Source organism: Rhinopithecus roxellana, chromosome 3 (genome assembly GCF_007565055.1).
Source record: "Rhinopithecus roxellana isolate Shanxi Qingling chromosome 3, ASM756505v1, whole genome shotgun sequence".
Lineage (NCBI taxonomy): Eukaryota > Metazoa > Chordata > Mammalia > Primates > Cercopithecidae > Rhinopithecus > Rhinopithecus roxellana.
Genome location: NC_044551.1, coordinates 145849354 through 146137711, shown reverse-complemented (window position 1 = coordinate 146137711; position 288358 = coordinate 145849354). Strand labels below are relative to the sequence as shown.

General features: G+C 43.3%; 3 protein-coding genes, 1 long non-coding RNA gene, 1 other non-coding gene and 1 pseudogene across 7 annotated transcripts in view; 2 read left to right on the top strand and 4 right to left on the bottom strand.

Annotated features, from left to right (window-relative positions):
• Nucleotides 1–9675, bottom strand: part of MTX3 (metaxin 3) — a 14538-nt gene extending 4863 nt beyond the window's left edge. The window contains exons 1-9 of one of the 2 annotated variants that reach the window (XM_010386006.2): nt 9567–9675; nt 9003–9072; nt 8567–8643; nt 7579–7671; nt 6896–7078; nt 6673–6749; nt 5048–5205; nt 3672–3760; nt 1–2185 (exon numbers count right to left, since the gene is read on the bottom strand). The exon at nt 1–2185 is cut by the window's left edge and continues 4863 nt beyond it. In XM_010386006.2, coding sequence (XP_010384308.1) covers nt 2075–2185; nt 3672–3760; nt 5048–5205; nt 6673–6749; nt 6896–7078; nt 7579–7671; nt 8567–8643; nt 9003–9072; nt 9567–9647 — 939 coding nt within the window. In that variant the 5' untranslated portion in view covers nt 9648–9675 and the 3' untranslated portion in view covers nt 1–2074. The remainder of the gene's footprint in view (nt 2186–3671; nt 3761–5047; nt 5206–6672; nt 6750–6895; nt 7079–7578; nt 7672–8566; nt 8644–9002; nt 9073–9566) is intronic. The other variant, XM_010386008.2, reaches the window with a different exon arrangement.
• Nucleotides 9676–37778: 28103 nt separating this feature from the next.
• On the top strand, nt 37779–38169 carry LOC115896364 (annotated as a pseudogene).
• A 14677-nt stretch (nt 38170–52846) lies between these two features.
• Nucleotides 52847–100419, top strand: THBS4 (thrombospondin 4). Its single transcript, XM_010386009.2, has 22 exons — nt 52847–53149; nt 57932–58135; nt 73714–73961; nt 76117–76225; nt 76619–76701; nt 77457–77508; nt 77720–77922; nt 79704–79841; nt 82343–82411; nt 84923–85075; nt 87181–87285; nt 87519–87626; nt 87899–88058; nt 89134–89252; nt 90128–90180; nt 93699–93892; nt 94906–95084; nt 96095–96143; nt 96236–96432; nt 97082–97254; nt 99531–99670; nt 100199–100419. Exons 1-22 carry the CDS (start codon nt 53062–53064, stop codon nt 100258–100260), a joined length of 2886 nt encoding a protein of 961 aa, XP_010384311.2. The 5' UTR covers nt 52847–53061; the 3' UTR covers nt 100261–100419.
• Nucleotides 91665–94235, bottom strand: LOC115896451. Its single transcript, XR_004056337.1, has 3 exons — nt 94211–94235; nt 94019–94123; nt 91665–92156 (listed from the first exon to the last, which is right to left on the bottom strand). It is a non-coding gene; the product is annotated as an uncharacterized LOC115896451 (long non-coding RNA).
• Nucleotides 100420–155500: 55081 nt separating the features above from the next.
• On the bottom strand, nt 155501–276594 carry SERINC5 (serine incorporator 5). 2 transcript variants are annotated; one of them, XM_030927211.1, is made up of 12 exons: nt 276407–276594; nt 225871–226038; nt 199540–199718; nt 198955–199037; nt 196591–196684; nt 188346–188557; nt 185384–185479; nt 177298–177418; nt 167708–167774; nt 164037–164076; nt 162911–163055; nt 155501–160612 (listed from the first exon to the last, which is right to left on the bottom strand). In XM_030927211.1, exons 1-12 carry the CDS (start codon nt 276431–276433, stop codon nt 160465–160467), a joined length of 1380 nt encoding a protein of 459 aa, XP_030783071.1. In that variant the 5' UTR covers nt 276434–276594; the 3' UTR covers nt 155501–160464. The 2 variants fall into 2 exon arrangements, with proteins under 2 accessions (XP_030783071.1, XP_010384312.1); XM_010386010.2 differs by having other exon boundaries at nt 177298–177424; nt 276407–276591.
• On the bottom strand, nt 259726–259829 carry LOC115896712. The gene has a single exon (XR_004056613.1). It is a non-coding gene; the product is annotated as a small nucleolar RNA U13 (small nucleolar RNA).
• Nucleotides 276595–288358: the final 11764 nt, after the last annotated feature.

The window sequence follows — 288358 nt, the reverse complement described above, 5'->3', positions numbered from 1 at the left end:
CATTAGCAGTTTTATTGAAAGAAAAATTGACATAACCTAGCATTATCTTTTGACTTTGCCCATGGAGAAACTTGGAGTTAAATTAACCACTTAATTTTAGAATCTGTCAGTGTTGATATTGTTCTGCAAATTTTTAATTTTTTAAATTTAAATTTTTTAATGTTTTAATTCTTTAAATTTTAAAAATTTTAAATCATAATTGTTCTGTTTTACATGTAATATGCTTGTAATATACATGTTATATATGTTATAACTGTAATATATTTCAAATACTTTTTGAAGGGTCTGATATAAATCATAATTAAAAATGACTGGCCTTGACCAAAGCATAAACAGATGTCTGATGAATGTGCTAATCACCCTTCTCCAATATACATCCATCCCAGAGGACAATAAAGTCTCACAGTCATGATTTCCAATATAAAATATTTAGATTTCAGACTGCTGGAATCAGATTTTAGACTGCTAGAATCTAATAATCTGCCTTTGAAGATGCCTAATACACACACACACACACACACACACACACATACCCTGTTGTAGAAGTAATGTGCAACTCATGAGGTACTTTCCCTAAATACATCCAAACAGATGACCAAGATTTTGAAGACTACCTTATTTCTCATTTAGTTAAAACTTTCAAGAAAAAATATTTACAATGACTTAAAGACTCCTGTATATATAACTACCTAAATACAGAACAAATTGGGAGGATGTGGGTCAAACACAGCTGAGCTCCACTCAGCTCAAATTAGATGAGTCTTTTGACTACAAAGCTTGTTTTCTTAACATATGGGTTCCTACAGGACTTGATAAGATTTGCTGAGCACCACAATAATCTTTTAAGACACTAATCAAAAACATGGTTCTACATTTTGAAAACCTCAGAAGTGGTTTTAGGACAACAGAAGCACCTCAACCACTAAAATAAGCAAGTTTCTATTATAAGTAAAATTATCACACAGCAAATCCCTTAACAGTTCAGCAACCAATAAATAGAAAATATTTGTTAAAAGCTGCTATTTCTGATTGTTCCTTTGTATTCTTTGACTGTAAGTGAAACATATGGAAAATAATTGGTTGTCAGAAAGCTTCTGACTACATGATATGCATTTTATGAAAGAATACTAGCCTGAGCCAAGCATAAAAACTTGGACCAGATGCACAGTAAGTATTTCTACTACCCTGGCCATGGGCTCCTCCTGAGTAGTGTCTAACAAGAGGGCAATTTCAGTAAGATTTTACAGCCTAGCATAGTAATGATGACCAGTACATTCACTTCTTCTGGAATTAATACAAGAAATACAACTAAAGATGCACTACAAAGACATAGGTCTAAAACTGCCACATTCGCCCAACTAAACTAAAAGAACCCTTCCTAACCTATATCAAACACATCAGCAAAGACCAATGTTATACTTAAATGAGTATTATCAGATGTTACTATATGTAACCACCTTTAATGTTTGTCTATGTGCTACTAAACCCCCAAAAGATTAGACTTATGAGAGCATAATTAAAAAGCACGTTCCTCATCACTTTTTAAAGCTAAATATGGTCTCTTCTACTGAAGCAATTTATCTTTTTCTGGTTCCTAAAATAGGCATCAAATTTCTAAACAGAAGTAAAAAGCCTCAGCCAAAGAGCCACATATTAGGTATTCAGCCTGGTCTAAGAAAACTAAGTTAATAAACTGAATAAATTAACTCAAATAAATTAGGAGTGCACATTCAGAACAGAATTGTAGCTTTTGGTCAGCAACATATGAACCAAAGGCAAAAATCTGCCATGATTAAGGCAGTTTTTTGTATACAGTACAATGTGTTTTTCTTCCCCCCACCCACCAAGTTCAATTAGCATTCTCTTTGATGTTATTAAAAACGCAGTGCCAAGCTAGAATACAAGCTTCCTAATAATAATAATAATAGTAATAAAAATAGATGTCATAGAAAGTTCCTTTTGGTTTAGAGTCTTCCTTAATACCTATTATGGTATCTTCTTTTTGCCTTTACACACTTGGTGTAAGAGATTACTGCAACGATCATTTGACTTTGGCCACAAACCATGACTACTGTCAGGGTGAAAGCCGTTGGAAGGAATTATTTTCTTCTTCTGCTGGAGTCAATTTAAGTGTTGGTAGTTTCCGAGGAGGAAGCTGAGGGCTTTGGCGAAGATTGTCATCCATCTGTAGAAAGTACAAAAGATACATCTGACTAATGCTGTGGCACCACTTATGTGGACTGTGGCCTCCCCATCCAAACTATAGCCTAGAAGAGTACAGAACCATATGTTTCCTGGGCTGCCAGAGAAACCTTTTTCTTACAAATAATCTCAAGAATTCTAAATGTCATACCTCAAATACCAGCTGACTCAGTTTCTGTAAACAGCAATGTGGCTCATTCCTGACACCTTGACAGAATTACAGTAATTCCAAAAAATAAATATTTTACTGAACTCAACCATAGCATAACTTACAGAGATCATCTGTTAGTAAGTGTAAAAGTGGTACTGTTACACTAAGCTCCAGTTTGCAAACTATGTTCACATACAATATCTTATTTGATCTTCCCAACACACTATGAAGAAAATGCAGACACAGACCTTCCCTGTTGTACAGATAAGCAAAACGAGACTCCGTAAGGCTAAGTGATTTGCCCCACGTCACAAGCTAGTATGAGAGCTGAAACTTGAACCCAGGTCTTCTGATTGCAAAACTATTATTCTTTCAACTATACTTCTTTGCCTCAATGAAAATGACCTGTATTCCAATCAAAAAAGACCAGCTTTTTAAAGCTGAGAGTATGTAGACCAAAGGAAGCTAGGACATTAGGCAAAAAGAAAGATAAATTCTTTAAATCTAATCAGTGGTTTTCTAAACACTGGATCAGTTCTAAATGAGGTAACCCACATCAAGCTCAAATAACACAGTGCTGGACCTCAAAAACTGTTAGCCAGTATCATCAGGCCTCAGGCCTCACTGCCCTATGAATTTGTAAAATAATAAGTATTACTATTTGTATCAGGAAAAAAAAAAAAAAAAGGCAAGCTTATCAGTTACTGGGGAAAAAATATGTAACCTCTTTGTATTTTTCCTACTAGAATCGCCCTTGAAATTCCCTTTGTTGGCTCTCTCCCCTACCCAGTTCCTCAATGTTTCTCTCATGAAAAGAACACCCCAAGTGGCAAAATATCTACACTGGTGAAAAACTATATACTGTATCTACAGCAGAGAAGAACAAGAAGGAGAAAAAATAAAACTTTCATGTGGAAAGAAGAAAAGAACATTATGGTGCTGTTAATAAGAAAGGATAAGGCCGGCGCTTACAATCTTAAGAAACATTAACTTAAGAGACAGAGAGGCAGACATGCAAGCAAGAAGTGTTTTTGCTTTGTTTTTTTAAAGCAAATCTTTTGGATTTCCTAGCTTAAAGGGTACTAATTGTGTGGCAAAAGTAAACCCAATACTCTTATCTGATCTTTCCCCAAGCAGGCCACTACTGGCTTCAAAACACTATGTTACATACAACTTTAGTGAAAGTATAAACAGTTTTCTGAAAAATAAACTCTCTAAAAAAACTAAAAGGGTACAGTTAATGTGTGACCCAAATGACAATATTAGCTACAGCAAGGAAAATACTAAGCTATGATAAAATGATTGAAGTAGACTTGACCTTTTCAATCAAGTTGGATTCCTTATTTACAAGTTGTGTGAGTTTCTGAAGATTTGCATCTACCGTTTCTTGTCCAGCTGGAGAGATGCCTAAGAAGCCAGGACAGAAATCAGAGAAAGACAGGAAATTTTTAAAGCCTTTAAAGCTATTGAGATTGAAAGAATTTTGAGTTTACCCACCCTGTCCAGTGCCCCACCCTCCCCAAAAAAGGCAAAGAGGAAAACCACTCTGGGTTTAAAGGCGAAGAGAGGGATTTGAATGCTCCAAAACTAAACCCTGAGCAAAACGGATGAAAATTTGTTCACTAAGTACACAATGCTAACCAAGTGTTCTGCAACTGGCCACAATAATTAGTATTAAAAAAAAAAAAAAAAAAAGGCACAGTAGTCCTCATTTCCTTCTCAAGTTTAAGCCATTCCTTTCTTGCACCCATTTCAAATAGGTCTTTGGTCACAACTATCTGGATAGTTTTCCAAGGCAGTAACTCCCAAAAAGTTGCCCAACAGACATCCAAAGTATTTAGAAGAACTTAAAAATACAAATTCCTAGGATTGATGCCTAAAAGATTCTAATTTAGCAAGTCTGGAATAGGACCCAAGATTTTTTATCTGTCAAATAATCAGGTTTGCTAACCACTGCTCCCAAGTTAACAAGGTTGAACATTACTTAATTTCATGACTCCCAAACTACTAACCCCTTCCTGTATACAGAACACACAACCCACCATAAAATAATAAACTGTCCACCTAAGCCAGCTATCTTTATAACTTGTTTCTTAAAAGGACAATTTCAGCCCACCCTCCCAATAGAAATTTAGTATCTGAATCACTTAAGCACAAGGCCCCAATCTCTCAATGAAGCACATCCTAAGTAACAGGTGCCCTCTATTTACTATACCTCCATTCTGATGCAATCAGTTTTCAAGTAGTGGAATCATGGGAGTGTACCTCACCAAAATCAATCTGCTGCTGATTTCTGTTCATGCAGGAAAATGCTAGAAGCAGCAGGTAAGAATAATTTAAAGTATTTGTCCATTTGCATTAGGATAAATACTCTTTTTCAGTAAAGACTTAATACCTGTGGTTTTAACCTTTTAGAAGAAAATGACCCACTTCAAAGGGATAATATTTAAAGAACAAGAAGCAAGAAATGTAAAAATCCAGAGGAATAGATAAAAGGCAAATATCTATTTCTCTATTTAAATAAAAACTAATGTGAGAATAAAAATGAAGTCAGAAAAATATAAATCCTTGAAGTGCTATAAACCACTATTTAAAGACAATACACAAACTTTTAAAATTAAAATAAGTAGTGGATTTTGCTTATACATACATAGGAGAATAAGCAAACAAATATTAGCTGAAGAGCCAGCTTACCTCCAAGACTAAGCCTAAAATAACTGCTCAGGATGTCATCACAAAAGCGACAAAGGTTGGAGAGCTGTTTCAGATGTTCCTGTAGCTGAACTTTAGGAAACCGTACTTTGTAAAGAGGTGCAAGAAAACCAAAAACATAGGCATCCAAGGTAGAAGGCCTAGAAATAAATTAAGGATTTTTTTAAGCACATAAGACAATATTAACCAAAGGCCGGATGCAGTGGCTCAACGCCTGTAATCCCAGCACTTTGGGAGATGAAGGCAGGCAGATCACTTGAGGTCAGGAGTTTGAGATAGGCCTGGCCAACATGGTGAAACCCTGTCCCTACTAAAAATAGAAAAAAGCCGTGCATAATGGCGAGGACCTGTAAACCCAGCTACTTGGGAGGTTGAGGCAGGAGATTTGCTTGAACCCAGGAGGCAGAGGTTGCAATGAGCCAAGATCATGCCACTGCACTCTAGCCTGGGTGACAACAGTGAGACTCCGTCTCAAAAATAATAATAATAATAAAATAAATAAATAAAAGAAAATATTAAATTAAGGATTTTTTAAAGCATATAAGAAAATATTAACTTGGGATGGTGTTTAATTTTTTTTCAAAATTCTCAATTCTGAATTACACAATATAGTCTCTTAAAAGGTTTACAGTCCATTTTAGTTTATAAAAATGACGCAGGCCGGGCTCGGTGGCTCAAGCCTGTAATCCCAGCACTCTGGGAGGCCGAGACGGGTGGATCACGAGGTCAGGAGATCGAGACCATCCTGGCTAACCCGGTGAAAGCCCATCTCTACTAAAAAATACAAAAAACTAGCCGGGCGAGGTGGTGGGCACCTGTAGTCCCAGCTACTCAGGAGGCTGAGGCAGGAGAATGGCGTGAAACCGGGAGGCGGAGCTTGCAGTGAGCTGAGATCCAGCCACTGCACTCCAGCCTGGGCGGCAGAATGAGACTCTGTCTCAAAAAAAAAAAAAAAAAAATGACGCAACTAAGGTTTTACTCATTGAGTAGCTTAGACTCTAACTATTTAGAAGAAAATGAAATTGTCATTATAGATTCATTTTCACTCACAAATGTTAAATAGACGGGAAACAGAGTGGGAATGGTCTTAGATGTTTTAAAGTCACATATGCAGCCTACTAAGTCAGCGTTAGATTATCACTGGTAGAAAAAGTTTCCTATAATAAAAGCCCATTAAATTTTTTTGTTTGTTTTGTTTTGTTTTTTGACACAGAGTTTCGCTCTTGTCACCCAGGCTGGAATGCAATGGCGTGATCTCAGCTCACTGCAACCTCCACCTCCCAGTTTCAAGCAATTCTCCTGCCTTAGCCTCCCAAGTAGCTGGGATTACAGGAACTCACCACCACGCCCAGCTAATTTTTTGTATTTTTAGTAGAGACAGGGTTTCGCCATATTGGGCAGACTGGTCTTGAACTCCTGGCCTCAGGTGATCTGCCCACCTTTGCCTTGCTGGGATTACAGGTATGAGCCACCGCACCTGGCCTAAATCTTTTCTTTTTTTAAGTGAAAAACTCATCTTTTGGAGAGATAAGAGGACTTGCTTTAAATAGCTGTTCATTGAATATATGTGCACAAAATATCAAAATGATTTTTAAGGGAATACTCACGTATCTCCAAAGAAAAACTGAGATGTTCCCAATCTGTTTGATAGAAGATTTAGGCACTCCTTGGCATCTCTGTATATCTAATAAGGATGAAATTATATCTCAAAAGTAGAAAAGATACTCTAAAACTACTTTTGAGGAAGGCATCTCTAGATAAACTCATGTCTGCGATTTTTCTTGTCCTTTCTCTCTAGGGCCCTTGCTTGAAGAATAATCCACACTATACCTGTGCTTCCACTTCTCGGAGGTGGTAGAGTGGAGGCTGTCCTCTGGTCAGGAGAATCCTGTTCAGTGCTCCCTTAGACATTCTTCCAGGTAGGATCAAACTCAAAGGAAAAGGAATTTGTGAAGCAAACCATGGCTTTGTCACAGTAAAGTAATTGTCACTCTCAACCCAGAATGTGTGAAGCTGCAAAGGGAGAGAAAAAAACACTACAAGGATGTTCTTTTATTAAAAGAAAGATCACTCAATCAACATGAGAGTTTTTCATAAATACCTTTATATGCAGTGACTTCATACAAATTTTCCAATTAGAATGACTCAAGATAAAACAAGATTATTTTAAATGTGTGAATTTTGTTGACTGCTATATTCCAAGCACCCAGAACAAGGCCTGACACATAGCAGGTGTTCAATAAACATTTGCTGAATGAATGAATTACACCCAATTCTATACATGCAGCAAAAAGATCCATCTCCCACAAAGAATTTCCAACAAGACATTTTCTTTTACTTTGTTGTTTCACATACTAGTTGAATGCCTAACAGATCACAGTAATATGAAAGAATTAAGATTAACATATAAGTAAAATTTTCTCTTAAGACTTTTCTCATTAGTTTTCTTCTAAACAGACTATGTACATTTGCAACTAGGCCACTAAAATACTGTAATATTTAAGAACACTCACCACTGCAGGGAGAAGCTTCTCTTCAAGGAGAGCAATGTAAGCCAATGTATCTGCCCCTTGTTTTGCTGAGAGTTCATAATCAGCATTATATTTCTATTAAAAAAAAAAAACAACTCAGAAGTCAAAGAGCAGCCCCAAAACAGTAAAACTAATCAAATCAGGATTCATATTTTTCCTCACAAATAGCAAATGTGGTATTAAAATGGGAGAAAGAGAAACACAAATCCAGTGAAACCTATTGCTTAATGCACATAAAGTTCTTAGCATGGCATCATATATGCAATATGGTCAATAAATGTTATAATATTAACTACTATTATTTTCATGCTTGTTAATGACCTAGTTCAGTGCATGGCATGTAGTACAAAATAAAAGCAACTATTATTTTTTAACAAGAAGGAAACAGTTCCAGTTGGCTGTGTTTTTCCCCATGAAAAAAGAAAAAAATCTTCCAATTTATAAAAGTTCAAAATGTTATTGACACAATTTTTTTTAAGTACAGTATTGGTAAAACAAATAACTTTTGCATTTATATAAATCTTTACATGTTTAAACATTTTGGATACATAACTCTCTACTGTTAAAACATTTAGATACATTATTCCATAAAACTGCTATAAGAGCTTTTTAAAAATAATATAGTTGCTAGTTGGTGAGAATTCAGATGTCATGCTCAGCACAAAATGTGTACCAACTATGTGACAAAATAGACAATCCTATCAATAAGTGTAATAGTGAAAATGGCTACATTAAATCTACTTACATATAAATTTCAATAAAATTCAAAGTTTATTAAAATATAAATTGACTACCTCTTCATATGACTTTCATATCACAGAACTCATGCTTTAGAGCAGTGATTCTCAAATCTATTTTTAAATCTTATCCCAGGTATCTCCAATTGTCTAATGAGTTGGCACACACACAAAAGCCCAACATGCAGGCATCAACAATCTACTCATCTACTTCTTCAAAGTGAACCACCCACCTGTTTTCTTAAAAAGTTTAGTATTTTTGCTGGCTGAGAAACCATATTGTCTTCAGTTGTCAAAATTGGTACATCGCCTATAATCAAAAAACAGTTTACATACAAGGACACAGTGTGATTTCCTCTGAAGGGATTCCAATACCCTAGAAACTATAGCAGTTGCACATTTAGAGGGGAAAAAATGAGTAAGCTTGTCTTGGTTTTTTTGCTGTTTCACAAAGAGCGGTTCTAGAGAACATTTTCATTTCTCATAATTTCCAGTGATTTGGCTTGCACTTTGAGGTATTACTCAGAATGATCAAATCATAAACAACACAGAGCCAAGGTCACGGTAAGAAACTAAATCCTCAATATTATAGCTATTTACCTCACAGCTTTAAATACAAGAAGAAAAAAAAACAGTGCAGAAAGGGGAGTGTAAAGGTTTACACTATACCTCTTGAACCTCTCCAGGTGTTATCTATCACATTGACTTTCAAGGGTGCACCACAAAATTTGGCATAAGCCTGAAACAGAGTTTGCAATCAAACATTTTAGACCAAGTGCGTAACGCAAAGCTGAAGAGCAGCTTTACTTTACAGCCCCATCCCCCAAAGGCAGAAGGCGACTGATACTGAGGCCGCATCCCTCCCCGTTATCTCAAGTAGGCACGCGCGCGCCAGCCACCCGGCTTTCGGGGACTTTGCTCCCCAAAAGGTCCTGGGGACGCAGAGTAGGGAGGGTGCGCCCCCTTCTTTGGGGTTTCACTCCACCGCCCAGACAGCTTTGTGAGGTAGACAAAACTCGGAGTCAAGCGGAGAAGCCTTGACGTTGCCGCCGGCCTTCGGCGAGGGTACAGGCCAGGTTGGGACTCGCCGGTGGGAGGGAGCCCGGGGCGATGCAGCGTGCAGCGGCCCGGCCCTCCTGGACCCCGCAGCGCAGCGGGAAACCAGGGCAAGTCAGCCTCTCGCCTCTAGCCCCGCCCCTTCTTCCCGCGCCCTGGCCCGCGAGGCGGCCTCACCATCACCACCAGGGACTCGCTGTGAACCGATGGGAGCCCCCAGCCACCTCCCCAGCAACTGAGTTCCAAGGGGGCCGCCATCTTGCGGGGGGCCGACCTTTACTATCCCGGAAGTAATTTTCCACCTAATTTCCGGCACGTGGAACGCGGGGGCGTGGCGAAGGGAGAGAAGGGCGGTTTGGGGGCTCTTGAGAGATAAGGGCGAGAATGACTGGAGGGATTAAAAAGAACTCTTAGGAGCAGCTTGGCCTAAAGGGTAAGAGTTCTGCGCCTTAAGTCAGACAGACCCACCAGTAGTTCTTCAAATATTAATATTTATTAGATCCCTAGAGTGTTCCAAACCCTTTGAACATTAAATCTGTGTGATGCCTAAATTAACTGTTTGTAAAATAGGGATGACTCAGTATTTACAAGATTGTGGTGTTTAAAATGTCATGGAGGGAAAGAACTTGGCACACAGGAGGCACTCAGTAATTGTTAAACCCCTTTTCCCGTATATATGGCCTCTGCCTACCTTTCCAGCCTCAATCTGTTCTCACCCTCATGTTCACTGGCACCATCCTGCTTAAAAGTTACAGTATTTCTGGACGTCAGGTAAATTCTGCCCACCTTCAGTGCAGATCCTTCTGTCTGGAATGTCTTTCTTCCCTATGCAACTTCTCCCTCAAAAATGAGCTTAATTCACATTCCCAGTGATGCTTTTACAAAGTTAGGAGCTCTGGGTTCCTGCAGCCCCTTGTGCATACTTGAATTGTAGCTTCTCTCCCTAGCTACAAACCTTTTGTCTTTCACGGAAGAGGGCTAGCTTCATAGGTGTGGGACCTGTGCAGCCACACAAGGCTCCATGCTTAAAAGTACTCCTCATTTGGCTGATGCTCTTCAGTCACTGTCTTGAAATTCTTAAGTTTTGAACAAGGGGCTCTGCATTTTTATTCTGGGCTGGGCCCCGCGAATCTTGTAGCTAGTCATGTCTGTGGGCCTCATGAGCACGGACTAAGTGTTTCTTGACGTTAAACCTGACAGTTTCTCAGAAAAACTATTAAAGAGGAAATTTTGGTCTTGGAAATGCTATGATCCAAATGTATGACTGGGTCTCAGAGTTAGAATTTGGGTGCTGGGTCTTTTTTCTAGAAAGCACAGTAGTCTTTCTTTGATACCCTCCCAGTCATGCCTCTGAGTTCTTTCCTCTATCCCACTGAGATGGTCGAGTCTTCTTAAACAACTAAAACTCAGAAGAAACCTCTGCAACTTTTCTTTTTTTTTTTTTCTTTTTTTTTTTTTTTTGAGACGGAGTCTCGCTCTGTCACCCAGGTTGGAGTGCAGTGGCCAGATCTCAGCTCACTGCAAGCTCCGCCTCCCGGGTTCACGCCATTCTCCTGCCTCAGCCTCCCGAGTAGCTGGGACTACAGGCGCCGCCACCTCGCCCGGCTAGTTTTTTTTTTTGTATTTTTAGCAGAGACGGGGTTTCACCGTGTTAGCCAGGATGGTCTCGATCTCCTGACCTTGTGATCTGCCCATCTCGGCCTCCCAAAGTGCTGGGATTACAGGCTTGAGCCACCGCGCCCGGCCTGCAACTTTTCATAAAATTACTATTCAACAAATAATTGCTAGGCACTCCCTTACTGTTTACATAGTCATCTAAATTACAGTGCCAGCCTGCTAAAGTCTTTTTTACATGTTTGAAAAACAAGAGTTCTCAGAAATGGAAAAGAGATATATCAGAAATGAGAATTAATTAATAATAACTGTATAACTGGAAAATGTTATATGTACCATTAAAACGATTGAAACATTTATTGAGCAGGCCCTATGTCTTAGACATCATAAGGCTCTGAAACAGTACAGAAATATATAAAACATGAATTCTGTCCTCAGGAGTTTACAGTGCACAAAGGAGACATACACACACCAAGGTGTAACAAGTCAGATAATCACAAGTAGGGTTAGAAATATAAGCAAAATACTGCAGAAACACAAAGGAGGGACTATGCATCCTCTGTGTGATCAGTGGAGACTATCTGTTGAGTCTTCAGTATAAAGAAAGTAAAGTAATTCAACTTTTAGATTGTAATGGAACCTTCCTGTTTTGAGGGTTAAAAATGCCAAGCCATAGACTGACAAAGGCAAAGCAGGGAAAAAGAAAAAAAAATCCTAAGCCATAAAGCTCAAGGTCCATATACTACAATGAGACATTTAAAACAATCATACAGAAAGAATGTGGATTTCCTGAGCGTTGTTTGTAGCAGGACTGAGAGGAGTGTATGAACATTCTTAGTGGACACGTAACACAGTTACTCAGTTTGGCCTTCCTCTGTACTGCTGCTGCTACATACAGTGATTTCATTTGCATTGAAGAGAAATTAAATCTCTTAGTGTCAAATTGAGACCAGAATAGCATGTCATTGCATCTGATGAAAGAATCCTTACACACGTTTATTAGTGCATAGATAATAGCAATCTTTTATTGCTGCAGTTCCTCTTGAGAGTCTGTATCTGTTAGATTGAATTTAAAAACTCTAACATAGCTAATTGCACAAACAGGCTGAATACTGTTGCAGAGAACCGCACAGAAAATTGAAACCTTCAGAAATTATGCCTGGTATGGTTAGTTGGCCCCTGTGCCTTTTCCTGGCTGCTTTAGAGTATTGTTCAGAGTTCATCAAAATCATAATTTCAGATTCCTACTGGGAAGAATACTATCTGCAAAACATCCATGTTTTTGTGGGATGGCCTGAATCACAGCTTTATAATGAGTATCCCAGACAATGTTTTCCCCAAAAAAGAAATCTTATTTTTCAAAAGATGATCATTAAAAATGGTTTCATGTGGTGATAGTCATCTGAACTCAGGCAACCTGACCTTGGCATCCATACCCATCCTTCGTGTGTTTCTTAACTTGGGGGCCACCGTGCAAGGTTTGTTAGGCTCTTTTTGTCTGGATGATTAAGAATCTGGGAAATGGTGCTGTTGGGAAAGATGAAAGGTTTGTGACAAGTGATGGTGCAGTATATGGTCCCTTATGGGAAAATTAAATTGTAAAGTCTTAAGTATCCCTTTGAACTTGAAGATTCTGTAGTTTGTGCTCAGATATATAATCCTTAAGGAGGGTAAAGAACAAACACTGAATGGAAATCAGGAGAGCTGAGTTCTTGACTTGGCCTCTGATTAGCCATATGCACTTGAGCCAATCATTTTGCATTGATACCTCTGCTCATTCATTTATAAAGCAAAAGCTCTTTTATCTCTGAGATGCTATCATTTTATGTGTAATGAACATTTAATAATTTCTGACATTTATGGAGCAATTTCTACATGCCAGAAGTTGTTTCAAGTATCTAACATAACTCACTTGATCTCCATAATGATTTCATGACACAGGTACCTTCCTAAGGTTAACTAACATCTTTGTGTACTTCCTTGAAAACAGAAGAAAATATCAGTACCCATATAGCCAGTAGGTGGTAGAACCAAGATTTGAACCCAGGCAGTTTTGGCTTCAGAGTTTTTACTCCTAACCACTGTGTCATACTGCCTCATGCAGCCTCCTGTGTAGTCCATTAAAAAGCCCAGTTTCACTCAAAGTGGAGATATCAATGCCATGATATTACTGTTATTATTTATGTAAATAATATTTTTTTAGTATTACACCATTAAACAAATTTATTAAGCAGCTTCTGTATGCCTAGCACACTGTAAGGCTGTCAGGGAATAAAAACTCATGTTCACCTGTAATTCTAGAAATTTGGGAGGAGGATTGCTTGAACCCAGGAGTTCAAGACAAGCTTGGACAACATGATGAAACCTTGTCTCAACAGAAACACAAAAATTATAGCTGGGCATGATGGTGTGTGCCTATAGTCTCAGCTACTTGGGAGGCTGAGGTGGGACGATCGCTTGAACCCAGGAGGAGAAGATTGCCGTGAGCTGTGATTGTGCAAAAACTTACGTTCAAGCTTTAAGAGGCACAGTTGATGAAACAAGGCCCACATATTTGAACTAACTAGAGACTATTAGGAAGTACCATTTTTGTCAAGAAGACAAGTCTAATATGGTTTTAGACAAAGACCTGAATGTACTGCAATGCTTGGCAAAGGTCTAATGAGAGAAGTAAGATGCTAGCTGATCTCGAAGGGTGGGTACATTGCATTTAGATTGGCACAGACAGAGTAAGGCATTGCATGTGGGCTGTGCTATATAAGTGAAGGTATAGAAATGGGACTGACTATGGCAAGGAATCTGAAGATGAGTAAATGAATGCTGGGTTTGGTTATAAGCTGGAGACTGCTCAGGGAGAGTATTGATTGACTAACTTGAGAACCAGAATTGGAAGGCGTGGGAATTTGTAGTTTTGAGAAAGTAAAGACAAGTAAAAGTCCAAATATAATATTAGTGGATTTATGTAGTCAAGGATGGGAGGTAGACAGCTACTGTTACATGGACATTATAAGAAGAAGTGTTTTATAAACCCATAAACTGTATTACATAAAGTAAAAGTGTTATGGAAAATGTTGCTGAATATTATTGGAGGAAGGTCACTTGGCACCTTTCTGCTGAGCATATTTGATAGAGGAGGTTGTTAGAAATCCAGTGGCAAGGGATTACTGGAGAAAAGGGTATAAACAATAAGGACAGGTCTAAAAGCATCAGGAATATGACTGATAAAGGAAAAAGAGAAATGGGACAGGAGTGAAAGACTCAAAGTTTTTGAAAGAGATGATATGGTGAATCTACACACATATGAGGACAAAATTGGCTATTAGTGAGTAAAAGTCTGAAGATGCTGGAGAGAAGAAGGATGAGATCCTAGGAATTGCCCTAAGAGTTGAGGCTGAGATCCGGAGCTTGAGCAGTGGGGCTGGCACTGAAAATGAGAGACATGCTCTCTTTCTGACACTGGAGGAAGTTTCAAGGGAAACTATGGGGTGCTGAGTAGATCAAATCAGTTACCTTCAAATTTCCCTATTACATTAGAAAACAAATAAAAAGTGCCTGAGAGAAAGAGATTGGGGGTTTAAAAAGACAGCTGGGCACAGTGGCTCACACCTGTAATCCTAGCACTTTGGGAGGCCAAGGCAGGCAGACCACTTGAAGATTACTTGAGGTCAGGAGTTCCAGACCAGCCTGGCCAACTTGGTAAAACATGATCTCTACTTTAAAAAAAAAAAAAAAAAAAAAAAAAAAATTAGCTGGATGTGGTGGTGCACGCCTGTAATCCCAGCTACTCAGGAGGCTGAGGCAAGACAATCACTTGAACCTAGGTGGCAGAGGTTGCAGTGAGCTGAGATCATACCACTGCACTCCAGCCTGGATGACAGAGTGACTTTGTCACAAAAAAAAGACAGGGAATAATTTAGAGACTATATCAGGGGTTAGTAAAAAGTAAATGGGAGCATTGCTGACAGTGGTAAAAGTCAAATGTAAATTAGGATTAAAGCCTAAATCAAGGGAGAGCCATGGACAGGCTAATGATTAGGTGCCTCTTTAAACAGATATTCTTTAAGTATTCATTCAGTTTTTTTAAATGGAAATGAAGTTGGCCCCAGAATGTAACAAGGTCAATTTATATTTTACCAATTATGTTAAAAGTTTTCTTTGGAAATCCGGATTTTTGTACCACTTAAAAGTTGGTCCTGAGGATGATAGAAGAGGGATGGTACCCTAGGAGTTGCCCCAGGAATTGAAAGAAGATGAACTCTGTAGCTTCAGCATGATGGGGGCTCAACCATCCTGACGTCTAGCTAAACTTGTACAGTTGTATGGCTTCGTCTTTGTTACCCAGAAGCATAAAAAGCCAAGTTCATGTATTTGGTAGCTATGTGAAGGTGATCAGGCCATGATATATACTGTTAGGGATTCATTTTGCTCCTCCGGCATGGTAAACCTGCTGTCTTTTGTATGAAAAAGAATTGAATGAAACCAAAATGATAATATTATCATCTGACATTGTGCTCAATTTATGTTGAGGAAATAGGACAATTATACTTAAAAAGTGAGGTTTGTAAAGGGTCTTAGGTGGAAAAAAGGACCTTGTAATGGAAGTAAATAATGGAAATAATAAAGCCTTATTTCTGCACTTCACTCAAAGTGGTGAAACCCAATATACCAATAGACTATGATGTTAAATATGTATATTGTAATACTGAGAGTAGCCACTAAGAGAACTGTGCAAGTGATATACTCAGAAATACTACATAAATCAAAATAGTTTTTTTTTTTTTAAGTCCAAGTAACCCACAAGAAGGCAAGGGGCCAGCAGGGAGTGATAGGTTGGAGGTGGGGAGGTAGTCAGAGAAATGAGAAGTTGAGAATAAACAGAAAACAGGTAACAAAATGTCAGGCTTAAATCCTAAAATACCAAGACTTATTCTAAATGTAAAATTGATCTCAATACACCAATTAAAAGACAGAAATTGGCAGAGTGGATAAAATACCTAAGTCAAATGTATGCTGTCCATCGAAACTTCCTTCAAGCATGACATTGGTAGATGGAACCTAAAAGGATAGAAAAGTTATACCTTGCAAACACTGATAAGGAAAAAAAAAAGTAGTGTGTGTGTGTGTATATATACACATATACACACATGTATACGTATATATATATATATATATATATATATCAGATCAAGTAGACTTCAGAGAAAAGAAAATTACTAGAGACAAGAAGGATATTACATAATGATAAATGGATCAGTCCACAAGAAGACATATTAATCCCAAATGTGTGCACCAAACAACAGTGCTTCAAAATACATGAAGCAAAAACTGATAGAGGTGAAAGAAGAAATAGACAAATCTATAATCTTAACTATAACATATAAGCTATAGTTATACCCAACACTCAGCAATTGATAGAACTATTAGACAAAAAATAAGCAAAGATATAGATGAATTAAACAACAGGATCTAACAGACATTTATAGAATGTTCCACCCAGCGACAGCAGAACATACATTATTTTTTTTTTTTTTTTTTTTTTTTTTTTTTTTTTTTTTTTTTTTTTTGAGGCGGAGTCTCGCTCTGTCGCCCGGACTGGAGTGCAGTGGCCAGATCTCAGCTCACTGCAAGCTCCGCCTCCCGAGTTTACGCCATTCTCCTGCCTCAGCCTCCCGAGTAGCTGGGACTACAGGCGCCCGCCACTTCGCCCGGCTAGTTTTTGTATTTTTAGTAGAGACGGGGTTTCACCGTGTTAGCCAGGATGGTCTCGATCTCCTGACCTCGTGATCCGCCCGTCTCGGCCTCCCAAAGTGCTGGGATTACAGGCTTGAGCCACCGCGCCCGGCCGAACATACATTATTTTTAAGAGCCTATATAGCATTCACCAAAATAGGCTATTGTGAGTCATAAAGCAAACCTCAACAAAAGTTTTTAATGAAATGATGCAGAATGTATTACTTGACTATGCTGGAATTAAACTAGAAATCAATAATAGAAAGACAACAGCAAAATCTCCAAAAACTTGGAAATTAACAAACTTCTATGGATCAGTGGGTCAGAGAGGAAGTGTCAACAGAAAAGAAATATATACAATTGATAATAAAAATACAACATTTCCTATTAGGAGAATGACAAGAAGCCACAAACTGGGAGAAAAAAATTCACAAAACATATATCTGTTAAAGGACTTGGGTCCAAAATATACAAATAACTCTTAAAACTTACAACAAGAAAACAACCCAATCATACTGGATTAGGATGGACTCCAAATCCAATGATTGGTGACTGATATGGTTTGGATTTGTGTCCCTGCCCAAATTACATGTCAAATTGTAATCCCCAGTGTTGGAGGAGGGGCCTGGTGGGAGGTGATTGGATCAAGGAGGGATTCCCCCCTTTGCTATCCTCATGATAATGAGTTCTCATGAGTCCTGGTTGTTTGAACATGTGTAGCATCTCCCCCTTCTCTGTCTTCCTCCTGCTCCAGCTGTGTGGGATGTACCTGCTTTCCCTTCACCTTCCACCATGATTTTAAGTTTCCTGAGACCCCCCTCAGCCATGTTTCCTGTACAGCCTATGGTTGTGAGTCAATTAAACCTCTTTTCTTCATAAATTAGTTTCAGGTATTCCTTTGTAGCAGAGTGATAACAGCCTAATAAAGGTGACCTTATAAGGAAAAAGAGACATAGAGAAACAGACACAGACCCAGACCCAAATTTAGTGAAATCTGAATGAACTCTGTGGTTTGTACCAATGTCATTTTCCTGGTTTTAATATCATACAATAGTTACCGTAGATGTTACAATTGGGAGAAGCATCGCTGTACATTTATTTTACAACTGCCTGTGAGCCTATACTTAATTGAAACTAGATGTTTTTAAAAAGAATTAAAGGTAATGTAATGGCATGTGATGCAAAAAATGGGCACATGAAATATCCAGAGCATTCAACCAGATGGCAGCTAAAAATGTGGACCATCTGCCTTCATGGAACTTTGTACTTCGGACATCTTTTCATCAGCAAGACCATGCCATTTAAATGTTTTCCCAGAAGTGGTGCTGAGCTATGTTCAGTGGCCACATGGCTCTCTAGAATCAGGAACAATGAATTAGGATGGACAGCCAGGAGTAAAGATGCTCTTCAGGAAATCATCTTAGGACTGGGTAACCGCCCTACACCCCTAGGATTCAGTCAACCTTGGAAATCACTGGAATCCTTAATATAATCTACAAACAATCCAGCATTCTCTGTTTTGTCTGAAGATAGATTTCAAAGTTTGCTTTAAGAAAAACAAAAGCAATGTATTAAAACGCTTTTTTTGAATATATGTATATTTGCTGGATCACTAGTTCTTGCAGCCATATTACTGAAATTAAGGGGCTGTGGCATAATATGAATTGCTATAATTCTAAACCCACTAACAGTTTATAGCTTATCCATTTCTTATACTATCCTTGTGAGGAATAATTATATCAAGCTTTATTTGTTTACACCAAACAGGGAAAAAATAGACATATTTATTCATATTTTCTCCATTGGATTAGCCAAGTCTACTAGGGAGCAAAAATACTAAATTCACAGGCCTCCTTTTTTATGGTAGTAATTGAAAAGTTATGGATATGATCCCATTTTCTGAAATGTTTAAAAATGACTGTATAAAATGATCTTAGTTGTTTTCAGAACTTAAGTCATTATATGTATTGTTTAGTTTATAGGGAGTTATGTTACTTTTCCAGATTAATAGGCTACCATCGATAATGAAGAACAAGTAAATCCTGCCTTGTGAAATGCTGTCATTTTAAAATTTGCCTAAGGAAAGATTCATTATTGAAAGATTCCTTGCTTTATACATAAATTGCTTTAAACGGCAAACTCCCCTAGCATTTAAAAATAGTCCATATATAAAAATTCTCTCAATCCGCAAGCATATCAGTTGTGTAAAATGAGATATATATGGTCTGATACCTCAATTTATGGAACTTTCTCTTGAAATGTCAGTCATTACTCAAATCAGTGCTTTAAATGCCATTTTAGCAAACTAAAAGAAATTAGTGTACATTTTGAGTAGTGAAAGTGACTTAGGAAGAGGAAAGAACAGGGTCCAATGAGTTTGAAATGGTGTTTACAGCTGGATATTGTTCATAACTTTTGGAACTGTCTTGCTTCCCCTGTTCATCAAGGTACTGAGCAGAAACATTAAAATCAACCCAAGAAGTATACTGAATAGGTATATGGGAGAATGGCATATTGTTAACTTCTTGATAAAATGTCTCAGTATGTAAATACTTGTGAATTATTGTTAGTTTATATTACTGTACTTATACCATTTGATTACCCCTGCATCAAACCGCACACTCATATTTACTTCAAATGCAGGGACTAACTCTTATATCCCCCACAGCATTTAGTAGGCACATAATAGATGCTTATAGTTGATAGACACAAAGCATATTCAACTATTAAAAGATTAGAACTTTTATTGCTTCTTCAGTTTCCAGTGTCTCAAAGTTACCCTTTGCTTTTGACCACAAAGTCTGCCCCTCCTTATTGGTGGTTTCCTCAGGTGTCTGTGTCCTCCCTCCATTGCATTTTCTCCTCCCACGTCTACTCAGTAACTGGAGCCTTCCTCCTTTTTGCTGACCCTTGACTACAAGGCATTTCCATCTTTTGGCTTCCTAATATGTCATGCCTTCTGTTATTGCCACCACAGCCTTCCATTCCCCAGCTCTCATTTCCATCCTAGGACAGCCTTATTGTCCCATCCCTAGGATGAATAAGCATAATTTATATGCCTTTTTCTCCATTTGTTGGTATGGATAATTAAGTGACCTTCAACTTTCATTCAAGGTTAACTGTAGCACTGAAAGCCAAAAGGATAAGAGGAGAGTGAGCAAATCAAGTCCAGAGAGGTGTATTTCCAGTGTGGACCAGTGACTTAGTATGAATATCCAGGAGTGAGGCTTCCAAGAGAGCATATGTGTGTGCACTGGTGAGGGGAGGAAGGGTTAGGGGTGGGAATTGTAGTAGAGGCTTCCTCAGGCCAAAGAAAACATTCCCAGAGGGTCTCTATTCTAAAGAAAAATTTTCTTTTCTCTGATTTTTTTAAATGTAGATGTCTTCATTATATATTTGGACCTGTTTTTAAAACAGCTTAGTTTTAGATTTATTCTTCAAGATAACTTGTACCTATAGACATCACCAATGACTTACAAAAATTAGAGATACCAGTTGACTCTCAGTAAAACTTCTCACCTGGTCCATGAGCATCGTCATCTCTTTATTTGGATTCCATAAGCCAAATGTTATCTTAAAATTGGCAAATTTAGTTACATCTCTGTTGAACATATTTTTCTCAAGAAAATGTTTGGAGTACAAAAACGACATCTAGAGGTGACTGTCAATATATCTTTTCTTTGCGCATACTACGTATTTGTTGTCGTGTTTTAGAAATATTTTAGGAGACGTTTGGGTAACAGAACTAGCAGTGGCATTTATTGAATTCTTCCTCACAATAACTGAAGGGATATACTCCTTTTGCAGATATAACCCTTTCAATCCAACTAATATTTATTGAGTTTACTAAATGCTGGCACCAGTGATACCAAGATCAATCAGATGTAGCTCTTGTTACTGAATGGCGTATATGGAGGAGATAAACACAGTAACGTCCACTCTGTGTGGTGAGTGCTGTTGGAGATCAATTAAGTGGTATGAGGTTATAGAAGAGGAATTATTCACCCATCTGCAGAGGGCTTGGGGACGAAACAGTGTCAGTAAAGCAATCCTGGAGGAGGTGTACCAGGGGAGGTGTTCCAGACAGAAAATAGCTGAAGTAAAAACATGGAATAGAGCAATAGTATATTGTGGTCTGAGAAGTACGTATAATTCAACATTTCAGGAGGGTAAAGTGAGCGGTAGATAATGATGAGAAATAAAACTGCAGGCACAGTCAGAGGCCTATTTACCCACGCTAAGGAATTTGGAGTTGGAGGCACCAGGGGTAAATATCTTGTTTCAAAAAGTGATTACATGAGGATTTTTACCCAGTTCTGTTTGTCTCCAAAGCCATGATTTTTACATTAAACCATATTTTCTTCATAGACGTTCTTAAAATTAACCATTTACCAAAGATGTAAGTAAGTTATAAGAAGAAAAACAATACGAATTTGGAAAATACTTAAAAGCATTATTTGGAAAAAGCCAGTGTAGTATCTCTATTTTCAATTTGAACTTTGAGTCCAATCATTAGACATTTTCTAGTCCCATATTTTATACCATACCATGCACTCGCTTTTGTTAACTATCATTAATAGTGAAATGACAAACTTACCAGCATCTAATACTGGGGTTATACTGGTGGGTACCCTACAACAGGCGTTTTGTTCTTTGGGTATCCAGCCACTACCTTCAGTAGCTGACTGACAAAGATGTGAATCTGAAGCCACACTACCTCAAGGGCACCTCTACCAAGACACATCTGCTGGGCCTAATGAAAACAGAGGTTTTTCTCAGCCCTAGCATTGGAGATTGACATACCCTCAATGGATGTCAGGGGAGACCCAGTCGCTAAGGATGACTCTCCTGCCCCTAACCCATTAGCATGTCCCAAAAAGAAACAGGAGACCACTTTGCCTTGTATAACAGTCATGCTGCCTCGGAAAAGCTGGCAAGTCCCCTCTTAATGACCCCATGCTCTTTCCTAATGTGAACGATGTTCATGCTTTTTCATCAAATCTTTTAAATAGAAAGGGTGCAGAGAAAGTCAACTATAATCACTTGGTGCAGAGCAGAGTGCAGGGAGAGAGAGCATTTCATATTCAAGAAGAAATTATCCAAGCGGTAAATGTCACTATGGCGAGTCCTGTAATTAGAGATAGTAGAGAAGCACTGGACAGCTGAGGAAACTCCAGAAGGAAAAAAAAAAAGGAAAACCTAAGAACAACATAAAAGAGCCTAAAATTTACACGGAATCAGAAAAAGACTTCTGAACAAAATAGCATTGATGGTGCTGGGAAACTTAATTAGTGCATACCCCTTACAGCAGGAGGTAGGTAGAGGAACTGTTATTTTAATGAAAGATCATTTGGAAAAAAAAAAAAAAAACCTTTTGTCTTTCTCTTTAAAATTTTAACTAAATTCCCCAATTCTTAACAGAACAGGGAATATAAATTTTTCACTAAGAACAAGTGTGTTTTCTTAAAATTCCATGTTATGATCTGTCACAGGTGAGTGGGTGGCAAGTAGAGTATTGTGGTTAACTCCTGGGATGGAGAAGGGGTAGGAGAATCGATATTATTAGGAGAGGGATATAGAGGAGGCTTCAGTAATTTGCAGTTTGAATACTGCAAACTTTAGTTAAGTAGTAGGAACTAATGTTTCTTGAGTTATTTCTTATACCTTTATAAATGCCTAAATACTACAAACATTTCATAAACTTTTAAAAGTGAATTGGAGGTTCAGGCAATATTTAGGGAAACGAGAAGGAGCAAAAAAGAGATCAGAGGGGCAGAGGATGAGAGGAAGAGGAGAAGTAAGTAGGGAGAGAGAGAAAAAGAGAAGGAATGGTTTTGAACCTAGTGAGCTTTTGGAAGGGTTAGGTTAGAGGTCACATCTAACTAATTGATGTGACACAATTAGTTAGATGTATGAATGAACCTAAACCAGCTCTAAACTACTCCGCTTTGGGGACAGAAGCAGATGCCTTTGCCAAATTCAAAATGAAATCCTGTATCTCTGAAGACCCCTTTTCTTGTGTTACTGTGTAATTTACATGCAAGTTGTCTGCATAGTTAATCGCCCTCTGTAGCATCTGGTATTTATCATCAAAAAGCAGCTTGTTGAGAGGTTCTGGAGAAGCTCTTCATGTATCCTGGGTTTTAAACTTTCTTCTACAAGTCTGTTTCTTTAAAAGTTAAAGGTCTTGCTGAGCACAGGGAGGATGTGGTAGTAAGTAGTAGGGAGGGTCATTCATAACTTGGGATGCTACTAATGTGGCCTGCATGATTCAGGGCCAGAGAGGTGAAGATAAAGGGAACTAAGCATTACAGCTAAAAGGGGTCTGATAATCTCCTAGTCAGATTCCTCAGTTTCCACATGTGACAGTAGCTTTTGCAGGGAACCCCAGCCACCATGACTGAGCTGAAACTGGAAGCCAGGTTTTTAAAGTGTCATTCATGGTTGATTTAGGGTTTTGGTTTTCTCCCACAAAATGGAGAAAATGGAAAAATTCTAGATTATCCATGTTAGAGGGATGATGAATATGTGTAGATGATATTGTTCAGATTCTGTGAGTGGGAACAGCACCACATTGGACTGGCTTAGGGAAGTCAGGATTCTGCCTTCCAGGTAGGCGCTCCCACATGTTGGTGACCTGGAACATCTCTCTGTGTTCATTCTGGAGATGCAGATCTGGGTCCCGTAGACTCAGACTTTTGCAGGACGCTAGGGTGGCCCCTTGTTGCTTCTCATCTGCTACAGTCTTCCTGCCACTGTGGCCTATGGGTTTGATTTAGAAATTCAGAAGACTAGAGGTGAACAAATAGATAAAAGGTTAGAGAAGTGTTTCTCCACTAGGGCAAAGCCACAACTTTTCATGTTATTTAGCTCTTACTATTCTAAATTTTAAATTGTTTTTTATTCTTTCACTTACCACGTGTAACTTTCACTTTTCACTTACACATGGTAAGTGAAAGAATAAAAAACAATTTATTTATTTTTTATTTTTATTTTATTTTTGGAGACACAGTCATGCTCTCTCACCCAGGGTGGAGTGCAGTGGCGTGACCGTGGCTCACTACAACCTCTGCCTCCTGGGTTCAGGTGATTCTCCTGCCTCAGCCTCCTGAGTAGCTGGGATTACAGGCGCCTACCACCACACCCGGCTAATTTTTGTATTTTTAGTAGAGAGGGGGTTTCACCATGTTGCCCAGGCTGGTCTCAAACTCCTGACCTCAGGTGATCCACCCACCTCGGCCTCCCAAAGTCCTGGGATTATAGGCATGAGCCACCGCGCCCAGCAAAAAAAAAAAAGAAAAAGAAAAAGAAAAAAAATTTTAAATTTAGAATAATAATAAGAGCTCAGAAAATGACAGTAATTAAACAACGTTCACATGGAAAAGTTGCCCTTGATGTATCTTGGGACAGGGTGAGTTTTCCTTATTGTTTTTCTTAGCTCCTTTTGTTAATATTTATTTTAGTGCCTTAATGCTACTAAACAGAAAATTCAGAAAACATTGTAGATGTCTTCCTTTTTACTCTGATATTCTCCAGCTTTTCATGCATTTGCAAAAAGAAATAGATTATTAATTTCTCAAGGTTTAGCAGCTTGTTATTTCCATGTGTAATACAAATAAGCATAATTAAAGGTTAATTAGCAAATTTGCAGTTATCTGAATTAAGTGTACTTCAAATTTAATTTACAAGACCTGACAAGTTTGTGAATAAGTTAATTCATTTCTAATGTATTTTGATATACCCAAACCACAAAGCATCTTAAACTTTGTAAAAAGAGTGTGCACAGAGGAATGAGCACTAGATGTGAATTCTCGAGAACTGGGGTCCAGGCTCTGCTGTATATTGGCCTGAGCAGTTCTCTTAACTTCCCTGAGTCTTGGTATCCTGTTTTGTATAAAGGGGGACCTGATCCCTCTTCTGCCTGGCTGGCAGAGCACCATGAGACTCTGGAGAAATGACACATGTTAGAGATATTTATAACCTGGAACACAGGGCACAGTATGTTTTGTTTGTGACATTGTTTGTTTGTTTTTGTTTTTGTTTGAGACGGAGTCTCGCTCTGTCGCCCAGGCTGGAGTGCAGTGGCGTGATCTCGGCTCACTGCAACCTCCACCTCCCAGGTTCAGGCAATTCTCCTGCCTTAGCCTCCCAAGTAGCTGGGACTACAGGCGTGCACCATCACGCCCAGCTAATTTTTATGTTTCTAGTAGAGATGGGGTTTCACCATGTTGGCCAGGATGGTCTCAATTTCTTGACCTCATGATCCACTTGCCTCAGCCTCCCAAAGTGCTGGCATTACAGGCATGAGCCACCGCGCCCAGCCTCTGGCATTGTTTTTAGAATAAAGCATGTATTATAGTTTTCTTGAAAAGTAAAGATTTCCAGAAAAGGAATTGGGAAACTCTTTTACCCTCATAGTTATAAAATACGGAGGTTTCCTTCCTCCAGGTTGGTCAGCTTCCCTCTTGATATGGTTTGGCTTTGTGTCCCCACCCAAATCTCATTGGATTGTACTCTCACAATGTGGGAGGGACCCGGTGGGAGATAATTGAATCATGGGGGCGGTTTCCCCCGTACTGTTCTCATGGTGGTGAATAAGTCTCACAAGATCTGATAGTTTTATCAGGGGTTTCCGCTTTTGTGTCTTCTTCATTCTCTCTTTGCCTGCTGCCATCCATGTAAGAGGAGACTTGCTCCTTTTTGCCTTCTGCCATGATTGTGAGGCTTCCCCAGCCACGTGGAACTATAAGTCCAATTAAACCTCTTTCTTTTGTAAATTGCCCATCAGCAGTGTGAAAATGGACTAATACACCTCTGCTCTAGGTTTTTTTTTTGGAACTAGGCCTCTTCCCTTTTATTGTCTTGCCATTCACTGTCAGATTGGACATTTCCCCACACTGGACCTCAGCATCACCCTGCTGGCAGTCCCACAGGAGTTAAAATATCTGAAGAGGGAATGGCCCAAAAAGGAGTCTCACTGCCATTGCAAGAGCTGGTTTAGAATAAAGGGGGCACTACCGTCCACCATGTGTGTCCTGTCTGCAGGACGTAGCTACTACTCAGATCCTGGTTCTCACTCAAGTTCTACCTCAAAGCTCGAGCTCTGTCAAGTGATGCACTTCTTGGGGTCCGTCTGCTTCAGGGATGGAAACTGTGAATAAAACTGAAGCCCAGAGAATCATTGAGAGACTAGTTATAAGCCAGTGGCAAAACCTCAACCAAAATGCCAGGCTTGTGACTCCTAGCCCTGGGCTTATGCACATACCACACAGTGCTCTGAAATATCATTGAGGCGTTATTGTCACTTTTCTTCTAGTGATGTGGATGGCATGTCAATGTCAATTATTCAGATTATTCTCAAATAGTAATTGGTTGGTTTTTAGAGTAAATGAAGCAGTAGATGCTCCCACAAGAAAAGAGAATGAAAGGCACCAATTTGTGTATTTGGGGTAAGACCTTACAGCAAACTGAGCCCAGGTCTGGAATAAATGTGGACAACTTCTAGCAGAGCATAAAAGCATTAAAAAGTTTATTAACACATCATATCGGTGTCAATGAAAATCAAATTGGTATAATTTTCAAAGAAGAAACTAATGATATTTTAAGGCTGTGTTCATAGTAATATTGTCTTTCTGAAAGATACTTTATGTACTATGTTAACATAGAAAAATAGTAAGCAGTTTCCAGGTACAATCAGTGGTTTAAATTAAGATATAAATGTGGGTCTACCAGTGAGAAACTAAGGCAAATGTCTCCATCTAAGACAGAATTGCCAGATAAAATATAAGATTGCCCACTTAAATTTGAATTTCATATGAATAATAGGTAATTTTTTATTATAAGTAAAAATTTCAAACTTAACTGGATATCCCACTTTTTAAAATTTTTATCTTTTATTTATTTTTATTTTTTTGGAGACAGAATCTCACTCTGTCACCCAAGCTGGAGTGCAGTGGTGCAATCTCAGCTCGCTGGCTTCCCACATTTTTATTTAAGTATGGCAACTATAAAGGATAAAATTTGCTTCCAAACACTGCCTCTGAATAATATCCAGAGTACATATGATGGCCAATTAATTTGGAAAATACATCAATACAATTTCAAATCTCACGGAGGCAAGGTTTCTCAACATTGGCACTATTTATTTTGGGCCAGTTAATTCTTTGTTGTGAGGGGCTCTTGTACATTGTTTGATGCTTAACAGCACCCCTGGCCTCTACCACCAGATGCCAGTAGTAGTATACCCTAGTTGTGACAACCAAAAATGTCTGGATATTACCAGATGTCTGGTGGGGAGGGGGTCACAAAATCATCCCTGGGTGAGGACCCCTGTTCTGAGGGAAAAAGCTTATTTATAAGTACAGTATATGTATTAATATCTTAGTAGAAAACTAGCTTGTCCTGATCTTGAAGAAAGAAGAGGAAAGCCATATTTTATGTAGTCTTTATTTTAAAGTATCTTGGGAGAAGCACCAATGGAAATGGTTGAGGAACTGGAGAACTGGTAGACATGGGATTGTTTTGCAGTCTGAGGCTCTATGACAGAAGCTTCTGTTTGCTCCAGCAGCTTTGAGAGAAAAAGGCAGTAGAAAGTACTCATGACGCGGCTCAGGTTCCCAATATAGACTTCATCCAAGGCTTTGAAAGAACAGTTAGTACAGAGTCTGCTGATTTCTGGAAAAGGAGTGTTTTATTTGGATAGCAATAACTGAAATTCCAACCTAGACCACCTAGCTGAATAATTATATGTGTGTGTCCAAAACACAAATTGCCAAGAGATGAATTGAGAATCAGAATAGGAAAACTGTTTACTGTTTGATTTTTCAGAAAATAATTCGACAGGGAATTTTGCTAAAGTGTTGTTCCTTCTATTTTACCCAGGAAAACGTAGTTTGCTGTCTAAACCAAGAAACTATTAAGGGGAAGTTTTTAAGGAATTAACCTTTAGAGTCTTTGTGGCTCTAATTACTGCTCTTCAGTTGTATAGTGAGAGTCACTAAGCATTCCTTCCTCCAAGGAATTTTCAGCATAATCCTATTTTCCACTCAAATTCTTTGTGATTGCCAGATTGGAGTGAAAAATCAAATCTACTTCCAATGAAGAAAAACTAAAAAAAAAAAAAAACAGTGATTCAAACAAGTTTCCAAAGAGAATACATGAACTTCTTATTCTGCCTTTATTAATTGACATCTGCAATTTTGTATTTTTGTCAGGACAATGCAAAAAAAATTCTTTTGAGTCATTCTAACTAAATGTAGGGGCCAAGTGTCCTAGCTATATTGCTTTTTTTAAAAAGTTATGTTAAAGCAGCCAGGCTTGGTGACTCAAGCCTGTAATCCCAACACTTTGGGAGGAGGAAGCAACAGGATTGCTTGAAGCCAGGAGTTCAAGACCAGTCCAGACATCATAGTGAGACCCTGTCTCTACCCGCATCCTGCTCCCCCCAGAAAATTAGCTGAATGTTCCTGTAGTCCCAGCTACTCAAGAGGCTGAAGCAGGAGGATTGCTTGAGCCCAGAAGTTGAAGACTGCAATGAACCGTGATTGTACTGACAAAGCAACTCAGTTCTGGTCTACAGTTCATTCTTTGGATAAACATAATACACAATACCTAGAGATACAGCAAAAACCCGCTACCCTTAAGACAAAGTCCAGAATCCTTACTGCGGTCTACAAGGTCCTAAATTATCTGATTGGAACAGACTACATTTTTCCCAACTCCTAGGGTGTATGCTAAGCTGCTCTAAGTTAGAGATCAAAAAAATAGAGTGACTCAAATGAGATCAAAGTTGATAATTCTCTCACCTATCAGGGTAGAAGTATGCAGTGGTCAATGGTCCAGTGTTTGCGGGAAGTTTGATCCATGAGGCCATCTAAGTAAGGTACTTTGACCCAAGGACTTTCTATCTTGTTGCTCCCCACCCTTTAAGACATTCTCCTCATCCACATGGTCAAAGCTCACTCACCATTACGCTCACTCTGTCCCAACCTGTAGAAAGGAAGGCAGAGAGGCCAGCAAATAGCTTTCTTTTAAATTTGTGTTGCTGGGTAGGTCCCCCAGGAAACAGACTCTGAGATGGAGGTTAGTGTACAGGAAGTTCATTATGGTGTGCTCCGTGAATTATCACCCACTGGAGGAAATGAAGGAAGCAGAACTGGGAGATAGAAAAGTTAGGCTGCAGTACAGTCCTGGCAAGGTCTCAACCCAACTGATACTGAGCATTGAGGCTGAGCTGGTCCTTCAGAGCTGGGATGAGACCAGATATTGGCTGCAAGTCACTCCAGGAAAGGGATATGACCTTGAATAAGATGGCTCTTCTTAGCTGAGGCAATTCTCAAAGGGGGCTGTCAGCCAGTAGCCTTCCAGTTGGACAGATGGCAGCACAGCAGAGCATCTGGGACAGGATGTGACCTGGAAATAGCATTGATATGGTTTGGCTGTGTCCCCACCCAAATCTCATCTTGAATTCCCATGTGTTGTGGGAGAGATCCAGTGGGAGGTAATTGAATCATGGGGGAAGGTCTTTCCCATGCTGTTCTTGTGATAGTGAATAAGTCTCATGAGACCTGATGGTCTTAAAAGGGGGAGTTTCCCTGCACAATTTCTCTCTTTGCCTTCTGCCATCCATGTAAGACATGACTTGCTTCTCCTTGCCTTCTGCCAAGATTGTGAGGCCTCCCCAGCCACGTGGAACTGCAAGTCCATTAAGTGTCTTTCTTTTGTAAATTACCCAGTTTCAGGTATGTCTTTATCAGTAGCATGAGAACAGACTAATACAAGGGTAAACCACTTCCATTCACCCCTCATTATCTAGAATGTCTAGAACAGCCACCATAGTTGCCACGGAGTCTGGGAAATACAGTTTCTAGTTAGGAGGCCCTATGCCTAGCTAGCACTAAAAGGAAGAAGGGAGAAGGGATACTGGGGAGCAATCACAAGAAGGAAGGAAAATCAGTGTTTGAATTTGTTCAGCTTATTGACTGTTTTAGATAAAAAACCACTTCATTGAGGAAAGCAACCCACCAAACACAGAAGCAGAAAGAGAGCTAAAAATGGGATAAGAACAACTGAGAAACTGCTCATCCAGTAATATATTTTACATAGTGAGGACTACACCAAACTTAGGTAGGCTTCAGAATGAGCCAGGGACAACTCTCCAGAGCTCTGCAGGAAGGGGCTTCTAAGGACACACTTACAACCTGCACCTGAAACCCCAAGTCGCAAGGACAATTGATATTTAGATGCTTTTTTTCCTAACACCTGCTACATATCAGAAAAAGTCACTTAAGGTAAAAGATAAAATATACTGAGAAATGATTCTGTTTCTTCAAAAAAAAATAAAAAGAAAAGAAACCCAAACAGTAATTGTATTGACCCAAGATAGCACTATTAAAATGTATCACTTTCTGTTAGCGTTGATTAGATTTTAACATAATAATGTTCTGTTTAAAAGAAGGAGACCAAAGTATGCTTATTACCTGAATGACAGAATATTCTGAGGACCAAACCCCCATGGCATGCAATTTACCTATATATAACAAACCTGCATGTGTACCCCTGAACCTAAAAGTTAATAAATAAATAAAATTTAAAAATAAAAATAAAGGAGACCAAGAAATACTTAAGGGCCCATGCCCCGTCTTTCTTAACAAAATAGCCAGACCAGCCTCTGCCACTGATTGAACCAGGGATTGGAAACTAACATAAAGCAACCACCACCTGTAGGATAAGCATAAGATTATCAGTAGCCTATGAGGAAACCTAGTAATAAAACTCTGACTGGTAGTGACACTGTATAAGGTAGTGTGGGCATCTAACCAACTAATGTGATCCTCCTCTTGTGGACAGGGAGAGGGGTATGTGGTGTGTACAACAGGAAAAACACATTAAAACTCTAGAAACCTAAACAGAGGGAGTAGGAGGGACCATAAAATGTCTGACTTCTCAAATGGTTGATGAGCTCCTAGAGGTGTCCTTGGTCTCTTCCCCAGAGGCACATTTCAACTAGAGGTTGAAGCTAAGAAGCTTATCAAGACTCAGGGCTTCTCACTTTCCCCTGATAGGACCCCTCCAAGGCTGTGATTTCCTGGGCTCTCTTTGCCTTGGTTTCCTGGCCATCAGTGTCCATCACTTGAGACAATCTGAGTGTCCCCACAACAAACACCGGAAATACGCCTAATGAGAAAGCCTCATCCCATCTGCAAAGTATGCTGGAACTAAGATCCAGATTCACAACCCAGGAAATTTCACTCTACTTAAGTAGTGGCATTCTATCTTCAGATTAAAGTGTGTTTGAAAATCTCTACCCCAACTGACTGGGGCTGTCACACAAGGTCCCACTGGGCCCTGTCTTGGGACTCTCCTGTGCAGCACTTGACCCTGCTAGACATCCTCTCTCCTCTCCCCTGTGCCCTCATCCCCATCATCTCCCAGAAACCCAGTGCTGGAACACATGAGATTTCTCAGCTGCATATTGGCAGGGCCAAGGGATCCTCAAAACAAGGCAAGTTTCTGCCCCGCTCCCCCATCAAAAGTGTGTAATTTCTTTTTCTTTTTTTTTCTTTTCTTTTCTTTTCTTTTTTTTTTTTTTTTTTTTTGAGACAGAGTCTCACTCTGTCACCCAGGCTGGAGTATAATGGTACAATCTTGGCTCACTGCAACCTCTGCCTCCTTGGTTCAAGCAATTCTCCTGCCTCAACCTCCCAAGTAGCTGGGAGTACAGGTGCCCGCCACTACACCTGGCTAACTTTTGTATTTTTAGTAGAAACGGGGTTTCACCATGTTGGTCAGGCTGGTCTCAAACTGCCAACCTCAAGTGATCTGCCTGCCTCGGCCTCCCAAAGTGCTGGGATTACAAGCATGAGCCACCATGCCTGGCCAAAAGTGTGTAATTTCTTAAACCCAAAGGGGTCTAGCCGGGATTCTGCATTCTCATGTTTTAAGAATAAAGTGGTATCTCCATGAAGGGCCCCACTTTGAGCCCTATTTATGTTTGCCTCTGGGATTTAGCTATAGCTGGGCATGTGTGACAGTGGGCAGGTGGCAGCCTGCCCAGGATATATTTGCACCCTATCCGTGTAGCATGGGGTTGAGAAAGCAGGCTCCAGTATTCCACAGGTCTGGTTTTAAACTCCAGCTCTACCATTTATTAGCTTTGTGGCCCTAGAAGAGTCTGTATCCCCTCTAAGCCTTCATCTCCTCATTTGTAAAATAGAGACATAATAATAGTTTCACAAGGCTGTTGTGAGAATTAAATGATGTATAATTTGTTCTTGGCATAGGGCCTAGAACGTAGTAAGCACTGATAAATGACAGTTCTAATAGTAGATACCCCATCAGTAAGCCTCCTTGAAGGAAGTTTACCCTAAGGTAAGAAGAAGGTCAACTTGATCCAGTAACAAAACCCCAGAAGGAGAGATTCCAAACGTAGCTTGGAGCCTAGCTCTTGGCTATGTCTCCTTGCCCAGCTTCCCTGAAATTCATCACTGAGTCCCATGTAGAGGTGGGATTGTAAGTAAATTGTGAAAAGAACTGTTTCAGTAAAAACTCCTTAAGGCTTCGGGATACAGCACAGTGTTGTCTTGATACCACCACCACTTCCTACAATACATATGTCCCACCTAACCAGGAAAGAGACAACATCTCAAACTTAGCTTCAAATGCTGCCCAGCTTTGGAATCTCACAGTGTCCAAAGCATCGGAGGTGGTACTCAATGGATGTAACAGTGGCCTTCCACAGATATGACCATGGTCTGCAGGTGATGTGCCAATGGTATCTAGTAGACACAGCTCTGGTTCCCAAAAGAGGTACTGATGATTCTGGCAGTCATGACAATGGTCCCTCAAATATGTGGTGGGATCTCTGGAACAAGCAGAATGGTGTTCTGTGGATACAGCAGGACCCTTGGAAGCATCAACATTCTGAGACTGATTGAGATGTTAGGGAGTTCAAATATCTCTTAGGCCCAGTAAGAGTGGTACTCGAGCCCAAGGATGTGGTGTTAGCCAGTACTTGGGGGAAGAGAGGGAGAAAGTGTCTGATACCATGGAATAGCTGCTGGTATTTATTTGTGACCATGCATGGATTATAGCCCAAGGTACAGACATTTGGGGTATGAAGAATGTGAAGAAGAGACTTTGAATTGGACAAGAGTGAGGAAAATAGCCAAGGAACTATAGAGTTTACTTCTCTTATCTGGGGTCACCATAAGCATAAAACTAAGAGCTTCATTTACAGCCGTGTATTTCAATGAGAAAGTGGAAAGAGCACCGAACCAGCGGTCTGGAGAACCAGGTGTTAATCCAAGTCTGTCAGTTGACCTCTTGGAACCTGATTATGTATAGAAAGGAGGAAAAAGAGTAGCACTCAATAACTGACGTCTTTTCTTTGATAATTTTATTTCATCACTACCAGATTCAGATAAAGCCAAGGTCTCGCTAACACTCCTTGCCAGTTGAAATGTGGTGACTCTCAAAAACTTGGAAATGTCACCATTCTGGTAAGAAATCTTTTAATGGAAACTTTACATCTTCTAAAATAATTAACATTCAGTACTCAACCTTAGAACATTTTCCAAATTTAGATGAGAAGAGATGAAGTAAGATAAAAAGGTGTAACCCTATCATGCTTTTCCTTTTGGCATTGAAATAAATATCCAATTAGGGGATGGGGAAAGTTTTGGTTTCTTTAGTACTGAGTTGGTGGCAGCAAGAGCTAAGTAGGGGCTGAGCATCTCAGGTGTGAACTTCCCCGAGATGATGCAGCTATCAGGTTCAGCCAAGGTGAGTATGCCCTTGTGGGGCTTGCATGGCCTGGTCACAGTGGGAGACCCTCTATAAAGGCCTACAAGTACTTAGGGAGGTAAGAGGACACCCCCTCAAGGGCTGAAGCCTGTCTCACCTTTGAGGGGAGTGAGATCACCAGTATCCCTGTGAGCTGTATAATAGGAGGGATAAGTCCATGTTCTGGTGCCCACCCCTATGCCTTTTGGAACATTTCCCCCTCTGATAAGAAACCTCCTGATAATACTGTGTTTCACTGGAACACCATCATCCTCATCATTAGTAAAATGATTGCTGGTTGTCAGCATTTACGGAGAAGGTCCCTGGGGAAGGTCAGCTGTTGCAGGGAAGACTGGCATGCTGGCTCCCAAGGCAAGTGTTCCTTTCCGTGATGAAGGCACCAGGGACCAGGGTCAGGCCTTCAGTCTCAGAGATGCAGAAACTCTTGTCAGTGCCTGAAAGAAGCTGAAGAATAATAAGCAGACTGCCAGTGTTGTCATTAAAAGGCAAGGTATCTTTTACGAGGTGACCATTAGCGTCAGTTTGGCAAGTACATTCTTAGACAAACTGCAAGGAAGCCAATTTAACAGAAAGTTGCTTGACAAGCAACAAGAGTGATGTTTAATGGGGTCAGCCTATAATTACATGATGCATCCATTTCCACCATGTGCTTCTGTTTGCCTCTTATACCAAAAGGGCTGTCTTTGGGGTCAGGGAGACCCTTCCCTGGACAGTATTCATGCGTCCACTGCCAGACTTTACCTCACTGACTCTTCCTCTGTCACACATTTCCAAACCTCAGTGACTCACTGATTCCCTTTCTGATTGTCATGGTCTTGCCTTAAACGTGTTGATGTCTTTAATCAAGACAGATTAAAGTGAAGTTTCTTTTCTCTGCAAGATGGGACTGCCTACTGTTTTGACTCATTATATGTGCTCAGCTGGCGAAAGGCTGTGTCCTTTCATAGCCTAATTCTTGGGTCACCCCATTGTTGCCTTCCTCCCATATAACACCTACGCTGTAGTGTTGAAATGTCATCATGTTTTATTTCATTTCATTTTTATTTTCTGTGTTCTTTTTCTGTGTTCCACTGATTTTTTTTGAGTGGGATTGGTCTGCGAAATGGCATTATTTTTAGCACAAAATGAATCCAGTGAGACAAAATCTTATAACAAATTCAACTGTTTTATTGTATGAAAGCAGGGCAGGTTCTTTACTGATGACAATTTCTGTTTGAGAGACCAAACTGAGTTCTTGATAAATGATGAACGAATAATATACACATATTATTGTGTTTAGAATTATAGTACTGCTAGCCCTAAAAATTGATCAGTGAAGTATTGGCAATGTGAGGTGATAGGTTTTTGTTTTTTCTTTCCATAATAGATTTTGCCTGTCCTGTTAGTGATTTGCACTGCCTGCAGCTACCCAAAACCTCAAGCATAGACAAACTGCTTAAAATTCCAACCTTGGATGAACTGATTCAAAACAGATAGATTAACCCATACACACTCCCTGTGCTGACACTAATGAAGAAACAACAGAGCAAAAGAGTTTCCGCTTCCCAGATGTCAATCTTCTATTTGCTTTAAGCATTTTATATTTATTTATTGATCCATTCAATTATGTTGGTTTATTCCTACTTAATTTGTTCCAAAGCCTTTAAAACAGATGATAAAACACAAGATAAAAACCAGGATTAAGAAAAATAAAAATAAATGTTAGATGATAAAGATGGAAGGAGGAGTTAGAATTAGAAAGATGTATAGAATGCTAGTTCCTACATAATTATTAAAATAGAATGTTCAAGCTGGGCTTCCTGGTGGCAAAAGCATAAATGAAATTATAATAGGTACAAAATAATACCATAAAGAAAACCTCCCCAAATAAAGAAAGCTTTTTCTTGGCACTCGAATCTATATAAGAAAATCTCAATAATGTGGATGACACAATACCACAATATAATCTAACAACATGCAACCCAACAAAACGTGTTTTTTTAAGGAATTTTGTTCTTTGTTCAATTTCTTTCATCTACTGATTTTTAAAAATACATCCTCCATCTATTCATTTGAGGTTAACCTAAATATTTTAGCATTTAATAAAATCTAAGTTTAAATCTTTTTACCTGCTTCTGAAAACTACAAGGGGATTATAAGACTGTATCGAATTGCTTCCCATGCCACTTTATTGTGTTGTTTTAGTTGAGTGTTTTAGTTCTATTTTGCTTTTTAATTCTACCAATTAAACCCTATTATTATTATCATCACCATTATTTTATATGGCCAGTGTTTCAGTGTATTGATTTATAAATGTCTTTGCTCACCATTTCTTCTTGCATTTCAGACTTTCAATTTGGATTCATTTTCTGTGAGCCTCAACTATAGCCTTCAAAATTTTCTTTTGTGAGGATCTATACTCAGTTTTGTTTGTCTTCAATGTCTTTTATTTTACTCTTATTCTTAAATGATCTTTCTACTAATTGTGGGATTTGGGATTGATCTTTTTTTTTCTTTGACACATTGAAAATAATATTCTGGCTTCCATTAATGCTGTTAGAAACACTGCTATACCTCTAATTTTTATTCCTTTGAGGTGATTTGTTTTCTATCTTTGGCTACTTTTAAGATAGATCCTCTCTTTGACCTCGTTGTTCTGAACTTCCACTATAATGTGCCAAGGAATTATTTTATTTATATTTATCTGCTTGTGGTTTGGCTTAGCATCTTTCCACAATTCTGGAAAACTCTCAGCCATTTTTCCTCGGAATATTGTCTCTTTTCCATTCTTTCTACTATGTTTTTCCAGAGCTCCAATTAGGTATATGGACTTTTTCAAAAACTCTATCTTCCTTTTCTCTTATTATATTTTGAAATCTCATTTCTCTATACTATATTTTATATGATTTCTTTAGATTTATCTTATACTTCACTGGTTATCTCTTTGTGTCCAGTCTGCTGTTTAATTCATACATTGGTTTTAATTTAAATTATATTTTCCACTTACAGAAGCTCCAGTTCAAATATACTTTTTTTTTCCTGAGGCAGAGTTTTGCTCTTTGGGTCACCCAGGCTGGAGTACAATGGCATGATCTCGGCTCACTGCAACCTCTGCCTCCTGGGTTTAATTGATTCTCCTGCCTCAGCCTTCCTAGTAGCTGGGATTAGAGGCACCTGCCACCACACCCGGCTAATTTTTGTATTTTTAGTAGAGATGGGGTTTCACCACGTTGGCCAGGCTGGTCTCGAACTCCTGACTTTAGGTGATCTGCCCACCTTGGCCTTCCAAAGTGCTAGGATTACAGGTGTGAGCCGCTGTGCCCAGCCCAAATATACTTATTTTTTAAACATTTTTTTATTTCTTGTCATTATTTTCAGATGTCTGTTTTATTTCTTAAAGCATATTAAATATATTTACTATATGGTTTACTTCTCACATTTCTAATATCTGCAAGTCTCTGAAAGTGTGATGTTGTTGTCTGCTGTTTGCTCTGGTTCTTCCTTGGTGTGCGTTTTGCCTCGTATACTTCGTCTTTGTTTGTTGGGAAGGGGAGTTCATATTCTTTAGAATGTTATCTGTAGGATTTTTTGAGAACTGGTTAAAGTTGGGGTCCTTCAGAAAGGATTTTCTTTTACTTCAATTGCCTGGGAGCACTACCAGTTCTTTCTTTGATTTTTTTTTTTTTTTTTTTTTTTTTTTTTGTGGTCATGCTTTCCACTTCCACTGCATTTCTCACTGGCTCAACTCAACTATAGTAGCATGAATTTGGAACTACAAAACCACAAGAAGCAACATCAACTATGAGGTATTATTGACAAAAATATTTAACTTGAATCTAATCATGAGAAATAATTGATCAAATCAAGACTATAGGACAGAATCTAGGACATTCTATAGAGGCTGGATTCTTTTAAAAAGTCATACACACACAGACAAACACACACACACATACACTTTAATTTATAAGATAACTTAGAAATTAAAAGAAACTACAGAGACAACAGTCCAATGCAAGGCATGCCCTTCATTGACTTCTGGATTTTTTTAAGTCATAAAAGATATTTGGGAGTCACAGGAAAATTAGAATGCAAACTGTATATTAAATGGCATTATGGAATTATCATTACTGTTCTTAAGTGAGATAAGGATATTGTAATTATACAAGAGATGTCCTTCATCTAGGAGATGGCTGCTGAAGTATTGAAGGGCAAAGTATCCTGTGCTTATAACCGGCTTTGAAACAGACAAACAAAAAAACCCGGTCCAAAATGGCAGCGGCAATGGATGTGGATACCCCAAGCAGTACCAACAGCAGTGCTTTGAAGTAAAAAAGTGAAATACAGTAGCTAGCCCTCTGGGCCTGGGATGTTGTGGTTAATAACTGTGCCATCTGCAGGAATCACAGCATGGATCTGCATAGAATGTCAAGTTAACCAAGAGTCTGCCACTTCAGAAGCGTGTACCGTTGCACGGGGTGCCTGTAACTATGCTTTTCACTTCCACTGCTTCTCTCACTGGCTCAAAACACAACAGCTGTGTCTGTTGGACAACAGACAGTGGGGATTCCAAAAGTATGGGTACCAGAAAAAGATTTCTTCCAACAAGTTTAACTGTTTTGTGATTCATTTAATGACTTGCCCTTCTGTCACTTAATTATAAATTAGATAGAACTGTGTCTTTTCTGCTTTGTCTTTTCCATTTGCTGTTCTTGCAGCCACATTGTATTCTGTGTCAAATAAAGTCCAGTTGGATTCTAGAGCGAATGCTGTCTCTTGTGTATATGGGAAAAAAGTGAACATAAATGAAGGGGCCCCTCTTCCAAGGCTGAAAAGCCACATTTTGAAAGTGAAATGTGTGTTCATTAGAGCCAGAGCAGGGTTGTCCTGTGAGCGCATCGCTTAGTCAAAGGACTCCAACCGTACAAGGGGGGAATGTGGATCACTGACCCTGAAAACAGCAGTCAGCCCTGTCTTCCTCTGGTGTGACAGCAGTGGGCAGCTGAATGAGGAAAGAACGTGGGACTCAGTCATCAGACCCAGCTCTGAGTCCTGGTTGCATAGCCTGGCTACTGATGGCAATCTCGGACAAGTTGCCTCTCTATCTTGATCTTTCCTCCTCTCTAATGTGGGCTTCTAAGGACTACATGGCATTACATGGGGCACAGAAAGATGCAAAACCACTATTCAAATGTAAACATTGTGTGCATATGACATGTTGCTTTTTCTTCTTAGCTTAGAAAAATAAGTTTTAAAAAATTGTAATATGTAATCTTGGCTGGCAAATGTATGAACTCAATTTAAAAACTGATGTCACCTAAAATTGAATTACCACAAGAGTTCAAGTTTCCTTTACCACCACTACCTCATCACAACTTGTTAAAATGTTTTGGGCCACAGAAGGAATTGCCAATTCTAGTACTAATTTGGTAGCTATAGAGAATCTTCAACTGAGAAATGGTTTTGTTTGTTGCAGTGGTTCTCAAAATATGGTCTGAGGATTCCTGGGGGTACCTGAGACCCTGTCAGGGGGTTCATGAAGTGCTTCCTCCAACTGCAAGTCTATGTGAGAGTAGTTTTTTCTTCATATACTTTAACCAAAGCAGTGCATCAAATGAAGAAGCAGACTTGAGAATCCAACTGTCTTCCATTGTCAGACATAAAAGAGATTTGCAAAAAGGTAAAACAATGCTAGTGTTATCACTAAACTTTTTTTTGTTTTGAAAAATAGTTGATTTTAATAAAAGTATGTTAATAAGTGAAAAAACATATTATCTATACACAGACACATACACACATATGTATAGGCGTATGAGATAAAGTAGTGACTCTAAGAGCCCTGTTCATAGTACTTTGTTTCTTAGAGACAGGGTCTCTGTCATCCAGGCTATGATTGGATGCACAATCATAGCTCACTATAGCCTCAAACTCCCAGGCTAAAGGGATCCTTGCATCTCAGCCTCTACATGTGCCACTACATCCAGCTTAGATTTTTGTATTTTTTGTAGACAGGGGGTCTGTGATTTGTACATTTTGTAGAGACAGGGTCTGTGTTGCCCTGACTGGTCTTGAACACCTGGCCTCAAACAATCCCTTCCCTCAGCCTCCCAAAGTCCAAGGATTACAGGCATGAGCAACTGCACTTAGCCTCATTGTACCTTTCTTTCAACTTTTTTATAGGCTCAAAATTTCCACAAATTTTTAAATTTTGTGGGAAAGTGTAAAAACAAACCAGAAAATCATATGAGTTCCCCTAGAGGTGTTCTCCTCTACACCACGGCCAAAATCAGGAGAGGCAAGTTTCTTGTTCTCTCCTTTTGGGAGGAGGGTTTATGTCTAAGCTACCCTACACTGAGGGTGCGACTCCCGAGGTCTCAGTTTTCTATGAAATATTTCCTGCTGGGCTTTTCACCCTAGGACGACTTTTCTTAATCTCTTCAACCCGTGATGCTGATACAACAGAAGTTTAAGGTCCCAGGTTTTATCAGACACTTTCAGGGTAAAACATAGCTTTGGTACTCGCTTCCCTCTCAGAGCTCAGGCTTTCACTTTATATTTGGTCTCTATACGTTTCTTGCTTTCTTGCCAGCTCAATAATTCATTTAATTTTAAAATTTCTACCCCAAGTTTTTAGTTATTTTCACTGGGAGGATCATTTAGGGTATGTCATCACATTACACTACTGGAAACGGAAGTCTCAGTGCAGCAGCATTTTCAATGGAAGTTACATCGCCATCACTTTTCTTCCATTTCTTGCAGAGATTCAAATGGTGGTTACAGCCACAAGCAAGAGATTCAAATAGTGGTTACAACCACAAGCAAGTTTTGTAAAACAAAATCCTTACCATAATACTGTAAAAAAACTGGTGGCCTTAAGGCATAAATCCAGCATGTCCACCTTTCAATTACTCAGTTGAAAATATAGTTGTCTCAACACAAGAAAGTGCTCTATCAAACCAATCTTTCCCCCTAATTTTTGCAGCTCGTTTATTCAAATTATTGTGAATTCAGAATTCTATATTATGTACAAAAAAGTATGAAGATAGGCCAGATCATGAAAAAACACCTTCTCAAAAGTCATAAATACTTTCATAACAATGTGGAAATAGCCCTGTTGACAAGTGCGCTACATCTCTCTTTTCATGCTTTTTAATTTGCAAGGACATTTTTATGTAAGAAGCGGGTTTCTAAAGCCAAAGTCATTCATGGTTTCCTTTTTATTGTAGTGGGCTTGGGATGCTCGGAACTAGGCTACTGCCTGAGGATGGTCCACTCCTCTTTACTCGAGCCTCCCCTTAAGATCTAGGATAGACCTTCCCCCTGGATAGCTGAGTAGGTTATCATCAATTTCCTGAGTTGCAAGAACACCAGCCTCAATTATTTATTAAAGAAAAATAAAGAAAAAAGTAAACAGACATGATTTTGCAAAAAACAAATCTCAGAATTATAACATCACGTGATAACCCAGTCTCTGATTATCATAGAATAATTATTCCCGAGTGTCAATTACAGGTTGTAGATGCTGGATATTTTCATCCTGAGACCTTGTTTGGCCTGAACCAGCCCTTGAACTCTATTTCTCATCTCTAGCGTTGGACAATATACCTAGCTGTACCTGCACATACACATGTGAGATATATCATATATCTATATAAAGTAACACAGACTCCACCTGAGTTTGGAGCTCAGTATTTGCGCTGGGTTACGAAAGCAGCTGAAATCACTTTCTATTTGTAGCCAGGGGAATTAAAATTTACTCTAAGTCCTGCTGTTTTTTCCTTCCTTTTACAAGAGGGTTAGGTGCCCCTTCCCTAACAGAGTATGCTCTACTTGTTCAAAGATTGTCAAAATAACCTACAGTTTCCCCATTTCCTCTTATTTAAGCTTTGGGTGATAATAGATTAACAAACTCAATTACAAATGGAAACATCTGAACTCCACTGTCTTAATTCATTTAGTGGTGCTGTAACAGAATATCTAAGACTGGGTAGTTTATTTTAAAAGAAAGAGAGAGAGGTCTATTTGGCTCATGATTCTGGTGGCTGAAAAGTTCAAGTTTGGGCATCCACATCTGGTGATGGCCTGAGGCTGCTTCAACTCATGGTGGAAAGCAAAAGGGGAAAGCTGGTGTGTGCAAAGAGATCATGACATGGTGCAAGGGGAAGCAAGAGAGAAACCAAGGAGCCAGGCTCTTTCTCACGACCCACCCCATTCTAATCCATCCCCCAAGAGTAAGAACTCACTCACCTTTGCGGTAGGGCATTAATCTATTCCTGAGGAATCCATCCCCAGGATTCACACACCTCTCACTAGGGCCCACCTCCCCACACCACCACAAAGGGGATCCAATTTCAACATGAGTTTGGGTGGGACAAACCATAGCACCCACAAAAATAAAGATAATAGTAAGGAAACCACTATGTGCCAGGCACTGGATTAAGTGTTTATATTCATCCTCCCTCTAAGAACAGTCCTACCGGCTTTTCCACTGACCTGAAAACAGGTCCCACTAGCATTTTCATCTTATGAATGACCACTCTAAGGAACAGAGCCATTAAATGGCTTCCCAAGGTCATATAGTCATGGAGCCAGTATCAAAGGCTGTTGCAGTCCTAACCAGGATGCTACCCCTTCTTGTTTTTACCGGATGCTCTCAGAAATGTTTCAGGATCATGCATCCTGGGAATCAGTTGCAGGTCCCTGAAGTCAGAAGCCCAATGCTGTTCATTGAGAGCCATGATATGTCATGCACCACCCTACAGCTGGTTCTTAACCCATAAGGTAGCTATCATTCCCATTTCCCAGTGAGGAAAGTAAGACACCATTCCTTTATCCCACCAAGAGCGTAAGGGACTTCCCCCAGGCCACACAGCTAGTAAGTGACTGGGCCAGGTTTCAAACCCAGGTGTGGCTCCACCATGCTACCTCTCCAGATCGTACATAGCATTATGATTCCTTCACAGGACAGGGCTATATCATGATGTATTATGCTAGTGACCACAACCATTTTGGCAGTGGCTTTCTAAAAATATAGAGAAAACAAATACTAAAAAACTGAGTTTTTGCCTTCACATAATATGTGAATAATTGGAAGTACTTTAAGCATAAGAAATGCATTCTCATGGCTTCAATTCACGTAGTCTGCCCCAGAAGCAAAGTTTTATGCATTGATCAGACATTCACTCTCCCTAAGGCAGTGCAAGCAAGTAGAAGGACACTGTGCCTAGGATCAGAAGACCTGAGTTCAAGTCCAGTTTCTGGCATTTCCTTGGGAAGGTTGTTCAATCTCCCTGACGTTCAGTTTTCTAATCTGTGCAGTGGAAATTATAACTACAGTACCTGCTGAAAAAATTGGTGGGTTATAATTATAACTATGGCACCCGTCTGTCCCACCTCATTGTTGTAAAGATTAGATGAGATCAAATATAAGACAAAGCTTCCTATCTGAATGAGATATTTAAAGTTGGTTATTATTATGATATGGGTTTCTAGGCAGCAAAAACTTACCGTATTCTTCCACAGAAAAAGAAAAAGATGGTGCGTGGGTATATGTGTACTTATACATAAACATGGATATGTATGCATGCATGAATATGATTACAAGGACATATGTATAAGAACGTTGTGTTATGCAAAAAAGATGAGAAAAACTAGTCATACTCTCACAGAAGAAGCCCTCATAAAGCATGCTAGGGCAAGTCTGCAGGCCTCTGATTTTAGCTGCTTAACTATTAGATATGCAGACAGTGTTCAAAGATTGTGTTCAAGGCACTGCAGCCTTCAGAGAACTAGCCGCAAAGCCCATGACCCCACAAGCAACTTTAGGGAGCTGCTGTGGATGGAGACCTGGCCCTACTGGAAAGGCACTAGAAAATGAGCTCTTACCTTGCAGAGAGTGGTTGGGGAAACATCAAGGAAAGAAGAAGGAATCATGAATGGCACTTGGGGCTCACTCAGGAGGAGCTCTTCCTGATAGGTGCTTTAAAGGAATCAGTGCTCAAAACCTGTGGATGCAATGAGCTCATTCATCCTTGAGGGACCCTCTGTCACCTCTCACCTGTCCTTCTGAGGTCCTCCACACGTCCCCCTTCTGTGTTCTTATTCCAAATTCCTCTGCTACATTAACACTCTAGTTTTCTGGGTAAACTTTATTAGATTTGTTACTTCTATTTTCCTTTCCCATTAGTCAGTTTTTAAATGTGGTAGCCAAAATAATCAACATCACTAGTAATTATACCCATACTCAGAAACTCTTCGGGTGAAGGGGGCATGGCAGAACTCCACAAGGAAATCCGGTTGTGAGGATTATATAGGTCGGAAAGTCGTTTTTAAGTGACGTGTGTGATAAAGCACATGCTACATACCAATGGAATTTAACACTCAAATGGAATAATAAATTGTGTTTGCAGTATACATTTCCCTAGATCCATACATGAAATCACATTTCCATTAAACAATTTTCAAGTCAGTGACCAATTCCCTCCCACTTCTCCTGAAATTTATATGAACCTGAATCATTTTAATACCACTGAAAAGAAACACTGTACTTACAAGGAGATGAACAACAGGTTCAATAGTTTTTAGTTTGTGGTACTAGGAGGCAAGATGGTAACTCTAATATCCCGTGTACCTCGACTCCTAGATCTGAGTAGTCGATAAGAAAGTAGGGAAAGGACTACCAGCAAGAAAAGAAGCCCACTAATATGTCCTTCTCCTTCCTCCTGTGTTTTCTTCTGCTTAATAATTGAGTCTAATATTAATGGACAAGGATTGCCAGAAAAGTCATGATCTAGAACAGGGGTCAGTAACCTTTTCTGTAAAGGACTAGAGAGTAAGTATCTGAGACCTTCGCAGGCCACATGGGCTCTGTTACAACTACTCAACTGTGCCATTGTGCCACAAAAAATGGAAACAGCATTGCTGTGTCCCAATAAAACTTTAATTATGAGCCTTGAAATTTGAATTTCACATGATTTTCACATCAGAAATATTAAATTCCAATCATTTAAAACTATAAAAATTATTCTTAGCTCACTGATCCCATAAAAACAAGCAGTGGGCCAGATTCAGCCTATAGGCTATAGTTGCCAGTGCCTGGTCTAAAACTTTTAATACATTGAAAAGAAATTCAAGTCATTTTCTGAAATTGAAGTCATTTTCACTCTTTCCGCCCATTTACTTTTCCCTAAGACTTTATGTTTTTCCCCACACTCTCATTCCCATTCTGATTTACCAGGACATTACTTCTCTCTACCTCACATATTTGTTTTATCGCACTATAAACCTTACTGGAGAATAGGACTATTTGCCAGATACCTACCTGTAAACACCCAGCACTGCAGCAGGCACTAACAAAGCAGAAGACACAGAACTTGCGGCCGATCATGTTGACATGGGCAATAATCCGTTCCCTTCTCCCTCTTTCTTCCTGGTAGAGTCCACCTCTCATAATAGAGTCTGAAAAAAACAGATTGTCACTTTTCCACCTTCCTGGCAAACAAAGGAGTATGTCTATGACCAACTCCTGGACAGTAAGACCTGAAGAGAAGTCTGTTGGGGTGATTCTGGAAAAGGTTTTTCTCACTGGAAAAAAAGAAAGCTTCAAGAGCAGAATCCCCACCCTCTCCTTGTTTCCTACTTTGGGATGATATCATGTAAAGAGACAATGTTTAGAGCTGCAGCAGCCATTTTGCAACCATGAGGGAAGTCCAGGAATTGGTCCACAGGCATAACATCATTAATCCACCAAAGCACCTCCGTACCTCTCTCCCTCTGGACTTCATGTTGTAGGAAATAATAAATCCCCAAGATGGGAATTTTGTTACCATCTATTACACTGACAGACTTCACTCTTGCACAGCTTACATTGCTAAAGGAGTGATGTGACACATAAAATGAAAAACCATTATAAAAAATCATAAAATATCAGGCAGGACACAGCGACTCACACCTGTAATCCCAGCACTTTGGGAGGCCAAGGCAGGTGGACTGCTTGAGCCCAGGAGTTCAAGACCAGCCTAGGCAACATGGCAAAATCCCGTTTCTACAAAAAAGTACAAAAATTGGCCAGGCATGTAGTGGACACATGTATTCCCAGCTACTTGGGAGGCTGAGGTGGGAGGATCACCTGAGCCCAGGAGGTTGAGGCTGCAGTGAGCCAAGGTCATGCCACTGTACTCCAGCCTGGGTGACAGAGTGAGACCCTGTTTCCAAAAAAAAAAAAAAAGGAAGAAAAAGAAAACCTAAAATACCGTAACAACTCCTCCCTCCTTGGCAGCTCTATTCAACCTAAATCAAAATACGTTCATTTCTGTCCCACAGAGTTACTGCTCTATATCCGCCATCTGCTTTACAGACAAGCTTCTTAAAAGTTCATCTATCCTAGCAGGGCACAGTACTGCACACTTGCAATCCCAGCTACACAGGAGACTGAAGCAGGAGTATCTTTTGAACTCAGGAGTTTCAGACAAGCCTGGGCAACACAGCAAGACATCCCCACCCCACCCCACCTCCGCCACTGTCTCTAAAAACCCACGAAGTTATCTACCCTTACCATCTCCACTTCATATTCTGTCATCCTCACTCCTCAAATAGCAATACTCTGCCCTTCTTTCACCCACACTACTCCATCAAACTGCTTTCAACAGAGCCACCAATGACTTCCGAGTTGATAAACCCAAGCACAGTTTTTAGCTCTTATCTGGCCTGACCTCTTCCCAGAGTTCAAAATAGTCAATACTATTCACTATGCCTCTCCCACACCATACTTTTTTTTTTGGTTTGTTTGTTTTGAGACAGAGTCTTGATAACGTCCCCCAGGGTGGAATGCAGTGGTGCAATCTCGGCTCACTGCAACCTCCACCTCCCGAGTCCTAGCGATTCTCCTTCCTCAGCCTCCCAAGTAGCTGGGATTACAGACGCCCACCACCATGCCTGGCTAATTTTTGTATTTTTAATAGAGATGGGATTTCACCACATTGGCCAGGCTGATCTCGAACTCCTGACCTCAGGTGATCCACCCTTCTCGGCCTCCCAAAGTGCTGGGATTACAGGCATGAGCCACCATGCCCGGCCCATGAAACCATACTTTCCAAATTTTCTTTTGCATCCTTAAATATTTATTTCTGGCTTCTCCTTCTACTAGGCTCTTAATACTAGTGTTCCCCAGTGTTCCTGTACCACCTCCCCGTTTTTTCTTATTTTACACACTCTTCTTATGTAGCCTCATCTATACCTACAGCTTTAGTGAACTAATTACAGGTAATTTGCAATTAGCAGCACTGATTTTCTGTTGGAAGTTAACTACTAAAATCCTTTGATGTGACAGTTATTTTAGTTAGGATAAACATGCCCCCAGGAATTCAAGTAATACTATTCATTTGCTTGCAAATTCTTTTTTCCCCATAGATGAACTTCAACCCAAGTAAAATCAGGCTATCCAAAATTCCCAGCTACTTGGGAGGCTGAGACAGGATCCAAATTAATGTAATTTTCATGTATTTTGCAAGTTTGTTTTATGTCATATTATTTCATTACACTCTGCATAGTATTTTCTTAGCAAACACATCTAGACTAGACACCTGACACTCAGTAAGGGATATTCCTAGCCCAATAATTATTGTTGTCATTTGACATTGCAGGAACCACCATATGGATGGATAAATGTGTTGTTTAATGAAGGCAAGCAATTACTTTAAGAGATCCTAGTTGTTAAAAACTCTCTCTGGACTTCAAGTTTGGTATATACATAATTATTAAATGTATACATAATTATTAATTGTAACAAATGTCCTCACAATTGATTTCTTGCTATTTTTCTAAGGATTTTACACTTTATTTAGTAAAATATATTAAAGAGGTTAATGATAATTTTTTTATAGAGACCCTTAGTAAGATTGAAAATGAGTGATTTTTCACACTTCTTTTCTTGCTTTGCTAATCATCAGTGCCTAATTGCTAAAGCAAAATATCTTCTAAATTCTGGGGGGGAATTCTACTTTGAATTGCACACTAATCAAAAGACTCCTGCTTCATTTACTGAGCCCTTATCTGTGCTAAGGAGTTCTTGGAATAGCTATTTTCCTGTCACTTAAGCACCTTCCTTTGTTATTAACAGTGAACTAAATAGGAGTCCAGAGTCTGCCTTTCCCAGTGCTAGAGTGTAAATGTCATCACACAGTAGAATGTAAACATCTTTTTTTTTTTTTTTTTTTGAGACAGGGTCTTGCTCTGTTGCCCAGGCTGGAATGCAGTGGCATGATCATGGCTCTCACTGCAGTCTCAACCTCCTGGGCCCAAGCAATTCTCTCACCCCAGCCTCCCAAGTTCCCAGGGCTACAGGTGGGCACCACCATGCCTAACTAATTTTTTAACTTGTTTTTGTTTTTGTTTTTGAGACAGAGTCTTGCCCTGTTGCCTAGGCTGGAGTGCAGTGGTGCAATCTCGGCTCACTGCAACCTCCACCTCCCGGGTTCAAGTGATTCTCCTGCCTCAGCCTCCTGAGTAGCTGGGATTACAGGTGCCCACCACCATGCCTGGCTAATTGTTTGTATTTTTAGTAGAGATGGGGTTTCACCATGTTGGCCAGGCTGGTCTCGAATTCCTGACCTTGTGATCCACCTGCCTCGGCCTCCCAAAGTGCTGAGATTACAGGCGTGAGCTACTGTGTGCCTGGCCTGATTTTTAAATTATTATTATTATAGAGATGAGGTCTCACTATGTTGCCCAGGTTGGTCTGCAGCTCCTGGGCTCAAGTGATTCTCCCACCTTGGCATCCTAAATGCTGAGATTATAAGCATGAGCCACCACACCTGGCCCTTTATCCATCTTTTAATGTTAATAATTATATCCATTTCTGTTTCCTTCAAAAATTCAAGTGGAAAACCTGACATAACTAATGGTAACTTTATTATTATACCTATATCAATTAACACATATGTATAAAACTTCTACTTAGTTGTGCCAAATATAAGTGCACAGTATGGGTGATTTCCCCCACCTGTGAAGAATAGTGCTGTAGTCACCCCACAGGAGCAGGATAGATCCCCGCTTTCAAAATTGGGTTTGGATGCCAAAATCAATAATGCCATCACACATGCAGCAAAGGGGTTTGAAAGGTTTATTGCTCATAGAATAAGCTTTTTTGGGGAGAGTAAGATGGGTTCCCAAGCTGGTCTGTAAACCAGAGAGAACAAGAAAGGAGAATGGCTTTGGGATTCTTATTGTGGTTAGGAGTGGGGCTGTGGTGAGGGTTCCTGTACATGGGCTAGGGCTTACTCTGTTGGAACTTCCTGCTAGTGCCAAGGAAGGAGCACCTAGGCATTCTTATCAGTTTGCCCAGATGTGGGGCAGAGAGGAAGGGAAGTGGTGGGGCTTGAGAGCTGTCAGCAGTCAAACATCAAAAATTAAGTCATACTCTGTATTACAACAATTAGAAAAGAAATAAAATGTAGTATATCAGTTCTCCATTGCTATAATATTGTTACATAACAAACAACCCACAAACCTCAATGGTATACAAAAATAAATGTGTCCTGCTCACACATCTGGAGTCAGCCAAACAGCTCTGCTAATCTTGCCTGAACTCATTCATCTGTCAGCTTGATCTTGGCTGGCTTTGCCTGGGATGGGCTGTACTCTGCTCCACGTCTCTCATCCTCCAATAGGCCAGCACAGGCATGCTATCATGGCAAAGGCAAAGGTGCAGGAGTAAGCCAGCCCAATCACACAAGCACTTTTTAAGCCTCTGCTTGTGGCACTTTTGCCAAAATCCTATTGGCCAAGAATGTTACATGGCCAAGCCATGAGATGTGTACACAGGAGAATAAAAGATGTGTACATGGAAGAGTAAAGAATTGGGGCCTTTTTTGTAACCTACTGCACCTACTAATGGATTACTAATATATTACAACTCTTATCCTAGGTTACAGTATTAAGAGAAGGAAAGTCAATTCAATGATATATTTACTACTAAATGTTAGGTACTGTACTTGGAATTAGAGTTACAAAAATAAATGAGATAATACTAAGGAGTTCACAGTCAGATACTGGAAAAAAAATAAACAAATCAATACATTATTAAAATAAATGAAATAAAATCCAATGTAAGTACATGAACAGATATTTTAACAAGAAGTGGCATGGAAATGAAAATAAACTCTTTTGTCTCCTTTATCATATATTTCATAGCTAATTAAATTAATTTTATTGTAATCAAATTTACTTTAGACTCTGAGGACATAAAGAAAAAGTTTACTGAGACTCCCCAGTGAATGGCTGCATAAAAATGCAAGCCCTCTAAAAGCAAAACCAGATTGTAAATTCTGCTAGGCTAACAGAAAGTCATTTGATTCTTTTGTTTTTCCATTACACTTAGTAGTCAATCAAAATGTATAGTGTGCCTATATGTGTTATTAGTCAGGGTTCTCTAGAGGGACAGAACCAATAGGATAGAAAGGAAGGGGAGTTTATTAAGGAGTATTGACTCAAGATCACAAGATGAGGTCCCACAATAGGCTGTCTACAAGCTGAGGAGCAAGGAAGCCAGTCCAAGTCCCAACACCTCGAAACAGGGAAGCTGACAGTGCAGCCTTTAGTCTGTGGCTGAAGGCCCAAGAACCCCTAGCAAATCACTGGTGTAAGTCCAAGAGTCCAAAAGCTGAAGAACTTGGAGTCTAATGTTTGAGAGCAGGAAGCATCCAGCACAGAAAAAGATCAAGGCCAGAAGACTCAGCAAGTCTGCTCTTCCGTCTTCTCCTGCCTGCTTTATTCTAGCCTTGCTGGCAGCTGATTAGATGGTGCCTACCCAGACTGAGGGTGGCTCTGCCTCTCCCAGTCCACAGACTCAGGTGTTAATCTCCTTTGGCAGCACCCTCACAGACACACCCAGGAGCAATACTTTGCATCCTTCAATCCAATCAAGTTGACACTCAACATTAACCATCATGATGTGCAAGCTATTTTGCTGGGAATTTGCTAGGAATCGAAAATTCCTAGTTTTTTTGTGTGTGTTTGTTTGTTTGTTTTTTGTTTTGAGTCTTTAATGAGGAAAAAAATACTATCATGCTCAAGAACACTGTGTCTCTGGTGTGTCATTGGGTCAAGGGTTGGGGACACACATGGTAGAATTCAGAAACAGGGTAACATTAACAAAAATACACACAAAAATAAAAAGAAAAACTAGCACTTAGCATGATCAACTCTGTTTCCTCATCATTCAGCAGCATGTTGGGGATCCCGTGGCTGATGGGGAACACATGTCCAGACTCTGGGCACTGCAGGGTGCCCTCCAACACATTCATCTCCAGCAGCATGTGGTGCATCATCCTCACCATGGAGATTCCTAGCAAATACTCTAGGTATTTTAAATAGAAGAAATTTAATACAGGGAAATGATTACATATATAATGGAAGAACTGAGATGTCAACCGGAAGAGTGAGGCAATCCACATTTTAGCAACTACAGTAAGTGATCTCCAACGTCATGGCTGGAGGACTCAAATGGTGAGAAGGCAGAAGCTAGAATCATGGTGGACCTCACCTGCAAGAGCCACAAAGAAGATCCATCAATTCAGTTCACAGAGAGGGAAATACTCTAGTTTCTACCTTCTACCTTCTTATTGCTCTCTAATCTTCCATTTTATCTAGACTGCTGACAAGCATGCAGTGGAAGGTGAGCACCAGATCTGAGAGGAAACAGGCAATGTCTGGTGCACTACACAAGAACTCTCGCAGGCATCTACTAGGCTTGCTCGGTGACTCATTTAAGGAGTAACCCTCTTTTATGTATCAGAGTAGTCTATGGTGTGATATAGTATATTGTTTCTTTTGATGACTGGTTTCATTTGTTCCCTGTAGGCACCTAATCACTGTTTTTTAAATTCCCCAGGAGATTCTGATATACCCAATCAGCTGAGAACCACTGAATAGTGGCTTTCAACATTTTGAACATCCAAACATTGTCTTCACAGAAAATCTTAATCTCTGAAGTCTACTGCACAAAACATAGAAAAGCAAGGCTGTTCTGCTTGAAGCGTAGGTTGGGAACCTGGATTCCTCTCAAATCCAGGCCACTCCTGGGAACATGGTCTGGAGATTTGAAGATTCCCAAATCTAGTCCATCTCATTAGTTGATATGTATGGACATCCTCTGTGTCTCTCAGTGCTCTCTCATGTGTAGACATATGGTGCCCCATTCCAGAGAGTGACTTTAGTGTAATGCGGCATTAAAGGAACCCTAGATAGACCTGTACTGGACCTTACATATTAGAGAACTCTGCAGATAGCTGTAAATTGAGTAATAATTGGTGTCAGGTTATTTTAGCACAGTTTGGGGATAAAATGGTGCATTAATCTCCCAGTTTGTGGCTTATTAAACTTTGAAATGGAATTATTTGAGACATAAAAGAGATAGCAGTACTTTGCTGGATCTTCTCCATTAATCGAGATTGTTACAGAGGAGAAATTTTTGCCACTGTTTATCAAATATTTTTTCCTCTAGTTAATCCGTATCATTGCGGGAGCTTTACCCAGGAGGAGGACGAATTACTTGCCTTCCCTCGATCTCTTTCAAGTCCTACCCCCTCACCTTTAAACTGTCACATGGAATCTTTGGTGACAGAGGAATAGAGGTGGGCAAGCAAGGCGTTTGGAAACCAAACTGAAAACAAATTCTCCATAAAGCACAGATTCACCAGCCTAGAAATGGCTCTGTCTGGATGGATTCCTTGAGATGTGTTTTATTTCCATTAAAAACACAAAAACTTTCCTTTCACTGTGTCTCAAAACGATAGAGAAAAACATTCAGCCTTTCAAGTATTCAAGAAAAGCTTGAAGAAATAAAAGAAACTCGTTGCTCTCTAGGCCACTTTAGGAGGCACAGCGTTCCTGGAGAACTTCAGGATTCTTTCTCAAGGGAACCCAAGGTGGGCGTTCAAAGCCGATCCAAAGGGTAGTCCTCTTTTTAGAAAACAAAAGGAGCACAAGGGTGGGGGACTGAAGGTGCCCAAACCTGGGGGGTCAGTGTCACTTTCTTCCTCTCTTTCGCCCCTTTCCTCCCGCTCCTTTCTCCCCTGTGGCCCCGAGTGCCTCTGCTCAGCACCCCTTTCTCTCCAGCCCGGACTGCCCATCTTCGCTCCTACCCTCGCGCGTCGGGGCCGTGTCTACACCCACCCCAGGACCTGGTCCGTCCGGGCTCCTTCCCATCCTCACACCCGCGCCTTTCTCCCTGCTGCCCCGGCTTGCGGCTCCAGCTGCCCAGCTCTTCCCGGGACAGGGTATCCCGCCAAGGGGGCCGCCCCCGCCCCGGCCCGCCCCCGCCCGGCCGCACCATAAAGCGCCGGGCCGCGGCCGCTGAGCCCAGCCGCCAGCTCCCAAGCACCGCGCGGCCGGGACGCGAGCGCCTCCCCCGACGGCAGCCCGGACTCCGAGCACGGGTCACCTGCGCCGCCGGCCCGGGCCCCGACCGAGGTTCAACGCACGGCCCGGGGACCCCCAGACAGGGCCAACGCCGCCGTCGCCCCAGGCCTCGGGGGGAGCAGGAAGAGCCAACATGCTGGCCCCGTGCGGAGCCGCCGTCCTCCTGCTGCACCTGGTCCTGCAGCCGTGGCTGGCGGCAGGCGCCCAGGCCACCCCCCAGGGTAAGTGGGTTCGAGTCGGTCCCGGGGGCCACAGGCACTGGGTGCCCCATCCGCGGAGCGAGCGGAGGAGGGACCTGCTCGGCCCTGTGCTCCTGGGCCCTTGCTCAGCCCCTCTCTGTTCCTCCCGGGCCCAAAAAAGCATATTGTGATTGGACTTACTGATTAGTCTAGAATTTTCTGAAATTCGATTATCCAATGATGGGAACAATTCCCTAAATAGGTGGGGGATGTAAAATTGATTCAAACTATGCAAAGACGCGGGGTTGCCTTCAAAACTTGCTACACGGCGCTAGACCTCTAACATGTTAGGCTCTGGTGTAGGGTGAACTCCGGGTCCTGCATCCTGTGCCGGTTCCCTCCAGGCAGCCTTGCACCTTAAATTCTTCCATAGGGCAGAGCGATGTTCGCCCAGAGTCTGCTCTTGACATCCCTGAGAAAGACGCAGAATTACTCTACTTGCCCTGCCACCTGCATTTTCTGCTCTGACTTTGCTTGAACGCCAAAGAGAACGTTTCTTTCGAGAGTTGGCTTGATGTCTTAATTTCTGAGATAAATAGGAAGGGCTGAAAAACTGGTCTTTTTCAGTGAAATCATGTTCTTTGCAGCAAGATGAGTGCAGCTGGAGGCCATTTTCCTAAGTTAATTAAGGCAGGAACAGAAAACCAAATAGCACGTTCTCGCAAGTGAGAGCTAAACAGTGGGTACATGTGGACATAAAGGTGGAAACAGTAGACACTGGGGACTCCAAAAGTGGGGGTGAGGGTTGGGAAAACTACCATTTGGGTACTACGTTCACTGGGCGATGTGTTTACTAGAAGCCCAAATCCCACCTTATGCAATACACCCACGTGACAAACTTGCACATGTACCCCCTGAATCTATAATTTTTAAAAAAAATTGGTCTTTTTCTATGAAAAGGTAAAAATATAAATAATGTGAAAAGATACTTGGACAGTCCTCAAACCCCTTGGTTAAATGGGGTGAGATAGCCATTGGGTAGAAAGCAGTTAAACAGTTTTTTTGTAAAGACCAAAAGAAAGACATAATTTAAGCAAAAAAAAAAAAAAAAAAAAAAACTTAGGGCTATAACTGGCCCTAACTGGTCAGGGGTGAGCTTCATCTGTTTGAACTTGGTGCCTGGGTTGATTTATTACTGACTATGGAAATAAAACTGGAAGAGACACACAACTTGAAGTAAAAGTTGTTTTTCCTCTTGAAGCCAGAGCGAAGAATGCCTATGAGGGTGTTCTCAACTCCCCTGCCTCCTGCTGCTGCTGGAATCGCCCATTTAAACTGCATTTCGCCAAATAACTCATTTTCATTCCAGACCAGACAACCAGAATTGTGGTTTCAGGGGCTAGAGTGCTGCTAACTTTTAGTTTGTGTTGCAATATTTCAAATGCTGTAGTCTGTGCCCCATACTTCTAGGAAGGTAGGAAAGGAAGCTTTTAAAGACACTTCAAAAGTCTTATTGTGGTGATATTTGGCAAGTTTGAATTTACAGGTATAATTTTTTTGCATTATATGCATTCTTGACTTTTGAACATACAGCGTCATGGTGTGCCTTAGGTATGCTGTTTCTCAGACATACCTGACCATTTTATGGAGACTTGAACTCAGCCTATATAACCTAAATTATCTGGTTAATTTAGTTGCTGTAGATAATCTGATTAAGTCAACTTTCTGATAGATTCTTTTATTGCATTATCTAGTCTGCAATTATCAGGCTTAACAGGATAATTTGCTTATCTCCTTCTTCCTCTGAGCTGCATTGCTAGTCTTAAATTAGTATATATTCAATTTACATACCATGGTAGCTGGGCTCATTGGTAGCAGTAATTTCACCTCTAACACTAGAGGATTGTGCTTTGATCCTGGCACTTTTACTAAAATGTAATAACATTAATAGAAAATGGTAGTGTCTCATTTCCTTTTCAAAACACTCTGTATGTTCATTACTAAGTAATCCCATCTCTGCCTCTTGAGAGAGATGCAAACGAATCAGATGAACCATAGATTGAAATACAGCAAGTTTAGCTTGAATTACATCATAGACCTGATCATAGTCAAAGCAAAAATCAAGAGTACTAAGAATTTTATTTTGAAGGTAGTTCCCATACTTTAAAAACATATCTCTTTTCTGAAGATGTTTTATCCTGAATGGAACTTTAAAACATAATACCTTATTTCCCTTTGCCCTCATTAGTGGAAATGTAAAGTTTCCAATTCTCTTGAAAATTAAAAAATCCAATTTCCCTTTTGAAATGCAGCAGGCAACAGTGTTTATGGTTTAGGGATATAGGCACTAAGAGGAACACAGTAAATGTTCTACTTTCCAATTAAATTCATTACTGTGTAAGGACCCCGGTACATGCGAAAAATATAATATAGATCCAGTTTGAAGACAAATTGTCTTTTAAAAAGGGTAGACATTCTTGAGTAATTAGGTTTTTGCCTGTTTGCTTTAGGACTTTTATTCATTCTTATTACAAAAGCAATACCTGCCCATTGTAGCAAAGATAAAAGTTAGAAAAGCAAAAAATAAAGAAGAAATTTAAAACTTATATTTATGCAACCCAGGGATAGCTTCTATTAACATTAACATGTTGTTGTCTTTCATTTCAAATCTTTTTCTACGTGAAAATATATTTCAAATGGAATTATGTTATACATATAGTTTTAGAATCCTTTTTTCTTAATGTATCATGAACATCTTTCCACATCTGTAAGTATTCAGCTACACTTTAAAATTAGGTAGTATTCTGCTTTTTGGAAGAATCAAAATGTATTTAGCCAGGGTTGTAATATAGAACCCTTAAGTTGTTTTTGGTGTTTTGATATTGTAAATAATAATTTATTGAACAAGTGCGAGTGTCACAGGATGGTTTGGGATGATTTTAACCATCCCCTCAATCTCAGCCAAACCCTTCTTTTTTTTTTTTTTTTTTTTTTTTTTTTTGCTAAGAACAGTTAATATTTTCATAGCAAAATGCTATGCCAACAGAGCTCAGGTTTACCTCTCTTCCAATTAGATTTTCATCTAATTCTTTCCTAAATAGAAATTCTAGAATAGTGTATAATATTCTTATACCTAAATAATTTACCATGTTATCCATGATTTCCATAGGATAAATTCCCATAAGTAAAATTGCTAAAGAGCACATATGTTTTAGAGCCTTTGATACTGTTGTTTAAACTGTCTTCAAAATGTTTATACTAGTTTAAATGTTACACAGTGGTACAGAGACTGCCCATTTCCCTGAACTCTCACAAACAGTTGAGTACTGTTGTATTTACTAGTTTTCCAACTCGATGGTGAAAACAATATCTTATTGTTTAAGTTAGCAACTCCTGCATCATTAGATAAATACATGAACATTTATTTATATACTTAATGGTCATTGTAATTCTTTTTATGTAAATTGCCTTTTCATATTCCTTGCCCATTTTTCTGTTAGGATGCTTATCATTTTATTGATTTGTAAGAACTCTTTATCAATTGTCAATATTACCCATTTAATAACTAGTTTATTATATCCAAGAGACAGCTGTGGCCGGGCACGGTGGCTCAAGCCTGTAATCCTAGCACTTTGGGAGGCCGAGACGGGCGGATCACGAGGCCAGGAGATCGAGACCATCCTGGCTAACAAGGTGAAACCCTGTCTCTACTAAAAAAAAAAAAAAAAAAAAAAAAAAAAATACAAAAAATTAGCCAGGCGTGGTGGCGGGCGCCTGTAGTCCCAGCTGCTCAGGAGGCTGAGGCAGGAGAATGGTGTAAACCCGGGAGGCGGAGCTTGCAGTGAGCTGAGATCCGGCCACTGCACTCCAGCCTGGGCAACAGAGCAAGACTCTGTCTCAAAAAAAAAAAAAAAAAAAAAAAAAGAGACAGCTGTAGGTGCTGAAGTTTCTGCAGGCTATGGAATTGTTCAAGTGATATTTGCATATGCTAATACATATACTAAGTAACTTCTACTGAGTATTACCCAAATTTGGCCTTTGCCTTTTAAATGACTCTAGGCATACTCTCTCATAGCTTTCATAAATGTTACAAAGTTTGTGAGAGAAAGTACTGCTTGCTTGATCAAAAGCAACTTATACAAATACAAATGCAGATTCTGATTTTTGTAGACCAACTCTATAAGTCAAGATACAGTCAAGAAACAGAAACCACATCATTTTGTTTTGTTTCCACATTGGGATCTTGTTAAACAGAGAAATGCCGGAAAATTGTAAAGCCACAAAGCGAACACTTAAGTCTCACAAAGGTAGCAAATCATTTTCCACCAGCACATCTACCACCATATCCATGTTTTCTGCTGCATTTCCTGTCATTTGTCACTGACCAGGAAAACACAATTGGCTCTGGTCCTGGAGGTGCCTAAAGGACTCTGTGACAGAAATTCACTGCTTCGGGACATCAGTAAAGCAATGGTTTGGATGCTTTCACCAGTCCCCCTTGTACTTTAACCTTTAGTGCTTTTCCTGGTGGGCATTTTCAGAGCTACTTGTTCAGCCAAACCCAATTTTGTGTTTGCAAATTCAGTCCTCTCTTGAAGGCTACACCCAGTGATGAATATTGTGCTATATTTCTTCTGGCTCAGATGTCCAGCCACTGTAAAAGTAACAGGGAAGAACCGGTGAGTTTGGCAATATGGAAAAGGGATTACAAGGTTAGCTTACATTACTTTGTAGCTTACTGTCAAATTGCCCCCCAACCAAAAAAACGCTGTTTTCCCCCAAATTGAATCTTTCACTTATACCCCTTTTCTCCCTTCTCCCCAGTCTTTGACCTTCTCCCATCTTCCAGTCAGAGGCTGAACCCAGGCGCTCTGCTGCCAGTCCTGACAGATCCCACCCTGAATGATCTCTATGTGATTTCCACCTTCAAGCTGCAGACTAAAAGTTCAGCCACCATCTTCGGTCTTTACTCTTCAACTGACAACAGTAAATATTTTGAATTTACTGTGATGGGACGTTTAAACAAAGGTAAGCAAATTTGCTGAAATTATTTTCTTAAACATCTCCTTTTTCTATTCCAGGGTTAGGGGTATACTTTCTTTGAGATGGTTTTCTTGTACAATTATATTCTCACTCACTAGTCATCTCAGTTTTCAATATTGAATTCTTCTTACTGTACATTTACCTATATGGGGGTGGTGGGTTCAGGGAGAAAGTGACATTGGGAGATAAAAAGAAGAATTGCTGTGACCAAGATGGCCTTTGACATTGTCTCATCCTTATGTTATTCTGAATCCAGTTCTGGAGCAGACAGGACAAGGGACAATTCAGCCACTATCTTAGGCAGCTCAGGCTGCTATAACAAAATACCATAGACTATGTGGCTTAAACAATAGACATTTACGCCTCACAGTTCTACAGCGTGATAAGTCTAAGATCATGGTGCCATCTTAGTCCATTTTGTGTTGCTATAAAAGACTACCTGAGACTGGGTAATTTATGAAGAAAAGAGATTTATTTAGCTCACAGTTCTGTAGGCTGGGAAGTTTAAGGGCATGGCCCTGGCTTCTGACAAGGACTTTATTGTGTCACAACATGGTGGAGAAGGTCAAAGAGGGAGCAGACACATGGGAAGAAGAGAAAACCTGAGGGGCATCCTAGCTTTATAACAACCTACTCTCTCAGGAACTAATCCATTCCCTTGAGAACTAATCCATTTTCACAAGAGCCGAAACTCACTATCTCGAGAACGGCACCAGGCCATTCATAAGAGATCCACCCCCATAATCCATACACCTCCCACAAGGCGCCACCTCCCAACACTGCCACACTGGGAACCAATTTTCAGCACAAGTTTTGATGGGAAGAGACAGACCATATCCAAACCATACTACCAGCAGATTTGGATCCTCGTAAGGGCCCAGTTCCTAGATTGTAGATGGCCATCTTTTTATTGTGTCCTTACATGATGCAGACAGACAGCAAGCTCTCTTGTGTCTCTTCTTATAAGGTCACTATTTCCATCATGAGGGCCACACCCTCAGGACCTCATCTAAACCTAATCATCTCCCAAAACTCCCACTTCCAAATACCATCCCACTGGAGATTAGGAGTTCAGTATATGAATTTGGTGGGGCAGGAGGAAGGGGGCAGATACAAACATTCAGCCCATGACAGCCACCCCATACCATTCTTAGGTTCCCTTTGAAGCCAGTGCTCAGTAGACCTAGCTCCTAGCTCCATAAGCACCTACCTGGCTGTGATGGAAAGAATAGACCTTAACCAGTAGAACAGGATGAATAGGGCTCTTTTCTCCCTGTGCATGCCAGACACAGGCCTGTCCCTGGTTTCATCCCTCTGCTGTCATTTGTTTTATTGCCGTAGTAAGTTACTATAAGCACTGAGAAGTGAGTCCCAAAGAAAATGGTCACTATTTTTCATTGTCTTCTCCACTCCTGCCTGGGGGACAACACCTGTTCCTGTTTATTAAGGAATGTGACAGATGTGTGTTCCTACTGCTTCATGCTTTTAATAAAATAGGAGAACTGGTTCTTCTGGCTGGATTTTATGTTTATTTCAGTTTGCTTTACAAAGTAGACACTTCCTAGTGCTTCAAACTCTCTCTTAGATTGTACTTGTGATTGTACACTTAAATCTGTAGGCATTAGGAAATAAAAGAAGTTTCTAATTCTTAATTTTCATAGGACTCTAAAGTTAAAAGTGTAAAGGAATGGGATTTTAACCCCTTCTTTTCTGTCAAATTCCAACATGCTTCTTCCCTGCTTCCATTCTACTCCCAAGTCTGCTTTCTCTGTATGTGCCTCACAGCCTGTCAGGGGCCATAAGGAGGTGTCAGATAATAAAGTGAGTCTGGGGACATAGCCAGCAGATGGGTCAACCATTCCTGTCCCCCTTTTCCCATCTTCAGCCCTAATGAGGGGTGATTCTGCCCATGTCTCTGCCTTGAATCAAACAGCCCCATTTTGCCTAGCATCTGTTGAAGGAACTGCTCACCTTCTGACAACCCAGCTACTCAGTTTGTGATCTGTAAAAATCACCGTTCTTCATCTGTGGATCAGCAACTTCTCCTAACCTGTCTATTTCAGAGGCATTGCAAAGATTTTTTTCTTTTTTTTTGGTTCATCCAGCTTAATGGCCAGAAGTTCCTCTACAGAGTAAAAAACTGCTCCGAGCTTTTGCCCTCACTGCCTCTCACCCTCTATTTCTAAATTGGTCAGTATGTGTGAGCCTATTGTGGAAAGTCTGTGTTGCTGGGAAGCACAAGGAAGCAACTTCCCCTGAACTGATCCTTTCAGTTTGCATAGACAAGAGTAACACTAGATTTAATGGGCAGTAGGTAGAGGGTAAGGGAATCGTTACTATGTTTCCTCTGAAGAATCACCAGATGTGAGTCAGCTGTAAATACCAGCTAATCAAAAATTTTAGGGGCTGTAATCCCAGCACTTTGGGAGGCTGAGGCAGGCAGATCACCTGAGGTCAGGAGTTCGAGAGCAGCATGGCCAACATGGAGAAACCCTGTCTCTACTAAAAATACAAAAATTAGCCGGGCATGTACCATGCCTATAGTCACAGCTAATCGGGAGGCTGAGGCAGGAGAATTGCTTGAACCCACGAGGCAGAGGTTGCAGTGAGCTGAGATCATGCCGCTGCACTCCATACTTCAGCCTGGGCAACAGAGCAAGACCCTGTCTCAAAAGAAAAAAAATTTTTTTAGAAGAAAAGATGAAAGGTTTGAGATGAAGAACTGAAAGATGAACATCTCCCTACCCTCCAACCTATTAGGAAAGATAAATTGTTCTTAGAAACTATGGGGACAGAAGGAGTCCTGGAAGAATCTAGAAATGAGAATTCTTATAAGGCAAAGAGGGATTTATGGTATTATTAGAGCTTGGGGAGTTGAAGAGTGACACAGAGAAGTTGTTTCACTGGAGCAGTCAGAAAAAGTATGAAGATTTGCCAGCACTGGTGAATATAAAAGTTCCAGGAAGGAGAAGTCCATTCTGACTGGAACAATAAAAAGAAGTCACTGGGTTCATCAGATCCAAGGAAAAGACAGAGCCTGTGGTTGAGACTCCCCACTGAAGCGTTCAGTGGTAGCCATGCTGGCTTGACATAATTCTCCGCACAACCCTCCAAAAATTATCTTCCTGGATTTGGTAGGCTCCAGACAGCATTCATCTGGCCAAGGTTCAGCTGATCTCCTCTTCTGCTGATTTGCGTGGAAAACAGGGAAACAGAAGAAATCCAAATGGATCTCTACTGACTTAAAACACCTGAGTAGGAAATAAAACACACCCTTTCTTCCATTAAAGTCCAGGACTAGGAGATGAAGGAGGGTGACTACACAGCATCAAAGAGCAGAATTTGGTCATCTGGGCACCATATGACCTCCTGGAACAAATTAAAATATAGCTAATGAAGACTGCAAAGAAAGAGTTTGCCACTGAGCTCTCTGCTACTATTCTCACCCTCTCCAAGTCAGCCTACCCCAGAACACCAAATTACTGTTCACAGACATAATTTGGATGAAGATACACCTGACCTCTGAGACCTCTAGTGGCCCCCTTTCCAAACCGAATAATGTACCCATGTCTCAGTGAGGCATTCAGGGCTTCCACTGCATGGCCCCAAGCAGCCTTTCCAGTTTATCCCTCGTTCCAACCTGCATACAGCCTGAGCTTCAGAAAAAAGGCTATTGCCATTCTTTGGGGCCGTGCGTGCTGTCTCTCCTCCATCCTTTTGTTCCTGCTCTCTGCTCCCTCGGCACATGTCCTACATCACCTCTCAACACCCAAATCCTACACATTCAAGACTCATCTCCAGCTCCTTCTGATATTCTTTCTAATATGACTTTGTACCTCTTAAGGAAGACATTCATCTTAGCTCATCTTGTACTTGAATTACTTCTAAGTCTTCTCTTCGTTTGGTTGGGAGCTCCCTTGAGACAGGGACTGTGCAGCCCTTATCTTTGCATCTGCTACAGCACTTAGCAAGGTGCCTTGTACATAGAAGTGGTTCATGGGCAGATTGAAAAAGAATAAATGGAGGCTGAGAAGAATAGACTTGTTTGTGAAAAATGACATACACCATTGTGAAATTCTGGGATTCCACAATATCTGACACACGGTGGGTAATAACAAAAAATTATGTATTTATTTATTGAGACAGAGTCTTGCTCCATCACTCAGGCTGGAGTACAGTGGCTAGATCTCGGCTCACTGCAGCCTCTGCCTCCTAGGTTCAACTGATTCTCCTGCCTCAGCTTCCCGAGTAGTTGGAACTACATGTGCGCATCACTACACCTGGCTAATTTTTCTATTTTTTTTAGTAGAGATAGGGTTTTGCCATGTTAGCCAGGCTGGTCTCGAACTCCTGGCCTCAAGTGATCCTCCTGTCTTAGCCTCCTAAAGTGTAGGGCTTACAGGTCTGAGCCACCGCACCATGCCAAAAGATATATATATATATATATATATATATATAATTTTAATGAATAAACGTTGAAGGCCTTTTGGAATAGGATATAAGAGGATACAGGTAGTATTTCTGGTAGAAGTGAGCTGCCAGGTTATTAGTAATAGAGGCTTTAAATCTTGATAGAAATAAGCATCCTACAGAAACCACCTGGCTGGATAGAAGATATGGCTGATGTTCTTCTAGTATCTGGCATAAAGACAACTTTCCAGGTTGTATCCTGAGTTTGAGTCACAAACTGCATCACTATAAATACATCTCTGAATCTCTCTTAGCCTTGGTTGGTTGCCTATAAATGGGGATAACAATAGCTACCTCTCAGGTTGATTGCGAGAACTGAATTATATAAGGTATAATAACTTTCTTTATGAGGCTCAATAAAATTTTCATATTCTTAAACAGTATTAGAGAGAGATGTCCGCTATTTAGGCAACTGTTTTCTAATGATGATGGTTTGGTGAACTCCTGGCTTGCCTTGATGACAATTTCACCCTTCAGAAGAAGAAAAGGAGAACTGCTTCTTTAGTCTTAGTATGATTGTCTCAGAACAACTTGGTGCTGTGAAGTGAAGGAAACCCAAAGTGTTTGCTGTAATGACCAGAGAGTGTCAGTCAAACTCCTTAGCCTAAGGATAGGACATGCAAATAGTTCAGAGTAGAGTGGTTCTGAAGCTTGCAAGCTAAAGAGAAATATAGATTAAGAGAGATGGTAGAGCTTTAAAAAATAAAATTTTAGACCCAATAATAAGTGGAAAAATTGAGGGACCTCAAACATTAATAATAATATTTATGGAGTCTTTTTTTTTTTTTTTTTTGAGATGGAATTTCGCTCTTGTTGCCCAGGCTGGAGTGCAATGGCACTATCTTGGCTCACTGCAACCTCCGCCTCCCGGGTTCAAGCAATTCTCCTGCCTCAGCCTCCTGAGTAGCTGGGATTACAGGCATGTACCACCAGGCCCGGCTCATTTTTGTATTTTTAGTAGACATAGGGTTTCTCCATGTTGGTCAGGCTGGTCTCAAACTCCCGACCTCAGGTGATATGCCTGCTTCAACCTCCCAAAGTGCTTGGATTACAGCCGTGAGCAACCACGCCCGCCCTATGGAGTCTTTTCAATGTACCAGGACTGTGTTAAAGGCTCAAAGCCTATTTTCCCTTTTAACTTTCACAGTATTCCTATGAGATGCCCTTGAATTAGCTTAATTTTAAAGTGGTCATATGCAGAAGATGGAAAGAATTTTAAAATTTGACACAAAACTATAAAAATTAGGACAGAAAAGCTAAAACCTAATTGAGTCAAAGTTGGTGATTCACACATAAGATAATAAAATGGATATTTTTAGCCATGTTCAGAATAAGATATGGAAGATATGGAAGAAATAAGCCCACCTCCTGGAATAGGTAATGGGAGATTAACAGGTGATTGAGGTAAGTCAAGTCATAGATGGCTCTTCTGTTTCTGTCTTACCCATCAAGGGGAATGTTCTTCAAATTGTCAAGAATGGTTAAAAGAAAACAAAAATCCAAGCTAGATGAGGAGATAACAGAAAAACACCCACTCTCTTTAGTGAGACTAACTATTCAGGTCCAGATGAATTACATATGGGGATAGTTAGTGAAGAAAGTGATAGTGGAGCCACTGTTAGTATCATTTAGAAATCATAGAGAACAGAAAGGTCCTAAAAGACAGGACAGGCAAATGTTTCCATTTTTATAAAGAAGGGAAGGTGGATTCTGAAAACCACAGGCTACTGAAATTTAGGACAGAGCTCCAGAGGGTTATATGATTATTCATGTATTTTGGGATTGCCTGGAAAAGAAATCTGTGATTTTTTAAAAGACAAAATGGATTTACTCAGAATAAATCATGCCAAACTTTTTTTTCAGTAAAGTTTCAAAGCTGATAGATAAAAACCATGCTGTGAGCATAATGTATCTGACTTCAGAAAAGAATTGGATGAAGTTGCTTATTATACCTTTCTAAATAATATAAAAAAGAATAAGCTAGATTGTAGTACCGCTAAGGGTTGATAATCACTGTATAGCAAATTATCTAGTGGTTTTTGACACGGCTCTGTCTTGGGTATTGAACTGTCCAACATGTCAGTGACTTGAGCAAAGACAGCATTTTATTGTGTTTGCAATTCAAAGCTAGAAAAGAGTTGAACATGTTGGATGCTATCATTCATATTTACAAATTCCTACCAGATAATACAATGGGCCAAAATAAATCAGATTAAATTCAACAAGAATAAATGTAAAGCTATCAACTAGGAGTGAAAAGCAAATTGCAGAAGTTCAGGATGTGAGACATCTATCCTAAGAGTTCTAATCAACAACAAATCCTAATCAGTGTTGAGGATAGTGCCTGACACATAATGGATACTCAAAAATGTTTGCCGAATGAATGAATGAACCAATACTGTGATGCAACTGTTTATAAAAAGCTCCCTATATTTTAGGTTTCATTAGTGCATACATATGGCCAGGTTAAGAAAGCTAATAGTCCCACTGTACTCTTAACTGTCCAGGCCACATCTAATACTATGTCTAGTCCTGGACACATTTCACAGAGACACTGTCAAGTCAAAGATTATCTTGAAAAGAGTCACAAAAAGAGCACCTATCTGGGCCCCATTCTGGGGTTTTGTTTTGTTTTGTTTTGTTTACCACATTTAAGTAGAAAAGTTAAAGGAACTAGAGAAATGAAGGAGCCAGACAGAAGACATGAAAAATATGAAATTTGCCTTACAATATTTGAAAAAAGGGCTAGGTGCAGTGGCTCATGCCTGTAATCCCAGCACTTTGGGAGTCTGAGGCAGGAGTATTACTTGAGCCCACACATTCAACACCAGTCTTGGTAAAAAATTAAAAAATATATATATATATTTTTTGAGACAGAGTCTCAGCCGGTTGCCCAGGCTAGAGTGCAATGGCACGATCTCAGCTCACTGCAACCTCCACCTCCCAGGTTCAAGCAATTGTCCTGCCTCAGCCTCCTGAGTAGCTGGGATTACAGGCACACGCCACCACGCCTGGCTAATTATTTTTGCGTGTGTCTTTAGTAGAGACAGGGTTTCACCATGTTGGCCAGGCTGGTCTCAAACTCCTGACCATGTGATCTGCCTGCCTCAGCCTCCCAAAGTGCTGGGATTACAGGCGTGAGCCACTGTGCCCGGCCAAAAATACATTTTTTAAAAAATTAGCCAGACTTGGTGGTACATGCCTGTATCTCCAGCTATTCAGGAGGCTGTGGCAGGAGGATCACTTGAGCCCAGGAGTTTGAGGCTGCAGTGAGCCATGATCATGCCACTGCACTCCAGCCTGGGTAACAGGGCAAGATCTTGTTTCAAAAAAAAAAAAAAATTAGAAATAATTTTAAAATAATATTTGAAAAATGTCATTTGGAATGAAGATCAGAGTAAATCTCTCTGTAGCTCTGAAGAGTAAAATTAGGATCCATTGGTAGAAGACAGAGGAAACATATTGGCTCTGTATTAGGAAAATCTTGGAGAGTGATCCAAAAGTGAAATGGGCTTCTCTGCAAAGTAATGAGTTCCTTGTTACTGGAAATGTGCTGGTAGAGGCTGCACTTTTATTGAAGGAATTTGTGAAGTGAGATATTAAGCTGGATGACTTATAATGGTCATATTTTGTCATTCTACCAAGGCTAGAGAAGTTTCATGGGCGCTTAAGAAATTGCTTTGCAGTTCTCTCCTGTAACATGACCTTGGGCTTCTGTGCACACTCACAGCTTTGTTGCCTACCAGATAGTTGCATACTATGATGAATCTCATACTTTTTCAAAACATAAAGTCCTCTGCAGATGTTTAGCATAATTGCTGTGTTTCCTTTCACTACATTACATTGTCCAAACTGCCATAAGAAAACTTTGAAACAGACTGCATTTATCACAGCTAGGAGTCACCCAGAGTACTTTCAGAAAAGGCAGTTTGCTGATTTACCTTTTCTATGTATTTCCAAAGCACTAAAGTTACAAAGACCTCGTGTATAGGGCATGAAGATAAATAAGCCAAGGCAAACAAGCATATCCATCACAAGAGACATTAATGTCAAGGAGGCAATTTTTAAATGTACAATTATTTTAAAAGAAGAGGAAAGGTTGACAATGATGGCTTCCATCATATGTTTAAAAGTGCCAAAGAGCAAAGCCATTTGCCAAATAAAGCAAAAAGCTCCGGACTACCTTTGTGAGTTTGCTGCCTGCAGGCCAGGCCACTCTGGACTCCTTTGCCCAAACAGACAAAATATTATCATTTCCAGTTCTTTAAAGCTGGCACCCTGCTTCATAACTTTGACATTCAACATATCATAATATTTTTGACTACCAGGTCCACTTTTCAGAAAGCACCTTTTGAAAATTCTTTCTGAAGATAGCAATATTTCAAATCTTCATTGCCTGGGCTTGCTTTTTAATCTCCTGCCAGTCACTGAAATCGTATTTAATCAGACGGGGCTATGTGGTTCCTGTGTCCGGCTGGTCCCAAGCATGGAAATGTAGCTTCTGGACAGTGTCATAAAATCGGGCCCCAAATTGTCAATTACACAAAGATGCCAAGTTTAGAGGGAAAGGATTTATATAACCAACAAAGTGTTCCACATTTAAAAAAAAGACATAATTGTGAGTAATAAAAGAGTGGACACACTCTATTTTATCTATTTTTTTCACTTCATAGGTAGTTGTAGTGGTGCCCTCAGATACTATGGGATGTGGGAAAATCAGTAAGATATAGACTTAGCAACAGGGAGGGACTTAAGGTGGTGGGAAGATTAGGGCCAGTCCTGGGATAAGGAGTTGAAACGTTATTTAGAATCCACTAGGGAGTTATTGAAGGATTTCTTTTGCTTCATTGCTTGCTTTGAGGAGGCAATAACTTGATCAGAACAGTCCTCTAAGAAGTTCAATCTCTCAGTCCAAAAAGTCCATGCAGAAAGAGCCCTAAAGTAGGAAGGGGAGTCAGGAATCTAACAGAGACGCCCAGAGGTGGAGCAGAGGCAGAGACGTCGTTTGAGATTTGAGCACCCACTGACTGACAGCCTTCAATTCCAATCCAATCTGCACTGCATTCTCGGTACTAACCCTGCAAGATAACCAACTGCAATCGCCAAGAAAGCCTGTGCAGCTGGTGGTGAGTGAAAACTGAGGATGCGAACTGAATGTGCTACAGCTGAAGAAACAGAGTTGTACCTGGAAACACTCAATGGGTTCACCTTGCCTGCTGCCTACACAGAACCCATTTATCAAGACAGGGGAATTGCAATGGAGAAAGGGTAATTCACGGAGAGCTGGCTGTGTGGGAGACTGGAGCTAGTCTCCCCTAGGATTCGAGGATCAGAGTTTTTAAAGATAATTTTGCAGGTAGGGGCTTGGGAAGTGGGGAGTGCTGACTGGTCAGGTTGGAAATGGAATCATAGGGGGTCGAAGTTAGGTTTTCTTAATGTCTTCTGTTCCTGGGTGTGATGGCAGAAATGATTGGGCCAGATTACTGGGTTAGGTGGTGTCAGCTGATCTGTCGAGTGCATGGTCTGCAAAATATCTCAAGCACTGATATTAGGCTTTACAATAGTGATGTTACCCTAGGAGCAATTTGGGGAGGTTCAGACTCTTGGAGCCAGAGGCTGCATGACCCCTAAACTGTAATTTCTAATCCTGTAGCTAATTTATTAGTCCTTTAAAGGCAGACTGGTCCCCAGGCAAGAAAGGAGTCTCCAGGAAAGGGCTGTTACCAATTTTGCTTCAGAGTCAAACCACCTACTGAATTCTTTCCCAAAGTTAGTTCGGCCTGTGCCCAGGAATGAACAAGGAAAGCTTAAGTGTTAGAAGCTAGATAGAGTCAGTTAGGTCTGATTTCTATCACTGTCATAATTTCCTGAGTTATAATTTGGCAAAGGCTGTTTCATACCCAGTGACTGTTTTCCTGAGTGCTCTCCAGGGTGGTGGCCAGGCAGAGGTGTGGTCAAGCTGGGAGGTGGGATGGTTCCAGCCTCAGGGGCCTGGCTGCTTCTTCCTTCTCAGAGTCATCCTCCTCCCTCTGTAGTGTTTTCCCCTGTGTTTTGCTCCTTCTACTATGTGTGGGATGTGTTGGGATAAGATAGGGTGAGATGAGCACCGGGAAAGGGGGCTGGCAAGAGGAAGGGAACCCTGTCTGTTCTCTTCCCCTTCCCGATGATGCTGCCTCTGGAGAAGGTGAGGAAAACTCGCACCCAACAGGCTGCAGGCTCCTGGGGCCAGAACTTTCTGCTTTTCCTGGACTCTGTATGACAGACGTGAAAACATTGAGTTTCCTGAGCCTGCTTGCCCTCTGGGTAGTCTAACTGCTCTGATAATAAAATAAGTGTAGAGGCACTGAAGTAAAGAATTTGCAATAAAAAAGAAAATGAAAAATGGAAGCCATAAGAGAAATGAGTATTGGATCAATTGTGAAGAATGGGAAATGTCAAGGCACTTGGTAATTTTTCTGCTAACAGACATTGCGAGGATGGAAGTTTCCATGGTTTTCCTTGCCTGCGTTTTCTTTTGCTATCGTCATGAGATCTAGGGGCATGAGGGATTTGTCATTTGAGTGTTACATTGCAACAAAAGGCAAGGCAGAAGTAGAGAAACCACTTCAATGAGAGTATGAACACAATAGGTTTTGCTACCTTGAATTAGATGTTGAATTGCTACTCTCTAAACTTTATTTTCTATATAAAAAGCTTTAAATGCAATCATTTAATTATTCGTTGAAAGTTTATATTAGCAACATTTAGTGTGCACCTGCTATATATAAAGTATCCCACTAGGTACTATTCATCAAATTAAACACAGCTATTTAGTTATGAAAATAAACCATGGCCCACATGCCCTGTGAAGCCCTGTTAAAAGCAGGCAACATGCCCAAGAAAATATGTTTCCTTTGAATTTCACAGAAATCTTAGTTTGGGGAGGAAAAATCAAGAGTTTTTGTTATAAGCCAGTATGTGCATCCTCTGAAACAATTAATGTAGAGAACAGAGGTAGTGGCCATAACTGAAATAAGGAGATAGTGAGGGAGTGTGTGTGTGACCTAATTCAAGTTTGGTGGTCCAAGTGGTATTTTTCTTGGCCTGTAAAAACTCCAGGTATTTGCAAAACTGTTCTAAATAGTAATGTAATAGAAGTTTTTAAAAAATTGAGTTAGTGCATATGTTTGGACTCAGTTTCTCCCTCTTTTGGTTACTATATATGGTTCTAATTTCCAGCTGTGCAGTTACTATTGTAAATTCTCAACATTTAAAAAAATTTTCGGCTGGGCGTGGTGGCTCAAGCCTGTAATCCCAGCACTTTGGGAGGCCGAGACGGGCGGATCACGAGGTCAGGAGATCGAGACCATCCTGGCTAACACAGTGAAACCCCGTCTCTACTAAAAAAATACAAAAACAAAAACTAGCTGGGCAAGGTGGCAGGTGCCTGTAGTCCCAGCTACTCCGGAGGCAGGAGAATGGCGTAAACCCGGGAGGTGGAGCTTGCAGTGAGCTGAGATCAGGCCACTGCACTCCAGCCTGGGTGACAGAGCGAGACTCTGTCTCAAAAAAAAAAAAAAAAAAAAAAAAATTCAGATTTAAATTATTTGTATTGATACATGATTTTTACATATTTAAGGGGTACATGTGAATTCTCAACGATTAACATTAAATAAAAGAAGAAGATTCTGTTATATCCCAGATTAGAAATACCTTAGAATTTCTATTTGTGTCTATTTTCCTCCATTCCATTATTTTCTTTCTCTTCATACCACATTTATATACATCTTACCATTTATTTATATTTATTTAATACTTTACTTCAGGAAAATTAGTATTGTTCTGGAATCAGAAAGCCCTTCTAGCTAGTCTGTCTTGCCAGGTCTTTCTGATTCTTCTCCCTCGGGAAGCAAGTGGTGGTGACCACGTCGACATAAGAGATTTCCCGTCTGACTCCTCCCACCATCTCTGTAGGTTACAGAACCTCACGTCAACTGGCTCTCTTCAGACTGTGATCAACTGGAAAATCCAGTCAGAGTTCAGAAGGGTGGGAAAATGAACCTAGAAAGTCTAATGTGGAGAAAGCCTTAAAATATATCCTTCATGTTCCACAGTAGTGATTCTTTTCTTTGGCGACACTGCAATGTAAATAGGTATTCTTGGCTAGTTCATCTGCAGGCAGCACCATCTTGGCATTTACACTCTACAGAAAAGGTACCCGAGGAGAAAGATGGTCCAAGTTACTTGCCACAAATCACACAGATTAACAGCAACACAGTCTGGGTGTATATGTGCAATATATTTCTTTTTTTATTATTTTTATATACAAGTAATGGTTGTTTCTTGTAGAAAGTTAAAACAATGAAGATGAGCAGGAAGGAAAACAAATACCATCCAAGCACCCAGAAAATAACCATATTAATGTAGACATATTTTCTTCTCATCTTCTAGGTATGTATGTATACATATATGTACATATATATACACATGCACACTTTTTTCTAAATTAACCCATATTGACCTATAACCTCCTTTTTTTTTTTTTTTTTTTACTTAACAAAATACTGGGAATGTCTTTTTGTGTTTTTAATATTCAGCTATTCCATAGTATTCCATTTTATGATTATACTGTAATTTAAGTAGCCAGCCCTCTCCTTTTGGACGTATATGTTGTGCCAAGTGTTGATTACAGTAAGTATTTCTGAAATGAACATTCTCATCCATACATCTTGGTGCTGCTTTTTTTTTTTTTTTTCTATAACCCAGGACAGTGCTGAAGTGCTTCTTTTTTGTTCTTTAATTTCCTCAGTTTTAGTTCCTAGAAGTGGCAATGCTGGGCTGTTGGGTTTACACATGTTTAAGGTTCTGATGCACATGACTAAATTACCCTCCAGAAAAGCTCTACTTTAAGTTCTACTTAAGGCTTTCCCACCCTGGGACAGCTAAAGACTGGCCAGAGCTTTGCAACTGCAATGATGTGTTTACCACCTCCCTTATCAGCAATATTTGCAATTAGCCTCCAAACCTTGTTCCTGGGATTGTTTCCAGTGAAAATTAGCCATGCCCGGCTGATTTCTGTATTTTTAGTAGAGACAGGGTTTCACCATATTAGTCAGGCTGATCTTGAACTCCTGACCTTGTGATCTGCCCACCTCGGCCTCCCAAAGTGCTGGTTTGGGAATGGTACCTGTGGGTGCACCTGGAGGCATGTTTAGACACTAGCTGAAATCACTTTGGTCTTTCTAGCAAACCTTAACTAATGGGCTCCACTCACAAAGGGTCAACTTCCAAGATTTTAGCTAAGGGCCTCTTATGTTCAGGACAATAATGGAGTAAAAAAAAAACAAGGCTGAAAACCAGAAGATATGTGGGCTTAAGCAGATATGTGAATAGCTACCCACATAGGGAAAAAAAAAAATGAAACAAAAGCAAAAACAGAAAATAAGGTGGGAGTCCTTCTTTTACAACCACAGATACTTTTTTTTTCTTTTTTTTTTTTTTTGAGACAGGGTCACTCTGTTGCCCAGGCTGGAGTGCAGTGGTTCGATCAGGGCTCACTGCAGCCTCAATCCCCCAGGCTCAAGCAGTCCTCCACCTCACTGTGCCAAGTAGCTGGGACTAAAAGTACGTGCCACCACACCTGGCCATTTTTTTTTTTTTTTTTGGAATGGAGTCTTGATCTGTCACCCAGGCTGGAGTGCAGTGGTGTGATCTTGGCTCACTGCAACCTCCACCTCACAGGTTCAAGCAATTCTCCTGCCTCAGCCTTCCGAGGAGCTGGGACTACAGGCGAACACCACCATGCCTGGCTAATTTTTGTATTTTTAGTAGAGATGGGGTTTCGCCATATTGGTCAGGCTGGTCTTGAACTCCTGACCTCATGATCTGCCCACCTCAGCCTTCTAAAGTGCTGGGATTACAGGCGTGACCTACCGCGCCCAGCCTGGCCAATTTTCTTAAATTAATTTTTTGTAGAAATGAGGTCTCACTATGTTGGCTAGGTTGATTTCAAACTCCTGACCTCAAGAGATTCTCCCACCTGGGCCTCCCCAAGTGCTCAGATTACAGGCATGAGCCTCTGTGCCCAGCCAATACCTTTTATTTTCTAACTGAGCATTGTTAAATTCAGGGATGGGTTGCTGAGGGGCGATATGACAGATTACATGTGATTTGATGTGTGCTGACTAAGGCCTGTGCATGCCTAGCATTTTTTAGTCACAGAATGAACCATACTCAAGTTCAGATTCTAGTCCTGCCGCTTCCTATGTCCTTGACCAAGTGCCTTCACTTATCTGAGACTCACTTTCCTCATCCATAGTTATTCCAATTGCATTTGGTTGCAGTGAGTAGAAATTAAGTATTTAGGCTGGGTGCAGTGGCTCACACCTGTAATCCCAGCACTTTGGGAGGCCGAGGCAGGTGGATCACTTGAGCTCAGGATTTCGAGACCAGCCTGGGCAACACGGCAAAATCCCGACTCTACAAAAAATATATAAATTAGCTGGTTGTGGTGGCTCACACCTGTGGTCCCAACTACTTAGGAGGCTAAGATAGAAGGATTACTTGAGCACGGGAGGCAGAGATTGCAGTGAGCTGAGATAGTCCCACTGCACTGCAGCCAGGGGGAGAGAGCGAGATCTTGTCTTTAAAAAAAAAAAAATGGGTGGGGGGAGAAATCAAGTATTTAAAGCACTTACGGACAGCCCCCAGCCCCGTGGTAGTGCTTAGCAAGTGTTTGGTGAATGAATGGATTCATGCTCTAGGCTTACTTAGAGTTTAGTTTGCTTTCAGATGGGGTTCTGCTTGCTCACTGTACTTACCACTATATGAGAATTGTATTGTTTATTTTCAAATTTGCCACATATTATCTGTTTCTCCATCAGCACAAAACATTCTCAGGAGGAGAGTTGGTTCCCAGTGCCTGAAACAGTGCCTAGCACACAGAAGATGGTGAATTAATATTTGAGGTTATTTCTCACTCACATTCTGTCCAGCAACCCAGTCGTGTTACCAGGAGGCTGTTCAGCATGGGACACTTACCACACCATTCGCTGACCCTCCACTTCCCCCTCTTCCACTTAGCACACCATTCGTTGACCTGTGCTTGCTTCCAGCCATCCTCCGTTACCTCAAGAACGACGGGAAGGTCCATTTAGTGGTTTTCAACAACCTGCAGCTGGCGGACGGAAGGCGGCACAGGCTCCTCCTGAGGCTGAGCAATTTGCAGCGAGGGGCCGGCTCCCTAGAGCTCTACCTGGACTGCATCCAGGTGGATTCCATTCACAATCTCCCCAGGGCCTTTGCCGGCCTCTCCCAGAATCCTGAGACCATTGAATTGAGGACTTTCCAGAGGAAGCCACAGGTAGGAACCCACAAACCATTCTCTGAAGTGGAAAAATGAGCTGCCGGTGCCTAGGGAGTGCAGAGGAGTGTGCTGAGAAATTCCTGCTGCAGGTCAGTGGGTCTAATGCCGGCTGCACATCAGAATTGCCTGGGGAGCTTGAAAAGCAAGTGCTAGGGGGCTGCCCCTAAGACAAACTGCATCTGAATCTGTCAGGTGAGGCCTAGGCATCAGCACATTTTAAAAACACCAATTCTAATGTGATGCCAAAACTGAGAGCTTGTGCTTTCAATGATAAGTAGAGACTCTGGATACAATTGTAAAGTTGGAAAGGAAGGGCAAAAATAAAAATAACTACCTCAGAGTGATGACATTATCTATTTTCAGTTTTCTATAATGAAAATAAAAAAGAATGATTGGAAACTGCCAAGCTGTCAGAACAGCATTTCCACAGGTCTTATTAGAACATCCACTAACACAAGGGAGCTTAGCTTAGCTCCATTTGGTCTTAAGACACCATCACCTCTGTCTTCTGTTTTACTCTATGTTGATGGCATTTTTATTATTCTATCATTGCACCTGCTGTAGAAATTGCCACATACATTTCTTTTAGAATTTTGTGCTAGTCAGTGCTTTGTTTTCTATAAAGAACTAGTATTCTTTGTCCTTTCCAATAATGTATATAACTGGTTTAAAGTTCCTGAATTTCATCCGTTATATAAGCCAATGTCAAATCAGTAACTATGTTCATCTGCTATGGCCCATATTATTTTTGTCTGCTACCTCTCAATCCTCACTTTCCATTTCCATTTGTTAATTCATTATATTAATATATGCTTTAGTTACAAGCTACTCTGAGCTCTTTGTACAGAGAAGCAGGGTGTAAGCAATAATTTCCATTGCATGTAGGAATGCTGTACAGTTTTAGATAGCAATATAAAAACTATGAATCTGATCCTAGAAGTTTTGCACTTGAACAACAGGAAGCATTTTTAATCAGAAATTCCAAGAAAGCTAAAATCCAAGGTTTTGGGGTTTTTTTGTTTTTCAGTCATATATATAGAGAGATTTTTAAATGTAGATTTACATATGGAAAAAATTAATAGAAAGATGTGCTCAACTTTATTTCTGAATCCCCAAAGTAGCACACATAATCAGAATGACAGTCAGAAATTGTGTCACTGCTCATTTCAGAAATTAGTGTTCACCACCAAATAAGTCAATTTCTAAAAGTCAGGACTCAGCCTTGACAAAGTCATCAGAAACTGTACTTATTGGAATTTTCTCAGAAGCTCTACCTCCTTAGACCATCGGTAGTGATCACAGTGGCTCAGTCTCATAGTCACCTACTCAGTCAGTCGACAAATAGGCATATTCTAGGCATTAGTGCTACTATGGTGGGCAAAGCCAGTCATTGTCCTGACTCTGCAGAGATTGTAGTCTGATGTGCAATACAATATGTGTTAAATAGCATATGTTGCCTAAATCTTAGCTAAATCAAAAAGCAGAATTCCTCTGAAAATCCTTAGCTGTGCTCATTTCTAAAATAAGGATGATGACTTGACTTTGGCAGTTAACATAAATGTTTCGTTGTATATAGATATAATAAAAGTGATTGCAAGCAGAATTCACAAGATAAAAGGGCAAGAAAATTTGCTTTTTGACTAACAATGAATAATATCAACCCAAAATGTAAAAATACGATGCCAACTACCTGATGATCATAGAAGGTATCATTTATTCATTCTCATAGCCCGAAGAAATCATAGGCTTTGCTAGAACCTTGAGTCAAGACATCCAAAAATAATACTGTTTAAAATTGGGATTAACACCTTATTTATTGCGATCTAAATTCCATAAACAAATTACAGACAAATCTTAAGAGCTTCCTATCACAAAATAACTCCTTTACCATGTAGGAAAAGAGCCTTTCCTTTTCTCAGCCCTCTTGGTGACAATGGAGCATTTTCCTAGGCTACTGGCTACTTACATATTCACTTCAGTCAAACAGATAGGGCTGGCAGGCTTTAGGAAAAAATGTGATCCTACAAAATTATGTAAGATGTCAGAGGGTCCAACTCTACAGGACTACTTGATTATGAAAATTGCGTGAGTAGGCAAGCACATTGGCTTTTGAACAGTGTCAGCAATCTGGTATGAATGTGATTTCTTCCAGGACTTCTTGGAAGAGCTGAAGCTGGTGGTGAGAGGCTCACTGTTCCAGGTGGCCAGCCTGCAAGACTGCTTCCTGCAGCAGAGCGAGCCGCTGGCGGCCACAGGCACAGGTGTGGGCTCCTGGGCAGTTTGCATACCTTCATCAACACAAACTCCAAAGACCCTGAATAGGCAGGGTCCCATCACCAAAAAGTGGGACTGTCAACAGAGCAGCCCAACAAAACGTATCTACGAAAATCAGGCTCTTGAACAAAATCCAGGGCAAGGAGTATTTTCATTATACTTTTATTTTTATGATTCACATGAATTTAGACTTAAATAGTCAGTGGCATCATTATCTTTTTTTTTAGCTGAATTAAAGAAATTACCCCAAATTAAATTCAAATATTCTGGGTTTTTGAATCATCTTGTCATGATGATTTCCTGGGGAATCATTTGGTTTTGAGTCACTTAGAAATGACCATCACTGGTTGAAAACTCTTTGCCTTTTGCTGTTCCTACAGGGGACTTTAACCGGCAGTTCTTGGGTCAAATGACACAATTAAACCAACTCCTGGGAGAGGTGAAGGACCTTCTGAGACAGCAGGTAACAAGTGGGGCATATCATCAGAAAAGCCCCGGTCTTCTCAGAGCAGCTCCCCACAAGCTAGTGGAGCTGCAGGCCTGCCCAGGCATGGAGGCGGCCTCTGAGTCAGACCTCCGGGGGCCCACGCAGCCCCCCACAGCAGGGCTCCACTGGAAGGTCTCTGGAAATGGGGGCCAAGTTCATGATGAACACACCATGGCTCTAAGCAGAGCGGGAGCCATCAAGGGCTGCTAACGCTATTGTAAGAAGTGTTACAGAGGGCCAGGTGCAGTGCCTCACGCCTGTAATCCCAGCACTTTGGGAGGCTGAGGTGGGTGGATCATGAGGTCAGGAGTTCGAGACCAGCGCTATTGTAAGAAGTGTTACAGAGGGCCAGGTGCAGTGCCTCACTGCCTGTAATCCCAGCACTTTGGGAGGCTGAGGTGGGCGGATCATGAGGTCAGGAGTTCGAGACCAGCCTGAACAACATGGTGAAACCCCGTCTCTACTAAAAACACAAAAATTAGCCAGGCATGGTGGTGCGTGCCTGTAATCCCAGCTACTCAGGAGGCTGAGCCAGGAGAATCGCTGGAACCCGGGAGGCAGAGGTTGAAGTGAGCTGAGATTGTGCCACTGCACTCCAGCCTGGGCAACAGACTGAGACTGTCAAAAAAAAAAAAAAAAGTGTTACATAGATAGCTCCACATGGATTCTTTCATTCCTGGATGATATCAGGCATTCCTTTTCAATCCTTTTTCCCCTTCTCATTTTTAAAGGTTAAGGAAACATCATTTTTGCGAAACACCATAGCTGAATGCCAGGCTTGCGGTAAGTGCTTTCCTAGTAATGGGCTCGCCTGAGTCGGATGATGCAGGCTGATGAAGGGCTTGCGGTGAGTCTGCGTTAACCGCAGTTTCTGAAGGTCTACCACATAGTTGGAGGGGAGGGAGGAAAAGTTCAATAGGAAACTAAATTTTGTTTTGTCTTCTGTATATGTTCCTGGCGGTGAATAAGCCTGTGGATGATTGTTTTCCTCTAGGTCCTCTCAAGTTTCAGTCTCCAACCCCAAGCACAGTGGTACCCCCAGCACCCCCTGCACCGCCAACACGCCCACCTCGTCGGTGTGACTCCAACCCATGTTTCCGAGGTGTCCAATGTACCGACAGCAGAGATGGCTTCCAGTGTGGGCCCTGCCCCGAGGGCTACACAGGAAACGGGATCACCTGTATTGATGTTGATGAGGTAAAAGTTCACTTAGACCAGGAGGGAATCCCTAAGTATCTTCCTCACCCTGCAGCTTTTGGAAAAAGAAGCCAGGCTGATGATTAAGGGCTGACTTGGGCTGTCCTCCAGGCTCCATCAAAACCACTTGCTTGGAGACCCTGAGACACAGGGATGGCGGAAGGAGACATGACCCAAGGTTATGGCTGCATTTGTCATTTTTCCTCTGCGTTTCCAACTCTTCTACTGGTCCATTGGCTACAGTGCTGAGGTTTCTGCTTTACACGCTGACATTTGCATTGGTTATTTCTCTTAAGCAGTCTGTGCTACAATTTTGTTTTTCCCCCACTTTTGCAAATGTGGAAGGGGAGGATTTTTGTAAGGGTATATTTCAGGAGTCACCATGGATTTATTTCTTCAGGCTTCCTAAAATAAAGGAGCAGAGGGGAATGTCACACCAACGAGGGGGAGGCCCTGTAACCTATTAGTAACTAAACGTGCCCAGGGAGGGCCCCAGAGGAGGCACATCCAGCTGTTTGACCGGCTGGCAGAGCCCTAGAAGAGACTGTTTCAACACCGTGGTTAGGCAGGCCAGGCCCAGTGGCTTAAGCCTGCAATCTCAACACTTTGTGAGGCCAAGGCGGGAGGACCACATGAGCTCAGGAGTTTAAGACCAGCCTGGGCAACAAGACAAAACCCTACCTCTACAAAAAATATGATCATTACCTGGGCATGGTAGCATGTGCCTGTGGTCCCAGCTACTCTGGAAGATGAAGTAGGAGGATTGCCTGAGGCAGGAGGTTGAGGCTGCAGTGAGCCATGATGGCACCACTGCATTCCAGCCTGGGCACGACCCTGTCTCAAAACAAACAAAAAACATGGTTAGGCAATCACCAGTCCAGTCGCAAAGTAGTGTTCATAGCAGGTAGCAAGGCTGCCACCAAAATGTGCCTTCAATGTGCCTTTCTCTTCCCACCCAGCCAGAGGAAGGCTGAAAGGAGAAGCGCAGGGGAGAGACACAGGTAGGGAACTTAGGCACACTGGCTCCCTGGGGCTCCTGCAGGCCCTTGGTAACGTTAGTAACACTCAGCTGATTACCTTCCCTGGTAGTAAGCAATTAAGATGGTCTCTAGTAATCCCTCAATTGGAGAAACATCTGCACACATTTCACTGAAGTGCATCTGGTTTTTATCTGTGAGCTGGAATTTTCCTCTTTCTGAAAGGGCAGGAAGTGGTCATGTTTTTTACATTAGTTGAAGTGGATTTAAAAAAAAAAAAAGAACCAATCTCCAAGCTTCTTAGAGCCTTGGAATAGCATGGACTTGACAGGACATGGAGGCAGGCACAGGCCCTGAGGGATTATGTGGTACTGAAGAGGCACCGGCCCTGGCTTTGCCTTCTTAGGTCTTTCTGACTGAGTAGTTGGTTTGCTGATGCTTTTGGAGTCATCTTAACAGCCAGCTAAGTGGTCCAGAGACGTAGTGCTTTCACAGAGATTTGCAAATTCGGTGTCAGAATATCAGGGAGCTTATTACATTGAGAGGTAGGCTGGTTAATATCAAGGACCATTTCAACATGGATGTTGCCATTATTCTACAATACAGCAGAGCCCACTAAAAAGCAACGTTAGATTGTGTAGTCAGAGATTCAGTGGGTAACTGGAGTTGGAAGCCTTTATTTCCTTTTATTATTTTTTGCACCAAAAGATAGTTAAATGACTAAACAAGTATGTGCAAATAGATGAAGAAAAGTTGGAGTGTTTTCTCGGTGTGGCTAAAGACTTTGGACTTTTTTGTCTTCAGTGCAAATACCATCCCTGCTACCCAGGCGTGCGCTGCGTGAATTTGTTTCCTGGCTTCAGATGTGACGCCTGCCCAGTGGGCTTCACAGGGCCCATGGTGCAGGGTGTTGGGATCAGTTTTGCCAAGTCAAACAAGCAGGTAGGCTGAAGTCATGGTTTCTATTCATTTCTCATCTTAACAGAACAACTGTGGTTGGTTCCCACCTCTTTGGTGTAACCCTTTACCTCCTTGAGCAGCCAAGGCCATGTGGAATGTCATGGTGCAAAATGAGCAAATTAGGAAGTTTTTCAACCATTTCTAAGTATTTACATTTATAAAACCTAGAAGGGAGGAAGCTTTTAAGATGGGATAATAGAGTATTACTGGAAAAACAGTAAAAGGGGTAATATGGCTATTGGCATAATTTCCGGCTTATTTTGTTGATGGCCGTTGAACATTTTGTCCTGCAGAATAAGTTGAGAACCAGGGAAACAAAAGCTTTGAAAAATTAGGTCACTTTTATAGAGTCATTGTTGCCAATCCGAAGCTGTTTCAGAGATGAGGGGATTTTAAGAGTAGAAATAATCCCCCAAGGCAACCTCCCCTTTTTCTTATGTAAGCTCTAAATTGCCATAAAGCACTTGAGTACTTCTTGACAGTCTCCATTTATTTCCAAATGTTCTACTATATCCTGGTCATTATTTAACTGACTGACTGTGAAATTCTTTTTGATGTTTTTAGCCCTTAAAAATGGTTGGTCTATAAATATATTTTACTACCTTAGGGAAATTATTAGCTTTGAAGAAGGGCAGGGGTTTATTATTTCCTAGCTGCCTATCAAAGGGTTCTAGAGGGCATGATTTTTTAGACTAGAAAAGGTAGGCAAGCTAGACATGTAGGAATGACAAGAAGCTGTTAGAGTCCTCTAAAGACAGAATCTCTAAGAACAAACCAAGGAAATAGACAAAACAAAATACAAGGTACTTGGTGTAAGGTAGTAAGGAACGCTTCTCAATAGACTTCCAGTGACATGGCAGACAGAACTGAAGTGGAAGGGAGCCACCTTGCTAAAATTTAACAGCAAATGTTACTGCATTCCAAAGTCAAAAGAAATAAAAGGAAATGACGTAGTGTCCAGAAACAGAGAGAAAACTCAAAGCCGGAACTGTGACTAAGAACTGATGCCACAGCAGATCCTGGGAGGTGGGAGCCAGGTCCAGGTCCTAGGAACGGGGACCTGGCTTTTACCACCTGTGTGGAGTGGATGCAGCAATGTAGTCTGGGAACTTTGGAAAGGCCTAACACCCCTGCATAAGTCCAGGACCCTCAAAGAACCACCCTATCCATTACAAGGAGACAGGAAAACTTGACTAGCCCTAAGAAACAATAAAGAAGCTTGACTTCAGCTTGAAGACATGCTTGACAAAAATGAAAATTGCCCACAACAAATGTGGCACACATACAGTGTGGAACACATACAGTTACGAGTTCCAAATCTGTGTTATACATATAATGCAGAAACACAAGCCAGAAAATTAAAGTCATAACCAGCCATGAAAAGGTAAAATCCCCAGGGCCCTGTCTCAAGTCAAAGACACACCACTCTGTAAAGACACGCCAAAATTCAGGGCCAGTGGAATGCCCACAGGCAAAATCTGGGCTACTGAAGATATGCTCATAAACAAAAATGGCAGTTTATAAACTACCACGAGGAAACATGATAAATATAAAGTAAATATAAAAAGGTAAAGAAATAAATACCATACTTAAAGAACAGGGCAATGTCCCATCTGAACAACATGGCAAAATCCCATCGCTACAAAAAAATACACACAAAAAAATTAGCTGGGTGTGGTGGTGCGTGCCTGTGGTCCCAGCTACCTTGGGAGGTTGAGGTGGGAGGATCACCTGAGCCTGGGAGGTCGAGGCTGCAGTGAGCTGTGATCGTGCCACTGCACTCCAGCCTGAGCAACAGAGCAAGACCCTGTCTCAACAACAACAACAAAAGTGTAGGACAATGTGAGAAAAACAGACAAGTTTGAAAAAGAGCCAAATAAAACTTTTATCAGTGGAAATCATTGACCTTAACTAAATAGATGGGCAAAACAGATTAGACACAGCTTCGCAGGGAATTCATAGGCTAGGAGGTGAATTTAAAGAAATCATCTAGAACACAGCACAGAGAAATAAAGATATGAAGCATATAACAAGAGGTTAGGAGTCAAAAGAAGATATTAACGAGGAAGTCCAATATTCATCCAACTGTAGTTCCAAAGAAAGACTAGAAAGCAGTTGGGGGAAACTGAGAATGTTCCAGAATTGAAAAAAGCTAAGAATCTTCAGATAGGAGAACTACACTGAGTCCCAAGCAAGATAAAAAAAAACTTTCCTAACCTAACAAGTTGGTAGAACAGATGAATTACACAAGTTGTCTTTTCTGAATAACTTTCAATGCCATGAAAGCAATTCTCATTTGCAATTAGGTTAAGTACAAACTGGTACAAATGCAGGGAGATGGCACAAATAACCCTCAGATTACTATTCTACCTGAAATTCTGCATCTTCACTTCACACAAAGATAGCAAAACAAAGGAGATTTATTTGCATTTCTATTTAAGCAGCATGTCTCGCTAAACTTTCTTTGAACTTTTCTGCACTAGGTCTGCACTGACATTGATGAGTGTCGAAATGGAGCATGCGTTCCCAACTCGATCTGCATTAATACTTTGGTGAGTATTTCTCACAGCTGTTGTTATCAAAGCAGAACTGGTTATTAAAACAAGTGTATGTTTATAGACCATAGCTTCCAAACACACCTAGAACATGTGGGCATAATGTATTTGATTGGCAGAATAAGGGCAAAAGTTTATGCTAATAAAGTGTTTGAGTAATTGTGTAAGTAATTTTTATGTAAGAATACTTTTATAAGTGCCAAGTTTGTCCTTTATTTTCTACCAAAGTTGCAATATTAGGCTATTAGATAACTATTTATTGAATAAATTATTACTCCTGTATTTTAAAATTGCAAAGAGCTTGGTAGTTTATGTTAATAGTTCAGTATTTTACTGGTGACTATACAATCCCCAAATGTCATTCTTTATTTTCATAAAACTTTTCAATCACGAGGTCAGGAGTTCGAGACTAACCTGGCTAACACAGTGAAACCCTCTCTCTACTAAAAATACAAAAAAAAATTAGCCAGGCCTGGTGGCAGGCGCCTGTAGTCCCAGCTACTCGGGAGGCTGAGGCAGGAGAATGGCGTGAACCTGGGAGGTGGAGCTTGCAGTGAGCCGAGATCGCGCCACTGCACTCCAGCCTGGGTGACAGAGTCTCAAAAAGAAAAAAAACAGACTCAGTCTCAGAAAAAAAATTTTAAAAACTTTTCACTGTATTAAATTAAAGTGCTTAGCACTTAGGGATGGCTATAACTTAAGTATTCAGATATGGGTTTTATTTCTGAAAGTTCCTATCAAACTATGTCCAAGATGAAAGATGTACCAGAATAGACTATCAAGAAAAGAACTACTGATTACGTGTATGACTATTTGAAAGTTATCCAACCTCTAGGTTCCTTGTTTCCTTGTAAGTAAAAGCACTTGACATTTATCGAGTCACTTATTTTAATCCTCACAACAACCTCATAAATGGGTATTATTATCCACATTTTACAATTGAAGAAACTGAGGCACAGAACTATTACATCATTAAGTCCAGGCGTGGTGGAGCATTCCTATAGTCCCAACTCCTCAGGAGGCTGAAGCTGAAGGATCATTTTGGTCCAAGAGTAGTTTGAGGTTACAGTGAGCTGTGATCGGCACTGCACTCTAGTCTGGGTGACAGAGGGAGACCCCGTCTCCAAAAAGAAAATAAAGGAATGTTACGTATTTATACTAAGGTCACACATCTTAGAAGACTTCCAGGTTGGCTACAGAGCCCGAGTTCTTCTCCACAATGCTATATTGCTTAGGAATCGATGGGGATTTATTGCTTCTCAGCTTTCACCACGACAAAGTAGTCTGCAAATAGATTTGCGAGATCTTGGTGTAAAGGTAATAACTGAGCCACCTAGAGAGAAGGAAAGTAGACAGTAAATAGAACTCCAGGAAACCCCAAAAATGAAGGACTAGGCCAAGGAAAAAGAGCAGAAGCCAGAAAAAGGAGCAAGTGGACAGCATCACCAGGGAGGCTGAGAGACTGAGACAGGTCGCTGGAAAGCGTGCTTTGGATGTGGCAATTAAGAGGTTGTGAGTGACTTAAATCATTAAACTGCATACTTCAAATGGATGTCTTTTACGATCTGTAAACTTTATGTCAATAAAACTGCACAAGATGAAAAAGTTCTGAGGATCTAATATACAGCATGGTGACTTAGTTAATAATACTATGTTATATATATGAAATCTGCTAAGAGAGCAGATCTTAGGTGTTCTCACTGAAAAAGAAAAAAGGGGAGGGCAACTATGTGAGTTGATGGATATGTTACTTAACTGACCGGTAATGATTTCACAATGTATATGTCTATCACATCATCACACTGCACACTTTCAATATATTCAGTGTTGTCAATTATACCTCAACGATGAAAATTTTAATTTTGATTTTTATATATTATAAAATATATATTACATATATTGTGTGCAGTGTGATTATATATATTATGTATATATTATATCTATAAAAGCTAAAAAAAACCTGGCCCCTGAAGTGTCACTGCAGTGGAGCTGACAGCTCATTTGTCAGTTTCTCAGCCTGCCTCATCAGAAATTCTCAATGCAGGCCACCAGCATTTCTCTGTGCACCCATTCCTTTGTCATTCCACTGAAAAGAGCCAGAGGAACAGCAAGAAGAAAAATTAACTTGCTTCTTAAGCAGATGGTCTCCCTGTCCCCAGAGTAAGCTTCTCACACTACCTCCCAGGACTTCATTGGAACTTTTGGCCTCTCCCCTTATGCCCTCCACGGTGGCACGGGCAACTCAGTGTCACTGGTTCACTGTGCAGCCCTCTTCCCTCACTTCTATTCCGTGTTTGTCTGAGTGGCTGGACACAGCCTCTAGTCTGATGGTGTTTTCACCAACATTCACATGATCTTACATGTAAGCAGAGAGGCAGGCATGGGTCTGATGCCTGAATCCTGCCAGCAATGAGTACCTGTGAAAATAGACACAATAACCATACCTTTGCTCAAACTGTACCTTTGCTCACAGCTTTCAGCTCATCATCTGATCTTTGTTCCCTGCAGGGATCTTACCGCTGTGGGCCTTGTAAGTCAGGGTATACTGGTGATCAGATAAGAGGATGCAAAATGGAAAGAAACTGCAGAAACCCAGAGCTGAACCCTTGCAGTGTGAATGCCCAGTGCATTGAAGAGAGGCAGGGGGATGTGACGTGTGTGGTAAGTTGTTTTTTGACTTCCTCTATCATTTTTCCTCTTCATTTCTGACTTCCTCTATCATTTTTCCTCCTCCATTTTTAACATCACCTCTCTCCAGTTTCTACGTGCTTCGGGGTAAAAGTACTTCAAAATGAAAGCATTGCAATCAAAATGAACATGGAGTGTAATAGGAACAGGGTCCACTGAGTTTTTGGGGAGCAGCCTGACATCCATCTAACCATCAGCTGCCTTTTCTCTCCCTCTTGGCTATGGGGCAACACTGTCTACTTGGGCACCTGAATGCCAGAGCCTCCAGTGAAGCCCCAGCTCCCAAGCACCTTCTGTGGAAAGGCCCAGAAGCCAGCAGCAGGGAGGTGCAGGAACATTCTTCTCCCCTTTCCTTCTTCTGCCCCGTCTACTTGCCTGTATAATGACAACATACCTGCTGTCATCTCTAACTGTCCTCATCCTTACGACTTCCACAGTGTCTGCCTGGACACTCCTGTTGGGGGTGGGCCGCTGTGGAGATGTGGGGGCTGTCTAGGCCCTCGGGGAGAAACCTCCCGTCTCCTGCAGGTGACTGGCAGGGGCCAGATTGTGCCATGCTCTATGTCTACCTCCACTCCAATCAGGGACAGCTCCATGAATGGTCACACCTCCTGTGCATTATCCAGCCCTGGAGCTGATCTGGGGAGGGGAGACTGGGAAGAGAGTAGAGCAGTCACAGCAGGGCCTGACATGGGTCTCATGCTGAGCTTGTAGTGGGCCCTATGTGAAGGAGAAGGTGCGCTCTGGCCATCCATTCCCAAATCCAAGGATCCAGAGTCCTGGGGATCCTAGGCACTGAAAAATCAGCAGACTTCAGCTGCCCCCCTCCTCTGCACTTCCTGGGGTACCAGGCCTTTGGCAGGTGGCCTGTCAGACTCTGAATTCACCGGTCCACAGTGATCAGCCCTGAGCAGCAAGATGGATCCTTAGAGCCCTTTTCCATCTTCTTTGTCTCAAAGTTATGCTTCTTTGTCTTGATGCATGCACAGTTTTCCACAATGAGCCTATCACTTTTCAAATAGGAAAAATCAGAGTCAAAAATTAGTTAAATAAATAAATATAATAAAGTCAGCCCTCCCTGGCAATACAGATATTCTGTAACAAGGTCAGATGGAGGAATGTGCTGTATCAGAGAGGGAATAACCCCAGCAAGTTCCTGAATTCCTCATGGTTGGGCTTGTTTATTACCAAAAAGCAGTCATTGAGAAGCAAGTGTATATCTCTGTTGAAATCCCCATTTACTGTGAACAAATTGACAACTCCCCTGGGATGGTGGGTGATGGGGCTCTTAATATGTTTTTGAATTTGTAATAAGGCACAACGACAGATGGTAAAGGATTAATAAACTTGGTGTGACTACTAAAATAATTGAATCTGCCAGAAAATGGCTCATTAAAAATGTATTTGTTCCTAGAGGACATTTTTTCCTCATTAAAGTGAGTCAAGGACCAACCTCATGGATCAACCTTCCAGGCCTTCCAAAGGCCCTGCTGGGGCAAGTGAGCAGGAACCAGGAGCCCGGTAGGGTCTCTCTGGAGTCCTGCCTCCTGAATCCTGGTTGCAGAGGGAGAGCACAGATGATTGAGAATAGGCAGGCTGCGGCTGAGGAAGTCACTGGTCTGAAAGCTCCTTATTTTGGGTAGTGAGGCCAGGAAATTTAACCTGTGCTCACATAAGTCTGATTTCCATTGGCCCAGACTCTGCTCCTCAGACTCTCTCCCTCCTCCCTCCTTTATCTTCGATCCCAGGTCAGCTTTCTCTCTCTCTGCATTTCCAGTTCCCTGTGACCTTCTGGGTCCCCTCTTCCTGTCTCCCTTCTGCTGCTCTGCCTGTTCCTGGAAGCGGAAGCGGGAGTGGGAGGGAGAGTTTTCTCTCTACGTCTCCCTTTACATCTTTTGAACAGTGAACCATCACACTACTCAAGTGCAATTAAATAGTTTCTAAGCCCCACTCAACAAGGCTGAGTGACTCTGGGCCCTCCCCCTGGGAATGAGCAAAGGAGCAGAGAGGCCCTTGTCAGCCACCAGCTCCCTGCCAGGCTCAGCTTCCCAGGCCTCTGATGGGCTTTCCCTTTACAGTGTGGAGTCGGTTGGGCTGGCGATGGCTATGTCTGTGGAAAGGATGTGGACATCGACAGTTACCCTGATGAAGAACTGCCATGCTCTGCCAGGAACTGTAAGAAGGTAAGGGGTGTTGGGGTGACAGCAGGCACACATGCACTGTGGCTTTCCAAAGTCACATCTTCTATGGGGAGAGGTTCTATGGATCTAATTTAAAATTGCACTTGTAAAGTAGCTGTATCTCAGATGAAGTGAAACAGCCACCAACAATAAAGCCACAGTGTCTTGAGGTCAGAAACAGTTACTGGCTTAACACAAATGTAGGATGTCATTCAGAACTGCGTTTTCCCCTTAAGGACAACTGCAAGTATGTGCCAAATTCTGGCCAAGAAGATGCAGACAGAGATGGCATTGGGGACGCTTGTGACGAGGATGCTGACGGAGACGGAATCCTGAATGAGCAGGTACCTGCTTTGCTGGGAGGGCCTGTGAATTGCCATGTACCAGGGATGATGGGAGAAAGCCTGTGAAGTCAACTATGTATATGAATCATCCCAAATGTTAGTTTCCATGCCTGCATTCCACGGCACTGCAGCTTTTTACTCCATAAGATTCACAAATGTTTGAAATATAAAACTGACAAATTTGGGCCACCAGAGTTCTGACTCTTCCTAACAATGGGGGAAAGTGGATTTAGTAGAAGTCTGAGTGATGTTCTATCCTTTCATCTTTTTAGGATAACTGTGTCCTGATTCACAATGTGGACCAAAGGAACAGCGATAAAGATATCTTTGGGGACGCCTGTGATAACTGCCTGAGTGTCTTAAATAATGACCAGAAAGACACGGATGGGGATGGAAGAGGAGATGCCTGTGATGATGACATGGATGGAGATGGTAGATTTGTCGTACTTTTGTCTTTTATCTGGGATTCAATTGACCTTGTTCCATTGTTCTCTCTCCAGAGTAGGAATAGAATGACTGATTCAGGGCCTTCCAGCTGTGGGTGGCTCACTGTGGCCTGCATCTGGAGGGCCCAAGGTGGACTTGTGTCTGTGGAAGGAGACTCCACAGCCCACTCCACTACTTAATGGCTCTGGATGTTTCCAGGACTCTGTATCATTGCCAGAAACTTTGTAGGACCCCTTCAAGCAGTGTCTTGTCAGGGTGTGTCTTTGTGGGCATCTCCCTTCCCATTTCTACCTCTCCTCACTCGCCACTAGACCTTCTACATGTGAGAGACCCAGAAGTGGAGAACTGAATGAGAAGGCATTGAGCAGGGTCACAGATTACACATCACAGGCTACACATCACACTGTGGGCCCTTGAAGGAAAAATCTTTTCAAAATACCACCTGCCCCAACACACACACACACACACACACACCCCGCTCCAGAACATGCACACCCCCCCTAAAACATGACCTCACCTTCTGCAAGCCTAACTGATGACCCATTTCCAGTGGTGTGCTGGTAAACAAACCACAGAAAGCCCTGGTTGGTAGCATTTGCCAGTTTCCATGAGGTAACTCCATACTGTCCTCATTGCTGATTTCAAGCTACCAATGTGACATCATCAAACACAAAACTGAAAAGAAAGAGGGACACAAAGGACCCAGCTCCAGCACAACACTGCCTAGAGCCGTAGGGTCTCAGTCATAGCTCAGATACCCATGAGATCCTCCCTCTCCAGGGTCAGCCCATACAGCCATCATGATCCCCTCCTCTGGTTGCTATCATAGCCCTTGACATCTTGGACAAATTAGAATTCAGTCGACAAATACCTCTGAGAGCTGTTCATTTTTAAGTCTCCCAGAATCCATCCTTTGAAGCTACCTCTGGATAACTGCTGAAAAGGCTAGTCCCTATGTGACACTGGCCCAGGCAGAAGCAACTCATCATGTGCCTGATCTCTCCAGCACCTAGAAGTCAGTGACATCCCCCTGACTCAAGGTAGCATTTCTTTCTCACAGGAATAAAAAACATTCTGGACAACTGCCCAAGATTTCCCAATCGTGACCAACGGGACAAGGACGGTGATGGTGTGGGGGATGCCTGTGACAGTTGTCCTGATATCAGCAACCCTAACCAGGTTAGTAGGATACTGGGGAATTCAAACTCCAGGCTGAATTCCTCTATGCAAAGACTCATTTAAGATGGGTGTCTAGAAAAACAGCAGAGCCTCTTAGCTGTTGCCACTTACCTAACAAAGCAGGGGTGGAGAAATGACACACCGTGGGCCTGAAGATGGTGGGATGAACACCACACGAGATCGGAAGCCCTAGGGACTATCTCCCAGGCTGTCGATTGCCTGTGAGGTTAGTAACACAAGCTTCATGATGCTCAGTACAAGTATTTTTCCTGCAGAAAGGAAAATGGAACATGGAAATTAACCATTGGGAGCCTTGTGTCCCTTTAGTCCTCAAACCCCTACACAGCCTATGTATGGACATTTCAGATTAAGTTCAGCCAGTGATGTGTTGCATCTCCCTTCTCACTCCTCCTTCCTGTCTGGATAATTGGGTATGATGTGTCATTTATTTTTAAAGCCCTGAGACAGGGGAGTCATGGTTGCCCTCTGTGACTCACTCACGATTTTGGCCAAATTTCAAATTGCAGAAGCAAAGCAAAATCAACTTGTCTTCTCCCCGTGCCTATGGCTGGCTCCCTCTGACCCATGCCGGAGTTCCATGCCTCCACCTGCCACCATGCTGCCCCAGCGCCCCTTTCCAATCAGCTCATCTGGTGTGTGGGCAGCCCATCCATGTAGCTTAGTATTTTAGAAGGCTTTTTTGAAAATTCAGCATTGTGCCTACACCAATATGGTGTTGTCCTTTTGCAGTTTTGCACCACCCCAGTTCCAGAGAAATAATTCCCCAAATCCAATGATGAGTGAGGTCTGACTTCTCTGGAACATTCTGTATATGCAGGCCCAGGAATAAATAACATGTGCTGTTCTCTTTGCAGTCTGATGTGGATAATGATCTGGTTGGGGACTCCTGTGACACCAATCAGGACAGGTACAGCATGTCTCCCAACTGCAGAGAGCCAGATGCAACATCCGGAGAGGGTTTTAAATTTCAGAACTTCCTGCCGCTCCATTCCTTGGGATCTCTCTGGGTTGACTGAACTGCTGGTGGGATAATAGCCCTGCCTTTGGTCAGGATTACCATGAAAATTCTCCCTGAAAGTTCTGTATAGGGGATAATGGTGTCAGAATAGGTTACTAGGCACTCCAGCAAGTAAGATCTATTTCAGGAGAGGTAATATAGCATCATGCTGCACAGATGGGCTCTGGAATAAGACAGCTAGATATAAATCTCAGCTCCTTCTCTTACATGCCAGCTAACCTTATACTAATACTTATTACCTAATACTTCTGTGCCTCAATTTTCTCATCTGTAAAGTGAGGATGACAGTAGATCTAGCTAATAGGACCATCGTGAAGATTGAGTTGATCCATGGAAAGTGCTTATTGTGGTTTCTGTTACATACATAGCACTCAATAGATATTAGCTCTTTTATTTATTTATTTATTTTTTTTTTTTGAGACAGAGTCTGGCTCTGTCGCCCAGGCTGGAGTGCAGTGGCCGGATCTCAGCTCACTGCAAGCTCCGCCTCCTGGGCTTTCGCCATTCTCCTGCCCCAGCCTCCCGAGTAGCTGGGACTATAGGCGCCCGCCACCTCGCCCAGCTAGTTTTTTGTATTTTTTAGTAGAGACGGGGTTTCACTGTGTTAGCCAGGATGGTCTCGATCTCCTGACCTCATGATCCGCCCGTCTCGGCCTCCCAAAGTGCTGGGATTACAGGCTTGAGCCACCACGCCCGGCCGCTCTTTTATTTTTATAATCTTTCAGCTCAGGAAAACTTCACCATCATCCCAAAATGGAAGGCTGTCAGTTTGCTGAGGGATTGCTGTTATTTTCTGGAAATTTCCTTGAAATTTTTAAAATTCCATTTCCCTTACTTAACTGGAACTGTTCTGTGGAAGTGAGTTTTGTCAACCTTCCTAGCTCAACACGATGGAGTCCTACATTAAGACTCAAGGCTGGATCAACTGATCAGATACTGGAAGAACATCACCAAAAACAGACGTGTACCACTCAGCCCTAGAGGCACCTGCAAACCAAGGTTCTAAACCCTTTCATCTCCTTAGGGAATTCTTACAAAGGCAGCTAGGACAAGGATGAGAGTGAAAGGATTCTGAAAGACAAAGCAAAAAAAGAGGTAATTTCTCTCCTGATAACGTGGATCAGAGGTTGCCCTGCAGAAACCAGTTCTTGACCCAAATCTTACTCAAGGACAACTCCTATGAAGCCACGTCTCTCTTTTTTCTGGAGATGGAGTCTTGCTCTGTCACCCAGGCTGGCATGATCTCAGCTCACTGCAACCTCCACCTCCTGGGTTCAAGCAATTCTCATGCCTCAGCCTCCCGAGTAACTGGGATTACAGGTGTGTGCCACCATGCCTGGCTAATTTTTGTATTTTTAGTAGAGACAGGGTTTCATCATGTTGGCCAGGCTGGTCTTGAACTCCTGGCCTCGAGTGATCCACCTGCCTCAGCCTCCCAAAGTGTGCATCTTTTTCATTATGCTCTGTGTCCTTGCTGCAAAGTACAAATAGTCATCCCTCATTATCCCAGGGTATTGGTCCCAGGACATCCCTCTGCCCCCAGGATACCAAAATCCTCAAATACTCAAGTCCCTTATATAAAATGATGTAGTATCTGCATATAACCTATACCTGTCCTCCCATATGCCTTAAAAATCCTCTCTAGATTACCTAATACAGTGTAAATGCTAGGTAAATAGTTATTATACTGCAATGGTTTCTTGTTTGTATTATTTTATGTCATTTTTTATTGTTCTTTTTCACATCTTTTCAATCCTTAGTTGGTTGAATCTGCGGATATGGAACCGCGGATACAGAGGCCCGACTGTGCTAGCTAAGTGAACTTAAACATATTTCCCAGTCTCTTGGCATCGCAACTTCTTCACCTGCAAAGAGGAGATAATAAATGCATCGCACAGGTTATGGTGAAAATTCAAGATAATGTAGATAAAGCTCCCGGCACAGTGCTGGCCCAAGGGTGACATGCAGAAAGCAGGGGCCATGTTATTATTGGTATCACAGTACAAGAAAAGGCACGTCAGCAACAGAGCCTGACGTCAGATGTCCCTCTCTTCTTCCACAGGGAAGGTGGGACTGTATCCCGACAACTGCCCTAAATAATGTGCATCAAGAATGTTCCCTGGTGCAGGTCATCTTGCACTCTGACTACTATCTACATTAATTTCTAAAATATCCTATCCCACCAGCCTCTAGATATTTGCCCAAAACAAATGACTCATTCTGCTATGCTTTAATTCCCACAAAGTTGAACCTTGGAGAAGAGACAGGAACTGCTTGTTTTTACATAAAAACGTTCAGGGCTCTACAGAACGGCTGCTAATGGAAATAGCTCAGTCTTGTGTTTTATAAAGCAGGCCTGCTGCATGCATAGGGATTCTGCTGTTTGAGCCACATCATCTTCTGCTTGTCCAGGCTGGCTTCACTTTTGCTGGACTCTTTCTGTCCCCCTATACCATCTGGAAAGTGTGGCCATAGAGCGTGGTCTGGTCCCTGGCTTCCCTCTCCAAGAGGGTGCAGGGGTAGCTCCTGGCCCAGGACAGGCCGCAGGTGGACCAGGGCTAAAGGACTCCTAACTCTTTTCCAGAGTAACCATGAGCGGTCTCAGACTCCAGGACACCTCTTGGAGGCAGGGCAGACTCAGTTTCAGGTGGCCTCTCAGCCCAGAAAGTCAGGTGGACAGAGAAGGAGAGTTCTGAGAAGTCCTTGAGACCAGCACTGAGGCTGGCCTACATGCTCCCCTCGGGAAGGCGTGGCCCTGTTCACTTAGCCCTTCTCCCCATGGTGTTCAGGTCTGAATCCTCATGGGATCCACTAGCCAGGGATTGTGAAGAGTAATATCCAGAAAACACTGTAGGACTTCCTAAGAGTCAGTACTTTTTCATATATTGAAATTTAATATGCAAAATCCTGATTTTCATCATTTAATCTTCACAACAACCCTATGACGTAGGTACTATTTTCATTTTACAGATGAGGACACTGAGCCATAGAGAGGTCAGGTATCATGCCTGAGGTCACATGCTGGCCAGTGCCTGAGCCAGGATTTACACTGGGCTGTCTGGTTCCACTGCCTGTCACTCTGTTCTCCTCATACGTCCTCTGAGTTGAATATTATCTAACAGTTCCCAGGGACTGATAGGAGCATCTGGTCACAAATAATAGAAATAGACCCTTATCTTCATGAGTAGGAAATGACTCACTTGTTTCAAGAGGTTGAGGATGGGAAGAACTGTCTCTGAGGCCCATAGGGCAGCCTTATCTAAGGGAATGACCCCAGTGGGTTTGATTTTAAAAGCCATCCCTGGTTTTAAAAAAAAAACCTCAAGCACAGACTGTCCTTCCTAAGAATGGATCCTTCCTGTTCCCGGCTGAACTGTGAGCCACATCACCTGTCCTTTCTCCCGCAGTGATGGAGATGGGCACCAGGACAGCACAGACAACTGCCCCACCGTCATTAACAGTGCCCAGCTGGACACCGATAAGGATGGAATTGGTGACGAGTGTGATGATGATGATGACAATGATGGTATCCCAGACCTGGTGCCCCCTGGACCAGACAACTGCCGGCTGGTCCCCAACCCAGCCCAGGAGGATAGCAACAGTAAGCAGGCTCAGCCCAAAGCTGCGCAGCACCCCTGGGCTCCCTTCAGCCAGGCATGTGGGGGCATGCCTCTCTCCAGGCATCAACTCAGAACATCCCCAGCTCCCATCAGCTGCTTCTCCATACCCGGCCTCTCTGCATAGCTGTAGCTTGTGTGGACAGCAGATATCTGGTAGACACCAGTCTCCAACTAAGTCAGGACTGAGCTGCTTTGCATCTTCCTGAACAACCCTAGGATGCCATCACACAGGTCAGGGAAGCAGCCACACACTGTGGCTCAGTTCCCAAAGGGCTTGGAGAGCTGCTCCACCATCTTACCTGTCACCTTCCACCTTCCACTGGGAGTCCCCGAAAAGGAGCAGGATAAAGAGAATGGCACAGAAGTGGTATATGCCAGGTTCACAAACGCAGATGCCTGCAGGGGCCAGGCAGATAAGAAAAGGTCTGCACCAAGCCAGACATGAGACAGCAGGGAGTGTTGGGGACTGCGGTGACCTGGAGAGGGCGTGCCCATCCACAGCAGTGCACATGCAAAAATGCCAGCACGTGAGCTGAACAACACACACGTGGGGGCCACATTCAGTCTAGGGGCCACCAGAAGTTAGTCTTAGAGATATTCTGGTAACAATAATTTCCCTGTTTTCTATACATTACAGTCCAGAAAGTGCTGTAGACATTTGCTTATGTGAGGTCAGGCTTAAGATCCACCAGTTGGTGAACCCAACTGTAGGTAATAAGAACTTCTATGGGGAGAGTGGAGGGCAACTGTTCAAACTGATCTTTCAAAAAGCTCTGGGAGGACTGGCCTGGTCACCCAGTACAAGGACTCCAGGATGGGGCCTGGGACCAGCTCAGACATGACCCCAGGGCTCCTGTCCCAACACTGATGGGAAATCATGGCCCTGGTTGTGGGAGCTTGAGCCCTTCTGTTCCTCATGTAGCCCCTTTCCCTGCCAAGGAGTGGCAGTGGGTGTGAGCGCTATTGAGTTCCTGTCCTTTTCCACCCCACTCAGGCGACGGAGTGGGAGACATCTGTGAGTCTGACTTTGACCAGGACCAGGTCATCGATCGGATCGATGTCTGCCCAGAGAACGCAGAGGTCACCCTGACTGACTTCAGGGCTTACCAGACCGTGGTCCTGGATCCTGAAGGGGATGCCCAGATCGATCCCAACTGGGTGGTCCTGAACCAGGTGAGTGTCACATGGGCGGCAACGGCTCAGCCTTGCCTCTCAACAGAGCCCTTCTGATAGTGGTAGGTCATGTTTAGAGGGTGCAGACAATGAGCCAGGCATTCTTCACATCGCTCTTATTCCTCAAACAGCCCTATGACAGACTACTTCAATTATGCCCATTTTACAGAGGATGAAATTTTCTGCTACAGCTTTCATGATTGTAGCATCTTAATGATGGTAGCACTGTGGTAAGTAGCAGTTGGGACCCAGGCAGTCTGACCCTAGAACTGACACTTCTGATCTCTGCAGCAGACTGCCTTCTGCATATCCTCCTCATTGTGTAACCAAGAAAGGCAAGAACAGAGAGGCTTAGTAGATTTTCCAGAGTCACAGAGAAAGTCACATTGATTAGAAGTATATGTTGTATGTTCCCCAGTTAAAGGCCTGTTCAGTCAGCTTAAGTGACAGTCTCAGCAAACTTATTTCTATTCAGCTTTGAGCTTTTCTTTTTTTTTTTTTTTTTTTTTTTTTTTTTTTTTTTTTTTTTTTGAGACGGAGTCTCGCTCTTTCGCCCGGGCTGGAGTGCAGTGGCCGGATCTCAGCTCACTGCAAGCTCCGCCTCCCGGGTTTACGCCATTCTCCTGCCTCAGCCTCCCGAGTAGCTGGGACTACAGGCGCCCGCCACCTCGCCCGGCTAGTTTTTTGTATTTTTAGTAGAGACGGGGTTTCACCGTGTTAGCCAGGATGGTCTCGATCTCCTGACCTCGTGATCCGCCCATCTCGGCCTCCCAAAGTGCTGGGATTACAGGCTTGAGCCACCGCGCCCGGCCAGCTTTTCTTAACCTTCTTTACAAGCACATGCTTTCTTTGAGCACATAACACAATAGAGCAACTATTCAGATGATGAAATCTTTATATGGAGGTCAGACATCACTGGCCACTCACTCATGGTGCCTGAGGTGTTCAGCTTCCTCAGGGTTACTTGACCCCTTCAAGACTGTTCTGAACTCCCTCACCTCTCTCTGCAGGGCATGGAGATTGTGCAGACCATGAACAGTGATCCTGGCCTAGCAGTGGGTACGTCCAGGGCCTCAGTTGCCACTCGCATAGAATTCTTCCAGCTACTAGTGTGGTTTGTCTGTTGTTCTAATCTTATCTGGTCCCTACAGGGTACACGGCTTTTAATGGAGTTGACTTCGAAGGGACCTTCCATGTAAATACCCAGACAGATGATGACTATGCGGGCTTTATCTTTGGCTACCAAGATAGCTCCAGCTTCTACGTGGTCATGTGGAAGCAGACAGAGCAGACATATTGGCAAGCCACCCCATTCCGCGCGGTTGCAGAACCTGGCATTCAGCTCAAGGTATTGGTGGTTTGAAGTCATTCATCGCCCTTTCTTCTGGACCCTTCATCTTTTTCCAGATATTGTGTTTTCCTATATGGCACTTAATCTAAAAAATTGATGCATTTATGCTAACGTTAGAGCCAGGGAAGACTACAGCTGACCCAGGCAGGGCCTTGCCTTCATTCCTGTGTACCAGCTACATTCTAACCTCTAATGGTGGGAATCCCAGCCTACGTGAGGTCAGAGAGAGGGAAGGTTTAGAGTGCACCTTCAGGCACACTGTGTTGGAAACTGGCTAATAAGTTTCATCGATAGGTCCAACTTTGTACAGGAGGGCTTGTGGGCTACTTCTGTCACTCCTGCTAGGACACAAGACTGACTTAAGTAGCCAGATGTTTGATGGGAGCCCTCATTGGGCAAATGTAGGGAGCAGTGGATTTGCAGCAGGAACAACATGGAATGTGTAGTGGAATACTGGGCAAGGCTTAGTAGTAAAAGGTTGGGGTCACCTCCATAGATATGACATTTAAGCGTTTATGCTTTGTTTCGAATCCAAGGCAGCCGGATGATAACCATGACTGTAACCTGGATCATCACTTCAGATCCAGGAAGCGGGAAGGGCGGTGCCTGGGTCCTGTCCTAAAACCTTGCTTGTGTCATCATCCAGGCTGTGAAGTCTAAGACAGGTCCAGGGGAGCATCTCCGGAACTCCCTGTGGCACACGGGGGACACCAGTGACCAGGTCAGGCTGCTGTGGAAGGACTCCAGGAATGTGGGCTGGAAGGACAAGGTATCCTACCGCTGGTTCCTACAGCACAGGCCCCAGGTGGGCTACATCAGGTAGGTGAAGGTCCCATCTCCTTACCTTGCCCTAGAAGCAAAGCACCCTCTGTTCTGCATCCCAGAGCCTTCACTTCTCTGAGCAGTTCTGACCTAGGATAGTCCCCAAGGACATGCCAGGACTTTTGTGACTGCAGGGTGGGGAACCTAGAAAAGAAGTTGGGGAGAAGGCACTCAGACTCAGACAGACCACCCGGACAGGACAGAAGGGCCAAGATGGGGAGAGAAGGAGCAGAGTTGAGGGGAGGACCCAGCGTTGTGGGGTTGGTGCATTTGGATGGCTGTGCCCTTCTGCCATGCTCTGAAGAGAAGCCTGAGGGTGGACATGCCAATCAGTATGAGGTAAGAGGTGTGGCAGGGTCTCTTCTCCACACCCTCCCCTGTGGCACCTCTGGGCCCTGTGTAATCACTTACTAGTGCACGTTTCACCCTGACTGCACTATGCCCCTTACAGTCTGTCTTCCCTACTGGATCACAAACTGCATGAGAGCAGCACTTGTATCTTTTTTTTTTGAGACAGAATCTCACTCTGTTGCCAGATGGGAGTGCTGTGGCATGATCTAGGCTCACTGCAACCTCTGCCTTCCTGGTTCAAGTGATTCTCCTGCCTCAGCCTCCCAAGTAGCTGGGATTATAGGCATGCGCCATCACGCCCAGCTAATTTTTGTATTTTTGGTAGAGATGGGGTTTCATCATGTTGGCCATCGTGATCCACACACCTCGGCCTCCCAAAGTGCTGGGATTACAGGCATGGGCCACCATGCCCAGCTGTATCCTATTTTATCTTGGTCTCCCCAGTGCCTAGCACAAAGCCTGGCATCTACCACACATGGCACGAACTAATCGTCATGTAAGCCAAAGTAGTCTGTCTTGTTTCTTTATAGGACTTTTTTTTTTTTTTAAGTATTCTCGGGAGTTAGGAGGCTTAGGGCTGTATCTTTGAAATGTAGATAGTGTTCTTCATTTGAACTTGCAGCTCAACACCCATCCTAGCCTATGTAGTATATTGAGGAAGCAGTACTGAGTGCATTCTCCTCCTCAGGGCAGGAAAACAGCCTCGTGGAAAAAAGAAAGTCATGAGGGCAAATCCATGTTTTGTTTCTCTTTGTGACATTATGTCAAATGTACTCTTTTTGTCTCACAGTAAGATGATCATGTTCTCAGCCCTATTAAGCCCAATGCCCCTTTTTTATAATATTTTGAAATGCCCCCTTTTCCATCCCAAAATGGAATCATAGAAATTACAACCTACCTACACATATAATCTAGAAAATCAGTCTGAGCCCTAACAATATAATAGAGAAATAAGAATAACTTATAACAAAATAATTTAAATACTTGAGCACAGCCACACCAGAAGACAAAATGAAATAGACACTTGCACCCATACCTAGAATCACTATGCAGGTGACACTCTAACACAGACTGTTGTGTCAGTGACTTAAACGTTACACTGGTGTTGATGACAGCAATGTCAATTTCTCAAATGGTGAACATTTTAGAATGTTAATTTTCAAACAAAGTACTCAGTAGTTTTCTCAATTTACCCTGGAAAATACAGTTTATATTAAAATGTGTGCAAAATATATTTGATGTTCACAAGTGAAAGGGAGTCAGGTTCTAGGCCCTGATAGTTGCTCTTTACCTACCCTCGTGTCTGAGGAACACTCTAGAAGTGTATGGAATGCAGGACAGGTTTTGATTGTTCTCTCTAGGGCATTGCACGCCATCCAGCATCCCTGGCTGCCATCACTCAGTGCCCCTGTGACAACCCAAAGTGTCCCCACAGATTCCTGCAACTCTACTTAGGGAGAGCTGAATCCTGTGGAGAATCATAGCTCTGAGATTCCACTAAAAGAGAGAAATCAGACCAAAGGAAAGCAGAAGTCTTCAAGCATGGTATATAGACAAGGCAACTCACATGACAATGAAGACACAAAACTTTCTCACTTATGACATCAGGTTTGGTTTGATTTTTAACTCAAGTTTGATAGTGTGCCCAACATCATGTTAAGCCTTGTAAGAGACAGAAGTTGGGAAGAAACACCCCCCCAGACACACACACACACGGACACACAAACGGTCCCTGCCCTCAGGGACTTCCAGTCTAGTAAGTAAGGTGGAACAGCTACAGCATAATCCAGGTCAGCGAAAAATGGAGCCTAAAACAGAGTAAAGACACAGGTGTGTGTAAGAAGTGGGGCCCCTGGGCCTCACAGTAGGCACTTTACCCGGGTTGGATTTCATGGAGACCCCTCCGGCTGTGTTGTCCGCAGGGTACGATTTTATGAAGGCTCTGAGTTGGTGGCTGACTCTGGAGTCACCATAGACACCACAATGCGTGGAGGCCGACTTGGCGTTTTCTGCTTCTCTCAAGAAAACATCATCTGGTCCAACCTCAAGTATCGCTGCAATGGTAACGTGCATTCTCGTTACTGTTCAATGTTGTTACTAGAATTAGTCAAATATTGCCACCTTATTTTTATACCGCACTTCCCCCCAAAAGCCCAACGCTCATACCACGTAGTCATTAAAACCTGATAGTCCCTGTGTACCAGAAGTAAAAAGTAGATCGCATTTATCCTATTTTATGCATGTGGAAATTAAGACCCACAGAATTTGACTGCATGGTTTAGGGTTTGGGGTTCAGTGAGAAATCCAGTCAGATTTAATTTACAGAAAGCCTTTATTTTTTCATGTAGTTAAAACATAATCATAGATGCAAAACCCACTCTGCCTGCTGATTTTCTGTAGGGCCGGGAAGGAGCACTCCTGGGCTTTAAGCCAACGGTTTGCAAAGCAGCCTGCAGGAGAAAATGGCGGCGAGGGCCTGCGGGGCCTCCTGGGCGGGCTAACAGCGCCCCCTACGGGATGCCTGCGCCTCGGGCAGGGGTCCGGGGTGGAAGGAACCTCGCTAACCTCCCTGTGCGCATTCCTATTGCAGACACCATCCCTGAGGACTTCCAAGAGTTTCAAACCCAGAATTTCGACCGCTTGGATAATTGAACCAAGAGAGCAATCCGTAACTGCTTTTCCGAACACTAAAACCATATATTTTTTAACTCCTTTAATTTTCTTTATATACACTGTGGCTTTCTTTTACCAACCCAAATAAATAAAAATGTTTTATATGAATGTGGCAATAAAGGAGATCATTTTTAAAAACCGTGTTGCTCAGACATTGCTCTCGTGTGAGGGATCCCCGTTAACTTGCAGGGTGGTGGTTTCTTCTCAGACCCGGTAGCTGGTAAGATGAACCTGTGCGTGAATCACAAGGTCCAGGCCAGAGGTCTCATCTGGGGTCCCCCCCAGTTTGCTCCATACAAAAGGCCTAACCGTTCCATGCTCATCTCGGCAGCTTCCTTATTTTGGCTAAAGGGTCTCGAGAAACACGTGTTCGGGGGGGCACCTTCCCTAGGAAGGCGTTTTTCTGACCTAGTCCTGGGACAGATTTGCCCAATTCTTTCTGATGCTCTCCACCCATCCCACACCTTCCAGACTTCTGTTCTGGTCCCTTCAACGTCATTCTTAAGCTTATTTATATATTTGGCTCCCCCTAGTGGATGATAAGCATATTGACAATAAAGGATCATGTCATTACAATCAATATCCCCACAGTACCTGAAATATAGCCAATAAATGTTTGCTGAATAAACGAAGAATGAATGAATGAATGCCTCTTAAGTGAAAGGACAGTAGAGTGTATATGATCATAAAAGCCCTCCTCAACTCAAAAAGTCACAACATATCCTCTATCTGTGGTACCAGTAGCTGGATGTACAGGGCAGAAACTTGCCTAATTTGTACACTAGCCTTTCTTGTATCTCAGTTGTAAGTCAAAGATACAAACAAATTTGTGTAAGTTCTCTAGAAATTTAGTTTCAAAGAATTTGCTGTGTGGTTATAAAGTTTCTTATCCCAGAATTCCTAGAGATATATTAAACCATTTATGAAGAAAAACACCACAGTTTTACCATGACTTTACCAATGAGAAAATACAACGGTGCATGCATGAGATCTGGTGGATTTCTGGACATCCTCCTCTCATGTACAGCCTGGAGATGTGTGTTGCCTTGTAATCCAGGACATCTGATCTCCTACATCAAAAACTCCAATGGGGCCACGTGTGGTGGTGCCTGCCTGTGGTCCCTAGCACTTTGGGAGGTCAAGGCAGGCAGATCACCTGAGGCCATGAGTTCAAGACCAGCCTGGCCAACATGGCGAAACCTGTCTCTACTAAAAATACACAAATTAGCCGGTTGTGGTGCCACTTGCCTGTAGTCCCAGCTATTTGGGAGGCTGAGGTGGGAGAATTGCTTGAGCCCGGGAGGCAGAGGCTACAGTGAGCCGAGATGGTACCACTGTACTCCAGCCTGGGCAACAAGAGTGAGTGTCCTATGGCTCCTATATTCTCCCTGAGGCTGGTGGAAGGAGGAGGCAACCCACGCCATGCCCACCCCTGGGGCAGCCTCCCTGCTGTCAGCTGTGCAAGCCCCAAGAACACAGTATGTCCACAGGAAACAGACTCTCTTGGTTAAATCTTTTGTGTCTATAATTGTTTTAGAAACCATGGGCCCACAGGCGATCTAGAACATAATTCCATCCCTTAGGGAGCTTATTTCATTTTTGGGAAGACAAAACTTTTTATGCAAAACAAGAAACAAAGATGCATGTAGATCCAGCAGTGTGCTGAAGCCAGCTCCTACCAGCTCATAAGAGCCAATTATTCAAGTTTTAGGAATATTGTGAGCCAGTTAAACTGTTGGTAGTTTCAAATTGGCCATGGTGGGAGTATTTACACAGAAACTGGCAAACACTACAAATCAGGGCTCCAGAGAACTGGTAGTTAAACATTTATCAGCACACAAGTGATTATTCTACCTTGTCCTATTCCTAGTTGGCCCTCATTTTTTTTTGAAGCTGATATAGAAAACGTGAGGCTTTCAGAAAATACCTTGCATATTTTCTTACTTCAGAAAATGAAGTAAGAAAAGTGAAAATGGACGGGGTGCTGTGGCTCACACCTGTAATCCCAGCACTTTGGGAGGCCTAGGCAGGAGGATCACTTGAGGTCAGGAGTTTGGGACCAGCCTGGCCAACATAGTAAAACCCCATCTCTACTAAAAATACAAAAATTAGGCCAGGTGCAGTGGCTTATGCCTGTAATCCCAGCTCCTCAGGGGGCTGAGGCACAAGAGTCTCTTGAACCCAGGAGGCAGAGGTTGCAGTGAGCTGAGATCATGCCACTGCACTCCAGCCTGGGCGACAGAACAAGACCTGTCTGAAGGAAAAAAAAAAAAAAAGTAAAAATCAGGAAGCACTCGAGAGAAACAAGCCAAGTGGAGACTCAGAGGGTGAGTTAGCAGGTGTGGTATGGTCTCCCCCCAGTAACTCCCTGGGCTTCTTGAATACTTGTTATACTCAACCTTAGCACAATGACTCAAATTCCTATTACAGTTCCATTAGGTTAGTAAGAGCCTCATTTGAATCTTACACCTCTAGGACTGAGTGGCCATCAATCTCTCACCAACTAGTATGAATTCATTCCAATGCCCATTCACCTCCTGACTTCTCATGGAGATTGAGAAGACTGAGGAGTTGGGCATGGTGGTGCACGCCTGTGGTCCTAGCTACCTGGGAGGCTGAATGGGGAGGATCACTTGAGCCCAGGAGTTCAAGTCCAGCATGGGCAACATAGCAAGATCCTGTCTCTCTCTCTCTCTCTCTTTTTTTTTTTTTTTTTTTAAGTACTAGGGGAATGGGAGGCGTGACTGGGAAAGAAAAGAGGCATTGTCACTGTAGGGAAAAGACCATGGCTGAGTAGAATCCCATGGGAAGTGTGGGAAATCTCTGGGGGCAGGATGAGGACACTAGGGGCAGCCAGAGGAGGCCTGGGGGCATGGGAGCAGGTGCACAAATGGAGGTGAAGCCCTTTTTGCCTACACCCAAGAAAAAAGAAAAAAAAAAAAAAAAAAGCTCTTCCTTCTCCCCATCCAGGTTATTAGTCCTAGGCTCCAGAAGTATTATGGTGATTATCCTTAGGTTAATTTTGGAGACAGGCTATAGAGTTAAAGAGAATGAGGAGGCCGGGCGCGGTGGCTCAAGCCTGTAATCCCAGCACTTTGGGAGGCCGAGACGGGCGGATCACGAGGTCAGGAGATCGAGACCATCCTGGCTAACACGGTGAAACCCCGTCTCTACTAAATGCAAAAAACTAGCCGGGCGAGGTGGCGGGCGCCTGTAGTCCCAGCTACTCCGGAGGCTGAGGCAGGAGAATGGCGTAAACCCGGGAGGCGGAGCTTGCAGTGAGCTGAGATCCGGCCACTGCACTCCAGCCTGGGCTACAGAGCGAGACTCCGTCTCAAAAAAAAAAAAAAAAAAAAGAGAATGAGGAGGATATTTAATCCAGCCACCTTCTACTGAAATATTTGTAGGCATTTTTATGGCCTAGGCTAGAAGATAACTGGGAACAGACTCAAGCAACAAAAAATAATTGGGTCCAGAAGCGAAGCTGTGGGAAAAATAGATAATGTACAGCATGAATCTAGGGGTGAGAGGTGGGGTGCCCCTGCTTGGGATACACACCTGGGGTCCCCAGTAACATCGGGACTGTAAAGGGTGGCTCACCCTTTCAGTGGCACGAAGAAACCCCCTGCAGTGTCTACAGCTCCGCATCTTACAGCCCCACCCAATTTGGTCATAGGCAACCTCAGGTGACAGACACTCACCCCAAATTTCCTGGGGCAGCATAGTTGATACTCAGCCCAAATTCCCTGGGGCAGTATAGTTTCCACAGTGGGTGAGGGTGTTTTATTCCAGAGAAATAATTCTAGTACTTTAGAATTAAGTACAGAGATGCTAAAGTCAATTGGACCCATCACCCTAATATTTTTGTGTGGTGTTGGGGATTATGTGTGAGTATGTGGCAACGCACTTGAAATATCTACGAGAATTTGGCATAAAAAATTAGAGAATGCAATAAATTGAACTTGTGATTCCAGTTTAGAATCAGACAGATGCTCCTCACCTTAAAATGGGGTTTTGTCCTAATAAATCCGTAAGTTGAACATATCTTAAGTCCAAAGTGCATTTAGTACTCCAATAAAGCCAAGTCAAAAGTTTAAGTCATCCATCATTAAGTCCAGATACTCCTCAATTTAAATAGGGTTATGTTTTGATAAAAATCGTAAGTCAAACCATCATTAGTTGGGAGTTGTTTATAGTTGAATATCTGGTTTATCGTCATCATTATTATTATTATTATTATTATTATTATTATTGAGACAGGATCTCACTGTTGCTCAGGCTGCAGTGCAGTGGTGCAGTCACGGCTCACTGCAGCCTCAACCTCCTGGGCTCAAGTAGTCCTCCCACCTCAGCCTTCCAAGAAGCTAAGACTACAGGCACATGCCACCATACCCACCTAATTTTTTGTATTTTTTTTGTAAAGATGGGGTCTTACTGTGTTGCCCAGGCTGGTCTCAAACTCCTGGGCACAAATGATCCCCCTGCCTTGGCCTCCCAAAGAGAGTATTTGATTTTAGACTTGCGATTTTTCTTTTTTTTTTTTATTTTTTTTGAGACGGAGTCTCACTCTGTCGCCGGGGCTGGAGTGCAGTGGCCGGATCTCAGCTCACTGCAAGCTCCGCCTCCCGGGTTCATGCCATTCTCCTGCCTCAGCCTCTGAGTAGCTGGGACTACAGGCACCCGCCACCTCGCCGGGCTAGTCTTTTGTATTTTTTAGTAGAGACGGGGTTTCACAGTGTTAGCCAGGATGGTCTCGATCTCCTGACCTCGTGATCCGCCCGTCTCGGCCTCCCAAAGTGCTGGGATTACAGGCTTGAGCCACCGCGCCCGGCTAGACTTGCGATTTTTAAGTCAGAAGGTAGGAGAATTTGGTTGAATATGCAAATATTGAAGTGATTAAGATAATTTCTCATCCATTATATAAATTTTTTAATTTTACAAGTTATATAAGCACATAGGTAGGTTTCATCAAATGACAAAAAAAATTCATAAATGAAATTTAAATATATTTTAATGTTACAAATTAGCATAGAATATTATGTCATAAATTAATATATTACGTTTATAAATGGGATTTAGAGTGTTTAAGGAAATTTAATTAACTAAGTTTGCAAATGGGACTAAACATTAATCAAAGGCCTAAAAGTGATTATATATTTTGCTATAGAGTAATAACTAGATTTGCATATTTATAGAATATAGTAAAGTAATACAATTTTTAAGTTGAATTTTTTAACTTAAGGTTTTGTAATTTGTAACTTTAATAGAATATTAATTTTAAAACCAAAGTCACCATAAATTGTGTTTTCTGTAAAAGACAACCTTTCCTTCAGGGATAAGGAAAGCCTCCTGCAAGCTCCACATTTTACCACCTCACCCAAATCATTGGTTAATAAACAACTTCAGTCAATTGACATGCACCCCAAATTTCCTGAGGCAGTAGAGTTTCCTTAGTGGAGAAGGGTCTTTTCTTCCTGAGAAATAATTCTACAACTGTAGAACTAAGTACAGAGATGCTGAAGTCAACTGGACCCATCATCTAATATTTTTGTGTGGTGCTTGGGAATTATGTTTGAATATGTGGCAAAGTACTGGAAATATCTAAGAGAATTTGGCATAGAGAATGCAATAAATTCAACATGGGATTCTAGTTTAAAATGCATACAGATGCTCCTTGACTTACCATGTAGTTACATCCTTGGATAAACCCACGGCAAGTCAGAAATATCATAAGTGAAAATGCATTTAATATCTTGATAAGTTCATCATAAAGTCAAAAAAATCTTAAGTCAAACCATTATAAGTTGGGGATTGTCTGTAGTTGAGTATTTGATTTCAGACTTGTGATTTTAAATCAGAAGGTAGGGAGAATTTGGTTGAATATGTAAATGATATTGAGGTGGTTCAAATAATTTATAATCCACTATATAAATTTTTTTAATTTATAAGAGTTATTTAAGTGTGTAGGCAGGTTTTGTCACACAAGTGACATAAAAATAATACATTAACTTTATAAATGCAATTTAAATTTATTGTTTATAATGTGTTACAAATTAGCATAGTATATTGTGTTATAAATATATTAAATTTATAAATGGAATTTAGAGCATTTAAAGAAATTTAATTAAGTTTACAAATGGCACTAGACATTAATCAAAAGCTTACAAATGATTATAAATTTTGCTCTGAAGTAATAGATTTGTATATTTATAGAATATAGTAGAGTAATAAGATTTTTAAGTTGAACTTCTATACTTAAGATATTGCAATTTGTAACTTTAATCAAACATTAATTTTAAAAACCAGTCACCATAAATTGTGTTTTCTGTGTACAAAAGCTACCCTTATAAGCAAATAACAAAATCAATAAAAAACAGTACAGTGACAGTCAGCACTGATTTTTTTTTTTATTGAGGGGTGAAGATCTGGGGAAATGCATCCTCAATTCCAAATAAGGGGCTAACAATCATTCCAGAGCACTGCCCTTTTCTACACCGGGGACTGTCACTGCACAGAGGGATTAAAGGACCTTGATTCAGCTCTCCCCGGCTCCAGGGCATCACCAAGCAGCTGGCTGCAGCATCGCTGGGGGCCTGAGCTCTCCTGCTGTCAGCTCTCAAACCCCTCATTTGCCAGGACACATGGCCTGAAGAATGCACTAGGCCCAACTTGGAGCCCTGGTGTGGCATTGCGGCAAGGAGCACCTCTCTCTTCTCCCTGCTGCATTAAAAATTTTAAGGGTGCCTAAACATGTCTGCTTACCTGGAGGGCTGGGGTGAATGAGGCCTCCACAATGAAAGCTCTCCTATTCTGGCTGTGCCACCTGACTAAGAAGTAACTTTAGCTTATTTCCTTGGCTCATCATAAAAGAGTGAAAAGTATTTTCCTCACATTGTCTACTTTCTCAGCTATGGAGTGAACATGCATCACGCCTTCAACTCAGGTCCTTGAGAAAAAACAACTTTCTTTCCCAAATTTCACCTTGTTTTTCTTCTGAGAACTTATCGTGCCAAACTCAAGAGAAACATAACCTCAGTCTTTCTTGGGGTTGACATTCTTCTTCCAGAATCAAGACTCTAGGATGTCTTCTCAGCACCAAGGTGTTTGGGGAGGAGGACATCTATCCACACAGATTCCTTCCAACGTGACCATCGTCAGCACCCACCCCCCATACTCTGTTAGAGTTAACAGACCACACTGGGGACCTCAAATCTGTGTGAACCTTTGCAGCCAGTCCTTTACTGGCCCTCACCTATGGACTGCAGAAAGCCCCCACAGGCCTCCCTTCCTTCCCTCTCAGCATGGGAGAATCCTTCTCAAATATGAGGAGGGAAGCCTCATTCTCCCTCTTGCTTTTGGCCAAGAAATCTCCATTCCCAGTGTTCCTTCACTTACGCCCTGCTATGACTTGAATGTGCCCCCCTGAAGCTCATGTGTTGGAAACTTAATCCCTAATACAACACTTTTGAAAAATAAGGCCTAATGGGAGGTGTTTAATTCATGAGGGCAGAGCCCTTGTGAATGGATTAATGTCTGTTATAAAAGTGCTTGAGGCTGTGAGTTGCATTTCTTGCTCTCTTATGCTCTGTGCCCCTCCATCTCCCACCAGGAGATGACACAGCACAAAGGTCTTTGCCAGATACCGGCACCTTGATCTATCTTGGACTTCCCAACCTCTCGTGTAAAATAAATTTTCTTTCTTTATAAGTCACCCAGTCTGTTGTATTCTGTTATACCAACACAAAATGGACTAAGACACTCCCAAAAACCCTAGAATTCAACTATGCGCTTAGCTCTAGGTACACAAAAACTAGAACAGTTTGCAAGCTGGCTCTGACTCACACCACCACAGCCTCACTGATATAGTGGGCCAAGAGTCCACTCTGCCTGAATGGGAGGACAGGTGCAAAGGGAAATATGAAAAGGAAATGGGTCAATATCTCAAAGTGCTACTGCAACATATTGTGAACAACTTCAGTAGCTAATCTAGAAAAATTCTTTTTTAGAAATGAGGTCTCACTATGTTGCCCAGGCTGGTCTCACACTCCTGGGCTCAAGCAATCCTCCCACCTCAGCCTCCCAAAGTGCTGGGATTACAGGCATGAACCACCACACCTGGCCTCCTACTGTTTAGATTTGTTCCTAAAAGTAAAAGATGCCTGTGTTTAAACCAGGCCAGATCACTCACCCTAGAAATTCCACAAATAGCCCATGAGCTGAGGGCTCCAGGCAGACGGGTGGCTGAGCCCAGTTCCCATGCTGGCCTGGAGGAGAAGACCTAGGAAGTCACAGCTTAGGATACACTGGGGTGGGTGGGAAGATTTGCTTTTATCCATTATCCAAGCTGTGATTCAGTGCACAAATCTCCCTTTCGTTAAGTTTAACTTGTTGAGTAACATTAAATTTATACACTGCAAAGCACAATAGAATTTCACTGCTGTGAACATATATGTTCACAAGCGTCCAACTAAGTGTGAGTATCTGCTGCCGCATTGGGGGTATTTACTAAATAGTTGTTCATTAGTTATTTATTTTGTAGCAGCTACTAGAGTAAACAGTAGCAGATATCTAATGTCTAAGAAAAATTTATGGAAGGAAGATTTGAATGGAAAATTTTCTCCATTAGCATATTTTTAAGGAGTTTTCCTCACAACAATTCCATCCCACTCCTACCCCTCCTACCCCTCCTACCAGAATTCTGAGGATCAGGGCTTGAGAACTAACATCTCCAAAGTCCCAGTAGCCCTGTGGCTTTCTATAGGCTCCTGGAGGATGAGGACTGTGCCATGTTTATCTCACCATCCACCCCCCCCAATAAAGTACAAATTTGTGGAATTGGAGAGGCCAAGAGGCCTCAAACTCTTGTCTCTTTCATATCATCCACTAGGGGGCAGCAATCCTCTAAAAATAGCACCTAAACCAGCCACTTTTTTCGCTAAAAGATGACTAAATTTCATTAAAAGTAGGATGACAAACGCCTGTTATCCCAGTAGTTTGGGAGGCCGAGGCGGGTGGATCACGAGGTCCGGAGACCGAGATCATCCTGGCCAACATGATGAAACCCCATCCCTACTGAAAATACAAAAACTAGCAGGGCATAGTGGCGGGCGCCTGTAGTCCCTGCTACTCGGGAGGCTGAGGCAGGAGAATGGTGTGAACCCGTGGGGGCGAAGCTTGCAGTGAGCTGAGACCGCGCCACTGCACTCCAGCCTGGGCGACAGAGCAAGCATCTGTCTCAAAACAACAACAACAACAACTACAATTTTTTAAACTCTGCTCCTAGCACTATGCTATATGCTAATAGTTCAGGGCTTAAGAACACTTTTATTGGCCAGGAGTAGTGTCTCACCCCTGAAATCTCAGCACTTTGGGAAGCTGAGGCAGGACGATCCTTCAGCTCAGGAATTTGAGACCTGCCTGGGCAACATATTGAGATCCATCTCTACTGAGAATGTTGTAACAATTAATCAGGCATGGTGGGGTGCGCCATAGTCCCAGCTACTTGGGAGGCTGAGGTGGGAGGATCACTTGAGCCTGAGTGGACGGGTTGCAGTGAGTATGATTGCACCAGCACCACTGCACTTCAGCCTGGGTGACAGAGCAAGACCCCGTCTTAAAAAAAAGAACTCTTATTTACCAAACCAAACATCTCAACAAAAAGCAACAACCACCACATAGGAAGGAAACCACCACCTAAATTTGAGTTATTGTAGTCTCTGAATGAACACTGAAGCCTTAGCTTCTTTTAGGTATTGCCTCGCAAAGAATTCTGCCTTTTCCCTCAGCCTAAATTCACAGGATAGAGTCTTCTCCATGAGCAAAGCAAAGAGCCATTCATCTTATCCACTCATCATTCACTCATTCTTCAGACACACACTGAGCAATTACTATATACCAGGCCCTGTGCTAGGTACTGGGAGGGATTTTAAAAGAACACAAAGCCAGTCCATTTTAGTCCAGGCCTCTGTATGACTGAAAGCCTTTGTCATCCTATTAATAATACTGATCATAACTGCAAAAGTATAGTGTAGTTTAGAAGTAAATGAACCTGGCTGGGCACAGTGGCTCACGTCTGTAATTCCAGCACTTTAGGAGTTAGAGACAGGCAGATCACTTGAGGTTAGGAGTTTGAGACCAGCCTGGGCAACATGGCAAAACCCATCTTTACTAAAAATACAAAAATTAGCCACGTGTGGTAGTGCACACTTGTAGTCTCAGCTACGTGGGAAGCTGAGACAGGAGAATCACTTGAACCTCAGATGCAGAGGTTGCAGTAAGATTGCACCACTGCGCTCCAGCCTGGGCAGCAGAGGGGGATTCCATCTCAAAAAAAAAAAAAAATTAACTGCACCTCAAAGCCAACCACTAGATTCTCTCGCTCTATTTAGAGGATATTTGTTTGTTGTAAGAACCCAGACTTAATCCTGAGAGGTTTTAGCGGCTCTAAAGAGAGCCTCATCCTAAACATCCCTGCCAGGGAGAACTCTTCCAGGCAGCAGGGGGCAGGCAGCTTCCTGGCCCAGGACAGTTTGCATGACCTAAATTACTTGAGTCAAAAATTCTTTGGCCCACATAGTAGTTTGGTGGTGGTTGTTGGGTTTTCAATTTGCTAACTTGAGCAAACATTTGAGTGTTTTTACACAAAAACCTGGATTTCCAACTTCTCTTTAAAAAGTCAAAAGCTCCGGCCTCCATCTGCATTAATGCCCAGAAACCTTGAAAAGGGCCTGTGTTCTCCATGCATCACAGTGTCCACATATGTAAGTTTATACCTGGCCCTGTAAGTGATCGAGTATGAGACTCCGTACTTGGGATTTCCCAGGCGTCATGCGGCCTGCAGGGGATATGGAGAAGGTTGGGACTCAACCCCTCTTGTGGCAGGTCGGGTCTCACTAACAGCTAAATAGGCAGGCCTCCATGACCACTGTTTCAGCACTGCCTGAGTACTTAGATTAAATATTAAAGGCTGCAAGAGCCAGTGCCCTTACACAAAGGCTGGAATGTAACAAAAGCCCACCAAGAGTCTTGCCTAGGCCTTTCCTGGGCCTGGAAGCATGATAAAATAACAAAGAAATTCTTACATTCCTTGTACCCAGGTTGAGGATTAAACACGTTTTATTGGGGGTCAGCAAAGAACTCCCCAGACCTCCATAACTCAGCAGGAGACAAGATAAGGGAATCACCTCCAGCATCTGGATCCATCTAGATTAAGTAAACTTACCGAGGCTCCGGAGGAAGGTCTCCAGGACTCAGACCTTAGTTATGGATTAGAGGGAATCAATCACTTGTGTCTTTTGATGAATGCACACTTACACATAGACACATAGCTTCAAAGTATATAAGCACTGGAAAACTTTGTAAATTTGAGTTGGTCTGTGATATTTTCCTGGCCTTCTCCCTGTACTCGGTTACAGAAATAAACTCTCTTCTTTCCCGGTTTATCTGCATCTCGTTACTGGGCTGTGAGAACAAGCAGCCCAAACCCTTGGTTCAGTCTGGGAACATTTTGGCTGACAACCTGTTAGGGGTTGTCACCATTGCCTGGAGAGGATAGGGGTGCAGCGAGGGCCAGCCGACAGGAGCTGAGGTCTCGGGTAGAGGACACCTGCCTCATCAATAGATGGAGAGAGATTCAAAACGAGCATCACTGACTCTGGCTCCAAAATCTGAAATTCTTTTATAGCCACAGCACATATTCATCAGGTGTGCAGAGAAGAGCTAACAGCAGGCCTGAGATGGCTGGCGATCCTTAGTTAGAAAGGCCTCATTGCAAAGTTGGCCCTTGGCTGATATCTGCACACTTGACTTTCCAGAGTGTTCCCCATGATTTCTGAACCTGATAAGAGTGGTTCACTGTGTCTTGACTGTACAATGTGGTTTATGCCGAGCATCTGCTTTCTTTCTGGGAGGTGGAATTTTGGTACGTGGTAGGGAGAAGGTGCCTATGGGACCAGACCCTAATAAAAACCCTGGGTGCTGAGATTCTAATGAGCTTCCCTTGTGGCCAACATTTCATATGCTTTGTCACAACTCATTGCTGGGGAAATTAAGCACATATTATGTGACTTCCACCTGGAGAGGACTCTTGGTAGTTTGCCCCCTGGTATTCTCCGACTGGGCCCCATACACCGTTGTTTTTTTTTCTGCTGATTTTGCCCTGTATCCTTTCACTGTAATAAAGTATAACTGTGAGCATAAGTAGATGCTGAGTTATGCTTCAGCCAGTCACTAGATTCTCTCTCTCTATTTAGAGGGCATTTGTTTATTGGAAGAACCCAAACTTACTTAATCCAGAGAGTTTTTACCTGCGTCCAAAGAGAGCCTCGTTCTAAACATCCCTGTCTAGAAAGCTTCCGATGAAACTTTCTAGCCAACCACTTAAATGTAGTGGTGTTGGGGACCCCAAAACATCAGTCACCTATCTGCAACAACTGAAAGATGCCTTGGGCTTACAAAGTACAAAGAATAATTGAGGTGCTAGGTCATCACAGGCATCACTAATGAGAAAATAGTGGGAAACAGGGGCCTAAAAGTTGAGGCCAATAACCACAAAACGCCTGCAGAGCTGGAGGAGCAAAACTCAAAGTGGAGACCCCTGAGACTGGACACATGACAAGGGACAGAGTCTAACTGAAGTGGATTATTTGGTGAGTCTCACACCTGGAGAAACTTAAGGTGAGGCAGTCACCCCCAATACCTGCTCTACCCTTCTTTCGTAGTCATAGTGCCCCAAATTTTTGCAGGAACCCAGATGCCCAGAATAAAAGAGTACACTTCCCAGGTTAGTTGTGGCCATCTAAGTTCTGATCAGTGGGATATAAGCAAAAAAGTTCATGGCAGCTTCTGGGAATCTTCTTCTAAAGATGGTTACTTTTTCTTTTTTTAAAAGATGGATTCTCCCTCTGTCGCCAGGCTGGAGTGCAGTGATGCAATCTTGGCTTACTGCAACCTCTGCCTCCCGGGTTCAAGTGATTCTCCTGCCTCAGCCTCCCAAGTAGCTGGGATTATAGGCGTGCGCCACCACACCTGGCTATGTTGGCTATGTTTCACCATGTTGGTCAGGATGGTCTCAGTCTCTTGACCTCATGATCCGCCTGCCTCGGCCTCCCAAAGTGCTGGAATTACAGGCGTGAGCCACCGTGCCCGGCCAGATGGTTAGTATTTCTTATTCGTCCTCTTCTCCCTCCTCCTAGGCTGGAATATGGATATAATGGCTGAAGCTCCAGAGGCTGTCTTGAGTTGATCAGAAAGTCTTGGGAATAGAGGTGTCATCGCAGAGAACAAGATAGAACTGACACCGTGGAGTAACATGCCAGTAACTTACCATAAAATTTCTATCACTGGACTTTGTGGACATGAAAAATCTACATCTGTTCTTGGGGCTTTACTGTTACTTCCAGCTAAATTTAATCCTCCTTAATGCAAAAGAAATTCAGGATGGGGAAGTGTTTATAAAGTCATGAATCCAGAACCATAGACTCACCAAATCTTCGATCTAAAGAGTCATCAGGAAGCTTTTTGTTTCGGCCTTTTCATTTTACAGTTGGAAAAACTGAGGCGCCTCTGTGATTTGTCAGAGTTACATGGCTAGTTAGGAGCAAAACTGAGGCCAGATCCCAGGTTTTGGGGCTACAGACTCATGGTTCTCATTTTCCTGCTATGAGAACTGCCTCGGGTAGGCCAGGTCAGGGGTAAAGTCCAAAAGGGGGTTTCTCTCTAGAGGACTCAAAGAAAAAGTAGTGCCAGATTGCCGTAGCTCACGCCTGTAACCCCAGCATTTCGGGAGGTCGAGGCAGGTGGATCGCTTCAGCCCAGGAGTTTGAGACCAGCCTGGGCAACATGGTAAAACTCCATTCTTCAAAAAATACTAAAATTAGCTGGATGTGGTGGTATGTGCTTGTCGTTCAAGCTACTTGGGAGCCTGAGGTGGGAGGATAGCTTAAGCCCTGGAGGTTGAGGCTGCAGTGAGCTACAATGGTGCTACTGCACTCTAGCCTGGGTAACAGAGTAAGACTCTGTCTCAAAAAATAAAAAATAAGAAATAAGAAAAGAAGAAAAAGAAAATGCGCTGATAGAATGTACATGATGAAATTTCAGAGGTCTCCTGGGAGGCCATCCCACTTCTAGTTTTGATGAGCAGAGACTCAACAGTGGAAGGCAGGTATGACCTCGGCTTTCTCAGGCCCCAGCTTCCCTCCTCTTCACCTTCCTCTAACCCATCAGACTTCACACCTCCCTCTTCCCTTGGTGTTAAAACCTAAGTCTATTCCGAATGCCTCGAACCCATATGTTGCTTACTGGTGGAACCCAGGCTGGAATTCACCCCACCTGTGCCTTCTTGGCCAGTTGCCTCTATGAAGTACGCATACCGACAACCTTTTACAGAGGACCAGGCTTGAGAAAGAGCTCGATGGAATCCATCTTTCTTCCCCATGCACATCCGGCCCCACTTACACCGAGGGAGTTTTGTCCCTGCTGGAAACACTGTGGCAGATGCTTTGGTGGCCTGCCCATTTCTCTTTCCACTTTGTCATTCACGGATGTCAAAGCACCAGCACCTGTAGTTCTTTGTTTCTGGGCTTCCTCTGGTGCAGAAACTGCTTTTTCTGCCTATGTTGGAGGTGCGGGGGATTTAGGAGACCTAAGGAATTGGCTCCAATGAGATGAAGGGAGTGGGTGTGAAAAGCCTCAGCCACTCGCCTGGTGGGGGCTGCCTCTGAGGAATGTGCCCTGCATTGTTCCCCCATGATTAGGCTCCAGCTGCCCTCAGTGGTAATGGCCCCCTCCTCCCTCCCCTGTCTAGGGGTGCTTCACCTCCCAAATAAAGAGGGTTCACACATCCTTATCTCATGGTCTGCTTCTGGGGGAGCTGACCAGAGGCAAACCTTCCTCAGCACTCAGATTTTACTTACTCCAAAATTAGGGAATATTAAGTTTGAACGCATACCCTGTGCTCAAAAGCATGCACACAGACGTATATTTAGAAATTCCTGGCGGGGTGCAGTGGCTCACACCTGTAATCCCAGCACTTTGGGAGGCCAAGAATTTGGAGGCCAGCACTTGAGGCCAGGAATTTGAGATCAGCCTGGCTAACACAGGGAGACCGCATCTCTACAAAAATAATGACTTAGCTGAGTATGGTGGTGCACACCTGTAGTTCCAGCTACTTGGGAGACTGAGGTGGGATGATCACTTGAGCCTAGAAGTTCAAGACGACAGTGAGCCATGATGGCACCACTGTACTCCAGCCTGGGTGACAGAGCAAGACCCTATCTCAATTAAAAATAGAAATTTCCAACTCTTCTCTGAGCCCACTACCCAAAGACAATCATATCACTCAGCCACTCAGCTGAGCTTTACTGCCCTTCCAAGAATAGCCTAGAAATCCAGTAAGGACAATGAAAACTAGAAAAATGAGGAGACACTGATACTGGATCTCATTATATTTTTAACCCCACTCACCACCTCCAATTACACCCAGCCCACAGCCTTTGGTAAGTGCTCAGTAAATCTCTGTTAGTCAACAAAGCTACTGGCAGCTCACACTCTGCCCCTGTGCCATACACCCTGCCCCCAACCCCTGCTCTGTTATCTTGTTTGCACCAAGAATGATTTCCCCACTCCTAGTCTCTCTGCACAGAATGGTGAAGAAACTGCACTTGGTTTTTTCAAACTGTTCTTCAGGCCAGGAACAGTGGCTCATGCCTGTAATCCCAGGACTTTGGGAGGCTGAGGTGGGCGGATCACAAGGTCAGGAGTTCCAGACCAGCTTGGCCAACACGGTGAAATCCTGTCTGTACTAAAAATTTAAAAAATTAGCCAGGCATGGTGGTGCACATCCGTAATCCCAGCTACTCAGGAGGCTGAGGCAGGAGAATCGCTTGAACCTGGGAGGCAGAGGTTGCGGTAAGCTGAGATCGCACCATTGCACTCCAGCCTGGGCAACAGAGCAAGACTCTGACTCAAAAGAAAAAAACAAAAATAAAAACAAAAACTATTCTCCTGCACCCTCAGGAGAATGGGCCAGGAACATGCTCTTGAAACAGGCTGCTTGCTCAGAAGTACATTTCCATATTAGCAAGCGCAGCTGTCACTCCTGCTGGAGGCCTGTTGGCTTCTTGAGAACTGCTAGTCTCACCATTTGCCACATGCCCAACAGGAAAATTTAATTCACAGAAACTCAGAATGCCAGATTCCTCCTGCCTCCCAACTCAGGGATCCCCTCAAGAGCCTGCCTGACAGCTGTTATCTTCTTCATGAACACCTCAAGTGACAGGGAACTCACTGCTGTATGATGTAGCCTATGCTATTGTTGGAAGGCTCCAGTTATTAATAATTCTTAACAGTAAACATCATTTATTAAACATTTGCTATGTGCCAGGCTCTATTAAAAGTAATTTAACTAGCCAGGTGTGGTGGTGTCCACCTGTGGTCCTAACTACTTGGAAGACTGAGGCAAGAGGATTCTTTGAGCCCATGAGTTCAAGACTGCAGTGAGCTATGATCATGCCACTGCGCTCTAGCCTGGGCCACAGAACAAGAACCCAACTCCTTTAAAAATACAAATTAAATTAAAAGTGCTTGACCTGGGTCAACTCATTTAATCACAACAATCCTATGAAATAGATGCAATTGTTATTACCTCCACCTAACCTGACAGGCAAGGAAACTTGCAGCACAGAGAAGTAAATAATTAGCTCAAGGTCACAGAGCTAGCAAGTGGCAGAATGTGATTTCAAACAAAAAGTGGCCTTCGAGAGCTTTCCTCTGTTGCCTTTTTTCTACTTGGGGCAGAAATCTTCCACCCTATAAGTGAGCCTTTTTAAGTCCAGATCCTTGTGAAATTGTGATGAATGCCAAGGACCCTCTCCATGCTAACGTGCATATGGTCACAAAACTCTGCATATTATTTCAGGGAGTCAACCCACCCAGCTCTTGGACCCCATTTTAAGAACCACAGCTAACACAAAATAATGTTGCTTTTGTATCTATTTGGAAATTATCTTATGAACTTTTTTATATCTAACAGACTTTCTCCAGGCTTGATTTTCCCTATTTTTTTTTGTTTTTTATTTTTAATTTTTTTATTTTTTTATTTTTTTGAGGTGGAGTCTCGCTCTGTCGCCTAGGCTGGAGTGCAGTGGCCGGATCTCAGCTCACTGCAAGCTCCGTCTCCCGGGTTTACACTTTTTTTTTTTTTTTTTTTGAGACAGAGTCTCCCTCTATAGCCCAGGCTGGAGTGCAACGGCGCAATCTTGGCCCACTGCAACCTCTGCCTCCCGGGTTCAAATGATTCTCCTGCCTTAGCCTCCCAAGTAGTTGGGATTACAGATATGTACCACCACTTCCAGCTAATTTTTGTATTTTTAGTAGAGATGGGGTTTCACCGTGTTGGCCAGGTGAACTGGTCTGGTCTTGAACTCCTGACCTCAAGAGATCCACCCATCTCAGCCTCCCAAAGTGCTGGGATTACAGGCATGAGTCACTGCGCCCAGTCAATTTTCCCAGTTCTAGATGAAAGAATGTTCAACCACACCAATACTCAAAGATAGACAAATTCAAATAAGAATAAGGTTAAGGTGTTATGTTGTACCTTTATAACAACAAACAACTATAAAGAAAAGACTCAAAAATCAAGTGCTGGCCAGGTGCAGTGGCAGACACCTGTCATCCCAGCACTTTGCAAGGCCAAGGCAGGTGGATCTCTGAACTCTGGAGTTCAAGACCAGCCTGGGCAACATGATGAAACCCCATTTCTACAAAAAAAAAAAAAAAAAAATGCAAAAAAATTAGCCAGGCACAGTAGTGCGCACCTGTAGTCACAGCAACTCAGGAGACTGAGGTGGGAGGATGACTTAAGCCTGGAAAGTCGAGGCTGCAGTGAGCCATGATCATACCACTGCATTCCAGCCCGGGCAACAGAGCAAGACTCTGTCTCAAAAAAAAAAAGACTGCTGGGAGGGTTGTACTCCTGTTGCTGCTGCTATGGTACCTGTATCCACTACCATTAAAAATTCGGCAACACACAGGAAAGACTGATGAAAACACCCATAAGCTTTTGACCTGGTAATTCTACTCCTCGAATTTATTCCAAGAAAATAATTTAGGTAGAAATAAAAGCCACATGTAGAAAGATATTTATAGCAAACTTTTCTCTCAGAGCCAGGAAAAAAAAAATCTCCAAAAAAAATCGGGAAATTACAAGTAAATATGGTCATTAGCTTAATGGAATATATAAAATAATGAAAAGCGTTAAAATAACATTCAGGAAAAAATGTGGAGGGCAGAAATCAACATGATGATGATTGTCAATTGTGGGGTGATAGGGTGGGAATGCCCAGGGAAATTTCCATTCACTTTTTAGTGCCTCACTTTAAAAAGTGAGAGACCAAATAATCAGAACAAAAGCAGCTCAGAGGACAAAGAGGGAAACTATAAGGGATCAGAGGATCCCTAAAAAAAATGAAAGAAAACACTATAAATAATATCCTCTATGAAATATGAAAAGATATGCATCCATGAAAGATAAACCGAAGAGGATGGGGGATAATCAGAAAACATGAAAGAAGACCTGGCACGGTGGCTCACACTTGTAATCCCAGCACTTGGGAGGCTGAGTGGGGCAGATCGCCTGACGTCAGGAGTTCAAGACCAGCCTGGCCAACATGGTGAAACCCCATCTCTATGAAAAATACAAAAATTAGCTGGGTCTGGTGGCGTACACCTGTAATCCCAGCTACTGGAAGGCTGAGGCAGGAGAATCGCTTGAACCCAGGAGGCGGCAGTTGCAGTAAGCTGAGATCACACCACTGCACTCTAGCCTAGGAAACAGAGCAAGACTCTGTCTCGAAAAAAAAAAAAAAAAAAAAAGGAAAACATGATAGAATTCTTGGAGATGTAGTTATAACAACTGAAGTAGTAAATTCAACAGAAACTCTGGAAGATAAAGTAGGATAACTGTCCAGAAAATTGAACAAAAATAGAGAGAGAGAAAATGGGAGAAAAGATGACCAATCCAGAAGACCCAATATCTACCTAATAGGAGTCCACTAAGAGACACAGAGACAATCTCCAGGACAAAGAGTGTAACTGGCCAAGCCAAAGGCATGTGCCCAACCCATGGCTAGGTAGGAAAGGGAGGATCTGACCCATCTGGGTCTAGAATGAAAGGGCAGTCTCTTCCCCTACAACCCAAGAATATGGTCCCCCAAAAGGAAAAGTAATAGATGCTATTAGAAAATGAGAGTTAGATGATATACAGCCAAAAGCTACCACTGTCCACTGCACAGGAACCTCTGTTGACTCCTAGTAACCACACCTTCTTCTCTAACTACTCACAGAGCATTTTCAATAGGATTTTTGCATCCTATCAAATGCAAAACCTCCCTTTCTAGGCCTGTTGTGCCTAGAAAAACACATCTCATAGCTGAGATGTGTTGTGCACATCCTACACGCCAATTGTTTCTCATGAGTTATCTCATTAAAGCCTTAAAACAAAGCAAATGAGAAAATCATCTTAATAACCCCAATTATAAATCAGGACACTACTGCCCGGAGAGGTTAAGAAGCATGCCCAGTTTCACCCAGCTAATAAAGAGAAAAGCCAGGATTTGGACCTAGTACCCTGACCGTGGAGCTCGCACCCTTATGCCCCAGGACTTTATGTACCTCTCCCAGGAGGCTTCTTGGTGCCCCCAGTGACCCCGATGCCTCACCGCGTTCTGGACCCCAAAGAGGATCTAAGGTAGGTCATCAAATGGCCATGAGAACTTCCATCAAGTCACACACGCCGAGCTTTCTGCATGCAGCCCGGTGCCTGGCTCAGAGTCCCTGGCATGCTTGGTCACCCTAGGAGGTCCATCAGCCCTCCCAAGTCACCAGGGTGCTGGGAGCAGCCACTAGATCTCAGCCCTCCTTCAGGTCACACACCTCACTCAGGGGCTGCCCACAGGCTTGCTCTGGCTGTAGCACAGGAACCCCTGCTCCTTCCTATCTGGTGCAAGGAGCCAAGGGGATGCCTTTAAGGAAGGTTAGTGCTGTTGGTGAGATGTGTTGTGCAAAAGCAGGTTGACTAGAGAAAAATCATACACATTTATTTAACGTTTATACACAGGAGACTTCAGAATGAAAACCCAAAGATAACAGGGAAATTGGCCATGTTAATGCTTAGGATTAACGAAGTACGAACAGCTATGTGGAAATGCGATTGGACAAAAAAGGGTACGATCTAATGTTAATAGACTGAGCTGGGAGATTCAGTGAGGCCTGTGTAGATTCTTGGCCTCTCTGTACAGCGTCCCTTCCTTCTGTGTGTGGAACAGGACCCTCTTTGGAAAGGGAGTCTTATGACCTACTCAAACGAGGTAAGTTGGATCATTTATTTATGGCTAGTTTTTACACAGAAAGGCAGAGGGAAAATAAGAGTAATATTTTTAGGATTTATGGCTGGCTTTGGGGAAAAGAGGTTCTGGTTTCTATGGGGAAGCGGGATTCTAGTTTCTATGGCTAGACTAGGGGAGAATGGGCCTGAGAGACAGGAGGGCAGGTATGCAGAGAAAAATGTTTAACTTCTGAGGCTTTCATTTTAGAGTAGTGTTTTCTGAGTCCCATTGGTGGGAAGCCAGAGAAAGCAGAACTGTACTTTTGAGAGCCCCCAGACAGCTGACTCTTCCCCCACGCAGCAGCAGTCAGGCCCCAGAGCTCCTCTTGCATGTAAGCAGCAGGGCAAAGCCTCTCTGGGCTGGTGGAAGGTTCTGTGGGTCCGGCTGTATTGGGGTGAAGACCTGTCTGGGAGCCTCTGCAACTATTTATCTGTTCTGCCTTCCTCCCCCTTTGAAAGCTAACCTGGACACAGAAGCTCTCAACATTTAGGAGGCCTTAATTCCAGCTCCATTTAATGCAAGATCTCTTGAAGTGGGTCCCAATCTTAGGCCACAAGTTCAGGTGTGCAGAAAACAAACCATTTTCCTTTGTCTTTTTTTTTTTTTTTTTTTTTTTTTTTTTGAGACGGAGTCTTGCTCTGTCACCCAGGCCAGAGTGCAGTGGCGCAATCTCTACCTCCCAGGTTCAAGCGATTCTTGTGCCTCAGCCTCCCGTGTAGCTGGGATTACAGGTGTGCGCCACCACACCAGGATAATTTTTGTATTTTTAGTGGAAACAGGGTTTCACCATGTTGCCAGGCTTGTCTCCAACTCCCGACCTCAAGTGATCCACCTGCCTCGGCCTCCCAAAGCATTGGGATTACGGGCGTGAGCCACCGCGCCCGGCCAACAAACCGTTTTTCTGTCACAGACTTTAATTCTACTTTGATTCCTATCCTGCCAATGTGGCAGAAACATAATCTCTGTTGATTTAGAATTTACCCAAGCCCTGAACCTAGGATGTTGTCAACGTCCCATTGAGCTCTGGGAAATGGGGTCTTTATTGTCTTTTGTCACATGGGTGTCTGGAGGATATTGTCACCTACTTTGTGCCCTACACAACTGCAGACCACTATTCAAAGGCTATACAGTTTGCTCTCACTGCTGTAACAAATTACCACAAATATAATGGCTTAACACAACACAAACTATTTCTCACAGTTTCTGTAGAAGTGCAACATGGGTCTTACCAGGTGTTGGCTGTGCTGGGCTTACAGACGGAGACTCTAGGAAAAAATCCTCTTCCAAGCTCGTTCAGGTTGCTGGCCCAGTTCAGTTCTTTGTGGGTAAACTTGCTAGGTGGCAGCTAGGGTCACCCTTAGCTCCTTAGAGTTCCTTCTTTGCTCCTTGCACATGATCCAGGAGGCATCAGATCCTTCTCACACTTAGAAGATCATGGACTCGGCCTTCTGCGGCATCTGACTCTTCCGCCTTCCTTTTCTGCTTGATTACATCGGGTCCACCTGGATGTGCTGCGTTTTCTCCCTATTTTAAGGTCAGCTGATTAGTTACCTTAATTCCATCTGCAAAGCCCCTTCCCAGCAGAACCTAAATTTGTGTTTGATTGACCAAACAGGGAACTGGAGAAGGGGGAGTATCTTTAGAGTTTTGCCTGCAGCAGAGGCCGCCGTGTGAGCACATCCCTGGAGGTGTGCAGGGCAGCCACCATCACTCACCTCTCAGCCCAGTCACTAGACAGATACCCTGTCAAGGTCATGGTCCTTTTAAGGCTGAAGGTTTGCTGCCCCTACTGTGGCTGTCTTGGGAAGGAACTGATTCTGTTCTGAACCATGCTGGGATGAGAACCTCTAGAAGGCAAGGTGCCATCTACCTCAACATGCACACTAAGCCATTACCTCTCTGGGGTCTCCCAGGGCTCTTTCTAGGTTGCAGGAAACAGTGGACAATCTGCCCCCTGTTTCCCAGGGATCCCCATCTCTGTCCTGTCGTTGCTTTCCTTCTTCCCCTCACCACCAAGGAAATCACCACCTCATCAAACCTCCCATATGCCAAAGATTTTGGCTAGATCTGGAGTCCTGTACATTCTGGAGTGGCTTTGGGCTTTTTGAGTCTTAGGTCCAGTCCTGCCTTCCCGTCTGTCACATTCCACAGCTGAGGCAATGAACCAGGAAGTCACCTGCTTGGAAGTTGGAGGGGGACAGGGAGTTGGAGAACGGCAAAGTGGGGTTAATACTGTAAATCTGTCTTCCTGCCACTCTCCTGACATGCTCTGTTCTTTAAAATACCCTTGGCACTTGGTCCATCACAGGCCCATCCTTGGCAACTGAGTTGGAAGAAATAGGTCTCTTCAGCCAGCAATGTCTCCCCACCATGGGCTACACCTTCAGGTGCCAGGCAAGGAGGACTGCAGGCAGCTCTGAAGCCTCCACTCTTCCTTATGGGTTTTTGGTCACTCTTTAGGGCCTAATTCAGATGCCACCTCCCCTGTGTGGCTTCTCCAGCCCTTCAGGTAGATGTGATCACTCCCTCCCCTGAGCCCCAGAACACTTTGTCCAGTTCCTGCACCCTCTGAGAGCCTGGCACAGGCCCCCTCCACTGTGTAAAAATTCACAGCTCCTCCCTGCATCAGAAGCCCAACCCCTTCCTCTGGGGGTGCCTCTTCTTTCTAGTCATACAGTGCCCGTCCCTCTGGGGCCCCTCAGTATCTTCCCCTCCCCCTCAGCAATCCCTAGCACACCTGGAGCCGTGAGGGCTGCACCTGAGGACAGAGCAGGAGCGGGCACCCCAGGCTTAGAGGCTGTCGTCATCAAAGTTCAAATGGAACATGCTCTGAGAAGGGTCTGCAGGGAGACCAAGTTGCCACCCCTAGGGAGAGCCAGGCTTCTGTGGTATCTCAAGCCCTGGGACCTTGAAGCAGCTTCCAGGAGGGAGCAGCCAGAAGACCCTTTCCCTACTCCCTCACCACCCAAAGAGGCCTCCCTGGGATGCCCTCCCCTGAACCCTAGAGCTTCTTAGGGATTGCCATGTTTGCACTGTGATGTCCTTTCAAGATCACGGTGATACACGCTACGACTGAGCAAGATTGTTCCCAGCATCAGATTGGAAGTTGAAAGAAAGACCAAGTCACAAGAACCCAAGAGCTGAGTGAATCCACAGCCGTGCCCCAGGCCCACCAGCAAGGACCACAGTTATTAGGCTCAGCCTCCCACACAAACCATGCCAGAAAGTCTAAGAGAAGAAGGGGAACAGAGGAAGCGGGGGAAAGTCCTTTAAATCAACATGGTTTCATTGAGTTTCTGCACCATGCAGGGGCCTGTGGGATTGAGAAGGAGAATATAATCCTAGTCCTTGCTCTCAGGAAGCTTGTGATCTGTGTATAGCCCAAGACTCAGCAGCTGGGTGAACAAGAAGTAGTGCAGGGGGGAAGAGGTACCACAAATGGTGTATCAGTTTGCTAAGGCTGCCTGAAACAATAGAAAGTTACTGTCTTTACAGTTCTGGAGAACTGGTCTAGGAAATCAAGATGTCTGCAGGGCTGGTTTCTTCTGAGGGCTGTGAGGGGTCTGCTCCAGGCCTCCCTCCTTGGCTTGTGGATGTCCATCTTCTCCCTGTGTCTCTTTACATCATCTTCCCTCTACGCATGTCTGTCTTTGTACCCACATATCCCCCTTTTAAGGACACCAGTCATATCGGATGAGGGCCCATCCTAGTGGCCTCATTTTAATTTTTTTAAATCTATAATGACCCACATTCAGATGTACTAGGGGTTAGGGCTTGACATGATTTGGCTGTGTCCTCACCCAAATTTCATCTTGAATTGTAGCTCCCATAATTCCCACATGTCATGGGAGGAACCCAGTGGGAGGTTGTTGAATCACGGTGGGTGAGTCCTTCCTGTGCTGTTCTCGTGATAGTGAATAAATCTCATGAGATCTGATGGTTTTATAAATGGGAGTTCCCCTGCACACATTTTCTCTCTTGCCTGCTGCCATGTAAGACGTGCCTTTCACCTTCCACCAAGATTGTGAGGCCTCCCCAGCCACGTGGAACTGTGAGTCCATTAAACCTCTTTCTTTATAAGTAACCCAGTCTCAGGTATGTCTTTATCAGCAGTGTGAAAACGAACTAATACAGCCCTGTATTAGATATGCTCCAACATATCTTTTCTAGAGGGACACAATTCAACCCATAACAGGTGGCTTTGCGGAAAAGGAAGACTTGAAAGAGGAGAATGTCCTCATCCATCCATGCATCCATCCATTTGTTTATTTATTTATTTTTGAGATGGAGTCTTACTCTTGTCACCAGACTGGAGTGCATTGGTGCCTTCTCAGCTCACTGCAACCTCCGCCTCCTGGGTTCAAGTGATTATCCTACCTCAGTCTCCCAAGTAGCTGGGATTACAGGCACCCACCACCAGGTGGGCTAATTTTTGTATTTTTAGTAGAGACGGGGTTTCACCATGTTGGCCAGGCTGGCCTTGAACTCCTGACCTCAGGTGATCTGCACACTTCTGCCTCCCAAAGTGCTGGGATTACAGGTGTGAGCCACTGCACCTGGCCAGAATTTCCTCATCTAAAAGGGCAGGTTCCCGGGCAGAGGTAAACACTGGAAGGTTTTATACTTTGTGCTTACTGAATAATTCTTCAAGGTTGTTTTTCCAGATTTGAGGAACATCTTCAGTGACAGAACATGCCACATTGGGCAGGACTTCTTCATGCATGCCTCAACCACAGGAGCAACAGAATCCTGGCCCCTGGGGAGACTGTGCCCAGCCATGGGCATCAGCTGAAGCCACAACCTCAAACATTCCTACCAAAAGGGAAGCTAGCTGCTGGAATCCACATGAGGGCAAAGTGGAGATGAATTCAGAGGGCAAGAAGCAGCCAGTAGGGCAAGAGGGAGAGAGGACCTTTCTTCTTGACCCACCCCATACATACAATGGACTAAATGTTTGTGTCCCCTTAAAATTCATGAGTTGAAATCCCAAACCTCAAAGTGATGGCATAAGGAGGTAGGACTTTTGAAGGGTAATTCAGTCATGAGGGCAGAGCCGTCATGATTAGGATTTAGCGACCACAGAGAGCTAGCTCACCCACTCCACCAGGACACAGCAAGAAGGTTCCATCTATGAACCAGAAACTGGGCCTGGCCAGACACTGAATCTTCCCACACCTTGATCTTGGACTTCCCAGACTCCAGAACCGTGAGAAATAAATTTCTGTTGTTTCTAAGACACCAGTTTATGGTATTTTTGTTTTAGCAGCCCAAACAGACTAAGACAACACACCAACAGGAAAAATCAGATACCTCCTGCTCCCCACCAAGATGGCTTAAGAGTCCAGGGACATAGACAGAGGTAGGGGCAAGAAGGCCGCTGGGCCTGGGCTTTACATTCAAGTAAGGACTTTTAGACTTTTGATGTTATTTCCAAATGATGTTTGCTGTGGGCCAACTTGTGTCCCTCCAAAATTCATATGTTGAAGTTTTAACCCCCAGCAACTCAGAATCTGACTGAATTTGGAGGATAGGATTAAGAGGTCAGTCAGTTAAAATGAGGTTGTGAGGTTGGGCCCAAATCCAATAAGGGTGTATCTATAAGAAGAGGAAAATTGGCACAGACACGCACAGAGAGAAGACCACATGAACACATGAGGAGAAGATGGCATCTGCAAGCCAAGAAGACAAGCCTCAGAAACCAACCCTGCCAACACCTTGATGCCTGGCTTCCAGCCTCCAGCACTGTGAGATAATAAATGTCTGTTAAGGGTTTAAACAGCCCTAGCCCTTGCTAGGGCTGCAGTAGTTTCTTATGGCAGCCCTAGCCGAATAGTATAAAGTTCTATCCATATGCACCTGGGATGTGTTTCTAAGCATTCATTTTTAAAATGTAACATTTCTTTAAAATATTTTTATTTTTACAGTACATTTCTTAAAAATATACTGTAGCCAGGCGCGGTGGCTCAAGCCTGTAATCCCAGCACTTTGGGAGGCCGAGACGGGCGGATCACAAGGTCAGGAGATCGAGACCATCCTGGCTAACACTGTGAAACCCCGTCTCTACTAAAAAAATACAAAAAAACTAGCCGGGCGAGGTGGTGGGCGCCTGTAGTCCCAGCTACTCAGGAGGCTGAGGCAGGAGAATGGCGTAAACCCGGGAGGCGGAGCTTGCAGTGAGCTGAGATCCAGCCACTGCACTCCAGCCTGGGTGACAGAGCGAGACTCCGTCTCAAAAAAAAAAAAAAAAAAAAAAAAAAAAAAAAAATATATATATATATATATATACTGTAACATTTTAACTTGTTTTGGCATTTCTGGTTTTGTTTTTTTTTTTTTTTTCATGAGACAGAGTCTTGCTCACTCGCCCAGGTTAGAGTGCAGTGGCGCGATCTTGGCTGTCTGCCTCCGGGGTTCAAGCGATTCTCCTGCCTAAGGCTCCTGAGAAGCTGGGACTACAGGTGTGCACCACCAGGCCCGGTTAATTTATATATATATATATATTTTTTTAGCAGAGACAGGTTTTCACCATGTTGGTCAGGCTGCTCTTGAACTTCTGCCCTCAAGTGATCCACCTGCCTTGGCCTCCCCAAGTGCTGGGATTACAGGCGTGAGCCACTGTGCCTGGCTAGCATTTCTGCATTTTTAATACATTGGGAACAACCACCACCCTTCCAAATGACAGTGGCTGATCTTTGTCAATTACACCTTAATAAAACTGGAGGAAAATTAATAAAATGGACTACCAAAAAAAAAAAAAGAAGAAGAAGGAAAGAAAAGAAAGTGGCCCAAGTTCTCTGTACCTTCCAGACGCTCCATTGAAGGGCCTCAGCTATGATGAGAAAACCCAGCAGCCCAATTCCTGGCACCTCTCCCAGGATCTGGAATGATGGTGTGCCTGGGCACGGCCTTCCTATCTGGCCCGAGAGCCAGCTGGCACCATTAGAGCGAGGAGAGGGCTCTGAGATTTCCCAGTAGGCTGGCAACCTCCCAGGCTCCCTCCCCCAGCCCCTATAAAACCATCTGGAAAATGAAAATAATACGTTCTGCTTCCTACCAAGCTCCAGGGACCCTGTGAGGAACAAGGAGAGATGATCCCCATACTCTTCACATTCCTGGAGGAGGTTGCCCTGGAATAAGCTATTGCCCCGCCTCTTTTATCCCTAAGTGGCAGAAATGAAGGTCGCTCCGTGCTCTGTCCAGTTGCTCTTGCTTCCCCTCAGGAGCCACTTCTGCTTCCATCCCACCTGATTGGAGTGGGCTTCCCACAGGCCCCCACTCTGCAGCTCCTCAGTGCTCGCCTCCTCCTCCCTGCTCCCCTGAGCCCAGTCCAGTCTGAGGTCCATCCCCCTGCGAGGGGAGCTGAGCAGTGCTGCAAACTCAGTGCTCCTGAGTACCCCGGGGATGTGCTGAACTGCACATTCTTGTTCTGTAAACCGGAGCTGAGCTTCTGCACGTCTAACCTGCTCCCTGGCGATGCTGATGTTACTGAGCAGAGTGGAAAAGTGCTAGACAATACAGCAGGGGGAAATTTCAGTCTCAAATGCATTCGAGCAGAAACCAGGACTCCCAGTCAAGCTGCTCTATGGGTTTTTAGAGCGAAATGTGATGCTCTTCATTCACTGCTCTGAGTCGCTCAGAGCGGGAGACAGAAGCTGGGTCTACCTGAGCGTCTGTCCAGCCACATCCCCTCACTCTTCAAGGTGGCACTGGGCACACGGCCCCAGAGTCAAGGTGGCATTTAGCGGGGCCTTCAGACTGGCACCAGCAATTCCTCTTTAACTTGGGGTCCTGGGAGTCCATAGGTGGAGATGCACAGCTCAATTTGGAGATGCACCTGAGAAAAAAGACTGCCCCCCTTCCCAGATGGGCTTTTCTGCCCCATCCCTCTCTCCACCAGGCCTGGCCAGACCCCAGGGTGAATTGTTCTAATTCCTTGCACTTTTCCTGGCAGGGTTTCCAGGCTCATGAAATCTGCCTCTTGCCAAAGGCAGAGGATCCGCTGGCAGCAGAGCACACTGGCTGCAGTCAGGCAGGTGCAATCATTTTTTAATGACATCTTCCCCCACTTATCAAAATTGTGCAACTCACTTTAGAATAGTTAGAAAATATTGGAAAATGTAAAGAAGGAAGTAATCCTGCAATCCTACAACTCAGAAATGATGTTTCAGCACTTTGGAAAATATCCTTCCAATCTTTCACATGCACAGGTGTGGTTTATATACCAATCTGCACCGAGATCTCCAGCACCAAAAAGTTAACACTGTAGGAAAAGCATTTATCCATGTCAGTTATTCTTTGAAAGTATGATATGAGGGAAAAAGAGAGATCAGACTGTTATTGTGTCTGTGTAGAAAAGGAAGACATAAGAAACTCCATTTTGATCTGTACCCTGAACAATTGTTTTCCGTTGAGATGCTGTTAATCTGTAACTTTAGCCCCAACTTTGTGCGCACAGAAACATGTGTTGTATGGAATCAAGGTTTAAGGGAATTAGGGCTGTGCAGGATGTGCCTTATTAACAATATGTTTACAGGCAGTATGCTTGGTAAAAGTCACCGCCATTCTCCATTCTCGATTAACCAAGGGCATGATGCACTGCGGAAAGCCGCAGGGACCTCTGCCCGGGAAAGCCGGGTATTGTCCAAGGTTTCTACCCACTGAGACAGCCTGAGATGTGGCCTTGTGGGATGGAAAGCCCTGACCGTCCCCCAGCCCAACACCCATGAAGGGTCTGTGCTGAGGAGGATTAGTAAAAGAGGAAGGCCTCTTGCGGTTGAGATAAGAGGAAGGCCTCTGTCTCCTGCATGCCCCTGGGAACGGAATGTTTCGGTATAAAACCCAATTGTACATTTGTTCTATTCTGAGATAGGAGAAAACCGCCCTGTGGCTGGAGGTGAGAAAAGCTGACGGCAATGCTGCTCTGTTATTCTTTACTATACTAAAATGTTTGGGTGGAGAAAAGCATAAATCTGGCCTACGTGCACATCCAGGCATAGTACCTTCCCTTGAACTTATTTGTGACACAGATTCCTTTGCTCACATGTTTTCTTGCTGACTTTCTCCCCACTATCACCCTGTTCTCCTGCCGCATTCCCCTTGCTGAGATAGTGAAAATAGTAATCAATAAATACTGAGGGAACTCAGAGACGGGTGCCGGTGCAGGTCCTCCGTATGCTGAGCGCCAGTCTGCTGGGCCCACTGTTCTTTCTCTATACATTGTCTCTGTGTCTTATTTCTTCCTCAGTCTCCTGTCCCACCTGACGAGAAATACCCACAGGTGTAGAGGAGCAAGCTGCCCCTTCATATGATGTTTAGGTCGGGTGCAATAGCTCGCACCTATAATCCCAGCACTTTGGGAGGCCGAGGTAGGAGGTTCACTTGAACCCAGGAGTTCAAGACCAGACTGCGCAACATAATGAGACCTCATTTCTTAAAAAAAAAAAAAAAAAAAAAAAAAATCGTTTTAATAAGCTGGGCATGGTGGTGCACACCTGTAGTCCCAGGTGCTCAAGAGGTTGAGGTGGGAGAATCAGTTCAGCCCAAGAGTTCAAGGCTGTAGTGAGCTGTGATCACACCACTGCACTCCAGCCCGGGCAATAAAGTGAGACCATGTCTCAAAAAAAAAAAAAAAAATGAATGTTTTTAATAGCTGCATAATAGTCTATCCTATGGATGTTTTTATTGTTTACTTAATGCTTGCCCTATTTGGGGGCATTGAAGTTATTTAATTCTTTTTCCAATATAAATAATTTTATTCTGGCCATGTTTTTATTGAAATCTCTAACCCTGTAATCTCTTTTTTTCCTTAGAATAGGTTTCCAGGATTGGGATATTGGAACCAAAGATTAAATATTCTTAAAGTTCCTGATAGATGTTGTTGAATTGTTTCCAGAAAGCTTCAACAAATTCATCCCCTCTAGCAGTAGTGCCTATTTCAAGACATGATCAGCATTGTCCATTATCTTCTTTTATTTTTTCCCAATTTGGTAGGTAAAACTAGTATCGTTTCTAGTCCACATTCTGCTTAACTCTCGTGTGGCTGAACACTTTTTTCTGAGTGGCATAGCCATTCATGTTTCTTCTGTGACAGGTCTGGACTCATCCTCAGTACTCGCATTTTAAGGAGAGCAAGGATGGAGCATGAGGGGATATGCATTGTATTAGTTTGTTTTCATGCTGCTGATAAAGACATACCAGAGACTGGGAAGAAAAAGAGGTTTAATTGGACTTACAGTGCCACATGGCTGGGGAGGCCTCAGAATCATGGCAGGAGGCAAAAGGCACTTCTTACATGGCAGCGGCAAGAGAAAAAGAGGGAGAAGAAAAAGCAGAAACCCCTGATAAACCCATCAGATCTCATGAGACTTATTCGCTGTCATGAGAACAGCACAAGAGAGACTGGCCCCCATGATTCAATTACCTCACCCTGGGTCCCTCCCACAACATGTGGGAATTCTGGGAGATACAATTCAAGTTGAGATTTGAGTGGGGACACAGCCAAACCACATCATGCATCACCACCTGATGGCACCCACCCATAACCTCTGCCATGCTGTGCCCCCGCCCCCATGCCTGTGGGCGAGGCTCCGCAGGCCTGGTGCCTTTGCTGCCAGACTCTGAGTACTTCCACTCACACTCCCATCTCTGGGTGCCTTCAAGATAACCCAGTGTTCCCAGGATCCCTCCCTCTATCAACAATGACCTGCCCTAGGCCCCATTTCTTCAGCACTGTCTCCATGTTAAGTTATAAGAAGTGGGCCCAAACAAACAACTGAAAGCTAAACATCTTCACCTAACCAAAATGTTGGCCATCTGTATTAGTCTGTTTTCATACTGCTACAAAGACTACCTGAGACTGGGTAATTTATAAAGAAAAGAGGTTTAATCGACTCACAGTTCTGCATGGCTGGGGAGGCCTCAGGAAACTTACAATCATGGCGGAAGGTGAAGGGGAAGCAAGGCACATCTTACATGGCAGCAGAAGAGAGAGAGCATGCAGAAGAAACTGCCACTCTTAAACCATCTGATCACGGCCGGGTGCAGTGGCTCACACCTGTAATCCCAGCAGTTTGGGAGGTTGAGGCAGGCAGATCACTGAGGTCAGGAGTTCAAGACCAGTTTGGCCAACATGGTGAAACCCCATCACCACTAAAAATACAAAAATTAGCTCAGCATGGTGGCACATGCCTGTAACCCCAGCTACTTGGGAGGCTGAGGCAAGAGAATAGCTTGACATTTGGGAGGTGGAGGTTGCAGTGAGCCAAGATTATGGCACTATACTCCAGCCTAGGCAACAGAGTGGGACTCCATCAAAGAAAAAAAAAAAATTAGATCTTGTGAGAACTCCCTCACTATCACAAGAACAGCATGGAGAAACCACCTGCATGATCCAATCACTCCCACCAGGTCCCTCCCTCAACATGGGGGGATTACAATTTGAGATGAGATTTGGGTGGGGACACAGAGCCAAACCATATCACCATCCACAAAAGCTTTCCGACAAATAACTCTGACTAGGAATTGTAAGAAATGCTTTTAAATGAGTAAGGTGGAAGCAAACATTATTCCCATTTTATAGACAAGAAAGGTATATCTCTGGAGCTGTGACACTCCATAAACCAGGGAAAAGGCAGACACAATGACTGATTTTCTGCCTCCCAATCCAGTTGCCCAACCCTCCTGGCTCAATGCCAGGTCTTCCCTATTTTTGATTAGGGAAAGTGGAGCCACCCACTCCCTACATGCGATTGTTACACACCCAGTGTCCCAGAAATGACATTCAACTTCACTATAGGGACTGCTTTTACTGACATCATTTTTAGCAGATGTTTTACTATAAAAACGGGGTGGGGAGAAATAAAGCAGATAAACTGCTGCCAAGGATCATTGCTGCTAGGGTGAAACTGGGGACACATGGTATAGCTCAAATGCACCCCAGGTCCAGTCCCAGCCTTTCTCATTACCCAACCCAGGAACCAGACCTATCGTCCAAGGTTGTCCTCTCCAATGATCTTAGCAGGTTCAGAATAACCCTCTAATATTCCTCATTTACTGTAGTTGCTTATTATGAACCCACCAACCATTAATTCAATATTTTTTGAATTCTCAGTTTTCAGTACATTTCTCTTCAGGCTGTGGTACATATCACACCATATAGTAATTATTTGCTATTTTCTGCTTTGCTGTCTAGACTTTGAGTAAGTTGAGGGTAGAATCTGTTCTTTTTCATATTCTTAGAATTTGACCAATAACAGGTATTCTTAATCACAATTCCGTTGAAGGAAGGAATCAATGAATAAAAATTTCCTGAGTTTACTGCTTACTGCAAAAAGACTATAGATGTTTGCTGTTTTACACTTTCTTACTTTAAGGTCTAATATCAATATGTTGATGTTTGGTAAATATAATTTCAATCCCAGTTCCGTCTCTGAAGCCAGGCAAGAGTACTACAAAAAGTATAAATAGAGGTCAAGTGCAGGTGCCCTCTGCAAGCAAGACCATTTAGAACTCTTTAATGGCTCTTTGACAAACCTTCAGTGGGAGTTCTGTCAAAGCTGACAACGGGTAAAATTATAGAAAGGAGGGAAAGCCTTGATAAGCAGTCCTTAATGAGTTGGTCACTAAGTTAATTCAACATTGAAAGGGATAGAAGATGTTAATTACACACACATGTGAAAGAAATCAACAGTCAGGCCTCATCTAGGAAAATCATGATGGGGAAGGCTGGGGCTGATGGATGAGGGGTGTGAGGCAGGGCAGAAAGCCTCCACGTTGCTGCAGCAATGCAAAAATAGGCACCTTGCCTTAGGCCTCTCTGGCACTCCATCTTGTCTCTCCTCCCTGGAGAAAAGCAAGCTGTATTCAATCACCTTTTCAACGCTAAAACCAGGCTTTCCTGTCAGAGTTGGGGCCAGAGATTTTTCCATCCCCTCTTGCAAAAAGGATATTCGTAAGAGGCCTTAAGTCTACAACACTGATAGTTTCTGGGGACAAAATAGAAATTAAAATCTTACCTTGTGTTCCCCTCCTCTTCCTGGACAGAGAATGGGACAGGCCCAGGCCATCCAGATCACTATGAACCTCATCAGAAACTTCAGTCCATTTTCTCCGTTCCCTTCCCTGGGACTTGCATGCTATATCTCCATACTCCTCCTTCCCCACTCTCCAGGCTTCGTGGATGAGGTAGAGAGTGAGAGCCAGGCTCACCTGCCTTTTCCCCCACAGTGGGAAGAAGCTCAGTAACGGAGCTCAGACACTAGTGGCATACCTGCCAAGAGGATGACATAAATGCCTCCTGTGGCCCTGAGATAGGCAGAGCTCTGCTGGCAGCCCAACCCATATGTTCACTCGTTCATTAACAAACATCCACAGAGGCAGGCTGCTCTGGCCTGGAGGAGGATGTTGTACACTACAGGACTCAGGTTCATAGAGCCATGCCTCATTCCACTCCCGCTGGCTCAAATCACCGCAAACTGTAGAGCTCTTTTTATTTTTCAGATGGGGTCTTGCTGTGTCACCCAGGCTGGAGTGCAGTGACACAATCTCGGCTCACTGCAACCTCTGACTCCCGGGTTCATCTGATTCTCCTGCCTCAGTCTCCCAAGTAGCTGGGATTACAGGCAAGTTCCGCCATACCTGGCTAATTTTTTGTATTTTTTAGTAGAGATGGGGTTTCGCCATGTTGACCAGGCTGGTCTCAAACTCCCAATCTCAGGCAATCTGCCCGCCTCAACCTCCCAAAGTGCTGGGATTACAGGTGTGAGCCACCGTGCCTGGCTCAGAGCTCTTAATTACAATGACTAAGCATATGCAGAAGAACAAACTGACACGGAAGATGGCTAGGAACCATGTAAGCCAAGACTCTGCAGAAAGACACACTTGAGTTCTGGTCCTCACTCTGCTGTTTACTCACTGTCCAACCGCAGATGGGACCTCACCTCTCGGAGCCTCAGTTTCCTCATTTGTAAAATAGGCAAATACCGGCACCTACCTCATAGAATGAGTGCGAGGCTTAACTGAGGCGATCTAGGCAAAGCATTTAGCTTGGGACCTAGTACATATTAAGTGCTCAATCATAGGTGATGGTGATGATATAAGTTGGACACAAGAGAAAGGGACACATACTAACTGATAACCACACAGAGCCACTGACTCGATTTTGTGTCTTTCTCTGATATTCAGTTTTTCTTACCATCTGTCAGCATGCCACACTCCTTCAGCCTTGAATTATATGCTGCCTTGTGGTTTTGCTTTTATAAAACAAATAGAATGTATTTGTCTTCCTAAGGCTGCTATTAAAAAAGAAAGAAATGACCACAAGCCAGTGATTTACAATACAGAAAGTTATTCTCTCACAGTTCCGGAGACCAGAAGTCTGAAAGTACTATGTTGTCAGGGCTGTGCTCCCTCCGAAGGATCTGGGGGGCGATCTATTATTTATTTCTCCCAGCTGTCAGCTGGTGCAGCTGCAAGCCAAGGTGGCTGTCAGCATTCCTTGGCTTGTAGCTGCACCACTCCAATTTCTACCTAGTCTTCTTATCATTTCATCTGTGTCTGTTTTCTCCTCAGTGTGTCTCTTATAAAAACACTTGTCACGCCAGGCATGGTGGCTCACGCCTGTAATCCCAACACTTTGGGAGGCTGAGGTGGGCAGGTCACTTGAGGTCAGGGGTTTGAGACCAGCCTGGCCAACATCTTTAGTAGAGATGGCCCCATCTCTACTAAAAATACAAAAATTAGCTGGGCGTGGTGGCAGTCTCCTGTAATTGCAGCTACTCCGGAGGCGGAGGCAGGAGAATCACTTGAAACTGGGAGGTGGAGGTTGCAGTGAGCTGAGACTGTACCATTACACTCCAGCCTGGGTGACAGAGCAAGACTCCATCTCAAAAAAAAAAAAAAAAAAAAAAATCACTTGGCTAATCCAGGGTGATCTCTTCAAATCAAGATCCCTAATTTCATTACATCTGCAAAGTTAACATTTACAGTTCTGGAAATTAGGATATGGACATCATTTTGGGAACCATCTATCTTAGACTGTTCAGGCAACTATAACAAAATACCAGATACTGGGTAGCTTATAAACAACAAACATTTATTTCTCACAGTTCTGGAGGCTTGAAAGTCCAAGATCATGGCACTGGAAGCTGTAGTGTCTGATGAGGTCTGTTAACTATGTCCTCATTGTGGAAGGAGCCAGGGATCACTCTTTCTTTTATAAGGCTTCTAGTCTCTCTCTCTCTCTCTCTTTTTTTTTTTTTTTTTTTTTTTTGAGACAGAGTCTCACTCTGCCACCAGGCTGGAGCACAGTGGCACGATCTTGGCTCACTGAAACCTCTGCCTTCCAGGCTCAAGTGATCCTCCCACCTCAGCCTCCTGAGTAACTGAGACTACAGGAGCACACCACTATGTCCAGCTAATTTTATTTTATTTTTGTAGAGACGGGGTTTTGCCATGTTGGCCAGGCAGCCAGGCTGGTCTCGGATTCCTGGCCTCAAGCGATCCACCCGCCTCGGCCTCCCAAAGTGCTGGGATTACAGGTATGAGCCACTACACCCAGCCTCATTCATGAAGGTTCTATCTTCATGAACTAATCATCTCCCAAATACTATCACCTTGGGGGCTGGGATTTCAGCATATAAATTTTGGGGAGACATAAATATTCAGTCTATTACAACAACATTTGGTCCACTACTCGGGGTCCCTAAGAACATGGACTTTAGAGGTAGACTGACCTGGATTCCAATACCAGCCCCCCTACCACTCACTAGTTGGATGACCTTGATTCAGTTACTTAACATCTTTGAACCTCAGCTTCTGGAAAAGGGCCAATAATGCCTACGTCCCGGGGTTGTTTGACAGAATTAAATAAGCTAATATGTTAAAATACTCGATAATTGGTAGCTCTCATTACTAATGGTAGGTTTACCCCGCTAGGCTACAAGCTCCTAGGAGCAGGAGTTATCTCTGCTTCCTTCACAAGTCTAGCACAAGTCTGCAAACAGTCCATCCTTAGTGAAGGTGAGGTGACAAACTGACTGAACAAGTGACCTAGACAACCAATATCACCAATTATGTAAGATTCCACAGGGATCTAAAGAAGGGAATTAGAAGCAGCCAGTAGTGACCCCAACCTAAGCAGTGCAGGGATCAGCTGTGTGGGTTGGTCAGCAGAGAATAGGGCCACCAGGGCAGGCACATAGAACTGATTACACTCACTGCACTGTTGTTACCATTCTTTGAATCCCTCCACATGATGTCATTCCTACAGATGGGAGGTCAGCTACACTGGAGAAGTTCCAGAAATTCCTAAATAGATTATGATCCCAAATCCCAGAGAGGGGGACTTTTCCAGGCTACAACTGGGAATTTACCTTAATGATTTCCCCATCCCAGAAGAGAAAGCTGCTCTGGTATATTACAAACATTACAGCACATCTGAATAACCCAGAGAGCTTGTTTAAATGCACATTTTGGGGCCTCTACCAGGCTGGTTAAGCAAAGCTTCAGTAGAGTGGGGATAGGAACAAACCATTTTAAATATCCTCCTTTGGTAATTCTGACTCAACCATAGCAATCAAATTATAGTCCAACCTAGGCAGGGGCTTGCTACCTAGGAGTCAATATGTAATACTGGAAAGAGTAAGAGTTTGGAAATTAAACAGGATTAGGCTCCAATCCTGGGTCTTCCACATAATAGCTGTGGGACCTTGGGCAAGTCAATTCATTTTTTTGGATCTCAACTTCCTCTTCTAGAAAGGGGGGATGTACCTGTCAGGGTTGTGGTGTTAATTCAGTGATAATTATGTAAAGTGCCAGCTCATGGTAGATTGAGGCAGAGACTGCTACTATTCACCAATCCATTTATTCTTGTTGTTCATACACAGCTAGACTGTATTTCCCAGCACCCTTTGCAGCCAGGCACAGCCACACTAGTTCTCACCAAGGGGATATGGTTCTAAGTTATAGTACCTATTCTTGGCGAAGGCTTAAAGAACAGATATGCCTTCTCCATGTTTTCTTTTGTCTTGCATCATTTGGATGCAGGTGACAGGCTCTAGGGAAGTGGGGATCTACAACATGGAAGGAGCCTGGATGCCTGAGTTACTAGGTAGGGGAATGCTATCTATCAACCTGAATGCCTGCCTTGGACTTTTCTGCAAATGAGAAATAAGCCCATATACCATATTAGGTTATAATATAGTTGCTTTAAAGAAAACCCGTGGCTGGGCATGGTGGCTCACACCTGTAATCCCAGCACTTTGGGAAGCTGAGGCAGGTGGATCACTTGAGGCCAGAAGTTTGAGACCAGCCCGGCCAACATGGTGAAACCCCATCTCTACTGAAAATACAGAAAATTAGCCGGGTGTGGTGGCACATGCCGGTAATCCCAGCTATTCAGGTGGCTGAGGCATAAGAATTGCTTGAACCCAGGAGGCAGAGGTTGCAGTGAGCCAAGATTCAGGCTGCACTCCAGCCTGGGGGACAGAGTGAGACTCTGACTCAAAAAAAAAAAAAAAAAAGAAAGAAAGAAAGAAAGAAAGAAAGAAATACCTGCATTGCTATAAAGAAATACCTGAGTCTGGGTAATTTGTAAAGAAGGGAGTTTTGGGGGCTTTTTTTTGTTTTGTTTTGAGACAGAATTTCGCTCTTGTTGCCCAGGCTGGAGTGCAATGGTGCAATCTCGACTCACTGCAACCTCCGCCTCCCAGGTTCAAGTGATTCTCCTGCCTCAGCCTCCTGAGAAGCTGGGACTATAGGCATGCACCACCACGCCTGCCTAATTTTATATTTTTAGTAGAGACAGGGTTTCTCCATGTTAGTTAGACTGGTCCTGAACTCCCGTCCTCAGGTGATCCGTCTACCTCGGCCTCCCAAAGTGCTGGGATTACAGGCATGAGTCACCGTGCCCAGCCAAGAAAGGAGTTTTAATTGGCTCATGATTCTGCAGGCTGCACAAGCAAGGTGCTGGCATCTGCTCAGCTTCTGGGGAGGCCTAAGGGAGCTTTTACTTAAAGCCAGAGCAAGCATCTCACATGGCAGAGCAGAAGCAAGAGTGAGAGTGGGCGTGGTGGTGAGGAATCTCAGGATGACCTCCCTGAGATTGCCGTCCCCTGATTGTTCACAAAAACTCACTCACTATCACAAGGTCAGCACCAAGGTGTGAGGCAAACACCCCCATGACCCAAACACCAGGCCCCACCTCCAACACTGAGGATTACATCTCAACATCAGATTTGGAGGGGTCAACTAAACTATATCATACACTTTTTGGTTCTATTTTACAACTAACCTATAGTCAGTGTGTCAATCCATTTTGCATTGCTATTAAGGAATACCTGAGACTGGGTAATTCATTTTAAAAAGAGGTTTATTTTGCCTCATGGTTCTGCAGGCTGTATAAGCATGGCACCTGCATCTGCTTCTGGTGAGGTCTTAAGAAACTACCAATCATGGCAGAAGCAGGTGTGTCATATGGCGACAGAGAGAAAAAGAGAGAGGGGAGGAGATGCCAAGCTCTTTTAAACAACTAACTCTCATGTGAACCTAATAGAGTGAGAACCCACTCATTACCTCAGGGAGGGCACCAAACCATTCATGAGGGATCTGCCCCATGACCCAAACGCCTCCCACCAGGTCCCACCTTCAACACTGGGGATCACATTTCAGCATGAGATTTGGAGGAGACACACATCCAAACCATATCAGTCAGGAAATGTTCACCCCCTTTCTCCACCTCCAAATAACAATTACACAGTACCCAACATATGTGCAAACATTTTGTTCTATTCACAATTCCCGTATGGTGTAAATTGCAATCTCTCTGTAGTAAGACAAATTCTAGGGATGACCTCTGTATTAGTCAGGCTTCTCTAGAGGGACAGAACTAATGGAATATATATATCAATATATAAATATAAAGGGGAGTTTATTAGCTCACACGATCACAAGGTCCCACAATAGGCCGTCTGCAGGCTGAGGAGCAAGGAGAGCCAGTCCAAACTTGAAGTCCAATATTTGAGGGCAGGAAGCATCCAGCACGGGAGAAAGATGTAGGCTGGGAGACTAGGCCCATCTCTCTTTTCACGTTTTCCTGCCTGCTTATATTCTAGCAGGGCTGTCAGCTGATTAGATTGTGCCCACCCAGATTAAGGGTGGGTCTGCCTTTCCCAGCCCACTGACTCAAATGTTCATCTCTTTTGGCAACACCCTCGCAGACACATCCAAGATCAATCCTTTCAATCCAATCAAGTTGACACGCAGTATTAACCATCACAGCCTCCCTGAGATTCCTGTTCCCTGGTTATTTAATTAAACACAAATCTAGGTACTCCTGTGAAGGGATTCTGCAAATGTAATTACAGTTTCAAGTCAGTCAACCTTAAACTATGGAGATGATCTGGGTGATCCTGATCTAATCACAAGAGCCCTTTACATAACAGAAGAGGAATTCGGAGAGATTTGAAGTATGAAGAAGACTCAAGTGCCATTGCTGCTTGAAGATGGCGGGACCACATGAGAAGGAATACCTCAAGGAACTGAAAGTGGCCCCTTGCCTAACAGTTGGCAAGGAAACAGAAACCTCAGACCTACAGCCGTAAGAAACTGGATTCAGCCAATAATTGGAATGAGCTTGGAAGCAGATTCTTCTTGGTGCCTCCAGGTAAAAGCTCCGCCCAGCCAATACCTTGATTTTCAGTCCTGTGCTATCCTGAGCATAGAACTCATGCAAGCCTGCCTGAACTTCTGACTACAGAACTGTCTACTAATAAATTTATGTTGCTAAATTTGTGGTGATGTGTCACAGCAGCAATAAAAAAACTAATACATTCTCTGAATCTGTTTTGTCATCATTTTTTTTTCTTTGAGACAGAGTCTCACTCTCCCAGCCTAGAGTGCACTGGTGCGATCATAGCCCATTGTAACCTCAAACTCGTGGGTTCAAGCAGTTCTCCCACCTCAATCTCTTGAGTAGCTAGGACTACAGGCACATGCCACCATACTCGGCTGATTTTTTTTTTAATTATTATTTTTTATATAGAGATGGGGTCTCACTATGTTGCCCAGGCTGGTCTCAAACTTCTGGCTTCAAGAGATCCTTCCATCTCAGCTGGGAGGATCCCAGGATCCCAAAGCGCTGGGATTACAGGTGTGAGCCACCATGCCCAGCTTCCTCACTTATTTTTTATTAATAAAAACTGACGATATCTGAATATGTTCCTGGCTTTACATTTGCTCAGTTCCTTGTGCTCAGTTGTCTATTAGGGAGCTTCCTGCCCTTATGGTGATGACATGACATAGTCTGGGCATCAGTTGCAGCTCTTTGAACAGAGATGATCCAGCTCCCCGTCTGACCAGCCCCTCAAATCCAAAGCTTAGAAGTGGAGCTGCTGTCAAGGAAAACAAAGTTGAGCAAAATGACTTCAAAGCCCAATGTGCTCACCTTCACTCTCCCAGTGGGTCCTGGCACCTGAGAATGTTCAGGGTCCATCAGTATTGACCTCCCCTTTCCACCAGCCCTGGAAGTTATGAAAAGGGAAGGTAGCTTATTCTGATATCGTGCCCTGGAATAATGCTTCCTGGCCTGCCACATATATCCTTGTTTCTGTGCCTCTTGTTCTAAAACATCCTCCCTTTCCAAAAACTGAAACTGTTCCTGCACATATTATGCACTTAGCCAGGTAAATTTCAGAAGGTTTTACAAAGCCTCCCAGTGAAGGAAGGCGAGAGAGGTATTGTCATGAGATACTGAATATGCAGATGGCCAGACTAGATATCAAAATCGAACCCTGACCCGCAATCTGTGGCAATTAGCCTGGGAAGCCAACACATCATCTGCAGTAACCAGGCCAGGAAGCAAAGCAATAACCCCCTTAGCAATGGGTCCCGAATGGCCAGGACTCGATTAATAAACTGACAGCCCCCCTAGTTTTTGCCCTTACCTCCAACTTTGGACTAACCAGTGAAAGTCAAATGGGCACCCCTAACCAATCACATAGCACGCCGTACTTCTAGTTGGCCCACTTGCAGCTTCCCCATGCCAGCAATCTCAGGGCATGCCCAGAGTCTTCCCTTTTTTCTACTACAAGGCTTTTCCACATCTCTGCCTGCCTTTAAGTGTCTGCCAAACACAAGTGATGGTGGCTAACTACCTTGCAAGCTCTCTATAGTAGGCTTTGTTTTTTCTCATTTGGGTGGTCTTCATTTATTTCCACAGTCCTTGTATTTCAGGGAGATTTAGGGCTTAAATACAAGGAAATTTCATGTAAGGATGCAGGAGTGCTTCATGGAACCTCAAGCTCAGGAAAGCAGCGCGGCCATGGGAAAACCCTAGAGCCAGAGTCTGGAAAAGCAATCAGGGCTTGCTCTCTCTCGGATCTTAGCAATCTTTTCTTCTTGCAAACAGGGTTCTCTGGTCCAAATGGCCAAAAATATGACCATGGACAGGACCTGTGCTTATCTTGTCACCTGCAGAGAGACAACTCTCTGTATGTCCTGATTCCAAGTTCCTGGAGAAGGATACAGACTGAACCACCTTGGGTCAGGCACCATCCAAGATCAATTTACTAACAGTGCTCAGCTCCCACCCAGGGTGGGGAGTAGTTGCAGGTAGTCTTGTTTATGAACATGGCAATCAGGAGCCCATCCCTGTCACCGTGTGGAGGGGAGGGGAGAGAAGGGGGATGGTTCCACCAAACATGTAGGGAGACAGACATCCCAATAGGGGTCCACTCCATTCCTGATGGCACAGTGAGACAGTGGTCATGTGTCACATGCTAGACTCTTAGACTCTGTGCCTCCCAGTACCTGTTACTGACCAACATGGTCTAGTGAGCGATTTTCCTTGTGTAGGCATCTATCCATTCATTCATTTAGCAATTATACATACCTACCTTATGCTAGGTATACAATGGTAAAACAAACACAAAAACCAAAACCACAATCTCTACCCTCAATGTGAGGAGATACCATCATATAAACGAACAATACAATACTGTGAAACATGTTATGCTCAGTCTATGGCCTAAATCAGATCAGAGGCTGGGCTGAGGATCAGGCTGCCAAGAAATGCTTCCTAGAGAGCATGCTGCCTGAAATGAACCTTGAAAATCAGGGAGTTTGACAGAAATAGGGTAATAAAGAGTATTTCAGGCAGAAACAAGGTTCACTGTCAAGGAAAGGCATTTGAGGAGACCAAAAGTAGTATCTGGTTGACATGAGGTATATTGGAGTGAGAGTACAGGGAGGTAGGCTAGAAAGGAGGACAGAGACTAGATATGAAGGAACTTGAAAGCCATAAGTATATGATGAAGGCAACGGACTTTCTACACAGGAATGACCTTGATGACTTGATTTGCATTATTGAAAGCTCACCGTGACTGGAATGGATCGGGGATGTCTGATGGGAAGACTCAGTTGGGCAGTTGCTGCATTAACTGTGGAGTTACAATGGTGACCTACAAGAGCAGCTTTGGATATGGAGAAGAGCAAACTGGTTTAACAAATCTCACCACCTGGGTCAAGAAAAGGACATGCAGTAGGTTGGGTAGGGAGGAAAATCGATGTAAATAAAGTTATTAGTTGCAAAAGAAAAGCAAGATTGAGAGAGAGAGAGATAAATTCTACAGCCATCTATTCATCAGAATCACAAGGCTAAATCAAGAGCCTTCCTGCAAACCTAGACTCAAGTTGGTTCAGTTCAGAGACTCTATCAGAAAGATGAGGAGCTCATGAGTCATCCATCAATGTGATCTTGTGATTTTTCTTGTGACCACAAGACAAAGGAAGAGAAGAGTACTTTGGAGTCATTATAACGAAAATTCAGCTGAATACACAGAAAGTCAAAATGAGAGAAGGAGGAACTGATAATCTGATTCAGTCTTGACCACCAAATAGAATTGGGACAGAAACAATCAAGTAGGCACAGATCCAATTTGGATTATAAAAAGCTAGTTCATCAGGAAGGCCACTATAAAGCCAGAAGCGAACAAAGAGTCAATTAAGTACAAAAGGTTTTACTATGACTATGCAGTGAGGTCCAAGTTGTACTAAATTTGAAGTTTCCTGCCAAAGAGAAATGTAATCTTCCCCGGTGGTGTAAGTCAGAATTTCATGACATCAGCCAGATAACCACAAACGAATGTATCTTTTAGTGCAAGATGCTTCTAAGCCTTTCTCCACCCAACAAACCAACATTCATTTACTGATGTACTTATTTCTGTAACAAACACACTCCATTTCATAGCCACATTCTTTCAAAACTGACAGATTGAGATATATCTAAAACACAAAATCTCCAACACACATTCTTCTTCAATGTTGTGAGATGTATTTTTCTAAAACACTGTTCTATATATACTACCATTCCTATATTAAAAACTAGTTAGTTATCCACTGCCTTTTTTGTACAAATGAAATTTATAAATTTTAATTTGGTTACAAAAAATTTTTCATCAACATTTTTGCCTATTTGTTTATATAAAAATAGAGACAGGGTCTCACTATGTTGCCCAGGCTGGTCTCAAACTGCTAAGCTCAAGTGATCTTCCCACCTTGACCTCCCAAAGTGATAGGATTACAGGCATGAGGTACAATGCCTGGCATAATTTAAATTTTTAATTAAAATATTTTAATTTGACTACAAAATTAATATATACTCATCGTCAAAAACTTTCAAAGAAGAAGATTAAAATCACCATAATTCCAACACCCAAACACAATCACAATCACTTCTATGTTAGGATATACTGACAGCCTATGTGACAGGGAAAAAAACAAAGTTGTAAGAATTTTTTAAAAACCTCCTATTCCCCATTACAGTAGATTTTATTACTCAAAATATTTGCTGCCCCACCCTGGGGAAAATAATACTTCTCTGCGTCATTGCATCAGCCTTAGAGATGTGATTTGAAGTGTCCCTTCTTGTGGGAGGATTACATATCCTCACCTCGTTGACCTCAAGAGTGGCCATGAGACTTGCTTTGACCAATGCAGTGATAACAGAAGTGATGTGTGCCACTTCTAAGCAGAAGCTCTGATTCATCTTGTGGTTCTACTATGTTCATTCTCTCTTCCATGAAACCAGCAATATCCCAGATAGAGACTGCTGGTCCCAGGATGGAAAACCTAAAGCAAAGCTACAGGTAGCCCATAATTGACACGTAATGTGAGCAAGAACTGAACTTTAGTAATTGTAAACCACTGAGGGTTTTGGAGTTGCTTGTTACCACAGCATAACTTAGCTGACACTAACTGATACCACCTACCTCCAAAACGTCAACTGAGTTTTTCTTATGTCTGAAGGGAGCCTTTATGCATTGAAATAAATATTCCCTTTAATTTCAACTTATATTTTATATATTTAAATTATATATTTTAAAACTTAATTTTGAAGACTAAACTTGTGTTAATTTATAAATCAATTTTGTTAATATTTTATTATCTACTTTTATTTGGTTTTGATGAATACCTAACTGGCTTGTAAGTTTGATAAAGTACTCCCAAATATTTATGAAACTTTCAAAATTAAGTTTTAGACATTTCAAACCACAATCTAATTTTAATTGATTTCTTGAGGAAAAAAAACAACAAAGCAAAATCTTAAACACTGAAAACATACTGAACTTAAAAAGTTTAACCCTACACATTTAATAAATTATAGCAATTAAAACATTTGAACACTATTTCAAACTTAGTTATCAGTATCTTATAAATTTTTACTAATATTTTGAGTCTAATGAATCAAGTCTCTTTATTTACCATAAAGAGCAGAAAAATATACACAAAATACTATAACGGTTACAAAACTTATTTCTAGAAAAAATTTATGAGTAGACGTAACTTAGCTCATCTTCCAAGGGTCTTTACGTTTGTTCTCTGGCAATAAGAAGATATTTCCAGACTCATCTTGATATTTCCTACCCTAAAACATGCTCCAGGGAGCCCAGTGCCCTCAGAGTCTTCTGACTGGAATGCAGATTAGATGGATTGGCAAAGCAGCTCCTGGGGGCCACAAGGGGAAACCAGAAATCCACCGTAATCTTTGACCTGATGTCCTTGAGCTGCTGAACCAACATCCCAGGTGTTTAAGTCCCTGTGGTCCATTCATCAAATGTAATTCCTTGCTGATATAATGGTTACACAAATAAAGAAGCCCAGAGAAAGCACTGCATATGGAAAGGAAAGATTGACCTAAAGGGGAAGATCTTGTGGGGAGGAGAGGCAGTGAAGAAAAGAGGAGGTGGGAAAGGGAACTGGGAAGAGAGGAAAGATCTGGCCGTTTCTGTGAAAGCAAATTAGTAAGGATGTTAAGAAAAGTTTGCCTTTTCTCCATGTCCATAATGGGGATTAGAACAGTAATGTCCATAGGATCATTGTGAGAATTATGCCAGGCACACGTTAAGTGCTCAATAAACATTGGCTATCGTTATTACTTTATTAAGCTGGGCCTCTAGAATGGATTAGAGTTGCAGACTGGAACATAATAAGGAAATCCAGGAAGTCCGTTCATTCTTACTCTTTCCCTCCCTCTCCTCTCTTCCACAATTGCTCCTCTGCACAGCTGTTTTAATCCTGTATCTTTCTGCAAATTGACTTTCTTTCTACGTCAATGAGGCTAAAACAGTCACTAACAACATCTTTTAAGTTTCCAAACTCCTTGGTTCAAGACAGCAGCCATTTCAAAGTGCAAAGTGCATTCTTTCAGTCTCAAGTCCACATTTCCAGAAAGACACTGATTGTCCAGCTTAGATGGAAAGTCCACTCTTGGATCAATTAACTGAAGCTATGACAGGAGAGTTGTATGGAAAGGACATGGTTGCTCCTACTAGAAAACTTCCCAAAATATGGAGGGGGGAAAAGCCGGGAGGAGATGCCGCTGTGAAGAGAGAATGGTCGGTGAACATTTGGGTACATTTCCTTTGGGTCCATGTGCACACATGAGTACATTTATGCATGTGTGCATAACTTGGATAGCACTGTATAAAGGTTTTGTTTGTTTGTTTTAGAGATAGGGTCTCCCTCTGTCACTGAGGCTGGAGTGCAGTGGGGCAATCATAGCTCACTGCAGCCTGGAACTCACCTCCTGCACTTAGGGGATCTTCCCGCCTCAGCCTCAAGAGCAGCTGGGATTACAGGTGTGCATCATCATACCTGGATAATTTTTAAAACAGTTTTTTCTAGAGACAGGGTCTCATTATGTTGCTCAGGCTGGTCTTGAACTCCTGGCCTCAAGTGATCCTCCTATCCCAGCCTCCCAAGTAGCTGGGATTATAGGCATGAGCCACTGTGCCTGGCAACAGTTATCTAAATTATTTTTTACAAGGCATTCGGAACACATTCAATAAGATATTTTTCTACAGCACTATATTTATTAGCTATGTTAACATTTCCATGTATAGATATTCTAAGTGAATTTAAATTATTTCTATTATTTTGCTTTTATGAACTCTATTTGAATGATATTATTGTAACTAAATAATTGAAACTATTTAGTATTAATTCCTTAGGGAAATTCCTTAAATTGGAATTGCCAGGTCAGAAGGTGTGTCATTTTTTAACAGTTTTGATACATGTTGCTAAATGTGCCAAGCAATTTGCATCACAACATACAAAATGCAGTTTTCCTCAACATTGTCTCCAGTGCTTAGTTGAAAATCAATCTCCATTGGATACGTGAAACAAAATTTCCTTAATTACTAGTAAGATTAAAGGAAGTTTCATGGTTTTTTTACCAACTGTTTTTCTATTATATTCTTATTGGTTTATAAGAGCATTTTAACCAGACGTGGTGGCTCACACCTATAATCCCAGCACTTTGGGAGGCCAAGGCAGATGGATCACCTGAGGTCAGGAGTTCGAGACCAGCCTGGTCAACATGGTGAAACTCCGTCTTTACTAAAAATACAAAAATTAGGCGGTCCTGGTGGCCCTGTAGTCCCGGCTATTTGGGAGGCTGAGGCAGGAGAATCACTTGAAACTGGGAGGCAGAGGTTGCAGTGAGCCGAGATTGTACAACTGTACTCCAACCTGGGCAACAAAGCGAGACTCCATCTCAAAAAAAAAAAAAAAAGAAAAAATAATAAGGCATTTTAATTACTAAATATATTGCTGGGTGTGGCAACTTGCATCTGTGGTCCCAGCTACTTGGTTGAGTCCAGGAGTTTGAGCCTGGGCAATACAACAGGACTCTATCTGTAATTACGTCTTCCCAGTTTGTCATAACCTTGATATAATTTAAGTTCAGATACTCAAATCTCTTCTTTCCAGCACCTGTCTTTATCTTTACATATGCCTAGAAGGGTATCATCTACCATCTACCTATGCATCACCCTTTCCTATGTCCCGTTCCCTAAATTTAATTTAGACATTTCATTTGGCATTTAAAAGTCCTTCACAAGGCACTAAATGTCTTGTTTTTCACTAGTGCCATTCACAAATCCTTCTTTCTTTTATCCATCCATTTATTCATGTATTCATTTGTCACCTATTTACTAAGCACCTATTATGTACCAGGCATCATTTTAGACACTGGGGATACAGGAGTGAACACATCCCTACCCCTCAGGGAGCTTGAATTTTAGTGTCACAGAAGACAAACTGAAAAGGTAAGAAAATATGTATAGTTGGCTGGTTGGTGATAAGTACTATAGAAAACAATAAAGCAGTAAAGTAGGGTAGGAAATTCAGGGAGAGGGTGAAATCTTACATAGAATCGTCAGGGAGAACTTCACTGAAAAGGTAATACATATTTGAGGAAGAGTGTGAGGATGGTGACTGATATGGTTTGGCTGTGTCCCTACTCAAATCTCATCTTGAATTGTAGCTGTGTACACATGTAATTCCCATGTGTCATGGCAGGGACCCAGTAAGAGGTAACTGAATCATGGGGCTGGGTCTTTCCCATGCTATTCTCATGATGGTCAATAAGTCTCATGAGATCTGATGGTTTTATAAATGGTAGATCCCCTGCACACGCTCTCTTGCCTGCCACCAAGTAAGACGTGACTTTGCTCCTCATTCTCCTTCAGCCATGATTCTGAGGCCTCCCCAGCCATGTGGAGCTATGAGTCAATTAAACCTCTTTCATTTGTAAATTACCCAGTCTCAGGTAAGTCTTTATTAGCAGCGTGAGAACAGACTGATACAGTGACAGAATGGGCCAAGTGCTATCCAAGGGAGAAGCACTCCAGTATGGGAAAGAGTATGTGCAGAGAGCCTGTGGTGGAGAGGGGGAAGAGGAGCATACCTCCTGGATTTGAACACCAGCAAGGGAGCCAGTAATGCAGGAACAGAGTGGGCAAAGGGTAGTTGAGGCAGGGATAGGGAATGGGTCATGCAAGGTTTTGTAGACCACTGTAAAGATTTTGGCTTTTACTTCAAAGGAGATGGGAAGCCATTTTGAGGGTGTGGTAAATTGTGTTTCCAAAGATGGCAGCAGAAATATCTCACACCTCACACAGTCTTTTGCAATGTGATCTTGCCACTGTCCTAAGAAGAGATGGAGTCTCTTTCCCTTTTCCTTGCATTTGGGCTGACCCTAAACCAATTCTGACCAACAGAATCTAGTTCTGTAACTAGATTCTATAATACTGTAAATTCTTTTAGAAACCTTCCTTTCACCTCTTGAAATGCTCCTTCTTGGAATCCAGAAGCATGTGGAGAAAGACATGTAGAAGAGAACCAAGACCCAGCCATTTCGGCCTAGTTGAGCATTTCTGCCAGCCCCCAGCTTTCAAGCCAGTCAGCTGAAGCTGCAGACACCAGATAACAGAGATAAGCCATGTTCAACATGCTTTGCACAAATTTTTCACCCCCAAACCATGAGCAAATAATAGCAATTGTGGTTTTAAACCATTAAGTTTTAGGGTGATTTGTTACTGATGACAAAAGAGACAAATAGAGATGAACTAAATAGCACAGGCCACAGGGGAGTAGGCACGAGACCCCACAGTTACTCTCCTGAAATTCCTAGATCCCCTCCTGCTTCTATAAAGAACTCCAGGTCTGGGTTAATCACAAACTGATGACTATTCCAAGAAGTGCTGTATGATCTGTTAGCTTATTTCTGTTAACTAATGGTGTTTCTACATGAACATGCTGAGACCATGTTGTTGTATCTCTTCATTTTGTTCCTTAAAATCTGCTTGTAACCACCCCAACTTGGAGCACCTCCTGGACTTTGTATGTAAGTGCTTCCCAGGTTGCAATCCTCAAATTTGGCCCAAATAAACTCTTTACCTATATGCATTTGCCTTAGTTCTTTTTTTTGTCCCACCATGCCTGGCTAATTTTTAAATTTTTTGTAGAGTCAAGGTCTCTATGTTGGTCAGGCTGGTCTCAAACTCTGGGGATCAAGTGATCCTTATACCTCAGCCTCCCAAAGTCCTGGGATTACAGGTGTGAGCCACCATGCCTGGCCCTTAGTTCTTTCTTTCAGGTCGACATTACACAGCAATAGGGGACTGGAATAAAAATTGACACCAGAACGTGACATACTACTGCAATGAAAAGCTAACACCAAATGCTACATGTTTGGGACCAAGTAACACACAGAAGACTGAAGAGCAGTGAGAAGGCTGTTGGTGGAGTCTTCATATGGTTTGATATTTGTCCCTCCCAAATCTCACGTCGAAATGTAATCCTCAGCGTTGAAGGTGGGGCCTGGTGGGAGGTGTCATGGTTGCAGATCCCGCACGGCTTGGTGCCGTCTTCACAATAGTGAGTTCTCATGAGATCTGGTTGTGTGTGGTATCTCTCCCCACCTGCTCCTGTTCTGCCATGTGATGTGCCTGCTCCCACTTCACCTTCCACCATGAGTAAAAGCTCACTGAGGCCTCTCCAGAAGCCGAGCGGATGCCAGTACCAATGCTTATACAGCCGGCAGAACTATGAGCCAAATAAACCCCTTTTCTCTATAAATCACCCAGGCTCAGGTATTCCATTAGAGCAATGCAAGAAAGGCCTAACACTAGCCTAAAACAGGAAGAAAAAACTTACTCTTGCTCTTGTGGGCTAGAGAAAAGGGGGCCTGAGTTACATACTGGCAGCTCAATTACACTGTCACTTGTAGTAATGTGGAAGATGATACATGTATTAACGAACTGGAATGCAGAATGCTGAAAATGTCAACTGGCTTGTGATAGTTGATAAAGTACAGAAAGAGATAAACTAAAGAGGGAAATGTTCACCTTTCAATCAAATTTTAGAAGACTATTGAGGGCCCAAGACTGAATCAGTTAGCAGCGTGTTCTAAAAGCAAAATAAAACTTGGAGGCAAAGAACAAATGTAAGATGCTGTAACTGCCCAACAAGTTCTCCTTGCCCACTGCCTAGACAGACTCAATTTAAGACAGGGGAATTACAATAAAGAGTTTAATCCACACAGAGTCATCTGTACGGGAGACTGGAGTTGTATTATTACTCAAATCAGTCTCCCTAAAGACGTGGGATGGGGTTTTTAAGGACAATTTGGTGGGCAGGGGGTCAGAAAGTGGGGACTACTGATTGGTTAGGTCAGAGATGAAATCAGAGGGAGTTGAAGCTGTCCTCTTGTGCTGAGTCAGTTCCTGGGTGGGGGCCACAAGACCAGATGAACCAGTTTATCAATCTGGATAGGGACAGCTGATCCATCAAGTGCAGGGTCTGCAAAATATCTGTTATCTGGGGGAGCAATTTGGAGGGGGTTTAGAATCTTGCCACCTCCAGCTACATGATTCCTAAACCATAATATCTAATCTTGTAGCTAATTTGTTAGTCCTGCAAAGGCAGTTTATAGTTCCCAGGCCAAAAGGGAGTTTGTTCGGGGAAAGGGCTGGTACCATCTTTGTTTCAAAGTTAAACTATAGGCCGGGTGTGGTGGCTCACACCTGTAATCCCAGCACTTCGGGAGACTGAGGTGGGCAGATCATTTGAGGTCAAGAGTTCAAGACCAGCCTGGCCAACATGGTGAAACCCTGTCTCTATTAAAAATACAAAAATTAGCCTGGCGTGGTGGCATGGGCCTGTAGTCCTAGCTACTCGGGAGGCTGATGTAGGAGAATCGCTTGAACCCAGGAGGTGGAGGTTGTAGTGAGCCAAGATGGGGCCACTGCACTCCAGCCTGGGTGAGTGAGACTGTGTCTCAAAACAAAACAAACTATAAGCTAAGTTCCTCCCAAAGTTAGTTCAGCCTGCACCCAGGAATGAACAAGGACAGCTTGGAGGTTAGGAACAAATCACAACTCACTCCAACCTCTGCCTCCCTGGAGTAGCTAGGACTACAGGCACATGCCACCAAGCCCGGCTGATTTTTGTATTTTTTGTAGACAAGAGTTTCACCATGTTGCCCAGGCTGGTCTTGAACTCCTGGCCTCCCAAAGTGTTGGGATTACAGGCATGAGCCACCACGCCAGGCCCAATCACGCTTTTTCAAGTGGTAAAGGAAGGCCGACCCAGAAGGTGGAATTAGGAAGTAAATCAGGTCCAGTTGTGTGTGGATAAGTTGCCACAGGGATGGCTCTGTGGGTGCAGAGACCTAAGAACTAAAAAGACAAGTTATCTGCCTCCTGCATTCCTTCTACAATGTGAAGAGGAATCCCTTTCAAAAAGTAAGGATGAGTGTATGAAATCTGAATAAGGTTTGCAGTGCAGTGTAAACTGTTCACAGCGTCCCGTGCTTCTGATAGGTCAAGTAAGGACGATGGACATGGCAACATGGAAGTCACCCATGACTTTGAAAAGCAGTTTTCAATTTGTGTGAAAGCTTTATTGTGGCAAGTTCAAGTGTGAATGGAAGAGATGGGGGCAATGGTAGAAGCATAGTTTTTGGATCTTCCTGAATTGCTACATAAAAATAGCAACTAGATAGCACAATCGAAAATCAAAAGCTGGAAGAGCTGACAACTATCAGTATCTATGTGGGAACAAGCAGAGGGGAAAAAAAAAAGCAAATGACGTATTCAGAGTCAGAAAGTAGGATTATGGTTGCCACAGGAGAGGGGAAGAGGGGAACAGGGAGTTCTTTAATGAGTTGTTTTGCAAATTGAAAAAGAGTTCTGGAGATTGGCTGCAAAACAATGTGAACGTACTATGCACTTCATACTACTCAACTGTACACCTAAAAATGGTTAAGCGCCGAGTGTGGTGGCTCACACCTGTAATCCCAGCACTTTGGGAGGCCAACAGAGAAGGCTCACTTGAGGGTAGGAGTTCAAGACCATCCTGGGCAACAAAGACACCCCGTGTCTACAAAAATTTTTTAAATGAGCCAGGCATAGCGGTGCACACCTGTAGCCCCAAGCCCTTGGGAGGCTGAGGTGGAACAATCGCTTGAGCTCAGGAGCTGGAGGGTGCAGTGAGCTATGATCACGCCACTACACTCCAGCCTAGGCAAGAGACCTCGTCTCAAAAAAACAAAAAAATGCTTTACTCCAATTCTCATATTCAGGACAGGGTGTCACTAGCATAAGGGCAGGAAAAAGGAAGTGTGGTCCACAGGAGCTTTCAGAGGAAGAAGACAAGCTTGGGGTTTCATGTTTATATTCTCAACAATTAGCACAACAATGGGAAAAGGAATGTCTTTTTGGTGCTGGGAAAACTGAATATCCACATGTTGAAGAATGAAATTAGACCTTTATTTCATACCATATTCAAAAATCAACCTACAATGAATTAAAGACTTAGCTGTTAAAACCCGAAACTAAAACTAGGCAACAAAAATGTAAACAAATAAGATTACATCAAACGAAAAAGCTTCTGCATAGCAAAGGAAACAACAAAGTTAGGAGACAACCTACAGCATCGGAGAAAATGCTTGCAAACTTAACATCTGATAAGGGGTTAATATTTAAGATATACAAGAAACTCAAAACTGCTCAATAGCAAGAAAACAAACAACCCACTTAAAAAGTGGACAAAGGAACTGAATAGGCATTTCTCAAAAGACATACAAATGGCCAATAGATATATGAAAAAGTGCTCAAGTCAGGCTGGGTGCAGTGGCTCGCGCCTGTTATTCCAGCACTTTGGGAGGCCGAGGCAGGCAGATCACTTAAGGTCAGGAGTTCCAGACCAGCCTGGCCAACATGGCGAAATCATCTCCACCCAAAAAATACAACCGGGCACTGTGACACGCGCCTGTAACCCCAGCTACTCATGAGGTTGAAGTGGGAGAATCACTTGAACCTGGAGGCTGATGGAGGTTGCAGTGAGCTGACATCGTGCCACTGTACTCCAGCTGGGGTGAGAGTAAGAACCTGTCTCAAAAACAAAAACAAAAAAAATCCAAAAACCTGCAAGTAGAACTACCATATGATCCAGCAATCCCACTAATGGGTATATATCCAAAGGGAATGACATCAGTATGTCAAAGAGATATCCACACCCCTATGTTCACTATAGCATTATTCACAATGGCCAAGATATAGAATCAACCCAAGTGTCCACAAATGAATATATAAAGAAAATGTGGCAAGGCGCAGTGGCTCACGCCTGTAATCCCAGCACTTTGGGAGGCCGAGGTTGGCGGATCATGAGGTCAGGAGTTAGAGACCAGCCTGGCCAACATGGTGAAACCCTGTCTCTACTAAAAATACAAAAACTAGCCGGGTGTGGTGGTGGCCACCTGTAGTCCCAGCTGCTACTCGGGAAGCTGAGGCAGGAAAATTGCCTTGAACCGGGGAGACAGAGGTTGCAGTGAGCTGAGATCGTGCCACTGCACTCCAGCCTGGTTGACAGAGCAAGAGTCTAAGTCAAAAAAAAAAAAAAAAAGAAAGAAAAAAAAAGTGAGCTGGGTGCAGTGGCTCACGTCTGTAATCCACACACTTTGGGAGGCTGAGGCAGGATGATTGCTTGAGGTCAGGGCAACATAGTGAGACCCTAGCTCTACAAAAAATACAAAAATTAGTCAGGCTTGGTGTTGCACTCTGTGATCCCAGCTGCTCGGCAGGCTGAGGCAGGAGGATTGCTTGAGTCCAAGAAGTCAAAGCCAAAATAAGCCATGATCACACCACTGTACTCCAGCCTGGGTGACAGAGTGAGACTGCCTCAAAAAAAAAAAAAAAAAAAAAAAAAAGGAAAAGAAAAGTGGCATATATACACAACAGAATAAAAAATTCAGCCTCAAAAAAAAGGAACTCCTGTAACATGCAACAACTTGGAGGAACCTAGAGGACACGGTTAAGTGAAAAAAGCCAGGCACAAAAAGACAAATACTTTGTGATTTTACTGATCCATGAAATCTTAAAAAGTCAAACTTCATAAGTTTGACTTAAGAGATGCAGAGTGTAAAGGTGGTTACTAGGGGCTGGAGGTGGGGGATTGGGTGAGGGGGAGTTCAGGTGATGTTGGTCAAAGAACACAAAATATCAGCCAGAAAGAATAAGTTCAGATCTACTGTGTAACATGGTGATTAGTTAGGAAACTGGCACTACCTTAAAAATTCTGAGAGTAGGCTGGGTGCAGTGGCTCATGCCTATAATCCCAGCAGTTTGGGAGGCTGAGGTGGGCGGATCACCTGTGGTCAGGAGTTCAAGACCAGCCTGGCCAACATAGCGAAACCCCATCTCTACTAAAAATACACAAATTACCTGGGCATGGTGGCACATGCGTGTAATCCCAGCCACTCGGGAGGCTGAGGCAGGAGAATCGCTTGAGCCTGGGAGGCAGTGGTTGCAGTGAGCTGAGATCACGCCACTGCACCCCAGCCTGCGTGACAGAGCAAGACTCTATCTCAAAAAAAAAAAAAAAAAAAAAAAATTACTGTGAGCTTTTAAATGTTCTCAGCACAAAAACATGAGGTAATACATATGCTAATTAGCATGATTTGGTTATTCCTGAATATACACATATTTCAAAACATCATGTTGCACACCACAGATATGTATCTTTTATTTGTCAATTAAAGGATCAGCATATACTCCATGAAACTTAAGAGAGACCTCATTAACATCTGAAGGCAACATCTCTGCAAAACAACTAACTTGAGTACTTTAATTATATATGTATCTAGCAGAAGAGAAAAAACCAACATAGTTTTAATTTCAAATTTTATTAAAGTACAGAGTTAACAAGTTTTGAGTTTTTTACATAGGAAAAGCCTAGTCAATTCAGATGCTTTATAGAAAAATTAAAAAACAAATAGAAGTCCATGTCCATGACTAAAGGGGGAAAATAACTTTCAAAAGTTACCAAAATTCTAATCATATCAGAGACAATTATAAATTTCAAACAGTAGATTTACCAGACATACTGCATTTTCAAATTCTAACGTAGCAAAACGTAACCACATAATTTGGCTACAGCTAATCGTTTCAGAAAAGTTTAAAAAATTAGCAAAGTTATATCTATAAAACTTGTGTAGTTTTCTTTTTGCAAAGTAAAAAAGGCTTAAATCTTTAATAAAGGAAAACAAAACAATCCTCTTAAATTTCTTATAAATAGCTCTCGAGACATATATTACGCATCTGCTGTAATCTTTCTTTACCTGAGAGAACGTCCCAGGATCCTTTTCCCAAAGGATTACCTTAAAGAATTCTTCCATCATTTTGCTCACGTGAATATGATTAAACTCCTATAGAAGTGGATTGGGACATATGCAATTCCTAATCTGCCCTTTCCCATTTGTTTCTTTCTGAAAGGATTTTGCTTAAGGAAAAAAAAAAAGCTCTTTGGTAAAGGCCAAATATTTCAACCTTTCAAAATGGCTGCCTCTGTGAAAGATTTGTTGAGGAAGAAGAAAAAACAGAAAGAGAAAGGTCTAAACATCTGTGTGAACAGCTCTCCAGTCCTGTGAAGTCAAAGGCCCAACATTACAGAGCACACCTCTGCCTGAAATGCAAAACTAAGTTAACTAGCAAGTTACAGAAAATAGCCTTCAGAAAATTCCACAGGCCAAGTGGCTCCTGCATTGTCCCTGAAGAAGGAGGGCCCATGTTCTTTCTGGGTGTGTAAGGTCTTACTAAGTTCAAGGTTTGTCCCTTCTTAGTTGTAGGTTGGGTCCTCTTTCACTTCCAAGAGGTATAGGATACTAGAGTACACCAAATGAGACACTATTTAGAAAGGCAATAAAGGGAGGGTAAAAGCCTAGGCAGCTTAAATACAGGCTCTGGAATTTCCTTCGGAGGAAGGTGAAGCACCAATGATGGCAAAAATTAAATAAATACATCATCTTAAAAAGGCAGAGGGTAGGCTGCGTGCAGTGGTTTATGCCTGTAATCCCAGCATTTTGGGAAGCCAAGGCAGGCACATTGCTTGAGCTCAGTTTTGAGACCAGCCTGGACAACCCCATCTCTACAAAAAAATAAAAACTGGCTAGCTGTGACGGCGCAAACCTGTGGTCTCAGCTACTTGGGAGGTGGTCCTTGAGCCCAGGAGGTCAAGCCTGCCATGAGTCAAGATCATGTCACTGCACTCCAGCCTGGGTGACAGAGTGAGCCCGTCTCCAAGAAAAAAATTTAAAAAAAGGCCGAGGGTGACAATTTTGGCATGGGGTGGGAAATTAACATTACACTGAGGTTATTCATCATGAAGGATCTTCTGAGGAATCAGAAATAAACAATGTTGTATGGAAACAGAACCCCAAAACCCCAATAACTCCACCCTCCCCACAGCCCACCCCCACTCTATCTCCCCTTCAAAGAGGCTTCAAATACCTCTGGCAAACAATTTCTTCAGACAAAATGAAGAAGCTTTTTGCCCAAGAGACTGTGGGTGAAAATAAAACTAACCAATGAGTATTTAAAAAAAGCTAGACCCAGTAAAGACGTGGTTGGGTTTCTGAAGGCTTATGATGGAAATAGTCTCTAGTCTCCAGTCAGGTAACATGCCTCGGTATGACACTCCCATAAAAACCCCCACCCCCCTGCCACCCACTTAGTGTTTTTACTCATAAAAATGAGGGGAAAACTTTTCTACATCAGACAAATGACACAGAGGAAATATTCACATGCAGCTTTAAAAAATCCTCTTCATCTGTCATCCCTAAATGTGTCTGACCAGCAGCTTCTGGGAATATACTCTTAGTCATGTACAAAAAGGTGTAGGAAGCAAATGTCTATTATTTTTAAAAGATATCAGTGAGTTAATCAAATTAACACCATTGTTAGAGCAACTCAAAGCCATTGGCACAATGTTTCCAGTTTCTTAAATCACAATTGCACAAAACTATAGGTTCTTTAAATCCAGGAATGTTGACTCCTCGCCTGAGAATTGTATATCACAATTAATAACCATTAACATTAACTTTGCATTGATAGTCCCTCATCCTCAGATACATCCACATCTCTTTTGTTCATGCAGATACACGTGCTAACATTTTCAGCTGAGAATAAAATTCAGAGAAACTGTAACTCTTCCTCCTGCATCAGACCAACCAGCAGAAGGGAACGGGATGTCACAAACCAGATTCACGCATCTGGAAAACATGGGGTGGCTGGGCTGGCTCCAGAAGGAAGTGACGAGGGCCTTCCACCGGCCACACTCCCTTGCTTGGGCTTCCCTGAGCTGCTTTCTGCAGAGGAAAGGGCCAGCCACGGCCAGCCAAGGAATCCAAGGCCTTGTCAGCTCGACCTTGACTGGGCGTAAGGTCAGTTTCTCAAATCACACCAGCTGGCAGCCAGACCCAGTCAAGAAGACAAAGTAAAGGCTCTGCTAGACCTCAGCAGGAGGAAAACAATGAAACTAGTCACAATACTGCCCGGGCCCCTGATCTGCTTCTCCTCAGGGTGTTTCCTAAAGACAACCCCCAAGGCCCTAGGCCACTGCAACACAGCTACTGTGTATGACACACGGCCCCACTCCCTGAGCCCATTCTTGGCCGACGGAGCTCCTGTACCCTAACTGGGAGCTCCTGTACCCTAACTGGTTCCCCAAGGAACCAGTTAGCCTTTCATTTTGCGACTCCAGATCAATCTTTGAACTGCTAAGTACAGAGCTCCTGCCCTACAAAAGGAAATTTAATGGAGTTTACAAAACAAGGCTCTCTTAACCACACACACAGATGGAGTGCCTTTTGAAACTGAATCTCAAACACTCTTAAGTAGGGAAAGTTCTAAAGGAATTCGTCCCCTGTAATTTGTTTCCCCATGGGTTTTCTTGGGAGAAGGGCAAAGGAATGAATAGAAAGAATTTCACTGATTTCACCCACCGGCATTTTGGCACACGGAAGCTCAGCTTAGGTGGCACTCAATTCTGCCCAACTCATACAGTAGAGCACAGAAAAAAATGACTAGGCTGAACCTTTTATTCTTAGATCCTCACTTCCAGAGAGCTCGAGAAGATTCTTTTCATTCCGAATGAAATTCTAACAGGAGTTTCCAGCAAGTAAACCTTTTCCCTGCCTGAGAACATCAACACTGAAAATAGATATCATCTTGGGTAGCTGCCGAAAGTCATGTTTCTGTATTACTTTACAAGTATGTATTTTGGAAATTCCTGTGCAGTGTGATCTCGGCTCACTGCAACCTCTGCCTGCCAGGTTCAAGTGATTCTCATGCCTCAGCCTCCGAGTAGCTGGGATTACAGGCACATGCTACCATGCCCGGCTAGTTTTTTCTCTTTTTAGTAGAGACGGGGTTTCACTGTGTTAGCCAGGCTGGTCTTGAACTCCTGACCTCAAGTGATCCACCTGCCTCTGCCCACCTCTCTTTAAGTATATTCGGCCACTCCCACACGTTGCCTAACAGGCTTCCGCTGGTCAGCGTGTCTGAGATCCTCACCTCAGAAATTCTCACGTTAGTGAATCTATTCCAAGGATGCCAGAATGAACCTGAACGGTATGGTCACATTACAGATCCAGAACACAAAACGTCTTCTGCTTTTACAGTTTCAAAGGCCTCAAGGTGGAGAAGAAACTGAGGGGCTGGCCTCAACACCTGAAAGAGCAGTGCATGCAGCGGGCTTCAACACGAAGCAGCTTTTCAGTTAAGGTCCTAAAAGTATTATCAATTATCAACAGCACAAACAAGAAAGAATGATAGCCCTCCGTTGCTTAGGCAAAGAAAACAACATGAATCTTGTTCTATAATAGTGTGAATAACACCACAAATAAGCGCCGTACTTATTGCGGTAACTCGGATCAGGTAGTGATAATACGGTGGAGAACCACGTGGGGGGTGACCAGGCAAATTGTGCTTTTTCACATTATTACAAAGACGTGGGACCCAGAAAACATGAAACCTCGGGAAAGGGTGCAGGCAGAGAGTGAAGTCTGTGATTCCCAGCATCACAACCTCAAAAGGAGATGTTTAGGGGCCATGAGGAGGCAGCACTGAGGGTACAGTTGAAAAGCAGGTGCCACCTCTTGCACCTTATAAATACCAGGGGCCCTGCAGGCTGAGTCCTGTCCTCAAAGCCGCCTGGGGACAAGGCTCTAAGAGGTGGAAGTGAGTGAGAGGGGTCTGGATTCTGTTAGGGGCTGCGGACTCAAGATTTTGGCATATTTTCTATTCCAAGGATGAGAATGACTGGCCACACAAGGTATTTCACAGGTATCCCTGTGAAAAGATGCTGTCTCCCAAATTCTGTTTTGGCAAAAACATGCAGAAGGAAGTCAACATAATCGGTATCCACTTTCTAGGGGTAAGATATTTCAACCGTGATCAGTTTGGTTGAAAATTTCAATTCCTTTGGGACAAACTGGTAGTTTCTTTATGAATTTCAAAAGAAAAAAGTTAATCAGGAGATTTTTTTTTTTTTTTTTTTCCTCACAGCCTTTTCAGACCCACTCAAGCACAGGGCGCCAGTCCTTGCTTAACCCCCGGGGACACTGTTCAAACGATGGCACTTTCCAGGCTGTAGGCCAGCAAAGCCCAGGGGACCGCTAATATCGTCACACAGAGAACTCCCGGGTGGGGCAGCAGAGGGGAGCAACCAGCGTACACAGGTACAACAGCACGCATATCCAGCAGGAGGCCATCTTGACCCAGAAGATGGACCAGCTCCCGCTGAAGAAGCTCTCGATGTTGGCACTTTCGTAGCTGTGGAAACAAGAGACCCAGCCGCGGTCAAAGCAGGAATGTACTGAGATACAATTCACTAATTCACATCCATTTGTAATGTACAACTCAACGGCTTTTAATGCATTCATACACAGATTTGTGCTACCATCAACACAACCCATTTCCAAACATTCTCATCACCCCCAAAAGAAACCATGCACCCCTTAGGTGCTCTCCCCTTCCCCATGGCCCCCCGGCCCATCCCCGGCATTCACCAATCTACTTTCTGTCTCTATGGATTTGCCTATTCCAGACAGTTGATATAAAAGGAATCACATGGCCTCTTGTGTGTGGCTTTTTTGCCTCATGTACCATTTCCAAGTCTCAGCCATGTGGTAGCATGTGTCAGTCCTTCATTCCTTTTTATTGCTAACCTAGTATCTTACTGTATGGATAGAGCACATTTTGCTGTATGCAGTCACCAGGTGATGGTCATTTGGGATGTTTCCCCTCTTTAACTATCACAATTGATGCTGGTATGAACATCCCTGTGTAAGTTTTGTGGACCTAGTTTTCTTTTTGTCTTAGGTATACGCTCAGGAGTGGAAGAGCTGGATTACATTGTAACTCAATGTTTAATTGTTTAAGGAGCTGCCAAACTCTTTTCCAAAGTAGATTTCACATTCAAACCAGCAATGTAAGAGGGTTCCAATTTCTCCACTTCCTCGACATTTGTTATTATCTGCCTTTTTAATCATAGCTTTCTCCATCTTTTCTTAAGCTTCCCAAGCCAAAAGTTTCCAGCAGTTCCCACAGCATCACTGGGAAGCATTAAAGCTCCCTTCTCCTCTCCTCCTTCAAGAAGAATCGCTCCACTCACTGTGCTTGAAACCACCACTCCCACCACCCCTACCCCAATTCCCTTTGCTCATTTCATTTTTCTCCCCAATACTCATCACCATCTAACACACCATATTTGACTTGGGTCATAGTCTGTCTCTCCCGCTAGACTATAAACCCTGCCTCCTAGAACCGTGTGGCACATAGGAGCCACTTGCACATCTGTTGAATGAATGATAAAAAGAAGTACAATGAGCCTACATGTCTAAGCTTAACTTAGCAGTCAAACAAATTATGATACAACCGAAGCTGTGGACCTGCAGCAGAAGTATGAACCTCTGTGTAGTGACAGGGAAGGTCAGGTCAATCATGTACTGCCAAGTAAAAAAAAAAAAAAAAAAAAAAAAAAGCCTCCAGGGGAAAACATGTACAATGACATTTACATTAAAAAAAAAAAAAAAAATTAGCCGGGTGCGGTGGCTCATGCCTGTAATCTCAGCACTTTGGGAGGCCGAGGTGGGTGGATCACAAGGTCAGGAGTTCAAGACCAGCCTGGCCAATATGGTGAAACCCCATCTCTACTAAAAATAAAAATAAAAAATTAGCCAGCGTGGTAGCAGTGCCTGTAGTCCCAGCTACTAGAAAGGCTGAGGCAGGAGAATCACTTGAACCCAGGGGCGGAGGTTGCAGTGAACCGAGATTGCACCACTGCACTCCAGTCTGGGCAACAGAGCAAGACTCCATCTAAAAAAAATAACAATAAATAAAAAATTACGTAGGTTTATAAATGCACAGAAAAGGAATACACATCCTAGCAGTGGTTATCTGTGTAGGGGGAGTAGAGGTGGGTGGGGGTACCACATTTTTACTTTGCATAATTACACATTTAGTTTGTATTTTAAAAAAAGATGTTTCCAACTTTTGTGATGAAAATGAAGAAAAATGGGGAAGAAGATACACAAAATTTGAAGTAGAAAAAAAGGGATATTTTCTCTTTCTGAAAGGCAGATGAATGCTTAGGAATTCCCATTTTTCCTCCATTACCATGTTTTCCAGACTGTCCATATAGAGCTAACCTTCCGTTTTCTTAAAGTTGCCATAGCATCACCAGTTTCCAGGGTTAAAACATACCCGTCCACTGTTAAAACTCGGAACTTGCTTATAATCCCGGCACTTTGGGAGGCCAAGGCAGGTGGATCACTTGAGGTCAGGAGTTCAAGACCAGCCTAGCCAACAGGCTGTACTAATTTTGTACTAAAAAAACAAAAATTAGCTAGACATGGTGGCGCGTGCATGTAATCCCAGCTACTCGGGAGGCTGAGGCACGAGAATCGCTTGAACCCGGGAGGCAGAGGTTGCAGTGAGCCAGGATTGTGCCACTGCACTCCACCTGGGCAACAGAGTGAGACTCCTTCGCAAACAAACAAACATGAACAGCACTTAACTCTTAACTTTAAGACTTCGCTTCAAAAATACCTAAGCAAATGGGCCACTCACTTGAACCAGTTGGTGACGGTCATCATCACATACAGGGAAGCCAGGAAGAACACAAAGTGGAAGTAGGAGTAGATGTAGACGGTGCCTTTCTTCTCATCATAAATGACCCGTGGTCCCTCCTTCCCCTGCTGCTGCTCTTCAGTGTCTGTGAAGCACAAAGGGAGCCCAGGCTCAGTGAGTGAATGTGTGTGTTTACCATTCAGCAAAGCCACACTTGCTAATTCTACAGAGCTGTCAGTAGAAAAGATGCCAGAAAGCCATCTGTACCCTCTGGCAACTTCAATCTGTGCCCTAAGCACAAAACTCCCACCCCACCCTAGCAACTTCCATAATAGGAAGAGTTACCTAATGCCACATTTATTTTTATTTGTTTATTTTTTGAGATGGAGTTTTGCTCTTTTTGCCCAGGCTGGAGTACAGTGGTGCGATCATGGGTCACTGCAACCTCCGCCTCCCAGGTTCAAGACATTCTCCTGTCTCAGCTTCCCGAGTAGCTGGGATTACAGGTGCACGCCACCATGCCAGGTTAATTTTGTATTGTTTTATAGGAGAGACAGGGTTTCACCATGTTGGCCAGGCTGGTCTCAAACTCCTGACCTCAGGTGATCCACCCGCCTCAACCTCCCAAAGTGCTGGGATTATAGGCATAAGCTATTGCGCGTGGTCTGTCACATTTATTTTAACAGAAAGAGAACCCTTAAAAACCCCTAAAGATGTAAAACTTACTATAAGCTTTGCAGAAACTGAGAGAGAGTAAAACAAGAGTTGGTTCTTAAGCCCTTGGAATCCTCCAATCCAAGAAGGAAAGTAAAGTGAAGGAATGAAATGGCCCCAAAATAAGGTATCAGGACCTCTTGGTATTTTCCAAATCATTCCTTTTTTTAAAATGTGCTTTCTGATTCTCTAAAGCTCACTGTATAATTTAACTTACATATAAACCAAAATTTGGACTGATTCTCCCTACCAAAATAACAACACAAACTAACTCAGCTAGCAGTCAATCAGCTTTAGAATAAGCTTCCCCTTACTATTCAAGTTATTTGTGTCTGAATCCCAAATGACAACAGATTAGAGCTATAGGACTGCAGTGTCACACAGATGCAAAGAATAAATGCACTCTGCTTACCCTCTCCACCAGGACTGAAGCAAAAACAACAGCGGGCTATCTGTGAAAGCAAAAGCGACAGTCAGACGGCTTGTGTTCTATTTCTAGTCCACCTCAGTAAGGCAGCAGTAACCCTTATCTGAACAACCTCCCAGGCCCTGAATTGCATGTATCCCTTCAAAAGATGTGGACTGTTCTTTCCCAGGTGTGCTGGGTGTTGGTGACAGGAAACACCATGGAGGGAGACGTGCCAGAGATCCTCATCCATGGACTTGGTGCTTGTTCCCGCTACCGTGAATGCTGGCAGCAGAGCCTTGAGACAGCAGCTCCTTTACCCTTCTTGGGTAACCGCCATGGAATGGCTGATCACAGCAGGGGTAAAGACCGTGCCATCATGGCCCCTGGGGTTAGGGAGGCTTTTTCCAGCTGCACTGTCCTTCAACTTCACCCTCTGCCCAATTTTGCCTCCTACCCCTTCTCCCTCCACATGTGCTGATTTTTAATAAATATCCCTCAACCTCTGCTTCTGGAGAACTTAATGTGAAACCCAACGAATATGACAAGAGCCCCACTCCCCCGGCGTTCCCTTCTCGTGCTTTGCCTTCAATGCTATTTCATTAAATCCTCTTTGACCTTTGCATTGGGCTTATTATTATCCTGCGTACAGCTGAGGAAACTGGGGTCAGGCAGGTTAACTGGCCAAAGTCACCAAACTAGCTTAGTGACAGAGCTGGGACAGACGAATGCAGGATGGGGACGCCAAGATCCATGATTCACAATAGGTAACACGTGGTGTCTAGGAACTTGGTGAAGCCGGTAGAATCTGAAATAGTAAAGCGAAGGAATCTGGAAGCAGCCTACCCATGTTTCCTATCAAAATCAAGCTGTTGCATGGGCCATGGACAGGGATGGAGGGAATGCTTGCCTTTGAAGCATCTCTGGTACCTTGTGAATTTTTTTATCATTATTTCTTTTCTTTTTTCTTTTTCTTTTTTTTTAAGATGGAGCTTCGCTCTTATTGCCCAGGCTGGAGTGCAATGGCACGATCTTGGCTCACTGCAAACTCTGCCTCCCGGGTTCAAGCAATTCTCCTGCCTCAGCCTCCTGAGTAGCTGGGATTACAGACATGTGCCACCACACCTGGTTAATTTTGTATTTTTAGTAGACACAGGGTTTCTCCATGTTGGTCAGGTTGGTCTCGAACTCCAGGCCTCAGGTGATCTGCCCGCCTCGGCCTCTCAAAGTGCTGGGATTACAAGCGTGAGCCACCGCGCCTGGCCATTATTTCTTACCTACTCAAAACAATAAACTTAATTTTTAAAAATCAGGTTATGTGTATTCCCAGCTATTTGGGATGCTGAGGGAGGAAGACTGCTTAAGCCTATGAGTTTGAGGCTGCAGTAAGCTGTGATCCCACCACTGCACTCCAGCCTGGGTGACACAGGCCCTGTCTCAAAAAAAATAAATAAATAAATAAAATAAAAAGAAAAGAAAAAAAGTACGTGATTTCAGAAAGACTCTGGTAAAGAGAGTACGAAGACTGCCTGGGAAGTGCAGTGCCCTTAGCACTTTGGGGCTGAAGATATTTCAACTACAAAGAACAGAGAGCCAAGGATGAGAATATGAGAGCTTGAACCTTCATCTCATTTGTACATCAAGGCCAAGCCCTTGTTTCCCTGCTTGGCAAGGAAACCTTTAACAGAGGTATTAGCCTTAACAGGAGCTTGGATTAAGTGGCATGGTCTAAAAACCACTAATTCATTCAGTGGGCCCAAGACACGGTATGCTGAGGTCTTAGTTCTTTTGAAGCTCAAGTTACTGTAAGAAACTATGAACTCTCACTTTCAAAGTTGTATCCTGTGAAATGTGATGCAGGAGAGCGAACCAACTTCCATCCTGCATGCTCTCCAGTTCAGAAGGAAACACTAGGACATTTTCCCTTGGACTGAGAAGAAAAACATCCTCTCTTAAATCTAACTTGGAGACTTGCTGTTCTTTGAGCTTGAACTCTGTACACAATAGGGACATTGAAACCATAACCATATAACCTCAGCAGGTGGTCACCTAGTCAATGGTGAGAACAAACACCCCTTCTACAGACCATTCTCTTCTGTATAATAGGCAGTAACCTATTCAAACTTAGCACAGTTTTCTCCTTTGGGCAACAGAAAGAGTTGGAAAATGATGCTGGCAGACTGACAACCCTTCATAATGGCTCACTATCTCCAGGTCAGGTGCAAGAGAGACCATCCCATCCCCAGACACCCAGCTGCAGAGTGAAGTGCCCGTATCTGGACAGACACCAGGGCTTTTCCATCCACGGAAAGCTATTAGAATGCACGCAGTGGCCGGATGCCAGCTGCCCACAGTCAGCAGGAAGAACCAGGGTTCAGCAGCTCAGCTCCTGGGCAGCAGTGGTCAAGAACACAGACTCTGGGGCCAGAGTACACGGTTTACATTCTGGCAAATCAAAACCTGTGAGGCTTAAATGACTTCACTCTGCTGGTTTTCCCCTCTGTAAAATGGAGGTAAAAGCATGTCACTGGGTTTTTATGAGGATTAAGTGAAATCACATAGGAAGAACTTAGAACAGTGCCTGGGACATAGCAAGTGCCGTAAGTCTTAGTCATGCTTGGAACCCCTGGTTCTTTTCATTCTTGGGTCACAGCTGAGTCTTTCCCTGGCTGCCTCCATCTGATTAGACCCTCCTGACGTTGGTAGATGAGAGCTCCAGAAAGACCTTTGCACAATTAAGAAAGTAACAGACATTTTGTTGACTGATAGGCACCTGCTGAACACCTGGAGGCGCTGGATGTGCAGGCAACCAATGTATTGCTCATAACACTCTACCTGACAAAATGCCCACCTGATGGAAGTGACATTCAGTTACATGAGTTAATGTATCTACCACGTTCAACAGCGTCAGGCAGAGCAGATACAGTTCCTTCCTTTTCCTCTCTCCTTCCTTCCAAACAGTTATTACATAATCTCACAGCCATGTTGTGTATGGAGGGCACAGACAAGTATGAAACAGGTGGATGGATCAGAAGTTAAAATAAAACCCACCCAGACCCAATTATGGCAAAGGAAGAGTACAGGGTGCAGCCTGACAAGGTTACCCGAACCTCTGGTTGGGGGCGAGTGGCAGGATGCCACCCAAAAGGCCAGTTTTCTTACAGAAAATCAAGAATGGACTGATTCATTTTAATCCCATAGCATACAAAGGAAAGCATTTATTTTTCCTTTTTCTTTTATTTTTTTGAGTCAAAGTTTCACTCTATTGCCCACGCTGGAGTGCAGTGGTATGATCTTGGCTCACTGCAACCTGCCACCAGGGTTCAAGTGATTCTCGTGTCTCAGCCTCCCAAGTAGCTAGGACTATAGGTGTGAGCCACCACACCTGGCTAATTTTTGTATTTTTAGTAGAGATGGGGTTTCACCATGTTGGCCAGGCTGGTCTTGAACTCCTGACCTCAGGTGATCCACCCGCCTTGGCCTCCCAAAGTGCTAGGATTACAGGTGTGAGCCACCACACCCGGCTAGCATTTATTTTTCTATACAAAAATCTCTTTTTTCCAAGCAGAAAAACAGGATCATGGAATGCAGATTGATTAAAGACACAAACACAAAAGATCTTCCTGAGAAATGGATCTTCTGAGATGAAGCAGAACAGGAAAAGGAAATGAACTTACTTCCAGTTCAGGAGCTGCATATCGCCCCTGCAGAGCGTCGGAACTCGATCTTGTTGTTGATGTCAAACTAAGAAACAAACAAAAAAGTCAGCTGGGTGTATTAACACGTTACAACACATGGAACAAAGGGGAAAGCTGGCTGGTCAGTGCTCCGACGAGAGCTGCAGTGTAACCTACCGTTCAGGTGACTTAAATCAAAGCAATGTATTTTAATATCTCTCCTTATTCCAAAATTGGCTGGCTGATTCTATAGTTGATATCATTTTACACGGATTGCATTAGATCATTTTATGCAAAGAAGTTTATAGGTAGAGAAGTAAGATACCTTGGTTTTCCGTATTGCTTTTTGCCTCTCCTCCCTCAAATGTTAGAATAGTTTTCTAATTTCACTTTCTCTTTCCCTCCCTTTGACTAGTCTTGCTTAGAGGGAATCAAAAGCAACGAACCCAGAGATGGCAACAGAAAGCAAGGGCGTGAAAGCAAAAGTCACAGTTATTTACTGTGATAGCCTATAGCAGAACAAGGCTTGCTGTTCTGTAACACGTTGAGAGGAAGGCGTGGGTGAGAGGATCGCTTGAGGCCAGGAGTTTGAGAAGAGCCTGGGCAACATAGCAAGACCTCGTCTCCACAAAACAAAAACACAGAACATTTTTTTTTTTTTTTTGAGATGGAGTCTCGCTCTGTCGCCCAGGCTGGAGTGCAGTGGCCGGATCTCAGCTCACTGCAAGCTCCGCCTCCCGGGTTTAAGCCATTCTCCTGCCTCAGCCTCCCGAGTAGCTGGGACTACAGGCACCCGCCACCTCGTCCGGCTAGTTTTTTGTATTTTTTAGTAGAGACGGGGTTTCACCGTGTTAGCCAGGATGGTCTCGATCTCCTGACCTCGTGATCCGCCCATCCCGGCCTCCCAAAGTGCTGGGATTACAGGCTTGAGCCACCGTGCCCAGCCAAAGAAACACAGAACATTTTAAGCAAATAGAAATATATACCATACTTAGGGTTCCAGCTAACTTTAGAGATTGATTTAGCAAATATTTACTGAAGGTCCACTACGTGTCAGGCCCGATTCTAAGCACCGGGGACTCACTGACACAGGCAACAATCCTGCCATCAGGTAGCTTCTGAGCTGGCCTGACATGGGCAGGGCATGTTGGTGCTCAAGAAGCTGGTCCGCTCATGGGAAGGTGGGACACACACTCATCTCAATCCAGCAAACCCCATGGAGCAACACTGTGCAATCTCATCCTCTTTCCCAGGGAGAGAAGAGATCAATGAGACAGAGATAAACAATAAAACGCTTTCCTCATACAGGAGCCACTGAGATCCAAGTTTGCTGCTTCTTTTGTGGTCCGCTCAAGCACAACAGCATCATTTTCATTTCTGCTTTGAAATGACGGATGCTAATCCAGGCCCACGCCACTCCACCTCCTGTGTGCCTGGTCAGACAAAGACAGAAACATCTCCCAGTGACTGCGCACCCAAGGAATACAACACCTGATCCGACATTTAAGAGTGGCCTGGCTGGCAAAATTGACAAATGGGATCTAATTAAACTAAAGAGCTTCTGCACAGCAAAAGAAACTACCATCAGAGTGAACAGGCAACCTACAGAACGGGAGAAAATTTTTGCAATCTATCCATCTGACAAAGGGCCAATATCCAGAATCTACAAAGAACTTAAAGAAATTCACAAGAAAAAAAATCAAACAACCCCATCAAAAAGTGGGCAAAGAATACGAACAGACACTTCTCAAAAGAAGACATTTATGCAGCCAACAGACACATGAAAAAATGCTCATCATCACTGGCCATCAGAGAAATGCAAATCAAAACCACAATAAGATACCATCTCACACCAGTTAGAATGGCGATCATTAAAAAGTCAGGAAACAACAGATGCTGGAGAGGATGTGGAGAAACAGGAACAATTTTACACTGTTGGTGGGACTGTAACTAGTTCAACCATTGTGGAAGACAGTGTGGAGATTCCTCAAGGATCTAGAACTAGAAATACCATTTGACCCAGCCTTCCCATTACTGGGTATATATACCCAAAGGATTATAAATCATGCTGCTATAAAGACACACGCACATGTATGTTTATTGCAGTACTATTCACAATAGCAAATACTTGGAACCAACCCAAATGTCCATCAATGATAGACTGATTAAGAAAATGTGGCACATATATACCATGGAATACTATGCAGCCATAAAAAGGGATGAGTTCATGTCCTTTGTGGGGACACGGATGAAGCTGGAAACCATCATTCTGAGCAAACTATCGCAAGGACAGAAAACCAAACACCGCGTGTTCTCATTCGTAGGTGGAAACTGAACAATGAAAACACTTGGACACAGGGTGGGGGTGGGGAATATCACACACTGGGGCCGGGAGGGGGGAGGGGGGAGGGGGAGGGATAGCATTAGGAGATATAACTAATGTAAATGACGAGTTAATGGGTACAGCATACCAATGTGGCACATGTATATATATGTAACAAACCTGCACATTGTGCTTATATACCCTAGAACTTAAAAAAAAAAAAAAAAAAAAAGAGTGGCCTGGCTGGGTGTGGTGGCTCACACCTATAATCTCAGTACTTTGGGAGGCTGTGACAGGCAGATCGCTTGAGCCCAGGAGTTCGAGACCAGCTTGGACAACATGGCAAAACCCTGTCTCCATAAAAAATACAAAAATTAGCCAGGTGTGGTGGCACATGCCTGCAGTCCTAGCTACTGGTGAGGCTGAAGCAGGAGAATAGATTGAGCCTGGGAGGTTGCAGTGAGCATGATCACACCAGTGCACTTCAGCCTAAGTGACAGAGGGACTCTGCCTCAAAAAAAAAAAAAAAAAAAAAAAGAGTGGCACATATTCTGTGCATACAAGTTTTGATTTAGTACAGTGTATAGTTTACACAGGGGAAAATACAAGTTTTTAATTTTAAAAAGAGATCAGTATCTGAAATTTTCATTTGAAAGGTAACATTCATTGTTTACGAGGCTCAGAATAGGCCAGGTGCAGTGGTTCACACCTGTAATCCCAGCACTTTTGGGAGGCTGAGGTGGGTGGATCCTTAGAATTCAGGAGTTCCAGACCTGGCCAACATGGCAAAACCCCGTCTCTACTGAAAATACAAAAATTAGCCAAGTGTGGTGGCTGGTGGCCAGCAGCTGTAATCCCAGCTGCTCAGGAGGCTGAGGCAGGAAAATTGCTTGACACTCCGGAGGCAGAGGTTGCAGTGAGCTGAGATCACACTACCGTACTCCAGCCTGGGTGAGAAAGTGAGATTCTATCTCAAAAAGAAAAAGCCTCAGAGTAAATATTCTACTCTATAAATTCTTTGGATTAACATAATTTCCGGAAAACAAAACTCTTTATTTGGGCTCCTTTGCCACTTCACCATCAAAGAGGCCTAACATGGGGACGGTTTTGTTTTTACTTCTAAAAAGAACTACATTCAGAGCATCACTAATGCCATGTGACTTCTACAGGTAGACGTTACCCTACATTAAGATCTTTATTCAGTTGCCAGGCACGGTGGCTCACAACTGTAATCCCAACACTTTGGGAGGCTGAGGCGGGCGGATCACCTGAGGTCAGGAATTCGAGACCAGCCTAGTCAACATGGTGAAACTCATCTCTACTAAAAACATAAAAATTAGCCAGGCATGGTGGGGGGCGCCTGTAATCCCAGTTGCTCGAGAAGCTGAGGTAGGATAATCGCTTGAACCTGGGAGGCGGATGTTGCAGGGAAAAAAAAAAAAGATCTTTATTCAGTTGTAGCCTTTCTCCATACAACACTCTTCTTGGAATTATCAAGAAAAAGCTTTTTTTATAAGCTCTTAAAGCCTAGTGAATTCTTATTATCTGCATTCAGGCTATTACAAAGACCACTGTTTGGTGAACACAGCTCAAACTGCTATAAAACAATTCCTGCATTACCTATAAACCTCTCCTCTTCCTGGGCTAAGGTAGGTGTGACTAATTCAGTATTTCCCGTGGGGATAGAGGGAGACTTACAGCATTGGGTTAAGACAATGCTTTATTGTACGGAGAATGTCTAACATACCACAGCGTGTTTACTGTCTCTGCCTGCTGCCACCTCGCCCCGACCTGGCCAAAATGCCAGCAGTGCTCTGCAGTCATGGTGACAGCCAAAAAGAAAAAAAAAAATAGCCATGCCCTGTTTCCCTGCAGAACCACTACAGTGCTCAGAACCCCTTCACACTGGCAGAAGAATGGACAGTGCAGGTGCCCCTCAACGCTGGCACAGCAGATGCTTCTGAAGCTGGCCAAAGTCCACTAGACCACAGAAAATCTCTAAATAACATGTCCGAACTTTCCTGGAGATCACACATTCTGCCTCCCCGACAAAGTACAGGGCAGTCCCTTGACAGATCCCATGACTATTCCCAGCCTTTGTGCAATGATAAAGATCAGTCATGATCGCCTGTGCTATAGAACACAAAGGAGACCCGGGCTCTCTGTAAACCTGGGGCATGGGGTAGAAGATTTCTTTTTCTTTTTTTGGAGACGGAGTTTCGCTCTTGTTGCCCAGGCTGGAGTGGGCTCGATCTCGGCTCACTGCAACCTCTGTCTTCCGGGTTCAAACGATTCTCCTGTCTCAGCCTCCCGAGTAGCTGGGGTTACAGGCATGCACCACCATGCCCGGCTAATTTTGTATTTTTAGTAGAGACGGGGTTTCTCCATTTTGGTCAGGCTGATCTTGAACTCCTGACTTCAGGTGATCCACCCACCTCACCCTCCCAAAGTGCTAGGATTACAGGCGTGAGCCACTGCACCTGGCCACGGGGTGGAAGATTTCTAACTTGAAGATTTCTAGCTGGCAGGCAGCCCAGAGCAGAATTCCCAAAATGAAGATACAAATCTCCCCCCTCCTTTCCCCACCCACCCCTTAAAGACCCAGAATGTACCAAAAAAATAAATATCCTTCCTTGATTTCGCAACTTTTTTTAATGTAAGCCAACCCCCTCGCCAATGCTATCACACCAACCTGCGAACCAACCCACTTCAAACTGGGAAGTTGTCTGACATTGAATAAAGATTGTTACTTTTTCCAGTTTTATATTTAAAAGGATATTTTCGAAGATGTTTCAGTATTAAGAATTATTTTTTCTCTTAAACACAGATAAAAGTGGAATGGCGAGGAAACTTTACAGCGCAAATGCTTTGTAATAATATAATTACGCAAGTCATCCAGTTTATCTTTCTCCCTCAGGGGACATTACACCAAGCCATCTGAGGAAAAAGAGCAGGGAGAGACTATCCACTAGTGTCCCTAAATACTCCTGCAAAGAAACCTCAAGGAAAGGTTGCCCCAAGTTGGCAGTAGAGAGCTACAGGTACAGGCTCCATGTCTCCTTACATGTACAATGAGGAGACTGACCTGATCAACTCCAGGATCCTCTCCAGGCTGACAGTTTGAAATTAAAGGCAACAGAATACCAATTTCAATCAAAATCCAGAGACCAAGGGAGGAATTAAGAAATAGTTTGTGGAGACCAGGATTTGTCACAGCAAAGTTCCAGACTAAAGGGGTGTGGAGGGATGGGCCTATAGAAAGAGCCATCAGGGCTGGGCATGTGGCTCACGCCTGTAATCCCAGCACTTTGGGAGGCCAAGGTGGGCAGATCACCTGAGGCTGGGAGTTCAAGACCAGCCTGACCAACATGGTGAAATCCCACCTCTACTAAAAATACAAAAATTAGCCGGGCATGGTGGCGTGGTGGCGCGCGCCTATAATCCCAGCTACTCAGGAGGCTGAGGCAGCAGAATCGCTTGAACCTGGGAGGTGGAGGTTGCAGTGAGCTGATATCTTACCATTGCACTCCAGCCTGGGTGACAGAGCAAAACTCTGTCAAGAAAGGAAGAAAGAAAGGAAGAAAGACGGAAAGAAAGACAGACAGACAGACAGACAGACAGAAAGAAAGAAAGAAAGAAAGAAAGAAAGAAAGAAAGAAAGAAAGAAAGAAAGAAAGGAGGGAGGGAGGGAGGAAAATAAAGAAAGAAAAGAAAAGAAAGGCCGGGCGCGGTGGCTCAAGCCTGTAATCCCAGCACTTTGGGAGGCCGAGACGGGCGGATCACGAGGTCAGGAGTTCGAGACCATCCTGGCTAACACGGTGAAACCCCATCTCTACTAAAAAATACAAAAAGCTAGCCGGGCGAGGTGGCGGGCGCCTGTAGTCCCAGCTACTCCGGAGGCTGAGGCAGGAGAATGGCATAAACCCGGGAGGCGGAGCTTGCAGTGAGTTGAGATCCGGCCACTGCACTCCAGCCCAGGCGACAGAGCAAGACTCCGTCTCAAAAAAAAAAAAAAAAAGAGAGAGAAGAAAAGAAAAGAAAAAGAAAAGAAAAGAAAAGAAAAGAAAGAGAGAGTCATCAGAATGCCAGGTGCCACGGTTATGCCTGTAGTCCCAGCTACTTGGGAGGCTGAGGCAGGAGGATCCCTTGAGCACAGGAGTTTACTCAGCCTGGGTAACATAGTGAGAACTTGCCTTAAAATTTTTTATCTAAAAAAATAAAAAGAGCCATCAGAGAACCCCACAAGCGGACCAAGGTGAGGGCTTACATGGGGTCCAAGCTATGATGTTCTTTCACAGCAATGATTCCTGGGTGCAATGGAAGGAGGCTCTGGAGAAAAGGCGGCCCCAGGCAGAAAGGCAGGGAGTAGGTTTGGGTTGAGCCCTTCTTCTGAGCTGAGGCTACAAACATTAAAACATACGTCTAGAGGGTGCCCCAGCTGCAAGAGTCAGGACGGAGACACCCCAAAGGAAACAAGTATTTGGGGGTGGGGCTTGGGGGCTCTGGAGGGGGAAGGGAAAGAGAGGAGCTGGGGAGCTTTCCAGTCTTCTACAACTTTACAAAAGAGTGGACCCCAGGCAATCTTGGCCTTCTTCTCCCTTTAACCTGCATACTATCTATAGTCTCTGGCTTCCTACAATTTCTATCAAGAATTCTAGATATTCCTGCAATTATGTTCAAATGACAGTTCCCACCCAGATGATGTGGCCTTTCTGTAACATCCTCCAACCTTTCATTCCTCTGAGTCAGGAAGGAAAACAAACTCTTCAGAAGTCCAGATCTGAAAAAACCCTAGTTGGGCTGACTCCCACTCCTACAGCATCCCTTTTATTCCCAGGCCCTAGTAAGCCTGAATTCAGTGTTCTTAAAGCTGACCCCTTGAAGAGCTGCAGTGGATAATTACAGCAAACATCAATCACATGGGCCCCGGGGGAACTAACTCCTGGGGGCACTAACTGCCCAGCCCACAGAGTGTGCTCTCGCCTACACATTATAGAAGTACCCACAGGGCAGACTGGTCATCCTCGTCCCCACTTGGTAGGGGCTGCAGTTTTATATGTTCTCATCCCATCAGGCACTGCAGTTCTGTGGTTTACCCATTCAATAACAATGTTTGTTGCTGGCATCTAGAAAGATTTTTTTTTTTTTTTTTTTTTTTTTAGTAGCTATCAACTTTGAAAATTGACATTTTTGGGAATACCAGACCAGCCCTTGACAATCTCCACTATGGTGACTCAGTCCTATAAGAGACAACATTTTATTCATCATCTCTCACTCAACGGCTGACTCAGAAGAATTCTTTACACCTGCTAGAAATAGTGAGAAAATATGATAGGGTGAAAATTCCATGTTGTGAAATGCCCTGTGTGTGGTAACCCTATGCAGGAGGCTAAGAAGAATTTTTGCCTTCTTTTCCATCCATTGAAGCGTTTACGGCAAATCCAAACTCTACTTTATCTAAAGGGAATTTCTTTTTTTTTTTTTTGAGATAGAGTTTCTCTCTTGTTGCCCAGGCTGGAGTGCAATGGCGCGATCTCAGCTCACTGCAACATCCACCTCCTGGGTTCAAGCGATTCTCCAGCCTCAGCCTCCTGAGTAGCTGGGATTACAGGTGTATACCACCACGCCCGGCTAATTTTTGTATTTTTAGTAGATATGGGGTTTCACCATGTTGGCCAGGCTGGTCTCACTCCTGACCTCAGGTGATCCACCCACCTCAGCCTCCCAAAGTGCTGAGATTACAGGCGTGAGCCACCGCACTGGCCAATGGCAAATATATATTTTTTTCATATGCTCGTAGGTACCCAGTAACCCACAAAAACATATGATTTTATTCTGTCAAATATCTTCATAGTTGTTTTTTTAAGAGACAGGGTCTCACTCTGTTGCTTAGGCTGGAGTGGAGTTACCCCTAGCTCACTGCAGCCTTAGACACCTGGGTTCAAGTGATCCTCCCATCTCAGCCTCCTGAGTAGCTGGGACCACAGGCACGCGCCATCATGCCTGATTTTTTTTTTTTTTTTTTTTTTAGAAACAGGATCTCACTATGTTGTCCAGGCTGGTCTCAAACTCCTGGGTTCAACTGATCCTCCTGCCTCAGCCTCCCAAAGTGCTGGGATTACAGGTGTGAGCCACTGCTCCACGCAGCCTGCTTCCTGTATTGTAGGTACTCAGTGAACAACTTAGGAATTAGTAAAATTGAAAGGCCAGAAAGAAGTCACCAGAGTCCATTCTGCAACAAGGAGACTCTGTCACTTTGTCACACACAGGCCAAGAATGAATGTATGTAATCATCATCTTAACACCCACCTGCAAAACAAGCATTTTATGGCTTGATGCATGACCCTGAGCAAATAGACTCCAAAACGTCTGTGTCCCTGTTGGTCCCTTTCTAATAGTAGAAGCTGTTAAAGGAGGTAAGAGAATATGCCAACATGCTCAGAAAGACATTGTATTTATACAAGCTATCACCACCAGGAGTGCTTAGTTTCAGCAAAAAGGAAGATTATAATGTGCCTATGACTGAATTCAATGGAATTGAATTTTTACACTGAACATTAACAAAATGTAAACACAGAAGTAAAGGTTAAATGTGAAAAGGTTACTGTCAAAGGGAAGCTTAGTTATCAGCAAAATATATATCCAGATTAACTAGCCATTTCTATCCTTGACTTTTCTCCCTCTAGCAATCTTTTAAGCCTTTTAAAGGTGGAATAACACCCACCACAAGCATCTGAAACACAGCCCACTTATATATCACATCTACTTTTGGAGGAGCTGCTTTGCCTAGTGAACAACAGCACTGTGGGTTTTAGCATAAAAGAGAAGGAACATTTCCTGTCTGAACAGAATGACCACGCCTGCAGCACTTTGTACGCTTTCCATCAACAGCAGAACAAAGCTATTTCCTTTGGATTAGAAAGCTGCCAGGACATGCTGGCACATTCTAACTCTTCTTCACTTTGTGCTCCCCTGCCCTCCAGTAAGGGTACAGCAAACTACTATTCAACCATCTTTTAAAGGGTGTTAGGCAATGGTGCTGCAACATACCATGTATTTGCTTTACTGACCCCAAATAAAAACAAGTAAGGTAAACGAAGTTCAAATATTTAGAATTCATGCTCTTCACCTTCTTACTTGTGGTCGTTTTCCCCCTCCTCAAATGGTATTTGTTTCTGCAGCCTCACAGCTACTGAAAGTTATTTCAATTCTTTTCCTGTAATTTTAAAGTCTGCAAAAATGGCCTTGAGTAACTCCCAAGACTTACCATGAATATAAGATACATCCGATTAAGAGGCTGGTCCCCAGTATAGTCACCAAGTTTTCATCTCTGTACAGGTCTTGACCAAAGTCAGGCACACAGATTGTAACATTTTTCCCATGTTCATCTAGAACTTGTAAAGAAAAAACAAAGTCATCACAGTCAAATAGAAAGCCCAGTTGTAACTCACAGAAGCACTCATTTTGGCAAAACTCAGGTAGCTGTGGTGTACCTCCTTAGAATAGTGAACACTTATCACTGGAAACCTCTACTCTACAGGCTGTTTCCACGCAGACTGGATTTCTGCTATTTCAAAGAACCATTCTCCCACATCATCACACCCTTGGAACAAGACCCTCAGATTCCAGCTCAGTGCCATCGGACTCAAACAGATCCAGGACCAAAGGAGAGAGTCTTGCTCATTTTCAGTACTATTCAAACAATAGTAAAAAGACAAGTCAGGCGCATTTTTCAGTTGACAGGGCAGCCCCTAAAGAGAGGTAGGGTGCAGATACCAAGCAGTGCTGAGGTGAATCAACAGCCAACAATAGCTCCTAAACCAGTTGAGAAGCTATTTAGATGTGATATGATAATTGCGATATCTTTCTGTCTACAACTTGGAAACCCTCCTGAGGTTTTTTTTAAAGTATGGGTGACTACATGTGATATTGTGAAATATACATTTGGTCTTCATCCACATTTACTTGCATGCAACTCCTAAAATCCTTGAAATCTCCAAAATGGTGTCTTTTTGTATGTTAATGATGGACTAATGGCTGGCAGCCCCTAGGCAGCTTCAGGATGGGGGCTGGTCACCAGAAAGACCAAGGTAGGATTAGAGGGTTGGGACTTTCAGACCCACTCTCCAAACTCCAGGAATGGGAGGAATGGCAGTTGATCACCAAGGGCCAATGGTTGAATCATTTAATCAATCATGCCTGTGTAATGAAGTCTCCATAAAAGGCCCAAAAGGACATGGTTCAGAGAGCTTTCTGAGAGCTAGAGGCTTACAGGAAGGTGAACACGACCTCATCCACATGTTAGGAACCCAGCCACACCAACTCCATGGAGACAGAAGCTCGGGACCCTTCCAGACCTTGCCTTATATGTATTTTCACCTGCCTGTTTACTTGTATGCTTTAAAATATCCTTTGTAATAAATCAGTAAAGGTAAGTATTTCCTGAGTTCTGTGAGCCACTCTATAAATTAATCCATCCCAAAGAAGGGGTAACTGTGGGAGCCCTAACAGTTGGTCAGAAGTTCTGGGGGGCCGGACTTGTGACCAGCAGGAAGGGTAGGGCTGTTTTGTGGAATTGAGCCTTCAACCTGTGGGATCTGACCTTATCTCCAGGTAGAGCATCCGAATTGGATTGGAGGACACCCAATTGAAGCCCACTGTGGAACTTACTGCCTGCTTGCTGGTGGGGAGAAATCTCCACATATTTTAGTGTCACAGAAACCTTCTGTGTTGACTGTTGTAGTGTGAAACAGAAGAAAAACGGAGTTATTCTAAACACTACGTAACAAAGATTCCTATAATATAGCCATCAGTGGTAATTTACCTTTTACCTGACATGGGATCTTCCATTTGGAACACCCAACCTAGGTCTGACTGCCAACTTTACCACCAAAGCAAGTAACATAAACATAAAATAACACTCTAGAAACCACTTTACAAACGTGCACATTTTAAGTGTCTGAAGTGAGACTAAAATTATGACTGGTATTTGCACTTGAAACAGTAAACATAACTGTGCATGCTGTGGTTTAAGGAATCTTTTATTATTTGTATAAATTTATGGGGTACAAGTGTTAGCTTTTTTACATGTAGTGGGAAAGTCTTGGCTTTTAGTGTATCTATCACCCAAATAATGTGTATTGTACCCATTAAGTAATTTCTCACCATCTATCCCCTCCCTCCTTCCTATGTTGGAGACTTCACTATCATTCCACACTCATGTCCATGTGTACACACTATTTAACTCCCACTTAAAAGTGAGAACATGCAGTATTTTTCTTTCTGTGTCTGCTTGTTTCACTTAAGATAATGGCTTCGTTTCATCCATGTTGCTACAAAAGACAGGATTTCATTATTTTTTATGGCTGAATAGTATTCCATTGTGTGGATATATACATATATATAAAAATCACATTTTCTTTTTTTCTTTCTTTCTTTTTTTTTTTTTTGAGACAGAGTCTCGCTCTGTAGCCCAGGCTGGAGTGCAATGGCGCAATCTCGACCTCGGCTCACTGCAAGCTCCTCCTCCCGGGTTCACGCCATTCTCCTGCCTCAGTCTCCTGAGTAGCTGGGACTACAGGCGCCCGACACCGCACCCGGCTAATTTTTTGTATTTTTAGTAGAGATGGGGTTTCACCGTGGTCTCGATCTCCTGACCTCGTGATCCGCCCACCTCGGCCTCCCAAAGTGCTGGGATTACAAGCGTGAGCCACCGCACCCGGCCAAATCACGTTTTCTTTATCCAATCATCTATTGATGGACACTTAAGGTGATTCCATATCTTTGCTATTGTGAACTGTGCTGCGATAAACACAGAGGTGCAGGTATCTTTTTGAAATAATGATTTCTTTTCCTTTTCATAGATACCCAGTAGTGGGATTGCTGGATCAAATGGTAGCTCTATTTTTACTTCTCTGAGAAATCTCCACACTGTTTCCCATAGTAGCTATGCTAATTTACATTCCCATCAACAGTGTAAGTGTTCCCATTTCTCCACATCCTTGCCAACATCTGTTACTTTTTGTCTTTTTAATACTAGCCATTCTGACTGGTGTGAAATGGCATCTAGTTATGGTTTTAATTTGCATTTCTCGGATGATTAGCAATGTTCAGCATTTGTTTCATATGCCTGTTGGCCATTTATATGTCTTATTTAGAAAAAAAATGAAATGTCTATTCATGTCCTTTGACCACTTTTTAATGGGATTATTTAGTGATTTTTGTTGTTGAATTGAGCTCCTTGTAAATTCTGCATATTGCTCCCCTATGAGACACAGTTTGCAAATATTTCTCTGATTCTGCAGGTTGTCTGTCCACTCTGTTGATTATTTCTTTTGCTGTACAGAAGCTAATTAGATTAATATAATATAGTTCCATTTGTCTGGTTTTGTTTCTGTTGTCTGTGCTTTTGAGGTCTTAGTCATGAATTCTTTGCCTTGAGCAATATCCGGAAGAGTTTTCCTAGGTTTTCTTCTAGTATTTTTATAGTTTCAGGTCTTACATGTAAGTAAGTCTTTAATCCACCTTTTGTTGGTTTTTGTATGTGGTGAGAGACAGGGTAGTGGTTCAGCGTAAGGAAATCCAAATTTTCCAGGACCACTTACTGAAAAGGGTATCCTTTCCCTAGTGTGTGTTCTTGTCAACTTTGTCAAAGACCAGATGGCTATAAATATGTGGCTTTACTTCTGGGTTCTCTATGCAGTTCCATAGATCTATTCTTATGCAAATGCCATGCTATTTTGCTTACTGTAGCTTTGTAGCATAATTTGAAGAAGGGACTCCTCCAGCATTGAAGTGTGATTCCTCCAAGCTTTGTTCTTTTTCCTTAGGATTGCTTTAGCTATTCTGGCTCTGTTGTTTCCATACAAATTTTAGGATTGTTTTTCTGTGAAAAATATCATTGGTATTTTGATAGGGATAGCACTGAATGTGTAAGACTGCTTTAGGCAATATGGTCATTTTAACAATATTTATTCTTCTGATCCATGAGCATGGGATGTCTTTCCATTTGCTTTTTTTTTTTTTTTTTTGAGACGTGGTCTTGTTCTTTCACCCAGTCTGGTGCACAGTGGCCTGATCATAGATCACTGTAATCTCAAGCTCCTGGGCTCAGGTGATCTTCCCACCTCGGACCCATGAGTAGCTAGAACTACAGGTGCATGCCACCACACCCAGCTAATTTGTAAATTTTTTGTAGAGATGGGGTTTTGCTATGTTGCTCAGGCCGGCCTCAAATTCCTGGCCTCAAGTTATCCTCCCACCTTGGCTTCCAAAGTGCTGGGATCACAGGAATGTGCCACTACTCATAGCCCCTCCCTTCAAGGTTTTCATCAGTGTTTAGTAGTTTTCATTGTGTAAAGATCTTTCACCTCCTTCATTAAATTTATTCTTAGTTATTTTATTTTTTGTAGCTATTGTAAATGGGACCAGCTTCTTCATTTGGTTCTCTGCTAGATGATTACTGGTGTATAGAAACACTACTAATTTTTTTTTTTTTTTTTTGAGGCAGAGTTTTGCTCTGTTGTCCAGGCTGGGGTGCAGGGGTGCAGTAGTGTGATCCTGGCTCACTGCAACCTCCCCGTCCCGGGTTCAAGTGATTCTCCTGTCTCAGGCCTCCCAAGTAGTTGGGATTACAGATGTGTGCACCACCAGGACATCGCTCATTTTTGTATTTTTAGTAGAGACAGGGTTTCACCATGTTGGCCAAGCTGGTCTCGAGCTCCTGACCTCAAAGGATCCATCCACCTTGCCCTCCCAAAGTGCTGGGATTACAGATGTGAGTCAACGTACCCAGCCAAAACACTAGTAACTTTTGTATGTTGATTTTGTATACTTCAATATTACTGAATTCATTATACAAATCTAAGAGTGTTTTGGTGGAACCTTTTGGGTTTTCTAGATACAGAATCATATCATCAACAAACATGATAATTTGACTTCCTCTCTTCCAATCTGGATGCCTTTTATTTCTTTCTCTTGCCTGAGTGTCCTGGCTAGGACTTCCAGTACTATGGTGAATAGGCATGGTGAAGGTAGGCACCCTTATCTTGGTCCAGTTCTCAAAAGGAATGCTTCCCATTTTTCCCCACTCAGTATGATATTGGCTGTAGGCTTATCATATATGACCTTTATTATTTTAAGTTGTGTTCCTTCTATTTATTATTTTAAGTTATGTTCTTACTTTATTGAGGGTTTTTTTTTTTACCACGAAAAGATGCTGAATTTTAACAAATGCTTTTTCTGCATCTATTGATATGATCACATGGTTTTTATCTTGAATTCTGTTTATGTAATATGTAATGTATGCTGTATCATATTTATAAATTTGCATATGTTGAGCCATTCTTGTATCCATGGTATAATGCCCACTTGATCATGGTATATTATCTTCTGATGTACTATTACATTGTGTTTGCTAGTATTTTATTGAAGATTTTTCCATCTATGTTCATCAGGGGTATTGGTCTGTAATTTTCTTTTTTGTTGTATCCCTGTCTGGTTTTGGTTATCAGGGTGATATATCAGGCCTTGCATAATGAGTCAGGGAGAGTTCTTTCCTCCTCCATTTTTTGGCACAATTTCAGGAGGACTGGTATTAGTTCTCCCTTATATGTTTGGTAGGATTTGGCTATGACTCCATCCGGTCCTGGCTTTTTCTTACTGGAAGAGTTTTAAAATCATTGATTCAATATCACTACTCATTATTGGCCTGTTTAGGATTTCTATTCCTTCTTGCTTTCCAGAAATGTATCCATTTCCTCTAGGTTTTCTACTTTGTAAGTATATGGATGTTCATAACAGTCTTTAATGATCTTTGTACTTTTGTGGTATTATTGTGATTTTTCCTTTTTCGTTTCTAATTTTGTTGATTTGGTCTTCTCTCTTCTTGGTTAGTCTAGGGGCTTATCAATTTTGTTTATCTTTTCTTTTTTTTTTTTTTTTCAGACGGAGTCTTGCTCTGCCGCCCAGGCTGGAGTGCAGTGGCCAGCTCTCAGCTCACTGCAAGCTCCGCCTCCCGGGTTCACGCCATTCTCCTGCCTCAGCCTCCCGAGTAGCTGGGACTACAGGCGCCCGCCTCGTCGCCCGGCTAGTTTTTTGTATTTTTTTAGTAGAGACGGGGTTTCGCCGTATTAGCCAGGATGGTCTCGATCTCCTGACCTCGTGATCCGCCCGTCTCGGCCTCCCAAAGTGCTGGGATTACAGGCTTGAGCCACCGCGCCCGGCCTGTTTATCTTTTCAACAAACCAACTTTTTTTTGTTTTGTTGATCCTCTGTATTTTTCTCATGGGCTTTTTTTTGGTGGGGGGAGGCCTGTATTTTATTTAGTTCCTTATTTTATTTTTTTGAGACAAAGTCCCTGTCTATTGCTATGGGTAGAGTGCAGTGGTGCAGTAAGAGCTCACACGTCACTGCAGCCTCAACCTCTGGGGTTCCAGGGATCCTCCCACCTCAGCCTCCCGAGTAGCTGGGACTACAGATGTGCGCCACTATGCCTGGATTTTTTTTGTAGGGACAGGGTTTCGTCATGTTGCCCAGGCTGGTCTCAAACTTCTGGGCTCCTGCAATCTGCCTGCCTCAGCCTCCCGAAGTGCTACGATTACAAGCATGAGCCAACTCACACAGCCCTGATCTTTGTTATTTCTCTTGTTCTGCTAACTTTGGGTTTGGTTTCTTCTTGATTTTCTAGTTCCAGGTGCAACATTAGGTTGTTAATTTGTGATCTTTCTGCTTTTTTGATGTAGGCATTTAATGCTATAAACTTCCCTGTGTATGCTGTGGTTTCAAGAATCTTTATTCTTAGGCTAATTTAAAAAATGTAGAGCACTTGAAATTTAAAATAACTTTTTTTCTGTTTTTTTTTTTTTGTTTTTTTTTTCTGGTAGAGATGCTATGTTGCCAAGGCTGGTCTCAGCTCCTGGCCGCAAACAATCTTCCTGCCTTAGCCTCCCAAGGTGCTTAGATTACAGGCATGAGACACCATGCTCAGCCTTTTTTTCTGTTTTAAAGGGATACCTGCCATTTAAAAAATATTGTAAATAAAAATCCCAGTAAGTTAAAGCCAGAAATTAATACATAAACAGACATAAAAGAAAGTCTTAAAGAGACTAAATTTATGTACACTTACAGAGTCAAGATAGAATATTTAAAAAAAAAAAATTAAATCCAGGATACACAATACTTACTTAAGACCGCCACTTACATTACTTTCCACTGTAAATAGCAACAAGGACAAGCCCATAAATAGTATGCATATAAGCTAAAACTTTTCAAAATTATCATTGCACCAGTTTTCCAAATTTAAGAGGAAACAACTTCAATTTTCTTAGACACAACATTTATTTAATTTGATTTATATAAGCTCAAATAATACCCATACATTTATATATGCTTATGTGTATGTATGTATATATGCATGTAAATGTGTGTGTGTATTTGCATTTATACATCACAAAAGTAATAGAGAGGGTAAGTTAAGTTTCTGCAAGTTACTTAAGTAGCAGGATCAGTCTATAAACCAGGCAGTCCGACTTCAAAGCTCATGCTCTAATCACTATGCTCGGCTGTCTCTGTAAATAAATGTCATTTAGGACGAGTGGTTTGAGGTCACATAGCCAGTAAATCACGGGATCTGTGCTCAGATCCTGCTCCCTGCTCCCTCACTCCCCCACATTCTTTCCACTCCCTCTGTTCCACTGCTATAGTCACAAAAGAAAAGAAATACAACTAAATTAAGAGGTTATTTAGGCCTAAAAGCAAACTCCACAGCCAAACCTTTCCTCCTGTCTGTCCTACACACCAGGAAGAATTGAAAAAGGGAATTTTCCTTTACATAGCTCAAGTTAAAGACTTTTTTAACTTGAAAGATGAAAAAGTCTAGATCATCTCTCTATTGTGATTTAGTACACTTCTATTATTTATTTTTCAACTTAATTTTTGTGGATACATAGTAGGTGTACATATTTATGTGGTACATGAGATGTTTTAATACAGGCATGAAATATGTAACCATCACATCATCTAAAATGGGGTATCCATCCCCTCATGCATTGATCCTTTGTGTTACAAGCAGTCCAATTATACTTTTAGTTATTTTTAAATGTACAATTAAATTTGACTATAGTCACCCTGTTGTGCTATCAAATACTAGGTCTTATTCATTCTTCCTATTTATTGTGTACCCATTAATCATCCCAACCTCCTCCCAAACCTCCCCCAAACTCTTCCCAGCCTCTGGTAGCCATCCTTCTGCTCTCTATCTCCATGGCCTCTCCAATATTTAAACAATAGTTCATTCCTCCATGAATGAAAATATTCATACCGCAAACACAAGCCCCCCTAACAGGCTGGCTTACCTACTTCTGCAGGTTTGCTGGACAGAGCTGAGAAGGTGAGGTAGGTGACATAGCAGCTTATGACCCCTGATTGTAGGAGCCCTGAGTGCGGCTGTCCTGAAAAATGACAAGAGACAGACAGACAACAGGCTTTAATTTGAAGAAAAAGAAAGCATATGTCCAAAAAAACCTGATAGTCCCCATGACAGTCTTCAAACTTGAGCATCCACATTTAAAGGAAAGAAAAGAGAAAAAAAAATGTAGTATGTTTCTCAGATAAAACTAAAAAGATATTAAGGGGGAGAGAGTTATACACTGAGCTGAACATTGCTATTTTAAAGATGTCAGGTTCTGCCAAGTTCTCTACCAATACTTTATCGAGCCCATGGCTATACTTAAACACACTAACTAGTCTCCCTGAGGTTTGTAACATTAGTTCTTAAATCCCAAGATCAGAAAAAAAATTACCGTCGTTGTTGATAAAACCACATAGCTTAGATGGGGAGGGGAGTAAGTGGTAAACCAGATTTCACAGGGGACGTATTCCGGATTCTACAAGGTCATCACATACCACAATCTATGACAGGACAAAAAGCTCTTACCTGCCAATGGACAAAAAGCTTTTGGAAACAGAATATAAGAATTGCTCTTGGCTAAAGAGGAAGGCTATGGGGCTCAGGATTCACTGGGAGAAGGGCTTTAAGGTTATTTACTGATTCATTTATTTTTAACTTTTATTTTAGGTTTGGGGGTGTATATGCAGGTTTGTTGTAAAGGGAAAATTGTCATGGGGGTTTGTTGTATAGATTATTTCATCACCCAGGTATTAAGTCTAGTAACCATTAGTTATCTTTCCTGATCCTCTCCTTCTTCCCACCCTCCACCCTGACAGATAGGCCCCAGTGTGTGTTGTTCCCCTCTATGTGTCCATATGTTCTCATCATTTAGCTCCCACTTTTAAGCAAGAACATGTGGTATTTGGTTTTCTGTTCCTGTGCTCGTTTTAAGGATAATGTCTTCCAGCCCCATCCATGCTCCTGAATAGGACATGATCTCTTACCTTTTTATGGCTACACAGTATTCCACAGATTCCACAGTGTGTATGTACCACATTTTCTTTATTCAGTATACCATTGATGGGCATTTAGGTTGATTCCATATCTTTGCTATTGTGAATAGTGTTGCAGTGAACATACGTGTGCCTGTGTCTTTACGTGAGAACCATTTATATTCCTTTGGGTATATACCCAGTAATGAGATTGCTGGGCCTAATGGTAGTTCTGTTTTTAGGTCTGAGGAACTGCCACACTGCTTTCCACTACGGTTGAACTAATTTACATTCCCACCAACAGTGTATAAGTGTTCCTTTTTCTCTGAAACTTCACAAGCCATCTGTTATTTTTTGAAAGTTATAATATTTCAAGTAAACTAAAGGTTCAGATCCTTCAGAGTAACCAGGATGTGATAAGGGATCTCTCTTTTTTTCCTGCAAAATTTTTGACCACTTACTGACATAAAAGGATGCAGTTTTACTCAGTCTTGCGGTCAAATTTGTTTCCAAAATTATCATTATTAAATTATAATTACCGATAAAGACATAAAATAGACCTTGTTATAATGTTGCACTTTGGCAAGGGAATAAGATTTCCCTTAGCACCGAATGGTATTAAACCAAATATTTCAGAACATTATCCCTATTTCAAAAGATAAGATTTAACCCAAAGATTTTAATCAGAATATCAAGTTGTTCTAGGAACTCTTAACTGATCAATTGAAGGGATTAGGAGAATACTCTCAATTTCAATAATGGTCTTAAAATTTTTAGTAGAGGAAAACATATTATTTGTGACTAGTTTTTTTTCTTCTTCTTCTTCTTCTTCTTCTTTTTTGACACAGAATCTCACTCTGTCACCCAGGCTGGAGTGCAGTGGTGGGATCTTGGCTAACTGCAACCTCTGCCTCTCGGCTTCAAGCAATTCTCCTGCCTTGGCCTAACCAGGTAGCAGGGACTACAGGCGTGCGCCACCACAGCTGGTTAATTTTTTTGGGTATTTTTAGTAGAGACGGGGTTTCCCCATGTTGGCCAGGCTGGTCTTGAACTGCTGACCTCACATGATCTGCCGCCTGCCTCGGCCTCCCAAAGTGGGGATTACAGGCATGAAACACCACACCTGACCACTAGTTGCCTTTTTAAACCACTATTTTAGAAAGGATTCAAGGGGGCTATAAATTTATTGCCTATATTTTCCTACCTAGAACCTGAATGTCATGTGCATTTTCATCACCTATAGGGTCCGACCCACAAAAAAACATCAGACCAGGGACATCTCACTGTAAGCCCAAAGACATTATATCCTGGCTTAAGAAACCAAGAGTAGTTTATAAATGACAATTCACATGTATACTTCCTAAAGCACTTTCAAATCCCACTGTCTCTTCGTTTCGGCTTTGAAACGACCATGAGCAAGGTCAGGCTCACATGTTTCCACTGACTTCACTGAGGAAGAGCACATGGGCCAGCTGCTGGCTGAGCTGGGATGGGATGTCCTGCTTCCTGGCTCCCAGACCACACTGCCCACAGCCTTGAGTGAAAGATGACCCCAGAACCAACCCCTTGTGCGGCCCTTTCATTCAACTTTTACACAGATTGTAGGCAAGCTCATAAACAACTGACTTGATATACTCGGAAGGCATTTCCCATTTAAAGGCTCCTTGTGGTACATTATTTAGCAAAGGCAGTATCTTCCTATTAATTGACTTCATTAAGTTCAGGTCTTTCTCGAGATGAGAAATGCTTGGCTATCACAGCTCGAGCGTGAGATATGAAGAGACTGGAGCCCCACCTTGCCCACTACTGACACATCCACAGTAAGTTAAGGAATACACTAGTTAAAAAAAAAAAAAAAAAAAAAAAAACTATCGGGTTTGCTCAAAGACACTTAGGAAAATATAAATAAGGAAGAATGGAAAAAAACATGCTTACGATTTTGGACACAGGGCGAGATGGCTACCAATGAAATAAGCAGGCATAGGCCTCCATTTACTCCCAGCAGAATTTTGTTTTCCATGCAGCCGTCTTTCTGTGTGTAAAACACTGCCATCAAAACCAAGCCTCCAGTGGCAATGGAATACATGATGAGTGTCACCAGGGCCAGGGAGGCGTACCACAGCTTGTTACTGGCTGTGCCTGCTGTCCTGTTTCTCCAGGAAGTGGGTAAGAGGGAGAGGAGAGAAGACAAGTCAATGAAGCCCACCATTCTCTGATAACATTCACCATCCCTCAGGCAGTAACTAGTACTACAGGCCACAGGCACTGGTACCCAGCTGCCCAGAAGACACATTATTTTAGCAATGATTATGCTCTATCAAAGCTAGAAGGTTCTGGTAAATATGGAAACTTCTTGGCTAAAGCTTAGAATTTTCTCTCAACACTGAGAGAATTCCACTTTCTGCAGCAAATGTATTCATTCATTAAAATGAATAATGTCAACCCAAATGAGAGACTGAGGCAACAGCCTCAATCAACCGAGGTTTACTGAACCAGAGGTTTGAGGGTGCACCCAAAAACACACAAGTCACAGAATCTTCTGTGGCCGGTGCTCCCAAAGAGGTTGCAGAAGGCTCAGGATTTACCCATTTCTTTAAAGGGGAGAAGGCATGCAGGAAAAGGGGCAGGTGGTGAGGCAAATGCGACATTCTCCCGAGATTTTAACTAGTGCCCAGTAAACTCCACTATACAAGAGATATGATAAACATTGCAAAAGGGAGTAAAGGAAGAGTTAATTATATAGTCTCAGGGTAGGCAGAGAAATGACTGCTCTACTGTCTTTGTTCTGCACCTGGGAAGATAAGCTTGTAATGGGCATTGTCAGGGTGAAATGTAACAGACTGCAATTCCATGAACAAGGAGCTACACTTAGGTCGCAGACCTAAAGTTACAGCTGATAGGCCCTTTTTTATGGGAAGATACACATCTTGAAAGGTTTAGAGATCAACAGATAATTTACTTATGAGCGATTTGAGGGCAGTAATCCGGGATGCACGGGGCCTTTTGCCTTCTGTCGAGGTCTACCTAATGTGTAGTCCTTTGACACAAGGTTGGGAAGTCACAGCTATCTATGGGCAGGTGGGAGGGAGACAGCAGTGTCACGTGACTCTGTCTCCAGGTTTAACTCCCCGTTTGGTGTAATGAGTTTGAGCAGTCTTGAGACTCTTCATTTCCTTTAGCCACCTACAGACTTCATTCTAGCTTCTCCATTCTGACTGTGAACCACCTTGGGTCAGTTTTTGGCAGGATGAAAAAGTTGCTCTTCACTGGGCTTCTCCAAGTTTTCTCCATAAACAGAGCCCCAAAGTGCCATAGTCTCTACTCCAAAGTGCTGCCAGTAGAGGTGGCTCACATCTGTAATCCCAGCACTTTGAGAGGCCGAGGCAGGCGGATCACTTGAAGCTAGGAGTTCAAGACCAGCCTGGGCAACACGGCAAAACCTTGTCTCTACAAAAATTAGAAATATTAGCAGCGTGTGGTGGTGCAAACTTGTAGTCCCAGTTGCTTGGGAGACTGAGGTAGAGGGATCACCTGAGCTCGGGTGGATGACACCTGCTATGAGCCATGACTACACTCCATTTGGGGCAAGAGTGAGACCCTGTCTAAATTTTTTTTTTTTTTTGAGATGGAGTCTCGCTCTGTTGCCCAGGCTGGAGTGCAGTGGTGTGATCTTGGCTCATTGCAACCTCCACTTCCCAGGTTCAAGCAATTCTCTGCCTCAGCCTCCCTAGTAGCTGGGATTACAGGCACCCACCACCATGCCCGGCTAATTTTTGTCTTTTTATTAAAGACGGGGTTTCACCATCTTGGCCAGGCTGGTCTTGAACTCCTGACCTTGTGATCCACCTGCCTCTGCCTCCCAAAGTGCTAGGATTACAGGCATGAGTCACTGTGCCTGGCTCTAAATATTTAATAATAATAATAAATAAACTTTTAAAAACAGAAACAAAGTTTTGCCAGCAGCTCTTGTGGATGCCATCTTCTTAGAGAGAAAAAAGAATTATCTTTACTAAGAACCATATTAGCTGACCATAGCTCTTTATTCCCTGAACTGAAGAGAAGGGCCTGTAACTGTGCTCCTTCTTTATCTAAAATAGTATAAGGGAAGAGTAAAAGAAAATTTGACATTAAAAAAAGTTAAATAGATAGGAATAAATTCTGGTGATCAACTGTATGGTAGGGTGATGAAGGCTAGCAGTAAGGTATTGTATATTACAAAATAGCTAGAGGAGAGGCTTTTGAAGATTCTCAACACAAAGAAATGATACAGCCTGGCCAACAGAGCAAGACCCCATCTACAAAAACCAAAAACCAAACCAAAACAAAAAACAAAGATATTAGCTGGACATGCTAATTAGCTAGCTTCTTGGGAGGCAGAGAGGCAGGAGGATCTCTCGAGGCTAGGAGTTCAAGGCTGCAGTAAGTTATGACTGCGCCACTGCACTCCAGCCTGGGTGACAGAGTGAGACTCTGTCTCTTTAAAAAAAAGAGAAAAAAAAGAAAGGAAAGAAAGAAAAAGATGATAAATCCATGAGGTAATGAATAGCCAACTACCTTGATTTGATTACTGTATGACATATATGTATCAAAATGTCAAAATGTACCCGATAAATATGTACAATTACAATATGTCAATTAAAAAATAAATTAGGGCACGGTGGGTCACACCTGTAATCCCAGCACTTTGGGAGGTCAAGGCGGACAGATTACGAGGTCAGGAATTCGAGACCAGCCTGACCAACATGGCGAAACCCCACCTCTACCAAAAATACAAAAATTACCCGGGCGTGGTGGTGCATGCCTGTAATCCCAGCTACTTGGGTGGCTGAATCGCTTGGACACCAGAGGCAGAGGTTGCAGTGAGCCCAGATCATGCCACTGCACTCCAGCCTGAGCAAGAGGGCAAGACCCTGTCTCACACAAAAAAGGAAATTGTTCAGAAGAAAGAAAAGTATCTATAAATGCTAAATGAACTGGACAGAATAACAGGGAGAATGAATTGAATGAATCATTGTCATCTGCCTTATGATTAAATTGCTCTTTGTAACCACATTCTCCCAAACCTCACAGAAAAAGCAACTTACTTTATGCCCTCACAAAACTGGAAAGTGTTCAAGCAACCCAGTTAAAATGTTTTAATGATGAAAAAATTCCTGCAGCCAGAAACAAAGAAAATAGGGAGGAAAGGCCAAAATGAGAATGACCGTCATATTCCTGAAACTGTGCCAGACACTCCAATGGCCTTGGAATTATTCTAACATAAAAGGCGTACAAAGGAAATGAGAGAAAATGGGATTTTAAAAAGGAAAAAACAATCTAAGAGCAAATAATAATGGATGATGGGGAGACAGCATGAATTATACAGAAAAAGGTAAACACTGCTGACTGGTTTGTGGGTGGGAGACGACCAACACTTCTATTCACTACTCTTTTTGGTTATGTTATTAGAATATGAAGGACTTTCTTACAGTTAATTAATATTTACAGTCCATCCCAAAGTTAAATCTTCAACCCCAACCTTTCCCCTGAACGTCACTTATATTAACCAACTGTTCATTTAACAACTGGAGACCCACTTGAAGGTCTAATTGGCATCTCAAACTTAGCACATTCAGGCTAAGGTAACTTCCTGATATTGACACCCCCATCCCTCCCTCCCCCAAACCTGCCATTGTGCAATCATCCCAACCTCAGAAAACAGCAATTCCATCTTCCCATTGTTGGGGGAAGAGAGAAAGAAAGAGGAAAGGAAAGAAAGGAAAGGAAAGGAAAGGAAAAAGAGGAAAGGAAAAGGAAAAGGAAAGAAGGAAGGAAGGAAGGAAAGAAAGAAAAGAAAAGAAAAGAAAAGAGAGAACAGCACAGAAGAACTGCGGTCACTCTGGAAGCTTCTTGCTCTCCCCTCCCCCACCCACCTCCACTCAGAGCTGGCTTTAGAACATAGGAGGATCCAGCTCCTTAGTACCACATAGTTCCAGACTACTCCTCCCTCACCTGGATTGTCTCCCCCTGACCTCCTTACTTGCACCTCTGACATCTTTTCACCTTTCTTGACTTAAAACAGATTATATTCCTTCCTTCTTAAGGCCCTCTGGTGCTCTCTCATCCCACTAAAAATACAAAAAAAAGTCTTTACACTTGACAACTAAAGCCCTTTGTTTCAATTCTAATAGAGAACTGACACTGTAAACCACAAAATTTGAGCTAGAAAAGAAAAAAAAGAACACACCAGTTAGTCCAAACACATTATTTAAGTGTGAAAACTGAGGTCAGAGGGGCCAACTGATGTGCCCTACAGTGAAAGAGCAAGCATTAAAAGGGGCACTGAAGCCAAACACAATGTCATCCCAGTACTTTGGGAGGCCAAGGCAAAAGGATCTCTTTAACCCAGGAATTCAAGATCAGCCTGGGCGACGTGGCGAAACCCCATCTCTACCAAAAAAAAAAAGAAATTAGCCAAGTGTGGTGCCACATGCCTGTAGTCCCAGCTTCACAGGGGGCTGAGGTGGGAGAATCACTTAAGCCTGGGAAATGGAAGCTCCAGTGAGCGAGCCATGGTCACACAACTGCACTCCAGCCTGGATGACAAAGTGAGATCCCATCTCAAAAAATAATAATAATAATAAAAAAAGAAAAAGAAGAAAACAAAGGGGTACTGAAATCTGCGTCTCCTAGTTGCCAGGCCCAAGACCTTTCTACTCTATTGTTTTCAGGATCATCTCCTTCTCAAGATGTTTACAAAGAGATAAATGAAAAAGGGAAGAAAAGGTACTTTAGTTATTCTATCAAGAGCAATGAGCCTATTTTCTAGATTCTTATACGCAAGAGTCTGTTAAACTATAAACATGTTGACAATAGGGATTTTTGTTGGCATATATGCCTCAAAGCTTGGAAAATAGCAACACTATTTGTTGCAGAGCTTTTAAGTCATTCTAACTGAGTTTCTGAAAGTTTTTAAAGCAACCAAACTTTTCCAAAATGCCTGCTAAAAACATGGCATCAATAATTAGTCCCAGCAAATGGATTCAGAATCAATCAAAACATTAAAGTCAGACTGAAGAAGCACAAGTGTTCTCAAGGGAACATACTATTTAATGGGCAGATCAGGCACCAAGGATCAAAACTGTTAATATTTTACCATGAAGTTCCTTATTTGAAGTATACTTGTGAAAGTTTTAGGATGATGAATTTATTTTCTTTTTTTCTTTTTTTTTTTTGAGACGGAGTCTTGCTCTGTCGCCCAGGCTGGAGTGCTGTGGCCAGATCTCAGCTCACTGCAAGCTCCGCCTCCTGGGTTCATGCCATTCTCCTGCCTCAGCCTCCCGAGTAGCTGGGACTACAGGCGCCGCCACCTCGCCCGGCTAGTTTTTTGTATTTTTTAGTAGAGACGGGGTTTCACCGTGTTCGCCAGGATGGTCTCGATATCCTGACCTCGTGATCCGCCCGTCTCGGCCTCCCGAAGTGCTGGGATTACAGGCTTGAGCCACCGCGCCCGGCCGATGAATTTATTTTCTAATACAAAAATCAAATTGAAAGCACATTCAGGTCAGGTGTGGTGGCTCACGCCTATAATCACAGCACTTTGGGAGGTCAAGGTGGATGGATTACTGGAGGTCAGGAGTTCAAGACAAGCCTGGCCCACATGGTGAAACTGCGTCTCTACTAAAAATACAAAATTAGCTGGGTGTGGCGGTACATGCCTGCAATCCCAGCTACTTGGGAGGCTGAGGCAGGAGAATCGATTGAACCTGGGAGGCGGAGGTTGTGGTAAGCCGAGATCATACCACTGCACTCCAGCCTAGGCAAAAAGAGCAAAACTCTATCTCAAAAAAAGGAAGCAAGCACATTCAGAATAAACATGGAAAGAGTGATTTTTAATCAATTAAAATTCACTTCCAACTTATTGTGTTTCTTCTGGACTACTGAGGAAATAGGGTCCCATACAATTATAGTCACCCATTTGGCTTATCTTTAAGAAAACTCTAGGCTGAGCGCGGTGGCTCACGTCTGTAATCCCAGCACTTCGGGAAGCCAAGGCGGGTGCATCACGAGGTCAGGAGATCGAGACCATCCTGGCCAACATGATGAAACCCCGTCTCTACTAAAAATACAAAAATTAGCCGGGTGTGGTGGCACGTGCCTGTAATCCCAGCTACTCAGGAGGCTGAGGCAGAAGAATCACTTGAACCCGGGAGGCAGAGGTTGTAGTGAGCCAAGATCATGCCACTGCACTCTAGCCTAGGCAAGAGAGCGAGACTCCGTCTCAAAAAAAAAGAAAAAAAAAAAGAAAGAAAGAAAACTGTGCTGCCTCAAAACAAGATCTAGTGGCGACCACAACATAAATTACTGTATCTCATGGATAACTCAAAATGCAGACACTGTACAATAACTGATACAACAGCCTACTTCAAATGCAGAAATCTGTATAATTATAGAGTTTAGAACTTTAAAACATAGCAAAACATATCTGTAGGGCTACTTGTATGACTATTCAGTGTTGTGTAAACCATTTGAAAATTGTTCATATTTGGCCATGCTTAATCCAATATTTACCAAAGAGTCAAATGACTAACTCTATGTTTTCACTGATGCATCCCAACAACAGCTGTACCTCATGATTTGATCCTTAAAACCAAAAGAAAACAACAACTACCAAGTTGAACAACATATTCAGAATAAAAAGTATTGAGAGTATTTGGACAGTGTATTTTGTTTTGTCCATGGTAAAAGTAAATTTCACATTCACATGGCACTTATGATTTCAAAAATTTGAGTATAAAATAAAATGATTCCTGTAAAATATGCAAAAAACAAAAGCCTTATTGGGTACAATAGGCAGTTGTTTTTATTCATATTTTATAAGTAAAGAAAGTAAGGGCTGGACGCAGTGGCTCACGCCTGTAATCCCAGCACTTTGGGAGGCCGAGGCGGGTGGATCACCTGAGGTCAGAAGTTCGAGACTAGCCTGACCAATATGATGAAACCTCGTCTCTACTAAAAATACAAAAATTAGTCAGGTATGGTGGCATGTGCCTGTAATCCCAGCTACTTCGGAGGCTGAGGCAGGAGAATTGCTTGAACCCAGGAGGCGGAGGCTGCGGTGAGCTGAGACGGCACCATTGCACTCCAGCCTGGGGAACAAGAGTGAAACTATGTCCCCAAAAAAAAAAAAAAAAAAAAAAAAGGTAGGCAGAAAGCAGCTAAGTGCTTTGTCCAGAATCACAAACAGGGTCAATTAGGTCTTAGAACTCAAGGGTTGTCATTTTCTCAGTGTGGCTTAGCAAGAAATAAAAGTAGCTATTAATAGCTGGGCATCTCCCACTTGACCCAGGATATGAACTCAACTTCCAAGTCACTTAGAAAGAGTCTACCTTTTTCAAAGACAGGATGGTTTTCTAAGGTAGCATAACATATCTTCCTAATGAAGGAGTCCTTTTTCCCCTCTTGGGAAGTTGAAAAGAAATTTTAAAAATCTTTTTTGTTGAGACAGGGTCTTTCTCTGTTACTCAGGGTGGACTGCAGTGGTGTGAACTCAGCTCACCAAAGCCTTGACCTACCAGACTCAAGCGATCCTCCCACCTCCGCCTCGCATGTAGCAGGGACTACAAGCATGTTGCACCATGCCCAGCTAATTTTTTATAGAGACAAGGTCTTAGTATGTCGCCCGGGCTGGTCTCAAACTCCTGGGCTCAAGTAATCCTCCCACCTTGGCCTCCCAAAGTGCTGGAATTACAGGCATGAGCCACCATGCCTGACCCAAAAATTTTTTTAAAGGAGGGAACTATTCTATCTCATAGTCTGCATAAGATGAATCTCCAGCTCCAAAGTTTGAGTTTTGTGTTCACTTTTTAATTTTACTTTTAATTTCATGAGGATGGGAGGCTAAGATGAAGCCTACCCAATTTTTTAGCCACCCTCAAAACCAGAGACTGACAGGTATGAGCAGGGGATTAAGTGTGGCTAATTCACACCACTGGTTGACTTAGAGCCCAAACAAGGGAGTAGGGGCAGGGGGTCAAAAAGTGAGAAGTAAATGAAGGACAGGAGTAAATGAAGAGGTACAAAAAAGCAGGTATAAAGAGAAACAAAACTGCAAATCCCTAGCAATGCAATTGAGTACAGCCTTTATCAAAACTGGGCAGTTTCTGTGAGTCAATGGGAAGCTTTCCATAAAGGCACACACCAGTTCTTGTTCCACTTATGTGCAAACTCCACGAGCAGGAGGAGCTGGATGCCTATGAAGAGGAAGCCTCCGACGGCTCCCACATAGCGCCAGGCTGCAAAAGACCATGAAGAACACAATGAGGCAACCTTTCGTTGTATTTCGCTCAAAAGAGAATAACCACAGCTAATTTTTACTAGGTAAGTGTACCTAACACATTCAATTCCCACACGACCATATAAGATATGTATTACAAGTTTCACTCACTTTACGGAAGAGAAAAATCGATAATCTATGTAGGTTGACAACATCTCTGTCAATAAATGGTATAGCTGGGATCTGAACACAGGCAGTCTGACCCTGAAATATCCAAGCTTATCCTCCACACTACATCTGCCAGGTACCCTAACAGATGCCCTCATTCATAAAATCCACAATGACCCACAACTTAAAAGCTAACACATACTGCCAGAAAAATCAAAGGTTCAAATTTCATTGGGTAAAAAGTCAACAATGACCAGTAAGGAAACAAGGGTCAGACAGGGGACGGACAAGGACTCAGCTCGACTTCTGGCTCTGCCACAAAGATGGCAGGGCCATCTTTTAACCTTGAATAAGTCACATCACATGGGTTCCAGTTTGTCTATAAAAATCACTGAGCTGGGGCTGGGCACGGTGGCTCATGCCTGCAATCCTAGCACTTTGGGAGGCTGAGGCAAGCGGATCACTTGAGGTCAGGAGCCGGAAACCAGCCTGGCCTACATGGTGAAACCCCGAGTCAACTAAAAAATAAATAAAATAAAATAACATAAAATAACATAAAATAACATAACATAACATAACATAACATAACATAACATAACATAAATTAAAATAAGCCAGGCATAGTGGCTGGTGCCTATAATCCCATCTACTCAGGAGGCTGAGGCAGGAGAACCGCTTGAACCCGTGAGGTGGAGGTGGCAGTGAGCTGAGATTGCACCACTGCACTCAGCCTGGGTGACAGAGCGAGACTTGGTCTAAAAAAAAAAAAAAAAAGACATTTCTTGGCTGGGTGCAGTGGCAGATCATAAGGTCAGGAGTTCGAGACCAGACTGGCCAATATGGTGAAACCCCGTCTCTACTAAAAATACAAAAATCAGCCAGGCATGGTGGTACGTGCCTGTAGTCCCAGCTACTCGGGAGGCTGAGGCAGAAGAACTGCTTGAACCCAGGAGGCAGAGGCTGCAGTGAGGTGAGATCGCGCCACTGCACTCTAACCTGGGCAACAGAGCAAGACTCCATCTCAAAAAAAGAAAAAAGACTGAGCTAAACCAGAGGGTTTCTAAGTTTCTTCTCTCTCCAAATATACATTCTAATACATAAAAGGATCTCTGTAGAGAATTTTAAAACTTTTAACAGTATTTTAGGTAAAAGCAAGACTTAGGGAGTATATGAAAAACAACTAGCCAGGCCCTGATACATAACTATATGAAGGATTATGACTGTTCCTTATAAACTGACACAATCTAAATGCTTAGTTTAGTTTGTTTTTGAGACAAAGTCTCACTCTGTCACCCAGGCTGGAGTACAGTGGTGCAATCTCGGCTCACTGCAACCTCTGCCTCCCAGGTTCAAGCAATTCTCATGTCTCAGCCTCCAGAGTAGCCGGGATTACAGGCACACACCACCATGCCCGGCTAATTTTTATATTTTTTAGTACAGATGAGGTTTCACCATGTTGGCCAGGCAGGTCTCGAACTCCTGGCCTCAAGTGATCCACCCGCCTCAGCCTCCCAAAGTGCTGGGTGTGAGCTGCCACATCTGGCCTAAATGTTAATACTTTACTTAGGAAAGTGAATCCATTTGGGTTGAACAAAATGCTCTGAACCACTGAAATTCAGGTTTTTTCCTCAGCTCATATGAAAAAGGGCCCCCTGTTTCAGCTATGATTAAAGGCTTCATATTAATGAATTAAGGCAGGTTCTAACAATAAAGAATATAATTCAATGCTACAGATCTTGACATAAGGTAAGTTTAAAAACAGACTGAAAGATGCTTTTCCTGTCCCACTATCGCTGCAGCAGACGTTTAGCTGTTGACAGCCCTGTGCTCCCTGTTTCTGGGTTTTCTGTGCAGTGCTTGGAAAGAACAAGGTCTCCCAGGCCAGCAGAGTACGGAAGTCCTCTTACACCCTGCCTGGAAGTGGTATGCGGTAGTGAGAAGAGGGGAGGTAGATAGGCAATGGCGGAAAAAGTATGGGCAGGTAAGTCAGGAATTTCTTTTGAAGCCAAAAGAAAAATCATTAATTCAAACTATCAAAGGTACTTTGGACTGCACTTCTGAGCAATTTGACAAAATGGGTAAAAACAAAACAAACAGGTACCCAAAATACCCCATTAGTACCGTTCAGAAAGGTGTCCTGATCTGGAATGAAGAAAGCTCCTGAGCACATGGCTCCCAACAGCAGAAGTTTAAAGAACCAAAAGCTAGAAGGGGGGGAGGGGGGAAAAAAGAGGAAATGTATTTAAGTGACATTCAAGGACAAAGGACCTCTTAGAAGGTAAAGCATGTCAATCCATGATTCTGCCATTGGCCAACTTTCTGTCCTAATCGAGGGAAAGTAATTAGGTGACTTGAAGAATGCTTTTTCCCATAATTAGACTCAGTGCAGCCTCCAATTGTGCAAAACACCATTTTATTGCATGGGTGGAAATGACCTGGGGGAAGGTCTTGGAACAAGAAATAAACTCTTTGTCTTGAGTAAATTTCACATCACGGTACCAGAGTAAATTTCACATCAGGGTACCAGGTGTTACAAGTAAGATTCTAGCTTTCAGGCAACCATGTGGGTAAGTATCAGTTCCACCTTCCCCTAAATCGACAATTTCAACTAGCAGTCACAGTGTCTGGTGGACAGACGCGATCCTGGAATACTGTCCTGAACATAAGAAAGGAGAAAGAAATCCCCAAGAAGACTGAAAGACTTACCCATTGTGAATATGAGCTCTACAACTTTTGCTGTTGTTGATTTTCAAGGTCAGTAGACAGAAGATAAAGAAGAAACAAGCCATTCCAAAACAGACTCTATACACGGCAGAATATCCCACCAGCTTCTCACAGGTGTCACCAGCTTTAATGCCTTTACACATATCTTCAAAAAAAGGAATCTGAGGAGAAAGTTTAGAAAAGTCTTCTGTTACAACTGAGTGACAGGGGGACTGTCATGGAGTGTTCATGCAGCCGACCACAACATCCACTGTGGAAATGGATCATGTGCATAAAGAAACAGACTGAGGATCTATCTTCTAAACAGAGATTTTTCTAATTTTCTCTAATCTTTTTTAAAGATACAGTGATCATAAAGTAACATTCAGCCTTCATTTGCCCCAAATGACTTCCGAAAGCCAACATCAGATTTCACAAAAATTACCTTTTTTTAAACCCCCTCCTAGACAAGGTCTCTTGCTCTGTTGCCCAGCCTAGAGTGTAGTGGCACAGTCACAACTCACTGCAGCCTCAATCTTCCGGGCTCAGGTAATCCTCCTGCCTCAGCCTCCCAAGTAGCTGGGACTACAGGCATGTGCCACCATGCCCAGCTAATTTTTGTATTTTTTTTTTTGTAGAGATGGGGTTTCATCACGTTGCCCAGACTGGTCTTGAACTCCTGAGCTCCAACAATCCACCTGTCTTGGCATTCCAAAGTGCTGGGATTATAATAGGTATGAACCACTGCACCTGGCCAAAAATCCCATTTCAATACATGGGTATATTTTTGTTGATATGTATACATACACAGAAATAAAAAATCAGAGACTTCTTTTACTATCCACCCAGAATGTCACTCCCCTCCCTCAGAAGAGTAAACAATTCGGTGGGTAGAGTATTTGTAGGAATTCACATAGATAAATGTATGTGTATACACATATACAACACACCCACATATACATACACAACACACATACATACACTCATATCATACTATACATATAATAAATATATTAAAACAGCTTTTTAAAATAAAAGACTGTGCGTAATGTTCTGCAATATTTTTTCTCAATTAACAATAAGCCGGGCCAGGTGCGGTGGCTCGTGCCTGTAATCCCAGCACTTTGGGAGGCCGAGGTGGGTGGATCCCCTGAGGCCAGGAGTTCGAGACCAGCCTGGCCAACATGGTGAAACCCCATCTCTACTAAAAATACAACAATTAGCCTGGCATGGTGGTGTGTGCCTATAATCCCAGCTACTAGAGAGGCTGAAGCAGAAGAACTGCCTGAACCCCAGAGGCAGAAGTTGCAGTGAGCCAAGATCGTGCTACTACACTCTAGCCTGGACAACAGAGCAAGACTCCATCTCAAAAAAGAAAAGAGAACAAAAATAAACAATAAGCCATGAAGAGTCTTTCTCTATTAATATACAAAATCCCATCACATTCTTTTTCATCACTATCTTTTATAGTAGAAAGGCTAGTTCAAAATCAATAACCATTCTCACACTGATCTTATTTTTTTGTTGGGGAGTGTTTTTAAATTTTATTTTCTTACTTGGTTTTTATTATCACAAACACTAATTCAATAAATACTGCTGTTCATGCCTCATTGCACCTGTGCCATTATTTATGTAGGACAGACACCTGAGCTAGAAATGGAATTAGTGGGTCAAGCAATCAGGTTGAATGTCCCTTATCCAAAATGCTTGGGACCAGAAGTGTTTCGGAATTTGGAATATTTACACTATACTACTGGCTAAGGTTCCCTAACCCAACAAATCCAAAATGCTCTAGTGAGCCTTGCCTTTGAGCATCATGTTGGCACTTTAAAAAGCTTCAAATTTTAGAGTATTTCACATTTCAGATGTTTGGATTAGGAATATTCAACCCGTATCTACATTTTTAAACTTCAAGATAACAGTTAAGTCGTACTTTCAAAGGCTGTACCAATTTACATCCTACCAGTAATATCTGAGATTGCACATTGCCCAACTGGGACATCTAATTTAAAGGCAAAAACCCACTATCCTGTTTTAATGTACATCTTCCTTATTACTAGTGAGATTCAGCATCTTTCCTCAAGTTTATGGCCATCTGTTTTTTTTCTCTGAATTGGCTATTAATTGGGTATTTTCTTGATCCACTGGAGCTCTTTATTAATGGGTCTTCATCTTCTGACAAATGTTGACAATAGTTTATTCTAGCCAAATTAGAAGGCTTCAATGTGAACTCATCACTTTCATTATCAGAATAATCAAAATCTTACACAATGAACAAGCAGCACATTCCTAGGAATGTCATAAAATAAGGATTTGGTCAGTCATAAAAAACTTGCTTCTTATCAACATCAAAGTTGAACACTCTTCTGAACAGAAAATAAGTTAAATCACATTATAACTATTATTCATAAGAAAAATAAAGTATCACAGAGAAAAAAATAGCACACAACTGAAGGTAAAAGTAAAGTGTGATAAAGAAGAGAATTTACAGTTCCTTCTCCAGAAAAGATACTGAAGAAACAGTAATATCTATGGCTATCAGGATTTCCATAAAGAAACGTCAACCCAAATGAGAGACTGAGGCAAGAGTCTCAATGGGGAATAATTAAGCCAGAGCTTGAGAGGCTGCTGAGAAACACACAAGTCACAGAATCCTCTGTGGTCATGCTCCCAAAGAGGTTGCAGAAGGCTCAGTATTTACCCATTTCTTTAAAGGGGAGAAGGCATGCAGGAAAAGAGGGGCAGGTGGTGAGGCAAACGCGACATTCTCCTTAGATTTTAACTAGTGCCCAGTGAACTCCGCTATACAAGAGATATGATAAACATTCAAAAAGGGAGTAAAGAGTTAATTATGTAGTCTCAGGATAGGCAGATAAATGACTGCTCTCCTGTCTTTGTTCTGCACCTGGGAAGAAAAACTTGTAATGGGCAATGTCTGTGAAATGTAACAGACTGCAATTCCATGGACAGGGAGCTAGACTTAGGTCATAGACCTAAAGTTACAGCTGACATGTCCTTTTCTATGGGAAGATACACATCTTGAAGGGTTTAGGGGCCAGCAGAGAATTTACTTATGAGCAATTTGAGGGCAGTCATCTGGGATGCACGAGGCCTTTTGTCTTCTCCAGGGGTCTGGCTAATGCACAGCACTTTGACATAAGGTTGGGAAGTCACAGCTATCTGTCAAGCAGGGAGGCAAAGTGCGAGGGGACAGCAGCAGTGTCACCTGTCTCTCCAGTCTTAAGTTTCCCTTTGGCAAAAAGAGTTTGGGCAGTCCTGAGAGGGTTTATTTTCCTTTATACAAACAAACAAAGAGTTCCATTTTCTCCCCACTCCTTTTTTTTTTTTTTTTTTTTTTTTTTTTTGAGACAGGGTCTCACTCTGTTGCCCAGGCTGGAGTGCAGTGACGTGATCTTGGCTTACTACAACCTTCGCCTCCAGGGCTCAAGTCATTCTCCTACCTCAGCCTCCTGAGTAGCTAGGACTACAGGCATGCACCACCAACCTCAGCTAATTTTTTATTTTTTATTTTTTGTAGAGATGGTGTTTCACCATGTTGACCAGACTGGTCTCTAACTCCTAAACTCAAGCAATCCACCTGCCTCAGCCACCCAAAGTGCTGGGATTACAGGTGTGAACCACTATACCTGGACAGCTCCATTTTCATGAAGATATGTGAAAGACTTCATGAGGAAATAGCCAACATTTTGTTTTCAGCAAATTCCTAAAAAACTGTACATTTTTTATGACTTTTTTATGCCATTTTGTCACAACAGAGACAAGATGTTTGTCTTGATAAATAAAGACTGCGTCCAAACAGATAAGTAGATAAACAAGCACAGTCTTCAACTATCAGTCCTCACTGGAGGACTCTGTGGCCATAAAAAGGGTAGGTACCATTGTAACTAGTGACAAGCACCTGGCATCTGCCCCTGAAGGCTATGCCCACATCAAAGACTTTCTTACACGACCAACCAGATTGACCAGCCCAGACCAGGAAATTCTTTTTTTCTTTGTTGCTCTCCCTGGACTAGTTCATTAACCCTTTCCCTATTCCCTTTCTCTTAATGTCAAATGTTATTTTGTTTGTTGTGCAATGTTTAATCAGTAACATTTATATATTGACAGAGTATACGATTGTGTAAGGTTTGCAATACTGACTGGCTGGTGCAGAGGCTGGAACCTGTGTGCCTACAGATCTAACGAGTGGATGAGAAGTACTAAGAAGAATTCTTCCCTCCCTGGAACTCCACATAGCTGGTGGCTTTTGTAATTGAAATAGCATCAATAAAAGTCCAACACTGTGGAAAGACACAAATGTTCGTGGACCTGGTTACCTCTGACCTTGGCGTCACTCACAAAAACCAAGATATGCCACCCTAAAATATTCTTCTTTGCATATTTCAAGCTCATTATTCTGAAAAGCTGCAGACACAGGAGTAGCTCTGCAAAGCTGCTGTTTTATACAAAAAATTTACATCTATAGAGGAAATCTACATTAGCAAAGTGTATCAGATGTTTATTCACCATACATTTCTTCCCCTCACCTTCCCATTACGTGTTGCCAGCAACTCTGAGGCCCCAAGCCCCTATTCCTCTCTGTAGCTCAAGATGCTATAAGCTTCTATCATTTGACCTTTTTTTTTCCTTTTAATTGAGACAGAGTCTCACTCGGTTGCCCAGGCTGGAGTGCAGTGGCACAATCTCACCTCACTGCAACCTCTGCCTCCCAGGTTCAAGTGATTCTCCTGCCTCAGCCTCCTGAGTAGCTGGGATTACAGGCACTCGCCACCACGCCTGGCTAATTTTTTGTATTTTTAGTAGAGATGGGGTTTCGCCATGTTGGCTAGGCTGGTCTTGAAATCCTGGCCTCAAATGATCTGCCCACCTCGGCCTCCCAAAGTCCTGGGATTACAGGTGTGAGTCACCATGCTCAGCCTATCTGATCCTTTTTAAAATTGCTTTTTCTCCTGTAATTGGTCTTATGTTAATTTAATTTGCTTCCCAGAGAAAGAACCTAGAAGAGTGGAAGGGAGCCATTTTTCCCTTCCCTACAAAGGCAAGGTCTTGCTGGGAAGGGCCAGGTGCATGCCAGGCTTAGCAGTCGGGCTCCCATCCTATAAGCAAGGGGAAAAGCACTACTGAAGCTAGAACATCTTTGGCTACAAAGTGGAAGAACACGGTGAAAGGGTACAGACTTGAGGCAAGGGGACAAGTCTGAAGGCCATTGGGAACAGGTGAAGAAGGTAACCCCAGGCAGAGAAACCAGAGATTCTGCAGGTAGAGCTCACAATTGGCAGGACAGCATAGATGACAAGAATCACGAATGAAGTAGAAGAATCAGATAAAGCTCTTTTGTTTTCTTCTTTTTTTTTATGGCATTGCTGTTTGGGGTGGAGGGAGGAGTACACTGGGCAGGGGACAGAGAGCAGAAGTGAAGAACAGAGCAGAAGTTTGCTCTTAAGGTATCACCAAGGGGCATCCCAGCGAGAACAGTCTGGTCTGGAAATTGCTTTAGAATAGCAATTGGGGCTGGATACAGGAAGCACCCGCAGGCGGGTAAGAAGTCAGTCACACAGGTACTTTCTGGAGGAACCTGAATTTTTAGCTGTGTTTAAACATGAGTGACCAAACAGCATGGTTAAATTTTTCAGGTGCTGAAATACGGTAGGGGACACACACAAATGAATGTTTCAGAGTCTAACCCAAAACAAAATTACACCTGTATGAGTAGTGCCAGTAATGAGGAGGTAATATTGCTTTGCATCTGTAAAAACTACATCCATGTAGAAGCCATGCTACCTCATTCATTAGGCGTTTCATTTACACAGGATTTATTGCTCTAAAACATTCATTAAATTATTTTTTGCCCACCTTCTCTCTTCCACTCCATCAGCAAATCTAAATCCTGAACCACATCTCCCCCATAACACATGCACGTTAGCTCCTCTTCCATCTACACCAGCCCATCTTTCACCTTTAGACCTTCTCTACCTCCCTACCTCTCTTTTTTCTTCCTCCAAAATTCATTTCAAGGAGAATGCTAACAGCAGCAGGCTGAGCCATCATCCCCAACAAATCCCTCCCTTGTTTGTTTACTCTAGAATCTAGCCCTTTAAGGCTCATCAAAGGGTGAGTACATTGGCACTGTATATTCATCAAAAGCAGGTAAACAACCCCCTGCTCCAAATCCTAACCAAGACCTCCTTTATGTTCTGTGGGTGACTTAGCACATTTAGTTTTCCGTATGTGGTGAGTATTTTTGGGCAAAGAACCTCCAAGATGAACAAGCTAGCAGGATTCTGGCAAGGGGAATTTGCTCCGATTAAATATTTGCTGTTCCAAAGTCCATCCCAGTTTTGGAAAAAGAAAAAATACATCACATACAAATTCCACACCACAGGGTGAAGGGGACGTGCCTGCTAAGGGTGTTACCTCTTAAGTCTGGCTCTGGGCACCCAAGGACAGGGCACTTAAGCGAGGCTCACACATTGCATGTTGTTTCTTTCTTTCTTTCTTTTTTTTTTTGAGGCAGAGTCTTGCTCTGTTGCCCAGGCTAGAGTACAATGGCACAATCTCAGTTCACTGCAACCTCCGCCTCCCAGATTCAAGTGATTCTCCTGCCTCAGCCTCCCAAGTAGCTGGGATTACAGGCACACACCACTATGCCCAGCTAATTTTTGTATTTTTAGGAGATGGGGTTTCATCATGTTGGCCAGGCTGGTCTCGAACTCCTAACCTCAGGTGATCTGCCTGCCTCAGCCTCCCAAAGTACAAGGATTACAGGCGTGAGCCACCGTGCCCAGCCTGTATGTTGTTTCTATACAGATCCCTTAGAGCAAGGCGTTTCCTTTCAATCCTCAAAGCAACCAAACTCAAAACCACAAACTATCAAGTAAGAATAAATAGCTCATAAGACTTCCAATCCTAACTCCATTGCTAACTTGAGCTAGCTACACACATGTACACCCTGAGCCTCAAGTGCTATCTGTAAAATGAAACAATACTGACACCCATTTCACGGACTTGCCTGAGAATGACATCAGATAATGCCTGTGAAGTGCTTATCACAGTTCCTAACCCATAGTAGTCATTAAGTTAGCTTCTTTAATTCTAAAGCACTATTATATTATATAAAAAGAATTTCAGGGAAGAGACTCAGGTACATTACACAATCCACAAACTAATGCATTCCAATTTAAACAAGATGGGAAACTGAACATCTTAGAACCCAGTAGATGCTCTATTCACATTACCAAAGGATCTACTAACTTTGGATTGAAAGATTAACTTTCTTAAAAAAAAAAAAAAAAAAAAAAAAAAGATAGCGTTTCACTCTTATCGCCCAGGCTAGAGTGCAGCGGTGCAATCTCAGCTCACTGCAACCTTTGCCTCCCGGGTTCAAGTGATTCTCCTGCCTCAGCCTCCCGAGTAGCTGGAATTACAGGCGCCTGCCCCCACGCCTGGCTAACTTCTTGTATTTTCAGTAGGTATGGGGTTTCACTATGTTGGCCAGGCTGATCTCGAACTCCCGACCTCAGGTGATCCACCCACTTCGGACCTCCAAAGTGTTGGGATTATAGGCATGAGCCACCACACTCGGCCTGTCAATAACCGTGCTCGGCCTGTCAATAAGGTGAATCTTTCTTGGTACATTTATATTAGAACTGAGGTCCAAAAAATAGCACTCGCTACTTGTCCTTCAGAGACCTAGCCATCATCCAGAAGAAAGCATTCTGATCTCACAAATTAGGAAAAACATTTCCAAAACATGAAAACAAGTAATAAACTCAACAAGATGCAAGCGAGAAGAAAATTCACGTAATTCTGTTTACACAGGAGAGATGCTAGCTATGTCCCTGAAACAACTTCAATCCCAGGCAAATAAACAACAAAAAAGCTACAGGAAGACCTACAGGTCTAATTGGCCAGGGGCCCAGATGCTATAAACATAGAAAACATGTATAAGGTTTTGGGAGTTTTGGGAGTGGCTTCTTAAGAAATGGAGAGGAAGTAGATGAAAGTTGTAGTTGTGTAATAGTGTTACTTGAAATTAGAAAATGCAATATTGCCAGGCACGGTGGCTCACGCCCGTAATCCCAACACTTTGGGAGGCCGAGGTGGGCAGATCACGAGGTCAGGAGATCGAGACCATCCTGGCTAACACGGTGAAACACTGTCTCTACTAAAAGTACAAAAAAATTAGCCGGGCGTGGCAGCGGGCGCCTGTAGTCCCAGCTACTTGGGAGGCTGAGGCAGGAGAATGGTGTGAAGCTAGGAGGCAGAGCTTGCAGTGAGCCGCCGAGATCACACCACTGTACTCCAGCCTGGGCGACAGAGCGAGACTCGGTTAATATTAGGCCAGGCACGGTGGCTCACGCCTGTAATCCCAGCATTTGAGCAGGTCAAGGTAGGCAGACTGCCTGAGGTTCGAGACCAGCCTGGCTAACATGGTGAAACCCCATCTCTACTAAAAATACAAAAAGTAGCCTGGCGTGGTGGCACACGCCTGTAGTCCCAACTACTCGTGAGGCTGAGACAGGAGAATAGCTTGAGCCCAGGAGGAAGAGGTTGCAGTGAGCTGAGATTGAGCCACTGCACTCCAGCTTGGGCGACAGAGCAAGACTCCGTCTCAAAAAAAAAAAAGAAAGAAAGAAAAAAGAAAATGCAATATTAGCAAAGCTAATTATTCTTACATTTAATTATATTAATATCAAATTTCAAAGAAAGCTTTGGGCAGTTCAGCATGAGGGATAAATGAAGTTCATAAAAACTAGAAGAACTAGATTTGCAAGTTCTGCTTAATATCCCTCACTTGAAAATGCATTTCAGAACCTAGAACGTCTCCCAGTCTGCATCTCCCAGTCTGCCTCTCCCTTTTCTGATATTCCATTCATCTTCAAACTTTCCAGAACAGTTTGTGTTTCTCCATGAAGTACTTCCAGGGCCCACCACACTGATGACTTCCTGTGATTGGCCAGTGGACAACAGCCATGAAATGGGGAACACTAAAATCAGCTTCCCTCTTTCCTTACGCAGCCTCTTGGCAACCAAGGCTCATTTCTCAGTAAGTGATTGCCTTTGAGGCCCTTTGGGGGATCTGGGGCTATTTAATACACAATAACAACAACCAGTACTGGCTTCTCTTTTCTTTGGGTTATGTGAGCATTTTTAATAGAAAAATCTACATTGTATCATTATTAAAAGCCAAAAGAGGAATGAAAATTAATCTCAAAAAGCATGCAAAGACTGAGACTGCGAGTTCACAGCTCTTCCTCCACCATGAATATTTTGTCAGGATCAGAGATTCATAGAGAGGATTAAGCAGCCAGAAAGCAACTCTAAGCAAACTGTTAAACAACAAGCTCCAAAGGAGACAACTCACAGAAGACGAATGACTATGGGAAGAAGGCTCTTCCACAGATGCAGAACAGGATTCAACTCATTTCAATCTCCATGGAGAGAATTAGGGAAAATTGAAGGCAGAAGGCTGGGCGCAGTGGCTCATGCCCATAATCCCAGCACTTCGGGAGGCTGAGGCAGGCAGATCACCTGAGGTCGGGAATTCGAAACCAGCCTGACCAACATAGAGAAACCCCATCTCTACTAAAAAAACACAAAATTAGCTGGGCGTGGTGGTGCATGCCTGCAAACCCAGCTACTCGGGAGGCTGAGGCAGGAGAATCGCTTGAACCCGGGAGGTGGAGGTCATGGTGAGCCAAGATCACACCATTGCACTCCAGCCTGAGCAACAAGAGCGAAAACTCCGTCTCAAAACAAACAAACAAAAAAAACTACAGGCAGACAGTGCAGACAAGAACCACACCCGTTACTGATTATGAAAGAAAAACAATTTTCCCAGAGAAAAGTTTTGTAGCTCTTCAAAGAGGCAGCAGCAGTGGGGGTTGGGGGCTGTAGAATGGATACAGGTCTGCTTCCTGATTTGATGTGGACTATAAGAAAGGTCGAAGAACCCAGGCCTAGGAACTTGTTTTTAGGTTGGCAGGCCAATCATGGATAGGAACTGCAGGCGAGCAGTTTCGGGGTGGTGGAGCAGTAATTCACCTAATAACAGGTTGCACTGGAGGTGCCTGTATGAAGAAGTGTGGGAGGATGACTAAACAAGAGTGCTCTAGAAAGAGCTCAACTAGAGAGATTTGGAAGTGGACACAGCAAAGGAGGCAACCAGACAGAATGTGCAAGTGAGCAGAGAGACAGAGGTGAGCCAAGCACAGAACCCTGGGGAATGCAAACCTTTAGGAGCTGGGGAGAAGAAAAAAAATCCGAGGAGGAAACTGAAAAAGTGCCGGGCAAGAGAGAAGTTGAAAGAGCCGTTGGCAGTGTCAAATACGGCCAAGAGGGCAAATGTGATGAGGACTCTGATGTAATACTGGATTTGGCAGCAGGAGTCAGTCATCTGGAACCTCGATGGGAACATTCTCTAGAGCACCGTGGAAGCAGCAGCTGAGCTCCAGACTGAGGATACCATCAGGAAGTGCACCTGGTGAGCATATTACCCACACTTTCAAGAAAGCTAACTGCAAGGCTGGGCACGGTGGCTCACGCCTGTAATCCCAGCACTTTGGGAGGCAGAGGCGGGTGGATCACGAGGTCAGGAGTTCAAGACCAGCCTGGCCAAGATGGTGAAACCCCATCTCTGCTAAAAAATACAAAAATTAGCTGGGCGCGGTGGTGGGCACCTGTAATCCCAGCTACTTGGGAGGCTGAGGCAGGAGAATCGCTTGAACCCAGGAGGCAGAGTTTGCAGTGCCCCGAGATTGCACCACTGCACTCTAGCCTGGGAGACAGAGCAAGACTCCGTCTCAAAAGAAAAAAAGAAATCTAACTGCAAAGGATTATTCTCAATTTTATTTGCACTTATATAAGCAAAACAATTATATTTTTACTGCCAAATGTGTAAATTACAATAAAAATACAAATCACCCAGTGTCCTTGACCATCAATGCCTCTATTTTAACTTGATTGCTTCCCTAGAGGTGCCACTGTCCCCAGGTGTGAGTGGATCCTTCTAGACCCTTTGCTGTGCCATTATTCTACATTCATTATGTCTTGGAGGTTGCTGTATGTTTAACACATAAATCTATTTGCATCTTCTTACATACTACATAGAATTCTAGGCTGGGCCCAGTGGCCCACACCTGTAATCCCAGCACTTTGAGAGGCCAAGGCAGGAGGATCACTTGAGCCCCAGAGTTCAAGAACAGCCTGGGCAGCACAGTGAGAGACTCCGTCTCTACAAAAAAATTAAAAATCAGTCAGGCATGGTGGTGCATGCCTGTAGTCCCAGTTACTCAGGAGGCTGGGGTACGAGCATCTCTTGAGCCCAAGAGTTCAGGAGACTGAGGTTGGAGGATCACTTCAGCCCAGAAGGTTGAGGCTGCAGTGAGCCATGATCACGCCACTGCACTCTAGTCTGGGCAACAGAGCAAAACCCTGTCTCAGAAAAATAAATAAAAATTTAGAAGTCTACAACTTGATTGACTCTAATCTAGTTTGTTATCCTGCTGATAGGCATTTAGTTTTTTTCTGATTTTTTTTTCACTATTATAAACAATGTACCATGGATATCATCCTTATGTGTATCTCTCTGTTCACATGTAAAGTGTTGAGAAGGACTATAAAGTCAGCTTTATGACAGAAGTCATAAAGTTAGTACATTTAAAATTTGGACAGATACTGCCAAACTCTCCATAAGGAGGGTTTTGGAAACTCTGAAATTGGGGGTAATAGAGACAGCAGAAGAGAGGAGTGGAGGTGCTGGCAAGAGAGGCAGAGCCAGGGACACACTATCTCTCAGCCAGGTACTCCTGTGCTGCCCCCGCAGGGTCAACAAGTCAATCTTCCAGATTTCTGAGGGTCTTCGTAAGCACTACCCCTAAAACTAAAGCCAGGAAGAGAGTGAATAGGGCCCTCTCAGCCCAACACATAAATCTATTCCTAACTCAAGACAATTTAAAACCACAGCTATGGAGGTCTGAACTTCTGTTTCGGCTAGAAAATATGGTTATGGCGCCACACAGAACACAGGTTCTAACAGAAGACACTGGGCCGCCCTGAGGTGAACACGGCCGATGCAAAGATATCTCTTAAACACAGAAATGTGAAATTTCTATAAAGAGAGGACTAACTGCTGAAACATGCAGGTCTTTCTATTCTAACCATTTAGAGAAAACACATGCTTATAGTCTAAGTAAGCCTCAAATCTGCTGGCTTCTTCTTCTTTTTTTTTTTTTTAATAGAGAAGGGGTCTTGCTCTGTCCCTCAGGCTGGAGTGCAATGGCACAATCATAGCTCCCTGCAGCCTCAAACTCCTGGGCTCAAGCCACCCTCCCACTTCAGTCTTCCCAGCAGCTGGGACTAGAGGTGCATGCCAACACATCCGCTACTTTTTTACTTTTTGTAGAGACAGGGTCTTACTATGTTGCACAGGCTGGTCTCAAATTCCTGGTCTCACAAGATCCTCCCACTGTAGCATCCCCACACTGCTGGGATTATAGGTGGGAGCCACCTCACTCAGTCAAAATTAGCTTGCTTTCTTCTTAAATGTGTGGACGTGGAACACAGTGGTGATACATTATTTGCAAGTTCAACTATTTACATAACTGTCTTCAGTTTTTTTTTTTTGAGACAGGGTCTCACTCTGTCACCCAGGCTAAAGTGCAATGGCACAATCTCGGCTTACTGCAACCTCCACCTCCCTGGCTCAAGCAATCCTCCCACCTCAGCCTCCCGAGTAGACGAGACTATAGGCATGCGCCACCACGTTTGGCTAATTTTTGTATTTTTTGTAGAGACAGGGTTTCGTCATGTTGCCCAGGCTGGTCTCGAACTCTTGGCTCAAGTGATCCTCCCATCTTGGTCTGCCAAAGTGCTGGGATTACAAACATGAACATATAATTTGTAAAAATTCAGTGAATTCAGAGTTTGCATGTATAATCTTCATTCCATACTATATGTTACATGACATAATTATACACATGTATTACAGCATAGAGTCTGATCATCCATGTACTCATTCCCATCTACTATGTGCAGGTATCACTCTAAATTAGGAGGATACGACCTGTGAATAAAACAGGTTAAAAGTTCATGCTAAAAGGAGCTAACGTTCTACTAGTGAAATGCTGTACGCACAAAACTATGCTCTACTTCATGGATATTTCAAGTATTTTCACAGTTAATTCAGACTAGTCATGATGTTTGCCTTAGGCAGGACATTAGAACCTAATATTCCCCAAAAGACAGGACTCTACAGCATACCTATAACCTCAAGATTGGCGAGCCCCATTACCTGTTCCCCAGTTCTAGTGGTGGGAACCAGGACATGGCAGACATTTAAGTTTCTGGCCCCAGCATCTTTCTTATATCAGACCTGGAATTGAATGACGGTACCCTGCAGCTGGGGAACTAGGGTGCCCAGACGGTCGTTTTCTCCATCCCCACTTCTTCCTGGATCAGCAAAATGCTTGGTTTGGATTGTTAAAGTTTAGTAGGAGAGGCCATTGTTTTTGACTCCTGCACTAGGCCCCAGCAGACCAGACCAAACCAAAATGAAGCCACTTGTACTAAGTGCCACTGAATTTGGGGGCCAGTTTTCTTTAAAAACAAAAACCGAAAACAACAACAACAACAACAACAACAACAAAACCACTGAAAGATTCCAGTCAGTGTGAGTCTGCCTAATAAGGAAATCCTCTCTGTTTTAAACCTTTGTTCTGTTTCTGCTTTTTTCAAGCCTTTTCTGCCTATAAAGACACCCTCCTCTGCTCAGCTAACTGGAACACTTGCTCTACTTCACATTCTAGAATCACAAATAAAATCCAGTTCAACTTTCCAATTAAATTTGTAATTTTGTCTTTTGACAGAATACATACAAAGACAACTGGCTAGGCACAATGGCTCACACCTATAATCCCAGCACTTTGGAAGGCTGAGGAAGGAGTATCGTCGCTTTGAGCCTAGGAGTTTGAGACCAGCCTGGGCAACATAGGGAGGCTCCATCTCTACCAAAAAAAAAAAAAATTAGCCAGGCATTGTGGTGCACATCTATGGTGCCAGTTACTCAGCAGGCTGAAGCAGGGAATCGCTTGAGCCCATGAGGTTAAGCCTGCAGTGAGCCATGATCGTGCCACCATATTCCAGCCTGGGCAACAGGGCAAGGCCCTGTCTCTAAAACAAAAAGAAAGAAAAAAAAATGGCTTGTATTTTTTTAACCTGTAAACAATTTGTCATTTATTCCAAAATGCCACACACACATAATTACTATTAAACATGTCATACTAATTTACTGCCACATTATTCTTACCTAGTCTACCCAGTATGTGGTTCACACAGCCTAGTCAGTTATCTGCAACTTAAGCAAGAACTCGGGTACTCTGAGCACAATGTTTAGGCCACTGACGTTTCCCTTTTGAGAGAGACGGGAGAATAACTGCACATAACACATATAAGACCATGGAGGGTCTAACACATGGAGTCAGCCAACGACAGCCACTGGGTCAAATCCAGCTAGCCTCCTATTTATGTAAATAAAGTTTTATTGGGCCGGGCGCGGTGGCTCAAGCCTGTAATCCCAGCACTTTGGGAGGCCGAGACGGGCGGATCACGAGGTCAGGAGATCGAGACCATCCTGGCTAACACTGTGAAACCTCGTCTCTACTAAAAAATACAAAAAACTAGCCGGGCGAGGTGGCGGGCGCCTGTAGTCCCAGCTACGGGAGGCTGAGGCAGGAGAATGGCGTAAACCCGGGAGGCGGAGCTTGCAGTGAGCTGAGATCCGGCCACTGCACTCCAGCCCCGGTGACGGAGCGAGACTCCGTCTCAAAAAAAAAAAAAAAATAAATAAATAAAGTTTTATTGGAACGCAGCCACACTTGTTGGCTGGCCATGCCATTGGCTGGCATATTGTTTTGGCTGCTTTTGCACTACAAAGGCGAGAGCTGCTACAGAGACCACAGGGCCTCCAGTGTGTACTAGCTGGCTCTTTGTAGGAAAAGTCTGCCTCACCCCTGCGCTGCTAGGAAGAATAGCTGAGGAGTTGTGCCTAACTCTTAACTGCTTAAGTACAAATGCACATTTCAAAAGCAAGTGACAACTGGTGATAACTACTCGCAAATCAAGCAAGGAGCCGGCGCGGTGCTCAAGCCTGTAATCCGCTTGGGAGGCCGAGCCGGGGACACGGGTCAGGAGATCGAGACCATCCTGGCTAATCGAAACCCCTCCTAAAAAATACAAAACTAGCCGGGCGAGGTGGCGGCCCGTATCCAGCTACTAGGAGGCTAGCAGAGAAGGCTTGGGGTGGAGCTTGCAGTGAGCTGAGATCCCCACGCTCCGCTGGGCGACAGAGCAGCCCATCTCAAAAAAAAAAAAAAAAAAAAAAAAAAAAAAAAAAAAAAGAGCCAAAGGAGCAGCTCCTTTGGGCTGCATTCCAGCTGTCCCAACCCTCCACTCTTGCCTTCTCCCATGAGACTCTTCCCCTCTTCAGGGCTGTCCTCAAATGACACTTGGGCCTTAAGTGAACCAAATTGTACATCTCCCATATGTCATTTTTTTTTTTTTTTAGCAGAAAATAAAGTACCTTAATTTATCCACCCACAGAAAGTTTTTCAGATGGGGTGGGAAGGAATGGGGGGAGAACGTGTCTATGAGCTTCCAGTGCTCATCTCTGTGGCTCAGAAGCCGTCAATAGCTGGAACAGAAAACGTCCTCACATCTGTCACACAAACACACCCCATGGAACCAAAAATAAACCCCACACTGATGAAAGCCAGCATGTCGAAAGATAATTTTAGATTTATTTGAAGACTGCAGAGACAGTCTCGCTGAAATTTTAAAACCACACCCCCAGAATACCCAACCCCTTGTGATTATGCTCAGTCCTGCTGAGGAGGCAAAAACACTTCATTCCCTTTTATAAACCTCCCAGGCACCTCAGCTCTGTCTCCAGAATGGGGAGAGCATTCCTGAGTTACCATGTGACCCCGAAGGTCAGCCGAGTCATAGCTGAGCCGACACCCACTGTCCAATATCCACTAATGGAGTTCACATATTTTTAACTTTCAGACACACACAGTTCAGCATCACAGGCTCTGTCCAGACACACTTGCCAAATTGCTCTCTTCTACCCTACCTGAGGGTCAGCTCTATGGGGACAATAACTGTGTGTTACTCAGCACCTCTGAAATCCCCAGCACCTTTCGGGGTGCTCTCCACCTGTATTTGAAAGAATGACAGCTAGGCAATTTTTTAAACTTTTGAAGAATGAGCTCAGGATTACAGTTTAATCAAGTCACAGAACCATCCTATTAAATTTCTATACAGAGTATCAAGATTCAGCTATTCACAGTATCTATGCATTGTTTCCTGTTCCCATCGCTCTGAGGCTACTTTATCTTCTTCCTTTCTTCGTTGTGCCATTTCTCTGTTCCCTCCAGCCCCATGTTTATGATGGCTGACAATGCTTGTTTCCAAAGCTCTTGTCTGTTCTATTTATCTGCAGGGTACTCCAAGGCCCTGTCTGTGGACAGTTGCTTAACAGACGCTTTAGACGATTACAGAAAAAAACGTGTCAGGAAAAGTTTCATTCTCACATCTTATCATTCTCTCCCATCCACAGCCAGACCAATCCTAAAAGAGATCCAGCTGACACCTGGTGCTCCCCAGAAGGTGCAGGTAATGGATCCTCACAGACCAAGGGCAGTAAGTATTGTTTCTAATTTGCTGCCTCCTGGCAAGCTCATTATTACTGGACAAGGATCAAACCTCTTTGTCCTTGGTTCAGACTCAAAAAAAGACTCTCAGCAGGATATCCATTAGTTCAAATTGCTGCCTCCAGTACAAAACGATTTCCCACCACTATTTCCCGGCATCCACTTGTATGGGGGAGGACTCCTTGCTTTCTCTCACATGTTATGTCTGGATGAAATTTAGACCAAAAGACAAAACTGTTTGGAAACATGTCTCCAGAGTCATCCTAACTTGGAGGGGAGGGAACTCAGAGGATTTAAGAGGCAAAACCTCAAAGCCAGTTCCCCACAGGAAGATTCTAAAAGGCCATGGTGAGAATTTTCCCTCAGTTCTACAATGGGCTTGAGGTTCGATGGTCCCAACCCACTTTTAATCTCAAAAACTTCCTCCTTGATAATTTGACACATAAGGTAAAACAGTACCATGAACTCAGTTGCTATACAGAAAGAGAACTTTTGAAAAGCACTCCATCTCAGCTGGATTTTAAAAAAGCACTCCAGAATCAAAGAACTGAGTCAGCAATATTTTCTTGTTATTGTTAATTTGACACTTGTTCTGACGCAAAAGCATACAAGCTGAGAACGGAGAGTTCTACTTGGGGTTTCAACGTGCCTATGCCAGCCCCTGATGCGGGTCTCAGGTACAGTGTGCCCTGAACATTCAACCACTAGATATCAAAGGAAAATCAAGAGCCAGACTCTCCAGCTTCAGCATGAAGACCCGTCATTTTACACTGGGACAAACTGTACAGTATTTTGGATCAAAGTGGAATATTTTTCACTGATGATGCTTGTTTTAAAAAGATGGTTATACCAAACACAACCTGAAAACAAGTTCTATTTTACATGCAAAGCCAGTGAATAAATAAATACTAGTTTTGTGGCTACCTCTGTTTTCTACTTCAGAATAACAGTCATCCCTTGAGCTCAGTTTTTGGTCATCACAACAGGAAGGAGGCAGATGGGAAATGTAACTAAGCTAAGATCGCTGCTGAGGGCCCCAGGCAGTGCTATTTCCACAGGTAATACTTCTTACCACTGGGCCCAGAAGAAAGTCTAGGAAGTGGAGGAAGGATATGCTTGATAAAAGGCATTTACTGTGACTTCTGTGAATATCTGACCAACAAGCAAACCTACTTGCACAAATAGGAGACACACTGGCCAGGCGACCAGCAGCCCTGGGTTCTAATCCCAGATATACCTGGTGTCTCAGTTCTGACAAGTCACTTCATTTCCGGGGCCACAGCTTCTCACCTGTCAAAAGACAGGTTGGTTAAGATGACCACTTAGAACTTTTCTGCTTTTAAAAATTCTTAACAATGGGCTAGGTGTGGTGGCTCACACCTGTAATCCCAGCACTTTGGGGAGGCTGAGGCAGGTGAATCAACTGAGGTCGGGAGTTTGAGACCAGCCAGACCAACATGGAGAAACCCTGTCTCTACTAAAAATACAAAAATTAGCCGGGTATGGTGGCGCATGCCTGTAATCCCAGCTACTCAGGGAGGCTGAGGCAGGAGAATCCTGTGAACCTGGGAGGTGAAGCTTGCAGTGAGCTGAGATCATGCCATTGCACTCCAGCCTGGGCAACAAGAGTGAAACTCTGTCTCAAAAAAAAACAAAAATTCTAACAATGTATTCAAATTATATCCTAAGCAATATATCAATGTAACAAAATTACATTTGTACCCCCATAAATTTATACAAATTTAAAAAACAAATTATATCCTAAAAAGATCACTGTTTTCTCTGTAGAACACTTACCACCACCGTATTTGCTATCTCTTCTCAAGGCAGAACACTTGCTATACATATGAGCTGCAGCCGTTTTCCACTCATCTCTTTAACTTGCTCCTTTAAGGGGCCTTGTTTCAGGCATTTTTGGATCCCTGGAACCAGTACAAGGACGGCTTCCCACAAGGAATATTTACCATTATGTCTTCATATTTATTTTAATTCTTCAGGTTAAAAATAGGAAATAAAGTAGCTCATCTCTCCAGTTTCAGAGTTTCAAACATAACGAATCAAAGAACTCGGTCAACTCCAAGAACCACTCAAGTATTTTAACACTGTCACTGTGAAGGGACTAAAATATGAGCTTATGAATAGCCTTTGGAAATCCAAGTTGTTTTTAAGGAAAGTAGCCACTGTATTAACCTACAGTCACTACACTGTGGTGACCCCAGAATTTAGAAACAGGGTATCATCTGGGAGAAATGTAGCAAACAGCACCTTCAGCTCAGCCTAACTAACGGGCTAAGTGATCTGGAGAAAGAAGTCTGAGGGCAGCTGGGCACATTTGGGAACTACCCAAGTTCAAACAAGGCAAATGTAATATACAACACCAGGGAGGGGGGCGTGGCTGAATCTTCGTGACTGACTGGAATGCAGAGTGGAAGACTGAGACTTTTATGTCCAGTCTGGGGAAAAGTATACACAGGATCTAGAAGAGCGAACATGCAGGAAGAAAGAATCTACCAGTGTCCTCAGCACTGTCCTGAGTGAAGGATGTCTTGACAAGCAGATGCACATATGGGGATAGGATAATCAAAGCCAGAAATGAACAAGCTGCCCTGGGGGAAAGTAAGCAAACAGGAAGGGCAGAGGGCAGTGTTAGAGGCACAGGCAAAGAGGAGATGACTGCCTCACACACACTACAGTGACTAAAATAAAAGAAGATGTACCATTAAGTGCTGGTGAGGGTGTGGAGAAATGTGAACCTTAATACATGACTTCATCCTGAATATCTCACATTACTGGTGGAAATGGAAAATGATGTAGCTACTTTGGAAAACAATATGGCGGTTCTTCCAAAGCTTCAAGTTACTACACAATCCAGCAATTCTGCTCCTAGATATAAACCCAAGAGAAATGAAAACATATGTCCATACAACAATCAGTACATGAATGTTCATAGCAGCATAATTTATAATAGCCAAAAGGTACAAACAACCCAAACGTCCATCAACTGACAAATGGATAAATAAAATATGTTATAGGTATATTTATTTATTTATTTATTTTTTTGAGACGGAGTCTTGCTCTGCCGCCCAGGCTGGAGTGCAGTGGCCGGCTCTCAGCTCACTGCAAGCTCCACCTCCCGGGTTCACGCCATTCTCCTGTCTCAGCCTCCCGAGTAGCTGGGACTACAGGCGCCTGCCTCGTCGCCCGGCTAGTTTTTTGTATTTTTTAGTAGAGACGGGGTTTCACCGTATTAGCCAGGATGGTCTCGATCTCCTGACCTCATGATCCGCCCGTCTCGACCTCCCAAAGTGCTGGGATTACAGGCTTGAGCCACCGCGCCCGGCCATAGGTATATTTATAATCCCAGCACTTTTGGAGGCCAAGGCGGGCAGATCACTTGAGGTCAGGAGTTTGAGGCCAGTCTAGCCAACATGGTGAAACCCTGTCTCTACCAAAAATATAAAAAATTAACCAGGCCTGGTGGTACGTGCCTGTAATCCCAGCTACTCAGGAGGCTAAGGAAGGAGAATCGCCTGAACCTGGGGGGCAGAGGTTGCTGTGAGCCGAGATCACACCTCTGCGCTCTAGCCTGGGCAATAGAGTGAAACTCCATCTCAAAAAAAAAAATAAATAAAAATGAAATATGTTATATTCATACAACAGAATATTATCTAGCCACTTAAAGGAATGAAGTACATATGCTACAACCTGAGTGTGAGCCTTAAAAACATGCTAAGTGGGCTGGGCGCGGTGGCTCATGCCTATAATCCCAGCACTTTGGGAGGCCTAGGCAGGCGAATCACATGAGGTCAGGAGTTCGAGACCAGTCTGGCCAACATGGTAAAACCCCGTCTCTACTAAAATTATAAAACTTAGCCGGGCGTGGTGGCAGTCACCTGTAATCCCAGCTACTTGGAGGGCTGGGGCAGAAAATCGTGCCACTGCATTCTGGCCTGGGAGACAGAGCAAGACTCCATCTGGGAGAGAAAGGGAGAGACAGAGAAAGAGAGAGACACACAGACAGAGAGAGAGAGAGAAACAAAGAGAAAGAGAGAGAGAGAGAGAAAGAAAAAAACGAAGGAAGGAGGGAGGGAGGGAATGAGGGAGGAAGGGATGGAGGGAGGGAGGGAGAGAGGGAGGCAGGGAAGGAAGGAAGGAAAGAAGGAAGGAAGGAGGAGGAGGAGGGAGGGAGGGAGGGAGGGAGGAGGAAGGAAGGAAGGAAGGAAGGAGGAGGGAGGGAGGGAGGGAATGAGGGAGGAAGGGATGGAGGGAGGGAGAGAGGGAGGCAGGGAAGGAAGGAAGGAAAGAAGGAAGGAAGGAGGAGGGAGGGAGGGAGGGAGGGAGGGAGGGAGGGAGGAAGAGGAAGGAAGGAAGGAAGGAAGGAAGGAAGGAAGGAAGGAAGGAAGGAAGGAAGGAAGGAAGGAAGGAAGGAAGGAATCGAACCAGGCACAGAGGGCTATATATTATATGATTCAATTTATATGAAATATCTGGAATAGGCAAATCCACAGAGGTGAAATAGATTAGTGGCTGCCTAGGGCTGGGGAGCTTGAGGGGAAGATGGGGAGGGAGTGGACAGTGTAACATGGAATGAAGGAAACAGATCTAACATGTTTCAGGCTGGGAATATCTATGGCTCTTCCTACATTGGCCTGGCACATTGAGCTCTCAGGGGAGAAAGTGGGGGCTGCACAGGTCACCCATCCTTCCTTCTCCAGTACGGGTTTTAGTGGCCCCTACTCCCTAGGAAACAAAAACTTTCCTTTCTCCTCCCTCCCTAAACACCCATATGGCTTCCCAGGGTGCCTAAATCTGAATCTTCCTCAAACACAGAAGTTACACCTTGACTTAGCAGTTTGGGTCGGCAGGCTTTACTTTCTTGCCCACTTTTTTTCCCTTTGCATTCTACATTCTAAAATGGACCTTTTTTTTTTTTTTTTTTTTTTGAGACGGAATGTCACTCTGTCGCCAGGCTGCAGTGCAGTGGCGCAATCTCGGCTCACTGCAACCTCCGCCTCCTGGATTCAAGCAACTCTCCTGCCTCAGCCTCCCGAGTAGCTGGGACTACAGGCGTGTGCCACTACACCAAGCTAATTTTTGTATGTTTAGTAGAGATGGGTTTTTACCACGTTAGTCAGGATAGTCTGGATCTCTTGGCCTTCTGATCCACCCGCCTCAGCCTCCCAAACGGCTGGGATTATAGGCGTAAGCCACCACATCCAGCCCTCTAAAATGGATTTCTAATCCCCCAGGTATCAAATCTCATGAGTGTGTACCTGCTTAAACGACATAGGTTAATAACAAGAATGACCTGCAAAATAAACAGCCCTTATGTTTTGAGATGGGGAAATGCTCCAAGAGAAGACAGAATCATGCCTTATTCAACCAGCACAGTCGAGCTTTCTCTGAGCCAAAGTTCTCCTGGGAAAGAAGAGTTTCTCTAAAGAAAAGAAGCAGGACAAAGTCTGGCCCAGTATCCCTTGCAGTCTCCAAACTTAAACACAGGCCACATTCTGAAATCAAGGCAAAAACTGGAAATAACTGACAAGGGAGCTGCCCTTGCGCTCCTAACCCACATACCAAAGGCCCACGCGACTCTGGCAGAACGCTGGGTAGGAGGCACTTCCACACTCCCATCTGGGCCGTTACAAGCATGCAGTTCTTTCTCCTCTTCCAGTCACAGTCTCAGGCACTTCCACGGCCAACAAAGAGGGGGTGAGGACTCCAGCAGGAGCCCAGTGTGCATCCCCACAAGGGGACCTTTCAACCCCCGCCCGCAAGCACCGCCTGAGGATGAAGTCAGCCTCTCTTCTGTAGGCCACGAAACAAGCTGACTTTGTGGCCAGATGGCCAGCCCCTTGTGAGGCGCTAAAGCTGGAAAAGGATTGGTTTCACCCACAGGGATCTCACTCCCTATGCAGGACACCCAGCCAAACCATTTGTAAATATGCACATTCAGGGGACAGGCATAGAAACATTTACAAGAGCCTCTGTGAGCGACATCAGGGTTGCCCTTTCCTCTCTTCCTCCCTTTCTCTGTTCTCTGACCATAAGTCACCCTGTGCCCACTGCCACCACCACCTCTAGGCTCACCTCCCAAAATATCTCCCTCTGCTTCCATGATGATAGCCTCCTGCTCCAAAATCTCTAATGGCTTCCCACTTACCACAGACCATGTTCAAACACTTCACCTTGGCACTACAATTCCTGCAAGATGTGGCCATTTCACCTCCCCTCTCCTCTTGGCCCTTCTCTACGGGCCTCTCCCTCCTCTCTAGTCACACAGCCTCGTAGCTAACAACACATTCAGACCAGGTTCAAATCCCAACCCCATCATTTAATAGCTGGAGACCTTGGGTGTGGAATTTAAATGCTGGATATTTCAGTTTCCTCATCTGTAGGGCAGGGGTAATGCTAGTACCTACTGTTCAGGTGAGTACAGTGCTGACGAACTAAGAAAATACAGGTAAAGTGTTCAGAATAAAACCTGACACATGGTATCACTCAATAATTAGCTATTAAAATACTTATTATTACCCCTACAAGTCACTTATTTCACGAAGCCTTTCCTAGCAACACCAGTGAACATCCTCTGTTTCTCAAAAGTTCCGTAACCATCAGCAAGCATAAATACCGACTGGAATTGCTACGAACTGTTTCATGGGGCAGGTTACTTGGATGGTAATCAGGTGTTAACATTATCATTATGAAATTCATGTCCTAAAACACATACCAATGGCTCCCAAATTATCTCTCCCTCTAATGTCTTAATAAATTCACTACTGAGGGACACTACCTATTTGTATAGTAACAGATTTTGTGTTTTTGGATGCAGGGCTTAATTCCTATTAAAGAATAGAAATTTATTAAGGGCAGGGATCACACTACATCCAGTGCACACCAGAGTTCCCACCATAGTACCACAGTGGATCATTAAGCCACCTTAATGGATTCAGAAAATCAACCTTGTTGAATTTACAAAGAGAATACTGTATTACTTAAAAAAAACAAAAGTAGTACATGGAAGATTAAGTGGATGCTCAGAATAAGAGTTAAAACCTACTCTTTCAGATAGAAAAATTAGCCAGCATGGCGGCTCACGCCTGTAGTCCCAACTACTCAGAAGGCTGAGGCAGGAGGATCGATTGAGCGTGGGAGGTCAAGGCTGCAGAGAGCCATGATTGTGTCACTGCACTCTAGCTTGGGCAACAGAGCGAGATTCTTATTAATTTCTGCCTTGTTTTAGACCTTTGAAGACTTCATAACTTCTCTTCTGAATTATAAGCTCCATTTCTCACAAGTTTGAACACCCCACGGCTCGCACTAGTGTCTTACTGAGGACAGAACCAATGTTTCAAGCAGAGGGGAACCCAAATTCCACTGTAGTATCCACTATATCCAAGACCATACAACCATAATTATAAAAGCACTATGCAACAGAAAAGCTTCAGAGGGCCTATTTTAATGAATAAGAATATACAAAGTCCTGTTAAGAAAATGGTTGTTTTGAAATATTTGAGTGTATTTAAAATAGCCCTAGTTTCAAGGCCAGGCATGGTGGCTCACACATGTAATCCCAGCACTTTGGGAGGCTGAGGCGGGCAGATCACTTGAGATCAGGACCAGCCCAGCCAACATGGTGAAACTCCATCTCTACTAAAGAAGGATACAAAAATTTAGCCAGGTGTGGTGGCACGTGCCTGTAATCCCAACTACTCAGGAGGCTGAGGTGGAAGAATTGCTTCAACTCGGGAAGTGGAGGCTGCAGTGAGCTGAGCTGAGATCGCGCCACTTGCACTCCAGCCTGGGCAACAGAGCAAGACTCCATCCACCCCTCCAACAGAAAAAGCAATCAATCAATAAAAAAATAAAATAGCCCTAGTTTCAGCATAGGTTGGGGCGAACATTTGCTCAGGTGTTGCCCCAGGCAATGTCATCCCTACTATGGGCAGCTCCATCAGAGCCTGCTCCGGACTCCCCTCCGCCTCCTCACTTGTTCAGCTGGGAAGATGCAGTGCAGAGTGGTCAGTTTGCAAGGGGAAATGACATTTGGACAACAAGGCTTTCCTCTCCCTCTATCTCTAGAATAAGAGCTGCCCCAAGGGAACATGCCTGCTGCTCTCTCCTCCTGGCAAACTGCACCTTTGCAAAGAAGTCTGCCCTTCCCGGGCACTGATGGTGCCCTGCTGGGTAAGTCTGAATCATTTGGGGGTTCAGCAAAAGCCTGCTTCCCTGCAGATATGAACCACAGAGTCTCACATCAGTTTTATGATGAATAAAGGTGACATTTGGCAACCTGCTGACATCTTAGTCTTCTTTGTCAATTTGCTTAGAACCCAGGAGGCAAAGAATGGTGTTATTTCTTGGGCTCTCTCAAAATCCTCACCACATTCCCCTGTGATCTAAGAGGCCTACTATGGGGGAAAAAAGGAAATCCAAGAAAAAGAGGTCCCACATGTATCTCTATCAGCATCACACACCAGGCCTACTTCTGACCAAAGAATGGCTGAAAATCCACCCCTCACCCATGAAGACACCACTCACCCTACAAGCAACCTGTCTAGAAAGGTGGAAAATGCCCCATAACCCATTCCCCATTATTTGTGAGAATATCTAAGCTTTATCATACTTCCCATATAGGCCAAATTAAGTGTTTCAGCTGCTATGTGAAATCCTGGCAGCTGGCCAGGCACAGTGGCTCACGCCTGTAATCCCAGCACTTTGAGAGGCCAAGGTGGGTAGATCACCTGAGGTCAGGAGTTCAAGACCAGCCTGGCCAACATGGTGAAACCTTGTCTCTAATAAAGCTACAAAAACTAGCTGGCCGTGGTGGCGGGCACCTGTATTCCCAGCTAATAGGGAGGCTGAGGTAGAAGAATTGCTTGAACCTGGGAGGTGGAGGTTGCAGTGAGCCAAGATCACGCCATTGTACTCCAGCCTGGGTGACAAGAGCAAAACTCTGTCTTAAAAAAAAAAGAAAAAAAAAAAATCCTGGCAGCCATCCTATAACAAAGGAAAAGGACAGAAGTGTACAAGAAAAGATTGTATATTTCATCAGGAACAGCTATAAACAAGGCTAATATAAAATACATAATTGTCTGACAAACAGACGATTGTGATGGACAATGACGTGTCCATGATGTGTCCAATGACTGATGGACAATGATGGACAATGGGGACTCAGGGGCTGTAGGGCTGGATGATGAGAGGCTGCCTGGTGGGTACAACATGTGTTGCTCCCAGGTTGGAGGCACCAAAGGCCCTGACTTCACCACAAGGTAATATATCAATGTAGCAAAATTGCACTTGTAACCCATGAATCTACACAAATGTTTTAAAATTTAAAAATTAAAAGAAGAATTCTCCACCAAAAGCATCAGATAGCATCTACACTACTATTAAAGATCAAGCTGTTGATTGGTTTTCCTGTTTAGCCAGAAGGCACTGGATCCTGGAAAACATAGAGCAGGCTTCAGGAAGGTTCAAGGAAACCAGGTATATCCCAAAACACAGGGGGGTACATGGGCCCCATCCTCTAAATCATGTGTTTCCCACACACCCTCATCAAACATCGGAAATAGGATGAGCTGAACACGGACAAACTTACGTGCTCTTTCATCTTGTGAGCCACAGTTGTTGACATCATGATGCAGCAGAGGACGACGACCAGAATGAAGTAGAGGGCATACATGAAGCGGGTGCTCAGGGACTGCCGAATCCTGGGGCAGCAATCACAGCAGAGAGAGCACCCTGCAGATCCACAGCAGCAGGCCAGCTAGAAAAGGAACAGAAGGCATCTGCTTAGAGCATGATACTGCGAGAGAATAAGAAATATGGCCAGGCACTGTGGTTCACATCTGGAGTCCCTGCTACTCGGGGGGCCGGAGGATCACTTAAGACTAGGATCGCCTGAGACTAGAGTTCAAGTTTAGCCTGGGCAATACAGCAAGAACCTGTCTCTAAATATATATATTTTATATATATATATATAAATATGTGTATATATATTTTATATATGTGTATATATTTATATATAAACATGTGTATATATAGAGACAAGCTATATCTAATGTATATTTTATATACACATACACACACACACACACACACACACACATATATATGTATTTTTTTTTTAAACAAGGCCCAGTGCAGTGGTTCACACCTTTAATCCCAGAGTTTTGGGAGATCAAGGTGAGAAGATCGCTTGAACCCAGGAGTTTGAGATCAGCTTGGGCAACACAGCAAGACCCCATCTCTTACAAAAAAAAATTTTCTTTAATTAGCCAGGCATGGTGGCACAAACCTGCAGTCCCAGCTACCTGGGAGGCTGTCTCCAAGAAAAACATGACCAGGAAAGAAGAAAAAAATTATATTAGGTTGGTGCAAAAGCAATTGTGGTTTTTGTCATTACTATATATATATATGTGTGTGTATGTGTGTGTGTGTGTGTATATACATATATATATATATATATATATATGAAATTTGGTCTGATGCAAGAGCTTCTAAAACTTCTGGAATTTCCTGAGTGATAGAGGTTGACAGGAGAGTATTTCGTTACTAATGCTCTTTTCAATCATACCAGAGCTTGTACTAATGAGGCAACTCTTCCTGGGCCCCTCGACAGCTTCAGGATGGAAGGCTGGCTATATTAGTGGAACCAACCATGTGGTTTAGAGGGTTAGAACTTTCAGGAGCACACACCTGGGCGGGGACTGGAGACTGAGCTAATTACCAATAGCCCACGATTTAATCAGTCACATGTACATAATAGTGCCTCCATAAAAACGCTAATCAATGGGATTCAGAGCTTCCAGTTTGATGAACGCATTCATGCGCCAGGGGGGTGGCGTACCCCAACTCCACGGGAACGATGCTCTGGTGCTTGGGACCCTTCTGGACAGCGCCCTGTGTACCTCTTCATCTGGCTGTTCATTTGTGTCCTTTATAATAAACTGGTAATCACCAGGAAAAGAGTTTTCCTGAGTTATGTGAGCCATTCTAGCCAATTATTGAACCTAAACAGGGAGTGAACCCCTGATTTATAGCTGGTCAGTCAGAAGTACGGGAGACTTAGATTTGCAATTAGCATCTGAAATAGGAAAAGTCTTGTGGAACCGAGCCCTTAACCTTGGGGTCTGTGCGAACTCTAGGTAGCTAGCATCAGAACTGAATTAACTTGTGGGACGCCCAGTTGGGGTCCTGTACTGCGTCACACCACTTTACCAATGTATTCACACAGGCCTTCTGCAGGTTGACCTTCCAAGCTACAAGATGACCATTCTTCCCAGGTACCTTGACCATACGGCATGCAGGAATAGTTTGGTGTGTGAACAAAGCTTTCATCAGAATTGTTCTGGTGCTATCTTTAATGACAACCATCAATGGTTTGGGAGATGCCCAATTATTACACAGAAAAGGCACAGTTCATCTGAAGTATTATAATCGTGACTCTTAGACAAAAAGATTTCTAGAATCAGCTAAGAGCAAGAGAAATAGCCCAGAACTAGTAAACAAAGTGGGAAGAACATGAAAAACAAAAAGTTGGGCCCAAGAAAGTGAGGGAGAAGAAAAGGAAAAATTAGTTAGACAGACAGCTAAGGTTAGTCCTCAGAGATACAGCCTAAAAATCAGCTACACGTACAAATAGAGCTGCCTGGGGAAAAACTAAACTGCAGCTGCACTGATAAGAAAGCAGGGCCCAGCATAGAAGCCTTTTGTTCTCTGTGTGACTAGCAGGCTCCCAGGGAGAAGTTTCTTCCCCTTCTCCGGCATATACACAGTAGGCTCCATGGGAACTTGCACAGGGAGCGGGGAGATGGTGAGGGAGGCTTACCTAAAACACAGTTATACAAATGAGGTGTTGCACTTTGTGTTTACTCAAGACATGCCGGTGTCTGCACAGATGAGGAGAGTTACACAGACAGCTTCTCAGATAAGGGAAGTGACGCAAACAGCTACAGAGATGAGGGGAGTTTCTCACAAAAGCTTTCGGATTCAACTGTAAAAACGTCGACCCACTCAGGTACTCCTTTCCGCTGCACAGAGCTTTCTTCATTCACTCCAACTTTACCCTTGTGTTCACATTAATCCTTACTTTTCTTGGCCGTGAGACAACGGGCTTGGATAACACCTTAGACAACATGAGCATCAACCCTAGACAGTTTCAAAAAGGGACTTGTCAAAATCCATGAGCCTAAGGATGAATGTACAAGCACCTAGGGTACTGGGATGGGAAAGGCTATGCCTGCCGTCATCCACCCTTGCAGGAAATAATGAGTATGTAACTTGAAGTTCAAAAGAAATGGGTGCCTTTTACACTGCATTTCTACCAGAGCTTCATGCCCCAAATGGTAAGCTTTTTAGGTTCATTAGTAGGATGTGGGCCCAGAGGAACACAGATCTCCTGCTATACCACTAACAGCATACACATCTTTTATCTGGAGAACGTGAATATTTAATAAACTATAGGGCAACAGAGGATGGTGATTAAAAGCTCAGGCTCAAAGCTTGGCTGGGTTTGTGGTCTGGCTTTGCCACCTACTAGCTGTGGACTACAAACAAGTTATTTACCCTTTAAAAACTCAAGACTCGGCCGGGCACGGTGGCTCAGACCTGTAATTCCAGCACTTTGGGAGGCTGAGGCAGGCGGATCTGAGGTCAGGAGAACAAAACCATCCTGGCCAACATGGTGAAATCCTGTCTTTACTAAAACAGAAAACAAAAAACAACAACAACAAAAAATCAACCGGGCGCGGTGGCCAGCACCTATAGTCCCAGCTACTTGGGAGGCTGAGGCAGGGGAATTGCTTGAACCAGGGAGGCGGAGATTGCAGTGAGCTGAGATCGCTCCATTGCCCCCCAGCCTGGCGACAGAGTGAGACTCCATCTCAAAAAAAAAAAAAAAAAAAAAAAAATCCCTCAAGACTTCTCATTTATAAAGTGGGGGTGGCAGAAGTACTACATAGACTCTTGGATAACCTAATCAGACACACCCGGTGCCAGAAAGGAGTCCCTGTTAAGCAAACAGGGAATGCTACAAGAAATTACCATAAACTGCAAATTACAATAAAATTTGTATGTATTAACACTATATTCTATATAAACCTAAAGCCCAACAATTCAATCTGTTGATAATGATTTGGAAGGAAGTTTGAGACTCTGCAAGGCTTCAAAACAAGCACCAATTAAAATGCTACACCATAAACATCACTTAACAATGAGCTAAGATCACAGGCATATGGGTAAGACAACATAGCAACGGCGTGACAGATCTTGAAATTACAGGCATTTCCCTAGTTATCTCATCTACTTCATGAGACTGTCATTGTTTGAGTTCATTGTCATTCTGTACTATTTCATCGCTACAAATTTTTCCTAACCAACTCTCTCCATCTTACATCCAATTTTCTAAGCCAGCTTCCTCCAGATTCTTCTTGACTCACAAAACTAAGCCACTGCTTTGTAAAAGAAGACATTCTACTCAGGCTGAGATAAGAGAATACACAAGTGGTATCCTAACATTACTGCATGTGTGGGTGTTTTATAGGCCACTTTCCTTTACAATTCCTTCATTGATGTTCTCAATCTCTGATTTTACTGACCTCTTTCCAATCACATGCCCCAATTTTAAACACACACACATACAACTGTCCCCTCCCACTGCTTTAGCTGGCTTTTCTCTGGGCCCTGCCTCCTGAACCCTTTCCTAACTGCCTCCTTCACTGATTGCTCCTTTTTTTTTTTTTTTTTTTTTACTGTAAAATACTGTTTCACTGAATTACACAGGCTGGCCTCAAACTCCTGGGCTCAAGTGATGCTCCTGCCTCAGCCTTAGCTGGGACTACACGCACAGGACACTACGATACCATGCCTGGCTGGTTGCTAACTCTGTTACCATGTGGTCTTAGATAACCTCTCACTGTATTTCAAGTTCAAATGTGATCAACAAAATACTTATTCTATTTGGGAAAATAAGTATTTTGGAAACAGTTAATGCCTCCCACAATAAAACATTCCCACAGCTGAATCAACATTTAAACTATTATCTCCACAGAGGGAAAAATAAACAGATACAAACATCACTGTGAGCCTAATTGGAACTGATCATCTAAAGGCAGACAAACAGCAAAAGGGATGCGTTTGTGGAAAATGTAAAAAGAAAGTCATATTGGTCTAACTCCATTCTATCATTAAAGTCATGTATCATTGTATGGATCTGATTTTCCAAATTTCATTTTCACTCTTACTCTATACAGTGCTATAGTATTACCAATTTACATATGTATATATATTTTTATGTGTCTATATATATGTGTACCTATACACACACATTCTGAATATTAGAATGGACTAGCCTTTTTCTACTAGCCCAAAAGTGATTTATCAAAGTAAACTATGCTAATAATTAAGGGTTCAAGCACATTATCCTTAAGCTACACATTGATATATACACCAGGTGGAAATTCAAAACAGCATCCGTAAAAGAAACATTTATGTTAGCATCTAGGGAAATCTCACAGCCCTGCTGACTGACCACTTGTTTCTGGAAGAGCATACCTTTGAATAAAATGGGTTCACATTGAGCCCCTGCCACCTACAGGGTTAAGACACTGAGCACGTCATTCACTTGCAAAACGGAAAAAATCAATTCCTGGCTGGAACTACTGGTGCTTTCACAAGCTTGGAGAGAAATGCCAGGGTTTCGTTACCCCCTGGTTCCAAGAGGGCATACGGCTTTTACTGAAAAAGTCACAACATATAAAACAAATAAACATAGAATATACAACGCCAAGAGGTAACGCTAATGTAAACCATGGACTTTAGGTGGTAGTGACGTGTCAAGGTAGGTTCATCGATTCTAACAAATGTACCACTCTGGTGGGAAGCGCGGATAACGGGGGAGGCCGTGTGAGCGGGGAGGGGAGGTATACGGGAATTCTCTGTATCTTCCTCTTAATTGTGCTGTGAACCTAAAACTGCTCTAAAAAAAAAAAAAAAAAAAAAAACCTAAGCCTAGTTTTTAAAAATATAAATAAATAAATGAACAAAACAGTGCGTGCCCCCCAATGGCTCAGTAAATGGATGCTGGCTGAATAGCGTATGGTAAAGTCACAGTGGCAACACTCCTCACATACAGTGGCTGGCAATCCCCTCCATAGGACCAAGTTCATGATTGCATGCTATACTCAATTTCCCATGCAAGCACTGAATCACAGAGAATACTAAGGGCGTTAATTTGTAGATACTGCAAACTCTCCTCCTCCACAGGAAGTAACATTCACACATGCAAAAGGAGTCCAACAATATCTTTGGAGGGCAATGCTTGCAATCTTTCCAGAAACTCCTCTCACAGATACATTTCCAAAAAGACACAGATTTAGGTATGAGGCTGTTCATAACAAACACTGGAAACAGCCTTATTTTCCAGCTACCCAGGGACTAGTTAAATGAATTACGACCTATACAATGAAATATTTTTTAAAACAACACGTCAGGTGTGTTAGGCTAAATTGTGTCCCCCAAAATTCCTATGTTGAAGTACTAACCCCTAGTACCTCAGAAAGTGATTGTATTTGCAGTAGGGCCTTTAAAAAGGTAATTAAGTTTCGGCCAGGTGCAGTAGCTCACGCCTGTAATCCCAACTCCCAAGGCGAGTGGACTGCCTGAGGCCAGGAGTTCAAGGCCAGCCTGGCCAACATGGCGACACCCCGTCTCTACTAAAAATATAAAAATTAGCCAGGCATGGTGGCGCACACCTGCAGTCCCAGCTTCTGAGTAGACTGAGGCACGAGAATCGCTTGAACCTAGGAAGCAGAGGTTGCAGTGAGCCGAGATTACACTCCAGCCTGGGTGACACAGCCAGACTCTGTCTCAACAAAAAAGGTACTTAAAAGGTAAATACGACCACTGGGGTGGTCCTTAATCCAACAGGACTGCTTCTTAGAAGAGGAGGACACACACACAGGGACGGCACAGCAACACAGTGGCCGTCTACAAGCCAAGGAGAGAGGCCTCAGAAGAAAGCAACCCTGCACACACTCTTAGACTTCTGGCCTCCACAAGTGAGAAGCTGAATTTTCTGTGGGGTAAGCCACCCAGTCAGTGTTACTTTGTTATGGTGGCCCCAGCCAACTAACACAGGTAGTATGGCCTACTATTGCATATCTATGTACATACACATATGTGTAGATAGATATAAGACCACTAACACTGACTACCTGAGGAACAGGCCTAGGGGAGGGACAGGGAACATCCATTATACTTATTGTTCTGCTCTCCTGGTTGGGTTTTTAACATGTGCATGTATTACTCTTATAGTTAAAAACTGAAGAAAACTGACTACTTGAGAAAAGTAAACTGTGTGTGGTGGCTCATGCCTGTAATCCCAAAACTCTGGGAGGCACCCAGCACTGGGTGGGCGGATCACTTGAGCTCAGGATTTCGAGCCCAGCCGGGCCAACATGGCGAAACCCCATCTCTACAAAAAATACGAAAATCAGCCAGGCGTGGTGGTGCATGCCGGTGGTCCCAGCTACTTGGGAGGCTGAGGCAGGAGGATTGCCTCCCGCGTAGCTGGGACCACAGGTCGAGGCTGCAGTGAGCAGAGATTGCACCACTGCACTCTGGTCTAGGCCACAGAGATCCTGTCTCAAAAAAGAAATAAAATAAAAGCAACTAAGCTGAACGATAGTGATATAAAAGCATTTGCAAATGTGGTATTGCTGTTAGGTTGGGCTTTTCCTTTCTGAAGAAGCATCCTCTCCCCCAAACATACTGCAAAGGAAAATCTTTCGAAGAGCCTGGCACACCCTCCCTCCAACCGCAGGAATGGTAAAGGCTTTTCTAAATAGGAGGTGCTTTGTTCTTGCCGGGGCAAAGAATCAAAATGGAAGGATAAGCTGGCTCTTGCTTATCTTACCTGAAGCTGGGACTCCCACTTACTGTTATTTTTCTTCTCCAATCCAAGGACCAGCCCTGCAACACACACACACACTACAAAAAATAAATATGTCTCCCTCTCTGTCCTCCGCACCGGCCTTGCGCACAGATGGTCCTTTCAAGGATTGATCTAGGTGTGTGAGGAAATGCTCACAGAAACATGAGCTAGGGCTGGTAGTAACTTCCAAGTACTTCTTCTGTTAAATTAAAAAGCACAATACCTTCATTACCTAGAATTTCCAGTTGGCAACAAGAAGGCCAAACATATTCCAAAATCAGCATGCACACACACACAACACATGCACCTTAATCATAAAAGGGTCTCTGTCTCCCTCTCTCAAGTCTTACTGTCACAGTTCCAAAGGCCTGACTACCAGGTTCTTAAACCACAGCAACCAAGAGGACAAACTGCTGGGGAGAACCAGGGAAGCTGGACTCAACTCTAGCGAAGTGACCTGCCCTTCTGGGTCTTAGCTGTCATCACCTGTAAGTCGAAGAAGCCCAGGTAGACGATGGGTGGTAGATCAACAGGTGTCATCTCACATCCAACGGATGGGCAGTGGCTGCCTGAAACTGTGCTGAGGAGGATTCCTAAGGCGGAATGTTTCAGCAGGGAAAGTGCAGTGATCACTTGGTACCATCTGCCACAGGCATGGAAAGACAGCATGGTGGCATCACACCACACTCCTGTCAACCCTGCAAGAGGTAACTGGATATCCTTAGCATCCATAACTTCTTAGATGTTGAAAAACAAACTGCAACGGGCAAGCACGATGAGTCAACCCCACAGCAAGGAGAGAAAAACAACCAAAAGGAGAAGCCAGAACTAAAAAGTGGAGCAGCGGTAAGCTCTTTAAGCACCCCACATGTGAGACAAAATGGCAAATGTAAGAAGCCACATTTGCTTGTTCTGCTTGCCTGCAGAATTTTACAAAATCCCTTATCAGCAGAATTCCACAAAGCCCCTGGCTCTGACTGAGTACAGCCCTCCAGAAGAACGCCCTGAAGATGACCAGCAGCACACAGCATGGGTTGCCAAGTCTCTTGCCTGAATCAGATAAGTTCAATGACCCTAGGCCTTGCCTCTTTTCTGTACATATCTGACAGGATTAATGACTATGCCTCTATCATCTATAACCACATGTACTCTTGCACCCAAACCTTGATGAGATCTTGCTCTAATCTAACTTCGAGCACATCTATTGTAACATCTGTGCACTGGAAGAGCTGCCATCACTTGTCTATAAACTGCGGGCTGAAACTCTGGCTTGGAGCAGTCTAACAGAAACTCTCTGAAAGACTATCGGTTGCAATCTTCAGCAAGACTTCTGAATAAACTAGGTGGGTTTGAAAGCCTGATTTTTCTTTAGCTGACACACCAGTAATGTAAGCATCGCTCTATTGCTGCACGGTCTATGTTCTGCATGGTACCAGCTCACACACGGCAGTGTGACCACTCATATTCATGACAACGGCCCAGGCAGCACATATGTTCTGTTACCTTCATTCCACTTAGGAATGAAAGAAGTATACTAAGCAAATAAGTGCTTAGGACACTCTGTCACAAGTATGATCCCAAAGGTGGGTCACATTTTTTAGCTTCAGTGCTTGAGTTTTGGGGAGCATGAACCCCTTGGCCATGTGGAAACCAACTATTCTGAAGGACTTGCTCCTCAACGGGGCTGGACAGCCAAGTTGGCTTTCGTGTGTCTAAACTAAGTCCAAACCGTAAAAGGAAGTGTGACACCACCCTTCATTCAGTCCCTTTTCCTATTTCTGGAAATACAGGAGACATAGCAAAGCTAAGGAAAGACATTAAGAGTTTTCTGTGAGCTACAAAAATTATAATACTGCTCCCTAATAAACAGCAGTGGGATGAGGCACAGTGGGGAAGTTCCTCAAATATTGAAGCTGACCAAGCTGTTAGAACTCAGGTGTTCCTGGGCATGCTGGGAGGTTGTAGTACCAAGGAAACAGAAGAAATGCATTAAAAACATAAAACTAGGTTCACAGTTTTTCATTCAAGTAAACAACACTGCATCTTTTAACTACAGAGTTCCACATCTTTCAGTAATACATAATACTACCCATGCCGTGTGAGGTATGGGTAGTATTCCTTCTCTTTTGAAGCTTTAGGGTTACCTTTGAGTCAACTGTGATGTGCAGAAGAAATGAACAATTCTCTTCTTTGAAGAGCAACATTCATTGAAATTCTGGACCCAACAACCAACATTGTGCGGCTTCATCTTCCCATCTCAAGCTCAGAAATAGCTTCCACTGAACTTAGACCCTTCTTCCCACTGCAAGAGGGCAGTGGTGGGGTGGGGAGTGGGGGTGGGGAGGTGTTGGCAAACCCTCCCTCTTGGCACCACAGTGCCAGGTACTGTCCTTTACTGATAGCTATCCAATGGCATGGTGCAACTTAAAAGCTAGGAGAACAAGCACAAAAATTCCTCTGCTCAATAAAGGAGTGTTTTACTGAACAGTGTAACTGCAGGTGGTTCCTAATTCACAAATGGTTGTAATCTAGAAAACTCAACACATACACATGTGGTTTATCTGAGGCTTACAGTGGCTTTCCCCCATACAAAAGAATACATGGCAACCTATGAAAGCTTACTAAATCAGCCAGGTGCGGTGGCTCACGCCTGTAATCCCAGCATTTGGGAGGCCGAGGCAGGTAGATCACTCAAGGTCAGGAGTTTTGAGACCAGCCTGGACAACATGGTGAAACCCTGTCTCTACTAAAAATACAAAAAATTAGCCAGATGTGGTGGTGGGTGCTTGTAATCCCAGCTACTCAGGAGGCTGAGGCAGGAGAATCGCTTGAACCCGGGAGGCGGAGGTTGCAGTGAGCCAAGATCGCGCCACTGTACTCCAGCCTGGACAACAGGGCAAGACTCCATCTCAAAAAAAAAAAAAAAAAAAAGAAAGAAAGAAAGTTTACCGAATCCATAATAATATTAGCTAGCAATAGTTAACACTTATTAAGCTCTTACTGTCTGCAAGGCACAACAATTATTATGTGTTACAATCATCCCTATTTTACAGAGATGAGACCAGGGCTCAGAGAGGGTAAACGGCAGCTTAAGATCACAGAATCGGCAAGTACTAGACTTAATTAAATCTGGTAGGCTCTTTGCCATTCTTCTCCACTTACTGCTGGCATAAGCGCGTGAACAAGACAGGTAACACTGGCCTGAAACTGGCTTCAAATCTCGGTTTCCTACAGGAGGGAGACAGGCTACACTGGAAAAAGGAAACAATTTTTCTTCCCTGCCCCTGTGTGTACGGTAACCATTCAGCAAGTATAAGAAGAGGTCACTTCCCTTTCTGTGCCCCTTCCTGTCTCCCATGCAAACTCTGGCCTCAGTGAACATGGATGGCTTCTTCCAGTGTCTTGCCCCAAGCAGCTCAACCACCCCTATCACCAAGCTCCCTGCCTCACCAAAGCCTACCCCATATTAAAAGCCCTATTCCTAATTCTATGGAAATAGCCAAGCCATCCATTCAGTCAGCTAATATTTACTATACTATACATGTGCTATGTGTTTTGTCAATTCCTGGGAATGACGCAGTAAACAAGAGACCTTGATTCTACACTCTCTAAGCAAGAAAACAAAGATATACATAAGATGACCATCTACATGACATCTATTACACATCTATTACATGTGGTTTATGAGAAGAAACCTAGATGTCCAATAAAAAGATTAAGATTTAAGATCAGTTAAATTATGGAAGGTTCATATTATAGAATATAATACACCCACTGAAATGATTATATAGGTTATACAGAAAAATTTATGGCCATGGAAAGACATCCACACTGTATAAACTAAAAATAGTTAATATAATAGTGTAGCGTATGAAAGGATTTTGGGTAAAAATATAACAAGACATAGATCAGCACTAACAACAAGAAAACACAAACTAGAAGGATATACCAGTACATCAACAGTAGTAAACAGAGTTGTAGAATTATGAGTGATTATGCTCTTCTGTATTTTCTGAACTTTCTGCAACAAGCATACATCTTATAATTAGAAAAACATTACAGGTTTCTATTTTGGAAGAAAGCAAAACATTCCTGTTCTACCTCATAGGTGGTAAGCCCTCAAATATTTGTGAAATGCATCAGCCAATGAGTAAATCAAACCCTACTTCAGCTATGTCATTGGAAGAAAACAGCCAGAGTGAACTATCACCATAAAAAAAAAAAAAAAAAGAAACATTAAAAAAAGAAAAAGAAAAATGTACTGTACTATACCCTTAAAAATATTTGGGCCAGGAGCAGTGGCTCATGCCTTTAATCCCAGCACTTTGGGAGGCCGAGGTGGGCGGATCACTTGAGGCCATGAGTTGGAGACCAGACAGACCAACATGGTGAAACCCTGTCTCTACTAAAAATACAAAATTAGCCGGGTGAAGTGGCACACATCTGTAATCCCAGCTACCTGGGGGGCTGAGGCAGGAGAATTGCTTAAATCCATGAGGGAGAGGTTGCAGTGAGCCAAGATCATGCCACTCCACTCCAGCCTGGGCAACGAGAGCAAAACTCCATCTCAAAAAAATAGTTAAGATGGTAAATTTTATGTATGTGTTTTTTATCCTGCAAGAAAAAAAAATTTCCTTAAGCCTTGTAAAACTTTTTAGAGTTTCACTGAAGTAAATAAAACAACACTTGGTAGAATTTGAAGCAATTAAAAATAAAATGAAAAAAACAGCTATCGATATGGCTTGGATTTGTGTCTGCACCGAAAGCTCATGTTGAATTGTAATCCCTAATGTTGGAGATGGGGCCTGGTGGGAGGTGACTGGATCATGGCAGAAGATTTCTGATGAATGGTTTACCACCATCCACTTGGTATTGTTCTCACAACAGGGAGTGTGTTCTCATGAGATCTGGTCGTCTAAAAGTGTGTGACATCTCCCTACTCTCTCTCTCTCTCTTGCTTCTGCTCCTGTCATGTAAGACACCTGCTCCTCCTTTGCCTTCTGCCATGATTGGAAGCTTCCTGAGGCCTCCCCCAAAGCAGAACCTGCTATGCTTCCTGTACAGCTTGCAGAATGGTGACCCATTTAAATCTCTTTTCTTTATAAATGACCCAGTCTCGGGTATTTCTTTATAGCAATGCAAGAACAGATTAATACGGCTACCTAAAAGTTCAAGAAGTTAGAGAAACAGAAAGCTGTATATCTGCCTAGCCTTGAAATATGCTCTTATAGTTCCTTTATCTGGGTTTCTTAAATTTTATTTTGAGTTCATTGAATCCTCTAAAGCACCAAGGCTTTCATCATCATGCCCATAACTGTGGCAGCAGGATTGTAAGGACTGTGAGAGACGAGTGTCTGGCAAGTGGTTTCTCAAACAAGTTTCAACATACTAGAGCTGTGTTATTTTCCACGTTGAACATTTCCGTGAAACGAACAGTCAAGGGTCAACTTAGTATCTCCAGCCATCAGAACCAAGTCTGAAATGGGCAAGAACAGGCTATGAACACATACAAAGCCAGCAACCAGCTTTGGGGTTACAATGGAATCTGAGACAAAGATGTTCCCCTTTTTTGGAGTCTCCTTCTCAGGAGGTTAGGGTTACTTTCAGCACCAGAAGAATGTTTATCAAGTCCTCTGTTCTCAGACAGCAGTGGGATTATTTGAATCGTTCCATCATACCACCCTCTCTCTACCTTAAAATAAAAAATATCATATCACACTTAATACATTTTAGCAGGTTGGTGAGATCTATAAGGTTTGAGGTTGAAGGGTAATCAACATCCCTTTTGACAGCTCAACAGAAAACAAACGTTCCTGAGGGGCAGATCCTTCAGAGCAGGGTTTCTATGACTCAACACTATTAACCAGGGGCCAGAAAATTCTTTCTCTTGGGGGGCTGTCCTGTACACTGGATGCTGATGTTCAGCAGCATCCCTCCCTGCCTCTACCCACTAGATGCCAGTTGCAACTCTCCCACTCCCCTGCAAGACGTGATAATCAGAAACGTCTCCAGACAATGGCTCCCCAGTTAAGAGCACTGAGTTAGGGGTGAAGAGCAAGAGACATCTCCACAGTCAGACTGTCGGGGTTCACCACCTTCAGTCTGAACACAGGAGAGCATGCTAGCAACTTATGTGTGTGAGAACACTTGCTGGAAAGCTAAAGCCGTCTTTACACCTTCATTTCCACTGAGGAAAAAACAAGAGCTGTTGGAACATTCATTGGCACCCACTGAAGCAACAAATACCTGTGGCAGGACAGGGCTGAAAAAGGTAAGTTAAGTAAGTTCTAGAAGAAAAAGGTATAAGAAAATGTAACCTTGAAACTCAAGACAGAGAAGTGTAGGAGAATGGGAGAAAACAAAAGTACTTATTGGGTTTTAAATTTTTTTTTATATTAGTTTTAGGGCTGGGCACAGTGGCTCCTGCCTGTAATCCCAGCACTTTGGGAGGCCGAGGTGTGTCGATCACTTGAGTCCAGAAGTTTGAGACGAGCCTGGGTAACATAGTGAGACACTGTCTCTACAAAAAAATACAAAAATTAGCCAGGCATGGTGACACAAGCCTGCAGTCCTGGCTACTTGGAAGGCTGAGGTAGGAGGATGAATTGAGCCCAGAAGGTCAAGGTTACACAGAGCTGAGATTGCATCACTGTACTTCAGCCAGGGCAACAGAGTGAGACTCTGTCTCTAAAAAAACAAATAAAATAAAATACAGTAAAAACTAGTTTTATTTAATTTACAAAGTAAGTTTGATTTTTACTTTTTAATTCTTACTTTTTAATTTTAATATTTATTTTGATATTTTTATTTTACAAAGTTTTACTTTTAAAAATAAGTGTATTTAAAAGTTTTATTTTTAATTTATAAAATAAAGTCAGTTTTAAATAGTCTCAGCAAAAAAGAAGGTGGGCAGAAACCTTGCTTGTTCTACTTTATAAATAATAGCTTATCAACCGGCAGTCAGTGAAACACTAAACCCAAAATTTGCCTCATTGTGTCATGGAGATTATGCTGCAAGGGAGAAACCTGCCAAGCCCTTTCCAAGAGGTGCTATGTGCCAGCCCAATCCCCAAACGCTGCCAAGCCACGGAGTGCTTTCTAGGCTGGTGACGGGCCCCGGTGCCAGCTAGATGCCCGTATGCTCTGGGATGGAAACAGAAAGGAGCTCATTTCACTGCTCTCAGAGAGCTGGAGTGCAGAGGACCTTAGAACTCAAGCGCCCCAAAAGCTTCAAGGGTTTAGTGGCGAGTGCACTTCTTTCCCCACCAAACGAAATTCTATGCACAATATATAACACATGCGGATGCATTATAATACCACAAATGCAGTTATATATTAAATGCTTACTGGTGACTGGGTACTAGTTCTATGAGTTGGCAGTATAGTCCCTGCTCTCAGGAAGCTCACATTTTAGTGGATTTTTTAAATCAAACTCAGCATCCAGAAAATTCAACCTAAACCGGCTACATTCCAAAACCTGCACTGATCTAGTCCAGTCCTTGTATTTTCCTGATGTGAAAACTGAGGCCCAGAAAGGTTAGGTGATTTGGCTCAAGGACAAATCTAGTGACAAGCATCAGTGGTGCATCAAAAAACACATCAGTGCAAACAACTCAGCAGTCTGGAAGAGGAAGGAGCTAGTAACTCATCCTCTGGGTTCCACACTTCTTATCTACTGTGCAATATACTAACAGACACTTGAGACAAGTAAATGAAGTCATCGTTAGTAGCTTTAAAAAACACTCTGCTCCATCTCAAAAACAAACAAACAAACAAACAAACAAACAAATGCTCTGCTGATCCTAGTAAGAAGGCAGTTAGGTCTCTCAGAGTCTAATACATTTTGAAAAGTATCCATCATGACAGTTAAAAAGAAAAGCCGGCACATGTTGCATTAATCCTGGGGTGGCCATAAAACTGGTGCTCTTGGCTGGACGCAGTGGCTCACGCCTGTAATCCCAGCACTTTGAGAGGCAAAGGCGGGCGGATTACCTGAGGTCAGGAGTTCAAGACCAGCCTGACCAATATGGAGAAACTCCATCTCTACTAAAAATACAAAATTAGCCGGGCATGATGGCAGATGCCCGTAATCCCATCTACTCGAGAGGCTGAGACAAGAGAATCACTTGAACCCGGGAGGCAGAGGTTGTGGTGAGCCGAGATCACGCCATTGCACTCTAGCCTGGGCAACAAGAGTGAAACTCCATCTCAAAAAAAAAAAAAAAAAAATATATATATATATATATATGCTGGGCATGGTGGCATGTGCCTGTAATCCCAGCTACTTGGGAGGCTGAGGCAGGAGAATCACTTGAACCGGGGAGTCAGAGGTTGCAATAAGCCGAGATCACGCCACTGCACTCCAGTCTGGTTACAGAGCAACACTCCGTCTAAAAAAAAAAAAAAAAAAAAAAAAAGTCTGGTGCTCTTGAACAGCTACAGGCTGTGCTATGGTAATGCCCACCCCCGATCTACCTCCCTTCCCCCGCTTCTGGAAGCAGCTGACTAAATCACCCCACATGCAGATTCAACCACTGGCCGCTCTCCTCACAAACCACATCACAGAAAGGGCTCACTACTCAAAAGAACACCTCTGACCCTCTCCACTGCCCAGTAACAAGATGTTTCTGTTTCAAGGTGGTTAGTCTAGAAACAAGGGCTCTGTACAAGGAAAAACTTGCACACTTCACCTACCCTAGATCCCATAAAATCCTGTTCTTTAGGATTCACAGCGTTCAATAAAAGATGATTATTTCAAGCCTTTCTAATATTTTTCACATAAATATATAAATTAGAAAAAGAAATGTCAGACAACAGGCCTCTGGTTTGGAAAACCACAGCTGTACCCGGATAGTACCAGTGCTCAGAGGCAGAATCAGGGGAAGGGGAAAGGGAGACAGAGGCCCACACTAACCTCTCAGGACACACATCCCTCCTACAGGGTCACCCTCACTCCTAACCCACCCTGTGTTCTGGATGCCTGGTGGTGACAAGAAAGTTCTGGTTTACCAGCTTTTTTCCTGGAGTAGCAGCTGCACTGTTTTCGACAGCTGAGAAAACACTTTTTCTCACAGTTAGCTGTAGCCTTCATCATCCCTCCGATTTCAGGAAACCTTCTTCCCAGCTCTTCCCTCTTTTCATCCTTGAAATTCATCTTCTTCTTCCACTTATAGCTTGAAGTGGAAGGAGTGAATAGGTGTGCGCCTTTCCCCCAAACAAACAGCCACTGTTCATTGCCTTTTCAAGTAAGCACCGCCAGACGCCCAGTGGGTTTTATCAGCACCCCTCCACCCACTTCTGAAGCAGGTCCTCATTCCAAGGCAAGCTGGCACAAAGCCCTAGACAGCCTTTGTGAGGATGCCTGCATTCAAGTACTAGCTGCCTCGATGGCACCACCTGGCAGAGAATTGTCATGCAATTACCCCCTGACCCCCAGCTTGAGAAACTCCTGTTCTTAAAATACATTTGCAAAAGGAACCAGGGCCAAATGAAGGTGCTTATCATACTTATTTCTTCTATCATCAACAGAAATGAAAGTAACCTTACATCACCGCCCACCAACCTTTACCTTTTTGTTTTTTTCATTCAGAGTATTGGCTGCACAACCAAATATGGGAGTACAGAGATAGAAGCAAGTCACAGGCCAGGCGCGGTGGCTCACGACTGTAATCCCAGCACTTTGGAGGCCAAGGCCGGTGGATCACCCGAGGTCAGGAGTTTAAGACCAGCCTGGCCAACATGGCCAAACCCTGTCTATACTAAAATCACAAAAAACTAGCTCAGTATGGTGGCACGTGCCTGTAATCCCAGCTACTCAGGAGGGCAAGGCAGGAGAATTGCTTGAACTTGAGAGGCGGAGGTTGCAGTAAGCCTAGATACCGTCACTACACTTCAGCCTGGGGGACAGAGCGAAACTGTCTCAAAAAAAAAAAAAGGGGGGGGAGAGATAGAAACAAGTAACTTGTTCATGTTGGTAGTGGTGTTCCCTCTACTTTTTAAAATTACAAGGCAGAGAAGTCTTCTATCAGCCCTAGATTGTGAAGACCAGCACCCCGGCATCAAAATCAAACACAATGGACCTCAATGCTAGGCTGACTGAACGAATTGTTATTGGGCTGCAAAGTAAACAGGCCCAAGGGGGAGGCTGCTCAGGAAACAGATCTTAATTACTGTTATTTGTTCAGTCAAACCTAGCATTTATTTATCCAGTCAGCTGGGTGGAGTGGATGTTGGACTGGGCAAAGAAGGCTCCTTTGAAGATTCTGGATCTTTCTCACCCCTCCTTTCTTCCCCTGCAAGGAAATCCAAGGCCTCAACACTCAGGGAGCCCCAAATGGAAAGCCAGTTTGGGGCCAGGACACACCTGACTGATGGTGCCTCTGAGCTGGGAGTCACTGCTCTCCATGGAGAGAAAGGAAACTGAGGGCTCCCAGACAGGAGCCTGAGGGGTGAAGCAGGGAGGTGGGCAATCAAGTAGCAACTGGGAAAAAAAGGACTCCGATATGGTGGTGGGAGTGGTGGCGGGAGGAGGGGTGGCCTGGGGAGATGGAGGAGGCTGCTGGAGTGACAGTAGCAGAGGTTTGGGAGGAGTGTGGATGTGAGCATGAGACAGCAGGGAAGAAATGGGGTCTTGAGCAGTGTGGATGAGGGAAAAGAGCCAGGAAGTGGAGGAAGCCCCCCAAAGCACGTCAGCCCTGAGCAGAACAAAGGCAGAGACTGCCTCACTCCAGGAGCAGAGAGCACTCAGCCATGCTAGGGACCTTCACTCAATGGCACCCCAAAGGGGACCCACGAATAGCTGCCTGGGCATCATGGGGAGTCTCAGGCTCCATCCTAGACCTGCTGAAGCAGAACTGGAGCCTACAGGGTTTAAAAAACAAAACCTCCCCAGGGGATCATCTGACATCAGCCGACAGCAGGCACCTTTAACTAACAATCCCGTGTTCAAGTGATGATAACATGCCACACACCCACCAGCCAGCTGCCCTAGCTCTTCACTCAGAAGGGCCCTTTGGTGATGGCAAATAACGAAAGCAAGTTTCCAGTGAGATCACACATGACTTCAATATAACAGGTAAGGGAATCACGAGAGAGTAGTATGCAGTCTCTGAAAAAGGTGTCTGTAATTCAACCTGGAAAAAATGCTAATGGACACATCCTTGGGAGAGATGAATACACAAAACTATTAACCAGGATTATGGGATGTTAGATGGCCTTTGTTTACTTTGTCTATGTTTTCAAGGTTTAACATTAAGCATGAATTTCTAAGTTTTTTAAATGAACAGAAAACTGCAATATTTTAACAGATAAATAATTAAAGAGCAGAAAAAAAGTAAAAAGCCTATTTAATTTGCTACCCACCATACAGGATACGTTTTGTTGTCTGTAAAATGCATTCCATTGGTCTACATTAAAAAGCAAGACAACTTTGGCAAAAAAAAAAAAAAAATCAATGAACATCAAAAGAAAATAAATACTATAAAATGAGTTTCGAGGCTACCTTTAATGGCCAGACACGGTAGTTCACGCCTACAATCGCAGCACTTGGGAGGCTAAGGTGGGAGGGTCTCTTGAGCCCAGGAGTTCGAGACCACTCTGGGTGACATAGGGAGACATCAGCTCTACCAAAAAAGTTTTTTAATGAGCTAGGCGTGGTGGTGCCCATCTGCTGTCCCAGCTACTTGAGAGGCTGAGGCAAGGAGAATCACTTAAACACAAGAGGTGGAGGCTGCAGTGAGGTGTGATCACACTACCACACTCTAGCCTGGGTGACAAAGTGAGACTTTGTCTCAAATAATAATAATAATAGCTTTAATAAAAATGGTCCCAAGCTCACTCTCTGGGTAAGCACTTTCCAGACACTGAGGAACACACATAGAGGACCTAGAGGAAAATCTGCTGCGCTGTGCTCCCTGAAGAAGAATCACCCCCACTTTGCAAGTGTGGATGGGCCACTGTTTCAAGGTAATTTCTCAGTGACCAGACAAAGCTTTGCTGAATCATTATCTCCTGTTATTACGTCACTTCATCACTGACAAGTTAGGTGTCTACAAGGAGACTCGGGAAATGTGATATGGTGGCCTCTGAAACAGAGATTTACTCCATAAGAACAAAACTGGACCACATGGGGACCAAATCCAAAATTGTGACCTCACCAGATCCAACCCAGAAGTTTTGGTGGTTTTTGTTTGTTTGTTTGTGTGTGTGTGTGTGTGTGTGTTTGAGATGAGGTTTCGCTCTTGTTGCCCAGGCTGGAGTGCAGTGGCGTGATCTCGGCTCACTGCAACCTCTGCCTCCCGGGTTCAAGCAATTCTCTTGACTCAGCCTCCCAATTAGCTGAGATTACAGGGGCGCAACGCCACACCCAGCTAACATCTGTATTTTTAGTAGAGACTGGGTGTCACCATGTTGCCCAGGCTGGTCTCAAACTCCTGACAGACCCAAATACAACTTTTTGAGTACCTGTTTTGTGCAACATATACTTCACTAGTTTCTTTATATATGTTACAGAATTTAATGTTTATCACAGCCCTACATTGTTATCATCTACCTCTATTACAATGAGAAAGTGAATCAACACAGACATACCTAGTAAATAGAACTGGAATTTCTGCCTCAGTCAGGTGACTCTGAAGTCCATTTCTCTGCAATACTTTATAATGTTTAATGATTGGTGTAACACCTTGATCACGCCTTCACAGCCTTCCTCTCATTCTATCCTTATAACCACTCCACAAGGCAGGCAGGGAGAGTAGCATTATTCCCAACATAGAGACAAATGTGAAACCTGGATAAGTTACCTTATTTTTCAGAACTCATTCTCCTCCTTTCTAATAGCACCCTGCTGGGTGAGCACAATGAGCAGCAAAGCCTTGATGGTGCTGACAGAGGAGACCAGCAACACCCGAAAAGACAAAGACAGCAAGCTTTGCTGCTTCCATACTGCCTTGAAAGAGTAGGGTTATCCCATGCACCTGTGTAAAATGCACTCACCATGCACACGTGTGTGTACGCAAGGGCAGAGAACAAAGCCCTAAAGACAGAACCAAGTCCCAGAGCCCCAGTTCTATTTCAAAGTGTCAAACTTTGCAGCACGTTCAACAATTTAAGGAGGCAGAGAAATATATCTTGTGCTTCCATCAAAACACCAAAATTCAAGATGGGAGTGTCTTCGGTAACCAAGGAGATCCTTCTACCCAGCACTCATTATAAGTAATAGTTACCTACCATTTTTAAAGTACTTCCTATGTATCAAGGCACTACTCTAAGGTGGTTTCAAGACCTTTCATTTAATCGCCCCAAAGGAAACAAAAACCAAAAAAAAAACCACCCCCCTACCTTCTGTTTGAGAGAGAGTCTCGCTCTGTTCGCCCAGGCTGGAGTGCGGTGGCCCGATCTCAGCTCACTACAACCTCCAACTCCCAGTTCAAGCAATTCTCGTGCCTCAGACTCCCAAGTAGCTGGAGTACAGGTACACAACATGACACCAGGCTAATTTTGTGTATTTTTTAGTAGAGATGCGGTTTTGCCATGTTACAGGCATGAGCCACTGCACCCAGCCAAAAATAATATAAGTATCACAATCTCCATTTGACAGATGAGGAAACCTGAGTCTCGGAGGTTAACCGACTTTCCAGAAGCCACTTTGGGATAAACCGGAATCCTAATCTCTGATTCCAAAGCCCAACAGGGTTCTAAAACCAGTTTTCTTTTGCCAGATCTCAGGATATCTGGAATATACTGTTTTGACCCCTCCTCCACCTACTCCCCTAGAGAAACATAAAATCAAGAGAGACCCTAAAGCAGGTGCATGCACCCACAGCAGTCAGAAGAGTCCACTGAATGCTGCATCTCCCTTCACCTGCCCCTCCTGAGGGCTAGTCCTGACCTTGAGATGTGCCATTCCCAACGCTTGCTGTGAGAACACAGCACAGCCTTGGGCATCCCTCCACTGTTCCGAAAGCCATTCTTCATTCTTCTTGCAATTTGTGGCAGTGATACTAATAATAATTTTTTTAAATAATAGGAAATTGCATTGTGCATTTTCTAGGTGCCAGGTAAGGTCCTCAGTTCTTAGCATGGATTCATTTCATCTTCACAACAATCCCACAAAGTAAATACTCATACGGCCATTTTTCACCAATGAGACAGGATTATTACTTAAATTTTTGGCATACTATGCCCTACTTTTTCTTTTTTTGAGATGGAGTCTGGCTCCGTTGCCCAGGGCTGGAGTGCAGTGGCGTGATCTCAGCTCACTGCAACTCCGCCTCCCAGGTTCAAACAATTCTCCTGTCTCAGCCTCCTGAGTAGCTGGGATTATAGGCGCCCCCCCAACCATGCCCGGCTAATTTTTGTATTTTTAGTAGGGACAGGGTTTCACCATGTTGGCCAGGCTGGTCTCGAACTTCTGACCTAAGGTGATCCACCCGCCTCGGCCTCCCAAAGTGCTGGAATTACAGGCATGAGCCACCACGCCTGGCCTATGGCCTACTTTTATAATCAGAAAAAATGTTATAAGCTATACTGACAGAAAAATGAGGAAAAGACAAAATAAGTAGAGAAAACATAAAGAAAGAAAAGAGAGAAAAAGGAAAAAAGAATTCCATTTTTTTCACAAATGAGAAAACTGAGGTCTCTCCTAAGGTCGACATAGGAAATCAGTCAGCCAGGCCCTAAACTCTTTCCTGTGCTGCTATGGTGCCATCTCTAGAGCAGAGCTGTCTCTAGAGAGTCACAGCACACGTCATAATAAAACTGTGTTTACAGCCGGGAGCAGTGGCTCACGCCTATAATCTCAGCACTTTGGGAGGCCCAGGCAGGTGGATCACTTGAGGTCAGGAGTTTGAGACTAGCCTGGACAATATGGTGAAACCCCGTCTCTACTAAAAATCAAAAAAAAAAAAAAAAAAAAATTCGCATGTGTAGATGTTTATTTTTAAATTCACTATCTGATTTTTGCAGTCAATCATTTGAAAGTTAAAAATTCAAAAACTAGCCAGGGTGGGGGCGAACACCTGTGGTCCCAGCTACTCAGGAGGCTGAGGCATGAGAACCACTTGAACCCGGAAAGCAGAGGTTGCAGTGAGCCAAGATAGTGCCACTGCACTCCAACCTGGACAACAGAGTGAGACTCTGACTTACAAAAAAGAAAAAGACTGTGTTTACACAGAGTAAGACGGTTTAAAAGTTTCTAGCAATTGTTCTGGACTTTGGTTAAAAGTACAGACAGTTGGCCAGCATGGTGGCTCACATCTGTAATCCCAGCACTTTGAGAGGCCAAGGTGGGTGATCACTTGAGCCCAAGAGTTCGAGACCAGCCTGGGCAACATGGCAAAACTCCATCTCTACAAATAATACGAAAAAAAAAAATAGCCAGGCATGGTAGCATGCACCTGCAGTCTCAGCTACCCAGGAGACTGAGATGGGAGGATCACCGGATCCTTCTTGTGAGGTCAAGAAGGCTACAGTGAGCTATGATCTCAGCACCACACTCCAGCCTGGGCAACACAGTGAGGGAGGGAGGGAAGGAGGGAAAAGAGGGAGGGAGGGAGGGGGAGAGGAGGGGGGAAGGAAGGAAGGAAAAAATGTATAGACACTCGGCATAAAACAGAGTGAAAACTGAGTTTGGCACTTGTAGTGTGTATAAAATTTGAATCACAATCCAAATCTTTCATCATTGCCTTTCTCTTTACACTATTAAGATTTTTTTTTTGTTTGTTTAAGAAAGGGTCTCATTCTGTTGCCCACACTGGAGCGCAATGGTGCAACCATAGCTCTTCGGAGCCTTGAACTCCTTGCCTCAAATGAGTCTCCTGCCTCAGCCTCCCAAGTACTTAGGACTACAGGCACATGCCACCATGCCCTGCTAGCTTTTTTATTTTATTTTTTGTTTGGTATACTCCCCAGGCTGGTCTTAAACTCCTAGCCTCAATCCCAAAGCACTGGGATTACAGACATGAACCGCCACACCCAGCCAAGACAAAAATTTTAAGTTGCCTAAATTCTCATTCACTATCATTCTGCACAAAATGTCCATGTCTAAAATTTCTCACGTAATTCATGTTTTTTTCTTGTTGATAGCATTAGAATACCTCATACTCTAATATAAATGAAAAGATCATTCCAAACTCTTCAAAGTTAACTATAACAAGAAACAAGAACAAAAGAAAAAGGCAGAAAACAAAAACTATACTTAGGTTTAAAACAAATTTAGTGATAAATTCAGAAAATTTCCTTTTTCTCAAAATACCACCAATATTTTACATACTTTATTTTTTGAGATGGAGTTGCCTAGGCTGGAGTGCAGTGGCGCAATCTCGGCTCACTGCAACCTCTGCCTCCTGAGCTCAAGCGATTCTTGTGCCTCAGCCTCCCCAGTAGCTAGGATTACAGGTGCACGCCACCACGCCCGGCTAATTTTTGTATTGTTAGTAGAGATGGAGTTTCACCATGTTGGCCAGGCTGGTCTCTAACTGCTGACCTCAAGTGATCCACCTGCCTCGGCCTCCCAAAGTGCTGGGGATTGCAGGGGGGAGCCACCGTGCCTGGCATTTTACATACTCACACACTTTTTTTTTTTTTTTTTTTTTGCTACTTTAACATCTCAGAATCCTCTTTTCAGAGACTGCAAAAATCAGAATAGTTTTGCAACCAACTTTTAAAGTTATTAAGTAAGTAAAAGTGATCAATATAAACAAACTAGAATTTGAACTCGCCTACATTGAACATTCATTGTTTAAGTCAACACTAGGAAAGGGTAAAAGTAAACAACAGAAACTTGCTCTCTAATGTAGGGAGAAATGTCTTGGCCAGTGAAGCAGTACAAAAACACAGACATTCCGCTTACAGGAACTAATTAAAAAGAAAAGGAAAAAACAAAACACAGACCTGTTCAGCCATATAAAGTTATAATGATGAACATCTATAAAGATTACATGAAATCACCCATGTAAAGTGCTCAGCACATGTGCCTGGCCCATAAGTGTTTAATGTTAGCTTGTATACATGCTCATTTCATTCAATACAAGGCTACTTAAATGCTCTGTGCCTCTGCTGCCTCATACAAAACAGACACAACAGTAGTTCCTACATCACAGGATTATTAGGACTGAGAATGTTTTCAAGGCACTTAGAACAACGTTAATTGTCAATATTATTCTTAGTGTCCTCGAAAAGGAAGGCCAGAGGTTTACAGGGCTGGGATCTAAACCTAGTCACTCCAAAGAAGTAGCATCTCATTTCCTCAAACTCTGGGAGATTTACCTAGTTGCCAGTTCTCCTCCCACTGCTCAGGAAATTCCCAGGGCAGAAGGAACCCAAGGACTCGCTCCCTCTTGGAGGCTCAGCCTGCTCCAGGAACTTGCAGCTCTAGCATCCCCAACTCCATCACTGAAACCTCACACCTGGCCAAAAAGCTACTGGCCAGGCACAGTGGCTCATACCTGCAATCCCAACACTTTGGGAGGCTGAGGCAGGCAGATCACTCGAAGTCAGGAGTTCAAGACCAGCCTGGCCAACATGGTGAAACCCTGTCTCTAGTAAAAATACAACAAAATTAGGTATGGTGGCACGCACCAGCTACTCAGGAGGCTTAGATAGGAGAATCATCTGAACCCAGGAGGGCGAGGCTGCAGTGAGCCATGATCCTGCCACTGCATTCCAGAGCAAGACTGTCTCAAAAAAAAAAAAGAAAGAAAGAAATTATGGCTCTTTGAATTTGTTTGCCAACTACTGATTTGCCTTTTCAAAGGGGGCTTGAGGGAAGTTTTATAACCATGTAAAACAAATAATAGTGCAACAATGGCAGCCATTCTCATTTATGCAGCACACTCCCTCCCAAGTGCTGTCACAGACTCTGTAACACCAGCACAATCTGTCCCAATCTGTTAGGTATTACTGTTATTATTATTTTTCTCCTCTGTAGCAGTTGGGAAACTTGAACTCTAAGAAATAAATTGCCTAAGGTCACAGCTTCTTGGTGGATGGAGTGCAGTGGCACGATCACAGCTCACTGCAGCGTCGACATCTTGGGCTCAAGCAATCCTCCCTCCTCAGCTGCCCAAGTAGCTGGAACTACAGGCGCACACTTCCAAGTTGGCTAATATTTGTATTTTTTGTAGAGATTGGGTTTTGCCCAGGCTGGTCTCGAACTCCTGGCTTCAAGCAATCCTCCCACCTCAGTCTCCCACATGGTGGGATTATAGGTGTGAGCCACTGCAACAGTCCCAGGTAATTTCAAAGCCAGTATTCTTAACTACCTCACCAAATTGAAAGTGGAAAAGAGAAAAAGGGAATAGTACTTTTAAAAAACAGTAACTAGGCCGGGCGCGGTGGCTCAAGCCTGTAATCCCAGCACTTTGGGAGGCCGAGACGGGCGGATCACGAGGTCAGGAGATCGAGACCATCCTGGCTAACACGGTGAAACCCCGTCTCTACTAAAAATACAAAAACTAGCCGGGCGAAGTGGCGGGCGCCTGTAGTCCCAGCTACTCGGGAGGCTGAGGCAGGAGAATGGCATAAACCCGGGAGGCGGAGCTTGCAGTGAGCTGAGATCTGGCCACTGCACTCCAGTCCGGGCGACAGAGCGAGACTCCGCCTCAAAAAAAAAAAAAAAAAAAAAAAAAAAAAAAAAAACAGTAACTATAGAAAACCCAATCAAAATTCATTTTCCAATTAAGTTATTGCTTAGTAAATGAAAATATTAAATAAAGAACCGGCTACTGCGCCATATGGCAAGGAAGTGTACTTCAGTGCTGACAACTCCATTACTCAGGAGAACAGTTTAACTGTGATATATGGATGGCTCCAGTGACCAATGCCACTGTATTTATAGTTTGTGATCTGTATAAACAAAATCATTTCTCATGCCTGTAACAGCATCTACTGCAGGCCTTTGTTACTTACAATTAAATCTCTGTAAATATTTAAATCTCATGGTCACAAAAAAGATGAGTCAACCATCTAAGAATGACTGGTCACCAGTTCCCAAAACACAACCTCCAGCATCATGACCACCAGCCCCAGTAGGTCTAAATTCCAGATGAATAATTCTTCCAACATACAGTCAAATTAAAAAAAAAAAAAAAATCAATAGAATTGAAAGCCCGGAAATAAACCTTAACACTGACAGTCAACTAATTCTGCCATGATAATTCAACTGGGAAAGAACAGTCTTTTCAACAAATGTTGGTGGAACTGGATATTCAAATGCAAAACAATGAAGTTGGACCCTTTCCCTATACCACAGACAAAAATTAACTCATTAAGAATGGCCAGGTGCTGTTGCTCATGCCAGTAATCCCAGCACTTTGGGAGGCCAAGATGGAAGGATTACCTGAGCCCAAGAGTTGGAGACCAGCCTGGGCAACATAGTGAGATCCCATCTCTACAAAATATCAAAAAGTGAGCCAAGTGTTATGGCACGCACCTGTGGTGCTCAGCTACATGAGAGGCTGAGACAGGAGGATCACTTCAGCCTCAGAGTTCAGGGCTATAGTGAGCCATGACTGTGCCACCACACTCCAGCCTGAGAAACAGACTAAGACTCTGTCTTTAAATAAAAACAAAAACAGCCAGGCAAGGTGGCTCATGCCTGTAATCCCAGCACTTTGGGAGGTCAAGGTGGGCCGATCACGAGGTCAGGAGTTTGAGACCAGCCTGGCCAATATAGTGAAACCGCATCTCTACTAAAACTATGAAAATTGGCTGGGCATGATGGCACACGCCTGTAGTCTCAGCTACTCAGGAAGCTGAGGCAGGGGAATCGCTTGAACCCGAGAGGCGGAGGTTGTGGTGAGCCAAGATTGCACCACTGCACTCCAGCCTGGCGACAGAGCGAGACTCCGTCTCAAAAAAAAAAAAAAAAAAAAAAAAAAAGAAGTACTGACATATGCTACAACATGGATGAACCTTGAGAACATATTAAGTTAAACAAGTAGTCCTAAAGACTATACATTATATGGTTTCATTAATAGGAAATGTCTACGAAAGTCCATAGAGACAGTGAGTAGATTAACAATTGCCAGGACTCTGAGGGAGTTTGGGAGGGAATTGGGAGTGACTGCTAATAAGCATAGAGGTGACAAAAACTAAGTTGTCATGATGGTTCCACAACTCTGTACATATACTATAAAACCACTGAATTGCATACTTTAAATGACTGGGCTGTATGCTATGTGAAACTACTTTTTACTTTATCAATAATTTCTTTAAGGCTGGGCACAGTGGCTCAAGCCTGTAATCCCAGCACTTTGGGAGACCAAGGCTGGTGGATCATCTGAGGTCGGGAGTTCAAGATCAGCCTGACCGACATGGAGAAACCCTATCTCTACTAAAAATACGAAAAATTAGCAGGGGGCATGGTGGCGTATGCCTGTAATCCCAGCTACTCGGGAGGCTGAGGCAGGAGAATCGCGTGAACGCAGGAGGCGAAGGTTGTGGTGAGCCAAGATCACACCATCGTACTCCAGCCTGGACAACAAAAGCAAAACTCCATCTCAAATAATAATAATAATAATAATTTCTTTAGTTAAAAATAACCTAATAGCCATTTTAGTATAAGTTTAAAAAAAAACTCAAATAATGATTCTAAAATCACTTGGTTGGACATCTCTGCTCAATGGAGAAGTAAAAGTGTGGATATCTCTCAATGTCACTTTAATAAAAAAAATAAAACTAGGACTTTTTTTTTGGAACGCTTGTTAATTTAAATAGCAATAAAGTATTCCCAAAGGCAAATTCCCAGGACTTTAGGAGCTGAAATTGCTTCATGTGTTTCTTATTAGTCCGCTATAAAATGCTTTGTAAAGTTTACAGAAAGTATTTTATAGATCTTTCAACTTTTACTTTTTTTTTTTTTTTGAGACCGAGTCTCGCTCTGTCACCCAGGCTGGCGTGCAGTGGCATGATCTCGGCTCACTGCAACCTCTGCCTCTCGGGTTCAAGGATGCTTCTGTCTCAGCCTCCCAAGTAGCTGGGACTACAGATGCCCACCACCACGCCCAGCTAATTTTTGTATTTATATTAGAGACAGGGTTTCACCATATTGGCCAGGCTAGTCTCAAACTCCTGACCTTGGGATCCATCTGCCTCAGCCTCCCAAAGTGCTGGAATTACAGGCATGAGTCACTGTGCCTGGCTCCAACTTTTATGTTTAAGAGATTGCCCATTTGAAAGGGCTGAATCTTAGCACCAGAGCAGTCATTTCTCCAGCAATTTTCCTGTCTTGTACCAAAGCAGCCCTTTGAATAATACTTCCTAATAATCCACAGCCAGCTGGAGCACTTGACAAAGACTGATCTGACAGTTTAATCTTAGCACCATTTTTTTAGGATTGGCATACCCTTTTTTTTCCAGTTCCATTTATCTCACTACACTTAAGAAAAATCTACATTTACATATGTAAATTGTGAACAATGTTGATAAAAATAAATTACACCACATATTCATACCAGTTGTGCAACCAAATTGATGTTTCCTTTCTAAAGCAAAAATGGGTTAAACTCTGTTATCTCCAAACCTACTTCTAAACACATCACACACTACCACCACTACCACCACAAACGGCAGAGATGATATCACAATGAAAACAACGCTAGCAAATACAATTATAAAGCATGATGAATTTCGCACATTTAGGTTTGCTAAAATAAGCTTTAAAATTGTTGAATGAAAAACAAATGCCCCCAACATTATCCCCTACCCTCCAACCTCCTATTATTACTCTATTGCCATAACCACTGGTGGTAGTTTCTAGGGTATCTTTAAAACTCTCAGAATTCTTGTGTATATATGTATCTACATACATGGAAACATATGTGCCTTTTAAATTGGAAACCATAATTGGGTTCATCATAGACATAGTGTTCTTTAACCTCCTCTTTTTATAACCCCTACCTAACTAACACTGTTAGCTTGGCTACCTGTTCCTCTCTGTACATACAGATTTAACTTACTCTTTTTTTACTATGGTGAAACACACATAACATTAAACATATCATCCTAACCATTTTTAAGTGTACAGTTCAGTAATGTTAAGTATATTCGTATTGTTATGCAACAGATTTCTATAACTTTTTCATTATGCAGCAGTGAAACGCTATACCCACTAAACACTAGTTCTCCCTCCCACCTCCGCTGGGCCCTAGGGAACCACCTTTTTACTTTCTATGATTTTGACTACTTTAGACACTTCATATGAGTGGAATCATACAGTATATGTCCTTTTGTGACTTTTATTATATACTTTTATTTCACTTAGCATAATGTCCTTGAGGTGCACCCACGTTGTAGTATGTGACAAGTTTTCCTTCTTTATTAAGGCTGTATAATATTCCATTGTTAATTTCATTCTTTTTAACGGCAACATGATATTTCATTGTATGAAAGGCTAGTAACTTTTTATTTTAAATTAGTCTTCATTATCAGTGTTTAAGATGTTCCAAGTTTACTTCTAATACAATAGAAGAATTGCTAGACCCAAGAACATATTTATGATTCAAAGATCTTATGACAAAATAAATTCTCCATAAGTGAACAAACACAAATCCAGAAGAGTAGGTTTTTCTTTCACCTTTCTTTTCAACTTTGCCAATGAAAACTCTCTCATTTTTAATTGTAATTTTTGTTTTGTTTTGTTTTTGAGACAGTGTCTTGCTCTGTCGCCCAGGCTGGAGTGCAGTGGCATGATCTTGGCTCACTACAACCTCTGCCTCTTGGGTTCAAGCAATTCTCGTGCCTCAGCCTCCTGATTAGCTGGGATTACAGGCATGAGCCACCGTGCCTGGCTGAATTGTAGTTCTTAAATTATAAGTAAGACTGAGCATTTTCTCACGTTTGTTGGCATTTGCATTTTTTCCTAAATGATCCCTAACCTTTTAAATTGTTCTGTTATGTGTCCTTTCTGTTGATTTATAAGAACACTGTGCAAATTAAAGCAAGTGGATCTCTGTTCTACGAATCACTGTGTGTCATTTGAGTTCTTTCTTTAATTTGGTTTATGGATCTTGTGTCTAGAAAAACCTTGGCCATTTTAGATTATTTTAAAAGGTCACCCATCTTTTCTCAATACTTCTAATGGACTCCTTTTTAACTCATTTTATCATGGTTAAATATTGGATCTACACATTACTTATTTTAATGGAAAGGGTGTGGAGCAAACTTCAAAGAAAGCTTACTGACAACTTACAATTTGGATATCAGTATCCCAAGGAAGAGTGACAGTTCTCCCCATAACTACAACATCTAACATTTATGAACTCAAACTGTGGGCCAATCACTGTTCCAAGTGCAAAATCCTATAAAGGAGATCCTAGGGATTACCCCATTTTACAGATGTATGAATTAAACAACAGACAGATGAAGTAACTGATCAAGGCCACACCACCAGTAAATGGCTGAGAACATATTGGAGCTCAGGCTTCCCATCACTTAGAACTGGCTCTTAACTTCTCTGCTACACCGCCTCTGAACTATATGAAAAAAAAAGCCTAAAAAATCCACATCAAAAATATGTTTAAATTAATTCTCAGTAGAAAGCAGGTTTGTCCTTTTCCTCCCATCAAATACTTCGTGTAGCTTAAGTACTACATCTTTTTTTTCCTTGAAACTGATTCTCGCTCTGTCGTCCAGGCTGGAGCGCAGTGGCATCTTGGCTCACTGCAACCGCCACCTCCGAGTTCAAGCGATTCTCCTGTCTCAGTCTCCCGAGTAGCTGGGATTACAGGTGCACGCCACCACGCCCGGCTAACTTTTGTATTTTCAGTAGAGGCAGGGGTTTCACCATGTTGCCCAGGTCGGTCTCAAACTCCTGACCTCAGGTGATCCACCCACCTCAGCCTCTCAAAGTGCTGGGATTACAGGCATGAGCCACCGCACCTGGTCCAGTGTTTCTTTTTCTTTTCTTTTTTTTCTTTCTTTCTTTTTTTTTTTTTTTTTGAGACGAGGTCTTGCTCTGTTGCCCAGGCTGGAGTACAATGGCGCATTGTCAGTTCGCTGCAACCTCCGCCTCCCGGGTTCAAGCGATTCTCCTGCTTCGGCCTCTCGCCATCATGACGGGCTTTTTTGTATTTTTGTAGAGATGGGGTTTCACCCTGTTGGCCAGGCCGGTCTGGAATTCCTGACCTCAGGTGATTCACCCGCCTCGGCCTCCCAAAGTGCTGGGATTAAAGGTGTGTGCCACTGTCCCCAGTCCTGGTGTTTCTTTTCTGGGCAGTATCACTGCAGGCCCCAAGGGCCAGGTGCAGGGGTAGTGTTTTCACAAAGACTGGTGAGTGCTATCGGCATCTGGGGGTAACTTAAATATCAGCTATGCACAGTACTCCCTAATTGTTTTACAAACATGAAAAAGGAGAATGAAACGCTAAGAAGAGAAGTGGAGGGCTTTCTCTCTCTCTTTTTTTTTTTTTGTTCATGTCTTTTTGTCATGTCACTCAGGCTGGGTTGCAGTGGTACGATCATGGCTCACTGCAGCTTCAACTTTCCAGCCCCAGGTGATCCTCCCACCTCAGCCTCCAGAGCAGCTGGGACTACAAGTGCACGCCACCACGCCCAGCTAATGTTTGTATTTTTTTGTAGAGATGATGTTTCACTATGTTGCCCAGGATGGTCTCGAATTCTTGGGCTCAAGCAATTCATCCACCTCGGCCTCCCAAAGTATTGGGATTACAAGCAAGAGCCACCTCCTCGCCAGTTGCCAGTTCTCTCTAATAATCAGAGAATACCCTCAAGCAATCCATAATGAAGGGCAAATGAAATAAGCATTTGTGTTCCTCTCAAGCACTGGGTCCAGCTATCTGCCACACCCCTCTTCCAGAAAGAAAAGAAAAAAAAAAAGAAGTCAGAGAGTCAGCCCTGCTGGACCTCTTGCTTCCAAAAAATATGCAATCGGCCAGGTGCAGTGGCTCACACCTGTCATTCCAGCACTTTGGGGAGGCCAAGGCAGGCGAATCATGAGGTCAAGAGGTCGAGATCATCCAGGCCAACATGGTGAAACCCCGTACTACTAAAAATACAAAAAGTTAGCTAGGCATGGTGGCGGGCGCCTATAGTCCTAGCTTCTTGGGTGGCTGAGGCAGGAGAATCGCTTGAACCCGAGAGGCGGAGATTGCAGTGAGCAGAGGTGGCACCACTGCACTCGCCTGGCGACAGAGCGAGACTCTGTCTCAAAAAAAAAAAAAAAGGAAAAAAGAAAAATTGCAATCCGTGGCAGCCCTCATTCCTACCCGCCCTCTATCATAAGGAAATAATTTACAGCTTCAAGCTTTTCAAAGCCTCCAGCCAGAAGCCGCTGCTAGGCAAAATGATTTGCATAAAGTGCCTCATTTAAATGGCCTCATGCCCCTTACTCAGCAACCTGCAACTTCCACCAACTACACTAATGGTGAGATAGGACAATCTTAAAACCCGCTTTCTGTTAAATTCTATCATCCATGCATAGTGCAGAACTTTCTGGAAAATAACTGCTTGGGAGTTTAAGAGAAGGAAGGGAACAAAAAGTTTAAACTGATTTTATTACAACAAAAAACAGCATAAAAACCCAACCCGAAACCAGGCATAGTGGCTCACGCCTGTAATCTCAGCATTTGGGAGGCTGAGGCAGGTGGATTGCCTGAGATCAGGAGTTCAAGACCAGCCTGACCAACATGGCAAAACCGCATCTCTACTAAAAATACAAAAATATGCTGGGCGTGGTGGCAGGCGCCTGTAATCCCACTACTTGGGAGGCTGAGGCAGGAGAATAGCTTGAACCCTGGAGGCAGAGGGGTAGAGGTTGCAGTGAACTGAGATGCTGCCACTACACTCCAGCCTGGGCGACAGAGCAAAACTCCTTCTCAAAGAACAAAAAAAACCCAATCTGAGATTCAAATAATCAAATCATAAGACTGTGTTTAAAATCCATAGCTATGAACTCTTTGTTGAACTGCTCTGCAAAGACAGCAGATTATCTTTGGGAAAAAGCCCAATATCCACTCATTCAGGCTCTCATCATTTACCACAGGCCAAGTGTGTACTGGGCACTGGGAAATAGAAACGCTAGGACAGCACAGGGGCAGTACCTGCTGTGAGCTGATTAGCTGTGTGGCCTTGAAAGATACCCTGTGCTCCGGGACCTGTTTCCTGGAAATAACTTGTTAGGTGGAAATGCCACTGCCTTGAGGATCCTTCTAGCTCCAGAATTAGACTGTGACCTCCCAGATTCTCACAACCCCATGGACAGCCCATAAGCCATCTGAGAATGGCAACGCAGGACCTGGAGCAACGGGCATTACGCCCATCAGAAACCTCAGCAGCAGCTGTGAGACTTTCTCTGGCTGGCTGCCAACCAAAGATTTCCCACAATGGTTCTAATTTCAAACTCCCCAACCATTATCCTTAAAAACTATTGGAGTGTGCTAAAAGGTCTGATATTTTGGTTTCTTAGTTAAATTTGTCATACCCAGAGGCACAATTCCCCTCTGTCAGCATGTCCCAATTTTCAGTTTATGGTTTGGGTGAATACTGGGGATCCTCTTTTTTCCATGTCAGATGGGTAATGTACCAACAACATGACAAGACTGAAGGGAGGCACATCTCACAGACAAGCATGAAAACCCAGTCATCATGCTTATGAACTACAAAAGAAATTGCATTCTTACAATCAGAAACAGAAACATCAACCCAATTGTGGTACCCTATGAGCCAGGAGCCACAGACCATGCCCACCTTCCACTCTGCCTCTTTTAACTTTATTATACAAAAATAGCTGTATCCCTCCCCAGGATATAGGCAAGTCACTGCAGCCTTGAGAGGCCAGCAGGAAGAAGAATTAAACAGAGCTCCCTAAGGGCGAAGTAGAGCTGCCTCCAAAGATAGGAAGTTCCTGCCTCTGGAGTTGTTTATTATGGTAAAAGAAATCAAGCACAACTGGGTCAGAAGAGCAGAAGACCCTTCCAGTGCCAATTTTCTGGGAGGTGGTCCAAAGGAAGTCAGTGGGGCCAGCTCCCTCCCTCAGACAGCTAACAGGAGCAAGGCTTGGTCAGCCTTCCTGAAGCTCTGCAAGTCCAAGGTTTCTGAGCTATTTATTCTATACTTACTTTGAAAACACAAAATTGCTCCAACAGGATGGATATGTTAGGAACAATTGAGCATAATAGAATGTGCATTTCTGTCTGTTGAGAAACACCAGGTAGAAAACTGCACCAAGCTGAATTGAGCTCCTTGGTAATATACAAAATGCACATAGCTCAGCTCAACAAGTGTACTGAGTCACACCAAACACATTTGATGTTATAACTTTCCATCCAATTCCAGATAACCCTCCTCCTGCTGCTTCTCAACTGCTCAAAAGCCTAACTCTCCAAACCCATTTCCACAACGTAATTTCAAGACTTTTTCAAATAAAATGCCAAATTTACCATAGTAGTTATGTATTTCTTAATCATTTAACATTTATAAAACTATAGTATCATTTTCATTCAGTTTGTTTTTTCAAATGTGTCACTGACAAAGTTTTAGAATATTGTGCCCTTAACCAAATTTTCCCTATGAGATATGTGGTTTCTTTTTTTTTTTTTTTTTTTTTTTGAGGTGGAGTCTCGCTCTGTCGCCTGGACTGGAGTGCAGTGGCCGGATCTCAGCTCACTGCAAGCTCCGCCTTCCGGGTTTACGCCATTCTCCTGCCTCAGCCTCCCGAGGAGCTGGGACTACAGGCGCCCGCCACCTCGCCCGGCTAGTTTTTGTATTTTTTTTAGTAGAGACGGGGTTTCACCGTGTTAGCCAGGATGGTCTCGATCTCCTGACCTCGTGATCCGCCCGTCTCGGCCTCCCAAAGTGCTGGGATTACAGGCTTGAGCCACCGCGCCCGGCGAGATATGTGGTTTCATTGTGTAGTTCTGCTTAATGTGGTAATTTTTAGAATGCATATGTCATGTTGTATTGTAGCAGAACTATTTCCAGGGCTCTAGTGTAGAGTATTTACAATCATTTTTAAAAATTACACTAAATGCCCAAAAAGAAAATAAATGTTTATATGATTAATTAAATCATATAATTAAGATAAGATAATTAAATCATAAAACCAAAAAGTGCTGGGATTATAGGCATGAGCCACTGTGCTCAGCCGTGTATTTCTGTAAAGCATAAAACATTGCTTTTAAATTAGTTTTCATGTCATGTTACTTAATTCATCATTTCAAGATTAAATCAGTATCTAGTAAATTGATCTGCCTACCTAGTGATTGGTTTCCATCACTAATATAAAAGTTTTGATGCTTCTCCCTTTTTCAAGGTGCTACATACTGTAATCCTTAGAACAACTTAAGAAATAAAAAGGCAAGGCTGGGCGCAGTGGCTCACACCTGTAATCCCAGCACTTTGGGAGGCCAAGGTGGGTGGATCATGACGTCAGGAGATTGAGATCATCCTGGCCAACGCAATGAAACCCCATCTCTACTAAAAATACAAAAATTAGCCAGGCGTGGTGGCACGTGCCTGTAATCCCAGCTATTCTGGAGGCTGAGGCAGGAGAATTGCTTGAACCCAGGAGTCGGAAGTTGCAGTGAGCCAAAATCACGCCACTGCACTCCAACCTGGTGACAGAGCAAGACTCTGTCTCGAAAAATAATAATAATACTAAAAAGAAATAAAAAGACACATAAAGACAATGAAAAATCTTCAATTAGCCCTCTCCTTAAAAAAAGGTAATAACAAAGAACAGAAGAGGAAATGAGCCAGGTTTCAGTTACCTAGGAGGCTGAGGCAGGAGGATCAACTGAGCCCAGGAGTTTGAGGCTGCAGTGAGCCGAGATCACGCCACTGCACTCCAGCCTGGGTGACAGAACGAGACTCCATCTCAAAATAATAATAATAATAATAATAATAATAATAGAAAAAAAGGGGAAATGAAATGGGAACTGATCAACAATTTATAGCCTTAAACTCAAACATATGAGTAATTACATTAAATATAAATGATCCAAGCATCCAATTAAAAGACAAAGATTGGCTGGGTACAATGGCTCACACATGTAATTCCAGCTCTTTGGGAGGCCAAGGCAGGAGGATCACTTGGAGCCCAGGAGTTTGAGACCACCCTGGACAACATAGTAAGACTGTGTCTCTGCAAAAAAAGAATTAAAAAAAAAAAAAAATTCCATGCCAGGTGGTGCATATCTGTAGTCCTAGCTACGTGGGAAGCTGAGGTAAGAGGATTACTTGAGCCCAGGGCATTGAAGGTACAGTGAGCTGTGATGGTATCACTGCACTCCAGCCTGGGCAATGGAACAAGATCCCATCTCAAAACAAAACAAAACAAAACAAAACAAAAAAATGAAACAACACAAAAAGGCAAAGATTGTCAGATTGGATTAAAAAGGAAGAAAGACCCATTTCTATCACATTTATAAAAAGCACACTTTTAAGTATGAAGACAGATTAGTCAAAAGCCAAAAGGGTGGTATGGCTATATTAGTATCTACCAAATACTTAAAAAAAGACCTTTTTAGAAAAATAGGCCAGGCATGGTGGCTCACACCTGTAATCCAAGCACTTTGGGAGGCCAAGGTGGTCGGATCAGTTGAGGTCAGGAGTTCGAGACCAGCCTAGTCAGCATGGAGAAACCCCATCTTTACTAAAAATACAAAAATTAGGCTGGGCGCAGTAGCTCATGCCTATAATCCCAGCACTTTGGGAGGCCGAGGTGGGCAGATCATGAGGTCTAGAGTTTCAGACCAGCCTGGCCAATATGATGAAAGCTCGTCTCTACTAAAAATACAAAAATTGGCCAGGTGTGGTGGCATGCACCTGTAGTTCCAGCTACTCGGGAGTCTGAGGCAGGACTGAACCCAGGAGACAGAGGTTGCAATGAGCCGAGATCTCACCACTGCACTCCAACCTGGGCAACAGAGTGAGATTCCATCTCAAAAAAATATATAAAATTCAAAAAGCAACTGGGCGTGGTGGCACATGCCTGTAATCCCAGCTACTTCAGAGGCTGAGACATGAGAATTGCTTCAACTCAGGAGACAGCGGTTGCAGTAAGACAGGTTGCAGTAAGACAAGATCGGGCCACTGCACTCCATCCAGCCTGAGTGACAGAGCAAGACTGCATCTCAAAATGTTACACATTGTTACATTTCTTCCCTGCTACACAAACCTCTAGTTTTAGCAGGTCAAGGAGATGGATTTGACACCAAGCTCCTACCTCCCTGGCTGCAGCACCCGATTAAAGCCTTCTTCCTTGGCAATCCTTGTCCATCTCAGTCATTGGCTTTTTGTGTGCTGAGCAGCAGGACCTAGACAGAACCCCGGTCTTTAGGCAACATTCTTAAGTTCAAAAGTGGGTGGCCCCTTCATTCTTGCTCCTTTAGTTCTACAATTAGTTTTTAAACATACCTAATTCCCTGTAGTAAATCCTCTTTTTTTTTAAAATACCTAGAGCGATCTTGGCTTCCTACACTGAACGCTGACACACTGCATCACCACTTTACAGATAAAAAAAGACTCTTACGTATAACATCTGATCTGTATCCCTTCAACAATCACTAATATTGTTAAAGGGGATTTTATCTCTTTAACAACATTAGGGAGACAAGAGACAGGAATTTCCCCTACTTAACAAGAAAAATTAAGAACTAGGAACAGTAGTGAGCTCCCCAAAACTGGAGTGATTCAAACATAGAAGCACACTGAAGAGGGGTATTAAAATGGACATCTGAGCTTCAGATGGGTCATTAAAAACAGATGCCTTTTAAGGTATCTTCCAAGAGTTTCTGTGGTTCCATGACCTGCCTCAAAAATCAAGCAAGGCTGGGCACGGTGGCTCACGCCTGTAATTCTAACACTTTGAGAGGCCAAGGCAGGAGGATTGCTCGAACCCAGGAGTTTGGGACCAGCCTGGGCAACATAGTGAGAGCTTGTCTCTACTAAAATTAATTAATTAATTAATTAATCAAGCAAGCAGCAAAACCTGGATCTCACCAGAACTAGACTTGCTTCTCCAGAATTGTTCAAAGAATTGAATCCCAGTTGACGAGATTCCACAAACTTTGATAGTAGAAGAAGGTGGGGGAGAGCACAGAAAGTGGGGGATTTCTTTGAAGAAAAAAGGGGATGGAGGGCTACCCTTGGACTCGATTTTGGCAGAACTTAAAGAATAAACTTCAGCATCCTGCAATTTGGGGGCAGGAAGCTATTTCCTACTACCATCCTTTAAGGGTCAGCCCAGACCTCTTTAGGCTCTTAATCTGCACCTCCTTTTATCTTAAAATAACCTCCCCTCCCTGGCTTCAGTCCCTCAGCTCCCCAGCATTTCTCTACCTTTTGCTGCCTGGAAACTGAGACTGCCAAAACCCCCAAGCACTTTTTTTTTTTTTTTTTTTTTTTGAGATGGAGTCTCGTTCTGTCACCCAGGCTGGAGTGCAATGGCTTGATCTTGGCTCACTGCAACATCTGCCTCTCAAGTTCGAGCGATTCTCCTGCCTCAGCCTCCCGAGTAGCTGGGATTACAGATGTCTGCCACCTGGCCCCGCTAATTTTTGTATTTTTAGTAGAGACGGGGTTTCACCATGTTGGCCAGGCTGACCTCAAACTCCTGACCTCAAGTGATCTGCTGCCTCGGCCCCTCAAAGTGCTGGGATTGCAGGCATGAGCCACCACACCCAGCCTTACTCTTTTTTTTTTCTTTTGAAATATGGTCTTGGCGGGGAACAGTAGCTCATGCCTGTAATCTCAGCACTTTGGGAGGCTGAGGTGGGTTGATCACGAGGTCAGGAGTTTGAGATCAGCCTGACCAACATGGAGAAACCTCATCTCTACTAGAAAATACAAAAATTAGCTGGGCCTGGTGGCATGTACCTGTAATCCCAGCTTTTTGGGAGGCTGAGGCAGGAGAATCGCTTAAACTCGGAAGGCAGAGGTTGCAGTGAGCCGAGATCGAGATCGAGCCACTGCACTCCAGCCTGGGTGACAGAGCGCGACTCTGTCTCAAAAAAACAAAAACAAACAAAAAAAGAAACATAGTCTCGTTCTGCCACCCAGGCTGGAATGTAGTAGATCAAAACTCACCCAGTCTCAACCTCCTGGACTCAAGCGATCCTCCTACCTCAGCCTCCGGATAAGCCAGCACTCTTAAAAATCCACAGGCACTGATCTTTGACCTTCCTCTCTCACTTGACTTCAGGATGTCTTCTGACCAGGCCAGTAGCTCCACACCTGTCCCCACCCTCCAGGCAGGCTCTACCTTCACTTAATTTCCTTTCTTTCCCTGTTGGCTACAGGGAATGTCTGCCTTTTAAATTGGAGATGTTTCTCAAGGTTCCAAGGTTGGGCTTTCCTTCTCATACTACAGCTGTTTTTTCCTGAAGTCAGATTTCCTTGAGAAGCTGAGAAATGATGGGGACTTTCTTCTTGGAAAAGTTTCAGGACATAAACAACACAACTGTGTGGGCAACTGCAGGATTGCATGGATCCCTAAAGCCCATTCAGGAAGGAGGACCTCCTCATGCTCCCCTGTGTGGGCTCATCCACTTCTGGGGGCAAATGTCCCTGCCAAGGGACCCCCAGCTTCTTCCCCTTTTCCAAAAGATAAAAGGCGCAAAGTTGAGCAAACAACCCTCAATCCAGTCTGTCCCAGGCACAGTCTCACACAGCTAGCAAATTCAGCATCTATTCATAGGTCACTCCCAAGCACAAGCAGGGCTAGCTACAGCCTCTGAACTTTATTATTCTAGGTACCCAGTGAATATTTATTTATTATTATTATTATTATTATTATTGAGACAGAGTCTCACTCTGTTGCCCAGGCTGGAATGCAATGGCATGATCTCAGCTCACTGCAACCTCAGCCTCCCACGTTCAAGCGATTCTCTTGCCTCAGCCTCCTGAGTAGCTGGGATCACAGGCATGTGCTACCATGCCCGGCTAATTTTTGTATTTTTAGTGGAGACGGGACTTCACCATGTTGGCCAGGCTGGTCTCCAACTCCTGACCTCAGGTGATCCACCCACCTCAGCCCCAAAAAGTGCTGGGATTACAGGTGTGAGCTACCACACCTGGCCCCAGTGAGTATTTATCAATTGACATTTTACTTCAGGGATTGTAAGCTCTTAAAAAAAAAAAAAAAAAAAAAGGAGTAACAGCTAACTAAATAAGTCCAACAAAGCCCTAGAGTCCTCAGGGATAAGGCTAGCAAAGCCAAAGAAAAATTACCACTATAGAATCCTATTGGAGCAAACAGTGTCATTACTATGGAAACAAAATACTGCCATTGTTTCCGAGAATGGCAATGGAGGAGATCAACGAGCATGGAATCAAGAACAAAAGACTGAATTCCTCCCTAGTTCGGGTGAACCACACTCACCAAGGATCAAAGCATTAGGAAATCAGCCCTCCATTAAATTGCTGAGACATAATGTGAGCACAAAAAAACAAAACAAAACAAAACGGAAAAGGCATTCCACAAAGACCTCATGAATTTTGTTTCAAAATGCACTTAGCCAGTTTATAAAAATGATACTTAAACAGAAGTCTGATTTTCCCATCTCCTCCAGTTATCTTTTCATAAATAAGATTTAAGAGGTTATGCATGTGTTTTTCTCACTTTTGTTTTGACTAGACACTTTTCATGAGGGAGTAAAAATGCTGTCTAATCACTATATACTGTAACCTTACTTCAAAAACCCACAAATTGTTTCAAAATTTACTCTCTGATAAAAACGCATTAAGTTTTTCCATAACAGCTGCTTTCCTTAAACATCAGCAATTTTAATCTCACAAGGCAAACTATGGAAGAAAAGCCAAAAGTAAAATCCTGCTTCCTTTTCAAATTCAAACAGATGTTCTGTGTAATCACACAACTCACTATTTGAATTTCCTACTGCCCTATACTGACTCTCTGATTAAGTTCTAAAATGTTTTGAAATATCATTAATATATAAGCTAGAAGAATATGAAGATATTCTCACTGGAAATGTTTTAAAATACATTTTAAGCAGGGATGCAAAGGTTTACTGTGGACTACCTGAGATGCCTAAGATTTGGGAACAATCACAGTGGTTTAGATTGGTAACTTGATTGCTACTACTCTCAGGATCCAATCATAACCCTAAATTCAACTGAAAACAGCAATATGTAAAATTCACTAACAATGCGGCTTGACTCAGAACACTAAGAGAACACTGGGTCTTTATAATTAGGCAGGTATGACCATTTAAAATACTAAAAATAGGTTGGTCAAAGAATTACATCCAATGGCTAGTTCTGTAGACATATCGGCTTATACGAAGACTTCCTTTTTAACATCAAGTTATCATAGATGATCTAGCCACACACTGCTCTGAAATAAAAGTAGACAATGCCATAATTACTGCACTGCCCTTTCTGAGGCTCTAACTGATGATTACATTAAAACACCTGGAAAACTGGAAAAGTAAAGCTTCCATGTCTCATAGTCACTCCCAGATACTCAGTATCTGTGGGAAACCTACAGCCTCTATTTATACAGAAAACGAGGGTGGGAAGCAAGCAATGGGGAAGGGGGTGTTACCTTTTATTTAATTAGCACAGAGAGATGAGTCAGAGGCTGCCTTCCACGCCTACAGACTGGCCTCTCCTCAACGGTGCCTACAAAATCAGACTTGCTGCAGCCCAAAGCTATTTGTCAGCTTGCCAGGTCAGCTACAGAGCTGCCCAAGAAAACACATTTGAATGAGCAACCGTCAAGCGAACTCTCCAACTAAGAGTGCAAACTTCACTCTCCATACTGTTCAAGGTTAAGTGACGGAGGATTATCTGACAACTTGAACTTAGTTACACTACACAAAGACACCTCTAAGCCACCCTTCCTGTATCAGCTCACCAGTGAGCTATTTAGAGTAGTCCCTCCTTACCAGAGGAGGGTGTGTTCCAAGATCCCCAGGGGATGCCTGAAACTCTGGATAGTACCCAACCCCATATACACTGTGTTTTTTCCTGTATATACATACCTATGATAGTTCTGTTGTTGTTGAGACAGGTTCTCGCTCTGTCACCCAGGTTGGAGTGCAGTGGCACAACCATGCTCACTGCAGCCTCAACCTCCCTGGGCTCAGGTGATCCTCCCACCTCAGCCTCCCAAGTAGCTGGGACTACAGGCACACACACCACCATGCCCTGGCTAATTTTTGTGTGTTTTGTAGAGACAGGGTTTATCCATGTTGCCCAGGCTGGTCTCTTAACTCCTGGGCTCAAGTGATCCACCCACCTCAGCTTCTAAAAGTGCTGGGATTATAGGCATGAGCCACCTTGCCTGGTCTTATGATAAAGTTTAATTTCTAAATTAGGCACAGTAAGAGATTAACAACAATAACAAATAATAAAATCAAACACTTATGATACTATGCCAGCATCACTACTCTTGCGCTTTGGGGCCTCTAAGTCAAATAAGGGTGACTTGAATGACTTGAACACAACTGCAATTCTGCGACAGTGGATGTGACAACCGAGATGGCTCCTAAGTGACTAAGGGGTGAGGAGCATAGGTAGACAGCTAGACAGCATGGATATGCTGGCCAGAAGTGATTCACATCCCGGTGAGATGGAGTGAGATTTCATCATATTATTCAGAACAGGGCATAATTTAAACGTGTGAATTATTTCTGGAATTTTCCACTTAATATTTTCATACCCCAATAGACCTCAGGTAACTGAAACCACAGAAAGCAAAACGGCAGGTCAAGGGGGACTACCGCATTTAGCCAACGTCAACCAAAACATCACCTTGACAGAACAATTATAGGGCATTTTACTGCATTTGGCCCACATCTTTATAAAGATGAATAGGAAAATAAAAGTGCCAGTGCTAGTGATAAGAAACACAGGTCTCAATGTTAATGCAGTGGAAGCAAGGATGGCCACCATCATACAGCAGGGAAACTGACTCAATCACCATTTGGACTGTGAAAGTAATTGTAAAAAGAAAAGGTCAAAGTTAAAGAAAATGTTGAAAATGACAGAAATATATTGTCAATGATGCCACCTAACAGAGATGAAATTAGGGATTTTTTTTTTTCATTACTTTTGGCCTTTTGGGAATAGAAACACACCCAAACCTCTTAACGCAAAAACTCATTAAGTGACTTTCACACATTCAATGTTAACACCTCTAAAGAAACCATCAAGTTTGAAGGTAGAAGACCATCTACATATGAATGTAAGCCCCGAAAACATTAACAGCTACAAATAAGTGGTGGGTGCATGTTAAAAAAACTTTCTCAGTCACCCCATAATTCTGCAAAAAGAGTGAGATCAAATACAACACTTCCAACATAATCCCAACTTTGCAAAGTAAAACTATAAATAATGGCCAGGCACGGTGGCTCACGTCTGTAATACCATCACCTTGGGAGGCTGAGGCGGGCAGATCACCTGGGGTCAGGAGTTCAAGACCAGCCTAGCCAACATGGTGAAACCCCCATCTCTACTAAAAACACAAAATTAGCTGGGTGTGGTGGCGGGCACCTGTAATCCCAGCTGCTCGGGAGGCTGAGGCAGGAGAACTGCTTGAACCTGGGAGGCAGAGGTTGCAGTGAGCCAAGATCACGCCATTGCACTCCAGCTTCGGCAACAAGAGCAAAAACTCCATCTCAAAAATAAATAAATAAATATATATATATTAAATATAAGTAACTGAATATAAAGCATCAAAATGTTGTTCTCTCTGGGTAATGATTGTGTGATTTCCCTCTGTTTCACAAATACTCCCCACATTGTTCAAAACAGTATCATCATGGAAAGAATGAATTTTTGTAACTGGATCCCTTCCAGTGGAAGCACCATGTAATATAAATGAGGACCTAACATCTCCAATCACTATAAACAAAGAGCAATAAGGAACAAGAGTTTTGTAACCAAAAGAGCTCAACAGGGGGTTCAGCTAGGTCACAGTAAGAGCTCTGCCTATGAGAAGACAGGAAACATCCTTGCAGTAGCCAGGATTTAATTTCAATGAATCGGATGACCCAGTACTAAGTGGTGCAATCAAGTCTACGAAGCACAAATTCTGTGAGGACTCTCAAAACAAGAGAAGGATCATTACTGAGGAAACATTAATTGAGCGGGGACCTCAAAGTAGAGATCTGGGTTTTACAGTGAAGAAGGAAGGACATTTTGGGGGAAACATCATCATTATTATTATTATTTTTTTGAGACAGAGTCTCACTGTCTTGCCCAAGCTGGAGTAAAGTGCCCTGATCTTGGCTCACGGCAACTTCTGCCTCCCAGGTTCAAGTGATTCTCCTGCCTCAGCCAACTGAGTAGCTGGAATTATAGGCATATGCCACCACGCCAGGTTAATTTTTGTATTTTTAGTAGAGACAGAGTTTCGCCATATTGGCCAGGCTGGTCTCAAATTCCGCCCGCCTCGGCCTCCCAAAGTGCTGGGATTATAGGCTTGAGCCACCGTGCCCGGCCTGGAATCATCATTATTGCATGTGGTATGTCATTTATTTTTTAAATAAGTCTTCATGGACTCTGTGTATGTGGGTGTGTGTTTTAAGCTGCATTCTAGGGGCATCAGTTGCCCTACTAAGACATATTCCAGCAAACATTTAATCAAAGGCCACACTGCTGGCAGACACAGCTGGCCTAATTGCATTTACACCGACCAACCCTTTGTAACTTTTCGCTTTTCTGACTGTTGAGCCACTGCTCACTCCCCTCCTTACTCCCTTATGCTCACTTTAAAGGGCCCAGTCACCTCGGCACAAAACTGAATGGAGCTCAGTTCTTTCCCCTACAGTCAATAGTTACTGAATAAAACATGTTTTTACTGCTTTAACTAATGTCTGGCTTTGTTTATCTTTGACAATGGATAGTCCCTGGTGGCATTCAAGGCTTTGTTAATTAACATAACAGACATTAGAAATGAGTTTTACTAGCCTGGGCAGCAACGCCAGACCCATCTCTACAAAATTTAAAAACTGGCCAGGCATGGTAGAACGCACCTGTAGTCCCAGCTACTTAGGAAGCTGAAGTGGAAAGATGGCTTGACCCCAGGAGTTGGAGGCTGCAGTGAGCTATGACTGAACCACCGCACTCCCGCATGGGCAACAGCCACATCCCATCTTTACATACATACATACATACGTACATACATACGTACATACATGCATACATACATACATGCATACATACACACATAAATGGGTTTTCATTGAGGAAAATCTTGGTGATCTAGAAATAGGATCCGGATGGAAATACTGGGCCTAGGCATTCCTGCTTTGCATAAACTGGCTATAAAGATAGAGTGAATAGGGCCGGGCGCAGTGGCTCATGCCTGTAATCCCAGCACTTTGGGAGGCAGAGGCGGGTGGATCACCTGAAGTCAGGAGTTCCAGACCAGCCTGGCCAACATGACAAAACCCCATCTCTACCGAAAATGCAAAAATTAGCCAGGTGTGGTGGCAGGCGTCTCTAATCCCAGCTACTCGGGAGGCTGAGGCAGGAGAATCACTTCAACCCGGGAGGCGGAGGTTGCAGTGAGCCAAGATTGTGCCACTGCACTCCATCCTGGGTGACAGAGTGAGACACTGTCTCAAAAAAAAAAAAAAAAGACGGAGTGAATCTTTACTCAGAATGGCAACCATGGGCTTGATCCTCCTGGTGCAATAATCTTGGCTGCCCACCAACCAGAAGTTAGCTGAGTCTTGCCTACTAGCATGTTGGCGCATCTGCCTCAGGTGAACTTTTCAGGCAAGAAGCCTATGACAGCACCAACAAGGTCAAAGAGCTGGAATGTCAGGAAGTCTTAGAACAGGCTGCATCACTGTTCTGTACGTATGCCACTGTCTGTATGTGTGACAGAATTTGGTCTGTGACTTTGGTCTTTATGACCTGAATTAGGCATGAGGGAGAAGTTAAACTTCATCCAACCATTAACCACTGGCAGCCAACAATATCTACCAAAATGGCCTAATAGCAGGGTATTCAAAACTGCATTGGGTCCATCTGGAGCAATTATTATTTATTCATATAGGAATAATAAGGAATAGCAGTCTGGTACAAAAGTCACCCAACTCAAGTCAGATGGGCCAGTATGCAAGGACCTGGCTCTACCATCAGTCAGTTGGTAACATCAGTTCACTTATTTCTCTATACTTTAGGTGACTCACCTGTAAAAGGAGTCCAAGCAGGGGTTTTGTGAGGAATTAATGAATTATAATGTATGTAAAAACAAAGCACATACTGTGGGCTGAAATAAATTTCAGCATTATTATTGTCATACATGCCTATACTTGCCTGCAGTAAGCCCTCCTAATCCCTATTGTCAAACTGCCTTGGAAAGGTTGTCTAGATTTTCCAAGCACATACCTCACTTCCGCTCTGACAAAGCGCAGTCATTTTCTTTTTTCTTTTTTTTTTTAGACAGCATCTCACTCTGTTGATCAGGCTAGGGTGCAGTGGCTCAATATTAGCTCACTGCAACCTGCACCTTCCGCGTTCAAGTGATTCTGGTGCCCCAGCCTCCCAAGTAGCTGGGACTACAGGTCGTGTACCATCATGCCTGGCTAATTTTTGTTTTAGTAGAGACGGGGGTTTCGTCATGTTGCCCAGGCTGGTCTCGAACTCCTGGCCTCAAGCGATCCACCCGCCCAGCCTCCCGAAGTGCTGGGATGATAGGCAAGAGCCACCACGCCTAGCCAGCACTGTCATTTTTTTGTAGCTAACTTCCCCCACACTCCCACCTCCACATAGCCCTTAAGGTTAAAGGAGAACACGGAAGCCCTGTGTTCATTACCTTGTCCCTAGTGGCCTAGCACAGAACTTTGAACCCATAAAGTGTTGAGTGACCACTCCCCTGTAATCTCTACCTTCTTAGCATCCATTAGCCAACACCCTAAGCAAAATCTAAGTGAATATCAGAGTAGATACAAAAATAAAATAAGATGATCTGGATATTATCCTGATGCAGATGGGTAATGGCCACTAGTAAGTTAAGATTTGGGGGGTTCCTCACACTCTGCCAAATCGTATATTACAGACTTTACACTTATCATCACATGTAATTTTCACAATAACCCTAAGAAGTACCCATTCAACAGTTGAGGTAAAGTTAGGTAATAGAGGGTAACTCATCCAGTCACACCAGTCCTCACTGTCCAGATTTCCAAGTTGAAACCCAGGCCTGAGTCCAAAGCCCAGGCTCTTTTATGGGTTACATATTATTCATGATGGTCCTCAGTTAAAGAAAGTCATCAAAATGTCTCTCTCCAACCTCAAACTTCTCCCGACTTAAATACCTAATTGGTGACTTGCCATTTCCATTAAATTTATAATAGGCATCCCTAATGTGACAAAGCCAAGAAACTTGGGTTTTCCTCACCAAATGTCCTCTTCCTAACAGCCTCCTACTTCACCTCAGTAATGCTATCATCATCTACCCAGTGGCTCAGGCCAGAAACTGAGTCTGTCTCATTCCCATATCCCACTTCTAATCCTTGCTCAAACCCAGTTCTACCTCTGAAATATACCCAAAGCCAACAATGTCCCACTGTACTCACTCCTACAGTCATAGCCTAAATTAAGGTACCGCGCTCTCTCCTCCTGGGACTACAGCAACAGCAGATTGCCAGGATTCGCGCTCCATCAGGAAAGGATTTTTGTTCACTACTGAAGCCTAGAACACTGCTTGCCCCTAAGAGGCAAATATCCACTTGGGTTTTCCTCACCAAATGCTGCATGACCAGCTCGAACTGCTTTCCTCACCTCTACTCTAGCCCCCGTTACAGTCCAGTCTGCACAGCACCCCAAGTATCTTCTAAGTGCAAATCAAACCACAGCTCTCCCCTGCTCAAAATGCTCCCACAGCCTCTCACTGCAACCAGAATTAAATCCGAAGTCCAAAGGCAGCTGACAGGCTCTGGCCATTTCTGGTCCTGCTCTTCTCTCTGACCTCACCTAAGACACCCCAGCCACCCTAGACTCCCTTGCCTCTTCTCACTGAGCAGTCTCAACTCCACAGGCATCTTCTCAGACTCTCTCAGCAACCCTCCTCAAGGCTGCTTACCACAGGCCTTCTGATAGGACCAGTATCATATTCATCGTTTCATTGTTTACATGTTTATGAATGATCTCCCCTGCCCAGACAGGCCATTGAAAGCAGAGATGCTTGTCTGACTTATTACTATATAGCCGGCTCCTGGCACAAGGTAGGTGCCCAAACAAACAAAAGAACTGGTAACTTCTGAAGGTACTGTGAGGTTTTGTTTGCTTTCTTTTTTATTTTTTGAGATGGAGTTTTGCTCTTTTTGCTCTTGTTGCCCAGGCTAGAGTGCAATGGCATGATCTTGGCTCACCGAAACCTCTGCCTCCCGGGTTCCAGCAATTTTCCTGCCTCAGCGAGTAGCTGGGATTACAGGCGTGCATCATCACAACCGGCTAATTTTGTGTTTTTAGAGAGATGGGGTTTCTCCATGTTGGTCAGGCTGGTCTTGAACTCCCGACCTCAGGTGATCCGACCACCTTGGCCTCCCAAAGTGCTGGGATTACAGGCATGAGCCACTGCGCCTGGCCTGTTTGCTTTTCTTTTAACTTCCTACTGCCTCATCCACAGGAAATCAGTGTGATCACTATCACACTGCACTGAGGCCCACCACAGTGATGCTTCCAGCAGGCCTGGGAAAACAGGGGTTAACTTTGATTTGGTTCTTTCCAAAGTCCTAAGAGGGGAGACTTTAGAAACCTGCCAAAACATCAATAGCAAAATAATTCTTTTACAAAGCCCATTTGAATACTGGTAATTACAGAGCCCTAAATTAGGCACTTGGGAATGACAGAAAGAGCCTCAAGGGGACTTCAAGGGACCAGGACAGATGCCCCTAAAGAGCTATAATTACTACGTAATAAAAAGTGTTGCATCATATTGGAGAGAAATATTTCAAAACGAGAATAAAAGATTTGCAGAGTTTTCTGAAAACAGTCTTTGCTGGTCCACGTTGTTCTCAAATACCTGGTAAGGTGGGGACCATTCTCATTCTCTTTCTCTCTCTCCCTGCCTGGCTCAGGGAAAAAAATCATTTCATCTCAGTAGTCAAAAGCCTCAATTTCCTCAACTCTGAAAAGACCAGCTTTAATGCATGCCAAGCACAGTATTAGACCTCAAAAACCAAGACAGCTCCACGTGGCCACTCCAAACAGGACAGATAATCTGCCAATATAATCGCCGGTTACAGAAACCCACAGTTTAACCCCTGCATCACTTACAGCTGGCCTCGACTGTGGAAAGGCTGAGTGTCAGCAAGAACACCCCGAACCTGGATGCTCCCCAGAGTCTGATTCGTTCGTGAAAACTACCTCCATTAAAACTCTGTACCGAAACGCTGATAATCTACATATACAGAGAGAAAGGAGCTCCACATCCAGGAGACTCGCCTACTTCGTTTTTTCTGACTCTGCAGGAAGGAGTGATACCAGCATTACAGGGCTAAGACGTACTAATATTTCTACACTGATGCAGTAACTTGTAGGAGACATAATGTTTTAAGATATCATAGGTTTAAACAGGCGAGAGTTAAAAAAACAGGTTAGAGCAAGTTTATTTGCAAAGAGAGACAGGAAGGCTCGAGCCCTACGCAGGCAGTCGTGCTAGTACCGAGCCAGGGTTGGGTCGGGAAATTCAGGAAGCAGGGCTGAGTTTTCCCTTCGCCCAGACCTGCGCCCGGTAGTTTGGAAGTCAGGCTTCCAGACATTTTCAAAGGTACAGAACCCACGCTCGACTTCGAGATGCCAAGCGCAACCTGCTTGGGTTGTCTGACCCGAGTTTTATTCAGGGCATAGCAAAGGAGACGTTGCCTAAACCCACTTTTCTTCCTGATTCATCCGACAGGCAGAGTGGAGAGGGCTACGGAGCTCGGCGCTATTCACCAGTGCCGGGTGCAGGAGGCGACCCGTCCCTGGAGCAGTCGGGATCCTCCGCCCGAGCCCTGCACGCCCCGCCCCACGCGGAGTCCCGGAGGCCGGAGGGGAAGACCCCAGGGTAGCCTCTTGGGCTTCCCCCTACCCCTTCCCGCCCGCCCAGGGCACAGGATTTCCCGGACGGCTGAGTGCCGCAGGGCCAGCCCGAGCGACCCACCCGAGCCCTACGTTCGGCAGCGGAGCTGGGAACGCACCCAGGCAGGTCCTCGACGCCTGGTCTCCTGGCCCGGTTCTCCGATCTGACAACCCCCGCGCTGCACCGGGTCTCGCTCACCTGGCCTGCACAGCACTGAGCTGACATCGCGGCGGCTAACGCTGAGGGAGCGCTCGCTGGCTCCCCGCGCCGCACCGGCTGTCCTGGCTGCCTCGTGCCTCGAGCGCTTGGCTCAGCCGCAGCTCACAACTTGCACGCAGATCAGCCTCGGCCAAGCGCCTAGGCGCCGAGGCCTGGGTGAAAACAACCGCGGCCAAGCCCCGCCCCGCCGCCGGCCCCGCCCCACCCGCCCCCAGCCCCGCCCCACCCGCCCCCAGCCCCGCCCCACCCGCCCCCAGCCCGGCCCCACCCGCCCCAGCCCCGCCCCGCGCCCACCCCTTCCCGGGCGCCCGGCGGCGAAGCAGGCTCGCCCGGGGCTCGCACTTCCGCTGGCGTCAGGCGGGTGGGCTGCCGCGATCACTTCCCGGTTGGGGCGCCGAGCTCCGGATTCGGCCGCCAGCCTTCAGGCCCCGCGTTCCGGGTCTGGTGCGCGGTCTGGCCGCGCTCGGGCCCTCGCCAAGGAAGGCGAAGCGCCCCTCCGCCTTCAGATCCGGAGAAAGAGCTTGTTGCTGACTCTAAAAGGTTGGAGCCTTAGTAAGCGATTCCTGTCTGTCCTGCACAGACCAGACCGCCGCGTGCCAACTGGGACAGCCCACCCACGAGATCCTTGTTCGTGAAATCCCTTTCCCTCCCTCATCTGCCAAGAAAACTTTCAACTTTTGGGCTCTCCGCTCCGCCCAAGCTTCCTCGAATCCCTGGGCCCTTGACTGTTCTGCCCTGATTCTGCCCTGACGGCACTTTGTGAGAGATCCATTGAGAGCCCTTTCCGTGCTTCCCTAAATAGTGGTACGTTTTCCACCCTCTCCTCCCGCGCTGTCCCAAGGACTCATTTTCCGTCCCTGCTTCCTCACTAAAAAGAGGGTGCCCAATAATTGCTTGTTCCGTACAGAAGGGAGGGAGACCGTCTCTAGGTTTTCTCCCACTCAGATCTGCTGTCCTCACAGCCACCTCCCCAAGAGGAACGAAAGTATTTTTTTTTTTTTTTCTGAGACGGAGCTTCACTGTGTCACCCAGGCTGGAGTGCAGTGACGCGATCTCGGCTCACTGCAACCTCTGCTTCCCGGGTTCAAGCAATTCTGCCCCAGCCTCCCGAGTAGCTGGGATTACAGGCACCCGCCACCACGCCCGTCTAATTTTTTTGTATATTTACTAGAGACGGGGGAGGGGGGTTTCACCATGTTGGCAAGGCTGGTCTCGAGCTCCTGACCTCAGGTGATCCGCCTGCTTCGGCCTCCCAAAGTGCTGGGATTACTGGCGTGAGCCACCCCGCCCTGCCAGAATGAAGATATTTCTGTTAATGCGATTTTTGTGCCAATCGCTTTGCTCTTTCAAATAAACATCACCGTACCCATTTTAGCAGTGAGGCAACTGAAGCCCAGACAGGTTAAATAACCTGCCCAAAGCCTCCCAGCAAAGTTGAAGAAGCAAAACTGGGCCTGGAATCCACTCGTCTAATCCCCTGGCACATGACGCAAGGCTTGACCTTAGATGGACTCGTTTTCAGACAGAGCTTTGGCGAAGGAGTGTCTTGGGCAGCTTAGAAGTAGAAGAGGAAAGGTGAATGGGAACCAGGCCTTGGGTTATGAGCTGCGCAGGGTTTTCCAGCATTTCAGATGGAGGCGTTTAGAGGAAGAGATATAATGGAGCAGGTCCTACTCAGAGCCACGAAAAGGAATGAGGACAGTTGGCTCTAACTCAAAACAAAAATAGGGTAAACCCAATCAGTCAAGCGCAGCAACCTGCTCCGTGGCGTTCTGACTCATCAGAAGCTGAGGTTCTCACCAGGACTTTCTAATGAGCTTCGCTGTTTGCTATGGCCGCGGTCACTTCACTTCAGCTTTACTCCTGGCCTGGGGAAACGGGCTGGGCCCCTAGTAGCTCGGGGTGGGAAGAAGGGTGGAGAGGACGGAGGGGCGAAAAGGGAAGGTGCGAAATCTACAAATGTTCGAGCCAGCTGGAACTCCGATTCCTCTTTGCCTTTTACGGAAATTGACTCCAATCGGAACTCGAGGACCTTTCGCAAGAGACCATTGGGTTAGGGGACAGAGCTGGTAATAGAATCCAGGGCTCCCAACTCTGAATCCTGTGCTCTTTTTGCTGCTGAGGCTCAGGCCACAACACCCCAAATTATGACTGTAGAATACCAAAATATGCTATCCCAAAATACACTTCTTTGGCACATTTTAAGCTGGTTATTCTGAGAAACTGCAGACGCAGGAGTAGTTCTGAAAAGCTGTCCTTTTGTAAAGCAAATTTACATCTATAAAGGAAGTCCACATAGTAAATCTGTGTCAGGAAGGCAGCTGCTCAGAGACAACTTTTGTTACCTGAGAGACTATCTGCATAACAAGGGAATTTTTTTTTTTTTTTTTTTTAAGACAGAGTCTTGCCCCGTTGCCCAGGCCGGAGTGCATTGGCATGATCCCAGCTCACTGCAACCTCTGCCTCCCGGGTTCAAGCGATTATCCTGCCTCAGCCTCTGCAGTAGCTGGGATTACAGGCGCACGCCACCACGCCTGGCTAATTTTTGTGTTTTTAGTAGAGACGGGGTTTCACCATGTTGGTCAGGCTGGTCTTGAACTCCTGACCTTGTGATCTGCCTGCCTCAGCCTCCCAAAGTGCTGGAATTACAGGTGTGAGCCACCGCGCGCGGCCACAAGGCAACATTATTTACCATACATTTCCTCTACTAACCCTCCTATAACCTGTGGTGCCTCCCCACTGTCCCCACAGAAGCCCCAAGTCCCTATTTATTTCTAGCTCAGAATGCTGTAAGCTTCAATCACCTGGCCCTTCATGTTTTGTGAGATTCCTGTGCTGCTGCCTATGCAGGTAATTAAAATGGTTTTTCTTCTGTTAATCTGTCCTATGTCAATTTAATTTGCAATCCAAGCAAAGAACTTACAAGGGTAGAGGGAAGCCATTTTTCCCTCCCTTGCATTGCTATTTCCATGCCAATGTGAGAGGACTCTGAAATGTGGATGTCTGCCACCTGAAGAAATAGTCTTAATAACCTGGGGACTTGGCCAGACAGGGTGGCTCACACCTGTCATCTCAGCACTTTCAGAAGCTGAGGTGGGTGGATCACCTGTGGTTAGGAGTTCGAGACGAGCCTGGCCAACATGGCAAAACCCTGTCTCGACTAAATATACAAAAAATTAGCCAGGCGTGGTGGTGGGCACCTGTAATTTCAGGTACTCAGGAGGCTGAGGCAGGAGAATCACTTGAATCCAGGAGGCGGAAATTGCAGTGAGCCGAGATGGTACCATTGCACCCCAGCCTGGGCAACAAGAGCAAGATTCCATCTCGATAAATAAAGAAATGACCTGGGGACTTGTAGCCTCTATTGAAAGGTACCAGAAAAGGATAAAGCCTGAGTTTTTGAGCCAGGAAGTTGCAAATTCTAACTCTACCAAGAAGTGGCTAGGTGACCTCCAAGCTTCAGTTTCCGCATCTTCAAAACCAGGTTAATAGCATCAGAGGCATTTAAACCACAGAGACTCCATCTTGAATGGGGACTGTAAAATAAAGCTGAGACCTGCTGGGCTATATTCCCAGAAAGTTAAGGCATTCTTAGAGGATGAGATGGGGAGTCAGCACAAGATACAGGTCACAAAGACCTTGCTGGTAAAACAGGATGTAGTAAAGGAGCCAGCCAAAACCCACCAAAACCAAGATGGCGACCAAAGTGACCTCTGGTCGTGCCCACTGCTCATTATACACTAATTATAATTCATTAGCATGCTAAAGGACACACCCACCAGCACCAGGACAGTTTACAAACATTAGAGAGTTACCCTATATGATCTGAAAGAGGAAGAACCCTCAGTTCCGGGAATTGCCCACCCATTTCCCGGAAAACTCATGAATAATCCACCCCTTGTTTAGCTTATAATCAAGAAATAACTATAAGTATACTTAGTTGAGCAGCCCATGCTGCTACTCTGCCTATGGAGTAGCCATTCTTTATTCCTTTACTTCTCTGATAAACTTTCTTTCACTTTATGTACTTGCCCTGAATTCTTTCCCGCGTGAGGTTCAAGAACCCTCTCTTGGGGACTGGATCAGGACCCCTTTCTGGTAACAATATACTTACTTTCTGTTCAATCACATTTCTACATGACTGTCCATACTTTGTTGAATGTAAACATAAGAATGGACATTTTGGCTGGGCACGCTGGCTCACGCCTGTAATCCCAGCACTTTGGGAGGCCAAGGCAGGAGGATCATGAGGTCAGGAGATTGAGACCATTCTGGCTAGTACGGTGAAACTCTGTCTCTACTAAAAATACAAAAAATTAGCCTGGCGCGGTGGCGGGTGCCTGTAGTCACAACTACTCAGGAGGCTGAGGCAGGAGAATGGCGTGAACCCAGGAGGCGGAGCTTGCAGTGAGCCAAGATCAGGCCACTGCACTCCAGCCTGGACAACAGAGCGAGACTCTGTCTCAGAAAAAAAAAGGAAAAGACGTTTTTCCTGTATCTTTGGGTCTTCATTCCGAAGGCTCCCATGGCATGTAAAACTATGCTCAAATAAATTTATATGCCTTTTCTCCTTTTAATCTGCCTTGTCAGTTGATTTTCAGTGAACATTCAGAGGGTAAAGGGAAAGTTTGCCCTTCACCCCTACATGGTCAAGCTCAAGATACCAAAAGACATCAGCTGAAAATTCAATCAACTTGCTGAATCACCCACCCCAAGCTTAGGAAGCATGCTTGAACCCATCTGGCCAAGGCTGGTTTTGCTGGCCAAAGTCCAAGGCCAAGGTTCCAACCAAAGCCCAGGCTTCAGTTGCGGCTCCAGCTCCAGTTCCAGTTCCAGCTCCAGCTCAAATTTCCAAGGGTGCCCATGCACACCCACAGAGGCTCTGGAGGAGAGACCTCTGTCTACCAATGGGAGAACGGAAGGACTCCTGTGAGCCCTGGGCTGCCATCTGCTTCTGCATGGTACCCTTCTTTTCTATTTATACAAACAAACCTGAGGCAGGATCTGTCCATTTAAAAAAAAAAAAAAAGGAGGCCAGGCATAGTGGCTCATGCCTATAATCCCAGTACTTTAGGAGGCCTAGGTGGGTGGATCACCTGAGGTTGGGAATTCAAGACCAGCCTGGCCAACATGCTGAAACCTTGTCTCTCCTAAAAATACAAAAATTAGCTGAGAGTGTTGGCACATATCTGTAATCCCAGTTCCTTGGGAGGCTGAGGCAGGAGAATCGCTTGAACTCGGGAGGTGGAGGTTGCAGTAAGCCGAGATCACACTACCGCACTCCAGCCTGGGCAACAGAATGAGACTACATCTCAAAAAAAAAAAAAAGAAAAAGAAAAAGAAAATTAAAAAGCAACTATCTATGCAGGCTCATTCCCCATCCCCAGTCAAAGTTTTTTCAAAGGAATGTGGCCAGATCTGGAGGTTTACCTGCCTTCTGGCTCCGAGGACTTTGCAGTTACTATTTAAGGTCTGGTTAGTAGCTTCCTTTTCATCCGTGGTTGGTTAACAAGAGTAGAGGTAATGCTAGCAAACATAACACAAAACAGTGCCACCTTAATTTTTATTTTAAGTATTCTGCAGACTTTTTCAGGGAAGACTTGATGTTTATAACATGTAGATAATTTTGTAGTCAAGCTCTTTTGATGTGGCTTTTTCAGTAACCAGCAGTGACAGACCTGTTTTAATAAGACTGTAGCTCTTGGCAGACCATGTGAAATATTTCCCCCACAAAAATTTTCTTTTTTTTCTTTTCTTTTTTTTTTTTTTTTGAGACGGAGTCTCGCTCTGTCGCCCAGGCTGGAGTGCAGTGGCCGGATCTCAGCTCACTGCAAGCTCCGCCTCCCAGGTTTATGCCATTCTCCTGCCTCAGCCTCCGGAGTAGCTGGGACTACAGGCGCCCACCACCTCGCCCGGCTAGTTTTTTGTATTTTTAGTAGAGACGGGGTTTCACCTTGTTACCCAGGATGGTCTCGATCTCCTGACCTCGTGATTCGCCCGTCTTGGCCTCCCAAAGTGCTGGGATTACAGGCTTGAGCCACCGCGCCCGGCCAATTTTCTTAAATTAACTGAATTAGCTCCTTTTATACAACATAATTATATATATGTATATATAACATAAATATCTAGCTTATAATTTGCTTTTCTCCCTCCTGAATTTGAAGATTTTTTTGGTAGAGTTCAACGATGAGTTTAAAAACACCACACACTGGCTGGGCGTGGTGGCTCATGCCTGTAATCCCGACACTTTGGAAGGCTTAGGTGGGCGGATCACCTGAGGTCAGGAGTTCGAGACCGGCCTGGCCAATATGGTGAAACCCTGTCTCTACTAAAAATACCAAAATTAGCTGGATGTGGTGGCGGCCACCTATAATCCCAGCTACTCAGGAGGTTGAGACAGGAGAATCGCTTGAACCTGGGAGGCTGAAGTTACAGTGAGCCAAGATCACAACTTTATTAGAAATTTAATTTCCAATTATTCTAATTCTCTAAAACATGAACAACTTTGAAAAAACCTAGTGAAGCACTCTGTTGGTTTTTAAATATAAAAGGAGAAATTTCTTTAATTTTCACTTATGAGGTTTCTAGGAACCTCAGTCTAGTGGATGAAGTTTAATTAATTTCAATTAAAAGTAAACAACAAAGTATTTATTTAGAAACAAATAACTATAAATTTGCAAGCACCAGGCAAAAAGTAATCAGAGCCCTATAGTGCCTTCACCCCACACACTGTCATTTATTTCTATTAAATTAATATATGCACAGGTTTTTGTTTGTTTTTGTTTTGTTTTGTTTTTTGAGAGACAGGGTCTCTCTCTGTTGCCCAGGCTGGAAGGCTGGAGCGCAGTGACGCCATTATGGCTCACTACAACCTTTACCTCCCAGGCTCAAGTAATCCTCTCACCTCAGCCTCCCGAGTAGCTGGGAATACAGGTGTGTACCACCACAGCCTGGCTAATTTTTGTATTTTTTGTAAATACTGGGTTTCACCATGCTGCCCATGCTGGTCTTGAACTTCTGAGGCCAAGCAATCCACCTGCCTTGGCCTCCCAAAATACGGAGATTACAGGCATGAGCCACTGCACCCAGCAGATGCAAAATTTTTTAAATTTTTTTTTTTTTAAGTAGAGATGGGGTTCCACCATCTTGGTCAGGCTGGTCTTGAACTAATGACCTCGTTATCTGCCTGCCTTGGCCTCCCAAAGTGCTAGAATTACAGGTGTGGATCACCGTGCCTGGCCCTTTTTCTTTTTTTTTTCTTTTTTTCTTTCTTTTTTTTTTTTTTTTTTGAGACAGAGTCTCACTCTGTTGCCCAGGCTGGAGTACATTGGTGCAATCTCGGCTCACTGCAACCTTCGCCTCCCGGGTTCAAGCTTTTCTCAAGTCTTAGCCTCCCGAGTAGCTGGGATTACAGGCGCCCACCACCACGCCCAGCTAATTTTTGTATTTTTAGTAGAGGCGGGGTTTCACCATGTTGGTCAGGTTGGTCTCGAACTCCTGACCTCAGGTGATCCACCCGCCTTAGCCTCCCAAAGTGCTGGGATTACAGGCATGAGCCACCACGCCTGGCAATTTTTTAAATTTTTAAAGTAAAAAATTTTTTTTTTTTTTTTGAGACGGAGTCTCGCTCTGTAGCCCAGGCTGGAGTGCAGTGGCCGGATCTCAGCTCACTGCAAGCTCCGCCTCCCGGGTTTACGCCATTCTCCTGCCTCAGCCTCCCGAGTAGCTGGGACTACAGGCACCCGCCATCTCACCCGGCTAGTTTTTTTGTATTTTTTTTAGTAGAGACGGGGTTTCACCGTGTAGACCAGGATGGTCTCGATCTCCTGACCTCGTGATCCACCCGTCTTGGCCTCCCAAAGTGCTGGGATTACAGGCTTGAGCCACCGCGCCCGTAAAATTTTTAACGTCAAGATTTTACAAATTGACATTGACATAAAACGTGTCCAAATATTACAAACAATAAATATCCTCTCCAGTCTCCATACCTTACCTTCTAGCCCCTACTCCGGAGGCAACCACTTTCAATTATTCTAACAGTTTTCCCCTATTCACTTCCATACACACACACACACACACACACACACACACACACACACACACACACACATATATATTTTTTTGAGATAGAGTTTCGCTGTCTCACTCAGGCTGGAGTGCAATGGCGCAATCTCGGCTTACTGCAACCTCCGCCTCCCAGGTTCAAGTGATTCTCCTGCCTCAGCCTCCCGAGTAGCTGGGATTACAGACATGCACTACCATGCCTGGCTAATTTTTTTTTTTTTTGGACAGAGTCTTTCTCACTTGCCAGGCTGGAGTGCAGTGGCACCATCTCGGCTCACTGCAACCTCCGACTCCCTGGTTCAAGTGATTCTCCCAACTCTGCCTCCCGAGTAGCTGGGATTACAGGCACACGCCACCACGCCCAGCTAATGTTTTGTATTTTTAGTAGAGATGGGGTTTCACCATGTTGGCCAGGATGGTCTCGATCTCCTGACCTCGTGATCCGCCCACCTTGGCCTCCCAAAGTGCTGGGATTACAGGCGTGAGCCACTGTGCCTGGCCTTTTAGTTTAGTTTTGTTTTTGGATCATAGTCTTGCTCTCTCACCCAGGCTGGAGTGTAGTGGTGCGATCTCAGCTCACCGCAACCTCCGTCTCCCAAGTTCAAGCAATTCTCTGCCTCAGCCTCCTGAGTAGCTGGGATTATAGGCACCTGCCACCATGCCTGGCTAATTTTTTTGTATTTTTTAGTAGAGACTGGGTTTCACCATCTTGGTCAGGCTGGTATTAAACTCCTGACCTTGTGATCCACTCACCTCAGCCTCCTAAAGTGCTGGGGTTATAGGCGTGAGCCACCGCACCCAGCCCCAGCTAATATTTTTGTATTTTTAGTAGAGACGGGGTTCCATCATGTTGGCCAGGCTGGTCTCGAAACTCCTGACTTCAAGTGATTCACCCGCTTCAGCCTTCCAAACTGCTGGGATTACAGGACATGAGCTATGGCGCCTAGCCAATATCCCATTCCCCTTCCCTTTTTTCTTTTTTTCAGTAGAGACAGGGTTTCACCATGTTGACCAGGCTGGTCTCGAACTCCTGACCTCAGGTGATCCGCCTGCCTCAGCCTTCCAAAGTGCTGGGATTACAGGCATGAGCCACTGTGCCTGGCCTCATATTTTCAAATAGTGTTCTTCTGCTGTTATTTCCTGATGTGTGGGCAGTATTTATTTTGCAGTTTCTTTTATGTTCCATTTAGGTTGAATTCTCAACCCACTTTCACCTGCCCCCTTGCCAATCTAATTACATCACAGTTTTCATAAAATCTATCAGCTAACATGTAATTATGTCTAGTAAAAATTATGCATTGCATAGTCACATAGTATACAATATTAGTATTTTTTGTCTACTTTTATTTTCCAATTTCATCCCTCCTGTTAGAGGCAGTGTATTCTAGTGGTTAGGGTTAGAACCCCCTGGAACCGGACCCTGGAATCAAATTTGTTCTTTACCATTTGTTAGGTCTGTAATCTTGAGGAAGTGACTTTATTTCTCTGTACCTCAGTTTCGTCCTCTACAAAATAAGGAGAGTTCATACATTTATACACAGTGAAGTACAATAACATATAGCATGCGTTAAGTTCTTGGGTTATATATTACTTGAATGGTTTTCTATGTACTTGTTCTTGCTTCTCCACTTGTCCATCTGATCTGTCATAATCTTTTTTTTTTTTTTTTTTTTTTTTTGGAGATGGACTTTCACTCTGTCGCCCAGGCTGCAGTGCAGTAGTGCCATCTCAGCTCACTGCAAGCTCTGCTGCAGCCTCCTGAGTAGCTGGGACTACAGGTACCTGCCACTACGCCCAGTTAATTTTTGTCTTTTTAGTAGAGATGGGGTTTTACCATACTGGTCTTGAACTTCTGGCCTCAACGAGTGCTGGCTTCCCCCCGCCTCAGCCTCCCAAAGTGCTGGGATTACAGGCGTGAGCCACCATGACTCTTTTTTCATGTCATAATCCTTTTTTTTCTTCTTCTTTTGAGATGAGGTTTCTCTGTCACCTACCTAGGATGGAGTGTGATGGCACAGTTTTGGCTCACAGCAGCCTCAACCTCCTGGGCTTGAGCAATCTTCCTGCCTCAGCCTCCTGAGCCTCTAGGACTACAGATGGCTAAATTTTGTAATTTTTGACCAGGCTGGTCTTGAACTCTTGGCCTCAAGTGATCCTCTCACCTCGCCCTCCCAAAGTCCTGGGATTACAGGTGTGAGCCACTGTGCCAGGCCTGTCAAAATCCCTTTTTCCCAGATGATCATCCATGTCAGACAGTCTGTCATTCCACTTTCCCTGAGGGCCCTGTCTTGGTTCCAGAGCCCTCTGTACTACTGCAGTCTGGATTCCTCCAGGTTGCTGCTGCACTTTCATCCTGGGACTCCCCTTTGCCACTTTCTTCTGCTGCTGTGGTTTTCTGGAGCTGGCGTCCTCCTTCTTGATTTACTCCCTCATTTTAGTGGAGCATCATATCAGAAGTTTGTGGACTCCAGAACTCCTGCTTTTAACCCCGTGTGGACTTTCCTTGAGCTGCCCAACTTAAAATAAAAATCGTTCTTTTTTTTTTTTTTTTTTTGAGACGGAGTTTCGGTCTTACTGCCCAGGCTGGAGTGCAATGGCGCGATCTCAGCTCACCACAACCTCCGCCTCCCAGGTTCAAGAGATTCTCCCGCCTCAGCTGCCCGAGTAGCTGGGATTACAGGCATGCGCCATCACGCCCAGCTGATTTTGTATTTTTAGTAGAGACGGGGTTTCTCCATGTTAGTCAGGCTGGTCTTGAACTCCCGACCTCAGGTGATCCACCCGCCTCAGCCTCCCAAAGTGCTAGGGTTAAAAGTTGTTCATTTTTCTTGTCCACCCGCCTCAGCCTCCCAAAGTGCTAGGGTTAAAAGTTGTTCATTTTTCTTGTTAACATTAATCTCTTAATTTTGCCTTCAATCTACCTTTAATTCCATTACCTCGCCTATTTCCTCTCTTCCAAGCATTTTCAGTTCTTCCTTTCTATTGAATCATTCTCAAGCTACAAACTGGGTCAGATTTTTCCTAAATTAAACAACAAACCTCTCTTTGGCCCAGCTACCATCCTTTCTCCTTTTCTTTGTCCTAAACTACAAAACAAAGCTTGGTGCTCCATGCTCCAGATCCCTCTCTGGCTTGGCTCTACCCATGCAGCTCACCCAAGATCACTGGCGCCTCCTGCAGCCTCCCACCTGCTTTTGACAGGAGTAGCTCCTTAAAATGGTTTACTATTTAACTATGTATCCAAAGGCAAAAAGAAAATTTAATGTAACTACTAATTCTTAATTATTCTTAATGACCGCAATAGGTTAGCAGAGTATTGCCTGGTCATGATTTTTAGGGGAGCTGCTTAAGGGAACAAGAGAAATTCTTTTGTACTACTCATCAGTTAGTTTGTAAGTGCGGCAAGCTAATGATTCTTCAGCACTGTAATGGTGCTTTAAAAGTTTTAAATGGTGCTTTAAAACCACTGTAGCCGGGCGCGGTGGCTCAAGCCTGTAATCCCAGCACTTTGGGAGGCCGAGACGGGCGAATCACGAGGTCAGGAGATCGAGACCATCCTGGCTAACATGGTGAAACCCCGTCTCTACTAAAAAATACAAAAAACTAGCCGTGCGACGTGGCGGGCGCCTGTAGTCCCAGCTGCTTGGGAGGCTGAGGCAGGAGAATGGCGTAAACCCAGGAGGCGGAGCTTGCAGTGAGCTGAGACCCGGCCACTGCACTCCAGCCTGGGCGGCAGAGCGAGACTCCGTCTCAAAAAAAAAAAAAAAACCATCATGAGGTCAGGAGTTCCAGACCAGCCTGGCCAACATAGTGAAACCCCGTCTCTACTAAAAATACAAAAAAAAAATTAGCCAGGCGTGGTGGCGG

Excerpts from the sequence above, each read along its gene's own strand:
- THBS4 (XM_010386009.2), top strand. The coding sequence starts at position 53,062 with ATGCTGGCCCCGTGCGGAGCCGCCGTCCTCCTGCTGCACCTGGTCCTG. Across the intron at positions 85,076-87,180 it reads AGGGGGATGTGACGTGTGTG|TGTGGAGTCGGTTGGGCTGG; the intron begins GTAAGTTGTTTT and ends TTCCCTTTACAG. Across the intron at positions 96,433-97,081 it reads AACCTGGCATTCAGCTCAAG|GCTGTGAAGTCTAAGACAGG; the intron begins GTATTGGTGGTT and ends GTCATCATCCAG.
- SERINC5 (XM_010386010.2), bottom strand. The coding sequence starts at position 276,433 with ATGTCAGCTCAGTGCTGTGCAGGCCAG. Across the intron at positions 199,719-225,870 it reads CTCACAAGATGAAAGAGCAC|ATTCCTTTTTTTGAAGATAT; the intron begins GTAAGTTTGTCC and ends CTTTCTCCTCAG. Across the intron at positions 160,613-162,910 it reads ACCGTCACCAACTGGTTCAA|CTACGAAAGTGCCAACATCG; the intron begins GTGAGTGGCCCA and ends TTGTTTCCACAG.